The sequence below is a fragment of the Stegodyphus dumicola genome, chromosome 4 (assembly GCF_044657685.1).
Source record: "Stegodyphus dumicola isolate Sdum_Otavi_A_Nest chromosome 4, ASM4465768v1".
In the NCBI taxonomy this organism is placed as follows: Eukaryota; Metazoa; Arthropoda; class Arachnida; order Araneae; family Eresidae; genus Stegodyphus; species Stegodyphus dumicola.
Window position 1 is genome coordinate 213,156,709 of NC_140771.1, and position 245,628 is coordinate 213,402,336.

The 245,628-nt window shown below is 32.7% G+C and overlaps 1 protein-coding gene and 1 long non-coding RNA gene across 3 annotated transcripts; both read left to right on the plus strand.

The window, feature by feature from the left end:
* Positions 1–15,797: 15,797 nt before the first annotated feature.
* wdb (serine/threonine-protein phosphatase regulatory subunit widerborst) lies at positions 15,798–213,991 on the plus strand. Of its 2 annotated transcripts, none has more exons than XM_085815958.1 (12): positions 15,798–16,600; positions 151,323–151,519; positions 158,466–158,567; positions 158,845–158,937; positions 160,063–160,193; positions 172,044–172,103; positions 172,376–172,484; positions 188,319–188,372; positions 190,187–190,237; positions 194,028–194,147; positions 199,990–200,219; positions 211,304–213,991. In XM_085815958.1, the coding sequence occupies exons 1-12, from the start codon at positions 16,435–16,437 to the stop codon at positions 211,407–211,409; spliced, it is 1,419 nt and encodes a 472-aa protein (XP_085672084.1). In that variant the 5' UTR covers positions 15,798–16,434; the 3' UTR covers positions 211,410–213,991. The 2 variants fall into 2 exon arrangements, with proteins under 2 accessions (XP_085672084.1, XP_085672085.1); XM_085815959.1 differs by lacking the exon at positions 15,798–16,600 and adding an exon at positions 119,692–119,927.
* Positions 213,992–216,228: 2,237 nt separating this feature from the next.
* Positions 216,229–241,928, plus strand: LOC146997815 (uncharacterized). The gene is made up of 2 exons (XR_015040875.1): positions 216,229–226,720; positions 241,688–241,928. It is a non-coding gene; the product is annotated as an uncharacterized LOC146997815 (long non-coding RNA).
* The last annotated feature ends 3,700 nt before the right edge of the window (positions 241,929–245,628 follow it).

Below are 245,628 nucleotides of genomic sequence, written 5' to 3' on the forward strand. Positions count from 1 at the left end.
GTTTAATAAATACAGAAATAGGTAGGGTTTGAGGTAAAAAAACCTAAGCTCCATTTTATACTAAATTCTTTACTTGCCTTTCTTCTTCTTCTTCTTTTTTTTTTTTTTGTTATAAAGGGAAAATACGTACCAAAGTTACATAATTAGAAAATCGTCCCCTCCTAGAAGAACCGCCTTTCTGGTGAGGAACCACCTTTTTTGCTTTCGGATACAATCCTAATCCTAACTCTAATCCTGAAGTGTTTCTAACCCTCCATTCCTCGAAGCCATTCGTTTTTCCGCTCTAGGAAATAGGGGCATCTCCTAAGCTTCTCATTATTCCATGTTATTGCATACTGGTTAAATTGCGTTAGGTTAGATTATATGAATATGGCAAAGACAGGAGGGCTATCAGCTTAGAGGAGAGGTGCTTTCGTGGAGGAACTTCTGCAGAAATTGTTAGGCTTACTTCGAAGCCTTCACAGGTAAGGAAGATTCCAGCTCAACAGGATCACGTTTTGATTATCAAGGCTAAAGATACAAGTAGATCGCCAAACAGTATTAAGACGCAATTAGTTCAGAATATTAAACCGCAAAGGCTCGGAGTAAATATTTTACAAGTTCGTCCAACAAGAGCCAAAGAGTTACTTGTTCGTTGTAAAGGGGAAGAGCAATTGGTGACATTGAAAAAAGCCATTTTGGAAAACTCGGATTTGAAGGAACATTTGGACCTGAGAATTCCAAGACTACCAAGAGTGTCTTTCATAGTTTTTGGGGTTCCTCAGGATACTACTTCTGAGGAACTGCAAATTGCTTTTCAAGAACTCTTATCATCAGGTGAGAAGAATTTTGTTTTTCCAAGGGAACCCAGATCCAGAACAGACGGTACGTGCAACTGGCTTGTTGAGGTGTCTAGAGAACAGGCACAATTGTTGAAGGACCTGAAGAGAGTCTATATTGGTTTCGCATCGTGCTTCTTTCGAGAATTTCATAAAGTGACGCGTTGTTATCACTGTCAAGCCTTTGGTCATTTAAGTCTAATTTGCAAAAATCCACCGGCCTATGCAAAGTGCGGGAAGAGCCACCTTACTCAGGAGTGCTCCGAAAGCATTGCAAATTGCGTCAATTGTACTCACTCCAACGCCTCTGCAGGAACGAAGTACGAGACATCACATCAGGCTAGCTCATCACAATGTCCGCTATACAGGCAGGAGATTCTTCGCCTCAGCAACACTCAGAAGTGACAGGCTCAATGAACATACCTGTTACTCAGAGCATCTCGGGTCTGACTTGTGCACAAGTAAATTTACAGAGATCAAAGGCAGCTACTTTAAATTTTATTGATTTTATGATTAGAAATGAAATACAGCTCGCTCTCTTACAAGAACCTTATGTCAAAGATGGCAAGATCATTGGATTACCAAACTGTAGTAAGATATTCTTTTCTGGTTCTTTTAAAGCGTTGATAATATATAACGGCCCTCTAAATCCATTTTTTGTGGCGAGAACTTTAGATGCAGTGACAATTCGCTTGCAATTTATCAATAAAAGTATTAATATTACTAGCGTTTATTTTCCACCGACGGCCGATTTAGATAGCAATTTAACCGAACTTTGTTCACATATTATTCATAATGATCATTTGCTTATTGCGGGTGATTTTAATGCTACGAATCCCCTTTGGGGTGGAAATCAAGAAGATCATAGGGCTGCTAAAGTTCTTGATTTTATCCACGAAAACAGACTGTGTGTTCTTAATTCCTCCGATTCAGAGCCAACATTCTTAACTGTCAGAGCCAAGGGTTGGCCTGATATTACATTAGCTTCATCTCCTTTTGCAATTTCTATTACAAATTGGAGGGTGTTGACAGGTTTGTCTATTAGTGATCATCAAATTATTTTGTTGGAAATTGGAATCTCGGAAGACATAATTTTGAAACGTAGATTTAAATCTTCATATGGTGGACATGAAAAATTTATTGAGAAACTTCGTCCACGAATTTCTCAATTTATAAATTTATTTGAATCTAATACTTCTCGAGAGGATTTAGAAAATAACTACGACTTTTTTATTAGTTCATTGATGGATGCAGCAACAGCGTCCTATAAGTCGAAAAGAGTACGGATTAAAACCTCTACATCATGGTGGTCTGACTCGCTCACAATAAAAAGGAACAAAGTTCGTGCTTTAAGGAGACGTATGCAAAAAGAAAGGGATGACAATATAAGGCATTCACTTAAAATTTCTTATAAGAAGGAACTAGCAATTTTTAAAAGATTGATTATAAAGACAAAAAGTGAATCTTGGAAGGCATTTTGTGCTGCTATTGAAAATCCTTATGGCATCACTCAAAAGATTGCAGTGGACAGAGTATTTCGACCTCTTCAGTTGCCAGTAGAGGTAGCTCCGGACTGTACTTCTCTGGGAGAGAAATATAAAAAAATTTTAGATGAGTTATTTCCATTGGATTTGGAGATTGACGATATGGATTTACATAAAGTAATGCGAGAAAAATTTAAAAATCAAACTTGGAATTCTACTTTAAGTGACTCTGCCCTCCTGGAGCTTGAGGAGTTAGAAAATACAATTCGTTCTCTACCGTCTAAGAAGGCCCCCGGACCAGACGGTCTTGATAATATTATCATAAAGATACTTTTCAAAGAATTCCCCCAATTGTTGTTATCTTTATATCGAGCATGTTGGAAATTGGCTTTATTTCCACGGCAGATGAAAATTGCCGAAATAGTTTTATTTGGCAAAAAAGGTAAAGATCCTGCTATTTTGTCTTCTTATAGACCAGTGAGTCTTTTTTCTTCTTTAAATAAACTCTTTGAAAAATTAATATTGAACAGACTAAATTATTTTCTAACTGAAAATAAAGTGATCAGCGACTTTCAATTTGGATTTAAAAAGGGGGTTTCAACTGAAATGGCTGTTTTTAATCTGCTAAACACAGTAAAACGCAACAGGGATGGTAACAGGCACACGTTAATCATCTCCATTGATATACGTGGTGCATTTGACACGGTCTGGTGGCCTGACATAATTGATGCATTGGATAACGCAAACTGCCCTGCAGAAATTTTGAATTTAATTCGAAATTATTTGGAACAACGCAAAATTCAATTGACCCTGGATAATGAAATTTTAATAAAAGATTTGCAAAGAGGCTGTCCACAGGGTTCCTGTTTAGGACCAACCCTGTGGAACTTAGTCGCTAATACGGCTTTTGGTATTTTTGAAAATACTGAACAAGTAACTTTGCAAGCTTATGCCGATGATTTTCTGTTAATTATCTCAGGCGTAAAGGACATTGAAGTAAGAGCTCAACAAGCGATTAATAAGTTTGTAGAGTGGGCAGACATGCATAAATTAAGAATTTCCGAAGAAAAAACTACTATGTTGTTTATCGGTAGGAAAAGAAAAATGCGTCGAAATCCGTCTATAAAAATCCATGGAAGGCCAATAAAATGTGCAAACACCTTGAAATATTTAGGCTTTGTTATCAGCAATACGCTGTCTTGGTTTCCACATGTGAAACATCTTAAACAGAGATGTGCCGTTCTTACGAATGACATGACAAAGACTATGGTCTTTAATTGGGGTACTTCCCCAAAAATCTTGCGGCTGTGGTATAAAACAATCACTGAAAGAGTTCTTTTGTACGGAGTCTCCATTTGGGGTTTTGATATGAACAAAACTATGAGCGGCTTACTGAATTCAATACAGAGGCATCAGCTATTACTTATTTCCAAAGGTTATAGAACAACCTCGACAGCCTCACTGCAGATTTTGGCGGGTATACCTCCATTAGATCTGCAGGCTCAAAGAGACTCTTTCTTAGGACGGATCCTACGATTACGATTGGATGGGAATTTATGGAACCAACATCACCTAGTAAATGATTATGAACTACGGGTTCCATCTAATCTTGGCCATCCTGCCTCTTTAAAACTCAAATATGCAGTCAATTTATACTATACGGCTCCAGTAGCCAATGACATTGCTTTATTTACAGATGGTTCTAAAACTGAACGTGGAACAGGTTGTGCATTTTGTGTATTTAACAATACTCAAAAGGTATATACATGGACTCGAAGGCTTGATGACAGAAATACTGTTTTTCAGGCAGAACTTTTAGCGATAAACGCTGCTCTCACTTATGTTAAAAGAAATCTATCGGGCAAGACTAAGATCTTCAGTGATTCATTATCTAGTCTGCAGGCTATCTCAGACATTACGAATAGAAATCCGATTGTACAAGTTATTCAGGAGAAATTGATAAGATTTAATTCATCTGAAAGACCATTTCTTACCTGGGTGCCAGCTCATGTTGGCATACTGGGCAACGAAGAAGCAGATACTTTAGCTAAATGGGCTGCTAATGATATCAACGGAATTGAAAATCCAACGAAATTGCCTTTTTCACACTTGAAGAGCGAGACTTTAAATACACTGCTTGTGAAATGGCAGGAAAGATGGACTAATGACTCCATAGGAAGACGAGTCTTCTCTTTCTTTCCAAAAGTTTCACTCAGTCAAAGAAGCACATCGAAGTTTTATACTCAATTTTTCACTGGTCATGGACCTTTTAATACATATCTCTTTCGATTTGGACTACGTACGACTGAGCTTTGTTCTTGCGGGGAGTTGGGAGACCCTGAACACTTTATCTTTCACTGTCCATTTACTAAAAACCTTCACTTGAATAAACCTTTAGATAAACACAGGCCAAAATGTGCTGAATTGATATTAAAAAACTCTAGTGAGAGTAAGAAATTTAAGGAAATTATGCTTTTCTGTCAGGAATTGAATTTTTCTGTAAATAATTCTCTCAGATCATCTCTACTGGGAGTGAGTAATTGACTTTCAGCGACTGTTATATTTTTACTGTATAATGGTAATTGTTTAACTTTGTGTGTTTGATGCTTATTATTGTTCAGTTTTGTTGTTTCCACTACTTATGTTACTGATTTAAAATTAGAAATGGTTTTACGTAGAACAGACGTATCTGACATTGAATGCATCTATGCTCTTATAAATTGTAACGGTTACTTGTAGCCTATTACTTTCTTATATTGTACAAATAGTCGGTTTTATTTGTGATGCACATAGTATTTGTTGTATGGTACTGAAATCGTTCTTAATCATATATATATATATATATATCATGATTATTTTGTTCAGTTTTGTAATTGTTAATTAGATTTAACAGAAAATTTTTGTGACAATTTTATTATTTTGCATATTTTAATGCGTTCTTTTGTAATTGAATTGATTCACTTTGGTGAACTTGATAGGCATTAATTGTGCATTCTATTATAAAAATTTGCATTCATGATAGTTATTTTATATTATTCTTTACTTTAATCTTGAATGCATTTTGTATTTGATTTTGAAATTCTGTAAAATTTTATGTCGGCATTTTTCTAGTATTGCATTTGTCTTAGCGATGCCAGCAATCCTAATCTAGAATAATTATTTTGTATACCTTTTTGCACTTTTCTGAATTGAATAGTTGACCTGTTTTTGTGAATTTGATTGGTTTTACTTGAGTTCTCTATTGTAAAATGTGCATTTAAGGCAGTATTTTATAATAATTTTCTTTGACTTATTTTTGAATGAATGTGGTTTTTGGAATTCGAAATTTTTCATATCTTTATGTTGGCATTATTCTTGTACTGTATTTCTATCGCGTTGCCAGCAAACCTGATGTAGAGTTTTTATATTACTTGCAGTGGTTTTGTTTTTAAACCAAATTTATGTTTTGTATTGTAATAATATCTCAGGTTCAGTGTATTTTATGATAATATTGTTCAGTTATCAAAGTTATTGGTTCTTAATTCTGAATTCATATTAAAAAATTTTATTTGGCAGTTTATTATTGTCTTAGTTTATCTTTATGCATTTTTTTTCTAAATTGAATGGTTCTTCTTGAAATTGTGAATCTAATTGATATTAATTGTGTATAATACAGTGATGAATGTATTATATTTTGTTTGTACCATAGTTTTTATTTAAATTAGTTGGACTCAGTTTTGAAATTGTTTGAATGCTTATAGGTACTACTTGTAACATGCTTTCTTTAGGGTCTATTATGACTATGTTACTTATGTTCTTGTGTTCTTGAAGGCCTTGTATGCCACTGTAAACTTATTCTGCTTAGTCATAATAAATAGTTTCTGGAGGCAGGGGCTTTAATCTGTGTAAGGCAGACATCATGTCAGCTAGGTAATGGAGCCCCTGTTCTCTGGTTAACAGTATGTTTTGAGTAATTCCAAACAGATTAACTGCTTCCGGGCACGAAAAAGTATGCACACCGACAAGATACGAGGAGTGAGCCAAACATGGCACACATTCCTCCAGCTTATTCATTTCTATAATCCTAGCTTGTACTGTTTTAGAAATGCCATCCATATTAGACCCGTCGTCGTAAGACTGACACCGACATTGTCCAATATTTAAATCATCAAGTGTCAATTAAGACACTAATTTTCTACAATGCGTTCAAAAATATATTCTCCTATCTTTCCACCAACTTCTATGAAATCAATTAAATTTTTCTTTATCTCATATACATCACCACACGTTTTTACATATTGAATCACCTGGTTCATTTTTTTCTGTATGAGAACATATAGAGTGCAATCGAGCATTATTGTGTAGTATTTGCCTTCTTTAATAATACCTTTTAAAATGCTACTTCAGACTGTTTTGCCTTTAAGTTAATAACTTCATTTTGAATTATCTTTGATAAATATGATTCCTTTACCTATGTTTTGGTGCTTTGACTGGTACGTGATGAATTATGTTTGGCAAGCGGAGAGATTAAATTCAGAAAATTTCTTTCGCTAGGTCGAAGATAGTTTGTGAACAGGATACTTGGGATATCATCAGACGCAAGAAAAGAACGACAGTTTGTTGGAAGATACAGTACCGCATCCATGACTATACAGAATTTTTCTCCATTTTTCTTTCTCTGTGTGAATGAGTCGCTCAGTGTCGTGATCGATGCCTTGGCACGATTTCATTTGTTGCACTCGAATTTTCCCCTTAATGATGCACCTATGTGGATTCCAGACGCTTCCTGCTCAGATAATTTTCTTAAAACTTTTTTCCAATTAATGAATCCTGTAGTATGGTGTAGCGGCAGCACCATGTATCTTGCAGAGTGTACAAAAAATTGCATTCTTGTTTTTAGAATATATAAACCAAGATCTCCTAAGCTTTTCATTATTTAGTAATGTTCTGTATTACATGTCAAATGTCTGCCATCACGTTCAGTGGAACTGAGGTTTACATTTTCTGGACGTTTACTGGCTAATAATACTGATTGACTGCCTTCGATCGTTGGTGATGTTTTATTTTTTTCTATGACCAGCCAACTGCATGGGTCCAACAAATCAAAAGTTTTTAAGTTTCTCGTTTTTCTGCTGCCCGCTACCATCTAAATGAAGAGATCTTCATATCATGGTTTCATGTCCTCCAGCTATTTGTTTGATGTCGATGAAGAAGGTTGTTCTTTCAAATGCTGACTTGTAGATTGTTTGGGGACGATATAGTCAGTCATGTTTAGTTGTGCAAATTGAAAGAAATATTAATATCCTCTAGAATCTGAGCATAATCGGAATTGCGGCAGGGTTGACAGTTTACTTCTTCCTTAAAGTTGTTTTTTCATCTTAGCTGAAATTTGTTTTCTCTGTTTGGCCTTATCTTTGGCTCGTTTTCTAGATTCCGCTTTTCTCCCCCTCAGCGCTCAGATGGTTTCTTTTAATCTAAATGAAATTCACTATGAATTGCCTTAATAAGAATAACTAAGAATTGACGTAATTACACTGAACAGTCCTAAATAAATGGTCGCGTCTCGCTAAATATAGCGCGGGCTATTAAAAGCAAGCATTTTAAAAAATAAGAGTACAAAAGAGACCTGGAAACTAAAAAATAACCATAAAAAATAATTAATCTAGCTTGAGCCTATGTTGCCGACTGGCTGCAAAGAAATCTAAATGCCTTGCTTCATCTTGAAGACATAATGATGGTGTCTTGTATATACTCGACGAATATTAATTTGAATTATTTCATTTGTCCGGGATGGCCCAAGGTTAATTTTTTTGGATTAGATCTTAGAAAATAGTTACAATGCTTCTCCATTTTCCAGCAGACTTTGCTATGGAAACCAGGTGACTCATTCAACAAGCTATCGTCCTATTTCTCATTTGAATACACCCCGGTCAGACAGGAAACGATAGAGGGACTTCAGACGTTACTGATATGGTCAGTTTGATTCTATCAGTAACGCCTGGAGTCCCTTTATTTGAATCTTTCTGATCTTATACTTACAGTTGTAACTTTATTTTAACTCATGTTCCTTTAAAGAGGTTCTTTGTATTTAATTATAAATCTTCTTAAAAGAGGTTTTTAAACTTGGCCTTAAAACTTTTAACATTGTACTAAAATTAGAGAACTGGTTTAGCGAACAACATACCAAATACGATCCAGAGTTATATTTGAATTTGCCGCCCGGGGCAAGAACCCCGCTAGATCCAGAACTGCTGTCAACATTAAACAGCAGCCAAAGCCAGCAGTACAACTTTCTTTAACACAGACAGCTAAGCTACCAGTTTTCTTGTACAGAGAAGCTTGGAAATGTCTTCCAAATTTCTGTTTTTTATCTTTCCTGCTTACAACATAACTTGCTTAAAGAAGGGCAAGTTCTATCCTTTCTAATTATCTCTTTTTTTTTTTTTTTAATGAAAGGTCGTAGGCTAAACGAAGGCTTTTGAATTAGATCTTGTATCATTCCTTCCGTTAGATTTTCAGCCATTCTTGAAATGTTTTTAGACAACGGTAACTATTAGAACTTTGAAAATAACGTTTTATAGGATCTCAAATAAGCCCAGAAATGAAAACATTAACCAGACTAAATCAAATATTTATTGTACTATGATAATGAAATTTTATGCAAAAAAAATTTCGAGCGGCATAGCGAAACGCACTTAAGCGAAAGAAATGACGATCACTCTCTTTTGCGTAGTTGTTGAGCATACATGTAAGTCGAAACTGATGGCTTTTGATTGGTGAAGTATTTATTCTCTCTTTTCCCGCCATAAATTCTGAGGTTGAAGTGCACACGCGAAGCAGCACGTAATGAAATTTTCCGACTCTGATGCTGTCCAGTCGGCAGCATAGAACGCTTTCTTGAAAGAGGGTAAAGTCAAGAAAAACTTACCCACGTACTATTTGTCATTTGTTGAGTTATTTCATCACTGAAGCGGTGAATTTTGTTATTTCATCTTTAGTCCAAGCAATTATTCTATCACTACAAAACAGCGGAAAAGAAACCGAAACAAAAATCTTTTTTTTTTTTTTTTATTTAACATAACTACTAACCAGATAACTTCCTTGAATTATGTATTTTGCTTCAAATTTACACAAAAGACACATCCCATAATCTAACAGAATAATACAATTCATATGGAATTTCGAAAGAAGTAATAATTGAGCCTTAAATTAAATGTGTAATAGAATGCAAACCCCGCAACAAGCATACTGAAAAACAATTATAAATTGCTCTGAATTCAACGGTTGATGCAAAACTTAATCTGTATCCAGCCCGGTTTTGAATCCTTCGGTAGTTCAGGTAATTAAAACGCAACTTCGTCACAGGTGCAGAAAATTAAATTTTATCACACTTCAGAGGGAGACTGAGATACATTTGATAACATTTACAAGTTAACTAAAACATTATTATTTAGTTTAAATTTTTTTAAAATATTCCTCTTACAGCCTCTCAAAAAATAAATCACCAGAACAGAAACAACTCTCGCACTCTTGCGAAAACCCCTCAGGCGACGCAGCTGTCCCTTTTTTAAACAATTTCCACATACTCCCTACCTGTACTCCTGTTCAGGAATGCAGAATACTTGCACAGCACTATTAACATTAATTAACATAGCTTAATCCTAAATTGTAGAACATATGTAAAGGAATAACGTATAGCAATGTACATCAAAAAGACAAATAATGCACTATAATTAAATGAACAGTACATGCTAATCAATAATATAAACAATAATAAAAGCTCAAAATTGATATCAAACATACTAAATTAAATTTCAGATGTATATAAAAGTTGGACAGCTCTTCTGAATTGTCCTTTTGGTGTGCGAACTCTGCGCGCTCGTGTATGTCCATCTCGTCCCACAATTATTTCTTCAACTGCCTCCGTATGCCAGAGTAGCTTAGATTGCTTTGGTCCTCCTACTAAAAGAATGTCTCCCATCTTAAGGTTATTCTGAGTTGAAGGTTTAGCAAAGTTTGGAGAGTTTCTAAGCTGTAGCAAATACTGGTCTTTCTTTTGAACCGTGTTAGTCTTAATAGCTTATATTGGTAAAACTTTCGTCCAGTTAAGTTTCTTTGTCTGACACGTGTTGAAAATTTCTAAAATATGCTCAGGAAAGTTAATGGTCCTGGAAATAAAAACTGAGAAGGTGTGAGAGGGCGTGATTCACCCAGCTCATTGCTCTCGTAAGTTAAGGGTCTACTGTTTAGCACACACTCGAGTTCAGTTAATATTGTAGAGAGCTCTTCGAAAGTCAGTAATGCTCCAAACATTTTCTTTAAATGTTCTTTGAAGCTTGTTATCAAACGTTCCAAAAATCCTCCCCACCTTTGGGAACCAAAGGAGAGGAGGATTTTTGGAACGTTCAAGGATGAACTTCCATGTAATTTCTTCAGATATTAGGATTTCTAGTAGGATCTATACTGCTTCTGTTAAGTCCTTTAATTATTTCACATGTGCAATAGATATTCATAGCATTATCAGAATGAATCGCCTTGAAACTCCCTGTTCTCGCTATAAAACGTCGTAATGAAAAATTTAAATTTTTTGCTGACATATAAGAAATCACTTCAATATGTACAGCACGAGTATGTAATAAGTATATAATAGTAAATAAGGCTATATACACCTTTTTGTTGATTTCCGCTTTTTCTCTAATAATAATAGCTCCAGTTAAATCAATATCTACCACGGTGAAAGGATACTACACGATCTTTCTTAATAACTAGCCCATGAGCTGTTTGGCGGGCTTCAATGCAAACGTTTTCACACAAGTAAGGTACGAGCTGCCAAGCGTCTGCCTAGAAAATCCCATACATGCTCGATGGGATTGAGATCCGGAGATCATGCCGGCCAATCCATACACGTTCAATATCCTCACTCTCTAAGAGCTGTTCGGCAGCTACTGTGCGATGACATGGGCATTGTCGTCCATGAAAAGGAACTGCTGACCCATAGCGCCTCTAAAAAGACGCACATATGGAAGAAGAATCTCGTTACAATAACGGGTCCCGTTGACTGAACTTGCGTCGAAAATATGAAGGTCTGTACACGACTACCAAGCATGATGCCTCCCCAAACGAGAACACCGCCACATCCATACCTGTCCCTTTCAATGATGTTCGAGGGATGATTGCGGCTTCCCCGCTCTCTCCAGATGAGTATGCGATGAGAATCGCTACTCAGACTGAATCTGCTCTCATCTGTAAAGAGTACTCGTCCCTCTAAATAACTCTCTTTCTTTTCATTACACTAATGAATAATGCTATTTCAGTAAAAAACTTAAAAGCTTTTACTTCAATATCTTAGTGTTGTATTGAAACAGAAGAGAGTTTATTTGTTGATAAAGAAACAACAACCAAGCCCCTATTATTCACTAAATCCATAAGACTCTTTCAGGTTGAGTAACAGCGCAGGAGCTACTTGATGGCTTTGCAACTCAAGATGGTACAGAATCAATAAAGTGTTTTAAAATTTACACAAATAGTGCACGAGTTGTAACTGACACGGTGCACGAGTTGTAAGTATATAAGTGTCACATTTATAAGAAGTTAAACGCAAGGCAAAATTCATCAATTATAGTCTTCAGTAAGAGCCTCTTTTACCCAGAAAAATGCCCAAAATAATATTAAGACAGTGTCGTACATTACTAACCACTGTCTAACTACTAATAGACGTACTAGCCACTACCAGATAGTGGCGTAACTGGCGGGGGGGCAAGAGAGGATATTTGTTCTCGGGCGCAGCCTCCAATGGGCGACAAATTGTTGTTACGAAATTTTAAAGTTAAATGCTTTCCATTTTTAGCAAACAAGAGGGGGCCGCGAAAACTTCAGTCGTCCCCGAGCGCTGAAAAGCCTAGCTACGTCTCTGCTGTCAGAAGCTTGAAGACTGTACATTTCGTATAATCCAGATTATTCGTGGTTACTTCACATAAGATCCAGATTATTTGTGATATTACCTGAAATCGAAATGACTGGACATTTAAAATTTAATAAACCCGTCGAAAATGACCATATCCGTTTCATGACTAACAGCTTTGCCAATGGTGTGCAAATGTATGTGAAAGATATTTCACTGACAAGGAGGGGGAGGATACGCACAAGCAGAAAACTATTACGCAGAACTCAGACCCGTACCGTGGAATTCAGATTAATTGTTAGCTTCCACTAACAACTATACTGTCTAGACATGTAAAGAAATATACTGCACGAATATAAGTAATCTTTTCCAGTAAAAACGGAGTATCGGTCATGTAGTGTGTGGCATATGATGATTAATTTACGTAAATATATAACAGCATTAAATCTTATAAATCCGAATCGGGCCGCCCAGACGATATATTGGTTAGGGAAGCCTGACTGCGATACCTAAGGGCCCGGGTTCGAATCTCGGAGATGGCACGGATGCAAAATTGTCTGTCCGTTCATAGGATGTAAAGATGGCCGCTTATTAGGTGCCTTCAGAATAACATGGCCTTAATAGGCCAATGCCATTATAGGTAAGTGCCCACCATTGGGAAAAAAAAAAAAAAAACTCCGAATCGCATATGAATAGCACGGTCGCTTTAATATGCATTACCGACATGAACGATAGTCTTTCGACTAAATCATATAAAATTTTTTGATGATATGTGGAAATTCTATGTTTAGAGTTTGTGAATGAGTACGTGCAGCCGTTTGCGATTAAAAGTTTTGTTTTCCATGAATGAGACTGGAGTTATTGCCACAGCTTTTGAGTTGTATGTTTCAACAGTTCAGATAATCAGAAATTATAATTCGTGTTATTTTTGTTTCCTTGGATTATGCAAAATATTCCCGATAAATCTACTATAAAAAAGTAAATAGTAATTATAGTAAATGTTCTAGGCCACAGCGGGATACTAAATGACATTCTTGAAGTAGTAGAACCGCAAATTTGTGTTCCCTTAGTAGCTGTTTCTGCACACATGTTGTGGACCATAAAATAAACCACTACTACCACTTAATAGTTGACAGAAGTTATTAAAATGCTGAATCTCTTAGTTAGCCAGTTTGGTTTTTAACACAAGTACGATCGAGCTACCTTCTAAATGCTTCTCTTGGAAAAGATTCCTTGATGATTTTATTTCTTACCTACAGATGATTCTAAAATCAATAGGTCTTCCTTAGCTTCCTTTCAATATCCAGTCAGCTTGTGTATTTTTATGTATATGTTCATGAAATAAGATAACCAAGATTTTTCAAATACTTTAGCCACTAGAATCATTGTAGCCTTTTCTTTTCCTTAAGATATTCTTTATTAAACAGTTGCTCAAATTTAGGTAATTTCTTTTTCTATTTCTTGAGCCTCAAAGGTTCCTTATAAGAACAAGTATCTATCACTTCTATGAAACATCTTCGTGACAGATTCCCTAATCTTGTCTGTGACTCGTCCCCGAGCTCACTTTTTTGCGATGGAAATTAATCATATTAGGACTTCTAAATACCACTCTGTTATTTATATGTACATCTTTATTAACACCAAAACAAAGAAAAAAGTACTATTATACATTTTACATATACAGTGCACGCCAACGCATTTTTCTCAACTGTCCTCTCACACACGTCTCCAAGCCGATCATGCTCTCTGTGTCTTTCGTTTTGGACTGGTATTCCCAGTCCTAAGGCACTACCCCCGCCCCAAGTCTTTCCTCTGACACGAAGAAAAGCTTCCCGAAAGAGTTTTCCCTTAAAGAGAACTTTACATTGGCATATTCTTAATCCTGATCTGCCTTTTCTAGTTCCTTGAGACTACTCTTTGCACGTGCTATTACTGTGCTTAGATTTCGCAATCTTTATGTTCCTGAGACTTGGATATCTATTTTAAAGTATTTTAAAGTTCACTGAGGTTTAGTACGTGTGGTAATCCCCACCCGGGGATTATCTGAGGTAGCGGAAAAAGCAAGATATAGTTCTAGCTAATGCCGGCAAAGATAAAAGCATCATATTCTTAAGTGTTCTATGTTAAAAGGTTCTGTATTTTTACTAAATACTGGCCAAACGTCTTCCCGCTTAATTCAAAGCAAAGCAGGGGTAAAGGCTTTAAATCGTCAGAATATTATTTAAAAAAATCTGCAGTGTTACGAAGATTAATTTAGGAAATCAGTCAAATAAGTCCTTGTAATTCCAATTTTGAAATGGAAGTCTTTCTTCAGTGGAGTTAAAATCATTTGTTCAAAAATTCGTTTATCATTTTCATTTCGCAATCAAACGATTGATCTACAAGAAAACAGAATCAGCCTAAGGTACATAAAATAGAAGACAAGCAATTATTGATTGATTCACACCCAGCATGAGATTATAGTTCTCATAGAATTACAATATCCTCTTAGATTTCATGCTTGTAATATTTTCATGTCTTGTCTCGAAACTTGTAATTCCTCATGCCCTCGTCTCGCTTTACAATAATTTTCTACAATGGAAAGTAACTATCTGTTATTTCTTTCTCTCTAATATCAGATGTGTTGAATAAATATTGAAAATCATTTTGTAATTTATCTTCACGGATTCGCCTAAATTGTTCCAGTTGGGTAGTCAGCTTTTCAGTTTGTTATCAGATTTTGCAAAGTTCTCTCTTAGACAGCTTCTGATCAAATTTTTAAAAATTTAATACAATAGAATTCTGTTACCACACGTTTGAGTAAAATATGTGCCGCAGATTTTTGATGTCATGGGAATTTCTTTGCTATTTCTCAATCTAAAATTTATTTCAGCGTTTTTTGGGTTCATTTTTTTAATTTAGTGAACGATTTCAATCAAATTCTTCATATTATTTTTAAAATAGTACATGTACTTTCGAAATCATATACTTTTCTCTATCATATTCAAAATGAATCAGTTTTCCTGAAGCATGTTTACATTTTGAAACAATATTCCACTAACTACTGAAACGAAACTACGCTAAATTTAAGGTTTAAAAATAAATTAATAACTAACCTCCTTCGTTCTTACTTATACAAGATCGCTAAATGTTAGATATGAAAAGAAACGAAGCCCATTTCTTTCTTATTTATTTATTTATTTATTTATTTTTTTCCATGAACTCTTCTCTCATCGTAATCCTCCTATTAAAAAAACAAACTGTACAGGTGTTGCCAATTCAAACAGCTTATTTAATATTTACAATTGTAAGGAAAGGTGGCGCTGTAAAACAACTGCCATGTATTTTCTTTATATTATATTACAACTGAAAACGTATTATAGTGATGCATAGTTACTTGCTCTATTTGTTAACATCGAAAATTATAAAAATGCAGCTTGTTCTTGATATAAGTTAAAATTTATATTTTGCACTTCTGAATGCTTTCAAATTTCATATTTTACTCCTGCTTTCGAACTGTATCTTATACTTACGCTTAAATATCAATATTCCAATTTTATGATCATATTTCGATTTTGAATTATTTTCATCTGTCGTTGAGAGAAATTTTAATTGGACTGAATGGAAGTCATGTCAGCTCAGCTGGGATTGGTTCAAGCCCTAGCAATAGTGAGATGACGGTTTCTCGGTATGTGATGTGTGCCGATTATCGTCAGGGAATTTTAGTGAGATATTAAAATTTGAGTTATTATAAAAGTTAGCTTTCGCTGGTGTATATCTCGCATCAGATGTGTTTATGAGTGTTAAAGTAGTGTGCAAATTTATGTATATTATGGATACCGCTTGATGTCACTAAATTAGGCTTAACGTACGAATCAGATCCAATTAGATGTTATGAAAATATTGTCTGGGTTCAGTTGATTTTGTTCCCGTTTTCGATATTATCGACAGAGTTTTTCATTCGGTGATTTGTCAATGCGGAGATATTCGGATTTTTTTTAATCTTCTGATTCAGTTAGCGAACTAAATAGCTCCAAATTATAATCGATATCAGTGTCCAAAATGCTACAAAACTCTTTAATAATACCTTGTTTTTATATGTCTCAAGATAACAACACATTTGTTTGAAAATTGAATTAAATTATGTCTTCCACCGAGAAGTTAATTTTAATATTGTGATGTTTAGCGAACTATCGTTTCTTCTGTTACTTAAAATAAAATAAAACACGAACTTTTTTGTATATTCATTGGATTATTTACCTACGAATTAACCATGACTTCTGCCCATCCGGGAGCAAGTTTAACAGCTACTCCATTTGTGGATAAAATTGATCCTTTTAAAAAAGGATCTTTGAAGAGAAAACCAAAGAAATCTCAAGGATCTTCTAGGTATAGGTCTACGAATGATGTTGAACTTCAAGCTTTACCTCTGCTCAAGGGTGAGTGATTATTTCACTTTTTGCTCTATGATCCATCATACTATATTAGTCATTTATACTATTATTATTTAAAAGTTTTACGTATGACGTGTTATATCACGCTTTTAGCACGACTAAACCTTAGTGGAAATGTTTGTATTTGAAAAGTGAAGTTATTTTTTCAGAATTAAGTACTTTTTAAAAAAGTAACCTAAGCATTAAAGCGTTGGTTTGGAATTAAGAATATGGAAAGAAAATCTTAAAATTAAGAAATTTATTCTTGAATTTTAAATTATTCAAACTTTTTTTATAGAAAAATAATTTGAAGCAATGAAATTTATGAACTAGTTTGCTGACCTGTAATGTGAAAATCATTATTTTCAGCTAAATGATCTGTTTGATAGTGTATAAAATTTTGAATAATTTATAGGAAATGTTGAAATTAACTTTTTGGAAGTGAGGGGTCTGTTTATTTTACAACTTTGTCATTTTAAAAATGAAAAATAAATTTTCTGGAATTTAAAGAGTATTTTAAATAGGCTTCAGTTTGCCAATTTGTTTTACTGCTACTCTGAAAATTTTACAGTTATTGCATTTACTTATTTCTGTAAAAGATATGTAGAATGCCTTTTTCTTTAGACATAAATCTAAAGCTTCAAGTAGTTTATCAAAATATTTATTTTTAATTTATTACCATAATGTCAACTATTAAGTAATTTTGGATTATATGCGAGTGTGTATTTTTTAGTGAAAATCCATAGATAAGGGTATTGTTGATTAAAAATTTTCACCATTAAAAATGAATCGTACAATGAGTTAAGTGTCCTAGAATGAGTAAGTGTAGATGCTAAAAGTACTCCAGCTTTTTTTTTTGCATTGATTTATATTGAGCATCCTTTGTTATTGTGCTGAATGTAGAATTTAAAAAAATAATAATACTAAATTGGGAACAGTACTATCAGTATTATTTTAATAAGCTTTGGGATTAGATTGGGTTCCTAGGAAAGAAAATTTAAAATAATTTTTAATAGAAGTAAATTTAAAATCTCACAGCTCTTGTTCTAAGATGTTTAGATGGTGAATAAAATGAATTTATATTTATAGTTATGGCATATGGCCATGGAGGTATTTAAGCTTTGAATTTACAGAAGTGTAAATCTGTTGATCGATATTCAATTGGTGACAGAATATGATATCTAAAAAAAGTCATATTAATATATTTATTGATATTCTATTTATGTAATTAGTATGAACATGTACAGTTTATAACTGTGAGATCAAAAATTGGAATAAAGAAAAATTGGAATCAAAAGTTGTAATAGAACTAGGTAATCCTCATTCCCTGCAATCCTTTTTTTTTTTTTCCCAGGTGGTGTCTATTTTTATTTTTATGATACATTGGAGAGTTCGGTTCTTCATTACAGATCAATGTATACATTATGAATATTTCTACACAATATTTTAGCTAGTTGATAGGGTATCATCTGTCTCAGAAATCCCTGCCTGAAATTTAAATTTGTCTATGCAAAATGAGGCCCATCTTAACGTGCAGTTTATCTATAAAATTCAAATAAGTGTGTGAACGAACAAGGAGTTAAAGCTTTGCTGTGACAACTAATTTTATTTTATTTTCTGTCCATATGTAATATTGCTTTTGATCTATTTAATATTCAGAAGTTGGGAAAAAAATCAGAAAATTAATCCAGGATAGTGTTTATATTAAAAAAAGGATTTGATGAGTGTTTTCAAAGATACAGTATACAAACATTCCAAATCGTTTCAAATACGTAGTTTCATTGGTTGTGAAGGTTTTAATCTCAGTTTAAAGAATGTGCTTCATGTTTGTGTGTGATAAGCTACTTTTACTTACTCTCTTCATCATTAATGTTATGTTTGTCAAAATGAAATGAATAATGAAAAACTAAAATAATGCTATGGATTTTAAAATTTAGTGTTTCATGTGTAAAAAAAGGTTCTTATTAGTGCGACTAGAATTAAATTATTGAAACTGCTAATCATTATCATTGTTTTGAAATATTAAAACTTTGCACTCAAGAGATGACTCTCGCTCATTATGTTATTTGATGCAGCAACTTGAGAGGTGACTCTCGCTCACCACTTGCTTTGATGCGGAAACTGTATGTGCGGCAATAACTGTTTGCGTTTAGTTTCTTCGAAGCATGTCCTTATGCTCTTTCTGTATAATCTTATGAAGTATATATAAAGTGATACCCCTTTAAATGGAGATAAGATTTTCTTATCATACACAAAGTCTGTTCTTGGAGAAATGAACCCGGAAAAAGGCATCAAACAACATATTATTGTAATACTTCCCCCGACAAGCCGGACTTGCATCTTGCGAATTGTTACATGAAATATCATACACGGAAAAATTACAGAGAGTAATATTTAAGAAATCATGGGTTAGTCTTTGGATAATGGTAACTTAACGATTTTTGGCTAAAATTTGGCAACCAACCCTGCTACAGCAACCTTCTACTTTTTTTTTTGACGCCATTTTGTCTTCACGAAGTAAAGACAGGTTTCTTTTTTTTTTTATTTACTCAACATTTTTTCCAACAATCTGCTAGCCGAATTACGCTTATGCTAGAAATTTTATGGAGCAAAAGTGCTTAATCATGATGAATATTAACTGCAAAATTGGGAGAAAGTGCAGAATCGCAAACTCCTTGCCGTGTTTTTCAGAATGGCACATACACGGTAACCATGTACACGTCGACCTATTTTTGCTTAAAAAAACATCCCAGAATTGCACAAAAATGGCATTGCACACACTCTTCACTTTATCCATGTACACTGCTTTTTTCTCATAAATTAGAAAAATTTGCATGAAAATGCAGGAAAGTTTTGTGAATCTTAAAGTTGGTAAAAAGGACATATATGAAATTACCTGATCGCGAAAAAGTATATACCCTTTCCAAGGATGAACATTTGCACGTAAATAAAATATGCAAAAACTTTTCCCTCTAAATTATCTATTATAAACGTCACCTGCGAATTTATAACGCAAACATTAAAAATGGTTGCAAATACTTATTGTCAAATATTTAAATTATTTCCATGCACGTTTACTTCTACTGAACCGTATTCCAAAATGCTACAAACATATAATTCACAAAATAACTATCATTTAATTAAAATATAATTAAATTAAAAAACACTACTTAAAATATAAATAAACACATACATTAACCCCTTCACGCCAGGTAGCGCAAACGCACGCTTATCGTGGAGGCCGGCAGTGTCTTACGCGAGCGTCTGTCCAGGGCTGGGGGCTTTTTTGCTATTAAGCCTAAATCCATGAAATTTCCGATTTATTGTTTAATAATGCTCTATAGATTATTTAAACGGTTTATGCTTTATAGATATTTTTATATATACTTTAATTACTTATTTCTTGTTTAAATGCATATTTTACACATTTTATTTTCATTACTCACCATTTTATGACTTTTAACATTATACATCTGAAAACTAAATATATTACTTAAATTTCTTTTTTCGTATGAAAAATTTGAAAACAGGGATCTACACACAGTCTTACGTTACATTCCTTGCACTCATAATAACAACATTGATGATGAGGACATTAATTAATTAAGGATTAATGATGATGAGGACATTTCGGCCGAAATGTCCTCATCATCATTAGATTTGCCAGATTCTTTATGATCAGAATATATCATAGAACCACTATCACTACTATCAGAATCAATATCTGAAATATTTTGCATCATTTCTGCTATTTCATGCTCTGTTAAACATTTTCGACGCTTCGACATTGCAACGGTAAAAACAGAAAGAATTCACATCTAACGAGATCTAATTATTTTCTAAAAACTGAACTGCAAACTGAAATACCCAACGCTTTAGCGAAAATAAAACTTCTCTACTTACAATAAACAACTACCACATGCAAATTTAAAGAGACGTCATAAATCATGCCATTTGTGTGTGAAGGGGTTAAATTAATAAAAATTTACTTAAAATCTTAATTACTTTAAACTAATTCATTGCTAATAAAAATTTTCCAATAATAGCATATTAATTTATTTATTCCTTATATTTAGAACAATGCATAAAAATAATATCCTCAAATGATTAAAAATACTAACTTACCTAATCTTCTACAGAATCTTGAGTGCATGGCGGATCACAAAATGTCCATTTTCACCAGATTTCTTGCACCGCCATTCAAACTTATCTGTAATATCCTTCCTTTCACACAATCTTATTTCATTCCCACATGTTGGACATTCATACTTATCCGCAATTAATCCTACACTCATACACCATTCAAGCAATTATTTTGGATTATCAGGTAAACGCAATAAAAATTTCGAATTCACTTTAGAGAGTGCCATGGGATCCAAAAATTAAGCAACACTGTTTCACACAACACACAATGAAGCTAAATACAAAATGCTATAAAGTACTGCAGATATTTTTCCAAATTTCCCCCTTTTCCGATTAAAGAACTGTGATTCGTCCATAAATGTCACATGACATCTCTCATTTCTCTCACACAAAATAATGTGTAATTGGAACTGTGTACTTCTCACATTATTGCCAAAGTCCTAGGTAGTAACCTTTATCGCCTACCAAAATGTCGTCAAACTACCTGTTACCATATTCCAAAGATTAGCCAAATCATGTTTATAAAGGTGTAAAGATGTGCACTGCGCGAAAAACGCTCTGAATGCAAAGGGTTAAATATGTTATGTTGTTTTCTTATTTATATTGGATTAAATTTAGTGCTATTTTATGAAAAAAATTAAAATTTTATGGTGTAAAAAATTAAATTTTTTTATAATTATGTTTAATAAAATTAAGTAATGAATTTTAAAGATTTGTAAGTACAATAGAAGTCCAGAAATCCGCAACGCTTGGGACCAGAGGTTGTGCTGATTTTAAGATTTTGCAGATTTTAGGACAGAAAAGATAATATTCAGACTAAAAGTGCAAAATAAATAAGGCGTATTAAATACATTTAATTAAATTGTTATATACATTAATAGAATAATTAATTATATGCATTAAATTATTATTACATATATAAACTGATTATATTACATTGTTCATTTACATTAGGCTCCTCTATTTTTAAATCAGCATGAATCTGCTTCCCCTTTTCTCTTGAACAAACATCTGGCCCCTTGTTGCATGAACAAAGTTCATGTAAGGAGTAGTCCTGAAATAGGTACCCCATCACTTCACAGCTGCCGGAACCACTCGTACAAGACAGCATCGAGTTTTGCCGATTTCGTCTCGTGTAAAGATTTCCGGTGTTAGAATCACTGTTGCTGTAAAATTTCAACAACTATTCTTTATTGTTCCGTATATCATACACAGTCCGTTTGGCAATTCCATACGATTCTGCTATAAACCGAGCAGTAGCAATTCTTAATTTATCCTCAGATTGTCAGGGGAAAAAAAAAACTACATCACTAAACAATCTCATGAAATAACAAAGCTCAGAAAGTATAACAACACGAAGCTTGAACTTGAAAAAAGAGTTGAGTTAACCCTCAAAGCGGCAAGGCCATATATGTACGGCCTAGAATATTTTTTGTGATATCTGTAAGAACGTATATATACGTGCATATTAAAATATGTCAAAGAAATTAAGGCAATATATCAAAAGGAAAGAAATCCAGGTATGAAATAACAGGAGAGTTTTTACAGTAAAATCAAAAAAATAATTTGTTCTCATAGTAGTTTTGGGAAATTTGTGCTTTCTTAGCGAAAACCTTGGCCGCTCAGAGGGTTAATTGTCTGCATTTTTACTTCGATGAAGATTGGAGGGGAAAAAACTCTTATCATGATGTCAATAATTTGGTATTTCCGTTATGACTGATTATTATTCGGTAATTATGATGTCATTATCCAGTAAGCATTTTTTTCTTCGATATTTCGTACTCCATGCTGCGGTTTCCGAAAGCTATAAATTTAATGTTTATATTTTGAGAGGCAACGTGGATTTCAGGTCGGCGGATTTTCGGTATTTGACTGTATTTTATTTAGAAAAGGCTATTAAAATTATTGTAATTGATAATATTAAATTTTGGAATTATTATTTAAAAAACCTTTGACTTATTTTAAAATTGATCTAAATGCTTAAAAAAATGAATAAAATAATTTTGAAATATTAGTACAGAAAAATGGATATGAAATTGTATTTTGAGTATAATGTAGAAAATATTTAACTCACTGATAGTGAATATTTATTGTAATGAATATAGAAACATGAAAAATTTTAGAAATTGAATTGATATGAATAATGTTATTAAAAGTAAAATATATAAAAAAAAGTAGTTTTGGAATTACGATAAATAATCTTAAATTTATGGATAATTGTATGTTAAGTATAGAGTATGTTGAAGGAATACTGGTTCAGAAACGAGGGCTTTTTATTACCTCTGTGCAATTGTTCCTTTTACTGTCCTCACAAAATGTAATTTTGGAGGCTCCCATTTTATGATTTGAGCGTAATTTTTCTATGTATTGTTATTAGTACTTTGTTATTTTTATTCAAATATATTAGTACAGTTCACAAAGTCTAGTTATCTTATGCAAGGAATGGATGCCTTTGTAACGAACTGCCGAGCAACCTTTAACTGCTCATAAATAATAATACATCAGTTAGTTCAAGTGGGTATGCCCAATAGATGGAAATGTTTGGATTTGGAGAAAGCTTTCCAGTTTGTATAAAGTAAGAAAATTAGAAATTTGGTAACAGCAGTGAAACTATAATTTCAGCAGTATTACTACTATATTTATGATGTTAAAAAGTATTTTTTATATGTAAAAGTAAGTTTCATTAAGAAATTTTGAAATTTGTTGTGATTATTTAAAATAAGTGATGGCATTTAAAATTTTTATATTTGTGATATTGTGTGAAAAACTTTGGAAAGTTTTCACACAATATCAACAAATATTATATATGATGAACAAATATGATATATTATGTGTGCTCTAGAATAATAAAAAAAACTAGTAAAAATTTATTGTATGGTACCCTTTGGCAAATCTTTTCTCTTTTGACGCCAAAATCGGCGCCAGGAAAGTACTATTTCAAGATGGCTGCTACACAAAAAATAAGAAGTCAAAGAATTACACAAACTCGGTGTCCATGTACACATCGATGTATTTTCACTTAAAAAAAATCAGAGAATTACACAAACTCGGTGTCCATGTACACATCGATGTATTTTCACTTAAAAAAAATCAGAGAATTGCACAAACTAGGCATTGCCCATTGCTTTATTTTTGCCCATGTACACATCAATGTATTTTTACCTAAAAAAAAAAAAAAAAAAAAAAATCAGGAAGCTAAAACAAAGTTAAAACTGTCATGGTAACCAGTAGTTTTGCTAACATTATCAACATTTGGTTCCCAAAAAATCTCCTTCATGCGGCGTATGTCCAGATTTGGCTAACAACCAATAGCCCTTGTCAATTTTTTCAGAAAAAACCCAAGGGGTACAGTAGAATAAAGATTAGCCAAAAAATTTTTGGACTGAAAATTTAATAGGATTCTAAAATATTATCAAAGTTTATATTTTACAATTATTCAAATAATTATTTGGTCAAAATTTTATGATTTTCATTTTTCACCTCTAAAAAGGCTACTCGATTGCTAGTGCTTATTTGCTTTGAAAGGGGCTATGTAAGATAAAAAACATGCAAATCATAATTATAAATTGAATTTACAGTAGCCCCTTAATTCCTCATTTTAATTTGTGTACTTCCTTTCTCTATTCTGAAAATAATTATAATTTTTTTATGAGCAGCATCATCTTTAGAATAATCCATATTATATGGCTTTTACATAAAATGGTGGTGTGGTTAATTTGGACTTTAAACCAAAACTTTTTCTCTTAATAATATTCCATCTTGAAAAAAAACTATACATTGCACTTCTGCTTCTCTCGCCATTGGTGCTGTTGTCTTCCTGTCGCAACAGTATAAAAAGTGTGAATATTTCGAAGCACGCATGAGTCCCAAGTGAATTGTGGTGACAGTTGTCAGTTGAAATAAAAATGAATATTTAATTTGCTTTGGTTGCCTGCTGTTAATTATGGATCAATATCTCCGCTATCAATGTTTCTAAAACATGCATATAATGTGTTCGTTCATTTGTATAAAGTAGAAAATATATTTAATACATAAAAATGATGATTTTAGGTATTGTGTAACACAAAATGAAAATATGGGATTAAAAAATGCATTTTTCTAAAAATGTTGACTGGTTTAATTTATAGAAATAATTTTTTTACTTGGCAAAATGCAGTTTTATATCTGCATAAAATTTTCATGTAATCTTGTCTAATACATATTTTCCAGTTATTCTGCGTGCAAATTATTCATTTTCTCATTGTCATGCTTTAGGAAAAAGTATAAAATAAATTGGAATAAAATGAAGGGTTGCTAAAAGGGATAAAGGTGCTACTAATAGTTTAATTTGTATGTATTGTACTTTTGTGTACTTATAAGATTTCTCATATCACTAGAATTTAGACAGATTCTGAAAATAAATTTCTTAATTCTTCAGGGTTGGAAAGCTCTAGCAGTGAAACAGTAGCAATGTCATATTTTTGTGAAAACATTTCCTGAGTTTGGGGATTTGGGGGGAGGGAAATGGAAGGACAAAATCAAAGTTGTTGAATGTTATCAGATCGAGATATTTCTAGCTCAAGAAGCCGGCAAAAATATGATAAGACAGAAGCGAAAGTGAAACATCACACTGGACTTTACAGACAGGTTATTTGATTATTTGGGTAAATTGAGTTTGTAGCCTAACATCACCAAATTTTGAGATAAATATCAAGATGGCTTTTAAACTTCAAAGTAGGACAAATTCAAGAACTTTCTGCAAGAAAATTTGTAAGAAGTTTCTCAGAAGACATTTATGTAAGTTTTAAAGCTTTGCTTTAAGTAATATCTGTGTGTCATATATTTCAAATCCCTAAAGTTATATTTCAAATATTACATATTTCAAATCCCCTAAATATATTTTAAATCCCACATCCCTTTTATTTTATCATTCAACACTTTCAAGTACCTGCATGCATGAATAATGAAAAGTTCAGGATGTAAACTTAAAAACATTGCATTAAGATTTATTTTCTTTCAGTGTTCTTTGTGATATTTTTAATTTTACATCTGTGATGTATAAGATGAAATTGTATCGATAAATTTTATGAAATTATAATGGAATTAACATAAAAAATTTTCTCTTAGAAATGCATCCTTCTCAAAGCATGAAATTTTTGTTTGTGCTGTCATAAAATGTCATCAAACAAGTAGTGAGTCTAAATATTAACACACTCTTACTAAAAGGAATCTAATATTATCAGAATTATGCTGCACAATAAAATCTTAAATTATGAATAAACTGGTTCTCCAAAAAGCAAATCTTAGCAAAAAATAGCTTGGATGACAGATAGTGTCTTGAATTATGAATATTCAGGTTAGCAACATATGATTTTTAAAAGGTATTCTAAGTAAATTCTGATACAGAATTAACACTTATGATCTATCATAAACCTTATTTTAGTATTTTCTATTGTTTTAACTGTCATAAAATAATAATAATAAAAATAAAAACTGGTTACAGGGAACTCATAGAAACATGAATTCAGTCTGGAGAAAATTATAACCAGATTGTATTGCAGGCAGACATTTTGAGAACTTTGGAAGTTTTTGGTTATCTATGATATTCTGTGTCTAGATAAGACCATGTACTTGGAAGTTAACACTGCAGATATAAAAGACTTGCTAGACCATAAAAATGAGCTCAAACAAGAAAGAACTGAGATAGCTTCAGAAGTAGCAACAAAAGGTAACTGTGGAGAAAGTGTCTTCATAGGAAAAGGAGATGAACCCAATTGTTTGATCTGTGAAATTTCTGCAAAATAGGATAAAGATGCAAGGCATGGAATGATACCACTCCGATAAATTACAAGCTAGAGTACAAGCATTTTCATTAAAAATGGCACATTTCACTTTAGCAACATTTTAAAACCTAGCTTACCAAAAGTCACACAGGGGGAAATTATGAGTCAAAGGAGGCTTAAGCTGAGTCGAATAGCTCGAAGAATAAAAGAAGAGTCTTGATATTTTTATGATAGGAGACTTTCAACATAATAGTATCTCTTCCTCATTCCTTCTCACTTATTCTGTCTGCTATCTTTCATATAGGTATATTAAAATTAAATTTTTTTATGTTTTAGTCTGTTTATTACCTTTTTTGTAGTAATTTTTGTTGGTTTTGTTTTATGTACTTTTGTATGCGGTCGAGCGGTAAAGTCGCTGAATACTGGTAGTTTGGTCTGAGGTTCGAATCCCGCAAACAAGCTGGCTGAATGGGCATTTTCGTGGTTTTCCCCATATGTAACGTGTATATGAGCCAGTTTTCCTTAGAAAGTTCTCCACGAAGGCATCCCTCCCTTTAGGCAGATAGCCCTTGGTGCTTTGCCATAATCACACACACACACACACATGCACTTTTGTATAAAGTGTGATTTTAAAAGTTTAAATAAACCATTCTCTCTGGTCCAGAAATTATTATCTCCAGGACATTAATATGTTTGAAATAGTTATTAGTAAATAAACAAATTATTGTTACAGGTAGATAATATTGTTTGAAGTAAGTGGAATTTCTTATTGTAAAATTTCTGTTCTTTTAAATTCATCCTGTTTTAATAATTATTTACTCTTTTTAAATTCCGGTCTTTTGCATTTTGTTTTTCTGGCTAGATAATGCAGTATACTCTCTCTTCCTCTCTTTATTTTTTATTAAACTTTGTATGAAGCAAAGGCATTGTTATCATCTTCAAAAAATTTTAGGGGTCATATTTCAACAGAAATACAGACAAAAGTCGTTAATCCGGACTCGTATAACGGACGATATAAGCTAAAATTATCTCTTTCAGTTAATGTTGCAGATTGCGTTGTTCCTTAATCTTCGAATTGGATCCGGCTTATTATTTTTTTGCAGACTGTTAGAGCAATTTTATAAAAGTAAGCTTGAACTTTCGATTATGTCAAATAGAATTTTCGATGCTGGAGCTCCCAAAAGATCTACAAAGCGAAAGTATGTTTCGATGTCCTTAAAACAAAAAGTGGAATTGCTGCAAAAAATGAATAAAGGCATATCCTTTGTTTCTCTAACCATTCTGAAATCTGTTTATCAATTTCACGCTGCTCTGCGGCCGGGGGGGGGACGGCGCGGTGCACAATAAATTAGAAGTTGATCTGTCAGCACTATCCTTATCTTCAGGGCAGATGTTATTTTATTTGGCTTATAATTCCTTACTATATGTAGTATTTCATTTCGATGTACTTCATCTTTGATATGATTTAAATCAAATTCCTTGTCATTATAATTCGCTTCCGATAGTGAAGAAAGTGACACAGAGGTTATTGAAAACGAAAAAATTTCATTTGACAAATTAGTCGGTATTCTCGACACAGCAATTATTAGACTTGAACAGCGGAACTTTGTAACTGAAAAAGAAATTATGTCTGTGTATAGAATTAAAGAGAAAGTATTATCACATAAAACGAAGCAACTTAAACAACTTTCATTGAAAGAAATGTTTAATAAAGTAAACAAATAAATATTAAGCTTTTTTTTTTGTAAATTTTGATACACTTTAGATCATAATTGTTCTTTATTTCATAAATTACGGTTTCTTATTTTTAATATTATAATTTCTGCATGCCATCTTACCAGATTTAAACTGATGATCTATAATCCGGAAAAATCGATAATCCGGAATCGCCGAAATCCCGACGAGTCCGGATTAGCGACTTTTGACTGTATATGTATCTCATATAATTCAAAAATGACTGCTGTAACATCTAGCTGTGCATCTCTTTTTTTTTTAATTGCAATTAGTGCAATAAAAAAAGAGCAACTTTTATTGCAAATGTGTTCTGATGGGTTCAACTTTTTTTTTTGTGTCTGTGGTTTGCAAGAATTTTTAAGAATTACAATTAGTATTGTGACTTAAAGTGAGGAGCACTTCATGAAGTTTTCATTTTCAACAGCAGGAAATGAATTATTGGGTACTTTTATATTACCTCCTTCACATTATTTGATACTGTACACCAAGGATGTCAAACTCGCGGCCCACAAAAAATGTTTTTACGGCCCGGCCAATATATCGACAAATAATAATATATAATAATAAAATAACATATCGACGAAGGAAAAAAATGAAATGTTTACTGCTAAGTAATTAACGATAATTTATTCAGTGTTGTTAGATTACTCACAGCGAGCTGACACACACACTACTTAAATTACAAATGCGTGTGAGTAGCTTGCGTTCAGCTACCTTCGGCTTTTGGGGGACACATGCCCTCAGAACTTGTACACATCCCCCGATAGCCGAATGTGGCCGAACTCATGGTCTCAATTTTCCAATCATAGTTTTGTACGATATATATGTGCATGCATGTGCATGCACTTTGCTTTATTATTGATTATTACTTAATTCATATTGTTACGGATTTCATAGTTATTTATTTATTTAGTTTTTTTTTAATTTTGAATTGTAATTAGATTTGCTTCATGTTGCCTTAGCAACGCAGACGATTTTTGAAAAGACAGCTGCGTTGGAATGTTAAAAATAGAACAGCGTGTGCATTTAATACCTAATAAATAAATATCTCGTAATTGCTGTTGCCATCCACAAAAATCCAGATATTTATAGATGTTTTCAGTATATTCGAGAAATTAATTATAAAGCTTATAAAAGCCGAGAACAAACAACTCATCTCAGTAGTAGCTTTAGTTCTAGCGAACTGTTTGTTTACTTAATGCTGTGATTGATTTGTAGTGATTTCGCTGTGAGATAGAATTAGTTTCTCTGTTTTGAATTGATTTTTGCTAAATGTTTATTTTGCTAAACGTTATCATTATGAACATGTTTGACATAATTAAAGCATTCAAATGTCAACTAGTTCTTTGGGAAAAACAACTTAAAAATGAAGATTTGACGCACTTCCCGACGTGCAACATGAACAAATCAAATTTAGATGATACTTGTTTGTATCAAAAATACGCAGAAAAAATTGCAAATTTAACAACTGAATTTGAAACGAGGTTTAATGATTTTAATTCCCTCAAAGACAATTTTTTTTCGTTTTCTCGATTTTCTCAATAAGTATTGACTCAGTACCCAGCCATATGCAAATGGAGGTGATCGAGATTCAATGCAACTCAAATTTGAAAGCAAAATTCATTGAAGTGGGCGTGCCTGAATTTTACAAATATTTACCAGCCAGGTTTGAAAATACTCGAAAATTCGCATATGAAATTATTTCCATGTTTGGTAGCACTTATCGGTGCGAGCAGTTATTTTCAGTCATGAAAGGTAATAAGTCTCCTATTAGAAACCGTATTAATGATGCTCACCTTGGGTCAGCATTGAAAGTTATCACTGCAAACAAAATTTCTCCCGAAATAGGAAAGATAATAGCAGAGAAGAGATGTCAAGTATCAGGACGTAAACATTAAATTTTTCTTGTTCTTTTCTATATAAATATATATATGTTTATTATTGTATTATTCGAAATAAATCTACGTATCTATGAAAATTGATTTTTTTTTTTTTTTTTTTTTTTGCGGCCTGCCTAAAGTTAAACCTTGTTTGTTTGGCCCAAGTGTACTTATGAGTTTGACATCCCTGCTGTACACCATCACATTATGATTAAATCTAATTTTGTATACCATTACAAATTTTAGAAGGCGTAATTGATAAGGAAGTACCTGTTGTTATTATCTTTTAATGTCACATAACTTTTAATGAATAAACAGGAAGATGTTGAAGAACTTAAATTTTGATAAGAAATAAAAGAGAAACAAGAAATGTTCAATAGAGTAAAGAGTGTAAATCGTAGCTATTAGGATTTTATCTGACTGAGACATTCTTGATGTTACGTAGTGTGGAGAAAATGAAGATACAAGTAAACTAGTGAAGTAACTGCGAACTACGAACTTGAAAAGTCGAACTAAAATCTCCTCATCTTATAGCAGTCAAGCAGCTTTTGTCAAACACATGCAGGGGTGTGTGGCCGTCCAGCATAATACCTGCCCAAGCCATCAGACCTTCACCACCATAATGATCCTTTATCTGTAAAAAGTACTGTTCTCCACTGAAATTTGGCCCAAGGAACATCTTGTCTGCATCATGCTAAGCATGTGCTGAAGTGTTCTTGTGTGCTGCAGTTAGCGAAACACGAACAGCTGTCTTGGTATGGAGTCCTGTCTTATGAAGCCTTCCGGCAACTGTAGGCCATGAAACTTGGATTCCAGTGGCAGCGTACAGCTCGTGTGAGAGCTGTGAAGCAATCATATTTCGATGTGATGAAAGTGCCAATAACAATCGTCCTTTTTCATTGTGGATCTTGGTCGACCATGTCCTGGTCTTCTCAATATAGATCTAGTGTTCTGAAACTATTTCCAGGAGGCACTGAGTATTCTGTTGAGCTCTCTTGTCACCTGCAATTATGATTTTGCATGCTTCCACTCTGCTGACAATCATCGATTGCATTTCATCATTCATATGTTCATGGCTACTCACTTTACCTGATACTTTATTTACCGATTCTCATGAGAAACATGACAGATGTGATGCAGGAATACGAACACACAGATCAACGAAAAACCTTGTGCGCTTATATCCCTTCTACAGTCACAGCTCTGCAGATACGTAAGCACATATATGCTTATGCTTTCAACTCTGAACATTTGCATAATTCTTTGGTGGCATAATTAGTACCTTTGGCTCAATTCTTTTTATAAAAGTATCATAATTTGCAAATTATCTTAATTCTGCATACACATGTATGTATAGATATAGCATATGTATATCTGTATGTATTTATCTAACTATATATATATATATATATATAATAATAATAATCTTTCTCTCTCTCTCTCTCCATATATATATATATGGAGAGAGAGAGAGATAATTATCATTTATAAACTTATGGTCGTAATTAATATGTTGGTTTTTAAAAGACCGAAGTATATTTCTTCTATGTAGTTGCAGCTATTTTATATATTTTGTAAGTACCTGTGGTGAATGATGCATGTGGCTATCATTCAGTTACCTACTGTTCAAACCCTAACTGAATTGTTCTCCATGGCAGTCAGGTGTCAGAGGGAGTTGCATACATTTGCCCTAAACGTAAGAGGGGGAGGGAATATCAGACACTGTATGACCTTTGAAAAATAAATTAAAATTTTTTTAAGCAGGAATTTGTATTAAAAATATTAAAAAAAAACATTTCTGTTAAAATTCCATTAATGTGCCGTTTTTATTTATTTATTTTTTTATATGATACCTAAACTTACTGACGCATAAACTCAGTACATACTCAACCTCGAGTAAGGAGCTGGTAATTGTGGAAACATAAAATAAACTTGTTTAGCATTGTAAATCTTCAATTACTTAAATGCAAAACTATAAATATGAAAGTCGTAAATATTGTACGAAAAACTATAAAGAATTTACATTTTCATCTTGTCTATCGGATTAGAATTTATTCATTTGTTTCATATTTATTTAATACATACACTTTATTCACATATTAGACATTGATTCATTACATTACACACATTCAGAATTACTGATTAATAATTATCAATAATTATCCATATTTATTTATTATTAGTTCATTGTTACATTACTTTTTTTTTTTTTTTTGTAAAAGTCTGTTTTTTTTCTTCTTTACTCTGAAGATCAACTGTACTCATTTGAGCTGCAGTAAGTTGTGAGTGCATGCAGGTGGACCGCAATCGAAAAAGTTTGGAAAACATTGCATTCACCTTTTGGACTTTACTGTGAGTTACAATTAAAAAAATGATGGAAGAACCCTTCTTCTATATTTTAGACTTCTTTAAATCTTATCCATATTTTCCTTTTACTAGTTATTGCATGCAGAATGAAAATAAGAACACCTGGAACTAGCCAAAAGAATATTTCGTGATTACTCAAGGTACTGCTATTCATTGGTTGTGGAGTTTTAATCCATTTATGGCTTCAGAGATATTTGACATAAAATAAAGGTATTGTGAGTGTGCCATTTGCATTTAGAATAAGCAGAGAGTATTAGATAGGAGCATTGTTAAATTTTAGTACATTTTGACAGCAAAGTGAATAAAGAATAGCTCTTGTATATGTTGACGTAGGGTTAATTCTCTAGGTGACATGAGTGTAGATTTTATGTGTTCATTAAATCTGTCTTACTGTTTATTCATTGCTTTCCTTTTCATATAAAATATTTTGCTGTTTTATTTTTGTAATAATACCGCAATCCCACTTTTATATTGGGTATGAATTATTATGCTATTATAATGCGAAATATTATATGAAAACAATGCAATGTAAATGTTATGAAAATGTCATTTGTGAAGTAGTGGTGATAGGTTAATGTACCATGATTTGAACATCCCAGCTACATTATTTATCATTTTGCTGATATAACAGTTGGGACGTAATCATTTTGTAGGATGCTGAATCATTTGTTTTATGACTGGGTAATCTGAGGCTGTCATAAATAAATAGATGTTTATTTTCTTGTAGGGCTTCACACTTGTATGACTTTTTCGTGTATTACGCTAAAACTCTCCTGCAGTTTTTTTTTTTTTTTTTTTTTTAAATTTAAAAAAGAAAAGGAAACATCTGACAAGTTTATTAAATGTGAACATTGGAACATCAAGTTATAATCATTATCAGAGTAATTTTTAGTTATATTATGAAATATCAAGTATTCAGGTACAGCTCATTGCAGAACTAATTTTGGAATTTATCTCAAATTTGTTTATGCCGGAAGTATTGTCTGAAATGTATCGAGTCATATAATACAAAAAATTAAAACTGAAATTATAAAAAAAGTCTGTATTTATTTAGAAAAAAACAAAAGAAACATTATATCTAGACACAGGCCTCTTAAGTAATTGCACATTCTTCTCTTAGCTTTGTTTTCACCATTCAAAACATTTTTCTTCTTTCTTCAAGTTCTTTACTGGAATTGCAAATAATTTATCATCTGAATATCATGAACAGCTCGTAATTTTTCCTTTTCAGTGGTGATAGACCTTAAATCATCAGAGGGCCTATTTTTGGCTGAAGATTGGCTGAGCCATTTGACTGATAAAAAAAAAAAAAAAAAAAAAAACTCATAGGATATGTTGGTGGGTGGACCAGGTGTTAGGATGAAAGTTGCCCAGTGCTCCAACCACTTTTCTCATATTCCTTATCACACTTATCACAATTGGGACTTTTTTGGCCAGTCAAAAAGCATAGTTAAAATAACTTTAATTTTGCTGCTTTTCTATATCTTCTTATGAATGTGATGAATCAGAATTTTGGGATCATTGAACCTGTTTTCAGATTATAGCCATAAATGTGTATTCTAGTTATGACCCTTTTGAAGAAATCCTGCCTTATAAAGCACTCTGAAACAAGTATGCCAAGATGTGTCTTCTGTTATGGTAATAGAAACTATGGAATAAATTTTCCTGCAGCATGTTTCATGTTAAGATCTACCATGAAAATTTCTAACACTGGAATGTTGAAGCCTTATAGTTTTGGAATTGTCATTTGTCAGTTTTTGTTGATAGAAGCTTATACATATTCAACATTTTCCAAATATGGATAACTTTCAGTATTATCCTGGCAATCTTGGAATAATTTGTATCATATCTTTATTCATTCTGAACTTACTGCATTGTTTCCAAGAGCCTTTTGAATCATCTGAATAGTTTCTGCAGTTGAACATTTCACTTTTTACAAATTTAATGCAGATTTGCCACTATGCAATCCGTCATTGCAAATGCAATGATCACTCACTAGTGACTAGCTCTTGCTCCCAACTGGAGCAATCATTCATGCCCATTTGTGTGAGTCCTATTTCATATTTTCATTTGCACTGTTGCATGACAGTCCACTTCGCTGTCATTAGCTGCCAGGTTATGTTGTGGTTTTGCAATTTGTTCTTAATATATAAGGCATGTCCAAATGAAAGTGAGACTGTGATAAATTTTTGCAGTAGTTTATTAGTTTGAATACATGTACTATACTTGGAAATTGAAGAGTAGTGCATAGGTGATGATATAACTGCATAAATATACTGACCTTCTCGGTTTGACAAATGTACACGAGTACATAAGATAAACAGTCATGTAAGCAAAGTCATCCCATTCATTTTTGTGCAACAAATCATTAATTACCTATATATTATTCACTTTGACTGAAGCAAGTGTCTCATTGGTCCACAAGGTATAAATACTATCAGCTTCTTCACAAAGAAGTGTGTGTATCCTGGTTATTCCATGTCATTTGCATACATTCGTCTATGATTAAAATTACAGTGCCATTATAAAACTCTACTACATGACATACATGTAGTCCCATACACATTCTTTGTTTCAATGTAAATATCAGTTTCACTAACTCCTTCAACGGGAAAAATGCTGAGCTGGCTAAAGGAAATGAATCAAACTCTGTCATTTAGAGAAATCAATTCGGCTGAAGTTTATGAAGCAGGTGGGTCACCTGCTGTAAAAACTGCTCTGCTTTTATTCACATTTAAATGTGGCTTCAGTGTGTCAACCTAGAGTATTTTGTATCACTTTTAATTCCTAGAAGAAAAGGACCTACGTAAAATTTTGTTTGGTTGGAGGAAACCATATGTGAGAAAAGATACTGACTCCTTTGCTAAAGAGGCAGCTATTACACCCAGTTCAAATGTTAATAACATAAAAGGTAAAAATCGTATTTAAAAAAAAAGAAGCAAAGAAGCAGTCCAAAAATAAATCATATGTGGTAGAATGCATACAAGAAGGACAGAACAGGAATACATTTTTAGGACCCCAGAACTTCTCCATTGATTGCACAGTATAGTCCTGCACTAACTGTGCATCTCTAACCCAATTTTCATCTGAGGGTTCTCTCATCCCTTTTCTTCTACCACCAAACTACTTCACAGGACTTCCACCTAACTATTATTTTTTGTGGCTCTATGCCACATAAATACTATACACTTACAAACATCCTTGCCTTCTCTGGGATTTGAACTTAATCCCATTGGCAGGACAGCTAGCATTGCTAATAACTATACTGATCAGGATGACATCCCAAGGCAAGAGAACACGTTAATCAATTTGTATAATCAATGAGAAAAGATTTCTCGCTTATCCCAGTTTAAAATAATTTGCATAATAATAATATAATTAATGTACATAATAATAAATAATAATTTACATAATAATAAAATAATTTATATAATAATAAATAATTTACATTTGGATACAGCCTTTTCCTTACCTAGAGAAATATCTCTTCTTCAGACTATTGTATATTTTGCAAAAGTGGCTCACCAAAACACTAAATCTTCTCAAGTACATCAGCACAAGCACATCATAGTGTTAGACCAACCACAAACTAAAATTTAAAAGATATTTTATAAACACTCTAAAATTTAATCATAAAATCAACAATATTATAAAGTGCATTTCGGAACAAGGTCAAGATGTTTGTGTGTGGTAATTGTCATGAAAAAAGTATTTTTCTTAACACTTCAGCTAGGAGGGGTTTTCGCTGAGAAACTCCATATGTACCTGTAATTGCCATAAGAAAGAAATATTTTTTAGATTTTAATGCCAAAATTATCCTTTTACTTTGGGTTTATGCACTTTTAATGTATAGTTTTAATTCCATGATCATATTTCAAGATGCATCATTTATGTACTTATGAAGACGTTACAAAAAATATTCTAGTCCTTATGTGTATACACTCAGAGGATTATGTGCAAAATAATTCAAAATAATAACTGTATGAAAATATTTTAGAAAAATAGCCTAGAGCTCCTGTAGGATATGTTTCACTTGGAAATGAAAGTGGGTTATGCAGATCGGTAGAGCTTAGCAAAGTATTGTTGACTGTTCTATTAGTACCGTATAGCATTACACCAACTGAAAGAGTTTTTATCATAATGTAGAAGAATCCAACTAAGTTTATCCACAGACTCGCTGAATGCATTTTTTATGCAGAAAATAATTTATTCCCAACATTGTTTTTCACAGAATAAGTTTACCAGTGGATATTCGGCTGCAGTAGAATGTACAGCAGTGTTGACTTTTTAACTTATGTTGACTTTTGTCTTAATGTTTTAAATTTTAAAATCTTTTTTATTTAGTGTGCAAAATTTGAAGTAATCTACCTTTTATGTGGTATAAATTCCAGTTTGCGCTGTTGATTGCCTTTCTTTTAATCTGGTGAATGCGATCATAATTTATTTATGTGTTATAAAGCATAAACCTTCTGAATTATAGCCTTCTGAAAGGTTTTGTAAACAAATTTCATTAGTGTTAAAATGCTAATTAAGGAAAAGTATGGTAAATGTCGAATAGCCAGCTGAAGTCATTATGTATGGGTAGATGAGAGGAGAAATAGGTTTGCACATCTACAATATTAGGATTATGTGGAAAAGATATTATTTTCAAATTTATAATGGATTTCTTTCCTGGATGATATTTAGAGTTGACTCTCAATTTATGCTTGATCTGTAATGTATGCTGTGTAATTGATTCTTCACTATTGTATAGAATTGTATGTAAAAGAAAAATCATTCCTTATGTAATATCTTCCACATACTTGTATTAACTAAAAGTATAATTTTGTGAATTATATTTTAATTAATTGGTTATTTAGTTTTCACAGAGCATCTAGGGACAAAATTTCTTTTAGTACCAGGCCTGGTGGTAGGCATTTTGCCATCCAATAGAATCTCAATGGCTCTAGATTCTACCACCTGTTATTGCTTTCCTTAATTGTAAGTCAGTAGGGGCAAGCAATAAAGTCACTGAACTCTGGTAGTTTGACCCTTGTATCAAATTGTAGCTAATAAGTTGGCAGCATAGCTGGTTGGGAGCTAGTTTCCCTTAAAACATCCTCCACAAAGGCATCCCCTCCCATAGGCGGAAAACCTTTGAGTTGCTTTGCCTTAATCAATTAACCTGAACTTTAAATTGTAAAAATTTTGCTGCCTAGTGTTTCTCTAAATCCTAAAAGCTCTCCTCTTTCTAAATTCTGCCATTCACTGTGGCTGCACCAGGTTTGGCACAGACTTAGTTAGTACATAAACTGACATGAAACGTTCATGAGCATCCTATGGATATGCTTTTAGAAATAAATTCTTGTCTCTGTGTAGAATAATTAACTTTAATTTGTTCATTATGAACTATTTTTATTTTATGTTGCTAAAAATTCATTGTTCAGATAATTGAAGCTGTGAAAAAGAATTTTTATTCAACAATTAAAAACATAAGGGTTATTGGATGTAGATAATAAAAAAGACATGGATTTTTTTAAAAAATATCGCATTTAAGTGATAAAATTTCCAGCTGAATTTTATAATTAATGGGAAAGTTAATGTTTTATTTTACTGCTCAAGTATATGTATATTATCTTTAATAAGACTTACCACAGAAATTTTAAAAGTTAATTTAAAGCGTTATCAGATAGTGTTTGCTATGTAAGTGCTGTGGTTTCAGCAAATTTGGAATAAAAATAAATATTGTGAAATTCCTTCCCCCTCTCTTTTTTTAATTTCCAGAGTATTATTGGGAAAAGTATTTTATGTGTAAAATTAATCTGTGTTTGGAACCACATTTGCATAAAATTTGTTTAGATTGCAAACATCATGTCCACATTTTTCGTAATTTTTACGAAGATTGTTTAAGTTCTATGAAATTTTGCTTGAAATTCATTTATTAGAAATTTTGCATACTTTTGTAAAAGCGCCAAAAAGTCTGCCAAATTGGCGATTTCTCACCGAATATATGTTTAAAGTGCAACTCTTGGCTGACACCAAAGTTGCGATTTCAATTCGTCCTTTTTATTCAAAAACAAGCTTTTTGTGATATGATTTTTTTACTGTGCCTCTCTGACTTTAGCAACTTATCAGCATTTTAAAATCAATTTATCTGCAAAAAAATTTTATTCTGTAATTTTGCGAATACTTTTCTTTTACAAATGCAATAACATTATTACGGGATTAAAGTAAAAGTACTGTATTAAAATTCTTTTAGATAATAAGCATTTACATTTTCCCCTGGCATATTTAGAAATGTCTCTACCTTACGTTTTGTCAATTTTGGATACTTAGATTTTTTTGAAATTTAAACAGGACAGATGGTTTAAAGCCTAGTTTCTTAACAGTATTTTAACGAAAGCTAGAAGGCTATTTGTAATTATGTAAAGTTCATTTGACAAACTTAATAAGTTCCCCCCTCTCTCATGCAACTGTTTCAGAATTTTCAAATACACGTTAGTTTTCTTTGCAAAATTCACCTGACGTATTTGTTAGATTTTTGGCCAAAAATCTCAATTCTGACGAAGTCGGTAAGCATGCAAAAACTCTTTGCCATTTCAAAACATCTAAAGACAGAAAGAGTGCAGTATCATAATTTTTGTGAATAAAAAAACTGCGTCTTCCTCCGATCATACATATCTGAGCGCAAAACGATGAAGCTTAATTGCCTACATTTAATGTAATTATCCTACTCTGTCGTTGCCTGTCATTGTGATTCTAATTAGGACTGCTTCAAATTTTAGTGCTGTTTTTCATATGACACTTAATATAATTATCCTGTTGTGTTTAAGTAGTTTGTTTTCTCTGGCAGGTTTCATTTGTGATTCTTATGAAATGAATTTTTGAAATAGGAGGCATTCTTACATTTTAATCATTTTTATTGTAATAAATGTAACTAATTATTTACTTTAACAGTTTGGATGAATTGTACCTTTTATGGTAATCAGATTTCAGAATTTATGCTATTTACGACTAATCACAATCAAATCACAGAATGAGTTTTGTTTAAGGGTGACAAAAAGCAGTTTTTCTAAGATAACCTCTCTGATAAATAAATAAAAGGTTTATTCAGTATGATGATTATTTAAGAGCAGTTAAGTTTGCAGTTAGCAATCATTAGTGAGATATCCAGTTCTTATTTCCAATTTCTAATGTTTTTGTTTTTCCTCATTTCAGTCAGGTACAGTTTTGGATTAAATGAAATAGAAGTATATAAAAGCATGCAAATAAACAATAGGATAATTATAGAGGTATATAAAACAGTATCTGGGTAAGTTTTTTAAATGCTGGTATCAAAATATAAAATGCAAATAACGTTTGATACATGAATTCTTATTAGTAAGTATGCATAAAATATCTGAATTCATTATTACATCCTCCGTTATTTAAACGGCGCCAAAAGCCATCTTAATAATAGACTGCGGCAAGACTGCAATCCTTCTTGTGGTGGACAGACAGACTTATAAGGGAGCATTCACACGGTCGTCTAATCGTTATTATTGTCCGTTTTAAGTAGAAAAATTCATTATTTCTGTTCATGTTTGTAGAATAGGGTTTAAGCTACAGCCAGTCAAGAAAGGTAAATTTGCACATTATGAATTGTGCCGCTGACTGAACGAAATCGTTGACCGAATACCAGGTTGCTGTGATTGGTTGGTTCTTATGCCAGGTAAACATATGGTCTTCGTTCAGATGACGGTTTTGTCTTCATAAAGCTGTATGGTTTAAGGCATAAAAATAAATTCAGTTCACACCAATTTAACAGGGTTTAAGTCACAGCCAATCAGGGAAGGAAAATTCGCACATGCGTAAATTTGTTGCTGACTCAGCGAAACCGTTGACCCGCTTATTCACAAAGCCTACAGACCGTTTCTTCTGCTGTTTGCTCCGATTGGTTAAAAGAGGTAGGGTTATAGAATCTAGTGCTTGGCGACTTTTGGTTCATCGCCTATACAATTTGTATTTGAGCGTCGTGTACCAAAAAGTGAGCATAAACCACCGGAGAAACCGCAACGCAGTGGTAACGAGCGCGGGAATAATTCTCAGGCTTCTAGGTCGCCGGTTCTATCCGCGCTCGTAGCTTTTAAAAACTTTGCTCTATAAGGATTTATTTTTATTTTAACTTTATTGAATGACTTTGTCATTATTTGTCTTTTCGCCTTCGGGTACGATGTTAAAAATTAAACGCCTTTATTTTCTCTATTTTTGTTAATGTTAATTTTTCTTATTTTTATTTACTGGTTTGTACTCTTTGTAGTAGGTATCATTAAGCAAGATTACGAGATTACCAAGATCCCGAAAAGCGTTTCAATAGAAATAGCGCATAATGGAATAAAATATAATTTTAGTTATACTTACTCGTAAAAAGAATAGGTATCCGACTCCCTTAAATGTTTACTGAATGTTTTCATTTGATTATTTTTTTAATATTCCTTTATTTGTATAAATTAATGCGCTATGAAAATTTACACAATAGACTCTTCCTAAGTGAAATAACGAAAAAGTGCATATGCTGTCTCCATATAAACACCTTTTCTTGTAAAACAATTACGTGGTTTTAAAAGTTTAAATTCAAATACAAATAAACTATTAATAAGATCAGTAGGTTATTTAAGATATATTCCACACAATTCCTCTAAGCTTTCATTCATAAACTAAAAAAAATGTTGAATGAAATAAACGCTGTTTCCGTTCGTTTAGCGTTAATTACCACGCCTACAAGGCGATAACTCGCCATTCCAAATATGACCGCCAAGCAGATGTTTCCTCCAATGAGAGCAGCCCGTAGCGAAATTGTCTGTAGGCTTTGTGAATATGCCGTTGACCCATGTTTCCTTTGCTGTGGTTGGTGGGTCTTATACCAAATTGGTATAAACTTAAAAAGTAGAACTTCTAATAAAAATCGTTAAAGCAGTTTTTGTGACGTCGCAAGGTGTGATCGTTTAGCAACGAAGCTCTTATGATTTTAAAACCACCGTTTGAACGAAGCTTAAAAGTTCAACTACTAGAACATTTAGACCAAATCCTTCTGCCAATTTTCATGACGCAGCAGGGTGTAGTTTGCGAGCAGTGGAGTTCGGCTTATGCCACTTCTGCCTTGCAAAGCCCTCTTATGATCGATCCATATGGCCATGGCTAAGACTGCCGGCCAATTAACGACCATTTACGAAGAGCTCTGAATAGGGTTGCCCCCTATTCCGTAATCTGTTAACAAGGCTGTTGGCGCTATTTAAATAACGAATGCCCAAGAGTAACAAGGAAGTACCGATAAATATATGCCATTTTTGCGTGACATTTGCTCTTAAACAAGTGGAAGGGAAGTTCTTTGAGGTGTTTAATTGTTTTCAGTTCATGTTTTGATGTCCTGCCGAAATTGAAAGTACTGCCACTCAAGGAAAATATTTGTTGAAAGCCTCCTACCTAAGCAAAGTGAACTAAATGTACAGCTAATAATCAAGTCTGTTCTTTATTACATACATAAATGTAGTATTACATAAATGGCATTATTCTATGATGAAATAAATAGAATCAGTTTGCAAGCTCACTTTTAATCTTATGGTATATATGCATTTAAATTTTTTTAAAAATATTCTTTAGATTTTAATGTTTGAGAGTTAGAAATGTAATCAGTTTTCAGATTGCAGTTTTTTAATAGGTATTTAAAAAAAAGAACTGTGAAGGCATATTCTGGCATAGAGTTTTTAAATGTGTGCTGTATCATATCGCATGAGAGATTCATTTCTTATTTTGCTTATGTATATAAATTCAAATATCAAACTCAATATAGCAATATAAATAAATTAAAAAAACACAAAAATTTCAAAAACTAATGTATTAAATAACTGTAAAAATAAATATATATAAGAATTTTTCAAATTGCATTAATCTGTTAACTTTTTAATTCATAGATTTGCGTATAAAATCCGTTTAAATTTAGAGTCATTGAAAGTTTCAAATATTTTTGGAAATGATTTTCAAAATTTGAGAGTTTTGATGGTTTAATGTTTATGAATCAAAATAGCGCTTGTTTTTTTTATATGTGTGTTATTGAAACTGTTGAAGCTCTAATTTTTTACTTTTTTATGCGAAGTAAAGGAAATATTGTAGTCGCGAAAAATTTTGGGTATCACATTTCATAAAAATACTCATTTTTACCGTTCCGGAATTTGGACGATCTTTTTACTTGACTTCTATACGTAAGGACAAAGGAAGGGATTCTTGTTTCCAAAACGAATTTAAAATAGATTCAGAAGGGACCTTTTTTCATGATGTGTGTACGTGTATATATGTATGTTGCATGACTCAAAAACGATCAGCAGTGGAACGTTGAAATTTTGTATATGGCACTACTATAACACTTAGTTGCGCGTCTCTCTCTCTCTCTCTTTTTTTTTTTGGGGGGGGGGCTGCAATCGGCTGTACCAAGCACATGCACATAACTAACCCCTTACTCGGCTCGGTGAGCTATTTTGTATTCTTATTTGTTGTTAAATTGTGCATTTTTTTCCTTTAAAATTCATTGAATTATGTTGTTCTTTTAAGGTTTTTATGCTTTTAGTTAATCTGCATGCGATACTCGTAGAATTATCAACAGTTTCAGCTGAGCTAAACATGGCAGTTATTTTACATTTGAAAATCTTAACAGTGAAGTCAGCTGGCAATTGGTGCACCAACTTCAGTGGCTTTCCTAATGGGAACGAAAGTTAACTTTAAATTTTTGTGCATCCAAAATTTTGTCTTTAAGCCCGTTTGCCGAATTGCTTGTTTTTGTGTAGAAACTCTATTTTATTTGAAAAGAGAAAAAAACTTTATTTTAATTCAAAAAAGTGTTTTCAACTATTTTAACTGCATTGTGTTTTTTAGGTTTTACGGCATTTTCAAATTTTTAATGAAGATGTTTTGAGTTTTTATATATTTTTGCCTTGCCTCGGAGTGAGAACTGTATTGATTGAATGGAAAATATATCTCGAATGAAATTCGAGGAAATAAGTTTAAATGAAATGCAGGAAACAATGTGTGTAATTTAATAGATCGTACAAGGAAGTCGTATGGTGTCCACATCAGATTTCTTAATTTACAATTGCCTATAGTATTTTTGTGACAAACTACAACGTCTTTGCATCGGTATCGGTTTTGTGATATTAATCTACCGTCCCTTTGGCCGATTGCTGTATTCAGCGACGTTCTCTGTCCGAAGTATTTAAAGGTGCATGGAATTTATTACTGTCACATTTTAATTATCTTATACCCTGCCTTTCGTTCGCAGGCAAGTTAACGGAACTTATGTTAATGATTGCTTCCTGTCACAGTACCGGATCGTTCGTTCACAGTTCCTGCCTGCGTGTGGTGACGTGAGTCTGTCGTGTGATCAATCGTCAGTGGTTTTTTCGACCTTCATTTAGCTCAGATAAATGCGTGCGGTTTGACTTTCCCTTCCCTCTCTCATTAGTAAAAAATTTACCTGACTTTAATGCATTCTGAAAAATATAATCTACAAGGAGAATGGTTGATCGTCGTCCCTGTTTTTTTGGGGGAAAAGAACAGTCTTTTTTTTTAATTCTTTAATTTGTTCAGTTTCCCTTAGTTTGTGGTTACCTTTTGCATATACGAAGGCATTACAGGAGGGTTCACAAAATATATTAAAAATGGTTTATAAAAATTTTATCTGTAATATAATACAGTAAAGTTGGTAGTAAAATACTCACTGGAATGTGCATGATGAAATAGTGCTAGACGTGTTCTGTATATCTAACCTTTTTTCAGCATACGAATTCTTTGAATTGGGCACTCAGCTTTGTGGTAATTTCAATGACACACAACCCTTCTGCCCAGTACCGAAACATACCCGCAATTGTTTTGCATTTGCTGTGGCTTCCTTTAGTAGATTTTTTTCTTCTTTTTTTGTATCCCCCCAAAATTTGCTGGTATTAGCACAGGTAGAAGCGGACGGGACGCTTAAACACACAGCTGGTTGTATAGGTATAGTTCTGGCGCATGGACTGTACAATTCCAACCCAATTTTGAGTGAGAACATACCAAGGGCTCAATGCAACGATTTCTCACCCATCTTCCTCCACCACCAGCCTCTCGTGATGACTTTAGGTTCCCAGTGTATTTTACCGCACAGATACTACAAAACACTTACAAAACGTCGATGCCTTCTCCTACATTCGAACCCAGACTCATCGGTACGGCAGTCAGCATCATTAACCTCGATACCACTGGTATTAGTAGTCGTATGAGTCACCAAGATGCTTTGGGTATTGATGCGACATCACGTAAGTTAAGTGTGCTCTTGGAGAGTATCCAGAGCTCCCTATCATGTGCCATCGTTATTCAGAGTATTTCCAGGATGATGTGATAACACATTCATATCTAAAATGCTTTCAGGGTGCGAAGTTCTAACGTTATCAAAACATTTCGGATTTCCTCACATGAATTCTGAATCTTGTATAGCGGTTGAACGTAATCTCCACTTAGCTCCTGACATTGCGACTTCTGATTTTTATTCGTGAGAGATGGAAATATTAGATATTGCAGTACTAATATGAGGGCCCATTGGGAATTTCTATTTGAAAGCCTTGAAGTTGTTAGTAATTTGAAGATTTTTATAGGCGTAGAAGGTGGACATATTAAGTACCTTGATGCATATTGATGAACCCTGCATATTCCTCATCATTAAAAATTTTAGTATTTAACACTTGAATTGTCATCATGGGATATCATTATTTTCACTATGCGAATTTCGTTCCCGACAAAAAAATTATTGCCTCTTTACATGCGGAAAATGTTGGTTACAGGTCTCTTGTTCCGATCCAGTGAAACAAATGCTGAGTTATGTCTTAGAAAATTAAATGTTTTCTTTTTAAATTGGTGCAAAAGTCTGCGTGTTACATTAATTTATGGCATAATGATATAGAAAGTTTGTTGTGCCAAATGGCCTTGCTGTTTCGAACAGATTGTTTTACATGTATGGTTTTTATGGTACCGAATTTCCTGGAATTAATCCTTAAACCAATCGTAACTGTTCCAGTAAGCTAAATTGCAGCAGGGGCTGAAATCGGAATACTGGATTGAATTGTAATTTTTTTTTTTTTAAGTCGAACATTACTTATTTATTTATTTATTTTAAATACCTTCCAGGAAATATATTCAAGTATTTGTGGAATTCACATCTTTGGAAAACAGAGTATTGCCGCTTCATTTAGAAGGAACATTTGTTCTAAGCCTTGTTCACAGATGATCCATTTAAATAAACGTCCATTTACTGTATTGAGTAATTACGTTTTTAAATATATGCACAGATTGAAAAACGAAATGGGTGGGTCGACTTGGCTTTAATTTACGATGAAATAATAATATCGTTGCAGCTTCCCCTTTCTCCGTACCGGCCCACCAGCGGCCAAACGGTGAATTCGCTGAACATTAATAGTTCGATACGGGGTTCGGTCGTGGCTTTCCCCATGTGGAAAGTTTATACGAGCAAGTTTCCATAGAAAGTCCTTCACGAAGGCATTCCTCCTCTTAGGTAGGTAGCCTAGGTAGTTTGCCATAATCAATTAAACCAAACCAAACCCTTCTCCGAATGGCATTTGAACCTCATTTTAAATGCAAGACTTTGTCGTTAATCTTTAATTTGTGGAGAAATAATTTTTAAAGCAGCGTGCTTACGCTGAAGCTTAAAATTGATTTAATTGTTAAAACTGAAATCTGCATACCAGGCTACGATATCAGCTTCAATCCTATAATTTTCGTATTTTTGCAGTTTGAATAGTGAACTCCTCAGGGTGTTAGGCTGTGATCTGAAAGTTCCAAGTAGCATTTTTTTATTTATTTATTTTAAAATTTCTATTTTTTAGCTTAAAAAAATTACAATTGAAATTCTTGGACTGACTTGCAAAAGTAGTGCATTATGTTTCTGAAGATGAAACTGAAGGATCAGCTTGTAAAAGGGGTAACTATCCTCTTGTAATTAATTCTTTAAGATTCTGAGTGAGCATTTGTAGCTCATGTCAGAGTGCGAGTGGGAGTTTTTTCCAAGGTAAAGGAGGTGTCGTGACATGCGCAGGTTTCTCTCAGAAGCTTGCCCTTGTAACTTTGATATTTCGCTTACTTTGCATTTTAGCTACCCACCCGTACTTCCCTCTCGTGATGCGAATGATTGGGTTCACACGTTTTGGGTAAAAGAATGCTGTTGAAAAGTGATGGCTGTAAACATACAAAATGTAAAGTTTTGACTGAAACTTGGTTCGTTTTCTAAATTTAAATTGGTCAACTTTGCTCATTAGAGGACCAATTTAAGATATATGGTGCCATGAACCGTTATCTATGTTTTGTTGTTAAACCACTGTTTAGGAGTAACAATTAAGACTTAGGATATAACTCTCGAAATACGATTTTGCGTTGATTTGCTTTAAGTATTATAGATCTATGGCGCTCGGAGAGATTGTAAACGAGCTATTTTACTTTTTATTCGAATTTGTTGCGATTTGGCGAAACATAAGATATTTATCATGTGTAATCTGTCTGTTATTGATTAAAAACTAAGCAATAGATGCAGTTCTTAAGAATATTATTATTTTGTTTTTTGATCTGATTGGCTCGAATAAAAATGCATTTAATTCGCGATGTGTCTAATTAAAAATACTAAACATTTTTACAAAATTTCATTTTTACTTTTCAGTTTTGCAAAAGGTATATAACGTTCCCATGCTATTTTTGTTAATTTGTAGTCTTAGAAATAACAAAAATAAAAGCTTCGTACGAGGAAGGTCGATGCTGTCAAAAGAAAATACGTATCTAAAGATGGAAATAATGAAGCATAGTAAACTCCGAGTGTGACAAGACGCCAGTGTAAATGGAAAATCACGTAAAAAAACCAGATTTTAATGAACTGCCATTATCTGATTAATTCATTAAATAATACTATTTTAATGAACTAATCAGATTTTAATCCTTTGCATTTGTCATATCACCAAATACCTCCGGAGCAATTAAAAAAATAATTAGTTGTAAATTTTCCAATTGAGCGCCTAATCTGTGCGTCGTTGCTGTTATTTTGATAAGAGATGAAGGAAAGGAGCATTCTTTGCCTCAGGAGAGGGGGGGGGAATAAAAAAAACACTCAGTTTTTGTTTTTTTCAACGATATCCACCAGTCTCATTTTCGAATTCCATCGATATTTATACATTAATTGGTAAAGACCCAAATGTTTCGTAATATGACTCCCGGCAGTGTTTCTGAGTGTTATTTCGGTTCGATTAAAAACGCTTTGATATATTGGGAGGGGCTCAGGGAGAGTGGGGTAAGCTGCATATTCGGGAAGTGTGCCACATAAACATTTTAAATTCATTCAACCTACCTCCACCCCGGAATCGACCACTGTCATTGGTGTATAACACCTTACATTGGCCGACTGCCAAATATTTTCCCTGCAAAGCGTGGAGGACTTGGCAGAATCTTTGGATGGAATTCCTGACACACTCAAGAGGTAGACGAAGCAGTTTTGTACTATTTCCATTGGTATCGCGGAGTTGAGGAGGTGGTCGGAGAATCGTGTTTATGAAGGGCATCGTGCACGATTCACGGAGTTGTGAAAATGTTGAGGAGGCGAAAAACGTGCGAACACGCCCTTCCTGTTGATACTTTTATGTTTCTCTCGTCTCCCTACGGGTTTGTTTAGATGTTTAATATTCTTAGCAGATGTGTTGACAGTTGATTTTTATTCTCCTTGTATGGTGGGGTTGAGTTTCTTGGTATGCTAATATTTGTAGAAATTGATTAAACAGTTTTTGTGTCGTGAAATTTGCCTTTTTGTCATTTTCTGTGTATGCTGACCAAGCCTTCCTTTGAACTGCATTTTATGCCCAGCTGCGGTGAATTTTATGAAATTACATAAGTGCTTTCCTTTGCTGCATGTGATATTAATAAATGCTTACATTCTTCTTATTTGAAGTAAAATGAGAAAGCAATTTCTTAATTAATTGACCGATTTTTTTAATGTAGATTTTTAAGGAATTATAGGTTAAAATTTTATAGATTCACTTAAAAATAAACTGATGGGAACACCACAAGACTTCCTTTTACGGGCCATTAAATTATACACATTTTTTGCTGCACTTCATTTAAGCTTATTTCCTCGAATTATTCTCACCTGAATAATCGATCCGTCAAGGCAAATTGAAAATGACATCAAAAATTGCAAATTTTAAAATTAAATATAACAGTTTCTAGCTTACGGGAGTCAAACTTCTTATAATTTTATTTTTTCATAAAAAAACATTTTACTATCCATTTTGGAGAAGATTCCTTTATTCTGTGGGTACGGGCAGACGTCACGCAAAAAATCGTCGAAATACATTTGGGAACAGTCAAAATTAATTTTTCCGTTGAAATATGGTACCCGAAATATTTCGTGATTACGATACTTTCCTTCACTTCGTTTTAAAAACAGCTAGTTTGTTTAACTTTCCGCTATGAAATAACACGGTTAGAAGCGTACTGGGCGGGGGAGAATCCGCTATGGACGAACATTCTTTCGTTATTGAATGGCTGGGTTATATTAATTAGGCATATGGTTTTCGATGTATATATTTTACTGTGTCGCTCTCAGGTATTTGAAGGTACCCGAGACCGACATAATATCCGTTAAGATATTATGTATCTTCCGAATTCGCTTTTAAAGAACTATGTATGTATCAATGTTAGTTTCGTAATTATTCGTTTGTTTTTGCTTTTGAACACAGATAATAAGATTTAAGAACAGATAATAATAATTTGAACACAGGTAAGAAAATAAATAGATTTTACGTAACGAATATAAACGTTATAAATTCGTTTTTTAAGTCTTAGCGTTTTTTTTTTCATCGTAAGTGGTTTCTACTCTCCGGGCGTTCAATGGGCTGGTGGGGGGCGATATAAATTGAGGTATAAATTTAAATTATGATGAACGGTTGGCATATTATGTCGGAAATCGGTAATTTTGTAAAGTGATTTCGCTGACGGTGCAGCGCTTGATAAGAAATGATAGCAGGAGTCATAAATTGTGGTATTTTATTTTGCTTGTACTTCTTCATTTAGCGTACTGCTTTCACCGGCAGTCTTTTTCATGACCGAAATGGTTACTTTAGAGTGCGTTTCGGTTCTACATACACCCTCATATTAGTGGGATTTAACATAAAATAACACCGAGTGCCAAAAGAATCCTTACGCGGCCTTAATTTTCGTAGTCGTTGGTCGTAGACATATGTTTCTTGTTACAAATTGTTTTAAATGATTCACATGAGATATTCACATTTTGCATTTCAGGATTTAGCAAAATTAATTTTATAAAAATTAAGGAATGCAACTTTTTATACTTTCTTTCGTCCCTATATTTATGTGTGAGAAAATTGTATACTTATAAAAAATAAGAAACAAAAAGTGTGATTCCTATGCCACAAAAATTGACTAAGATATTTAATTTTAAATTTCGAGATCATATTCAGGGCCCATACATTTCGAAATTAGATAACTAGGCGAATTTTGGCCGTACCGAAGTCAAACTTCTTGTGTTTTAATTTTTTACAAAGAGTGTTTTACAATTTTGTAAACGTAATTTGAGGAACAGGGGAACGTATAAAACGTTTATTTTCGTAATTTACACAAAATTGATTTTACTAAATTCCAGAGCGGGAGTATTTACGGCATTTAAAACGTTTTTATATTTGTGTTACTTTTTTTTTTTTTTTTTTTTTTCTTTTCTGACACCAGTTGTTACGTTATTTTCTTCCTTCACGTTCGTAAGGATTTGGAGTGAATAACGACGACACTTGCATCGAAACACACTTTATTTAGTATTAATCAGGACAGCTCCAAAATCACTTTTACAGTCGTCGAACTGTTTAAAACACGCTGACACAATCGGCGACACAGCCTTCACACTATCAGGCTTTAACGGTCGAGACAGCTTCATTGTAAAGCACCAGAGCTCCCGACTCTGCTTGGTCGTTCTCGGAACTCCACGTACTCTCGAGAATCTCCACGCTACAATCGCGATGCACTTGACGACACACAGAGCACAGCTTCCGACTTTTCGGTTTAGTCGTTCCCGGAGCTCAACACACTCTCTCGACGATGCACTAACCGCGATACACTAAGAGACTCTTTCGATGCACTCGACGACCCACTCGGCATTCACTGCCCGGCTGTCAACTCGATCGACTCCGCACGGACTGACTAACTCTCTCGTACTCCTCGAGGCACACTCACTGACTTTCCTTTCCTTTTCCCACTATTGCCGTGTGTAGCTTGCTGATAGCAAGCTGTATACCGGCTGTCATGAATTAAAAAGTACATTGCAGGTATAGCAAATGCTTGAGTGTGTCCGGAGGACAGGATGCAAAATGAAAGAAGGTGTGACTACTTTGTCACGTGAGGCTATAGCGGTGTCTGGTAGGCTGGAGAGATGCTGGTCCGAGTTTCAGGTACAGTGTGCATTTTTACAAATATTCAGTGCATAAACTCATCAAAGTGCATTTTTCTCACAACTAGAAAGACTATATACAAAAGTAAAATTCCGCAGGGAGTCCAGCAGAAACAGTCAAAGATATCTCTTAGTAGAGGTCTTTCGATTGGCTGTTGAGACGTGTATGCGAAAATCATGAGAATTTGCTATTTACAAAATATTCAATTGCAGAGACATAAAAACATACTTTCCAGTAAACTAAAAGTTAAATTAAATAAAATAAAAGAAATTTGAAACCAATAGGAGCAGTGAGAGATCTACAGTAAGCAGTAGAAGACTTTAGTTCGTAGTCCCGTGGGAGGTCACCCTCCCGTGCCTTGACCCCGATAGTGGCTGCTTAACTTTAAGCATTTCAGTTTTCCAAGTAAACACAGGGTAAAAACTTAGGTTGGAAAGTTCTGATTTTCATTGAGGATAAATGCAGTAAATGGTCTAAGGTGCCTGTCTTCGTGCAATATTTCATATTCAAAGAGGTTAAATTGACGCATATGATTGCAGTCCTGGGCTTCTCTGAAGAAATTCCGATTTTGCTTTGCGATGAACTTATCTAAGGGGTCGATCTTGAGGTCATCTTGTAGACACTTATTTGTCACGAAATAATGAGCATTCGTAATAATCCTGAGATAGCGGTTCTGCACAACACATAATTTATTGAGGTCAGTTTTGGTCAGGGCGGCCCACGCTGGGGAGGGCTCACTGACTGCGGACCAGCAGGGTTTATATAGCTTTCGGCTTTTGTTCGAGAACATTTTGGGCTAAACCGGTAAGAATTCGTTCCAGAAGGTTCTCCATCCGTCCATGGCATATCGCCAAATTTGTCACCAAATGGGCGATTTCTCGCAAAACGTGGCAATCCTGCCTTTTTTGCCATTTTATGACAACCCTAAAACTGCTTTGCGGGGAAGCTATCTTACCGTGCCGATTGGGGAGGGCGCGGGACATATACCTGTTTACCTCTGTTAAACATCAGGCGTCCCCGTCCTCCGTCATCAGTCACCTATCTTACCGTGCCCGGAAATTTCTTAATGTTTGGAAGTATATGTCTACCACCAGCGGTTGCGAAAATAAAGGAGCTTTTGTGAATATATTGTGTATGTGTTGTAAAAATGATTTTTACATGAAGTGTGACAGAAGACAATGATACCTTGAAACCATTTTGAGCTTTGTCTAGTTACTCATTACCCACGGCTACAGACGATTTTGGTTTTCTTTGGAGATGGTAGCTTTAGAGAACGGGACTTATTGGCAACACTTATAACATATATTTTTGTCCTTTGAAACCTGATAGCATAATAACACAATATGTCATCACAGTATGTTAATATTTAAGCCCTAATAGCAGAGTATGTTCTCAGAAATCCGGTTTAGAGGAGGTGGCCATGAAAATTTCATTGCAGTTATGAGTTAGAAAAATGATGTATTTCTTCTTAAAAGGTATAACAATAACACAGCGTGCTCACAAGAATCTTTATGTAATTCCAATATGTAACTTAAATCTGTATTCACAAAATTAGTTATAGATTGATGGATAAGATGTTGTAAGCAGTACGGGTTCGCTTTACCTATAGCAAAATCTGAATGGGAACAGATGCGTGCAGTGGATAGATGTACGCTGTGGAATAGAAGATTTATATTTTTGGATACTTTTCTTCCTTTTATCGGTGGCGGGAAACGGCTTACTGTATAGTATAATTAGTATTACTTTACTTAATAAAAGGAAAAAAATTAGAATTACTGAACTCATGTACCTGTATTGGTGCAGCTCATAGATGAAACGATGCGGAAGGTGTTGCAGTTTTTGTTTATTTCGTTGTTTATTCAGACATTTTATTTTCATATTTTGTTATTAGTGTAAAGCGGATATTCGAAGTCTTATTTGAAAGATGAATAAATGGTAGTTAGATAACTTTCATAAACTTATCAATGGAAATGGAAAGCTATCTAGACTGTAATTTACATATTATTTTGTAAATTTGCTCGATTATTTTACCGTCATATTAATTACCTAAAAACGGCTTGTTTAGTTAATCTAATGATCGTCTGGCGTATCTTCTTTTGGATGGTAACTGTAAATTGAAGAGTACCTTCCTTAGCGAAGAATTTTCTAAAGCCTGATTTTTTTTTAAATTAAAAGTACATATTTCTTTAACAGGCAGTTTTAACTGAAACTCCTTGTTACTGATGACCTTTTGTTGTTGCGAGAAATATTACAAGTGAGCTGCTAATTACGCGATAAACGTAATATTTTGAGTAATCTCATGGCAAAGATTTAATGTTAGATCTCAATTTCCATAGTAACGACAATAGGGGAAGGGGGACGACAGAGTTAAGGATGCATCTAAAAGGAAACCTTTTGCTTAAGCCTTATCTAGATAGGTAGCTCGGCTATTACGGCTTCCTCTGAAGCGTTAGAAGGATAAAAACAAAAATCTGATAACGTAGCATGTAGATTTGTGCTTTCCTCTCCCCATCCTGAAATGTTAGGGGTAGGAAAAAGAATGAATAATTTACATATCGTTCCCCGAACAAGGACAAGTCGATGGAAAGATCATGTTTCATTCATTTACTTCGGACGAGCGTATTGTCTCATTTGGAACTGATGCGTAGTTGTTTATTCTTTAGTAAAAGTGAAATTTATTGAATTTATGTGTTTAACATTCTCTAGAATTCGTTCGCTTATGCCTACAGCTACTTAACCTCCGTGCTAATTTCAGCTTGCTCTTTTGCATTGGCATGCCGCACTGAGGCTATGCCATAAACGTTATCTTGCGTAGAAAATGTATTTGCAGAACTGTAATCACAGAACTCTGTTTGTTATTTGCTTTGAGCTTTGAAAGAAAATTAAAATTTTCTTCATTAGGAATCATATAACAGTTTTGTTACTTCCTCCATGCAGCACTTATTAAATGATCTGGAATCTTTTTAGCTGTACATGTGAATAGTCAAACGCATTTAAATAATTTGAGTGCAGGAACTGTACGCTTTGTGTAAGAACTAACCGCTCGCTCGATCAGCCGTCTAAAATAGTTATTATTGAAAACATATATGTAAAATAAAAAATATCTACCTTTCAAATAATAAATTAATAATAGCCCTCTAAATCCTCTTTTAAATTTCTTGTTCATTCTAAAAAATAAGCAAAGTAATGTAGTCTTCACTCCCTGTAATTCTGAAAAAAGAATGTAAAATAACTACTTTTCAAATAATAAATTAACAATCATTGACTCATCTTATAAATCCTCTCTTCATTCTAAAAAAATAGCAATGTAATATAATCTTTACTCTCTGTAATTCTGAAAAAAAGATACTTCATCTAATCTCTGTTGCGCAGTTATTTCTAGAATTCGATGAAATCTTAACCTAGCATCCGGATATTAATCTGTTATGTGATCCTGAATATAATCTGGTGTAAAAGGTATATATGTGCGCAATCTCTCCTTCTCTTTTATTTCGACTTTTCTTCCTGGTCGCTCTCGCTGCTTTCTTTACTTTGACTTGCTGTTAACTGCACACCATTATCTAAAATGTGATAGGCTGTATAAAATTTTGGCATACAGTATTGCGCACCTGATGACGTGGGATGAAGACTTATGTTTCGGTAGTTAGTTTGCTGTCCAGTAATAAAAATTATATTCAGTTCGGCCACATCTGTCTTCAAGTCATTCAAACTACGTAGCAAAACAACTGCCTACATGTGTTGCAGCTATCGCCCATAAATTCTTTAACGTTTTACAAAATATGAAATCGATAATAAAAGAAATTCCAAATTAGGGCTTCCAGTTGCCCATATTCGTTGGAGGATTACGTTATTCAAAATTTGATGGCTCTACGTACCGTTGTTTTATCACACTGCAAGAAAAATACATACATTTATGCAGATTCTACATTATTTAATAACACAGGGCGATAATATTTGGTGGCAACAATTTGAAAAGCGAAACGGTTATTTAAAGTTTTCAACGCAGAATGCCAAAACGAAATTAATAGCCCATCTGGGCTAACGCAGTTTGGTCTAAAAGAAAACAAAAAAATTACTTATTAAATTTTTTAAAAAAGTCTTTGCAAAATTGCAAATTAAATCTTTGCAAAATTGGCTCCGAAAGATTTTAAAATGTTTTAAGAGCTTTTGTAATAAAAATTTATGAGAAAAATCATTGAGATAAACATCGGACAGATTGCGTACTACTGATAGGCCGCGAAACATGGAACTGTGTAGAAGTTAAAATTGCTACATATAGCACCACCAATTTGAAAAACCGATGCGTGACAAATTTCATGTATATATTTATTTAAAGTAGAAATTTTATAAAATTAGCATAGTGAATGCTATATGTAATACGACTAATTATAATATGACCTTTATTTTCTAGGTTTTCGTTCTTCCTTTTCACTTCAGTTTAAAATTTGCGTGAAGAGGAATGTCTATGTAAACCGAGTGTTATGTAATGAGAAGTGACTGTATTATTATTTAGTTTTTGCTAATCGTTCATTAAACTGATCAATTCTTATAGTCCTGGATAAAAGGAGCAGATTACATAAAAGTTTTTAGATCTTCTCAGTGTATAATGTAACTAAGCTGGTTAGTTTGGGTACTTCAGCCTTAGTACTTGAGAGTTAGAAAGGTCTTTACAAAAATACTACTTTTGACAGATATCAAGACCGTTCCGTGTGTACTTTTGACAGATATCAAGACTATTCTCCGTGTAATAGATATCTCGAATATTCTGTGAAAATTTACCTTTATATTTATTATCTTTCTGATCTTATCTATATCCTTATTGTACTATATTTATATCCTTTTGGAATAAGCGACTGTTTTCAGCTTTAGTGATTTTATACATGCGCTTTTCTGAAGCATTTTCTGTGATAGGAATATTGATTTCAATAAATTTAATTAGTGAAATTATTTTGCTTCTTACCGGCAGCATCTGAATTTCTGAGACTGAGATATTGTGTTGTTCATCTAATTAGAAAAAAGAAGCTGCAAGTATGGAAATATCTACCATAAACTTAATATTTATTGAATTTTAGCGTACGTTCGTTACCTGAAGAACTGCGTGACGTAAAATATATATTAGACTTTTCTGTTAAGATCTATTCGTGCAGATCTTATAAAGGCATTCTTTTGTTCTACACCAGCGGTTGAACTGTATTTAAACAGTATGCCATGGAAATTTTGAGAATTTATATGAATTACGAACCAAAAACTGAAGGAGAGGTAAATAACAAAAATAAAGCTTAGAACCATTATGTGTTCCTCTTAAAAGGTGGACAGTAATGGAAACAGAAGAATTTCGTACGACTGCGGTGAAGAAGTTTCATAAACTGTTGTTGTTCATGTCTTTAGAAAAGGCTTGTCTGTCATATCATGGTTTTAAAAAGATTTATTGTTTAATCATTATTGTTTTCAATGAGTATTTTCAATTCTATTGATAATCAGATTTTAATGCAGTATCTCTTATCCTTTCGTATATTTACCGGTGGGGATAGCTAGAAGCAGGTTTATATTCAGAATGAGATTTATTTCATTGAAAAAAGCAAGGTAGAAGTAGAGAAGGACTGTCTTTCCCCACGTTTCTCTCTTTTTTTTCCTTATCCCCCCTTGAGAGGGCAATAAAATGTAAAAAGACATAATATTTTTAAAGATACTTGAAACAATAATTAGTGCAACAATATGAAAATATGAAATAAACAATAAAAATATGAAAATAAACCGTTTGAAGTCCACACTCAGCATTAAATTTGTAAGACAGTGACGGAAATTATAACTCAAGGTCTTTTCTGTTCTTTATTTGCAATATGTTAATTGTCAAAGTTTTGGTAGGGAATGTCGCTTGAGAAAATAATTAGAAAGGAAAATGTTTATTGCACCGTAACTACAACAATGAGAATCTCTTAGAAACGAGTCTTCCACGTCCGTGTGAAGATCATTAAGCACTGGTACTGGATTGCGATTAAACTGATTGGCTGCGTGGGATTTTTTGTTGTTTTTCCGTGTATAGTATGGATGCGAGTCTGTAAGCGATTATGATATAGGTTACCATCTGTTTAAAACATATTTTCTTATGATTTTACTACTGAGAGAAAAACATTTTTTGGAAGGGTGGGTTCCGTCCCCAAAAAGTTGCAGATTATACTTTTCTGCTAATCAGGGTGATAGTAATTAGCCTTTCAACATCATCATCGTTCCAGTAACCTACAGGCATATATTGTACAAGTGTTAATAGCCATACATTCTCCTGGTCCCGAAAGATAACTTATTGTCCGACTTTTGGATCACGCCCTTCTTTTGTTACAGAAAATCTCACATGACTTTCTGAGCAATTCTACCTTTCTACAAGTAGTATACATATTACTGTATTTATAACAATATACCTATTATTGTGCTTACTTGTAGGTCATAGAAATGGACAAATAATAAGTACTTAATAAGAGAAGTTGGTATGATATGCTTAATAAGTACATAACTGTATGGGACACAGCAGAATACAATAATGAGCATAATGTCGTACGGTCTCCGTTGTATAACGTAAATATTAACCTATATTTCTTAATAATTCTTCCACGAAGGCATTCCTTCTTTTAAGCTGTATGCTTTGCAGCTTAAAAGAAGGAATTTCTGCAGCTGTCCAGCTTCATGCAGCAGCGGCTTATATGAGGAATTAACGCCTTAATATGAGTCCTTCACAAAGGCAACCGCTTTAACCCCTTGACATAAAATGACGTCCGAGAGACGCCATTCATTTCATGTGCCATTGTAGACTCTGATGTCTTCGAGATGTCAAGAACTGTCTTCGGCCAACGCCGCGCAGTAGATTATTATTGTTATGTGGCAGTGTAAATTTGAAAATAAAATGCTCTGTTTCTAAACTTGCACATGAGCGTCCACAATTGAGCCAAATGAAATGGTATTCTTCGGACGCTTCGAGGCGTATTTTATTTGTATGTCAAAGGGTTAAGGTTGTAGAGACATTAGGTATTTTTTGGAAGCAGGTAAGATGAAAAATGAGCAATTGCTTTCTCCAGGAATCGAACCACGGACCTCTGGAATACCGGCCCAGCATGCAGAACCACTACACCACGAAGGCACGCCAAGAAGGTGGGAGAAATACCTTATAAAGTTACCCTTGAATGTTTTCCCTCAAGAAATAAACTTAAGCCTGTTTAAGAAAGCCTCAACGAAGTTATCCTTCCTTAGCCGAAAAGCTGTAATAAACTATGTATGTTACGTAACGAAGTCCAAAATACAGGCTGTGATTTCGTAACAATATATCTGCATCTGTGTAAAATATTGACTAAGGGATAATTTTCATCATCAGATATTTTCATTTACGCGTCTTTCTTTAAAAATTTCGGCTTCTGGCTTAAATCGAATGCTGATTTTTAATAGTGGGATTTAAATATTATTATATCCCCAAACTACGCTTTCTCGGCTTTATCTCTGAATCACCTTTCGTCCACTGCTCTCATGTTATCTCTTATTTTCCTTCCGTTTCTGTAAATGATAGTATTTTCTTAAACAGTTTTAAAGAGGTTCCCGTTCTTGCTTTTATAAATATATCCTCCAGGTGACGCATTTACTTCTTTGGCACTGATGCATCTCATAAAAACTGCAGTGCAGCAGATACAGCGTGTTTAGTTTTTATGTGATTTAGATAATGGAATATCTATGTGCATGATTTTCATGGCTTTTTACGATTCATAAGAGGAGACGGATCTTTCGCGTGGTAATAATAATTTTAGATCTTTCTTCCTTCTTCTCTTTTTTTTAGAATGATGTTTAGGTGATTTCTTCTCCACTCGCTTCTTTTCAAAATGAATTTGTTACGTCTTTTCATTCTTCTAATACGATATTAATGTTTTTGTTTTGAATATGATCTTTATTACAAAACTGCTTTGTACTTGCGTCCTTAAAAATTATGTTTTTACGTCTACAAGTATTTTTTGAAATGGTTAATTCAGCCATTTCAAGACTAATAATTATTAGAATTTTAATATGTGAACAACAACTCTTAGCATCCGAAAATTATTCATAACTCACTGATAGATTATGTTATTGAGCGGCCATTTGTTAGAAATTGCATTTGTGTGAGTAAATGACATCAGCGATGGGAACAACCTAACCTCGTCTGTATACTGACCTTGGGAAAGATGTTTTGATATAAAACTACTTGGCATCTTCGTATTAACTCCCGTATCCATAGAGAATAGTTTACGAAAACACGAAGAGACTGAATTGCATCTGCGGGTCGTTCATTATATGTCTGTGTGATTACAATGACTATGTTTCAAGATGACTATTTTATTTTAGTAAAAGCAGCTCGAGGAAATCGTATGTCTGTGCTCCTCCTAACAGCCGCTCTGTAGGACCAACCTGATTTACTTGACATTTATGTACTCCGAGTACATTTTTTGATCCGCGTCTTTATCTGTAATGATCTTTCGGCCGTGGCTGATATATATTGTTACCTTTCTTGTACGTGTTCGTAGATTTTGAGTGGTCAACGGCAACACTTGATGGAAAATGAAAACACAATTTAGTAAGTAGTATTTCTCAGGACAGCTGCAAAAACACTTTTACAGTCGTCGAATAACTGCGGCAAACACGCTGAAACAATCAGCAACACAGCTATCAAGCTACAACGGTGGAGGCAACTTCACAGCAAAGCACCAGAGTACAGCTCCCGACTCGGTTCAGTCGTTCTCGGAACTTTGCGTACTCTCGAGACTCCACGCTACAACTCGCGATGCACTCGGCGATACACTCGATAGACTCGACCATGCACTCGCTAGACTCGCGATACTATCGACGACCAACTCGACACTAGACTGCTGATCAGATCGCTAGACTAGATGCTGACTGACTGACTAGACTACTCTCATTGCTACTCAGCCTGCAGGCAGGCTTTATATAGCTTTTGTGCTGCCTTCGGGAACATTCTGGTCCAAACCGGTAAGAATTCGTTCTAGAAGGTTCTCCATCCGTCTATGGCATATCGCAAATTTTGTCGCCATATGGGCGATTTCTTGCCAGATATGGCAACCCCGCATTCCTTTGCCATTTTCTGGCAACCGTAGAACTGCTTTGCGGGGAAGCTATCTAACCGCGGCTGGACATTTCGTAACAATATCTATCTATCTATCTATATATATATATATACTGCTGTGTAATTGACGGGAAATTCTGGTTGTATTGGATGACCGGATGGATTCTAAAAAGAAGCATGACCAGTTTTATAGTTAAACATAATTTATTTCTGGATGACGGATTTCTTAGCACATTATCTTTTTAATTGTTAGAACATTAGGGATGCTAAATGCTCCCACACATTTAGATATCCAGTTACATCTTACAAAAGGAAGACTAGCTAGCAAAAGCTAAGCGACAATTTGCCAACAGGAAGGCGATGTTGCGAAAAGGGATGAGTAGTCAATTGCGGTACTGTTTAAGTTAGAGAGTCTTTGTTCTAATCTTGAGCAGCAATTGGGCCAAAGTTTGCAGCAATGCAGATACTGCAGGGAAATTGCAGATGCCTTGAGGGGTTGTACTCTAATTGAAAATTATTAATTTAAAAGTATGTATTGCATAGTGTAGTCAGCAGAGTATGTCATGTCAGTCAGCAGAGTATGTCATGTCATATCATCTGAGGTTATATACCTCAGATGATAATACCTGCTGACAGAGTCATGTCAGCAGGTATTATCATCTGAGGTATATAAATCAATATTAAGCTTTTGAAATAGTCTTCATTAGTTTTACAATAATATTGAATTTATTATACTAAATTATACACACTTTTTAATATATTTACCCAATCCAAATACCTGGCTCAACACGGCTGTATATTGAATGAAACAAAATTTGGCTTTAACGTTCTTTGATATAAAGTCTTCATAACTTCATCCTGTTGTTCGTGTAGTGATAGATCGTAATTTTCAATTAAAACAGTTGTGCAATATTTAAGAAACAATGGGAGAAAAACTGTCAAAAGCGATACTTCCAATTTTTTGTTTATCTTATCGAACGTTTTGTCATCATAAGATTTTGTGGGTTTAAGGCATAAAAATCGCAAAGTCTGCAGACCTGTTTAACAGGTTTTAAGTCAGCCAATCAAGGAAGGGAAATCTGCGCCTGCGTAAATGTGTAGCTGACTCAGCGAAACCGTCGACCGATGCCTACTTTACTGTGATTGGTCGGCTCTTATACCAAATGGCATAAAGTTTAAAAGTTAGAACATTTAAACAAAATGGCTCTTTAAACCAGTTTTTGTGATGTAACAAGGTCTAGTTGCCTAGCAACGAAGCTCAGCTTAGATCAGTTATGATTTTAAAACTACCATGTAAGCGAAGCTTTAAAGTATAGCACTAGTATATGTTGCAAATTTGAACTTCAGTTTTAGGTAAAGATGTTTATTAATTTATATTACAGCAATCAGGAAGAGCTTAGAGGCGAAAAATACTTGAAAATAAATTGAGCTGGAGTTGAACTCAAGATCTGAAGTACTCTGGATCGATATCCCTACCTTTGTGCCATAAATGTTTGCTGGAGTGTAAATTTTGTACAACAAATCATTTATCTTAAAACTCAAAGTTAAGGATTACATAATTAAAACCTTATATATCTTTTAATTGCCACTTAATTTTTGTTTTGGGTTATTATTGGAAAACGCTAATTCTAAAAGCTGTTTACTTTTAGAGAATAGCTCAGTTGTATCTGCCCTGGTTTTAAATTAAATGGGGGAAACCCGTTATCTTATTGCATGCGTTTTTAAAAAAAAATGTCTGAAGTAAATAATCTTATCACATTTAAATGTCATTCTTCGTTGTCGCAAGAGAGATATAAAAGTAAATGAGATAAGGAAATGCGCGAAAACAAATTAACTTGTCGTTTGAATAGCTGTGCCAGTTTTTAAATCTTGTGAAGCTGATTGACTTGTTTTTACTATATATCAACGTAATAAATGTCGACGTTTTTCTAGAAGCACATTGTTTGTTTTATAATTACGCAAGGCTGACTACCACCGTACATTTTACAGTGTGTTATGAAAAGGTGGCCACAAGCTTTCTTTTCTAAAAAAAAATATTCTAGACAAACTTTCTGAATTGCAGACCAGAAGCAGAGTTTCTTAAAATAAGGTAAAGAAGTTTGTATGAGCAATGCGATAGGTTTAGATGGATCTGTAAAAAATTAATTTTTTATGTGGTTTACCTAGACTAAAAATTCTCATACATAAAATAATCGTTATTTTTTTAGAGAACTTCACAAAGCGAATTTTGTATTACGAAATGCATTCCGGAGGCAATATACAAAACGCAGTATTTGCGTTAGTTTTGTTTATATATGTGAGCCATCTTAATTTTAAGGAAATTGTAATTGTTAAGTGAGATGTTATATACGAGGTATTTTGTGTTTTCTTATGTGGGGAGGATAGAAAATATCCGAGACGCAATTTTTTTTTTAGACTAAAACGATAAGCTTTCCGAAATATATGTGTATTTTGATTTACAGTGTGTAAGTCATTAATTGTATGTCGGAATTAAAAAAAAAAAAAAAAAGAATTCTTCGGTTACGGGACGAATAGAATCGCAAATTGATCCTCCCCCAAAAGTTATGGCTATTGAGGTAAAATAAACTTATTTCCGCGGATTTCATTCATTCCATTTAGTTCTCAGTTCGCGGCAAGGAAAAAATACATCAAAACTCAAAATATCTTCATTAAAAATTTCAAAATACAGCAAAGCATACAACACCAAATCCAGTTAAAAACAATTAAAAAAAATTTTACAGTTAAAATTAGAATTTGTACGCAAAAACAAGGAATGTTGGCCAGCGGGTAGGAAGACAGATTTTTCCGCGCACAAAACTGAACGTTTACTTTTGGTCCCTTCTGGCAAACTTACGGTGCAGAAACTGATTTAATTCACTATTGTACTAAAGTGTTTCAAATGTAAACAAATAGGGGCTTCTTTAGGCTTAGTAGCACTCAAACAACTTTTAAATTGTGAATAATTCTACAACTTATGCATAACTGGAAGAACAACACAATTCAATCATTTTTAAAGCAAATATATAATTTACGAACATATAAGAATAAAAAAAAAACTGAGCTCGGGAGCCGGGTAACAGAGTGGGATACATATATTTATATCTTTTTGGTGCAGCCGATTGCAACGGGAAAGGAAGGTGCACAACTACATGTTATAGCAGTCCTGTATACAAAATTTACGTACGCACGTGACGTAAAAAATCTCTTCTGAATCCATTTTGGAGGAAACCGTCCTGTATTCTGTCCGTAAGTAAAGAAATCTTTCAAATCGATTTCAGAGCGGTCAAAATGGATATTTTCGTTGAAATAATGATGCTTAAATTTTTTTTCGATTACAATACTTCCTTTAGTTTGTACAAAGAATTAAAAATTCCGCCTTCCAATATTTTGTTTGCATGCATACACGGAAAACCTAAAATTTGTTTTATTTTTAAGAATTACAGCTCAGAATCTCTCCACGTTGACAACGACTTTCTAGTATATCCAGGTTTCTAGAAAAATGAGTATGGCTTTGAACTGCTGTGATAGCATTCATCGACAAAGATTTTGTCAGCAAATAAGGAGGCACTTTTTTTTCCGGAAACTAGTTTCAGATATGCATATAGAATTTTGATATTACTCAACGATTCTGCAGGACTTGCTCGTTATTCTTCATGCTTGGCATAATAAGCTAAAGCGTCCTAAAAATATCTACTTATGTCAAAGTCGAAATCAAATGTGCAAATGCATAACGGTTTAAACCGAGAGAAATGTTTTTCTTCCTTTAGAAGAACTTAGGTTCAAATTATTAATCGGACCATCAGTTAATACCCGTTAATCTCTTTTGAATCCATTTTATAATTCGTTTTGGGAAAAACCGTCCTTCATTCTGTCCGTACGTACAGATGTCACGCAGAAACATCGTTCAAATGGATTGGAGAGCGGTCAAAATGGATGTTTTAGTTGCAATATGATACCCGAAATTTTTCGCGGTTACAGTACTTCCTTTATTTGGTGCAAGGAAGTAAAAAACCTTGAAGGCTGGGAAGTTGTCACGCAAAATTGCGTACTTTTTTAAACATTTTTTGAGTCTCAGTATTTTTTAAATTTTGTTTGCCCATTTATCATTTACTTACAATATTTAATTTTTTAATAAAACATCTGAAGGAGAAAAGAACTCGCAATTCCAATTTCTGTCAACTAGTTTTGTAAAAGCAGCAAAGAAACTTATCGAAAAAGTGAAAGTGCATAAGCTTGGACTTATTGGCGGAAGTGTGCAGAATAAGGAAATAGCAATTGGGAAAAACTCGAGTGCATTAAAATAAGCTACAATAATTTTACTGAACCTGATGAATTATCCATGTTATGAGAGTTACAGGTAAATTTCCTGAGTTTTGCAATAATAATTTATTTGTGTCTGGGATGAGATACATTCCTCGTCACATGTAACTGTTCGAACACGTTATTTTACCAATGATGCAAATCAATATCGAATTAGACATTAATTTATTTAGAATAAATGCGAACTAAGAATAATTGTCGTATTCAGCCGGTCTGCATTTCTTTTAAGATAGTTCAGCAGGCAATTTCATTGGTTATCCGTAGACGGATAAGTACAGCAATTTCAGTTTCTCTGCAGAATAGTTTCATTTTCACTGCTGTTCGGAATTTTCTGCAAAAGGTCAAAAGAGGATATCATCAAAGAACTCACGAATGAATTCCGCGCAGAAATGGAAACAATGTATTGCTTTACATCGATTGTCCTTTCTTAAGATTTTAAGAAACTGGAAATAGGTTTAGTAAAGAAATTGAGAAAATAATAATAATAAATTATAAATATCTTTAACAATGGCTGAGCCCAGTATTTATAAAAGTGTGTCTCGTCATTTGAATTATTATTAACATCCGCATTATATTACAAAAGTCATTTGAGCTCTCTGGCTAGAGTACTGTTTGAAATAAATGCAGAGAATGTATATAACACATTCCAGTTAATTTGGGACAGTTTAATATTTTTTGAATATATGTATTGAGAGGGTAAAAAGTAGTTTTGAAAATCTATTTAAAAATATTTTCATGGATTCACGAGCATAAATTAGAATATCTAGTGTCACTTTGGAGATCGTGATCCATTAATACACAATTGAAAAATAAATTTATTATAGCATGATTTATTTAAGAATTTTAGGACAGGCTGTATTATTCCCCGATCTTAGTAATTATTTTTATGTGAAGGCTAGCAAAAGTTGTTACTAAATTTCTAATAATGGGCTAATATATTGTTACTTGCGTACGTGTTCGTAATGGATTGAATATGCACAGAACCGATAGATAGATCGATAAAATTTATTTTCCCAAAAGAAACACTTTACAATTCTGGAACTTTCCTCGAAAATACTCGTACTGCTGTTCGCAGTATAATATAGCACACTCAGTAGTTACCACTTCAGTTTACTAAAAGCGTTAAACACATCGCAGTGCAAAGTGCATCCAAAGAGCGAAACTCCCATGGACATCTCTCAATACTCCGAAGTCAGTTCATAACTAAACATTTGAGAACTGTTGTTCTCTTCGGTCATAGTTTTGGCTGCGGCCCTCGGAAAATCTCTAGTACTTTACATTTCTTATAATTAAAATTTTACAACCGCTGTCTTAGAAGATACGCAAATAAGCGAGCAGTACGCATTAATAACGTGATTTTTATTTTTAAAGAAAACTGTTACCACTTTTGGGTGCTTAATGATGATTTTATGGTTTTATGATTTTCCTTATGATTGCAAATTTTTGAACCTCTGTCCGAAAGGTGTTTAATTAGGGACGCAATAGTCATTAACTGCATGGTTTGCATTTTTAGGCGTGCATTAATGGAAGTGTTTATTCTTTTTTGGGTGCTTAATGATTTTATGGTTTGATGATTTATATGATTACACTTATTCCAACTTTTGTCTTAGAAGTAGATAATCTAAAATAGGTGAAGAGTAGTCATTAAGTACGTAGTTTTAATTTTTTTTAAAAATTGTTGCTCTTTTTGGGTGCTCGATGATTTTATGGTTTGATGATTTTCAGTATGATTACAAATTTTCGAACCTCTGTCTGAGAAGGCACCTAAGCAGGGACACAACACCAGAAAAATTTGAAACATTGACAGCACGAAACCGATGGATATATTTCTTTGTTTAGCAAATGCAAGAATAATTTATGTATGAGTGAATACATATAGTAAATTTATTTAATAGACCTTAAAATCGTATGTACCTGTAGGAATCGCTCAGGTGAGGGCTTTTCGTTTATAAAATGGCTAAGCCGAGTTTCGTTGCTATGCAGCTAAACGTTGCTACGCCATAGAAACTGGTATAAGAATTTTGCCTAACCGTTTTCCCAACCTGGAATAAGAACCGACCAGTCCCAGCGAAGGAAACAAGAACTGACATTTGATTGAACGATTTCATTGAGTAAGCTGCACATTTATACATGCGCAAGTTTACCATCCCTGATTGGTTACGCCTTAAACCCTATTCTACAGGTTTGAACGCCTGAAACCTTTGACAATAATGATGACTAGACCATCGGGTGAATAAAGCTGTATAGTATACCAAAACAAAACAAACTTTCAATTTTCATGTTTGCATACTATTTGGAATGCAGCATTTGAATCAAACGATTATAGGAAAGGGAGGAATGTCTTCAGTTGCATGAATGAAAATGGGGAATGGGATACTGCTGACTTTATATCTAGATTAAATTGGTAGAGAACGATGACGCAGCTAATATGTGTCTGTGTTACTTCAGTAGCTACTAAGTTATTTGAATAAGATGCGAAATGTCTGTAAACATTATATTTACGGTACTTATGAAAAGGAAACTACTCTTGTCAGTTCTTTTTATCCGGTAATTGAATATCAGGAAAATTTTTGTTCTTAAAAATTCTTCTCCGAACTCTGCTGAGTACTGGTAAATGCGGGGCCATCACCAAATGAACTACCATATTATACTTAATGTTAAACGCTGGTTAGTTGCTGATATCACTGGAAATTTCGGAGGAAATTGGCTGTTAAGGGGCTGTTTACCTTCGAACACTTTTTAAAAATTTTGAGTTTGTACATTTAATTTTGGCTTTAAAATAGTAACTGATAAAAAAATGAAGAGGTTGAGTTATTTAATGAATATTAATTTTGTATTTTTGTAGTAAAGTAGGAAAACAAGACCCCCCAAAGCAATATTTACAATAAATTAGAAACATCGTAATAAAAAAATGTATGATATATTTTTACGTTTTGTAAAATGCAAACTCATCAGAATGATATTCTCCAGCGCATAGACTATTATTTTAAAGCTAGGAAGTTATTTAAAAATTTTATGAGACTATTATTTTAAAGCTAGGAAGTTATTTAAAAATTTTATGAGCTATAATGTGTTATATAACAAGGAAAATATTTTCTCATTAAAATTCATATTTAACACATAATAACTTTACAAAAAATACATTTATCAATCAGTAAATAGTCTGTCTGCTCCTTACAGGAAGTGTTCGAAATATGCGTATCGAATTTCATAAGATTGCAATCATAATTTTCAAAGATATTTTATTTCTTTTTAGCATTAAAACACGAAAAATGAAAAACGAGATAAACGCATTTAAAGAATTCAAACACTCCATTACTTGTTTTTAATTAGTTTGTAAACTTAAAATTCTTCTGGCTTAAAACGTGTGCCCTCTTTTTTTTTCGGAATTTACATTCTTTTGCTTTCTTGTAGCTTTTAATTCCCCCCCTTCTTTTTAAAGCCAATCGGAATGTCGGTTTTTTCTTTGTCGATACGGTTAACATCAAACTTTTCATACTCATTTGTAGTATAGTAACCAGTATCTATACCTAATTTTCTAAAGATTTTTAAGCAGCCTCTATAGCCATCATTGAATTGTATGACGACATCATATATTCCTAATTTCATAGTTTGTTAGGCAGACGAATACTTCTGGTATTCTTTGCTAAATGAGACAGGACTCTCGCTTGCATGTGTTTTGTTGCCAAAATAATAGTAGAAATAGAGAGTAAACATTACTTTATATGCATAAAAACATAAAAATGCTTTTTTCCATCTTTTAAAATACAATTAAATAAAATTTTAAGCACCAGAAATAAAAGTAAACAACTCTGACATACTCACTTCGGTTTTTTAAAATTTCTTCGTTTGGTGCACTTTCGGTATGCTTTTCGGAACAAGGTGTAAAAACAGATTATCAAAACTCGGAATGTAAAACAAAATTCAAACTTTTTTGGAAATGTGAGAACTATGACTTTCATTGAACGTAAGGAGGAAAAATTCTTTTTGAGCAAAATTTCGGTTTCTGACGTATACAGTAGATGGGCATGTCAAAAAGTTTCCCTCAAATGGTTTCGAAACTCGTAATTACGAGAACAAAGTAAACTTGAATATAGTTACAACTGTTTCTAAAATCTTCAGCATAAAAAGTTGAGTGTACTTTATTGAATTAAAATGTCGAATATCTGATAAAAAATATCGATAATAATCTTTAGACTGATTGTGTCTTCTGTTTCTGTATGCTGTTGTCATAACGCTTTGGCATGAGCGTAGCATGTGAGTATCTAATCCAGATACTGGAAACAATTATCTCGTGTTTTCATGATTAGAATCAGAAATATAAATTATTTATTTACTAGTTTTTGTAATCCGTCCAGGTACAGAACAGTAATTCATCCATGTTCCACTGGTTGATCTTCGAATGCTTCCTAGCTCCACCGGCACTCGTCCGATGCATTTATTCACATTTTCTTTAGAAATTAATTGATTTGCTTAAGTGTTTTTGTCAGAAATTGCTTTAATTTAATATTCTTGATCTATTTGTGAGACTGCGTTCGGTTTTGATTTTTGAAAGTCTTAGTTTTTATATCTTTGTATAGCTCTAGACGAGCGAAAAGTTGCAAGAATTGAAGTTGAAACTTCAAAATAAATCCATCCTGACAATCAGAATAGAGATGGAAGTATCCAGACTACCTTATGTACACATTATTTTAACGTGAAAAAAAGGATGTTTAAATCGTGTTTGGTGATGTTATTTGCTGGCTTACGGAAATAATTTGAAATCTCAGTGCCGTATAAATTAGTAAGCTGAGAACTGACGAGTCTACCGTACGTGGGAACCAACGTGATGCTACTTCTTTTCGCGTCTTTGTTTCGAATCGCTACATCTTTTATTTTTTATCTCTCGGTAGATCGTGGGGGCTGTATCCGCTGTGCATCAAGGTAGGGTGTTAGTTAAAAAAATATCTCAGGTAATTCAGTGAACCGAAACATCCAGGCTGAAGCAAAAGAAATGCACCAATGACTTCACTTGCCGACAGTAATCGTAGTATAGTTCAAATCTTTGTCTCCTCTGCTTTCTGCTTCACTAAAATCGAGTGCGAAAGCTTTCCAAATGAGAGTTAAATTTTTCGTCCGAATGAATTTCTGTTCAACATTCTTATCAGGTTTGCCGTTTTTCAGTTCAACTATTGCGTATGTAATACGAAATGCAGAAATCATGTTTGGACGTTATGTTTTCGATGTCTGGCAGTGTATAGCCCGAGGTTAGTTAGTAACTCTTTTTTTTTTTTTTTTTTTTTTTTTTTTTTTTTTTTTTTTTTTTTGAGGGGATCATGAAAAGCAGGTGAAATGTGTTAATTAAATTTTACTGATTGTTTATGGTGGATTCCATATCACTGTTAATATTTAATTGAAATTTGGCTTGAAAAGAATTTTTTTAGTGTAAAAATCATAACATTATCAAATGAATCAGAAAGCCGGGGAATTAAGATATCAGTTTCAGTAATATTTCTCTCAGGGAAATGGGATATTCCTCCATAATTTTTATACTTGAAATGTTTATAAATTTTTAACCCTCTTTTCCCTCAATTTGGATGTACTTGATTTCTGATGAATTAGAAGTTTCACTGAATTGCAGAAATTTCACCATTGTTTTATGTGGTGTTATCTATTTATTGGTAATACAAGCATGGGTATTTTACTCTGTCATGTAATACTTTTTAGCAATTTTTATGTACAAATATGTATTATTTGATCGTTAGCCCAAAAGGATGTATTAGTCTTGAAATGGGATTTTGCGTTGCTTTTCTATAAACGGCTTATCACTTTTCAAATTGTTGCCACCAAACATTATCGCCCTGTATTTATTTTTAAAGAAATTAAGTAATGAAGAATCTGCATATATGTATATATGTCCTTCGCGCTGTGTGTATATTTGTGGGGGAGGGATCAAATTTTGAAAAACGTAGTCCTCCACCCGAACATGTGCACTTTTAAGATCGAATTTCAAATTTGCTTTATTACTTATTTCGTATTTTGTAAAACTTCAGTGGAAAGCAGGTGTCTATGAAAGCAACGTGTTTGCCACAGCTTATTCGGACCCTTATTCGTCGAACCTGTACCTCTTCCCTAGATGTAAGCTTCTATGGTAATAGACGACCCCCCCCCCCCCAAATACGCATTTTAAAATTGCTTATTTTCCATGCGCCAACATGTTGCCGTTCAGTAAAGCCTAAGATACTTTAAAATTTAATCTGGAACTTTATTGAATAATCAATTAAGCGATTTAAAAAATAAACACAGTTCTTAAGAATATTTTTTGTACTTTTTAATGTGATTGATTTAAATAAACATGTATTAAAATCATGAGATATCTAATTAGAAATGTTCAATATTTTTAGGAAATTATCCTAGCTGGACTCATTAAAATCATTATGTAACTTTCCTTTTTTTTATCATAACTATTTTAAGCCAGATATTAAAGAAATATATAACGAATATAAAAATATGCAGGGCAACATCTAACATTCTATCGGGAGTTCTAAAGATACGCTATTTTAAAATATTTTGTTTATTTAATAACAAAGTCGAAAAGATCCCCCGGAGAAAAAAAAAGGGGGGAGAAAAAGCAGGGGTGAGTGCAGAATAGACTGGGTAGATCGTGCTCTGCGAGAGCGTAAAAACCTTAACAAACCCCTTTGAGCGACCTTTGATTTCAGATTCTGAAACATTTCAGATTCCTCCTTCCCCCCCCCCATTTTTTGTTTGAAAGAAATTCCTTGACCGAGTATAGAGTATTATATTTAAAATGCGTTAATTATTATTATTGTCTGCTGTGTATTGCTACATATACCTTGCATATAGAGTAGAGATATTAGTTTGACTCATAAGTATACGAATATTTTTACATTATATTTTAATAAATAAAATGGAAACTATGGATTAATTACATATTTTAGTATCGTGCTTAGGGATTTCAGTTTTTTTAAAGTTTCATTAAGTTTATCTGTTTTATTTTTTAGTAATTACTTAATTTATTTTTATTAATGAATTTATTTTAGTTTCTAAACACGCACTGGTTGCCAAGAATAATACTACGTGTTACTTTTAAAGCAGTGTTTGATCATTTGGCGAATTTTCAAAAATTACTTATTTTTTCGAGTATTTGATGTCTATTATCGTAAAATTTTAATACCTAAAAATAAATCTGTTTTAAAAGTTGGAATTTTCTCAGCTGCCTTATTGTGAGAAGTTTTGCTTCTTCCTTTTTCACGTGCCATTTTATGGAAAAGTTTCACATCATCTATGTATATTAGTGGGCAAAGAAACGTCTTTGTGATATTGCATGAAAACAGGAATATTTTAGCAGAATTTTCGTAAGTAAATCCTGTATGATGAACTCCAGTGTGAATCATCGATGTCGAAACTTCATCCGTAATGGTTTCACTCATTGCAGGACAATCAGCATATTTCTAGCGAAAGGCTTTTTATTAGTTCTTAATCAAATTACAGTTTTATTCATCGCTTGTGTTTTAAGCTGTTTTTTAAAGCTCTGGATAAGTGACATGACGAAATGTGGGAAGAAATTCAGTTTTTATAGATTAAGAATATCCCCCCTAATATTATGAAGAGAAATGCAGTTATCAATAGATCAAGGGCGTGTTTCTTTCCCACGATGTCATTTTCTAGAGAGAGGAGGATCCAAATTTTGTTCTCATTTGTGAATGTTAGCATGTTTTTTTTAGACTTATTTTAAATTTTGAATCTTTAATGCAGTGTGGTTTCTGAGATTTTCCTGTTACAGGAAGGGGAATACCAATAGTTTGAACTAATGATATTTACTTTTAAGAGTGAGTTTTTCAGCACTTCATATGTTATCTTTAAAGTCAAATAATCTGTCAGATAGCAGTATAAAAAACAGTTTTGCTTCGTCAGCTTTAGGTATATTATTTGGGTTAAATTCATCAAACGATTTATTTAATTTTGTCTAAACTACCTCAGCTTCTAGAGAAGTGCTTTTCATCACAGAGTTTTTTTTTTTTTAAGTGCCATTTAAAATTTTGTAGCAATCCATGAGATATTTTGAATTCTTTCTAAATATTGAGTTTTGAGCAGATGTGTGCGTTTTAAAGTAAATCCATGTACCAGGATATTTTTTGCGTGTACATCTAACCATTTCCCAGTCTTCCGTAAGGCATTCAGATTTTCTGTTTCCTTTATTAGTCGTTATACCTTTCTTTACTTCGCGACCAACCAGCGACCGAATGGTAAAATCTCTGAAAACTGGTAGTTCTGACCCGAGTTCGATCACGTGCGAACGGGCTGGGTGCATAAGCGTTTTCGTGGTGTAACGAGTTTACGAGCCAGTTTTCCCTTAAAAAAATCCTCCATTAAGGCATCCCTCCGTAATCAGATAGCTCTAATGTGCTTTGCTATAATCAACTAAAATCAAGCCTTTCTTTGCATTCACTATTACGTCACTGGTTTTTCATAATGGTAAATAAAGTAAATTTAAGTCTGTTGGTCATATTATAGTTATAGAAACAGTTTATATATCTGCAGATTTAAAAGCGTTTAATATTAATAGAAAAGCAAATCCCTTAACTGCTGATGCAAGACTTAACTACTAATTAATGAAAAAAAGTAAAGGTAAGTTTACTGCTCATCATCTTGGAAGTACCATTGAAAGCTTCACAAAATTTCATTAAAACAGTATAAAATGTCATTCTGATTCTTACTAAGTTTGCTTGAAATTTATGTTATGATACTGCAAATACAGTAAAATTCCTCTTCACCGGCACCCAGTTTACCGTCAGTATCAAAAGTATGGTACTTTTGAAAATCTAAATATAAATCCGAAATTTAGGACTATTATGTAAAAATATGTAATGGGTTGACAATATAAAGACTTAAACATGAGAAACATTTGTCTTTTGTTTCTGCCGCTTATATAAACAAGCTTTTTATCCAAAATACAAAAGACGAACAATGAATCCCCTTTTTATGCGTCAATGTGTGAACTTTGAAGATAGTGGCCATGACTTTCAGAAACAATTTATTTGCATTCAAAGATGCTACATTTACTGGATCTTGCCTGGAAAGAATGTAAAGAACATCACGTCACTGTTGGTGTAGATTGTGGTCTATACTATTCGTAGATTACGAGTCGAGTGACGAAGATTCTCTTGTTTTAAAACTGGCGCTCCGTCTTGGATTTAGATACTTGTTCGGAAAACATTAGCGTTAATGAAGAATAGACTTGGATAAAAGTAGAGAATTCTGTTTTCCTCACATTATCTCAAGATCACGACGAAAGGATCAGACATGTACTGGGAAGAAAAAAAAAAAAAAAAAAAAAAATCAGGAGGCGGAGTATGAAGATGACACGCAGAGCAAAATTGTTACACGAAAGGAAGCTGAAGAAGAATTGCATACTTTTCATAAAATTTCCCGCGAAATTTTTTTCTATGTTCGTACATGATGATATGAAGATGATATGATTTCTATGTTGGCACATGATGATATTCTGTACACAGCGATTTTCTAAAACTACATTGAGGATCTTGTAAACAGGTAAACATTCAAAATTATATGCCATCACACTAAGAATTATATATAATAATATGAAAGGTAATTTTAAAAAGTTATTTAATTCTTTTTTTTCTTCTGAAATATAAAAATCATTATATGTATTTTAATTTTAAATAATCTGTATGATTTTCGATGTTGTTTTTTAATAGTAGCCAGTAGATAAAAAATACGGAGGACTTCGCATACTGCGATTTCTACAGATTGCATCATAAGACATGAATAAGTTAGAAATATATATTCAATTATCCGGAATCGGCGACGTCTCGTTGCTGCAGGTTAATACGTTCTCTGCTGAGCGATATTTTCAAAAACGACTCCAACACGCCAACAAAGTTTAATTAATTAATTGTAAAATAAAAATGCAAAACATGTATTTATTTAAAAAGATACTGAATTTAGATAATTTTTAATTACTTTATTAATTACATGAGTTATATAGTAGTCGGTTTTTGCGATAAAATGTATTATGACAGCGCCAACTATGAGTATATTCGTAGTTGGTGGTTGCTTATAACAAAGATTGATTATTTTTACAACAATTATTATAACAGAGATTATTATAAATTGCTTCATTATTTTTACAGTTCCCATGTTATTTACTTAATAACTACTTATATTAATTATAATAAAACTCTTGAATTGCGTGAATTCCCCCCCCCCAATCCTCAAAGCCAGATACCTTCAAAGAACATGAAAATACTACGAGTTTGATTGTATGTGGCGTATGTAAAACAAAAACGTTCTACGAATTAATTCGTAGCTAGCCTTTAAACACAAACTTCGACCTACGAGATAATTCGTGGTTGGCAGCGAACTGTTTCTTGAAAAGGGATTCTGCTGTAGTCTCATTCAGTCTATATGGTGGCAACTGCATTGCCATTCACACAAGTGATAAAATCTTTCATTATTTATTGAAGCAATGTGTTTCGAGAAGATTACGGAATACAGTTAGGATTTTACTGATTTTTAGCTGTATACGTGGAGCTGGACGGACGGCGGAGTTTATCGCATCGTAAGTGGGGATAGCAGTGAAATGAAAACCATTAACGTTTTGGTAAGCAACGCGATATTTCGTGAAAACCTATTTGTAATTCGTTAATTGGAAAGGCCAGTCCACTATATTTAGTTTATGTGCTAAACTGGATTACAGGACTGGTAGAGATAAATACGTATTCTGTCAGCATTCTCTCTGAATCTATTGAGTGTGTTACGAAGTTAACAAATTCAAGAAACCAGAATGTAGTAGCACAATGCAAAAGCCACTCTTCAGAGGTATAATGTCTTTATACCTTGAGATGCCTTGTTATTTATGTCTATTAAAAAAAAAAGAGACAGAGAGCTCAAAATGTACTCTGTGGTTGATAAATGTTTCTTTTCTTTAACTAGAGTTCGCTACTGTGTTAATATACTGCAGTTCACGTTGGGTACAAATTGTTTCGCTCTTCACCATCTTATCTTACAATGACTGCTCCGAGAGAGCGGCTTTTGTTCTGCGTTTCCATATCTTATCTGGGATAAATCAAGCAAGCGACAGGAATTTAGACAATGCCTCTAGAACCAGAGTAGAGCGTATCCTTCAGGCTGTCTCGGGCGGAATCTATTCATGCGCCAGATTATTTTGAGTAAAAATTTCTAAAGTCGCCCCTTCCCCCTTTCTTTGCATTTAGTCCGAAGTGTGTATCAAATGTATATTCTGCAGATCTTGTATGAATGAGTGATCGAAATATAGCATTCATTTTAACGTTTATTATTCTCGTACTGTTTTTTTTTATCGTTTCGCTTTTCAGTATTTTAATTTTCCTAAATTTTTCGTGTTCGTTTTCCATATTTCCAACTGGTTTCTAAAACTAAAAACTAGTTTCACTTTAGAAATAGTGAACAGCTGTGAGGAAGCTTTTTTGGAGTGTTTATTGTTTATAGTTTGCGGAATTAGTGTTCCTGGCAAAATAGGCAGTATAACTTCTTATGAGAAATATTTGTTTTAAGCGTTGTGCGTCGGCGGTCCAGTGAAGTAATGTGCAGTCTTAATATTAAATCTTTCCTTATTAAACAAGTGTTTATGTGGCATTAAAGTAATGTCATAGTAAGTTTAGTTCCTACCATTTGACTTTGGCATTTTAAACAACCCACTTTAAAGATATTCAGTATCATTAATTTCTTGAAAGGGGTCTAATTCTTAAACTAATAGACTTATTGTAACTATTTAGCTTAAAATGCTTCAGGGGTTACATTGAAACTTACATACTGAGATCAGAGTATATTTTCTTTTTTTTTTATCGTATCATTTTTATATTTTGTAATAAATTTATTTTTAGAAACTTTTTGAAACTTGAGAGGTGTCAGACTGTAATCTGAAATTCTTCGATGGCAGTTATTATTATAAATACTCCCGTAGTTGGGATGACCGGCAGATCAACGGGAAAGATGCTAATCTCTTTTCCTTTTGTGTGACATTACAGTTGCATAAAATTCATCAAATTAGAACTGAACTGTTCTTTTTGAACTTTTATGCAAATTTCGTATATTAATCTTGAATGAATCGAGACTGAAAACCAGCTTTCATGTACAAATAGTTAACTGCTATTCCTTTTCCTGATATTAATGAATGTATTGTGCCTAGAAACTAGACTGAGTATAGAAAGCTTATTGTGTATTGTTATGTACATATTTGTTATCTGTTGTCATAAGTTCCGTCGCAACAGAGAATCAGTTCACATGTTTATGAAAGTCCCCGTAAATCAGTTAATCTTCCGGAATGTGTTTGCTGTGAAATGCGTCTAAGCAGACCATCATAACTTTTTACATTTGCGAATAATACGGATATAAATTCGGAGTTAGTCTGAAACACTGCTTAAATTCTGCAAACAATCTGCGCCACTTCCGTATTACAAGTGCAGTTGTGTAATATGTAGCAGAACTTGTTCTTATTTGCATGCGGTAACATTTGTTTACTGTGTCTGAGCTTGGATCGTGGTGCGCCGCCTCTGTAATGTTAATTGAAAAATCGAATTCTTGTACTTTTCTTTTTTAATCGATGCAGATATTATTACGATTTAAATTTGTGTAAGATAAAGTGTGATGTTAAGAAACTATTCAAAGCTGATTAGAATTTTTGTAGTAGATATAACCATTTAAGTATGCAGAAATAGGTAGTATGGAACTTGCAAGCTGATTAACACATTCAACGCCGTGTCACTCACATAATGGTTATTTGTAAGTTACTACAACGGTTCCAAATTAAATTTTAGGCTACATTTACCTTCATCTAAAGAAAAGACTATACAATCTGTGCAGTTTTCGATATGAGCAAAAATATTTAATACTAACACATCAGCTTAAAACTATATACAACTATTTTTGTCTAGTAATATAAACTTTGATATATATCTAAAACTGCAATCACTTATAGTGTTCTTGAGGATATTATAAATATAGTTACAGCATGTTTTGCCTCTACGGCAGTGGCGTAGCGAGCCTAACTGGCGCCCGGGGCAAAATACCTTTTTGGCACCCCCCCAAAAAAACTTGCAGTAATACATTGTGTAGAATATATTCGTAATAAGAAAATAATGCAAGTAATAATAAAATGCTAAATTTGCCATAAAATACTCTAAAATGCGTTAAGAATAGTCCCTACCTAACTACACTGGATTCGGAAATGTATCTGGGTCGGCGGAAAAATCAGACATTCGATGATCTAGAATTAGTTAAAAAGGTATTACTTATGTTACATATTTATATAACCGTTTTTAAAAAAGTACAGTTTTTAAACAATTAAAACAATATTAAATATATATTATATATAAGTAGATATATTTATGATATATTTAATAACAATATAGTATTATAATACATTAATATAATTAATTACTATGCATACATTTTTCTTGTCTTGGATGAAGCAAATTTATTAATTACCTCATCAAATTTGGTCATTTCAAATTTTTCTCTTTCCACATTTAAAAATGCTAGATCGCTTAAGGGATCTTGTCCTATCGTTCATTATACATATCTCAAAATTTATTTTAATTGCTGAACGAACATACATTAGCATTTGATAATGAAATAGTAAGGAATATTTAAAGTGTTACTCTTTGGTTTGGCAAAACATTTTCTCCATCGATCTGTAATGGAGTTTTAGGTTCAGTTTTTTTTCTACTGCGGAATAACATCTTGCAGACATTCACTGCTCAAAACAGTTAGGGGACATTGCGAGTTCGATATTAAATAACCATATAATCAACAACCTTTTTAACAAAAAGAAATAGAAGAGATTATAAAGGAAACTTATAACGTTTACAAAGTTGGGAATATGCAAATTTAGTCCCTGACGTCGGAAACTATGCGTTTTAGATAAGGAGTAAGGAGCGGCCTGTAGCATTCCTTTTTAATAGGAGACTAAAAGCAAGGAACATGCGTTTAATGCTTTGTAGCAGTGAATATACGATGTCTCAGTAAGGTGACTTAGTTGAATCGGTAGGCAGTGGTTTACAGGAGAGTTAAACGTAATCCATTGTAGCGGAAGCGTTAGGAGTTTCCGAAAATGTCGTTTCCAGACTATGGAATCAGTTTTTGGAAACTGAATATGTTGAGAGATATTCGGGGCAAGGTCGTGTTATCGTTTTAAAGTAAAAAACGGGTGTTATACGCATTTTGTAAAAAATATAAAGCGGTCAGAAAGAGCGTTTTGTATGCGGAGATATTTGGTTGATGTACTGCAAACATTTTATTACACATTTTATCAGAAAAATCAAGAAAATAAGTAATTAATTATATTACAATAATTATTAATTTTAAATATATTTTCCAGAAATCGATCGAAATAAAAACTGAAATTTTAAAATAATAAATAAAAACTGAAATTTCTGTCTTGTTTGGAGACCATTTGGCGCCCCTCTGCGAGCGGCGCCCGGGGCATCATACACCCCCTTGCCCCCCCTTCGCTACGCCACTGCTCTACGGCAAGGGCCACTAGTAAGGCCAAAAGTGGTGGCCATTTTATTGTGGAGGCACCTAATAGGCGGTCACCGTTGCCTCCTATGAATGGACGGATAGTTACAACCATGGTTTCTTCGGATGGTTAATATTTGCACGAACAAACTGAATGTTACAGTTGTTACTGAACAAACATTTGCATGAATAAACTGAATGTTATAATTACTTTTGTTATTAAGGACTTTTACATTAATGTAGCCGACCAGGAATGAGGATAGGCTGCTAGACCACTGTTATGTAATATGTTTTTAAAATATTAGAAATTTTCAAAATCTGGAATCAAAATCAAAAATATATCCGTACGTTTTCAGCTAGCTTTATAAAAATGATTAGCTTAAAATTGAGAAAGAAAAATTTAACATTCCACACACACGCTTACACATATGCACATATTAACTTATATATTCGAAATGTAATTAATGTTATTATACCTTTAAATGTAACGAAAGGCAGAAGGAGCTCTAAATGGTAGATATTCCTATCTGTTTTCAAAAATAAGTTTTTGCAGTTCGAGCGACATAATTATCTCTGGTAATAGTATGTTGACATTATTCGGGTCAAGTAAACTTGAGCTTTGTAGCTTTCAGATTAAAGCAATTATGATTGTTGATATAATTGTATTGACCTTTTCCTGTTGTATGGATTCCTTTTCAGGGCAAACGTCTGTAGATCATATCTGTTGTGCGACCTTATACTAAATAAGGTACTTTGATTATGAAAAGGAGACAGTGCAGTGTATTTATTCTGTGCTTCTAATTTAGTACTGAGCGATCGGAAAGCTATCATATTAAGAAAGTGTTTGGTTACTGTACATTACTAAAAATCGGAAGGCTATGGAAGCATTTAATTTTTAGGAACGAAAATGCTATTGTGCGTGTGTGTCTTTTGTTTTTCAAAGACTTTGAATACAATTGAATTTAAATTGCTTATGTATAATGATCTATTTTTTGTTTATGCTACTGCAGTTTTATAAGGTCTGATTTTAATTTTCTAACCAGTTATTTTCAGTTACTTTCCTACCAAGCCTCGTTTCTTTTTCCTCCCGGAATGTAAATTTCCAGCGCGCGCGATATTCAGTATAGGTAGAAAGAAGGCAATACGTAAAGTTTTTGGAGGCTGAAATCAGAGCGCGTTCTGCCTGCTTGAAAGCCACGTGACTAATTTTGATTTTCTCGATTAGAATTCTGTGGCTTTGACTTATTCTGCCAATTAGGTTTGTTTACGCCGACTTCGGTTAGAGCCAGTTCGCGCGCTAGTTATACTGTGTAGCCGTCAGGCTGTCATTAATTTTAGTTCATCCATTATCATTTAAGCCACAAGTTTTGGCTTAAAAGATGATGGATGATGATTTAAGCCACAAGTTATGGCTTCTGTAAGCACGAGTTGGTGCCGTCTGCTCAACTTAATTTGGATTAATAAAAGGGTCCTGTACACCCTTTCGTTTTCTCTCTGGTATTTCTAAGACACAGTAAAAAGTCACTAGCTGTCTTTTAGAGTTCTGGCCTAATTGTATGCTTCCTAAGAAGACCAGATCTTATAAATTTATTGTGACATTGCAGCCGGACGAATTTTGTATTATGTACCATATCTGCAAGAATTAGCAGGCTGTCGATTAGTTAGGACTTTCAAGGACTCTTTCTTTGGATGCGTGAAAATTATCCACTTTCTGGACAGCAGTGATGCATGTCTTGTACTACTATAGGACCTAAAGGCTTAGGAATGTGGATGAAAAAGCAGTATTCGAATATTTAAAAAACAATTATTTTAAAACTGAAACAAGTTTAACATTAGAGACACATTCGGAAAGCAGTTAAGGTCTATGATTTTTTTTAACTTGTCTGAATCGATTTTTTCTCACTTAATGGTCTTGTATGTATTATTTTTTGAAACAAAAATGTTGTTCTTCGCTTTTAAATTTCATATGAAAAATGGTAATTTTAGAAAGTAAGATCACATGTGATGTGCTGTTTGTAGTCTTACAGAATTCTGAAGAGAAACGTTAATTGTTTACTGTGGTTTGAAAAGTCTTGAAACTCTCAGCCATGTTTATAGGAATTCTGGCACACTTAGTCGCATATTCATATCGCTTTTCGTGCACTGTGCTTTGCACACAATACAGTCACGGCATATTACTCCCTTATCAACATTATGAATCTTACAAAATGTATATCTGCGGAGGGGGGATTTCATAATGACTTGTTATGTATGAATGAAACCCGTAGCATTTACACCATTCAATAAATCCAAAATGCGATACTTTACATATTCTCCTGTATCTTTACGGTGCCTTTAATTGATAATAAATGCCCACAGTGTTTTAAGCATTCTGTTTATTTGTTTAATCGGTTATAGCAAAGTATGCAATGGCTCTTTGCCGAAGGAGGGACCACCCCTCAAAATTGAGTATCACATTACGCAATGGAATAACCACTAATAATTATTACTGGCCTTATCTACTGAGCATGGTGAGCCCTAGATAACCTAGTAAGTAGGTATCCATTGCAGTAAATTTTAAACTGACACTCGGCTCATATGTGTCGCGTCAGAACATGAAAATTATTCTTTGTGTGCATTATTAGGTATGCACATATTTTGAACATTTGCGGTGCATGTCATGTTTTTAAGGGGAGGGGAAGGATGTTGTATATGAGAATAGTAAAACTAAAATTCATTTAACTGTGATGTATAATAAAACAAATCTTATATTTATTTTGAGGAGAAGGGTAAGATTGTTTCATAAATTGGAATTATTTTTTATTTCTTTACTGGCTAAAAATTTCATGTTTTGTAGAATCCAGCTAAAAAGTAGTTTCCACATTAGAAGTATTTCAGTCTGAAAATCCGGATTTTTAAACTGCCACAGTAATATTTAAAAAATGTGTATGAATTTTTTCTGGTTACAAAATCTCCCGTGTATGAAAAATTCAAAAAATGTGTATGAAATTTTTCTGGTCACAAAAACTTCTCTTCCCAAGAACTCTAAAATTGTGATAAAGAAAATACATACTTATAATTAGTAAAGTTTTAAAGATATGTACAAGAGTTTAATTTTAAAAGCTTTATTTCATTTGAAGTTGAAAAATCTCGTAAAAGTTTCAGTCCATTTTCTGTCGAGGTATCGATATATGCGACGGCTCAATGTGTATGACAATCTTTTCAGAAGATTCATGCGGTTTTTAGTTGATTTAATAATATAGTCTATATTAGGAAATCTTAAACGAATTCTCCTTTTGGAGAGGGGACTTTAGTAGTTTAAAAGGAGGGAGGATGCAGTCAGCTTTTTTTTTTTTTATTCATCTTTTAAGTGCTTAGTTTATGGATATAAAAAACTACTTTTATTCAAGTTTTGGTATTTATCAACATTTTCTGCTGTTTAATTTACAGAACACGTTGAAAAGTTATCTAAATCTAGATAAATATATCTATTTATATTTCGAGTTTTTGAAAGCAGGGGGGAATGATTTTCTAGCAGTTGTGAAAGGGGTGCTTGGAGCAAAAAAGACTGAGAACAGCTGATCTATGTAGTTCTTAGTTACAGTTAATAAGTGAATAAAATAAGTAAATGCATATATTTGCTTGTTTATATTTTTATCTGCATACATTTGGTGCACTTCCTTGAATTGTAAAATTAATATGAATTGTGTTAAGGCTCATGCTGCAATGAATTGCTCCATCTATCAAAATTGAAAACATTAAGTTGCTTAGTAAATTTATTAAAGGTCTCTAAAATATGCATTTCTCTTCTTTTGATGCTCTTGGCATGTTTTGAGGCTTTAACTAATCTATTGCTTTTATCAGACTTTCCTTCTAAATAAATCGTCTTGCTTACTGTAGTCCTTGAAATGCTTTTTTAATTGAGCTATATTGGATTTTTATTTTTAGAGCGTTTTTCCGCTTCATATCGCTGTGTGGTTAAAGAGGAAAATTTGTGGGTAAATTTGCAAACACACGTTTTAAATTTCTCCTTTAATGTTTCGCCCTCTTATTTCCGTTAAACGTGTGTAATTGTTATGAAGGCTTTTAATTTATGTTATATATTTATTTCCATATAACTGAAGTACACTGAGCTGCCTTTTTTTTTTAATAGCTAACTTAATCTTTGACAGCTTTACATGGTCGCCGTTAAGATGCTAGCAACTTTATGTAGAATTAGAGCACTTTGCAGAACAGTCCCTGTATTGTTGCGCAGGTTCAAGCATGTTCATGAATGGCTTTTAATTTTTTACTTAATGAATTAATCAAAAATATAAATTAAAACCTATTTAGGGAACTCTGTAACGCCTTAAACCATTTGTGGCGTTTGGCCGCCTAAGATTCATCTCTAAAAGTGCTGCATCTTTATACCCAGATGCTGTAGTTGAGGTTCTTCTCTTGATGTAAAATGTTTTTTCGTAAGGGTGCCAGAGGCTTTATCTTGCACACCTTTTTATGGCATCCATTTGAATCATAATTTGGCATCACAGTCAGTGGTAAGCACCCTCGTAGCAAAGAAATCGAAATTGCCGTAAAATTTCTACCCGGTATTTTGACTGCTTATCTCTAAAAACATGTTAGTTAGTAGTTTCAAATATTCCTGTTAAATTGGATTCTTTCTCTTCACACCCGCAGTACTAAGGAATAGTTTGTGTTCTTAGGAAAAGGAAGTGGCCATTTGCCAGAAAATGCAGTTGCCTCCTGCACGTTTTAATTTTATTCCAGCTTTGAAATTATCTTGATATCACGACTTCTGAGGATCAGAATTATGTATTTGCACTGAGCCATTAAATTTCCAACCTTTTATTACGTTTTGCACGTTTCCTATATATGACAGCTGGAATTATTTCCTATTTTTCTTCTTGCGCATATAGCATAGCGATTGTCTTTGATATCGGAAAAAGAAGGAAGTAATTTATGGGGCGATTTCTTACTTCACTGCGTGATTTGTTTGGTGTAGTTTTTTGAGAAGTCTGAAACTTGCCATTCTTTGAACTATGTGTTATGATACAACCGGCATTTCCTTTGTTCTGAAATGTACGAGTGTATGAGTGTTTTGGGTAGAGTTGTAAAGAATGTGTGCTAAATTAATTCCAGTATCTTTTAAGAGATTGTAAATTACATATTTCTAAATGTATGAAGATTCGAAAAGTGTGAAAGGTATAATTCTTGAAATGAAAACTTGTCGTATTTTTGTGACTTCAGTTTTCTGTTATGGAGTGCTTAATCAATCTTGTATATTGATATTGAGTTGATGTATTTAAAGATGTGAACAGTAAGTTTGGGGCATGCCATTGTTCTCCCAGAAACCTTCGGTGTAGAACGGTATTTGTTGGTATATTCGCACGCGATCCATGACACCCTGCTCCTGAAGTTTTGGTATTAATCACGTTTGCAACGTGTGTTATCCGAATATGAAAGCAGTGTTGCCAGTACCACAATAGCTGAGACTACAAGCATAGCACAAATTTACACTGTTTTTCTCTGATACACAAACCTAGGAATATGGGAACTTCCCAAACACCTTGAAGATACGTATACTGTGCTTCCTAAATCGTTCGAAGCATCTAGCTTTAGATCACCGTAACCGTAATGACGGTTTTCTGTTATAAGTCTTTATGTAAAAACTTAGCCTTCTCCTGAATAATCTGAAAACTCAACTGTATTCGCTTCTGCATTAGATCCTCGATCCAGTGGGACAACAGTTTCTTCATCTTTGAAATCGGGCACAGCCTTTCATATTGGTTATATTTGGGCAGTACAACCGTTACCGCATATTTCATGCTTCCATGCGAACTTTATCTTTCAGGTCTATTTATACCCCCCACTGCTGTAATTTCTTACATGTTTTTCATAGATATGAATTTTCAAGATTTCTTCGGTCGTTGTTGCAGCCCTTTGTTTTTAGATTTATTACCAACTCATTCGGTTTTGTGTTACGAATCAATTTTGAAGATAAATAAACAGCGAACTCTAACGATGAGGAATAAGTAACTAAATTTATAATGAAATTTGGCCTGCTCCATCGCGTGCGTTCGGGAGGAAAGTGGTAGCACGTTTGGCGAGCAATATGAAGAGCCAGTGTTGGAATCTCAGCGAGGTCAGTTTTCATGTTCCTTGCTCTGAAAAGAAGTCTCCCTGATTTAAAAGAATATGTAATTGTTTATTGTGGAAATAAACTACTGTGTGTGATAAAAGTATCTTGTTATGAAATGTGGGGAAAAAATATTTCAAATCAAGGTCTAGACTGTCGAGATAGTCTAAATTGTAAAAACTTATGACTGAGGAGATGTGAAAGAGGTTTTCAGTGAGAAACGCTCGTGGCGAAATTAAGCATACCCTTGCCACATTGCATTATCATTAAAGGAACTGAGCAGTGATATACATTATGACTGTGATGGTAAAAAGGAAGTACGGTTATCGATCCATTACGCATGTGCGTCTGTAGACACGGTTTTCAATGAATAAAAATTCTGAACCTATATTTTCCTCCAGCGTTTCTTTTTATAGTCATGTGTATTTTGAGTGATCACGAAATTGGGTTATAAGTATTAGGTAAGCGCTTGAAATAAAAGTAAAATTTTCGAAGAGTTACTGAACATATCTGATTGATTATATATATATTAAACTTTGAGGATATTTTTAATATTACTCGTAGATAGTATATGAGAAACTGCTAAAGATGTCTGGATACCCGGAAAATAAATATTTTAAGAGATTGTCAACATCTGTAAATTTGGTTTGAATGTCTTAATAATGTCTTATTATCGCTCTTTGTAATTACTAAATTTGAGCTAAGTGGTAAGCTGAATATGTAATAAAACTAAACGGGCAGAGTTGCTTAAAAACATGCTTGGAAATTTAATTCGAATTTTCGACGTTTTTGTCGCCGTCGTTAGAACGAATTCTCGAGAGTCTGCTCGTTGTTCAGTCTGTTGATGATCATAGAAATATTCGTAGTAACTAAGTATTAAACTAAGGTTACCAAAAAAAAAATTAGTAAATATTAACTGAAAAAACTTATTAGGTTTTTGAGTTTCTATTAGAAAAATCTATGAAATTTAGAAAGTAGGCATTTCCAATTATTACAGCTTCTAATACAACGCTTTTAAGAGTAAATTCTGTGTCTTTTTTCGTGATATCTTTATTTACGAAAAGGCAACGGACTTTTTTAGCGGCATTGTTGTTTCTGGCATTTAAAAAAAAATATGTGAAAGGAAATTTAAAGAATCAATTTTTTTTTAAGTCCACTTTACATTTAAAATTTTTGATTGTTGAGTGGTGCTGTAAATTTGTATAAAATTCATATTTTCTATAGGCAGACTTGCCCGAAAAGGTGTACTTTGTTAATTAATTTATGCTGTTACCTTTTAGTTTATAATATCATCAAACGAAATCAGCATTCATAAATTCCAAACTACCTGCCTATCGTATCATACTCCTCTTCCATCACCTCCTCTTAAAAGTGAAAAAAAGTATATTGTTCATTATTGAAGATTAAAATTGGAACTACAGTTTGTCACACACACACACACACACTATATATATGCACCCAGAAGGAAATGAACTACTATCACGAAACCTAACATGTATGTAGTGTGTGAGGAATAAAGAAATGATTACAAATTCAGAACAAAAGATGGCTTTATTAAGAAGTTATGGCATGAAAAAAGTTACAAATTACTAAGTAGTATAGCCACCTCTGGCAGCTATACAAGCCCAAACACGGCGTGGCATCGAATGAAGTAGGTCACCTATGACCCTCCCCCCGCGGAAGATCGTACCGTAATCTTTGCATCTGGGCTGTTAATTCACCAGTATTCCGGGACGGCTAAAAGCAACTTGCCTTCCAAGCATGTTCCAATTTGCTCTAGTAGCGAGAGGTCTGGCAGGCTACGGGAGTACGTCATATCCTTGAAGACATTGTTGGGAGAGTCGTGCAGTATGTGAACGAGCGTTGTCTTGCTGATAAATGGCATCAGGGTGATTTAATAGCATAGGCTGTACCACCACCTTTAAAATGTCCACGTAACTGCGAACCGTCATAGTGCCTTGAAGAACGACAATAGGTGATTTGTGTGTCCCAATGAATTGCTCTCCACACTGTCACACCTTGTGTAATCGCTGTATGCCGCTCGATAATAAATGCCGGATCGGGCCACTGGCCTGGCCGCCTTCATATGCGTGTATGTTGGTCATTAGCATTGAGACTTAATCGGGATTCATCGCTGAAGATCACACGCCTCCAGTGGTCACACTTCAGCTTGCCCGAGCTCGGCAAAAATCCAGTTGACACTGCCTATGATGTGGGGTAAGAGTCTTAATGGACGTTGGCAGCTTATGCTAGCGTCGGCCAGTCGTCTCCGCATGGTTTCCCTTGATACCAACGGTTGCCTGGAAGGTGGTAAATAGCGTTGAATCGATGCTAGGGGCGTTTTTGGTGCGGAAATGTGTTCCTCATCTGTGTTCCTTGAGCCCCCGCAACGGTAGACTATCCCATACGTGATCTAATGTCGCCAACACAGAGCAACTACCATATCACTGCGACCGAGGTGGCGGCCGATATGCCTGTTTCGACCATTCTAACCACCTTGGTTTCGACCAATCTGCTTCTCCGAAAGCCTACTGTACGCCCCTTCTCAAAGTCCGACAACTGTTCTTACTGCCGCCGGTTATGTCTCGGAGCATCTCTAGTCACAATACCGTTCATCCAACTCGACAGATTCGTTTGCACGAGCAATCATGCTGTTAAAAATCTCCCAGCTGCCCACTCATATGCGCATAGTGCGCTTACCTTTGTCTCATTGGCGTCGAAATTTAAATCTTTTACATATCTCAGACTACATTCCTGCCAAATTTCCTGATTGTGGATAGATATTTTCTGAGTGCATATATATATATATATATATATATATATATATATATATATATAATATTTGTGGCAGAATGTATTATTAAAATAACTATTTCTTTCGGATTGCGTAGGCCATTTAAGTTGCTGCTGTGTAATCTGGATCCTTAGACTTAATTTCGCAAGGTATTATTCGATTCAAGAGTTTAGTAGACTGCTCACTTTCAAACCGAAAACTCATGTTCTCGAAATCAACGCTGATGAAGGACTTCTGAAAGATTGTTTTATAGTCTTAAAGGGCGGCGAAATAATCATTTCTTAAGATCTGTTTCTTAAGACGATATATTATGGCGTTTAAACATTTGCCATTTCTAAATTTGATTATTAATTAAAAAAGTAGACTTCAGACATTTCCGCTTATTTATTAATGGAAATGTTTTAGTTCGTGTCTCTTTAGGCTGCTGTAAGTACTCATTCCTATCCAGAACGTAATTCTTCGGAGACTTTAAAATATTTCTCCTCAGCATCGATTGTTGCATGTTGCGTAGTTCCATTATGGAAGTATTATCCACAGATTCGAATTTAAACTAATATTTAATAACATTTGCCGTTAAATTCTTGCAGTTTGGATTACCACTTCATGTCATTCAGGTATGCAGTCCCTGTACTCTCATTTCAGCAGCATTTAATTTTGCGTGGACGTTGTATCAGCCATTTCATTTGCGTTTATATTCCAGAAGTTCATTTCTAGGATTAATGGTGTTTAAACTTACAAGCAAAACAATATTTTCTATCTTTGCACTACACTATAGTGATATTATCTTATCACATTTCGTGTCACATATTATATCTACACGCTTACATTTTTTTATTCATCTATCTGAAATATTTATAGAATTAGTAGCAGAAAAATCGAAATGGTGTAATAAGTAGCAAGTGTGCTGTTATAAGTAAATAACTTACCTACGTTAAGCCGTTTAGTTGTAAAATATCTACATGCTACAACAACTCTCTCAGCGTTACGGCCGGAAAATTCCGTATTGAAGACTGCCTTCTATATTCATTACAAATGAAAATTTTTGCTAGCTTTTAATGTAGCTGATTTCGGTTTGGATGTATATTGGAAGAAAAGGAATCAAGGTACAAAATGAGAGATTCATTTTTTAATTAAAATCATGAAAATATCACTTATTCATGACATTTTGAGGAACTTTGAAATTTCAGGGCTAAATTCGTAACGCTTGGAGAGAGTATCGAGAAGTACTTTGCATGTGGTTTTAAAACAAGGTCATTGTGAGTTGATGCTATGTCTGCCTAAAAGCATATTTCTGTACTGATTCATTTTTGGTTATGATTGCGTTTGCTTATGATATTTACTAAAAACTCGAACTGCAGTAGGTGTTTTGAAATGAAGCAACGATATTGTGTCCAGTTTTGAATTTTATGTAGAAGATCGTGAATGTAATGAATATACTGAAAGCCTTAGGAGCCATTGACATTCCTCAACATTTCAAGCAACTCCGAGCCAGCAACTTGTTCTTAAATTATGTTACTGTAGAAGATTATAGTAGATAGATTCCTGTATACAACACTAGTGGCCGAGTTGTTAATTGCCGAATGTTGGTAATTATCAATGTCTCAAGTTTACGGCTGTCTTCATGGTTGATTTTCTAGGTTTTTGGCATGCGTAACGCAAATAGAACCCAGTTTTTCTTAGGAATTCCTTCACGAAGGCTTGTATGCTTTGCCGTATTCAAATAATCTAACCTTTTTGTAGCTATTGAGAGAAGCTTTTCACCTAACATTATTGACCGGCGGTTAAAAAATTCTGACCTCAACACATCAAAAATCACCATCTCGAATTAGGAGATTATAAGAATTCTGTTGTCATTCCTTTCTTCGCATCGATAATTCGCAATTCCATACTTAGGGTCCCCCATTGCGGATATGAACTCCTGAGGGTTTATTACAGGATTCCTTGCCAATGTGCTTTAATTTACTTTGATCAAACTAAAAGGGCCTTAAAATTTCGAGCTAAGGAATATGAGGTATATGCTAGGAAAAAAGAAACACATAAATCCTCTGTTGCCCAACACTATTGCTCAGAAAATAACATTATCCGTTTTTCTACAGCCAAAATTATTTTTAAAAAAACTTCTGTTGGCGAATTAGATTTTCTAGATGTGTTTCACATTCAAAAAAATCTTTCAGTTGTAGTAAACGATCCCAGTTCCAATTCGCCTTTACTTTCAGCTCTTAAAAGGAAATTATTTTGTAGTCGTTTTCATTTTTCTTTAACAGAGGTCGCCAATAGCCTGACTTCCTTCCTCTTATTCTTGTCGCCTTATCTTATCATTGGCTTCTCTGTCATCATTTGCACATCTACAGCTGAGGAAGTAGGTTCTACATTTAAACCTTCGAAACTAGTCCTGCAAGTTTACGAACATTACGCTGATTCTTGTTGCTTTACCCTAACCTCCCTTGCACTGTAATTTATTCGAAGATCGAAATGTTCCTTACTACGTCAAGTTAGGAATAACTCAACCATCAGAAGGGATTAGTTGATTGATTGATTATGGCATGTATACGAGAGCTGTCTCTTCAAGGAATACTTTCTTTGAAGATATTACAGGTCAATTAGTTCATGTTGACGTTAGATATTTGGAAAACCCATGCAGCCAATCATTTCGACGGGAGACGAACCTGGGAGCGACTGGTTGTCAGAAGGAAGGTGAGGGATATCGATAGGCCTCTTTTGAGAGTAAGAACAATTATTTTTCTTTGCAGTCGACCATTTGCAGAAAATAACCTGATTACATAATGAGAATTGTCGGAAAAGTTGCTGTTAGCTCTGTTAATTGCTGAATTTGATAAATCCTAAAATACACTACTTGAACAGTACGGAAAATACAAAGTTCTTGCGAAAGGAAGAAAATAATTTTGCGGCTGATACTGCTGATAAATGGTATAGTATTACTGAAGATGGAAGATATAAGGTATTTATTCCCTCCTTTCGGCATTGGAATTCCACTTGTAATTCGAAGCACGCTCGACGCGTGTGCGTTAGGACCAGAATTCGAATCCCGGCTAAGGCATTGTGGATTTCTTCAGTTTTCTAGCGTCGAAAAATTCTAAAAGATTACAGTGGCTGCCGAAGTGAAAAGATGGTGGACGATAAGTCTTCATTGCTAGGATTTGGCGATTGGGTCCTCTCATCCCAGTCGCCCTTTAAGAGGGAGAGTATACTATAAGGTATTTTTCTTGGGAAGTCGGAGTTCGAATCCCAGCGAGGGCATTGTACATTTTCACACTTCAGCATCGGTATAACCTAATGATTGTACAAAGCTATTCAAACAGAAGTAAACTTCCTGGTATAAAACACCAGAATATCATAAAATTAAAAATTACCTGATGGGTACGATTCATAATTTTTTTCACGGACGATAGTGTTAATGAAGAAAGTCATAGGAAAAAATGACATATTGTTTGAAATTCTAATTGAAATCGTTTATCGCATTTTTTTTTTTTTTTTTTTTTTTTTTTTTTTAATGTGAGAAGGTGGTATTTAAAAAATGATTGGAATTGCTAAACAATCTTTGGAACTGGCTATAGTTTCATGATGCGATCACGTAACTCACTCTTAAAGAAATTTTAGGGCCGGTATATGTTATGAATTCTGAAATCTAAGTGAGGCATCCAGTAAATGAATTGGATTTTAACTGTACATTTTTAATTCCGAAGTTATGTGAGGATGAATGAACCTAAAAATTAATGGTACTTACTTGTGGGGGGGGGGTAGTATTTTTTTCATGTTAAACTACGCATTGGGTTTCTCCCTCCCCGATAATTGAAATCATTGAATTAATATTGAATGATAATTGTAATCGTTCTGTGGAATGAATCGATGATATGTAATGAATCGTAAATTTAGAGCATTTTGTAGGTTCAAATATAATCAGGGTAGAGTGAATTGTAAATTTTATTATTTAAGAAATAGGGTATAAGGTATTTCTCCCACCTTCTTGGCATGCCTTCGTAGTGTAGTGGTCAGCACGCTCGACGCGTATTCAAGAGGTCCGTGGTTCGAGTCCAGGCGAGGGCATTGCTCGTTTTTCATCTCTCATGCTTCGAAATAACCTAATGTCTCTACAAGGAAAGAAAAAAGTTAGCGTTGATTGGGGTAGCTGTGAGGGAAATATTACTACTTTTAAACCGAGAAATTTATTTCTTCTTTGTCAAAAAGAGTTACAGGGAGAAAATTTATACATTATGTTAAACTAGAATTATTTAATTAGAGTTTTGAAATTTTTGATGTACGAGAAGTTCGCTGATTGCTTAACTTCAATTAAGAGCGAGTTCATGCATCGCTTTATAGCTATCTGAAGATCAGCGGCAATTAAGTTTACTGTTGTTAAAAGCGTTCATCTCATTTGGTATATTCGAAAATTAAAAAAAAAAAAAAAAGCAGGAAATTACGAAGACCTTTCAAGAGCTCCGTAAACCGTGCATGTTTCATCAAAATTTTAATATTACGTTAAGAGTAGCTGTTTAAAAATGTTTCTGTATGTGAAAAAACAACCATAAATATGAGGACGGATCGATTTATGCGATCTGGGAAGGAGGAGAATCTGGATTCAATCGATATGGGTAAATGAAGATCTAGCGTGGGCGCTCTTGCTTTTATATGGGAAATGTGATCTTATATGGGAGTGTGTAGTAAAATAGTATTAAATAGGAAGCATAAAAATCGTGTTCTGTAATAAAGTTCAGACAAGCAAAGTTTCCACGGAAACTTGAATACCAGTTTTTATTTGAAGTGCGTAAAAAAGGTGCGTTTTGGTTATACTTATATAAAATTGGGATGGGTAAGCAGACAGCCTTAGCGTGCTTTATTTTTATTGGAAATTCATAATTCATTAAATCAGCTAATAAAAGAAAATAAAAAGAGTTCCGTTCCTATTACATCTAGGAATGAATGGAAGACTCAACTTTTCGGAAAAACATGCAAAAACAAAGCCCGTTCTTTTGCGTATCTTCGAGACACGATAATCTTCGATAAAGACACGTTTTCGATAGTAACTTTCTTTCTCCATTCCTATTACACCAAGTGAAAAAACAATACAACATACAAGCTTAATGCTAATCGTTAGTTCTTGTAAGTAGAATGTTGAAAGAAGTAAACAAAGCAACAGAGGGCTGAAACTTGAGCTTTCTGAATCAGTTCACTGGCGTACAAATACGGGTACCGTTTACCCAAACAATACAGATTATAGAATCGAGTTAAGGTCCAGAGTAACGTTGCTAAATTGTAGACTATATTTAGGGAATATGAGGAAAAAGATTGCAAAATGAACTAAAGATTGGTGAATACTGTTAATTGAAGCTTAGTGAAAAAAGATTTGCGCCTGTGGGGACTTGTTAAATATGCGTTCTGATAGCGTTGTAAATGCTGACATATTCTTGTTGTTGGTTGTAGCACATTGTTTTAAATTCTGTATTACAAGACTGAGGAAGATAATAATGTTAACCATCTAAATTACGTTTGTTTTCGGTTAATGTTCTTTAATGAAGAACATTTTTAAATATTGCATACACGAAGGTTTAATAATGTTCGTCTTTGTATGTAACACACCGAAAGTAGATTTTGACGATTTGAGATGAGATAAAATTCTGTCAGAAGTGTCATTTGCCATCTGATTTCAGAAGTGTTGAAATTTGCATTCTTTGTTGAGCATTAACTTACTTTACTATCATGATAGTACAATTAAAATTACATAAACCGCGCTGGTCTTAAAGTGTGAGAAATGCCCATTGAAAAATTTACCGGGGTTTGGGCTAGAAATTTTTACCTTATCTGCTGCATAATAATGTTCATCTGCGCAGTGACCAAGTTGCACCTTCGAGCGACAGAGCGATTAAAAGTAGAACCATAAAAACTTAGAGATGACTTAGTTTCTAGCCGACGTCTTCATTTTTAAGCCAGGTCAGTTCTATCTACGAGTAATATCTATCTCGTAATATTCAGGCGAATTGTGTGTGCCATAGACGCAGTCAGCTAATTAGGGTAAAAGGGATTCTCTCTCTCCTCCCCCTCTCTCCTCTCGTTACGTGAAAACATGGACAATTTTTCCCTATCTGCGGGAAAATTGTGAGCAAGACCTTGGGCGGCTTACCTCTGCGACTCAAATTTTCCGACATAACTGTTTTTAGTTTTTATTCTATATTTTTATGTTTTATTAACCTAGAATCTTTTCTCTCATTATTTAATCCAGAATTTTATTTCAGTTACTTATTATATTACTCATGAATGTATTTTAGTTTTGTTTGTATTATTACTGTACTTTATTTCAGTTTTTATCATGCTTATGTATGTTCTCAGCACCATACTTATCAGGACCTATTCTTCATGAATTTATCATTTCCCGCACTGTCTTGTCTCCCATGGTCTGATTGTCTGGTTATCCAAGCTAGTGACGCATGGTCACCTAGACTTCAGTTCCTCCTTTACTACCAATTCGCTACCTGCAACTGCCAGGTGCCATCATAGCAAACTATCAGGAGCCAGTAAAGTTACATTTACTCGTGACGTACCGGCAATATATGCATGGATTGGATTAGTTTGAGCGTTATTTAGCATTGATTGTATTGCAATTTATTATTACGTTTTAGTTAACAGCAAAGGCGAGTTTTCTGCTGCAAAGTTTGCATGTAATTAAGGTACTGTACGTATATATTATATGTACTACATTATTGTTAAAATTTTTTTTTACTCAAAACTTTGTGTGCAGTGAAGTTTTTGATGAATTTTATGAATTAATTTGTTTTGTTAACTTTACTGAGTCTCAAAACGTATATACAACTTTAAAGTTGGATTTATTCTTTTTTAATTCACTCATTCGCATTGCGTTCACTTATTCGACTCCTTAGAGAAACGGGAGGCTTAGTTAAGCCTTATTAGTAAGACTAGATCTGAAATCTACCTGAAAGTGTTCTTAGTAAGCCATCGATGAACATAGACGGCCTTAATGATCAACTCTTGGTTTCTATAAGTGCTCATGGTATTCATACCTAGAAACTTTCTCAGCAATCAAATCAGTTTGAAAGTCGTAGGGAAAACATATACAAATACGGGTACCGTTTTCCCAAACAATACAGATTATAGAATCGAGTTAAGGTCCAGAGTAACGTTGAAGTAAGTTGAAAGTCGTAGGGAAAAAAGTTAAATAATGAAACGTATTATCTTAAGTTAAAGGAGAAATAATATTTGGCTTGAGCTAATTTCTCATTTTTCCAATTTTTTTTAGCTGAACTCCTTTCCAATTTCTTTTTAACCCAGAAGGGCTATTAATTTCGTTTTGGCATTTTGCGTCGAAAGCTTTAAAAGTCTAAATCACTTTTCAAATTGTTATCACCAAATATTATCGCCCTGTATTATATTTAAAGAAATTAAATAGTGAAGAATCTGCATAAATGTATGTATGTGTTCTCGCACGGTGATAAAACAACGGTACCTAGAGCCATCAAATTTTGAATAACGTACTTCTCCACCCGAATGTGGAAGCTCGAATTTGGAATTTGCTTTATTATCTATCTCTTATTTTGTAAAGCATTCATGAGATTTCCATTAAGAAACTCAACGATTTCAGAGCGAGCAATGGCAACACTGTACGGGGGCGGATTATCTCCAGCGGGGGGGGGGCGAGACTGTGTATCTTAAATTCTAAAGATATGCTATTTTTAAATTATTTTTGGATATTGCTTTTGAATTGAATATTATGGTTGAAGAATTTTATAGAAGATCGTAAAATTTAATAAATTAAGGTAACACACAAAACGTTAAAAAAGCGCCCCTTTGTTTGTGATATAAAATCTGAAAGCCTTCACTTTTTTTTACTTATTTATTTAATTTTATTCTTAAAGTTTTTACTTTTTGGGGGGGGATTCTTCCTCCGCTCTCATAAAAGCGCTAAATTTACCATTAATGCGATAGTGAAGGTTATTTGATAATGTATAAGATCAGTCATCATTAAATATTGATTTGATGGTTTGATTAGAGAAAATTAAAATTTTTAATCACGCGTAAAATGCCATATATGTAGATAATTATTTGCGTAAGATGATACATGTACACTTTAATCTGAAAAGCTCTTGGTATTGCTTAATTAGCTACTAGATACCTTTATTCCTATCGAAGAACTCCCTTGATAGATTAAAATTTCCATTGAAACCCTACATGTCTTCATTTCCAGACAGTAAAAGTACATTAAATATACTTTAATTCTTAATTTTTTTTTAAAAAATGTACCCTATATATTTTTTTAATTTTCATTATCATTAAAAGCCTTTTATATCAAATATCATAGAGACAAGGAGGAGCATTAATTGATGTAGCTTCATTTTCCTACTCGAGAAAGTAGAGTCGAATTACTTGCCAAACGGCAGTGCATTTTTACTAGCTTCTTAGCTGCTGAAATGAAATTGATGGGGGCGAATGGTAAAGAAAAGACTAATGGATGTCTTCAGCTCCACCTTCTCATGCAGTCACTATAGCAACGCTTTGATGCGTCATCTGTGACGTCATCCTGAGAACTGTCTTTCCGTCGGTTCCGTTTGCCCCTCTTCCTTTTTTCTTCATTGTTTTACCATGTGGTGAAACAGCATAAGGAAACAAAGATCTTTTCCTTCGATTATCAACTCTTTATGTCTTAAAACAGGTATTAAAAAAGTACGAGTATGTTATCCTTGTAAATGGATTTCGGAAAGAAAGTAGTAAATAATTTTTAAGTGAAAGTTATTTTGTTATGAAACATCGTTAGTAATGAATGAGTTTTTAGGTGGGTGTAAGATTGATTTGCGAGTCGGTTGTAAGGTACAATATGGAAGTTTAGCTGTCAGTGTTTAAATAATAGCAAACACGTAAATTGTGCTGAAAAGCTCAATTTCAGGTGTTTTGAGTGTTTTAACTATGCTTTTCATCGTAAATTTTTCAACTATTTATGATTTTTAAATGTTCGGTATCCCAACTGCAGTTTAGATGAAATGTTACAAAAGGAATGGACGATACTGTCATAGAAATTTAATTGTAATTTTGGCTATGTATCAGATTCACAACCTATCAAAAATCTAGTTATAACATCACACATTGGGCAGAAACCTTAAAATCTTTTGGAAATGCTGCCTCCTGCTATTAAGCTGTAGAAGAGCGGTACGATTACCGCTTTTCTATAGCTTAATACGGTAGGCTTACCAGTTTTTGTAATCGTACTTGAGTTCTGCTTAGATAAGAAAAAAAAAAAAAAAAAAATGGTCTATGCATGTACTGTACGTTCCCCACTTTTAACTTCTATTTTGAAGTTCTTTTGCCATCGGAGATTTAATTTTGTTACTTAAGTGTGGAACATAAACAAAAAATGCACAATTTTTTCGTATCTATTAGTCTGAGTAGACCGAGCCCGAATAGACCTGATGGATTTTTGCAAACGTTACGGTAGCGTTGTATCTCAGTTTGAAACAAAACTTGATGGTGTTCAAAAATATTATTCATTTTCATGAAATTCGGGAAGGGGGGAGAGCTACTACCAACGAAAAAAGCAATAATGCAATTCATGTGAAAGTCTGTGAAGTTGGCCAATTCAAATAAAAGTGTATGAGAGGTCAATCTGTGAAGGACATCCATTCTCACCCACCGTGTAGATAGCTCCGTATAGAGTTGTTATTTCTTATAGATTTTTTCGGAAATCAATCCATTTACATCAGGTCACTCGCCAAAAACAAATTATTAAATTCAAAATCGCATCACCTAAATATAAAAAACACTTCAAAATAACAACACTGAAATTCAAGTCTTTACAATACCAAAAAATCTGATGTGTACACCACATGACTTCCTTGTACGGAATATTAAATTATACGCATTTTTTCTTGCATTTCATTTAAACTTATTGGATTGAATTAAATCTACTTCGTCGAAAGCGCATAAACCACAATAGAATAAATGCACTCTTTAAAATGCACTATATTTGTTTACCATACCGACATTCTGGCGCTAGGTTCACTTAACAGCGTTATATTTCGTTTATATTAGAACTCAGAATGCACAAAATTTATACCATTTGAAGAATTATCTAATCGTTGCCGCATGTTGTATTCAAATACTATAATAAATCTAAAACGATGTATAAAAGAAATTAAGCAAACAAAACAAAAAAGAAAGTTTTTTCCAGGCGATTTTCATTATTTCTCATTCAATTAATTCAGTTCTCACTTTCCGCCAAGGCCAAAATACATAAAAACTGAAATAAAAATTACGAAGTAAATCTTAAACACTTATTTTCTAGAATAAATTCCAGAATGGATTAAACATGATTTAATTCGCAATTGTAAAAGAAGGCCTTATCTTTGTTGTTGCGAAGCTTAGTCTCTCTAGATTGGCAACAAATCTACTATTCTGCTGTTTCAAATGTAAACAAATATGGCCGCCATGTTATTTAAAAATTAGGCTTAATTGCACATTGCTTGCAAATTTACTAAAGGCATAAAAACCTTAACCAGAAGCTAAGAACAACATAATTCAGTAATTTTTAGAGCAAAAAATACACAACTTACAAACATTTAAGAGTAAAGAAATTGAGATCGCCGAGCTAGTTAACAGAGTGGATGTATATGTACATATATATATATATATATACGTTTGGTGCCGCCGATTGCAACCAAAGTACGAGGTGCATATCTACATGTTATAGTAGTCCTATATACAAAATTTCAACGTTATGAAGCTACTCGTTTTTGAGTTATGCGAGATACGTACGTACGTACAGACGCCACGAAAAATTCTCTTTAGAATTCATTTAACGCCGTTTTATAATTTTTTTGGAGGAGAAGAGTCTTTTATTCTGTCCTTGCGTAAGATGTCATGCAAAATCATCGTTAAATTCTATTCGATAGCTGTCAAAATGGATATTTTCGTTGAAATATGCTGCCTGAAAATTTTCGCGATTACTTCCTTTTTACTTCGTACGAGGAAGTAAAAATGAAGACATAAAAATTTCTCAATTAAAATCTTAAAAATCCTCAGTTATTAGAGGGGAAGCAACCGTGTGCTCAGGACATAAGATCCCTGTCCATCCATTACAGCAGGAGAACATCACCACTATGTTTTAACTTAGGGTCAAATTCCTGACAGACGAGCAAGTGCTGCTTATTCATAATGTCTATTTTACAAATAGGGCATTAGTCAAATGCCTATTCTGCTGAGATGTTCGGCTAAGCAGTCGCGCCTTCTACTCAGTCTGAAATTCAGTTACAGCTTCTCTACGTGGTCTGCGACTGAACTCATTCCAGTCATTCCTGATATTTTCCCAGAGTTTATCCTTCGATTTAATTGATAGTTCTGTATTGTAAGCTGACATAAGATTCTCTCGAAGGGATTCTTTTAAGGGATCCAAAGGAATGGAAACTCTGTTCAGTAAATAACTCTTTGCCAAGAGATCTGCTTTTAAATTTCCTTTAGTATCTACGTGGGATGGTATCAGCTGAAATTCTATAGATTTACCGTTCCTATTTAGTTGCCTGTTATGTCATTTTATTTTTGAAATAAGAGGAGCTCTGTGTAGAGTTTCTTTATTTTATTTACAGACCTCGTATGTTTTGCATAGTTCCTAATTTTTGATACAAAGGCATTTGCTTGTGAATTTGAATCACAAAACTCTGATTATATATATATGTATTTTTTAAATCTATGAGGGGATTTACTGCAGTATATTATATTTTGGCTTTGTGATTATGACTGTTCCTTAATATCCGTGTAAATGAATTTATTTGGTTTATTTTTTTATGAGTGAAATAAGAATAGATTAAAAAGTAGAGCAATCATTTGACTCAGTGCTAAACGCTGAGTTCAGACAATACCCTCCCTCCAAAAAAAGGGACTGATTCCATGTGAGATCTTGAAAGTCTGATTATTAGTTTGTACGATAAATTTAAAAGATTTCGAGTGGATGCAATTTTACTGTTTTCGGCTCAACTGCAGAAATATTATTTCACTATTACTGCTGAATTATTATTGCACTAGACCTTGCTGATTAAGCATTTAGGTTCAAACTCTATAATTCGTAGTTGATGCTTTTTAATCCCTAAATATTAGACCTTGAGTCTAGATTCAGCTATCATTAATACCGTTGAGATTTGGATAACCTCTGAAATATCGTCAAATCTAAAACGCAGTATTTCCTATTGTAGTCTTATATTTCACCTTATATTTTTAATATCCTTATTTTCGTGATATTAGTGTTAGAGATTATTTTTCGCATCGAAAACCGACATTAGATGTAACAATCTAAGCAAATATATGGCTGCGATTCCTGGAAACTTAACTTCAGTCAGTATAACTACTTGACGTCTTAAACAATGAAAATTTCAAAGCTGGAATTCCAGGGTTTATGCAGTGTGAGTTTCTGAAGATAATCATTTCTCGAGTCCTAGATATAAAACGCAAAAGATACACACAAAAATTTTATACACGCTCATAAACATAAAGAGTTTTTAATAAAAAGAAGAGAGTTGGAGGAGTTTGAATAAGATGTGTAAATGTATCCTAGAAGTTAGGAAAATAATTTTAACCGGTAATAATTGAGAAGAGTTTAACTTTTTTGAGAAGAGTTTTTAAGAAAACTTGATTTTGCATGTTTGATTCTGAATACAATTTATCTGGCAGGTTCCTGGAAATGACGACGTATCTGTGTCCGTATTATCAGTAGGGACAGTCAGAAAAAATGAAACTATGAAAATGAGGAATGCTTTTATATGTTTTGACTTCCCCCCCCCCCCCCGCCTCGAACTACTGTATAGTAGTAGCTAGTTGTATTACTCACACTTGATGACTAGTGCAAGGGTTCTCAACCGGTGGTACGCAAGAGAAAAATAGGTGGTACCCAAAGAAGCAAGATATTTTTAATTATAAAATTCAAAAATTAAAACCCAAACATCCTGAACTGAGTTTTTTCTCTAACACTCGTAAATTTATGCGATCTGAGCTTCGTTCAAGCGTGGTGATGGTAGTAGTACTTTGTAGTGGTGGTACTAAAGGTTTTCAGTTTTTGTTTAGATAGTACGCGTTAGTCAAAAGGTTGAGAACCGCTGGACTAGTGGATTATGGCAAACCAGGCGAGGGCTATCTAAGGGAAGGGATGCCTTCGCTGAAAACTGTTACCACATGTGGCAAGCCTCTAGCCACATTACACATGCAACAAACCTCGAAAACGCTCCTGCAGCCAGCCTTTTCGCCAGGATTTGAACGGGTGGAACTACCAGTGTTCGTTGAAATTATTTCCCTACCGCTGGTGAGCCCAAATTCTTCCAAACGTGCATGTTAAATTTTTAAAATATTAAATCTATCTTGTTACTATGTAGAACTAAGTATAGATATAGTTACAAGTGGGATGGGAGGGAAAATTGCGCATTGATTTTTCGATTTGTAAAGAATAGGAAGGGGGGAGCAAAAAATACATCCAGAAATACGGTAGATTGTAACTTGTAATGTATTTGTAGCTTGTTAAATAAAAGTTTTTGTGGTATTTTGTAAATACATTTAACCCACACATATTTGAAGACTAAATGTTTCTGTCATTTTATGATAAAAGAGGTGCAGTCATTAAGGCTGTTTTATTTGATGATTGCTTCCTGTATCTCCTTCTTATCGAAGGCTATTAATGTATTAACGCTTAGATGGCAAAAAGAGAAGCATTGATTTATCCGTTTTCTGTGCCAAACGCTTCCGTAATTACTGAATTTTACGATTCTGCGCTTGTTAGCGGGTTTGAAATTCCCAGTCTTCAAGCATGCTTTATTTTCCTAGTGATCTTGCCTGTGCTAAATTTAGATTCGTTTATCCTCGTTTTCATTATCGAAACACTGCCTTTCTTACAATCAATAACCAGTATGGATTGTATGAAATTGCTTGCGTTTGCTTATTATCATACATTTGTGGTTTGGGCGTAACTGATTGGTAATAATTGCTAAAATTGGAAAAATGCATTTTTCCCATGCTTTATCATTTTAGTTGTTAGGACATATATTCTCTTTGCAGTGTGCTACATTTATATTCTCTTTGCAGTGTGCTACATTTTTTAGTATGGTTTGCCATTTTGTTTTTCATCGTGGGGTTTCAAAAAGAAAAAGGACACTGCTTTGTGCTTCTTTCAAAGAATCAGAGTGTTTTGTGTTGATTTCATTAAAACTATTTAAAAGTAAAATTTCATTTTAATTCTTTTAAATTATTGTTTGTCAATAAATTTTAAAAATAAAGAAAACATTGTTCTAAGTTAAATATATGGTATGTCATTTATGTTGAGTTCTTGTATTCTTAACTCAGTGTAGTATGTGTGCTTGCAGATATACATTGTTTGAAGCGAAATTCAATTTGTCATACATTGTATCTCTGGATTCTGGTCCTTCAGTTCATTTATTAGATTAGCTGAACCACTTACTTTTTATTTTGTAAATTTTCATCCAGAAAAATGCTTCGAATGTAAAACTGAGGTATTTTAGTACGTTTAAAATATTTTGTTAAAATCTTTGTTTTTATGTAATGAGAAACATCCTTGGCTGGATTTCAGAAAGCTGCATGCGATTCTGTATGTGGCTAAGACACAGTCGATCAGAAGTTTAGTTGAAGTTAGCTGCAACCATTAGCAAGCAGCAACATATTCATTGATTGGTCTTTCCTGTCGATACCTATACCAGACTAGAATTGTAGAATAGTTATTCAAGTATAACGAACTCTAAATAAAATGTAGTGTAGCGTAAGATGTTTTAACGCAAGGTTTGCAAGCACGTTATGTATACGAAATATAAATACGAGATAATTTTAAGGTAATATTTGTAGCATTTGTTATCTTAAGAGTTGGGAATTCCCCCCCCCCCTTCAAAAAAAGTAATAAGATTTTCGGATTTCGTTCAAGCGAAATTCGAATTCTATGTGTGTAAAACTAATTTTGTCTTTTCTGCCTTTTAAATCATGTTTTCTTTTGTGCTGAGTAAACAAAAAAGGAGAGTTCAAAGAGATAACCGTACATCAACAAACAATTGAAACAACCGCATCCATTGTTTAACCGAATTTGTGAGGAATAAAGTACTTTGGGAACTTTGTTTTGTTTAAAATTATTTTTTTCATCCCTTTTCTGCTATTTTATCTTAAAATATCCCATTGTTTCTTAGTATTTCATATACGTGATTTTTCAATCTCTATCCTCTTTATTTATGATTTAGGTGCTTTCTTCAACATTTCACATTCGTTTAGGAAACTTGACGCGTATTTCGTAATCTTCCTTTTTCTTTGGACTAACGTTTTCCTAATGTAGTGTATTCTGTGGTTTGTAAATGATGTAATGGATGGATGTATATTCTTTTTCAGTCATAGTGATTGCATGTCTTAAATTTTATACGTACAATACATGTTATGGAGTTAATATTGAATGAATGTATATTCTTATTTAGTCATAGCGATTCCAGTCTTAAATTTTATACATAGAGTACATGTTACGGAGTTAATGTTAAATGCGCTTTGAGTACTTTTGCAAATGGGAAAGAAAGATTGATGTTTTCCATTGTGTCTTAACTGCATCTTACTTAAGCGAAAGAAAAAGCAGTAATATTTTTGGAATAATCATAGATACACATAAATATGGGCATGTGCTTTAATGCTATTGAATGTAAAATTAACTTTCTTGAAATAATTGGGCTTTGGGAATTTGCAGTAATATATGACGGCAGTATTTTCTGAGTCATCATATTTAGCTTGCAATGAAATCGATGTTTGCATTCTTTTATGTCGTTACATACGCATATTAAACAACGATTGCACAAGTTGTCTTAACTTATCTAACAGAACCACAGCAGTCAAATGGGAAATATCCTCTTGGATGCTAAGTATGTAGTATCAGACAGTAGCTGGGAAAAAAAAAAAAAAAAACTTCATGGGGCCTGTATCAGAAAAAATACGAGGCTGCAGTTCAGATCTACGCAGCGACCTTTTCTCCTGAGCATCTGTCGAGGCTACAGAACATACCCTACCAGTGCGCTAAACGTCCCAGCTGGCATTCCCCTTTCTACATCACGTTGAACAACTTGAAAATACCATAGTCCGCACACTTAGACTGCGCACTAATATATCTCTGTTGGACAGATAATTCATCAGCACTGTCTATGTGCGTTACAGACCAACAGTGCCCTGCCACCCAGCAGAACTCGATTTTGATGTGAAAATACAGGCTCCATCAACTTTCGAGCCATGGTATGTATTGACGGATGAAAGGGGACCAAGGTACAGGCTGTGGCTTCTGTGTGAGACGAGGCACTAATAATATTTACGTGGGCAATGAAAAACTGAATTATGCCGAGCTGAGCTTGCAACACTTAGAGCAGCAGTTCACTTATAGCATTCTAGTTGGTCATGAACTAACCATATTTCTGACTTAGCTTTAAGTCTTAATCTGCCATTATTACTAGCGGTGTTTGCTTTTTCATGAACGAAAACTCAAACATTCTTCATCTGTAATATCACAATTATTTTTTAGAATTTAATTTAATGTTTTATTTATCTATTATTTATGTCAAACCGCGAATTCTAAGAATTTTGGTGTAGAGGCATTTTAGTCCATCTTTTGAGTACATTGTGTATAGCATGCCAAAATGAAAAACTATTTACATCTTACTTTAATAAACATTTACGTAGATGGACTAGTTAATAATAAGTTTTTTTAATACCATTCGTGACCATCTATGAGAAGAATTTTTTTTTAAATCTACTATTATTTTTGTTTTTGAACGGAGAAAAAGGCGTTTCCTTCTTTGCTAAAGGTAGAGTTGAAGAAAGTTATTTGGTTATCAGAATATCTCTGTTGTAAGGATTTAAAGTGACATTTAGAGTGAGAAAGTCTTATTCAACAGGTGATTTCTATTGTCTATTCTAATAAGCACACGTTTTGCTGATTCCATATGGTGCCTTGTTGGCATGATGGTAGAGGAGCCAGCTGCCGTCGCCATGAGCCCGGATTCGAACCTCGAAGGCACGGTCGTCTTTATCACATGAGGGCATCTAGCCGAAAGGTTTCTCCAGAATACACCTTGGACATGAATTCCATTTCATAATGTCTTCCTGTAAATGTCTTACCATAAACATCTAGACCAGAATTCCCAGCGGGATCGATATTGATCCTCTAGGAGTCGATGAAATTTTAAAGGGGTCAATCATGATTAAGTGGGCTACTGATAATCAAGATTTCATTGGTTGCAAAAAAATGTATTAAAGAAATTGGTAAGTAATTGTTCATTGACATGAATGTAATCTTATAACTTCAAGAGTCTTATTCAAAACACACAGGTTCGCTAAGTTTTGGAATTTAAATTTATTTGAGAGAAATATCCCAAAATGAAAGTTGTTACCGAACCAACATTTTTGACTTACCTAGTGGAAGCAGGCTTTAGCCAAGTCAGTAATTTACTACGGAAAGCAAGAAAACGGTTGAATATTTCGAACAATGGTATTTTAAGAATTAAGCTGAGCTGTTTTATGCCAATATTAAAAATTTGCATCAATGCATCAAGCGCAGGCATGACTTTTATTATAATCGAACTTTTGCGCAATTAGAAGCTGTGTTTAGGTTTCTGAAAACTTGTTTATATTTGTAAAATAAAAAAAAATAATGCAAAAATTAAGAAAACATAAATTTAATAAAGCAGTTTTGTTCGAAACTTTTGGTGACATTCTTATTTCAGTTCAGGGGTTCTCAACCAGGGGGAAGTAATTTCGTAGTTTCAAGGGGGATTGCGCTCTATTTAGCTGCTAAGTGTTTAGTTTTAGTTTATGATAATAAAAAAAAACTACTTTTATTCAAGCTTTGATATTTATCAATATTTTCTATACTTTTTTTGTTTAATTTATAAAATCACATTAAAAAGTAGTCTAAGTAAACGTGTATTGGTATTTTTCGAGTTTGGGAAAGGAGGAGGGGAATGATCTTCTAATGATGGTGAAAATTGTGCATGCGGGAAAATAGATTGAGAACCACTGGTTTATTGTTTGTATTTCATTAATTTCTGTGCAATTATTTGTATTGTGATTATATTTGAATATTATATAGAAAAATGTTAAGTAGTCGACGAGGGAAACCGTTCTTTTAAAAGGGTTAGATGCAAAGAAAAGTTTGGGAATCCCTAGTTTAAACAGTATTCCATATCAGTTCACTTGTAAATTTATAATTTAAACTGATTGTTTTGCACCACAGGTATTTGTAATGTTGCGTTTTTCTCTTTTGACACTAGTTGTTATGTTATTTTCTTCCTTCACGTTCGTACGGGGTTTGTGTGGATTTGGAGTGAATAACGACGACACTTGATGAAGTATCGAAACACACTTTATTTACCAATAGTAATCAGGACAGCTCCAAAACATTTTTACAGTCGTCGAAGATCTACTATACACTGGCTGGAACAATCACCGACACAGCCTTCTGGCTATCAGGCTATCACGGTGAAGACAGCTTCACTGAAAAGCACCAGAGTACAGCTCCCGACTCTGCTTGGTCGTTCTCGGAATTCCAAGTACTCTCGAGACTCTCCAGGCTACAACTCGTGATGCACTCGACGACACACGGAGTACAGCTCTCGACTCTTCGGTTCAGTCGTTTCCGGAGCTTAACACACTCTCTCAACAATGCACTAACCGCGATATACTAGGAGACTCTTCGATGCACTCGGCGACCAATTCGACGCTGGACTTTGAGACACTCGCTCAATGACTGTCTATCAGCTCGCAAGACGAGGCAAACATTGGCCGGTTGTCAACTGGATCAACTTCGCACGGACTGACTAACTCGAGACTAACTATCTCGCACTCTAGACGAGGCACTCTCTACTCGCCCTCTCGACAAGGCACATATACAAACTGTCTGCGGACCAGCAGGGTTTATATAGCTTTCGGCTTGTGTTCGAGAACATTCTGGGTTAAACCGGTAAGAATTCGTTCCATAAGGTTCTCCATCCGTCCATGGTATATTACCAATTTTGTCGCCAAATGGGCGATTTCTCGCCAAATGTGGCAACTCTGCCATTCCCTTGCCATTTTATGGTAACCCTAAAACTGCTTTGCGGGGAAGCCTCTTACCGCGCCTGTACATTTCGTAACAATATGTTTAAAGGAGAAACAATTTGCTTAGCTGCCAACAGTCCCGGTTTTTCGTTACGACACTCGGTTTTCCGATAGATCATGGAATTTTACAATTTTTTTTTAAACCTTTACTTAAAAAGTGTTTCTACAAGCAATGAAATTTATCGAAGAACTGAAACGTAAATTGTGCAGATTTCATTGCCTCAGCCCGTAGTTGCTTTCAGCATAATTTTTGTTATTTGTTTTGATCTGAAATTATCTTAATGTACTGTGGTACCAATGTTTAATCGGTTAGTATTTACATTGAATTTTGTTTTATATTAATGTATGGTATATTACTAAGTTCATCCGTACGTACATTAATTATTAATTTTATTTTCGTCACATTTAAAAGCATTTCATAATAAAATTTTTCCATTCCTACTCTGGATATTCCCAGTATAAACGTGTAAGGAAATTACAAAATGAAAGTAACTAAATAATATAAAATATGGAATATCTGGTTAAATAGTAATATATTTTATGTCAGAATCATTATAAATAATTCAGTAACATTCATTTTATAAAGCATGACTTAATTACATCAATATTAATAGTTAATTAATATAATGAATTAAGAGATATAAATGGTATATTATATATGAAATAAATAATGAATTGAAGTCATTTTATAAAATGAATTAAAGTTAGTTTGATGTACAGATTACCGCGCAGTGGGAGAGCCTCTTGGAAAGCCCTAGTTTTTCATATTTCTTAATTCGTAATTTTTGTTTGTAATGATGTTGAATTCTAATATGAAGTTTATTTTAAAATTTTTGAAAACATACAGTTTTGAGGAAATATGCATCACCGAATTTTTGGAAATCAGGCATATCTATCTTAGCCAGCCATTCGCATTTTTTAGAAACTTTAGTCACACCTGCTGCTTTTCTGAAGGAATTTTTAGCAATTACTTGCACCTACGACAAGGCTAGAAAGTTATTTGGACAAAAAATTGGTGCCAGAAGGGAAAAGAGGCCGGTGTTAATTCTTCTGACGCTGTATTAACGTATAAATAACTCTCCATTGATTTTGTGGTTGCGTAGGATTTATAATCGCCATTTTTAGGGATGGGATGAGGGCAGTAATAAAACGTTTGCCAGAAAAGAATTTCTTAGCTTTCAGTTTATGGTATTTTTGAAACAATCTTTTAATTATGAACAGCTGTTACAAATTTCCTGATGTATTTGTAATTCAAATATCTTTTAGCTTTTGGAGGTCAAAATTATCAAGCTTATGAAGTAACAAAATGTTGTAGCACTTCTGAACTGGAGAATACATTTTTGTCATTTCAGGATTATAAAAATTATGATCTAAAGCTAGGAATTATTCAGCATTTTTGGTAAAATTATGTATTTAGCATTTTTGGCTTTAAAAATTATATCGATTTTTAAACTCTCGCCATAGATTGTTGTAAATTATGCGAATATTTGGGCGTTTTGTACATTTTTAATTTGTTGTGTATTCCTTTCCAGAGTTTTTATTTGTTTATTTTGTACATATTGTAACATGATTTTTATGTGTGCTTAATTTTTGTTTTGTTTATATATTTTGAAGTTTATCAGGACAAATATATGTACATTAATTATTAATTTTATTTTCTTGATAAATAAAAGCTTTAATTGAATATTAAAATGTTTGACAAATGGATGGGACACTAGCAATTCACCGTTGGTAGTAGAGGTGTAGCCCCACTGCACTAACTGTTAAATTTTGCCCCCCCCCCCCCACTTTAAAGGAAAGCACCCCGGGGGTTGCTCCGAGGGTCTGCCACCCCTGTTCCCATACCATGGAGGTAGGAAGTAAGTCCTACCACCAAATCACATTAGACGTCCCATACCACCAAATCACATTAAACGGCTCTCGGCTCGTCGTGTATTTTGCGCGGAAGAAGGAATAAAAGAAGATGCGGTTGACGCCATGTAGGTAGGAAGTAAGATCTTTCTTATCTCCATGGTTGACGCAGTCAGAAGAGATCCCTATTTATCCCTGAGTCCTTTCGAACTTTTGATAGCCTAAGGTAACGTGGCGCTTTTGTTTACGTCCAGTGCAAGTTACTCTGGCTGCTACTTTGGAAATGAAAGAAGACATATGCGTGAAATAGATGAATAATTATTTTATGTTTGTTAACTTTTAACTGAAAATTTTAAGAGCAGAATGGAAGAATATTGAACAAAAAATAAATCCACAAGTGAAACGTAAGGGAAAGAAAATTATATTACTAATGCAAACTGACTTTTATTACAAGAATCGTTTACCAAATTTAAGTAGTTTTTTAAGATAATAAAGAAAAAAATGGAAGAACTGCATTTAGGTAATTGATGAACTTTTGTAATTGTTCTTGAAGCACACTAAATTAATGAAAATAGCTATTAACCTGCAACTTGTATTAGCAATAGAAGAAAGTTATAGTATTTATATTTTATACATTTAAGAACAATGTATTGAAATTTAAGAAGCAATATAGGATGTTGCAGATACTGCGTAATGTTTTTCGTTTAAATAACTACCAGTATTAAAGTGATATTTGAAGTCACGAAATTCATATATATTTTTTCGAAAAATTTTGAACATCTGAAATGTAATACGATGTTTCCAATGAAGAAAGATAAATAAACTTATTACATAAAATATCTCATTCTCAAACTTACAGAATGCTGTGCTCTTTTAGCAGGAAATTTATAGCGAAGGAAACATAACCCTTTATTTCAGGAATAAAGCGCGTCTTTTAAGTAGAAGTAAACTTAATGTAAAATTAATGGACTACACCAGAAAATAATAAAAGGCATTTGCTTCGTAAGTAAAGCATGCTATCTACAATAGCCTATGGAAAGAGCACTATATTCGCATTATTTATGAAAATTGCTTTAAATGATTAAATATTTAAAATTGACGAGAATTTTACTAATTTGAAATCAGAAACATTACAAATATCCATGCCTTTCCTTTTCGTGTGTGTGTGTATTTAATTATGGCAAAGCTCACTAGGGCTATCTGCCTAAGGGGGAGGGATGCCTTCGTGGAGGACTTTCTAAGGGAAACGGGCTCGTATACACGTTACACATGGGGAAAACCACGAAAACACCCATGCAGCCAGCCCGTTCGCGGGATTCGAACCTCGGACCGAACTACCAGTGTTCAGCGACGTTACCGCTCGGCCGCTGGTGGGCCCTTTTCTTTTCGAACCCGCAGATTTACATTATAAATAGTTCAATAAATAAACTGTGCATCATAAAATAAATTTTAAGTGAATTTGGCTTTGTTTTGAAATGGCGCAAAAACCTCTGAAAACCCCCGTTGTTGCACAAAAAGGTTTCGGTTTTTCACGTTTCAAGTTTGGCAGCTATAATGGGGATTTTTAATAGTTAAATTTAGTTTTAAAAATTTGCTGTATATAGATTAATAAATAATGAACCAAATGAATGATTTTTTTCTTAGCAAGCTTAAGCAAAATAGATGTTACTAGCCGATACTCCCAAGACACGATTTTTTGGCCCCCCCCTTTTATTTATTTATTTAATTTTATTTTTATTTATTTATTTATTTATTTATGTGTGTGTGTGTGTCTGTGTAACTGGATTGTTAAAAAACAATTAAATGAAACCTCGGGAAGGTGGGTATCCTTCTAGATTGTATCGTGTATTAGCCATCTAGTGTTTAATGCATTGGCATGTTAGAACAATTCCCATTCACGCCTTTCACATTTTACCGACCATTTCGTACGGATGATGTATTGTGCATGTCACTGCTGTGTTCAAATGAGGATGTGTTCATTAGCTTTCATATTGCTGAATAATTTATGCGCATCCTATGTAGCATTAGAATTCTACTTAAGATTTTTAATTTTTCATGGCAGATGCAAAATATCCACATCTTTGCTTTTTGTTCTTGCAATTCATATCTTGACATGTCACTACATACATGGTTATGAAATCAGCTTTTAGGAATTATGAAATAATTGGGTTTTAATTACTTTTCGTAGAACTTGCTTGATAAAATCTGAGAGGTAATATTATTATGCATGTATAAATGAATGACATTTGATGACGAACGGGTGACGTTCCAAGGAAATTAGACTATATTGGGAGTCGTATTTTAGAAATTTTCAATAATTTAAAAAATAGTGCCCAATGTTTTATTGTAATTTTCTCGAAACCTGATTTATTTAAATTTTTTGTAATTGTAATCCATTGCTGTATTTTAGTATAGAATATTTTAGTTCTCTTAAGTTTGGTTCTAAAACGCTTGAAAATTGTGTTTAAAAAAATTACTTCTTAATTTAAATAGAACTAGAAAAAGCAGCAGGCCTGAAAATTGACAAGGAATCGGTTGATGAATTAGTATTTTGCTCAAGTTATTGCATGCTTCTTCTCAACTTGCCATTTAGGCATGTTCTTAGAATTTTTTTTGTTCTTACAGTAAGTTCCGTCTAAAATTTCATTCTGGTGAACATTCTCCTTCATTAAATAACGAATTCATACGAGGCGATAACAATACCTAATGTAGCCGGACATGGGCATTTTTTTTTCTTCAGAAATGTGTTTTTTAGAATATGCCTATTGTATTTAAATTTACAGTCGAACTTTTTAAAATCGTCACTACACTTCTCGTATTAAGTTTTTCTAAATCTCTTAGAATCTCAACTTTTTCTCTGTTATTATTTTTGTATATAGAAGAAATATTGTTTCTGAAATGTATTATTATAACAGCTTTTAACAAAATAAAGAAACATTGCCAGGACCTGAATTCCCTTATTCTTGTCCCGATTTAGGTTCATCAGGGGCGACGGAACAAGATCGCTGAATGCAGGTTGTTCGGTTCAGGTTCAGATCCCGTTTAATAAGTTGGCTGCGTGAGATTTTCTCCTTTTTATAGTGTCCTTTTTTTCACCTCTGTTAACGAAATTACGAGGCAGTTTTCATTAGTGCCCTTCGGTTTGATTAATTAACCAACCTATCTCTTCCCAGTACTTTGGCTGCGGATTTGTATCTTAAAGGATTAAATCGCTTGTAGTTTTTCAGAATGTTGTCTCTTATTGGAAACTGTTAATGTTGCCTTTCAAACCTTTTCCCCTCCCTGTTTTAATTGAAATTTTATGAATTAGGCTAATATAGAAGTTGGCTTGGAGTTGTTAATGTTAAGGCTTTAGTGATTTCTTCATTCTCTTTACTTTGTTTACTAATTTTGTAAGGAAAAATTAATTTGCATAGGAAGTTTTAACGCCTTTTCTAATTTTTGAACAGATTTCTCCTCCTCAGTTGAAATAATAATAATAATAATAAAATAGTAGTATAGACGTTAACCTCCTCCCTTTAAGAAAAGAGATAATTAAGATTTATTTCGAAAGCAACGCGAAAATGTGCAGCACTGTAATTTTCGGAAATCTTTAAAATAATTCATACAGTTTCAAGTCGAGGTTTGACTGGATGATTTTAAAGAACGAAGCTGGTGCCTGAATCAAGAGTGACAGCAGTTTCGAATATGCAACAAGCATTTATGGTGTGTAAAAGTTACTGTCTTCTTGTAAATTAAGGGTACTTCGTGATTGCATATGTATTCCAGTCCCAAATGTGGGGAAACTTAATTGTGCTAGACCTTAAGGAATTGTTTATTGAATTTTTCCTGGGTTTCTTCAAGTGTCCACCTACTACCTGAGATCAAGTACTGATTTTTACTTTAATATGTTACGCAAATATTCAAGTTCGTTGTGTGTCATTAGGTATCCATGTAGGCTTTACGAGATATTGCGATAACATTTCTCAATCATCTACTTAGTTTTCTATTTTTTCTATTTTGTTTTTACTGTTGATTAGAATTTTTGCGTTTTCTTTGCTCCACAGCCTACAGATATTGTATTAGTTCGCTATGTGCATAGTAATGTGCAGCTTGTTATTTTCCTTACAGCTTCTCTGGAATCGTAATTTTCGCAGGACTTTGGGAGTGAATCCCACTTTCACTTTTAATCGCACTCGAAGATAGATCTGTCGAAATATCTGAAAGAAGTTTTGACAGTTCCTGGGATTAGTCTTTCTTTTTCTTTCTCCCCCCTTCTTTTTTGACGCAGTGTTTTGTTTTCATGCTATTGTGTGTAATTCACAGATTGATGATAGTGCAGCCCAGCTGGAAGCAATTTGCGTATTACAGTAGTGACAGCGGGACGTCAGTCATCTCCGATTATACGTAGTTTTCCTTTTCGACGCTTTGCATTTTCAGTGTTTTCTTCTGCGATTGCACTGCGTTGTCGGTGTAAAATGATTTTGTATATTATGCTTAAATCTTTTTCAAATTTTAGAAGTCCAGATCTCTGCCCCCGTCCAGCCTGCTATAGATAATATTGCGGATTTATTTTGGTTAGTGACTGTGTATAGAATAAATCTACCTCATTATCACGTGTGCCTCTTTATGTATTATATTCTGTGTATCCCGCTTTAATAATTTTTAATATGCAAATAGTTTTCATTATATACTTCTAAGAACTTGCGTGAATATATTTACAAAATATTTTAAATATTTAATTATACAGTAATGAAGTTGATTATAAATTATTTGAGGAATGATGTTAATTCGATTGTATATATATTCTTCATTAAATAGTGTTTCATTAAACTTCGTATAATCTTTACATTAAACCCTGTTTTCCCCTTTACGGCATGGTTATTCTTATTAAAACTGAATTAAAAATTTTGTTTGTAAGAATAACCTGTGACGTTTTTCGCCCTCCTTTTTTGTGGAAACGATTAGTGAGCAGAGAGCCTCTTTTTTTAGCATTCCTGATAATAAACCCTCTTATCACAACTGCGAAGCTAGGCATAGAATGGAAACCGTGTTCCAGTCTATGTAAACCCATCCGTCCCTTTAATTTAATTTAGGAGAAAAGTGTGCATTTGTCTTTTTTATACGATTTATTTAATCTAACACGTCTTAGACAGCACATTTTAAAATCCATAAATGAATTTAAATATTTCTATTCAAGAAAGTTTCTTAGAATTTACAATTGTAATATTGTCATTTATCTCCACATTTTTAAAATTTATTAGTTACGTATTTTGTGCATTCGTACCCGTAAATGAAAATCTACTGCAACGTATTATGTAGTTATTTAACAAGATTTCTGCTTTATTGTATAAAACCGACGAAATGTTTTTTGTTTATCGAAATATGCCATTAATATGCTAATTATTAAATCTAAGCATGTAATAAAAATATTAACCTGAATAAAAAATAAGTTAATGATCAAGAGAAAAGCAATAAAATTTATTTAAATACTTTAGAATATTTATAAAAATATTGTCCAAAATCTTTTCTGTTCGAAATAAATTTATAGCAGTGTTTAATAGGAAATACAATACCCTTCTCTTTTCTTATTTTCCATTTCTTCTCTCCTACCCCCTTTAAATCTTCAGAAGTTAGCTCTGCTCTGATCTGTTACTTGGCGTGTACCTGCTAAGAAATATTTAGGTATTTCAATTTTATAATTAAATGGTGAACTGAACAATACTAATACAAGCGAAGATGTTTTTACCTAATTAGTTTGGAACTAAAATTTGTTCTAACTTATTAATTTGATTAGGGTTTTAATATTTGAATCTAAAATCCTATTTTTGCCACTTTTCTTTGCTCTCTGTTCCCCCCTCATGTTTCCTCTGAGGGGAAGGAACGTGTAGTATCGTACGTCTACTGTCTAGTATCATATTTATTTCAAAAATAAACATTCTTTTCAAATAAAAGAATAAGCATATTATATTTACAAGTGGATAACGTAAGAATTTGATATTATGAATGAAATGCAAAGTAGTTAAAAATTAATCATCTTAACCTTTTGCAAACTATGTAATAACAAACCGAGACGATTACCTTCATTCTATTTACTTAGAAATATTATTTTGATTGCTTCAGTGGAAAGCCTGTTCTCATGAATTTATTAAGGTGGCTGAATTATGATCCTGTTAACTGAAGGAATTTTATTAAGCGATTTGCATTCTCTAGGCAATATAAATGCACTGCTTTGTTGCAACCGAGAGATTCGGTGCACATGTCAAAAAATAAATCGAGAAACAGCAAAGGATCTGAATTTTTAATGAAGCAGCACATAATTTTTGTATCTCTGGTCGACGTGATAAAAATGTAGCATTTAATAAATGATCTTATACGAAGAAGGAGGGATGAATTTCAGTGAGCAACAGAAATGCTATGCGCTGAAGCAGAAAATTATCTGCGGCATATTTTAGACCCATGCTGACCTGACGTTAATTGCGTTAAACAAAAAGCCAGTTTCCATGCATATTAACTGACATAAAATAAAATGTACTAAAATTTGTCATTTTCTGGAATTTTTCATATGATGACTGTGATGATTTAATTTTTTTTAAATTTATTTATTTCTTCAAAATTGGATTAGCAAATTATCATGTACTACTATGACTGGAATTGTACTCGTTCTTGATTAGGTATACCTTCCTTTATTGCGTTTTATAGATGTTGCTCTCTTCCCTTTCTTTCTTTCTTTTTGTTTGTTCTTTCTTTTTCTTGCCCTCCCTCCGAATTCGAACAATCTTTCATGTTTGTTTATTATTTCATTTATTTATTTATTTATTTATTATTTTGTCTGCGTCCTTCCTCTCTATATGAGGCATTCTGAAAATTCTTATTATGTTTCGAGCTGTTTATTAGGCCAAATAGTAATCATCGGAAAGTATCAATGGCTAATTTTGTGTTCATTATTCATAGTCTTAAAAAATGTTATTTAATTTTGTGTTTCTAAAATTATCCGTATTATAAGTTTTTTAACTTTTAATTTTTCAGGATATTTCCAAGCATTTAACCGCCCTTTTTAAAAATAATTCTGTAAATAACATATTTTTTATATATCTTGAAACCTTTACGAATTTTTCATAATCTTTATGGAAACTGCCCTTGTTTTATGACTTTAGCCCAAAATTAATTTTCTTACGCAACTTTGGAATTTTTGGTAAAGGCGTTAAATGCTGTGCCGGTTTGGCGATTTTTCGCCAAATTTGTATTTTAAGCACATAACATTTGGCATTCATCCAGGTTATCGTTTATTCGTCGTCTTTATCGAAACCGAGTTCTTTCCCATTGGGCACATGAATTCATTTGTTTGGTAACTTATCAATGATTTGGCGGTTTTAAGATTATTATATATGCAAAATTTTGATTATGTGCTTTGCATGTTTCAAGTTGTTTGTTTTTAACAAATTATTACAATACCATTGAAAATTCTCTCCTTTATTTTTTTAAATAGCATTGAAATGAAACATTATTTCTCTCTGTGATATAAAACTATTTTTTACCTTTTATTAATTAATTAGTTTATTTTTTGAATACCTTAATTTTGAAATTAAAACAATAAATATCATAAAGCACAGTTTCCAAATTATTTCTTAGGAAAAAATATGCTTCTGTAATTATGTTAAAAGTTAATTTCATTAATCTACTTTTCATTTTTAATAATTTCTTTAATAAAAAGGAAACTTAAAAAAAGTTGTAATTATCTGGGAATATTCAGATATATCAGCTGTCTCTGTTAAATTCACCTAACGCTTTTATTCGTAAATACCCCCCCCCCAAATAATAGTAATAATAAAAAAATTATATATATATATATATATAAACTTATTTTTTCCTTAAGTAGTTGGCAGATGTAATATATTAATTACTAGCTCTGACAGTGCATCAAAACCTTTTTACTAATTCAGTAATGAAATGTAATAATTCCTTTCAAATGATCTTGTGAAAAGAAAGAGCCGCATGTCTATCATTCAAAATCTGGTCCGAAACATTATCTTCAAGGAAAAGGCAAATGGAATGCTAATACTGGCCAAAAACTAGTCTTCATGTACTGAACATTTAATCCAAGTATGAGTGCGAAGCTCTTAAAAGGAAATCAGAAATATATGTAATATAAGAAAGGCATACTAACTAAACTTAATATGACCTGTGAGGTCAAGCATTTTGCGCAGTGAATTGCAAAATTTAAAATTAGAAAGTAACTTCTTCAAACTATAGCCCACGAGCTAAAGTGATACTTCGGTTCCTTTGCAAAAAAGTATAAACACAAAGTAAAGATCCAATTCTAATGTAAAAACATAATATGTATGAAATACTAATTAAGGAAAAATAGCAAAAGATGAAAGCTTAACTTGATCCAAATTTAAAAGTTAATATGTATGTAGAATAAAGTGTAAGCTATCTCAAAACATATTAGAAAAAAAACTACAAAAACATCATATTAAAAAACAATAAGTACTACAAGCAGTGGTAAATGGAATAATTAGCCTAATTCGAATATCATTATGGCCTTTTCAAGGAAAATTCATCGTGAAATTCGAACTCTGCTAAGTTCCAGAACGCGTTTCGTCAAACAGGACACTGAGACTGATAGCCAACAAATTTTTTATTAAAAAAGTCCAAATATTAATTGTATCCAGGTCTCAATTTCCTTGTTTCATTCCCCGACGCGTCAGCTGTTAACAAGTATAAGAGAAATACTTAATTTGTGCAGGAAAAAAGCCTGGGAAGGCAAATTTACAGCATTAAAATAAATAGCGAAATTGCTATATATATGTATATAGAAGGGACTTTATAATTAACTGCATATAACTTCAAATAGCTAATATATTTACGGTTCCTTTCCATTCATTTCTGCGGTTTTGCTAGCGTTTCAGATTTGATGTTTGTTAACTCAAGTGGCCTGTTGCAACATTGTTGTAAAATTCTTCACAAAATTATCCGTAAAAAATTTCTTTACAAAGTCATTCCTTGAAAGCTGCCAACTTTCGCGTTCTTTCCAGTAATATATTTTTAATTCTTAAAATTTCAAGAGAAATTTTCAAGGAAATAATCTCGTCATTCAAGTTTTGCGTAGTTTTGTAATTACACACCAGTCACGTGCATTAGATCTTGAATTTAACGCAAGTTCTTGGAGATTTAAGTCCATTTTAATGTGCCGTCATTTGTACGCCAAAGTCACATACATGCAAAACTGTTCTTTCCAGATAAACGTCGTTAAATAATTATTCGGATGCGTTTGATTTAGTGAAAAATTAAATTTTGACTTCGACATAGCAATTCTCATGTATTCATCATTCATAGAATAGTGATGACCAAATGGGGGCCCTCAGCTAGATAAACAAATTTATTATTATTATTTCCCAAATTGGTGAATATTTTCATTCATCTAATCATCTCAGTACTTTCGTACGTTGTGATTAATTTTGCATTAATCTTGAAATAACGGATGTTTATTACTCTTAAGTATATTCTAAGCATAACGTAGCGAGCTGCCTGCGTAATCAAAACATGGCGTAAATTTGCCTGCTTTTCTCATAAAATATGCATATCATTCTTGTAATGTGAAGCACTGGAAATAACTCCAAGAAGAAGAAGTATAATGCCGTGATTATGGCATGACACCGACAGTATTTAACATTTTATTGAAGTCACACTCATAGAACTATTCGATACATTCGGAAAAACTAGTCTTTCCCAGGCAGGCTTTGGATAATTTTGTTGCAGTTTAAGAATTTTATGCAGTCTAGATGAGGGAAATTTCATATGATCAGATTTGGATTTATAATGATTATTTTTATCACGTTAAAAGGCATTTCATTTAATTTTAGCCTTGTGTGTAGGAATTCCGCATTTTTTTATTCGAGTCGTTCATTAACCTCTGTGCACCGGTTTTCGCATCTATATTTATAGAAAGAAAAAGGCGTTTGCTGTCAGGCGTAATTTTTGTTAAGAAGGTTATGACCTTGAAACGCTGTGTTCTTTTTAACTGTTTGAGTTGAAAAGTTGGTCTTCAGAAAGTTTAGGTGCGTTTATTTGAAACCGTCAGGCTACCATTCAGCGATGCACCCAGGCTTTAATTAATCTTTTTTTTTTTTTTTTTAGTCCAAAGGGATTTGAATCCCGAAGGACTATTAGTTTCGTTTTGGCATTTTGCGTCGGACGGATAAATGTCGGTTCACTTTTCAAACTGTTGCCATAAAATGTTAGAGTCCTGCATTATATTTGAAGAAATTAAATAATGAAAATCTGCGTAAATGTATGTATATTTCTCACATTGTCATAAAATAACGGTACATAGAGTCATCGAATTTTGAATAACGTAATCCTCCAACGAATATGAGCATGCGGAAGACCAAATTTGAAATTTGTTTTATGATCGATTTCCTATTTTTTAAAACTTTGACGAATTTTTGATTAACAAAATCAAGGATTTCAAAGCGAGCAATGGCAACGTTGTGCAGAAAAAACATTTTTATCTCCAGCGCGTGAGTCTCTGTATCGGAAATTCTAAAGATATGCTCGTTTTAAAACTATTTTGCGATATTGCTGTTGCACTGGATCTTATGGTTTAAGTGCGAGGAACATGATATTTAATAAAGAAAGGTAACACACAAAATGTTAAAAAACGCCCCTTTGGACGTAATTTAAAATCTGAAACATTTCAGATTTTTTTTTTTTGAATATTTTATGCAACAGGAACTATTAGATTTTTTTTTTTTTTTTTTTTTTAAATCCACTGTGCCGGTGAGTAAGTGCCAGTGCTGAACTTCTTATCAGTAGTTGCTTGCATACAGACATCAGAAGCAAAAATAGAAATCGTGGAGCGACCAATTCATTCTCTGCGTTCCCTAAATAGCGAGTACTTTGGAGGTAGGAGCACAAAAGTCTCAGTTTTGGCTCCTGACCCACAACTCCATCGTTCCTGACCCCATTGTAAAAAGAATAGTGTAGTATCGTTGATCCCTTTAATTCTAATTTGTTTGTATGGGAAAGAGGTATAAGTGTATTTGAAAACGGTGTACTTTAATCTAACCCCGTGCTACATCTGTTTCACATTCGCCTTCTCAAGTTTTCCTCTCGCAGTCCTGCAGTAGATATTTGAACATCTTTCCTTTTGTTGCATGTTGGAGGGATTTCCTTATTCATTTAGGTATGCATTTGCGTTTATTATACATAGATTTGTGTGAAATTGATTGCTGAAAATTTATATATTGCATGCGATGTTTAATCCCTGGTGATAATTAATTATGTTGCAGCAGGTGTCTAGTACATGCGTGGAAGGTTGGTAAATCACGTTGTAAAGTATGAGAAACCGTAAATCACGTTATAAAGTTGGAGGAATATTAGTTTACGTTTTGTTTTCTGATTTGGAGGTATGAGCGTTTCCCCCCCGGCTATTATCTAATTATTTATGTTAAGAAAGAATAGAGCAAAAGTATAACCGTTATGAAAAAGTTGATGTTTATTCTTGGATAAATTTCTTTGGTTCATGGATACTTCTGTCGCGGCAGAATTTTGTCCATAACTACAAAGTTATACAAAGTTCTAAAACTACTATTATCACTGAAATGTTAGAAATTAAATGTTGTAATTTGAAACAGATTATTCTGTATAATACATTATCAAAATCTAGAAAGGTGGACAATTTTATTTATTAGTCCAAAGGGGCTTTGTCCCTGAGGGACTATTGTTTTCGTTTTGCGATTTTGTGTTGAATCACTCTATGTCCGTTTCATTTTTCAGAGTGTTTCCACTAAATATTGTCGCCTTGTATTATATTTGAAGAAATTAAGTAATGAAGAATCTGCATAAATGTATGTATGTTTCTCGCATTGTGATAAAACAACGGGTACATAGGACCATAAAATTTTGAATGACGTAATCCTTCTGGGAATATGGTCATCTGGAAGCCCAAATTTTAAATTTTTAATTTTTTTTATTATCGATTTCATATTTTGTAAACCTTTAACGAATTTTTTATTAACAAACTCAAGGATTTCAAAGCGAGCAATGGGAACGTTGTACAGAAAAAACATTTTTATTTCCAGCGCGTGAGACTGTGTATCGGAAATTCTAAAGGTATGCTCAATTTAAAATTATTTTGCGATATTGCTTTTGAACTGAATTTTATGGTGTAAGTGCGAAGGATATGATATTTAATAAATAAAGGTAACTCACGCAATGTTAAAAAAACGCCCCTTTGGACGTAATTTAAAATCTGAAACCTAGATTTTTTATTGTCTTGTTTTGCTTATTTATTCATCTTCCAGATCTAATAATCTTTTTCAAAATACTTTTCCAAAAGAACGCTTTAGTATATTGAGAGAAATATTAAACCAATGTTACATTTCTGCGACCAACTTTCTCCAGTACAGAAGTTGACAATGAGATCAAAAATCGATCAAGAATTTTATCAAAATCTTTTTTAAAAATTTATTTTACATTAGTGATCTAGTTTGTTTTAAATTAATATCGACGTTTATTTTCAAGTACTTGTAATAAAATTAATACCATAGCTGTAGCAACGGTAAATTCAGAGAGTTGTTTTGTTCCAGAATTATTACAAAACGTTTGCTAGAGCTCTACAGATTGTTAGTTTTATTGATTAGTTATCCACCTTCTCCCATTGGTAACTGATTAATAAATAACCAGCGTTTAACTCGAGCTCTGTGTGGACTGTTTACTAGCATCAAGCATGAAGTCTCTCTCCTCTGTGATTGCGTAGTTTTAGTATTGCTGGGTAAAAGTTGACGAATTTATCACTTGTGTTCAAATAGCAGTGAACGGTAGCAAGTTCAATCACATGTTAAGCTGTATTAAGAGTCTTTTGAGTATTAAAATAGCGAAATTCTTTTAAACGAGTATTTTCCCCAAATCTGATGCATTTTATTTTTGTTTAAAAAGGGAAAATGTTTAGCATATTTTGTCTTTAGATACAAGTATTTTGCATTTATCTTTATAAAATTTATATTTTATTTTCATTTTCCGCATTTGCAAGCTTTGAAGAGACTTAGTGTAAACAGGCGCATGTTTCTTCATCGATGAAATATTCAATAAATATGTGCATCAAAGATCATTTATGTAAATTTTATCATCGTATTAACAGCGCTGAAGAGTTTAAATCAAACGCAATATTTTTACGATAACTGTGCATTGTTTTAACAAGTATAAATTTTAAAAAAATTACACATTTTTGGCATGTTGAATTTATTGTAAAACTGAACATTTATAAGAGACCATTAGGTTGTTTGAAGCAATAAGCGGTAAAAATGCGCAATTCCCTGTCCAGGACTCGGAACTCCGGACCTTCCGATTGCTAGCCGGACGTGTTCTTCAATTACCTCACGAAAGTATGCGGTAAGTTGAGGGAGGAAAACTTACACATTGACAATGAATGGAATTCATTGTTGATATTCAGATTAAATGTTTTTAATTAAAATATTGCTCTTTATTAAACATTATTTAGGTATGAAGGCGCATTTTCTGGAACATAGGACCATTTCTTGGTATGCAGTTGTGTGTAATAAGCAGAAAATGAAAGTCCCCCCCTTCATCTACTCTTATGTATTGCTCTAAATATTGAATTATATTTATCCCAGAATTTCTTAAGAATTCCAGAAATATTAAGTTTGAAAAGAAGGTTAATAATTCTCTTGATCAAGACCTAGTTTTCGGACTTTTTCTGAAGCTTCTTTCCTTTTTGTTTAGTGAACATCAAGATCTTTGATGTACATTGACGTCCTCTGATGCAGTAAGAATTTATTGATTTAGAAAATGGATTATTTTGAGAGCAGTTATTTTTCGTCGCAAGTTGCTGTGAAATCTAGTCTGAGTTATGAGCTATTCTTCCTAGGTGATATAAACTTCTTTGACACATTTTTGAACTATGGCATAATGTATAAAAAGATTTGTAAATATGGCTAAACTTATAAAGTAACTAAATAATTTCCTGATGAAAATAAGATATTTCACTTTGATGGAATTTCCATTCTTTAAAACCGCTTGAATTTATTCTTCTGGAATATTTGTATTTGGGTTTGAAAGAAATTTTTGAATCAGTCTGAAACGTAGTTTTACGAAAGAAAAGTGTTTAAAGAACCATCTATCCTCCAAACTCAGTTGAATTCAAATAATAGTATTTTCCCCGTCAGTTACAGGTTAGTTAGACCAAAAATATTAACTATTACTTTAAAAAAAAAAAAAAAAAATAAGATTTGCTCTAATTCGGAAGATCATGTACAACTTCCAGTATTGAATTTATCTGTAATGGATTTTCATAATTTATACCCTACAGTTGCTGTAGTATCAAATTGTTATACTCTTTACTTTAAATTTATTTGGATTTTCTGCTAATTAAAAAATCAGGAAGAAAGAAACATTATGAAATTTAATAGAAACTGGAAGTATCCTCAGACAACTTTTTACAATAAATAATGAGTTGTGTTATTATTTTCTTATCAAATTATTTAAAAAATCTTTTCCGTGATAGGGATTGAAATAAGCGAATTATTATATCAAGTACCATTTTTTTATTAGCAGGTAAGCGGGTAGTCTGGGAGTCGAAAAATATCTCTGAAATATGCGTAGGAAACTTGATTTTCAGCTGTGCGGGTTGAAATTATTTAACTTTGTAGATAATTGGTAATTTTTGCATCATTTACTTATTTGTGAAATATTTTTGCGCGCATATTAGTGTCATAAATTACTACATGCACTAGTTCCTTAAAATCGGAAAACTCCAAAGTGGTTTTAAAATTCTCGTTCCTACCTTTTTAGGATTGCTCGTAGTGGAGTATTCTGATTTCATTGTTTTCGTGGTATAAATATCTATCTTGTTTCTGTTGTTCTTATTCGTTATGAAGAAAACTTCCAGCGAATGGGCGGGCTGAATTTTTTTCCCGCGATATTCCCCATGTGTATTGGGAATACGAATCAGTTTTTATTAGGGAGTCCTCCACGAAAACATCTCTTCCCTTAACCAAATGACCTTCTCATAATTAGCCATATTCGTTTAAAAGAATTTTGAAAGCTCAGAGACTTTGGAGGAAGGGACAGCCTTTCGATCAGTAAACAGATCAACAACTCTTGAACAGCACATCACGTGAAATGCTTCAAATGAGCAATCGGTAAAATGATTCAGGTTCTGTGAACCTCTTTCATTTTTCTATCCTGCTTGTTGAAGCAGCAACACGGGATTCGTCATAAAGAGAAGTATCGGATATCCCAAAACGAAAGTTGTTCTTCCTGTGATCAATGTATCGCGCATTATAGATTTCAAAATGCATTTTGAAACTAGTCGAGTTTTGATTTTCTCAAGATACAGCATTATTCCGGATTAGAAAATATTCTTTTATTCGATGATTTAGCGCGGACCTGTTTCATATACGGCGGTTTTTGTTCGCTAAACCAATTATTTCTAACTTTCATAGTCCGAGAAACTGCCAAAAAGATAAAACAAAGATTAAAACATTCTGAAATGAATTTTAAACACACTGTTCATTTTCATGAATGAAATTAGAATTATTGAAATATAATAAATGAAGTGTTTAAGCTGGTATTTAATTTATACTCTTGTTTGCTTTTAAAAAATATTCTCCTTTAATTGTATAAAAGGGGGGTGTGAGTAATGAAGAAATTTAAATATATATATATATATATGTAGACCGATTTAGAAATATAGAGGCATCTGATCTTCTGGAAGCAAAAGGCTCTTGGAAGAAAAGATTTGTGGCAGTTTCTCCTGAAATGTATGGAATTTTTTTATTAGACTAATGTCGATTTTTTCCCCCAAATTTTAAAATAAATTCTGCGGTAAAAGATACTATTAACTTGCCCGTTTTTTTACCGTTTTATTCACTATTTGTAGCGAGTAAAAGTTGCTGCTGTAAGCAGTTGGTCTTCAGAAAGTGATTGCTTCGTAGTGCTAAACACCCATGTCTTCGCTTTCGGTATCGAGCTGAAAGCCTGGAGCGTTACAGCTGTCTGTGAGTGGGAGGAAAAAAGACAAAAATCTTTTCTTTGCTTTTTTAGTCTTCCGCTTGAAGCTGATAGACAGAACCATTTTATTTGTGGAATATCTTATAGAGCTAATTTGATTCAACAAATGGAAATTTTATTCTGCCCAAAAGCAGTTTTGCTAATTTGATACATTTTATCGCCTCCTCGCTAAATAAGTCATGTGATTATTTGATATGCGCTAACAGTATCTGTTAGAAAAACCCTTTACTTTGTGCTTTCTAAGCTAACAGTGGCTCAAAGGGAAAATTCCTTTGAGTCAATTTGAAGATGCCCATGTTAAAGGATGTGTAATATGATTTCTTTCCATGTGAGATGACTTGTGATATGGAAATCTGGAGCTTGAGTATGGGACATCTGGAATAAATTATGTTGAAGGACTGCATGCATGCATATTCGTAATCCTTTAAATGTATTATTACGCATAGAATTTTCTCGTTCAGTTTCCAGAACAGCTAGGTGATGAGAACAATGAACGCAAATAATATTTATATTTTTTAGCGGTACATTTGGTACTTCTGAATATGTAAACCCAAAATTTTCTGACAAGCAAATACGAGTGCTGTAAATTCTTCTTCAGAACGCTGGATATCGAGGACAAACGTTATCATTTAGCAAAAGTTGTACTAAAATACCAAGCTGAAGTAATTTTTCAATCGTGGAACATAAATGTTAGCCCATTTCTCTTAAAGATTTCTTCATAAAGGTATTCCTTTCTTAAGTTAGTAGTACTCGTGTGCTTTACCATTAAGGCCAAAAAGCTGTGAGTAACTCCAGAGTCTTACACCAACTGTTGTTACCCGTGTGAAAGGGGCTGTTTATAACTTACTTGCGCAGATGGAAGAAATTCACATTGGAAAAAGGAACACGCCAAAGTGAAATTTAAAACTGGGCAAAATAATCATATCTCTTCTTCAGAAGCAGAGGCATTTTTTTGCTCTTGAAGAAGAGGAACCTGTATCTGATCGTACTCGAAAATCGATAGTTTTATTCAGAATCTACGCCACAAACTAAGGTTTCATTTTTGCCTAATTTTAAAGAAATTGCAAAATTTTCTCATAACCTCGCTTTTTTCGGATCCTGGGATGTCAAAATTGTTCTCCGGTTTTGACGCCATATTTGACATATTTTGAAATGCGATATCTTCACACGACTCGGTATTCACAACTTGTTGGTGCTTCATATAGTTAGTTCTCCAAACTGAATGTAGTAAAACGATTGACTGTAGATAAGCAAAATTGTACTTAAATTTACAAAATCGATATTAGTGCATGAAAACACAAAATGCCAAGTCAAGAGAAAAAAAGTTACTGTTTTACAGTAAATGTTTATTAACATAAGTTAAAATAATAACTACATTTATTATTTTAATTTAAATCATAACATTTGTGAGCTCTAATGAGTACCATGCTATTGAATAATATCGGGTAAGTTTAAAAAAAAAAAGGGAAAATTTTTTATTAAATATCAAAAGCGTTTAAGAAAATCTTAATTAAAAATTAATTTAAATGGAAAGTTTTTATTAATTTTTTAAAAATTCATTAATTTAAAAATAATACCTAATTAGTACAGTTTTAAATGAATAATCAGATTTTTCTAATGATTAAAACTGAAGATGGTTGGAAAATAAGCTGTGTGGGATGGGGATCAGCTGAAAAAATTCTTTATTCACAGCATTTTATTCTTGTTTTAATTCAGATGTTAGCGATCATTGAGCAGCTATGTTTAATAAACCGAGCCAACATGCGAACTTTAAAGTTCTAATTTCTCTCTCAGATTTCTGTGCATTAAATCAAATTTTGGAGGCATTCTTTCATTGCCAGCAGGTCTTGCATCATATCATTAGGCAGTTTCGGTTATTCTGTTCATTGCTAAATATTGTTCAATTTGAGTAACATTTTAATTTTTGTTCCTGTCCCAATCCTTTAATGCAGCTTTGGATTTCTACCACATCAGTGCAGTTACTTGTTAGCTTTTTCATCAAGTAATGGGCCGTTGTAGGATGATGGTGCATGTGTAAACATGAATAGCCTATTTAATTAATAAATCACTGTTTACTTTTCTCTTAAAAATTCGAAAACTTCTACTTTTTCACCAAAAAACTGCAATGTAAATTACAATAATTTGAACTTGCAAAATTTAGATTATAACCACGGATTTTTTAAAAAATCAATTTATTAAAGAGATGTTTTAATCAGAAATTTTAATATCGTCGAGCTCCTGTTATATACTAAAGACTAAATCAGACAGTTTTCCCCGTGTTGAAATTGCAAATTGAATTACATTGTTCCGATGCGGAAGAAATTGCATGAAATGTGTTACTGTATTTTGGAAACATTGTTTCGCTTTATCGCTTGAACTTTTAAGGTGGTTGTTCGGTAAAATTTCTTATCATTTCCATTTGGTTCGTTTTCTGACAATTTCGCAGAATATGGTTCTTGTCTTTCGTAATGTTCGCTCAGAGAATGGATGAAGTTTGCTATCTATTTCTACGCCACTGTATCATGGCGCATCTCATTTCTCTAAAATTGAGTTATATCCACTCGATTTCGGGATATCCCCATTTCGGAATCACTACAACTGTTGCAATCTTCTGTAAGCGTTCGCCCAATTGAGTTGCATTGAAATTGATTTTAGATTTGCTGCATTCTTTTGCGAGTGTCCTGTGAGCATCTGCGGGCTGTTTTCGACTGCATTTTTGATAATTTTGTGCTAGAGGTAGAAAAAGAATGCTGTTATGAACTGAAGCGTGAAATTTTTATTTTTAAGTTTCACATAAGCTTGAAAAAGATGTCTGATCTGTGGCAATCATTCTTAAGCTGTTGCTGTATGTTATAAAATAAATAAAGTATAAAAAATTATTTTTAATTTAGGCTTAACCGAAAGAATTTGCTCAGTGATAAATATATATAGCATTTTTCAGATAAAAAATATTTCGACTGCTATAAATTAAGACGAAAATTGCTCTGTAGTAAATAGCCTTAAATATTATTAAATATATATGGTATCATTTTAAATTTACTTAGTTCGAAGTCAAGTTATTCGAATACTTGCGCAATGGCTGCAAAGTAAGATAATAATAATTTATTTACTAAAACATTGATTATATTATCTCCTAATATTAATTTTAGTAGAAGTATCTAAAAAGAGTGAACCCATAGGTAGCAAGTTTAATTCCAAAAATTATTTTAAAGTAACTTGAATGTAAATTGTTAAAAATGTTTTACGGGGACTTGAATTAAATCATGAATAACAAAATTTCAATTGGAAAAAGAAATTAAATTAAAAGCTAGTAATCATTGCCATTGATCGGAAGTTAGTTGACTTTTCAAGGGGAACAAATCAACTCCCGTTCAATGAACAATAATAATTAAATAAATAAATACGAAGGTGTTTCGTCCTTTACTCAAGTAATAAGGTGATGCCAAACTGGCAAATTAAGTTAGGCCAAATATTTCCGTGAAGTGAAGGGATCCAGTACCGGTTACGTGGTCAGAGCGGACAGTGGCTACAGCGGACACGTGAGGGTAACTGGGTGGGTTAGAGCGGGCATTTTTGCACCTATTGTATTGTTTACCTAATTAGTCACATGTCACCTATTATGTACTTTCGAGCTTTGCACCTGCTGTAGAGATAAGCCGATATTTTAAGAGTAAAGATTTTTCAGTGGATGTTTTATCCTTATGAAATGTGTATGTCATTTTATAGCCTCGAAAAAGTCTGTGATGAAACCCATAGCCATTTCAACAAAATTACTCTCTACAAATAAAGGAAAAGGATATTTAGTTGTAGATGATTAGCCACGCCGTTTACACCGAAAATATAAATTAGGAATGAGCTGGGTATGTAAGACAGATCGTTGTAAAGCAGGGATGTCAAACTCATAGGTACACTTGGGCCAAACAAACAAGGTTTAACTTTAGGCGGGCCGGGGGGGGGAAATCAATATTCATAGAAACGTAGATTTATTTCGAATAATACAATAATAAACTTATATATATATTTATATAGAAAAGAACAAGAAAAATTTAATGTTTACGTCCTGATACTTGACATCTCTTCTCTGCTATTATCTTTCCTATTTCGGAAGAAATTTTGTTTGCAGTGATAACTTTCAATGCTGACCCAAGGTGAGCATCATTAATACGGTTTCTAATAGGAGACTTATTACCTTTCATGACCGAAAATAACTGCTCGCACCGATAAGTGCTACCAAACATGGAAATAATTTCATATGCGAATTTTCGAGTATTTTCAAACCCGGCTGGTAAATATTTGTAAATTTCAGGCACGCCCACTTCAATGAATTTTGCTTTCAAATTTGAGTTGCATTGAATCTCGATCACTTCCATTTGCATATGGTTGGGTACTGAATACTTATGGAGAAAATCGAAGAATTAATAGTATTATTAATAGTACATTAATAGTATTATTACATATCAAGCAGATTATTTTATCTTTTATTTCACAGCAAAAATATTCTAATTGCCATTTTACTTGGAATATTCTATGTTCGTCAGCGATTTTTAATCGTTTAATTTTAATTTAATTAATTTTACTACCACTTGGTTTTGATATAGACATACTGAATACAAAGTGCTGGAATAAACACGGTTAACGTTAAAAAGCTAACAAAAATTTATTCTTTCCACAAGAGATAAATCAAAATGCTGAAATATTTCTTCAAAAATATTCTTACAATATCACAAAATGTCAAACGTTTAACAAAAATCAATTCAAAACAGAGAAACTAATTCTATCTCACAGCGAAATCGCTACAAATCAATCACAGCATTAAGTAAACAAACAGTTCGCTAGAACTACAGCTACTACTGAGATGAGTTGTTTGTTCTCGGCTTTTATAAGCTTTATAATTAATTTCTCGAATATACTGGAAACATCTATAAATATCTGGATTTTAACTATGAAATCCGTAACAATATGAATTAAGTAATAATTAATAATAAAGCAAAGTGCATGCACATGCATGCACCAATATATCGTACAAAACTATGATTGGAAAACTGAGACTATGAGTTCGGCCACATTCGGCTATCGGGGGATGCGTACAAGTTCTGAGTGCACGTGTCCCCCAAAAGCCGAAAGTAGCTGAACGCAAGCTACTCACACGCATTTGTAATTTAAGTAGTGTGTGTGTCAGCTCGCTGTGAGTAATCTAACAACACTGAATAAATTATCGTTAATTGCTTAGCAGTAAACATTTCATTTTTTTCTTCGTCGATATGTTATTTTATTATTATATATTATTATTTGCCGATATATTGGCCGGGCCGCAAAAATATTTGTTGTGGGCCGCATGTTTGACATCCTTGTTGTAAAGGAAATGTAAAGACAAATTTTCAGAACGAAGTACTGAAGAAAACTGAACATTCCTGCGTGCCCAACGTTACTGAGATGGAAGTTAAAAGGAAGTTAGAGACTTTCAGAAAAAGAGTACGAGAAGAAACGTCAGTTCCCGTTCCCAAGATATTTCAAGAACTTTCAAAATTATATCAGAAAGGTTATGATTTCGTCACTAAAACACCGACATACTACAGTGCCAAGAGTAATTCCAGTGCCTTGTAATTCGATAATCGAATGCGAAAACAGAAAACTTCGGTAAAAAAAAAAAAAAGTTATCCCACTTGAAAGAGATTTGCAACTTAAATTACTGTTTAAATTATATTATGGATTTTTAAAAATATTTATTTACTTATTTATCTGCACCCTTTGTCTGTTCTTGGGGAAAAAATGTGTCCGCTCTAACCACGATGAGTTTCGTAGTGTCCGCTCTGACCACGAAATCGTTTGTGTCCGCTCTGACCACGTCCGCTGCAGCCACACCACCCCAGTACCAATGCAGAGCTCCAAAGAACTCTTTCTGATTAAGCATTTTCGCTAATACAATTTTGAGTGAAAATCAATTTATGCAGTAAAATTGATAAATTACTCGAGTAATTGTCCCCCGACACCCTCGTTTTTATGCATTTTAATTCAAATCTATTTGCAAAAAATTAAACATTGGAAATTGGAATTATGAAATATAACTCAAAGTAATTGAAATAAACATTAGAAAGTTAAGAGTTCGATCGCGCCTTTAACCGGGCCAGCCGCATAGTTGTTTTTTGTGGTTTTCTTCATGTGTAACGTGAATACGAGCCAATTACTTTAGTACATCCTCCCCGAAATCATCCCTTTCCTTAAGCAGATAGTCCTTATGTACTTTGCCATGTTCCAATAACCTAACTTGTGATGTTGTAGATCATTTTAAGCCTTCCGAAGTATGAGACGTCGAAGCTTATCCCTAAATATTTTAAGAATTTTTCACAGCTAACGACTTATTATTATAAGTTATTAGAGCTACATTTATGGAAATACTTTAAAAGTAACTTGGAAATTATATAGACTGATAGCATAAGGAAACAGGTAAGTCCAAGATACATAACTATCGACTGCGGCATAAAAATAATTTCAAAAAACATTTGCTCGAAAATTCTGCTTACAGAGTCGATGCAATAAAGAATAATGCAATCGAATGCATTTTTCTTACGTATACTTTAAATATGGGAAAGGAACAGATACTTATCTCAAAATTTAACATAGAATAGCACAGAAACACATTAATATGTCATAAACGGTTACTAATGCAAAAAAGGTATCAACTCAAGTATTCAGAACTCTTTGAGTTGTGTTCTGCATGCTAGAGAAGATTTTTTTTAAAAGTTAAATTTGGAAATCGATGATACTGAACATTAGTTGTTTCCTAATTTAAGAAAACTCTGTAACTTGCTTTAGTTATCATCTGCATAGCTTTTCATTTACAGCGCATGTTAGAATAATGAAATTGTATTTTAAAAAGTTAAATTTAATAAAGTATTTCTTCCTTCACAATTTGTTTCAGAATTAATATACGGTACCTGAATGCTGCAGATCTGGGACTGTCACTTTTCCTGATTAACGAACCGGAACACCTGTCTTTTGCTGTTCAACAAGTATATTAGTGAGGAAATAAAACATGCTTTATATTCCAAATTATCTTCAATAAAATATCAAAGAATATGATAATATTATGCATTATTACTATAGACATTCAAATGATTCGCATAATTTTTATTTTCTTGCCTCAATCAGCGCGAAGGGATATCCTAAGGATATGGGGAATAACTTACGATTTTGAGGACTATTCATGCAATATACCTACTTCTAATCTGCTGGAAGTAATATGCATGAAGAATTCTGTGGCTCGGAAAATCAGCACGTCTGGCAACCCAATGTAGATCCAGAGATTTTCCGAATTTTTTAGTCAGTGTTTTGTTTGATTATCTGTAAACTGTCAAAAGGGCGGATTAACCGGAGCTTGTCCAGAAAAAGTTAAGCATATTTATTTCGGAACCATGAGAAAATTACAATCACAAACATCAGAATGTACGGAAAGTTCAGGAGGAAAAAAAAATTGTGATATAAAAGCAGCGATAATAAATATGTTATAGTATTTGGGAGTTGGTTTTTTTCGCAACAGTGCGTAATTTAACTGTACGTAAATATGAATATATAAGCATTGTACGAAAAAAATTCTAACTGATGTTCTTTATGTAAGAGGCTGAAAAATGTCGCTGTTTGAACTCGGTGGTATTGTTCAGCTTCTGCAAATATTGTAATTTAATGCCATTAATAATTCAGTTCATTTTTATTTATGTTTATTGTTTCGGTATTCACAGGGGGTTATTTTGTATTGATTTAGTTCATATAACCAAATGAACATATTCTCCAAATTAAAAAAGTAAATTTTTACTACTATTTTTCTGTTAATGTGTTAGTTTTCTTTCCTATGCTTTTTAACTCCTTTCGGATCAATCATTATTTTGAGTCAAAAGTAAATGTTTCAGGCAGCACTCCCGAAAATTTAGAGTTTATTGTATCTAATGTTTAATTGGTGGTACGAATTCAATTTGGCTTCGCAGTTATTTTATTCTCAATTTCCTATCTTTTCACCCAGTTTATGATAACTTTTATCTCTAAATGTGAGCATATTTTTTTTTTTTTGTAACCCACTAGATCTTAATTAGAATAAAAACATGAATTTAGGTACCCATAATTTAGCGGTGTTTCCCTTCTAAAGTCATTTCAATTGCCCTTTTTTAATGATTTTGTTACAGTTTCAGAAATTAGAGTGATGTCAGAGTTTTTACTTCCGTGTTTAAAATGTGAAATTACTGGAAAGCATTATCTGAGTTAGTTTCTTTTCTTTTTCTCCAAAGGACTTTATTCCTGTATGAAAATCTATAGGAAGACTTTAGTAGGATGTGTATTTTGTTAGGATAATAATATGGATTCTCATCTCATAGAGCATGAGGAAGAGGAGCATGTCTCTCTTGTTTTTAAATTTTCTTTGGAAACTTTGAAAAAAATACGTTGCCATAGGAGAGTGTTATTAAAAAATAAGATATATTAAATTTGCGTAGAAGTGTTTCTTATACTCTGATCTATGAAATTTTTAATCGCCGCTCATACCTTGCAATTTCTACTAAATTTTTTCTGCCATGTCTTTTAATAGCATGATTCTGATACATATCCTTATGTAAATTTGTCACAAATTCATGATTTTTTTTAAAACGAATTTGGTCTTTTACATTATGGTACTTGATGCAACAGTCAACAAAGGAGTACAAATCTAGCATTATGAGACGAACTTAGAACTTCTTCATTATTACCTGCAGCATTCCTGAGAACGAGAAACTTCAGTTTGCTTGAACTATTACGGTAAGCACGGCAACCTGAAAGGTTTTATTCCGTATAGGACTAGTTATGCAGTTATTTGTGTGTTTTTAACTTTCACCTTAATTATTTAATTTACTATTCTTAAAATTAATGAACCTATTTTTCCATGCTTTAAATTAAGATGTTTTTTTATTTTATTTTATTTATTTTTTTACAACCTCTGATGTTCTTTACTTGCGTTCAAAGATTCAGCTTTTTAACGCCGTAATAAAGTCTGTAAATGCACATGTATCAGTTTTATAAAATTCTTCCATTTTGTATTCGATTCTAATGTCTTTTCTGGTACGCAATAAAAATTTCTTCCGCCAACTGTTGTCAGTTTAATCTCAGCTAGAAGAATATATATTCTTGCCAATTTGTTCATGTAAATATTCCATCTCACATGTCGCTTTTGTAAAAGGAAATTATTAATTATATTTTTAGTAACTCATTTCATCACCAGCAAACAAGAAAAGCTTTGTTTCTGTTGGATGTGATTGCGGATTGTTGGAAGTTCTGTCCCGCTTTTGTTTACTTAATATAAAGTGCTTTGGTTCCGTAAATGATACCGCATGCTCGCAATCCGAGGATCAATGAAGCGTTTGTTGGAAATTCATTATTCAAGCATTTGTTCTTTGAAAGTTTAAGAACAGCTTTCGCGTATGGGCAAATGCTCCTGTTTTCTTTTCATGCTAGTAGTCGTTTAATTTTCCCCTGAAGTCTTAAAACATCCTAAAAGGGGGATGACAGAATTTTTCATCATTTGTTTGTTTAAAATTAATAGTCCTAATACATATGGAAGTTACTTACGGATATTGTTTTTAAAAGAATTAACACGGTAACTGCTTTAGATTAATAAAACGATATTTCTGGTATTGAGTATTTAAACATCTGCTGTATCTTTTAAAAATAGATTCAGTTTTATTTTATGATGTTAAGGTTAAATTAGCTCATCATGCTGTAGTCGATTAGCTTGGACTTGCTAAGCTGTCTTGGAAGCTGTTAAAACTGCCTTTATATACAGCTAGTATTTTAAATTTTTGCTACACGTTGTGATTTTGTAAGAGAAATGTTAGTTAATCGAAGCCGATATTATCGAGCCATAAAAATAGCTATTATATTTTAGTAGGTAGATTGCTATATTCTAGATAGTAGATGGTCTTGCGAGGACGACGGAGCAACTTATGTCATCAAAAGAGTTTCCATCGTAATACACAGCATTTGACTAAACTACTGCATTGTAGAACTGGTGGGCTTAAGACGGTGGAAATTTGTACATCCTCCTACTGGAAGGACGTCCTCCTACAATTCTCTTTCAAAAGTAGAAATACATGTTCTGTATTTTGTGAATGTGAATACTTAAAGCAGAAGAAGTCTTTAGGAGAATCGGAGAAGGGAGCAAGGAAGGCTCCGAAACAGACTGCTTGTTCTTATGCTTATCTTTATAGGTGTATAACATTGTATATCGTTTGCAGTCAGAATGTTTAATGACTGTATTGATTTAGAACCCAGTGTGCCCAGTTTTTTTTTTTTTTTTTTTTTTTATTTTATTTTATTTTCCCCATGATATTGTGCAGCGACGATCACTAGATTATATTTTTATTCCTCCGCCAGCATATTAGAAATAAATTTATTCAATGTTTTTAACTGTATCTTGTTGTATGGAAATGATTACATATTGTTCCGTTTGTTTATTGAGATTTAAAGGACCATTTCCTGCATATCAAATGAAGTATGGTCTCTATTAGCCATATTAAAATTTCATTTTCGATGATAGTTGCTTGCCAAAAAAATTGATTGAACTTCGCATCTTATTCGCGTTAACTTTGCAAAACAAAGTATCACTTAGCTTGACAGTGTTTCGTTATACATACTTTGATTGGCTTTGGCTGCTTTCGTTAACTATCTTGCTTAAATTCAATAAGCTACTGTAAATATTTTTTTTTTCCAGTTTTTCATGCATATACACCTATACAAGGTGCGCTAGGTAAGCGAGTAATTTCAAAAGTTCAATAGCTCATTTTCTGTTTACGAGGGGCTATGGAGATTTTGGGTTATTGTTTGACATTAAATACTGTTGGGAAATTTGCATTGTCCCCTTGCGACTACGCAGGGCTGAAAATGTGTAAAGTTCAACGCTATATAATCCTGCGGTAAAAGCCAGTGCGAGAGGATTTTCTGTCCTTCCGAAGTCCTGTTATTGACGTGGCCAGTAGCCGTGATTCTCTTCAGCGTGGTGCGATGATCTAATGTATGGAATCATGCCATGGAAAGGAGCCGTGGAAGATTCTAATGGAAATAGGAGTTTAGCCGTATGTTCCAGACAACATTTATATGAAGTATCGTATGGAATTGTTGCTGCCAAGTACTTGCTGCCATACTAATCAAGTTAATCACCTGTTATCCAACTCCCATTTCCTCACATGTCATAGGTTGATATATCCTGTTCATCTGCTGTGTTAAACTCAAGGAAAGCACCCATTAAAAGTTTATGTTTAACTTACAACACATATACTCTTTTGGTAAGGAACCAAGTTTCACGGTATGCCAAAACTCTCAACGTCATCCCAAATTAAAATTCAACAAATGCTATTTGTTAAACATAAGTAGTGGTCCGCTGTACGCGTACTTTCTGCGTAAAATCATTTTATAAGATTGGTGACTATGCGACTTCAGTAAATATTGGAATGCTGAAAAGCCATTGCATAATCCGACGATGTGATATGCACTTTCGTGATCTGGCATTATCGGCCCATATTTTTTCCAAGACTATAGAAGAAATGTCACCACCGTTAATTCGAACCGCTACACATACAGGTGGCTTAAACATGTTTGATACAACAGCTCCCTAGGTTTCCGGAAATTATTTTTTTCCCAGCCAGACGTGGCCAGAAGTCATACTGCTCGTGTAATCTATCTATGCCTGCTTTACGAGAACGAATATTTAAATATGGCGACTCGTGTCCTGCAAGATCCGCAGAGTTGTCCGCACGCGACATCCTTCTTTGGGGATTTCTGAAGAGCAACGTGTACATTGATAAACTGTACCGGAATTAAAACGAATAGCAGACAAAAAATTGCACGAATTCAACCTGTCCTGCTTCGTCGAGTGATAAAAAATTTTGGTCAAGATTCGAAGAATGTTTGCCCAGTAATGGCTCTCATTTGAGCGGCGTATATGTAATTCTATTTCATAATTTTCCTCTTGGCTACAATTGGCTTCGAAAAGTTAAATTGTAACCCTGTAGGCAACAGGGGGAAGAAATTTTGATTCGCGCAGTTTGACTATAGCAGGGTCGGGGGGATTTTTATTCGCGCAGTTGGAGTACACCCTCAGTTTTCATTTCTCTACCTCATTTGAATTAGAGTAATTAATTATATATTTGTCGGAAGGTCTCTTATCTTTGCTTTTTGTATGATAACGTTTCAAATTTCGTAAATGCTGCTGGGACTTTTCTGTTATCTGCATTTCAGCTTCTCTCAATGCCATTGCGACACTGTGGTGCAATCCCTGCTGTTAATTTTAATATTGTTCAGTGTTTTCCAGTTAATAATATCCTGGAATCTAGCTAAGTGGAATAAGTAGCGATATTGAGGAAATTCAGTTAGAATTTTTTCCTTAACGTGTAAACAAAACTTGTATAAAGGAAAGAATTGTTTTAAAGAATTTTCAATCGAATATTTTTACATTCATAACGGCAATAGTCATAGTTTACCTTAATCAGAATTGGGTAAACTACATAGAAAGAAAATTATGGAGGCGTTTTCCAAGTTAAAGATTATTAGCATTTTACTCAACGATAAAAATTTCATTAATCTTTTTAAAGGATAACTATTACGAAATTTGACTTAATTTACGAAATTGGAATTCGCATCTGAGGGACCGTATTTTATCATTTTCTGTATTTAATTTTTGTTAAGATGTAATGCAATAAAAGTGACCTCGCCAAAAAAGTGTGCATAGGTAGAAAATAAAATTTGAAATACCTTTGTAGATGCATCAGGTATATTTTTTGTTGACGTCACTTCAAAATTCATTCTGAATCTCTTAGAAAAGTCCGCAGTGAAAGTGTCTCTATCCTGAGCAAAAAACTTTCTCAAGTTTTGCCATTTTCGACTAAGTAAGCAAATAAACAATTCAAAATTAATTAAAGTAGCTGACAAATCTTGTTGTAGAAAAAGATAAAAAGATCTTGTTAAAAGATACTACTTGAATTAGGTTTTCATGCTGTGGAATTTTGATATATATTTATATGTTAAATTGATTTGGGAGACAGTGCTGCCGTCATTTTTTGATAATAAATAAATAACTAAATAAGCCTTATTGCTTCTAGGTAATTCATATCATTTTAAATAATATTGTTTTTAGGAAACGTTTTATTTTAAAAATTGCTCCACAAGCATATAAGGTATTTCTCCCGCCTTCCCTGGCGTGCCATCGTGGTGTAGTGGTCTGCATGCTGGGTGCATATTCCAGAGGTCCGTGGTACGATTCCAGGCGAGGGCATTGCTCATTTTCTACTTCTCATGCTTCCAAAAAGTACCTAATGTCTTTACAGTGGCGCCCGAACTAAAAAAAATTGGTGGATGATGATTCTTCCCCCCCCCCCCAGGATTTGGTGATTGGGTCCTCTAAAAAAAGTTGCCCTTTAAAAGGGGGAGTATATAGGGTATTTCTTCCGCCTTCTTAGCATGCCATCGTGGTGTAGTAGTCTGCATTCCAGAGGTCCGTAGTTCGATTCCCCGGCGAGGGCATTGCTCATTTTTCACTTCTCCTCCTTCCAAAAAATACCTAATGTCTCTACAAGCAAATCAGACTAATTATTCAGAAACCTTTTGCTGTTTTACCTTGTGTTTTAAATGGAAATTTAAAAAATAAAGGAAAAAAAAAAAAAAAACAAGAACTTAATTGCGGATATCGCAGTTGGCTTATGTACGAAAGCATATGCCAAAGCTGTATCATACTCAGAAATGCTTTTAATTAATAGTGTTGGTTTTATATATTTTTGTTGAATGCGGTATTCATGTTTTCTCAGAATAAACATATTTTCTTTGTATCACCTCGAATAGGTGTTCTTATTTTCAGTTAGATTAAATGTTATACCGTGTAAATAAAGATGAATCATTTAACAAAATTTTATGTAGACTCCATTCCTTTTAACTTTGCCAGAAACAATAAAGTAGCTTATCTAGCTAAATAACTGCTATATGCTAATGAGGTTTATGTATATTTTTAAACCACTATTCATTTACGATTGTGTTAAAAGCAGCATTATGTAAGAACAACGTTTCTTTTTAAGTTGATGTCATTTCTCACATTATACATATACAGATTTTCTTCTTAATATATTGGGTCATATAAAAATTCTCCGCCGTTTTTTGGTACATTTTTTAACAAAAATTTTCTTTATTGAAAATCAGTTTTAATCAGGTACATATTTACCATTATTATCTATGACCTTTTGCTATTTTTCGGGTAGCTTCATAATTCCATCGGTGTAGAACTTCTGTAGTTTATCGTCGAAAAACTTGGCCAAGTCATTTTCATCGGCGCTTCGGTCGGCCAATTTTTTTTACCATGAAGAGTGTTTTTCAGAGACCGAAACAAATGGTAGTCAGACGGTGCACGATCCGGGCTATAAGCTGGATGCATAAAACTTGCCAACTAAGTTTCGTCAATTTGCTCCGAGTCATCAAAGATGTGTGTGTCCGCGCATTGTCATGATATAACTCAACTCCCATTCTGTTGGCCAATTCTAATCGCTCTTTCTGGATTGCTTCGTTCAAACGGTCGGGTCGTGCACAGTATAGTACCGAATTGATGGTTTTGCTAGGTCGCAGCAGCTCATGATGGACAATTCCGAATTCTTTGACATCGAAATTCCTGGATCGGAATCGAGCAAACCACTCCTGGGTCCTTCGTTCACTCACAGCATTCTCACCGTACACTTCACAAATTTTTCGGCATGTTTTTGCAGCGGTTTTACCTTTTTTTAAAGTAAAAAAGCATCACGTAGCGTATTCACAAACAGTGGAAGCTGAATATCACCATGTTCGTTTGAGACAATAGGGCGAGTGTTGCCGGATATATAGACATCAACACCATGTAGTGGCAAAAAACCGCACTTTTTATATGACCCAATATTAGTGTCTTGTAATATTTTCTTAAATTATAAAGTATTCTTCGGCAAGAACATCATTTGTATGTACTGGTATTAAAAAAGGGATATGTTACATTCCTCTGGAGTGGGAGGACTTTTTCTTTGTTATCCAGAAATATGCTTATGTTATTTTACATTTCAAAAAGAAATATGAAAACAAACACCTGAGCTTGCAAAATTGGAATCCTTTTTGAAAGAAGTTTTAAATCTGTTAATAGTAATTATTATTATTAATCGTTGGGAACTGTAGGTATTGCTTTTATTTAAGAAGAAAAGCAAAATATCTGTAGTTTTTATATATGTATAATTTTCCCCTTTTATTTTCAATAATAGAGTTTTCTTTGAGGTGACGACTATAATCTAAAAGTTTCATATATCTTTTTATCAAAATATTTCCTTTTCTGTGGGACAAAATGTTAAACGACATTTTTAGGGCATGAAAGTTTTTTTTTTTTTTTTTTCCCTTTTTAAACAAATATTCAAATCTGGATTTAGAACAGGACTTTATTCATTGTGTCAATGTAAGTACTTTGAATTGCCATGGTGGATTTGCACATAGTAAGCTTGTTACGTTATGGCTTGGAAAAAATGAGACCCATATTTATATTAAACTGCTTTAAAGTCGATTTTTAAGCGTTTTATATTGTTTAGAAAACCATAAAATACGAAAAAGAAGAGAGAGCCCGAACTGGCCAAATCATTTAGAAAGAAAACCAGTAACCTTTCCATTGTGATATGGCCTATTTATAATAAATCCTCGCGAAATGCGTATACGAATTGTCTTAATTATCTCCAATTAATTTGTCCTACGTGTGAATTTCAATTATACACGAAACTCTGCTGAGCGTCGGCCGCTTTGTGATAGTTTAATGACTGGTTTGAAAATTAATTCATTAAAGAGGTCAAACCTTGCTTAGAGCAGCAAAACCTGAGCTTTTAAAGTTCTCCTAATTCTCGATAATGCTCCAGGGCAGGCTGCTAAAGCCCTCGCAGCAGTGCATTAGTAGGTAGAGGTTTTATTCCTTTCACCGAATATCACTTTCTTAATCCAACCAATTGTTCAAGAAATCTGAAAAACATTCAAAGCCTATTATGTCAAGCAGAAATGACGTATTTCCAAATAAACCCTTTGACGGAAGGCAAGCACGACACACCTAGAAGCAATTCGGTATAAGACACTGCATAGCAATGATTAACATTGCATGGGAACAAGTGAATTCATCAACAATGAATGCTTGCTGGCTTGCTCGGTCTAAAAGTTGTCAACAATTTTAAAGGGTTTCTGTGTTTCCATCGACTGAAGAAGCCACGGAAATCGTACGGAATTGCAAAAGCAATAGGTGACGAAGGATTTACAGGTAATGGAAAAAGGAAACAACAAAGAATTAGTGAATTCGAGAATGGCTATTGAAGAATTAGATAATCTTTCAACCCTAGCAGACGGGGAAAGCAGCGATAGTGAAGAATAAAAAGCCTTTTATGTACAAGTATAACCAAAATTACCATAAACAAAAGACTCACTTGGTCTTTTTAAATATTTTTAATTAACAAAACACAATTAAGATAAAACATTACAGATATAAATATCTTCTTACGAAACCATGCAATGTCCAAAATAACTTTCGGGTGAAGATAAAACCGCTACTTTATGCAATTTCCGAAATAATCTTAGGGTGAGGACTTCGCTGGTGGGAGTAGTATCTAAAACCTGGAAAAGAATATGAGTCGATGTCCTGAAGTCGTAAATTAAACATGGTTTTTTCCTCAACTGGATAAATCATTCGAACCGCACGTTGGGTAGCCAACTATAACCAAAGCTACCATAAACAAAGACTCACTTAGTCTTTTTAAATAGTTTTATTTAACAAAACACAATTAAGATAAAACAGTACAATTAAGGGCGTTATAATTACACATTTAAGTTACAAAGTAAATGTCGGGGAAACAGCATGCTTAGTTTATGACTCCCGTCCATCGACTGAAGGGAAATCTTTTTTTTTGGCTGGTGTTTATTCCGGCGGCCGCTAGGTGGAGCCGTGGTTAAAGGAACACAAGGGGTTAAAGGAACTGTTAAAAAATGCCCAGGAACTGTCTGATTTTGTAATGGAGATTGACCCAGATGGCGAGAAAAGAGTATACTTTATGAGAGGTATTAAAAAACTTTGTACTCCGTGTCGCGAAACGTTATATGAGTTGCGTCATACATAGTGCCAAGCAAAAATCACTAGCTATTTATTAAAAAAAAATAATTGTATCACGTATCTACTTATTAAACAGTACTAGAAATCTTTATATCTTTATAATAGTAATATTAGTTCCATTTCCTCTTTTAAATTGCAATAATGTTTAAGTTTGTATAAAGTATGCATACTTTCTTAATTGAACCATACCTAACCCATTTTTTCCTTAGATAGTAACTTTGCCATACCCGCAATGTGTTGATGTTGTAACTTCCACGTTTATAGAGGGTTTGCTGTATTCTGCCTTTCAGCGTCATTTCCGGATATTATTAATTATGGGATTACCATTTTCGTATGTTTATTTATTTATTTATTTATTTCCGCCGTCAATCCATATTTTAAATAGACCAACTGTTTCAAACAGTTTTCTGTTTTAAATTTTTAAGGTCTTAACGGCTGGATTATTACACGTCCGTTTTATTTCAGACGAAAAACTGTTTCAGACGATTTTTCTGCCTGCTTTACCACTGAAAGAAAGACGCACGATATTTTCTTTTGATACGACCTCACCGTCACAAGTTCAAAAATTTTTGGAAAATCAACTCTTTAGAACAATTTTCTGCTTTGTCACACGTTTATCAAACGGCTAGTCACCGCGAAACGTTTTGCGGTAATCATGTAAAGAGGAAGGGGGATTCGATGTTGATAGCTGATTGGTTGTTAAAAACGAAACTGGAATTTTTTTGCAAAAGAAAGGAAAGTATTGTGCGTCTTTCTTTCAATGGTTTAAAAAAAAAAAAAAAAAAAGCAGGTAGAAAAATTGTTTGAAACAGTTGTTCGTCTGAAATAAATGGATGTGTGATACCATCGTTGCAGGAAAGACTTGCGATTTTTTCCTCCCTTTCTCGAAATGAGTTGTGTTATGAGTCATCGCCCGATCAACATCGAACTTTAAGGGTTTTTCTTTGTTGGTAGTCGCTATGTTTATAGCGGATATCCAATTTCTCCTTTACGTGGTAACTCCAAAGTGATCTGTGGTGGTTAGCAGTTGTGTATCATGTGACAAGCAAACATATCCTAAAGAAAACTGTATCAAGCTGAAATAGACTTTTATATACCAACCTCATGTCACCAAAGAAAAATAGCTAAAATATTTTTAACATTGTGACTATCATGTTTCTCGCGACTGATTAAAAAAAAAATTGCTTTTTATCGAATGAATTATTATAGGAGGGAGCTGATTTCAACACTTTCTTTCTGTTGTATCTTTGATAATACAAAAGGTTATCTTTGCTCCGTACGTGAATTTATCTTGTGAAGTTATCGTCTTAACATCCATGTTTCCATTTGATAAGGTATGTTTTGGATTTCAATTTTTTATACTAATTGATAGGTATTTATATCACACCTGGTATTTTCGCAATAAAGCTGAAACTGAAATATATTGAGTTTACTATGATTGAGTCACCATTGCTTCCACTCGGGATAAGCTACACTCCATTAGATATTAGGAATGCTTCATCCTCTACCCACATGGCTATGCTTAAGCGTGAATGGATGAGAGAATGCATATATGCGTAGTTACGTAATGATGACGTCATCGGAATCGATCGAATTTTCTTGCTTACCTTTCCTTCCTCCACCGTCGGTGTTGATCCGGCATTTTGGACCACCAGTCAAGTCGCGCTCCCTGTGATGTTCTTTACTGAAGGAAAATAATGCAAAATTATTAATTGTTATGTCAAAAAAGTAGTTATACTTCCAAGATATAGTAATAGTAGTAATAAAAGAAATGTTTTTTATTTTCAATTTTTTATTCATTCAACAATTAATAATTGCTTTATCTCTCTTCAGAAATAAGGAAACTGAAACGGAGGAAAATTCGTTTTATTTTGAAGCTTGTGACAATCTATAAATTTGTCTTTTTATTACGGATATTTTTTCCTTATTCGTATAAATTAGATATATCGTATGCAACTAAAATTAACAGGGATATTTTTCATGTACTGTGTTATGTATCATTCATTCTGTAATCTGTGGCCAACTGGAAGATCCAAAGGATTTGTCGTTTTAAAAATAAAGCTTTGAAGAGTCATATACTAATATAATTGATTTCATTAGTATTTGAAGTGTGTTTTTTTACCGATTATCAACTTTTCCGAGTATCTGCTGAAAAAGCCAGAGAATTCTATGCAATGTTGCTATCGCATAAAACAATATCACCCTTCCCCACACACACACATAGTTATGATATTCAGTATTTTGAAAATTTTTTCACGTGGGATGGCATTTTTACTTTAAAAGCAAACGACAAGTTAAAATTAATAACTGGTTAAGCTGTCAGAAATATGCTACATTCCCAACGGCTGTATATGGTTTTCAAAAGTTTTCTTTATAAGAATAGGAAAAATATACAAATTTTAAAATTCCAGTTATAGTATTAGATAACGCGCACAATATGAAAGTTAGCAACTCATGTAATATAGACAAAAACGTCAGTTGAAAAAAGAAAATTGCATGAGGAATGAAAGCATTCTTACCTTACGCGCTGTTTTCATTACAGTGGTAAACACATTCAGTTGTAGAGTCGTTAGATTTGTAGAAGCAGGATACGTGAAATATAAGCAATGCCCGCAAGATTCGACTCTGAACTTTCCGATTGCTAGCCGAACGTGTTCACGTAGGTACATATTAAGGAGGGAGAAATACTTTATGTTCTCCCCCATTTAAAGGGCGACTGGGCAGGAGAGGACTTAATCCCAGATACGGGTGTGACGGATTATCGTCCATCATCTTTTATTTCGTTGCCACTTATGAGTCATTTAGAATTCTTTGAAGAAAACCGAAAAAATCTGCAGTGCTTTCACGAGATTTGAACTCTGGACCTCCCGGTTGTTAGCTGAATATGGTTTAAGTTGTACCTCGAAGGCACTGGGTAAAGGAGAAGAAATACCTTACACAGCGTTTGGAAGATCCGTGGTTCGATTTCCGGAGAGGGCGCAGTTAATTTTTTACATTTGTCACTCGAAAAGTATAGTAGTCTGTTCAAGTAAGATACGCATTCTTAAATCAGTGATCTTTCAGAATATAGTTTTACCTAAAAATTTTATCATTTTAGAAATTCGAATAGTTTATATATGAAGGAGAGGCTTGATGTTTTCAGTTAAAATCTTTTGATCATTAAACGCATTTGTTATTCATCAGAAAAAGTCTTTCTACTGACAGTGGTGATCCCGGCGAACGAAAAATCAATTGGATTAGTTTTTTGAAGTTTTAACTTTCGCTCCCGATTTTAATCAGAAATTTAACACATGGACAGCGAATTTAAAATACATACTGATGGGTCTAAGTGGGACGTATGGTAACCAATGCTTACAACTTTCTGATTTTGGAGGTGTTCGAATATTTAATGAAAGATGAAGAGGAATCGAATTTGAATTATGAAATTAAATAATAGAGATATTAGAAAAAGATTATATAAAAAAGATATTCGATTTGGTATTTGACGAAATTCGACCTTACGTTGGCTTTAGTGAATTCTCTGCATTTGGAAATTGCACTGAATTTTCTGCATTGAAGGAGAACTGTCTGCATTTGGAAAAAAAATAACACATCCTGTTTCTTCACGGTGGAAAAATTTTTTCTTGTATTTGTTGGATGTAGTCAAAGTAGACTAAGCAAAATTGATGAATGATAAAAGGAATAATAATCTCGCTTTAATTAATCTAACGAAGCTTAAAATAGGAAGTGAAACATTTTTTGAAAAAGGGGAATGGAAATACAATCATTACATGCAATTAATAGGTTATAATGAGTATAGAAGGCATTAAGAAATCTCGTTCACGAACTGAAGAAATAGTTGATAATTTTAACAGAACTGAAATTAAAAGAGTGATTAAGAGGCCAGTACAGGTATTCATTTCTTAATTAAATTATAAAAAGCAATTCCTGATATGAATTCAGTGGTATATTAATTTGTTAACTGAAGAAACTTTTTTTCCTTTAAATTTCGCTAGAGAATACATAGTTCAGGCAACACCATATATGAAGAGGTTTCTTATATCTGAATGCAATTTTAATTTTTCCTAATGGGAAGTTTTGAAAACAGCGCCAATTTTAATGCCTGCTTTGCTGACTGAGCTGCATAATTGAATAAGCCAAAATTGATTAACAGCTAATTGCCCCCCCACACACACACACCTTTTACGAAATTCTGTGTTTTTTTATTGTTAATTCATCAAGAAATTAGTGCTGTTTTTCGTATTATTTAGTTGAAAAAAACATGTTAAGATTTCATTAGTGACATTTCCGTGTATTATTATGCTTTGTTCTGATTTTAGCGCAGTTCCTTTGTTGAAACCTTGCGAATTTGGCTTTAGTAGGAAGTTGTATTATGAGCCATGAAGGTTGAATCTATTACCTTCTTGATGAAACTTTATCATTAAATGTGCAAAGTAGATGCATATCATGGACGTCAGAGTGTGAAATATAATGTAAATGCACAATAAATTCGTGCTGTTAGATGGTAACTTAATTTGTGTGTCTTGTTATTTATGTTCAAATTGAATTTTGAGTAACACTTGAATTTTAATAACTTTTTACTATATTCGAATGATTGTTAATATTGAAATCAGCAGACAGATATTTCCTTAAAATTTGGTGATAAATAACGAATCAAGTTTTAGCTTTAAAAATTACTTACGGATTCTCAAATTTAAACCGACCGTAATTTTAGATAACTAGTAGTGTTAAGCGACTTCGACCTCTAGACCATTGGTTATGTCAATCGTAGTTTAAGAATCGATGCGTTAAAATGTCACTTTGTTTTTACATTTTATATTAATTTATAAGTTATTGATAATAATTTGATGACAGGTTTTCAGTTATTAACATTTCGGAGGGCTGTTATTTTTTCCAGTTTGCAATAAATTCCTACCCGTTGAAAAAAAAGACCAGAAGCATCTTGAGTTTCGATAATCGATTTTCATCCACTTTTGCAGTTTTCCCCTCCCTTATTATGTGTTCTTAAATGTGCAGAATTATGTACAATTACTTGTGTACTGCATACCTTTTGATCCAATTTATTATATTCCAGTTGATGGCAATAGGGGGACTGCCGTTTTATCAAAATCGCTTCCTGAATATTTCACCAAGTGTACAATATTTTGTAACAAAAGAAAATAATATGTACTGAACAACAGGCCTTCTATGCAAATGTAACTAATTTCCGCAGAAATGACGTTCAATTCCGTACGGCACGAACTAAGACGGATGTCGTCTTCGCTGTGTATAGTCTGCATTGTGGAATAAAGTCACCAGTGCTAATATGTTTGTGCTTTACTTAGGCTAATGATTATTTATCAGTTAACTTAATACAAGTGTACGTGAAAAGATACTTTTCCTGGTTTGATTTAGTGGCAGAACTGCACTTTTCTTACAGTTCTCAGTCTGATACTTTAATTCAGTTCAATATATATATACATATATATATATATATATACAATCATTGTAAGATATGTAATTGTGTTTATCATTTCATCTCAGTATCTTATCTGTACTTTGTAATTTAATCAATAATGGGCATATCGATTATCAAAACGTATACTGTTTATACATAATATGCAGTGTGTAGATGAATATATAGTATAAATAGGCTTACCATAATATTTTTTTGCTCAGACTAGGACAGTTTTGAGAAAATACGCCTATCAGAAATAAATTTCCTCGATAATCTGAATCTTTGAAAGCTGATGTTTACATTTTATTTCGAAGTTATCCGCAGTATCCAGTATGTATTTTTATTCTTTTGAAATTCTTTCAACCAGAAATCTTCACACTTGCTTGTGTTTGATAAATTTCCGTTGAAAATACTCATAAGAAATCGACGATGTTTGAATATTTTATAAAGGAAATTGGACGGCAAAACAATTTCAACTTGTATGCATATCGCCGGAGCTATTACACGAAAGCATAATTTTGCCGGCTGAATGATGTGTTACTTTTTTCTTTTCTGACACCAGTTGTTACGTTATTTTCTTCCTTGACGTTCGTACGGGGTTCGTATGGATTTGGAATGAACAACGACGACACTTGATGAAGTAACAAAACACACTTTATTTAGCCAATATTAATCAGGACAGCTCCAAAGTCACTTTTTACAGTCGTCGAAGATCTACTATAAACACGCTGGAAAAATCAGCGACACAGTCTTCACACTGTGAGGCAATAACTGTGAAGACAGCTTCACTGCAAAGTACCAGAGTACAGCTCCCAACTCTGCTCGGTCGTTCTCGGAACTCCACGTACTCTCGAGACTCTCCACGCTATAACTCGCGATGCACTCGACAACACACAGAGCACAGCTCCCGGCTCTTCCGTTCAGTCGTTCTCGGAACTCAACTCTTTCTCGACGATGCACTAACTGCGAAACACTAAGAGATTCTTCGATGCACTCGACGACCCACTGGGCACTCGCTGCCCGGCTGTTAACTCGATCGACTCCGCACGGACTGACTAACTCTCGTACTCCTCGAGGCACACTCACTGACTGCGGACCAGCAGGGTTTATATAGTTTTCGGCTTGTGTTCGAGAACATTCTGGGCTAAACCGGTAAGAATTCGTTCCAGAAGGTTCTCCAACCGTCCATGGTATATCGCCAATTTTGTCGCCGAATTGGTGATTTCTCACCAAATGTGGCAACCCTGCTTTCCCTTGCCATTTTATGGCAACCCTAAAACTGCTTTGTGGGGGAAGCTATCTCACCGCGCCTGTAGATTTCGTAACAGATGGAATGAGCCTTATGGAATTTCGGGCGTAATTATCTCGCTAAAGAGAAATCGGAGGCAGGGTTGAAGGGAAAGGACGATAAGGCCGAAGATCAGAGAAACAATCTGAGAGGTTTAAAAATCTAGAAATCTGTCTGGACTGCTTGGGTCGGAAAGCAGGCAATAAGTGTAATAATCATTATTTACGTGTGGTAATGTACAAGTGGCGACAATTCACAGTTATAGGAAGAGAAAGTGTATAATACTACACAGTGTAAACACAATAGTAGAAAAATAAAAATTACTTAAAAATCATGAAAATGCACGTATAATGCAGTGAACCTATTTACACTATGTACAACTCGTGTGAAAAAGTGATCAAGTAGCAGAGTTTTCGCTGTCAGTGATGCAGGCAGCCAGGGACTTGATGTATTTATCATCATGCAAAATTTTATATTTGAAGACCTTCGAATAATTTACGTAACCACAAGTAATAAATAGCTTTATGAAAGAAGCGTTCAGTTGTTTTTTGAAGAAAAGTTTTGATATCCTTGTGGAGAAAAGCATTTCAAACCAAGAAATGAGCGTCAGTAATAATTAATTCTAAGGAATTTATTTTGTACAATTTGTAATTGATAAATTTGGCGATCCTTGGCGCCGTGTTCCATGCTGGGGCTGCATAACAAAGAATAAGCCCAATACAGGCATTGTAAATGTGCCTACTTTGTTCTAAGACTCAGTTTTGAGTATTTGCCAATAACCGGTAGAAATATGTTGATAATACTGATAGCTTTACTCCGAACACGTTTTATGTGATCACTTCATGTAAGGTGGTGGTTAATAATAATTCTCAAATGTTTTGCTTTATCAACAATAGGTACAATCTCGTTAAATAAAATAAAATTTCGATAATCATTCTGCCTCTGTTTGGTGTTACGAAAGAATGAGTAATTGCAATTTGCTGGCGTTATTTTCACTCTCCAAGTTTTACACCATTGTCCTATGGAGATTGTATAACTTTGTAGGAACGCAAAACATTTCTTGTCATTTTGTTTTAAGCGCGGCAAAAGTCACGTGACACAACATTAAAAAAACGGATGCCCATTGCTCCGTTTTAGCAGCCCCTCCGTCGGTAGCAATACAATGTACTGTTACGAATGATACGCTGGGTGACATCAGAGCCGGCCAGTGAACGAAAATTTGCTCGTGGCGCCATGTCTTTGAAAATAACAACAGCCTTACGCAAACATCATTCCTTCATGAAATGAAGCCAGCAGACGAAAAGGTATTACGACGCGCCTTAAGCGAGCGACGTGCCCGTTTTCATCGGCTGAAATTCTAATCAACTAGTTTGGCGAGCTCCATGCAAAAACTGCAATAAAATTGAATATGGGCGTTAATATAGTTTTAAGCATCAGAAATTTAGTTTCTGAATACGGCAAACATCTTATTCTTTATTATAGTATTTTTTTAGTGAGAAATTAATCCAAACCAGAAAATTAAAAATTTAAAAAATACCTGCAAACTGTTGTGTTTCATCCCTTTTACTTAAGTCCTGTAATATTGATGTGAAAATATATATCTGCAGCATCATTTAAAAATTCAGTGTTTTCTTATTATAATCTTCATATTCTCTGTTTTTATTTTGTTAGCATTAAGCATTATTATCACATACATTTTAAATGGAATTAACAGTATCATTGTTATGTATTTTGCATCAGTGCTTCCAGTTTTAATTATATGAATTTATTTTATATTAAAATTATAATAAAATTAATTACTTTATTGAGATATTAGGAAATTTTTTATTTATTTCATTCTATCTGCTTACTATAATTTATGAAAATTTCTGCATTTAAGACAGTGAAAATGGATTTATTTGATTATTGCTGATAAGTAGTTAGATATTATTATTTGCAATTTCTTTATTACTTACTTTTTTGTTTTTTCAAATTTTATTTGGATCAATGATCTGGATATCATTGGCTTTCAAAATATGAACTATTCCATTATTACCTTATATTTTAATTGAAAAATTTGAGAGAAGATAAGGGGATTTAAGTGATATGAAGTGTAAATTGAAAGGAAAAGAGGGAACAAATATTTATTTAGCGGGGGGGGGGATGCATTACTTGCTTTCTTTTTCATTCAGGAAAGAGCCAATTTGTTAACAGATTCTTGACATGTCATTTAAAGTGTAGCCTGGGTATAATTTTCTGTAATTTAGAACTGAATCTTTATTTATGTATGTATGCATATATACTTGCTACTTGGTTTGATTTTCATATGTATTAATTTTTCAAATGGCACATCCATAGGTATTTTACTGTATTTTCTGCCTTTACTAGTTTCCAATGCTGAGTGTTTTACTGTGTTTTTTTCCTTTCTCATGTAGCATATTTCTCACCCTTCAATGTTTCTTAAAACGTGTTGAACTTTTTGGAGCCACAGCTCCTGGTAACTTTTAAGCGAACTTACAATTTCTAATTTACTTATTTTGCAGCATATTGCGCAAAATGTTATCTAGACCAAATTGGTCATACAGTATTGTACTAACTCCCTTGCTTGTTATATGTATATATATATATATATATATATATATATATTTCTTTTGTAATTGATTATCTTTTTTTTTTTTTTTTTTTTTTTTTTCTTTCTTTCTTTTAGATGTTCCCCCTTCAGAGCAAGAGGAATTGTTTATTCGAAAACTTTTGCAATGTGCTATGGTGTTTGATTTTATGGACCCAGTATCAGATTTAAAGGGTAAAGAAATTAAACGGGCGACATTAAATGAGTTGGTAGATTATATTACAGCTGGTAAAGGTGTATTAACAGAGCCTGCATATCCAGAAATAATTCGAATGGTAAGCATAGGTTTTTAAAATTATTTTTAGTAATATGAATTTTTTTCACTCTTAGTATCAGAGAATTTAGCAATATGAAAATTATTAAAACATTTGTGTTTAGTTTATGTAAACCCTGGCTGTTGTAAAAAATAGGACATTATATGTTCAGTTCCTACATAAGAAAAAAATTTCAAATTATAGAATTTTGATCAGCTCCAAACAGAAATCCCGTTAAAAAGGTACAAAGACTCATTTAGAATGAGGCAAGCACTGTGATTTCATAAGTTTTCATTTATGTAAACAACTACCATTGATGCATTTCATTTTGTACATTAATGGATCATGTTTTTAAATCACAGCTTTTGAATTGCATGATTTATAGCTTAATGATTTAAAATTAGGCAAAACAGTGACCTTATTTTGGCCAAATAAAGTTGCTGTTTTGCCAGATTTTTTTAGCTTTTACATAGGTGTGTTTCTGTTCCCATTTGAGCTGAATGATTGTTTCATGGTTTTATGTTTCTGCTCATATATATATATATATATATATATATATATATATTTAATATTCGATTTATAAGTCTGCAGCATATGTTATGAATTGCAGCCATTAAATTCTGTAAACACAATCACATCTGTATATCTGGGTTTTTAATGTGTCTGTTGAATTTTCTCCATCACAGAATACAAAATTAACTAAAAACTGCATAGGTAAGTAGTAATAAATTTATTCATAACTGCTACTTAAATTTTTCTGCTAATAATGGCAACTAAATTATTTATATAACTTGCATTAAGACAAGAATTATGTGATCATCGAATTTCAAAAGTAAACACCCCAGAATATTTATTTTCAGCAGAAAACTTCATCTAATACTTTTTATGTTGTCAGTCAACTACTAAATGATGTATCTCTACTGTACTGCATCATTCTTTAATCTGTTTCCTTTTGGATTGAGGAGAATAGAAAGGCTAGAATAATGAAATCTTAGTATTTAACTTAAAATGATTCTGCAGTAAACAACGTTCTATTTGTTTGTTGAATTTTTGAACTGCAATTTTTAAGCTTACGGCTCCCCCCCCCCCTTGATTATTTTACTCACAATACAATTGGCATCATTTTCCCATAAATTTGATAGTTTACCTTTTATTCATTTTATTAAGTTTTACATATTTTTACGAATAAATAACAACTTAATGTGTGTATCTTAAATATTGTAATTGCAGTAAATTGTGAATTTGAACAAGTTCACTTAATTTTCTGCAATAGTTGTTTGAGTATTTAAAATTTCTGCATTTACAATGTAAACTACATTCTCAGTTATATTTATTTATATATGTATTTATGTGAAAATACAGAACAAGGATTTTGCATGACAGATAACTTCAGTACTGTAGTTAAATGAATAGCAGGGAGTTTGACTCATTTTCATTCATAATGAATTTTGTAGTTAAATGTTTACTCTTTATTGTAGCAATGGAAGTCATATTTCAGTAAGCGCTAATGCTAACTACAGCAATACACTGAAATCAGTGCACCCACAATAGTTATCTTACAGGCTTGTGCATAGATTACTTGTTAAGGTGAGCATCCTTTTGATTCTTCATTTTTTCACTATTTGCTTGATGCCACAAAGAAAAAATTACAAACTGTAAGTTACAAATTGCTTTCTGGTTGTAGACACAGATCCCATAAATATATTTACACATTAAAAAAATATAAATATAAGAATATGTGACCTCAACTCATCATTCATTGAAATTCTAAACATAAAACAACATACTGACTTAAGTAGAGTGTTAGAAACTTTGCTTAGGCAGGGAAAAATCACAAAAAGCTTTGAAAATGGGTATAAAATTCAATTAATTTCAAAGACTGTGATGTGCCTTTATTTTCAATAAAATCAGATATCTTTACTTTAATGTTATTAAATGTAGTGCATATTAATTCTTAAGTTTCAGATTTCTAGCTGAACTAAATAAAGATGTTTTAAATCTATCACAGATTGTTCCATCAGATAAGGCTGTGACATATTAATTTCCAGGAATGAAGAGAGTAAAAATCGGGAAATACTAAAGTATGAAAGCAATAATTGGATCTCGTGTTAATCAGTAGGGAAACTGAAAGAAATCAAGATATATTTTTAAATTTGAATCACCACCATCAGACTATGCACAATAGATGATTCACACAACTTAGAATGTTACGTATGATATTTATGTATAAATAGTTGAAAAATAATATAATTTTTTTTTAATTTTGTTTTTGTAAATCTTTGCAGGCTGCATTTTAACTTAATTAATATAATGTATTTTAATGTGAAGGTGGGGAAGTTAATAAAATAACATTTGCAGAAGTGAAGTCTCTCTACAAAGCATGTAAGGAGTTTCAAAATTATATCCCATTTTAGAAACAAAGATTTGTTTCATTAATAATAATTTTGTTATCCAGAAATGTTTATTTATGTATATATGTATGTATGTATGTATAAGATAAAAATTATGCAAATCAACTTTATGATTTAATTCAAGAATAGCCTCTAAATTCATTGTAAATTTAATTTAAGAATAGTCACTTAATTCCTGATGTTTAATTTGGATATTTCCTCTTTATTCTTAAAAGAAAAATGAGGGGAGAACTTATGTAACATTTTTGGTCTGCATCATTTCCAGATCAATCTATCTTGCATAATGCTGATGATGTAGCTAATTGAAAACTTGAACTCAAAATTTTCCAAGCTAAAAACTTTCTAACCTAAACCAAAACCTTCCTGTTGGCGAGCTTTTCTGCTGGATAATTGCGCAGCTTCACTTCATCCTCTGGGCTACTTGGGTGCAATTTCGCTGTGCGCTCTTCCTATCACAATAAAATAAAAAATGTAAATGTTTTTAATAGGTGTGATCAGAGTGCCAAATAAATTGTGGCCACTAGCATCAGTTGGAATAAAAATGAATATTTAATATTGCTCTACTGCCAAGTTTTCAATTCATTATGGATTAGCATTCTATGCTGTCAAAATTATTCCTTTTTAATACGGATCTACAATCTAAGCTGTCAAGTATCTATGCCATTGTTGTTTTTGCATTTCTACATCTCTGTGTTCCTACATCAGTACTTCTAAAATGTATTTTTATTACATGCATATTTATGTATAGGTCTCATATAACACACACACATATATATATGACAAATGTGTCGAGTTCAACACATTTATTCCTGTATATTCTCGATACATATCTGTAGTCATACAGGACATGCATTCTTGATTTTTAATGTTATTAATTAAAATGAGAAATGCATCGTTGATGCATTGGGTTCAAGAAAAAGCAGATGTTCCTAAAAGTGTGTTTTCTATGAACTAATAGAGATTCCTCCACATCAGTTTCAAATACTTGCTGGTTAAGGATCACACTCTGGCCAAATGACTATACATTGATGTAGGTCAGGGTCACACTTTCAGTCCTTGAGTGGTTAGGGAGGATAGCATTTTTCTACCTAATCTCAACAATAAGTGATGTCCCAAGAGATACTTGTCAGTAGTGGAATGTTGTACATACTGGTTTTCTTTTGTTGCATAGCAGCAGGGAAATGAGAAAAAATTAAATTCCGAGGAACATAAGTGAATTAAGGTATCAAATTGTGCTTTTTCTCTGTAATTTGATCCAGCTTGCCCTCCCTTAAAACTAATATTCTTAACAACTAACTTATGAAAGTTTGAATTTTGGATTTAAAACCGGAAGTATCATTACCAGTAGTGAAAAATATGTTGTTGAGAATGAAAAGATTTTGAATCACAGTGTACTGAAAACTCTGGATTTGCAGTTACAGGATTTGAACAATAGAACTTTGTAACAAGAATTTATATCTGTATATAAAATAAAGGGAAAGTATTAGCACCAAAAATGTTTATGGCTTCCAGTTTGGATTGTTTGACGAGGAACCAGGATAAGGGGAAGTTTAGGGAGATATCCAGATTCTTTCGTCAGGAAGAATTACACCTACTAACAAGTAAGGGAGTGTATCCCTATGACTGCATGGATTTATGGGGGGAAATGCAAAAAGCCTCAGCTACCATGCAAAAAGGCCTTTTACTCCAAACTTGCTGAAGAAAATTATAAGCATGCACAGAAGGTCTGGGACCATTTTGGAATAAAGAACAAAGGCAAATACTTAAACCTTTACGTAAAGGAAGATGTGCTTCTATTAGCAGATGCCTCTGAAATAAAAAGGTAGAGAAGAAAGGGTGGAAAAAGAAACAGCTTAAGCAACTTACGTTGAAAAAAGTGTTTAATAAAACTATTTCGTATTGACAATTTTTATTTTTCAGTTTGCTAAATTTAAACTAATGATCTAGAATTCGGATTGGCAAAAGTTCCAATTAATTCATATTTCGCATTTTATACACTGTTTGTTACCGGTATAAAATATGGGCCAACCGTAAGTGTATATATTGCCAGTTTCTTTGCCACTTCATCTTGTTGCTTAGCAAAGGGTCAAAGCACAGCAAATACATTTAGAATGCAAGATTGAATGTTACTTATTAAAATTGCCGAAACAGTCAAAAGTCGTTAATTCGTAACACCCATAATCCGGACCTCAAAGCTACAAACTGTCTGTATATGCATCGCGTTGCAGAAATGCATATGCGCATAAGACCTTTACGGCTGCGCATATGTGTGTGCGCAAGCACATAGTACGTTTACGCATGCGCGTGTAATGTATAACGGATGGTATAAGCTAAAATTATCTAATTATCTATTTCAGTTAATGTTGCAGATTGCGTTGTTCCTTAATCTTCGAATTGGATCCGGCTTATTATTTTTTGCAGACTGTTAGAGCAATTTTATAAAAGTAAGCTTGAACTTCCGATTATGTCAAATAGAATTTTCGATGCTGGAGCTCCCAAAGGATCTACAAAGCAAAAGTATGTTTCGATGTCCATCAAACAAAAAGTGGAATTGCTGCAAAAAAAGGATAAAGGCATGAAGAAAGTGACAAAAAGGTTAGTGAAAACGAAAAAATTTCGATTGACAAGTTAGTAGGTATTCTCGACACAGCAATTACAGGACTTGAACAGTGGAACTTTGTAACTGAACAAGAAATTATGTCTGTATTTATAGAATTAAAGAGAAAGTATTAGCACATAAAACAAAGCAACTTAAACAATTTACATTGAAAGAAATGTTTAATAAAGTAAACAAATAAATATTAAGCTCTCTCTCTCTCTCTCTCTTTTTTTTTTTTTTTTTTTTTTTTTTTTTTTTTTGTAAATTTTGATACCCTTTAAATCATAATTGTTCTTTATTTCATAAATTACAGTTTTATATTTTTAATTTTATAATTTCTGCATGCTATCTTACCAGATTTAAACTGATGATCTATAATCCAGAAAAATCGATAATCCGGAATCGCCGAACTCCCAACGAGTCCGGATTAACGACATTTGACTGTTAATAATTAAACATTGAATTACTAGTTAAAATAATTATTTATAAATATTCTTATTCAGGGACATCATTGTCGACAAAGAAGCATATTTGTAGCCTATAAAATTTTAGAAAGACAAGTAGCTTTGTGTTATCAGAGGATTCTTATCTGTTACGATTGATGTTTTTAGTTCACAGTTAAAAATATTTTACATTTTTGATTGAGCATCCTTGTGAACATTTGCACAAGAAAAGTAATTATTTTTCTTCTGGAGGTTTATAAGTTTGGGTCCCTTCCCTGCAAATGATACAATTCTGTTGAGGCAATACTGTTAAATTTTGATTTTAGAGTTAAAACTTCCTGTTGTTCAGTAAGCACCATTTACAGCTTTCTAGAGGTTCATCTAAACTGATTTTTTTTCTTTCTTTTTTATTATTACTTAGTTGCAGTGCATTTATTATGAAAGCAAATGCAATTAATGTATTCTACCTCTGAGGAAATTATGAAACTCTCTCTAACCTTCTCTGTGGTAGGTTACTCCTGGAAGGTACTTTAAAATCAAAATTTTAACAACATCACTGCATCATATTTTTATCATTTGCATGGCAAAAATTACCTGTTTTATTCAAAATGATTTACAGTTTTACTGCTGGGAAAATATGTACTTTTATATTGTGGCATCTGAGAAAGCAGGTAATCCTTTTAACACCCATTCTAGATTTCTTTCTTGTTTTCTTGAAGTTTTTTCTTTCTTGAACATAAACATCTCTTTTGAAATTTTTCAAGCACATGTTCTAGAGTATGCAAGTGGGATTCTAAATTCCCTGGAATGAAATATAATAATAAAATATAATGTTGGATATTTTCCTCTATAAGATAATATATGGTAGACTGTACTGTTTGAGTTCTATATTTCTGGCTAGAATACACTTTTTAAATAAATTTATCCGAATTTTCAGTCTATTCCAGGTAAAAGGGCTTCATTCTATTCCGAGTTGATTTTTATTTCATTCTATTCCGAGTTGATTTTTATAATTTTCCACGTGTCTAATGTGAATAAGAGCCAATTCCTCCATGAAGTACCTCTCCTTTTTTTGTGTGTGTCTTTTTTTTTTACTAACATTTTTGTAAGTCGTTTAATACTTCACGTGGTGCACGAGGAAATATATTTTTTGTGCAATTAAAAAAAAACCCTCTCCTTAAACAAATAGCTCCCATGTGTTTTATGACAACCTAACTTATCTCTTATTACACCGTTCATGTTTTCAAAGAGAATATTGCCAATAACATGTTCTTGATTTATATCATTCTACATTAGTTCTTTGTTTATTGAAGTAACTGAAGAGACATTTCTTACATTCAAAAAATTTTACTGCCTTATTGTGCTATAAAAAAAATCTTTAAAAAAAATGTTTCAAAATTATGTAAAATTACTATTTAATTATAAAACATATTATTTTTCATTTCTCTTGTCTAAATATGTCATATTTATTTGTCTTTTAAAAATGCGTATTGAATTTGTTTTATATTCTGCAGATTGCTTGCAATTTATTTCGCACATTGCCACCTAGTGAAAATCCAGATTTTGATCCTGAAGAAGATGATCCTACTCTTGAAGCCTCATGGCCGCACTTGCAGGTAGCTGCTTTGTTTTATTTAAAATCTTCAGATTTTTTCCAATCTGATTTAAAAATTAATCAAATTTTTGTTTGTTTCTTGGAAGCATGTGAAATATTTTCTTAAAAATTTGTTTATTTTTTTGAGAAGAATTTCAGTTGAAATTTTTACTGTATTAAATTTTCATCTGAATTAATATTTTAGGAATTGAAAAGTTTTAATAAAGCTTTTTGTATTAACTTCTCAATTTATTTTATAATTTTTTGGTTAAACTGAAATCTGCGTGTTTGCACTTTAGCTGGTCTACGAGTTTTTCCTGAGGTTCTTGGAAAGTCCAGACTTCCAGCCAGTAATTGGTAAAAAAGTTATTGACCAGAAATTTGTTCTTCAAGTAAGATTTTTCTTTATCAAAGACCTCATTATCAAATTACAGTCCTGTTATCATGTACAAATTTACATTTTTGTAGTGACTTTATGTAGTATTCTCAAAGTTGTCATCATTTGTACTTTGGTTTTGATGTTATAAATGTTTAAATTATAAATAGTGTATGTAGTAATAACAATAAATTATAATTTGGGAAATAGCAATCATTTAATTTTTATTCATGTTTATTTTCATTAATTTCATTCTTATTGGTTAATAAAAATAAAATTTGCCTTCAAAATATTACATTATAAGTTTACTCATACTCAAAATAATGACAGTATTGCTAAATAAAGTTTTGTACTGTATATATATGGCAGATGTACAAAAATCAAAAGAAAATTATACAGACTAAAAATTTTAATTAAAAATAAATAATAATAATAAAAATTAGCGGTTTTTTCAAGATTAACTTCAATAACATAAAAATAAGTAGGAATTGTGGCATTCCAAACTAAAAATGAAGCTTGTTTCTGTTCATATTCTACAAAAATCAGTAACACTTATGACACAGGCTTGACTGTAAGTGATTTATGTTAAATTTTTTTATTTAAGTTGCATTTATTGTTACGAAAAAAAATTGTATTATATCCTAGAACAAATAGTTTTGCATTTGGAGGGATCTTATTTAAAACAACAGTAACAGCTATATATAAAATAGTAATTTTTTTGGTTATGCATTTTTGAAGATATGCAGAAGCTTACATCCTTAAAACAGCTTTTCCTCTCTTTATTAAAATTTTAAGAGGTGATAATATTGTAAGCTGTTTTGATAACTCTAATTAATTACCTGCTAAGCAATTATTGTCTTAAATCAACATTCCATGCAGAAACAATTGATAATTATCAGCTAGTATGTACTTTTATATTATGAAACAGAGAACAGATGAAACTTTTCATAATCTACCAAAAATAAGCTCATTTCCCTGGGGAACTGGTATTCAAACATTGGGAGCCATTTATCTACTTTGTGCAGCTATAGCTAAATAAATAAATAAAAAAAAAAACATTCATTTATGTGATAATATTTCATTTGCATCTAATTTTGTCAGTTTTATGGAGAAAACAATTTTATTCCCCCTTTCTTTCTAGCTTTTGGAATTATTTGACAGTGAAGATCCTAGGGAGAGAGAATTCTTGAAAACGGTATTACACAGGATATACGGGAAATTCTTGGGTTTGAGGGCTTTCATTAGAAAACAGATAAATAATATATTTCTTAGGTAATTTCTCTTTGTTTCTTTTTAATGTATTTTCAGTATGCATAATAATCATTTAAATAATGTTGAGTTATTGAAGATTGTTATATTTCATATTGTCTCTTCAATTATTTTTTGATGTATTTAATCAATTAAATTTTATCAAAACTTTTTTTATATAAAATTAAAGAAAACCATTATTGTTAACTTTTAATTGTGTTTCTATATATTATGTACATTTAATTGCTTATTACAATTCCTTGTGTAAGATTTTTTGCATAATGCTAAGAGTGATTAAAAAAGTTATACTTCCTTAGTGCATAATAATTAAGTTTTCTTAATGTATATTTATTGCCAATCAATTTTAAAATTTCTTAAATTTAATATGTATTTTAGAAAACAAATGCTTATTTAGTTTTTGAAGTTTTTGAATACTTATTTAGTATTTTAGAAAACAAATCATGTACGTAGAAACCATCAAGATTCTAAATCCAGTATTTAATGCTTAAAAATTGAATACAGTAGATTTCCTTTGGATTGGTCGTGTTTTAACTGGCTATATTTTTGTCAAGACTTTTTGTCATAAATTTCAGTAGCAGTTCTAGAAAAAACATACCATATGCTGCACTCATAGACATCACAGTACTGTGCGTAGAAAGAATTTAAACAACAGCAGTGCTTATGGTAATTTTGAAATATTTTATGTAGTTGTTGCAGCAAATGTACTGAACTTCTGATAAATTATATATTAAATAGTAAAGCAGTTTGCCTACCTTTGATTTTGATTTTACATTTATGGAAAACTTGTACAATTCTGCTTCAAAATAGGAATTAAAAAAATTAATAAATATTCTTATACAACATTAGAGATGCATTTTTCATTTGTAAGTTTTGCTGTTTCGATAATGGCCATTTAATTGGGAGTCTAATTTCCATACAATTTCATGTTTCTGTGTGTATATGTAAATAAAAATCATACATTTGTATGTAACATGTATTTACTTAATGCTCATGTAATGCAAATGTGATATTAATGGTGGTTCGTGGGGTATTTAAAAAATGGAGGTTCACAAAGCAGATTTTGAAAATAAAATATGCAGATACAACATGACTTACAAGTTGAAATACATTTGCATTTTTGCAAGTTAAAGGAAAATAATTCAACTAAAAGAAAACAAGTTCTCATAGGTAAAAAAAAAAAAAAAAAATTGATTGTAATGTTTTATCTCTTACGATGGAATGTAATAAGACCGTAATACTGCTCGCAATATATCTTTAATATTGATTACAAAATAGTGAAGTACAATTTTTGTAAATTAAATCAATTCGTTGTCATCATCATCATCATCAACTCTCTCTCTCTTTTTTTTTTAAAGACAAGTCAATAACATTTCCATTAAATTTAGATGATATTTTTAATCGTTCTTCCCCCCCCCCCCAATTGAGATCATGGCTAGAGAGCTTTGTTTGTCCTCGTTCATAGTTGTCTTAAAGATGTTTTAAGAAACTTTTTCTTGCAGTACTAGAATTTTGGAGTTTTGAAGAAAGAAATAGCAGAAAGGCAAGAAAGAAAACAAAATCTCTCTTTAACTTGCTTCTTGATAATATCACTTGTATATTTATCTATTACAGTTCTACTTTTTTTTACCATATTTTATGGACTATAAGATGCAACTTAATTTGTAAGGTTTTTTTTTTTTTTTTTTTTTTTTTTTTTTTTTTTTTTTTAAAGTAACATTTTAACCGTTTTTTATTATTCAATTGCAAAGGAAAAAAAAAAAAAATAGTTTATAAAACTAAACTGACCTTTAAAATCCTTGAAAATTGTCATCTGACCTTTCCTTCTTTCTTCTTCCTTGTTATGATCGTTGTCCTCTTCATAAATAAGATGGTCTTGACTGTCATCGGTAATCATAAGATGGTCTTGAGTGTAACCTAAGCCACACTTCTTGAAAGATTTAACAATAATATCTTCTCTGACTTTAGACCATAACTGTTTTATCCACTGACACACTTGTTTGATTGTAGGTTGTTTTAAAGTTTCCTTTGGCGTGAATTCATGTTGGTTTTCATCTATCATCCATTTGTTCCATTCCTCTCTCATATACACTTTAAATGGTTTATTTATCAAGACATCAAGAGGTTGCAATTGTGAAGTAAGTCCTCCCGGAATAACAGCAAGTTCTGTATTTCCCAGTCTCAATTTCTCTTTTACAGAATTTTTCAAATGATTACTAAACTGATCTAGCACAAAAAGAGAACTCTTCAGTAAGCAGATTTCCTTCTCTCCCTTACTCTGTTAATCCATAATTTCAAACCAGCCTCAGCCATCCAACCCTTGTCATGTACATGAACAATAACACTTGGCACTATTTCAGAAGGTTTCAGCATTGCTTTGCTCTTGAAAATGATCATTGGACTGTGTTTAGTATCGTCGGCACAGCATGAACGGACAACAGTGTGGTGCATTTTTTCATGGCCACTTGTTTTTATAGTTACAGTTTTAGTACCTTTCATGACAACAGTTCTGTTACTCGGCAGATCAAAGGTTAGATTAATTTGTCCATATTTGCTATTTGGCCTAGTTCCACACTGCCTTTCTTTCGATGTTGAACAATGAAGCAATGTAAAGATAATATTTTCTCTTCATACTCGAATTTCCTGAGGTGTTTTGGTTTTGGTTCACATGCTAAGTCCATGAACCTTCATAAACCTGTAACACCAACAAACTCCTCCCTTAAAATCTGTTAAGTTCCACTCTAGTGTTAGCTTACGAGTGCGTATTTGAATCAATTTTATATTAATTCCAATGCCATTAATGATGGTGTTCTTGAATCCATTTCAATACATCATCATCTAGTTTTGGCCATTTTGCATTCAGTCATCTATTTAGTCTTCCTAATTTTTTTTAAGTTCTTCTTTACTATCCCGCAAATCGCGACTAGTTTTTTTTCTGTTGGTGGAGGGCTGAAATGCCACTCAGCTGCTCTGTTTCCGCGGCTAGTTTTTTTCTGTTGGTGGAGGGCTGAAATGCCACTCAGCTGCTCTGTTTCCATGTTCTTCTGCATATGCTATTACTTTCAATTTATAACTCGCATCATATGAATACCTTTCATTTATTTTTTTTTTTTTATTTTTATTTTATTTTATTTATTTATTTATTTTTCATTACAAAACTAGCTACTAACAAAAAATATTGTACTGTTACTGATAACACAAATTACTTTCAGTTTAAGTTCATTGGCACACCACAGAGTGCAATCTTGCATCATAGGCTAGACAATGTTCTGGGTTTGTGATAGTGGGAGGGCAACAGTGTTGTGATTTGCTGTCAGTTGAATCCATTGTTGCCAAATACAGATGGGTTTCTCGTGGCATCTAATATATGGCCATTTTAAGACTGGCTAGAATTTTAAATCAAACATTGGACACTTTTATATTAATTTTGAGTGTAAGACACACCTGAATTTTGGAGGCAAGTTTTTGAAGAGAAAAGTGCACCTTATAGTCTATAAAATATGGCATACGAATATTTCCTCTCTTTATTTTTCCTTGAAGTATCGTAGGATTCTGGCATCTCCTTTGTCACTGGAAATTGTTAACTTGGTTTCTAACGGCTACTACATCAGTTAATATATTTTGAAGTTGGTTTTATAACACAGCATAATATTGTGAAACACTGGAAGCTAAAACACAAATTCTTAATTTTTTAACATAAGGCTAATTATGCTTAATTTATTGCCGTAGCTTGTGTAGATATTGACTCTATTTTTTCCATGCATTTAATCATCTGTTCTCTATATTCATATACTGTATCGATGGTTCAACTAGGAGTAAAATTCCATCTAGTAGCTGAACCATGAGGTATCCTTTTCCTAACAATTTCATCTAGAATAGTCATTCTCTGTGGAGAGTTTGTAGAGACATTAGGTATTTTTTGGAAGCAGGCAAGATGAAAAATGAGCAATTGCCTTTGCCAGGAATCAAACCACGGGCCTCTGGAATATCAGCCCAGCATGCAAAACCACTACACCACAAAGGCATGCTAGGAAGGCGGGAGAAATATCTTATATACTCCCCCTTTTAAAGGGCGACTGAGGTTTTTAGGGGACACAATTGCCAAGTGCTGGGTGTTGAGAATCATCGTTCACCATTCTTTTTTTTGTTCGGGCACCACTGTAGACACATTAGGTATTCTTTGGAAGCAGGCAAGATGAAAAATAAGCAATCGCTTTCGCCGGGAATCGAACCACGGACCTCTGGATTACCGGCCCAGCGTGCAGAGCCATTACACCACGAAGGCAAGCTAGGAAGGCGAGAGAAATACCTTATAAGTTATTGAAAAAGTCTGTAATGCCACTTAGGTTTAAAAAAATACTCAGAACTTGCTGATTCTGACTGATTGTTTGCTTAACAATCAAAACTGATGTCATAGTAGATGATCATAGTAATCAAACTGATGTGCCATAGTAGTGCAAAAATTGTGCTTTCTTCTTGGTACACTGAAAAGTTTGAACACCAGTGTGATGACTGCTCATCGTGCTTGCTCCATCATAGTTCTGTGATATTAATTTCTCTGGTTTGTGTACTACTTGATTGGCTACTTTAGATTTTGCATTTTGCCCGGGCATCGTTTTCATAAATTCCCAGAATCTCTCAACCAGTTATTTGTTACTTAAATCCTATCAAAAAAAGTACAACCAATTGTGAACTGAATAACACATCAGTAATTTCATCTGCTATTACTGAAAGAAAATTTGCTTTTGAGATCTTATTTTTTATGTGGTTCTGACAAATAGTGAGCATGCAGTCTAGTGAATTATTTTTAATTTCTTTTCATGTTCTTGTAAAAACATTGGCATTAGTGAGATGGTCTTTAAGAGATGAATCAAATTCTTCTGAGAAGTTAGTAAGATCTCTGGAAAACTCCTGGATTAAATGAACCCTTATGTTCATCTTGTCTTTGAAGTGCAAGCTCAAATGTTCTGCAAAACAGTGTGCAATCAACAATTTTTGTTTGAATATTAAGATTTTTGGCAACCTTATCATTATGTCTTTTAACATTTAAAGGAAATTGTTGGGTTGTTGGCAAGTATCCTCCTTTCCTAGCTAATTAAATTCTAAAATAGAGTTTAAATGTGATTTATGAGTATTCATTCTTTTTATTTTTGTCATTTAGATGTGATAAATCAGGAACAATGTAATCGTCATTCTGTTTTGTAAACAGCAGGGCATGGAAAGCAAAGTAGGCCATTAGTTGATTTGTATCCACACATCCATAAACATTTCTCATATAAATAGGATTTGAATTTCCCTTTAAATGCTGTAGTCTTACATTTCGTCACCTAGATAAGGTTTAACAGAGATATTGATCTGTGTAATTTCATTTCAGTTTTTCCTTCCAAAAACAATGTTGAAATATGTATTTACTTAATTCCAAAATACTGATTTTACTAAGTGCAATTCTGACTGTTTACACTAGTTCATAAGAAATATATATTGAAAAATAACAATGAAAAAATAAGAAAATGGAAAAACGATTTGACGAACCAAAGGAGAATTTAGATGAGATAGCTGCAACCAAAATACGCTCCTGAAGACTGAAGATGTACAAATTGAATGGTATCAGCAGTGCCTTCCCCTTCTGCGTCTGCATCGTTTCTTATAAACTGGTTTTCGAGAGCATTTCTTCAATTGAACGTGCGATTAAGGAATAACCAAGTGCTCTATGCAATAGGAACCTAGATACATATTAGTATATTTAAAAAGGCGAGAGGAGAGACTCATCCTAAAAACTGACAAAAATCTGGAAATGTATTTAATTTGTTAATAAATTTATTTATTTGGTATTTTGGGGGACAGTAGTTCACATGCTCATGTGCACAAATAGAGGAGCCACTGCTGTATGATGTTCTATAAAATCGTGTTTTAAAAAATGTTTTGAAATTTTTAGCTACCATTAAGCTTAATCAAAATCAATTTTGCAGAAAATTTGTAAAAATAAATTTTTTAAATTTAATTATCTATTATATTTTTAAAATTTTCGAGCATCAAGCCACCTTAGAAATACATCAATGTTTCCAACATGTGTTGTTTTAACGGTGCTTTTTTTGACATCTGCTATTTTTCCCCTTAGTTCTTAATTCAGGGTTGCCACGCTACCGGGAGAACCGGGAAAAGTCAGGGAATTCGAAAATTGACCAAAAAATTCAGGGAAAAGTCAGGGAATTTAAGTATTTTTGTCAAAATCTGGAAAAGTCAGGGAAGTTCATACAATGATCCCGCCAAAAAAAGCGATTTTTGCGCCGACGTCGGAAAAGATAACTTTTTTGACGAATTGCGTATCACGTGAGTGTCATTCGGGCAGCTGGCATAGAGCCAATTTTCGCAGCTCCAATTTGATTGTCTTTTAGAAAGGCAAAGCAAGTTTCCCGCAACTTTTGGTTTCCAGTATTCTCGAGAATAGCATGTGCAGTGCATGAACTAAAGAAAGTACCTGTTCTCGTATAAAACAAAATTATACGAGAACAAAATGGGTTTAATCTTAGTATACGGTACCATGGAGGTTAGAATCAAAGAATATGTATTGTAAAGAAGGAAAACCTCTCTGCAACAGACGTGGCTCCGTTCCATCATAGAGGGAAACAGCTGTGCATGCGTGATATATCTGCTGCCAAAGCTCGAAACCGGTGTCGAAGTTCGAAGGTCACGTTATCAAGAGTTCATTAAATGAATATCCTTTAAAATTTCTTTAACCACTTGCGCTAAAAAGACGTGCCACGCACGTCGAGATGTTTTTGCCTCAAACTGCGAGCGACGCGAACACCACGTCGATAAGCATTTATCGCAAAAATGAAAATAACATGGTGCACACGTCGCCTAACAACGAGATTGTTTATTTCTCGAGTTACAGCTCTGGATTGCACTCGCAGATGCGGAGCGGCGTAAATGAGACACTTTACCGCTTGCTATATTGTAGCGCACGGCACCGCAACCGTGAAGTTTAGTCTTAGCGCAAGTGGTTAAACTCTAAAGGAAAAGGAAATATTTTTTGGCGCAAGTAAATTAATTCATGGGTTAGGAATTTTCAGGGGGGGGGGGAAACTACCAACATCCATTTTTAAAATTATTGCGAAAAATGTAAGAAGAAACGTCCTTTGATAAAACCTTTCTTCTTGGATTTTTCGCAATAATTTAAAAACGGATTTTCGTAGCTTTCTTTTTGTCAAAGAACGTTTCTTCTTAACACGTTTCTCAATTTCCGGTACACATCGCGGAGAGGGAAATTCTGGCCGCCAGGTTCCGTCGCCACATCCCTTGGCATATTTTCCCTCCGCATTCTAGCGGCGTAATAGCATTTTACTTGTAACCTTTTCTTCTTTACATAGACCAAAGAATTAGAGATTCTTTGCATAGACGTTCTTTGGTTAGAATAATCTCCATGTATGGTACAATGGGATTTGGCGACATGATGATGCGCAGTAAACGGGTCATTTTGGTCTTGGCGACAATTTTCAAAATCGTAAAATAAAAAAATAGTAATCTGTCATCTAGGCTAACCATGTAATATAACTATATTCGCTAAAATATCGTTGATTATTCTAATTCAATTTTTAAGTAATTATCTTTATTTTTATGTTATTCGTATAATTTAATGATGCTTCTTCCCTCTAAATTTATTTATTATTAGTAAATAATATTTCCAAATTTCAGGAAATTTTCTCTGGCATAATCTTGAAATTAATTCTAGCAGTATGATGACATACCATCACGAAATTTAATGCACATATTTTTTCCTTATGTATGCTGCGAAATAAATATAAAATACCTCAGTTTATTAAAATAGATTTCTTTCTTTCGTTTAGCTGCAGAATGTCTGCAAAAAAACCTTATTTTATTCCAGATTGGGAAGATTCTAATCTCAAGCTTCAGTGGAGAAAACAACAACTATTATATTTGTGTTTTCAAGTGTTAAGGTGTCTTTTAAAAACATACCTCACACAAATTAAATTTACCTAAAATCTAACCTAACTATTTAGCATTGCATTGTGATTTATAAGGACCGGACTAACCTCATCTTGAACTGGTGATGATCATGAGTAATAATTAAATAAAACATACATTTGTTATCCAATTTATATATCTTAAATTTTATTAAGTTTCTTAAGTGGAAAAGTAAACAAAATTATCAAACAAAGTATACCAAGAATAATTAAGAATAAATGTCCTCTGGGATTTATTGAATAATTAAGTGAATTTGCTACACAATACAAGTAATACCATAATTAATTTACCTCTTAGCGTAGCCAAAGTACATTACGCGAATAGACTGGAATTTTCTTGAAACACACCTGGAAAAACCTGGAAAAGTCAGGGAATTTCATTCTCCTGTTTGAGTGGCAACCCTGTTAATTTTATTATATGAAAAAAATTACTTTGAAAAGGGGAGCAGGATTTGAAACACATATTTGAAGCACTGCATATTCAAGTTATATACAAGAGTACTACTATATGTAATGCGTATATGTAAAGTACATCTCAAAATGGTAACAGCCATTCTTGTAATCTTGAGACATACTTGACATCATAATGTCTCAATAATAAACTTGAATATGGTATTAAGTTGAGCATTCTACTGAAATAAGTATGAAATCAAGGTAAATTTTGGAAGTTTTTACAGTATCTCATAAAAATATTTTGATTAAATTTTGTGCAATTTAAACATTATATTTTTATTTATTTATTTACTAACCTTTCATTTATTATTATTTTATTTTATCTTTTATCTTATTTGAGATTTGCTTTTTATGTTGGTACAATTAAACTTTCTTATTTGTAAAACAGTTTATTGGGTGAAAACGCATATAAAGCATTTCTTAGTATTCAATATAAATGCTGCTAACATCTAAATCTTTGGAACTGAATTACTTCATTGTCAATTTTAGTAAAATGTTTTTCAGCATAATAAATATTGCCATTTATTAGTAGAGGGTTATTTATTATACTTTCTATATATATTCAACATTTTTAGCTTTAAACAATTCTGTTAACGAAACCTCTTGATAATTATTTTTAAGTCAGTGCCAGATAAATATAATCTTTTAAATGTGTAATTTGTATTGTTTTTTAAATGTGTTAAATTATTATAACAAACAGATAACTTAATTAGCTACAGAAACTAAGATAATAAATGAAAAATACAAACTTTCTGAAATATTCTGAGATGTCTAATTTAGAATTCGAAAAGGTATTAAAGTTAGTTTGCTCCTTTGCTCAGTTTCTCCATCATTAAATGAACATAACTGATATTTCATGACATAATGTTGTCCACTCTTAAAAATGTGACTTGTAGTTTTATTATAATAATGATTATTTTTTATGTATATAAATGTAGTCTCTGAGCATCAGTGTGAAATCTCTAAAACTTTATCACTTCTCGAGGGCTAGAAACCTGTATTATATTTGCCTTCCTAGTAATTGGATATAGCCACTAAGTTTTGAACATTGTATCTCGTGGCATGTTTACTTTTTGTACAAAATTTTACCTTCATTGAATTCTATTGTTTGACTTCTTTATGCCTCTTTATTTTTGTGGTATTCTTTTTCTGCTTTGTCAGCATCCTTTTGCATACCTTGTTTTAACTGATTCAATTTATTCCTTACATTTCCCCCATGTTGTGTTTTCCATCTTCATCATTTGTGTCTTTGTTATCAGTGTTCATACTTTCTTTTGCCTTTGTCATCATCATTTGTTATCTTTATTGGCACCATAAAAAGATTATTTTCATCTTTCTTTGTCATTTTTTGCTTAATGGCTCAGATTCGTATTCCCTGTCATTTCTTTAAATGCTTTTATAGAAGTATTATACCAGCAGAAAGCTTTTTAGCATCTGAATTTTTCATTAATGATAAATTAACCAGTCTTTAGATTTAATTTTTGTACACTGTCATCATGCTTATATCTCTCTTCTTCTTTCTTTATTTATTTTTTTAATATCTAGTTTGCTATCAACATTATATAAAATTCATTACCATTTATTGCTGTTAATTTTTTTCTCATGGTTTCTTTAAAAAAATTCAAGTTTCTCATTCTAGGAAAGTTGCTGAGTGCAACTATGATCATCTGTCAATTTAATGAAATGTCAAATGATGCCTATTGACTTGCGTATTAATTCAAGTTGATAATAAACCATTATATATATATTCAGTTGCCCTAATCCATTTATGTCTATTTTTTTGACAAATACAGGCACCACAAATTTGTTTATAACATTTTTGAACTGATATACCTTTGAGTATCAAATATAGCTTATAACTTTACAGTACCTTTTTTGCTGAAGCTCTTTTAAGTACTGAATCCTGTGTGTTGTGTAGCTAAATGCAATAGATTATAGTCTTTTAAATATGTGAATTTATTAGCCTTGGCCTGTAACAAGCTGTGGAGCTTATGAAGAAGAAGAAGAACTGAAAGTGAACAATAATGATCTTTAAGAATTCACCTATTTAATTCACCTATGCAATCTTGACAAATTTAGAGATGTTTAATTGTGTGAGTTGCCTCCTGTCATAGTAATGTGAATGAATTCCCTGGAAACAAAAAATTTAGGAATAGAATGTGATCAGTTTTTGGCTCATAGAAGCTGTCATCCGAACAGGATGGTTCATGGATTAATGTTTTATATATATATATATATAACAGGAAGATATAAATATGAGAACAGCCCATCATATGACTATAGCAATGAATGAAATTGTACTAAAACTGTACATTGGGAATAATTTCATATGATAAGTTTTAAAAAAGTGCTTACAGAGTAGGCACAATCTTGTTTACAAAGAAACTGCTGCCAATCTTTCTATGGCATATGATAGAATTTAGTACACATTGAAACACAAGATTTCATCAATAATGCTACTATACTTATTTCCAGAAAATAAATTGGAAACGTATGTTAGACTGATTTTCATCATAGTTTTTGTGTTTTTTTAAATTCCTTTAAACCTAATTGCCTATTAAGAAAATACATGGGAAGAAGGAAATGTATAACCATCTAAACAATGGCAAACGAAGGTACATAATGGTTTGTTGTTTCCAAATTTGAATGGTATTTGGCCAAAACTTTCAAGATACTGAGTTGAAAGGGACTACAAGTTACCATTGAAGGATAAAATATCAAATATTCTTATGTATTACCTTGTATTATTGTTGTTTACCTCTATATTTCATTCAGATCAGATCCACAAATGCATTTGTTCCTATTATAAGTATGCTAAATTAGCTGCTAAACAGTTTCTGTTCTTGTTTAAGAAAACCATAAAACTATTTGTGTTACCGCAGTTCAGCTTTTTGGGAAGGCTGTTCAAGGATAAAATAATAGTGCTTGCTTAATTCATAGAACAGGTTTATATACTTGAACTATCTGGGCTATAAATATTTTTCATGTGTATGGCAAAAATACAGATTTTGAATTATAAGATAGTGTAAATTACATAAGTAAATCTGATATGTAATTCTTGAATAGAATTAACTGTGTCTGAATCAAAGAATAAATCCATTTTATCTGAACTAATAATCTTCTGTTTCTTTGAAAGTAAGTATTTATTAAATTTATATTCTAACTGAAAAACGATCTGCTTCTTATTTAAAATATGCATGAGGATGTAAGTTATGGATATGCTATTTCGTTACCAAATTTTTCTGTTTTCTAAAATTTAAATTTAAAGCAGAAAATATTGCATTTTTTATGTAGCATGTACTTTAATGGTATGTATATTATAATTTTTTTTTCTTTCTGCACACACATGGAGTATATTGTTTTATTAGAAACTAAATTATATTTTGTCAAATATCTTATATATTTTTCTTTTCCAAAGGTTTATATATGAAACAGAGCATTTTAATGGCATTGGTGAGCTCCTAGAAATATTGGGCAGGTATATAAAAATTTCCAAATATATTATCATTAAATATTTTATTTTTAATGCAAGAGTCATTCTCAACTCCAGCAGATGATAAATTTATATTAATATACAACAGATATATTGTGTCTAAAAGTTGATGCATTTGACTTTTATAAAATTAATTCCTGTACGAAAAGGTAAAGAAATCAAATAAATGAATCAAACTGTTATTATTTATTTAAACTGTTATATTTTTATTACTTTATCAAACTGTTATATTTTTGAATCAAACTGTTATATTTCAGTATCATCAATGGTTTTGCATTGCCATTAAAAGCCGAACACAAACAGTTTCTGGTCAAAGTCCTCATTCCACTTCATACCCCAAAGTCTCTAGGGCTTTACCATGCACAGGTATAAATTATGTTTAATAAATAAATATTGTTAATAAATTTTTTAATTTGAGATTTTTATTTCAAAACAGATTTTGAAAGCCAGTGTTCTTTTTGACTTTGGGGACATATTACTTTGGTGTATATTTTAATTATGGCTGTTTAATATAAAACATGTAACTTTTATGAAAAGTTACATATATGAGTTAAGACATAAAAAAGTGAATGTTGTGGCTAATTTTAATTACAGTTATATGATGCTATCTTTTTCTCTAACCCATTACTTACTGGTGTAGAAATATTTGGAAAAAATACAGTGTAACTTATTATCATATATTTTTTTGCACCTTATTAAGGTTTTATAAAAATTTCATCCATTTAAAATCTTGATTGCTTCATTTGTGCAGTTTTAGAAAAAATCACTTAATAATTTATTTATTTATTTTTTAAAGCAAGTGCAAAGATTTATAAGAAAAAAAAAATGGTTGAAAACAAATTTGTTTGATTATCCCAAATTCTATAATGTAATATAACGTCTTATCGTCAGCATCAGAAAATATCAGATACACACATATGTAATGTCTAATGAACAGATATATAGATCCAGCATATATTTTCATATATAAATCTTTATATATGCAGAATTGGGCCATTACTGATGTAATTGATTGCTATAACCAGAGTTTTGTTTATCTATTAAATTTATTGTATTCTGAAAGTAAATAATGCATGAATTAGTATGGAACACTGATTCTAAAGAGTTACAATATTAAAATTAATTATATAATTCTCTCTTAATTCGTATTTATATAATATGTACACAATTCATGAACAACCTTAATAACTGTCACTAATCTCATTCCCAGTGATGGCGAACCTATGGCACGGGTGCCACAGTCGGTATGCAGAGCCTCATCAGCCGGCATGCAACTAAAATATCACTTCATTAATCAATAACTGCAATAAAATGATACTGTGTAATTTAAATTTATCACATAATGCCACTGGCATAGGGCCTAAGCCTAAATATAAGATTTTCATATATTGCCATAGAAATGATACACGTATTTATTGACCCAATTTCTGATGTTTCAATTGTTTGGGCCAATCATATTACTTGTTACATGGCAAAGAATATGCCAAAGTTGAAGCGGCTAATGTTTGCTAAACAAATTCCAATTTATTGCAAACCGCCGGTGAGTTTTAATACTTTCATTGTTAGATTCTAGTTTTCAGATCTAAGCATTTTGAGGTAATTTATGAATAATTCTAATTTAATATGCAGCCATTGGTCACATGGCCCCAAAAATGTTCGACACCAATGCCTTAGGCACTCTTGAGTTCTTTGCCATATTGAAATAAATTTAAAGAAAAACTTTTTGGACATTTATTCTCTTTAGTTTTCAGAATTGCCAGTGTCGAGATCAAAGTGAACAACTTTGTGGCCATCACCTTTCTATTCTCTGTCATAATAACAAACAAGTTTAAAATGTTAAAAAGAAAATGCTGAGCGAACAATACAAATCTAATATTATACCAATACAGCACAAAATTTGACAACAAATGTCTCTTTCGCCAGTCTGAGCGATAAATGATTTCTCTTTGGCATGTAAGTCTGTTTAGCAAGTGAATATGGTAACCTTGCTGCACAGATTTCCAAAATCTGTGCAGCAATGGAAATCTGAGAAATGTTTCGTTGGATTCACTGTCATGTTTAGATATAGCACCACAATATGAGGCTTGTTAGAGGATTTCTCTTGATGAAAAATTCTGTGATAACTAAAATAATTGCAAGATTTTTCTATTTCATGATTTAAATCCATGTATTCTGTGATAAAATCTTTAAATCTTTAATAATTTTGGTTTTCACATTTGAATCCCTTTCTGGACGATTATACATTTTTCTCAGAAAAGTCTTTTCTCCTAATTCTATGCTTTCTGTACAGGTAATTGTATTACATATCCCCCTCCATTTTTCTTAGCAATGAGTATACTTGAAATATTCTTCATGATACTTTTGTTTTTCATTTCAAACATGCATGGTCTTTTCAATGCATCTGTTTTGGCTAATTGTAGACTGTATTCACCAAGTTTGTGTACCATTTGGCCTAAAATTTTGTATTTCTTGAGAAAATCTTGATACAAGAACAATAATTTTGGTCCTTCAAATGCTCCATAACAAATTTGATCTCTTTGATGCGGTTTCTTTAGAATTTTCTAGAAGTAAATGTCCTTTATTCTTTATAGGCATCTGAACAGCATACCTTTCATTCTCATCTCTAGAATGTGTTCTTAAGAAATGATTCTCGCATATAATTCTTCCTGAACCATAACAGATTTAACATGTATCTTTTTAATTTCCCCAAAATTGCTTATGCTACGATTAAAATTTTCAGTTCTTGGATTAACCTACAATACACCAAGTCTTCTTATTTTGAACTGATATCAATTTTTCCACTGATAATATTAAAGCCTAATATTGAATTTTGAAGTATAAAAGGGGAGTGTTTTGGTGTAATTTTTTGCATTTTCATAAATCAAAAAAAGATTTCATTACCTGTTCACAGATCAGTCTTCCGTAGTATGTAAAATTGAGGATCAGCAGGTTGTGCAAAATTAAAATTTTCTTAGGTTCAAATATCCAATTTCTGGGTTGGTGTAATATTAGTTATTTTAGGCGCTATTAAAAATTCTAAGTTGTTTTTATAATATTCTTCGTATTACTTTAGGATAGTGGCATAAGTTTTTGCTTCATATGGAAAGCTGTATCATTCAAACAGAAAACTGAAATATTAAATTTCTCATGATTTAAACGAAGCTGGTTAAACATTCCACAGGTGATAAAGCTACACATTAAAGCAGTATGAGTGAGTGTTGTGCAAGGACAAAGTTTGCCATCTCTAGCCCTAATGTTAATTGCAGCTGCTACCAGTAGAAGGATTTTGAAATTCTTTCATGCATATGAGGCTGTTAGGGGAGGACATCTGAGAAGCTACTTCTGGTCAAGGGTGATCTGCGGCAGTGGGAATCCTTCTGAATTTCTTTATACGTTTTAATGACAGGTTTTTTTCTACTGAGGAAAGTGCAGTAAGCTGTGATGACATGAATTGCATAAACTGCGCAAATTATCTTATTTACGTTTTGTCACTTTATACGATGGATGGCTTAAGGGAATTAATATAAAGATCAAATTTTGGGGTCTCAAAATGCTTATTCACTGTTTAATTTTTAAATTCATCACACTTATAAATTTGTTGCATCGATTTACATAATTTACAGTTTCTTCACTGACATGCTTAGTCCGAAATTCATTTTGAATAATCTAGAAATCCCTTTGCTGTGATACTTGGAGTGAAAGGCTTGGAATTTGAATTGGTAATTTTATTTGTGTTTTCGAGCACCTGACATCTTTTCTCCGAAACAGCAATGAAATCTGTCCAGTTAGAAGACTGAGTAGTGTTTGAACTCATTTAAAATAATTTATGAGTTTCTTTATTTAATTTATTTAGAATAAATTTTATTAGTATTGAGATCCAAAAATGTGTGCCTTTCAGTCCTGCAATGCTTAAGAGCTCCAATATTTTAAGAAATATTATCCACTAACTTTCTGAGATTGACCACGGTATCAGCCGTTAATATGTCTGTCAACAGTTAATTGTTTAATTTCGAAGTGATTATCTGATGCTTTATATCAGCGTTTCCCAACCTTTTTTGGCCAAGGCACACTTGTCGCGGGGAAAAAAATCACGAGGCACACCACCATTAGAAAATGTTAAAAAATTAACTCTGTGCCTATATTGACTATAATAAAGTAATTCTCTTGAATAGGAATCAAATAAGCACAAAGAAAGTATTTTATAATTACTTTATTATGAAATGTTAAGTAAACAGAATAGTGAAAAATTATAAAATACTTTCAGTGCGAAACCTGGGCCTGTTTGGCTGAACACAAAGCTGATATTCTGGCTGGAATCGAAGAAAGACACACACGTAGCTCTTCGTCAACAGTTCTCAGTCTCTCTCTGTATTTGGTTTTCATAGCAATCATGCTTGAAAAGCTAATCTCACACAGATATGTAGTGGAAAAAGGGAGCAATGTCAAAATAGCTTTGTTTGCCAGAAGGGGGAACTCCTTGGCAGTATCCAACCAAAAACTGTCCAAAGGTAGATCAGCAAATCTTAGCTTGCAACCACGATTTTGTCTCAGTTCAATTAGTTCCTCCTGCTCCTGTAAAGTCATTTCCTTTCCAACAACTGATGCTGAGCTGTAAGGGTCCCTAACCCAGTCAAGGCATTCAGTGGAGACTGAAGAGAAATAAAATGACAACTTCTCCTCAAGAGTTTTTAAATGCTTAACTATTATCTCACACAGTGCAGCAGTGTAAACACCTTGCCATTGCATGGTGAGTGTGAACATTTCAAGATTGCCACTTTCCACGTGTTGATGCCAGAGTTGCACCTTTGAACGGAATCCATTTATTTTATCTGTACTTGTAAGCAGGTTTTCATTTCGGCCTTGCATTCGGGTGTTCAATTCATTCAGATGATGAAATATATCTGCCAGGTATGCCAGCCTTGCACACCACTCATCACTTGCAAGCTGCTTTGCGTAATCTGACCCCTCATTTGTCAGAAACACTTTAAGTTCCTCCCGCAGCTCATACACACGAACTAAGACCTTGCCACGCGACAACCACCGGACCTCCGTATGAAACAGCAAGGTTTTATGCTTTGCTCCCATCTCCTCACACAAAGCTGCAAATATGCGACTTTTCATGGGTCGTGACTTTACAATGTTTACCATGCACACAACATCATCCAACACATGAACTAAGGCTGATGGTAAAGTCTTGGCTACGAGGGCCTCGCGGTGTAAAAAACAATGCGTAATAATCACATCTGGATTTCTTTCCTTCACTCTGCTTACAAAGCCTTTGGTGCGCCCGACCATGGCTGCAGCTCCATCGGTGCAGACACTTGTGCAGTTTTCCCACTTAAGTCCTCTTTGTTCAAGGTATTCTGATGTGACCCAAAAAATGTCTTCTCCTGTTGTTTTTTCTGGCAATACCTTGCAAAAAAAGAAGTTTTCTCTAATTGCATCACCATCAACAAAATGCACATTAGCTAAGAGTTGAGCATGTCCACTGATATCAGTAGACTCGTCAAGTTGCAATGCAAATTTCTCACTGATACGGATCTTTTCCAAAACCACACTTTCGATGTCTGCAGACATGTCATTAATACGTCTGGAAATTGTGTTGTTTGAGAGAGGGACTTTGGCTATTTCCTTTGCTGCTTCAGGTCGAGCATCTCCTCTACAATAGCTTTGCAGGCAGGAAGTATTAATGTCTCTGCCACAGTGTGCGACTTTTTTGTCTTGGCTATAAGTTCAGCAACTTGATAGCTAGCTTTAAGAGCTATTTCATTTACCTTTGTTGTTTTTCTCATAAAAGTTGCCTGTTTCTCCATGTTGTCACGCAGGAGAACAAAATAGTCCACATTCTTGTTTTGAAGCAAAGGGTGTTTCGTTTGGAGATGGCGTTTAAGTTTGCTTGGGACCATAGCACTGTTAGCTAGCTTTTCACCGCACACCACGCACAGTGGAGTTGGTTTGTGTTCATCTCCAGTGAAAGTAAATCCAACTGAAATATAGCTTTCGCTATATTGCCTTGCGCCAGAGAATTTAACCATCTTTGCTTTCTTTTGACCCCCACTCATACTCGGGCTCTCATCTGGCTCCAGATTTTGTTCAGAGTCCAGTTCTTTCCTTTTCAAAAACTTGTCCATCACTGCAGTATCAGTGTCTCTCCTCACAGCAGCCGTTGTCTCTCTGACACTGTGTGAGGCATCTGCCTGCATCTCATGGGGGCGGGGACATGGCGGACACTTGTCAAGATTGGCAGGGGGAGGAGTTATAGCACTGCACAGCGCCGTGACCACCTATGACACTGGCGGGGGGAGTGACGGGAGGAGTTATAGCGGGCGAACAGCACCGTGACACCCAGACCCGGTGGCACACCACAATGCTTCAGACGGCACAATGGTGTGCCGCGGAACAGCGGTTGGGAACCGCTGCTTTATATAATGTGAAAGGGTCTGTTTTCTGTTTCAGTCTGTTTTGCTCCACCTCATTACAATGATTTCAAATAACCTCCAATAAGTGAGAATTGTTAGAAATTATGCTATTAAATTGAAAAAAAAATTAATTTAAAATTATTCCAAACTTTATATTGGCCGGATAATGTTGTCTAAGGTATATCCAGTAATTTAATTCTATTCCCAGTATCCTCAATAGTTGAATAATTCTGATTTTTGATTACCACTTGCTGTCTTACAGAAGTTCTTAAAAGTCTCTGCATTCATGCTTTCAAAAGAATTATTCTTTCTTTATACCAGTCTGTTCTATAAATTTCATCATCCAAATCATGAATTTGAATAATTTTTTCTATTTTGCTATCTACTATATATCCTGCTCTTTAACCCATAACTCAGCAAGTAGTTCTTCAATAATGTTGCTGCTTGGATTTGAATTTTCAATTTCTATGAGTTTATCTAATACCTTTGAAGTAATAGTTCTCAAAGATGCTCTTTTTTTCCTTAGCACTGGCTAGTCAAACTAAACAAATTTTCAGATGGTTTGAAATTTAATGTCATATAATACTGTCGTTCAAAGGCCCATATTTAGAGTACTGAAGCCATAAATTTAGGACAACGCACTTTATTTACACGAATAATGAATAAAAAGAGCACACAGCAAATCGTATTGACCATCACACAGCACCACAGCATATCACCATCTCCATACGCTCGAATGATGAATGTGTCGGGAGAAAACACAGTTGCGCCAGCATCATTAATATGCATGCTCATAAGAAAAAAGGTTTGCTCACCTCTACCCAACACCCCCCTGCGAGCAACATTTTTTCAATACAAAAATGAAATACAAACAATACATAACACATTACATTAAGAAATTAAGGAAATTATTTTCAATGTATACATTAATTTTTCTTCACTGACATGCTTAGTAAGAAAATCTGCAATCATATTATCAGTTTGTAAATATTCCAACTTTAATGACATTGTCCTTAATTAAGTCCTTCATAAAATGGAAACGTAAGCTCATGTGTCTGGATTTCGTCGAAGATCTGGCACAGTTGATTCACTGGATAGCTGCTTGACTGTCTGTATTCAAAGCCACTGCACCATTCAAAAATTGTTTGCATTTTAATTCTGATAATAAACTTATAATCCAAATAATGTCCTTACAAATTTCAGAAATAGAAAATAATTCTGCTTCACAAGTAGACAGACTAACACTTTGTGTACAACATTTCCAAGAAATCGATGAATCATAGTAAAATAGTACCATCAGAAACTGACTTACAATTTTCTGCATTTCCACAGCTAGCATTTAAAACTCCAAAATCATTGCTATAGAAAAGTTTTTTTTTTTTTTATTTTGTGTACCTTTTAAATACCTTAATACCCTTTTAGCCAAAAGATAATGCCTTTTTTCTGGTACATGATTAAATTGTGACAAATACGAGGGCTATCCAGAAAGTAGATTACGTTTTGGAATAAAAAAATAAACAAAGTATAGGAAACAAATTTTATTATATACAGATGAAAGCCACACTCAAATACTACTTTTCTACATAGTCACCATACAAATTAAGGCATTTATCGTAGCGATGTACGAGCTTGGAAATTCCTTTGTCGAAAAATTCGGCCGCCTGCGCCTTCAACCACTTCGTTACCTCTTCTTGCCTTCCATCTTGCACAAAACTTGTGGTAACCAAGCTTTTCGCTGATGATTTCGTGCAACAAACTTCGCGAAATTTGTGGAAAACTCAAAGAAAGTTCCGTTATTGTGAAATTTCGATTTTCACGGACTTTAGCATCGACTTTTTCGAGAAGTTCGGCGGTCACTATGCTGGGTCTCCCACTTCGATCTTCGTCGTGAACATTGGTTCGGCCATTTTGAAATCTTATGACCCACTGACGCACTCCACCTTCAGTGATAATGTTGTCCCCATACACTTCACGAAGCTGCCGATAGATTTCTATCGGTTTACAGTTTTTTGCAGTCAGAAACCTTATTACTGAGCGCACCTCACAGCTCGCGGGATTTTCAATTAACGCAGACATTTCAAACCGTCACAGTATCTGAACAGAGCACAGCACGAACCTCTCACTAGCACGGCTAGATGCAGACTGAGCTGCGCAACGCTCTGACCCCAAGATGGCCGCGCTAGCCCCGCCCCTAGCGGACACAGACGGAAACGTAATCTACTTCCTGGATGGCCCTCGTAAGTTGTTGCAAATGATATAGCAGAATGCATTCTGTTCACTAAATATAAAAGTTCTCTAATTAATTCCTGATACAAAGTTGTGTCAATCTTTTCATTCGTACACGAAAAACCTTTATCTGCCCCCTTAACGATTGTCATTTTTACTGCTTTACAATTTTCTAAATTGTGTTTAGTCAATAAGGATTCAAGAGATATTCTGTTTAAGACAAACATATACCATTTTCAAGTTTTTCTATTTGCATTCCTAAAAATTTTGAATTAGTATTTTCATGTAACTCAAATACATTTTTAATTTTAGAAATAGTATTTTCAAGCATTTCTTTATTATAACAGAATACAGCTAAATCATCAACATACAAACACAATATAAAAATGTTTTTGGTATCATTGTAAATGAATATACAATTATCAGATGCTAATTGCCCCAGTCCAAGTTTTTCTAATTCAGTTTTTATTTTCATGTACCAATTTCTACCTGATTGAGGCAACCCATAAATACTTTTCCTTCTCCAATTTTCATAACCAGGAGGAGGAGTCTTATATACATCCTTGTTCAAGTCACTGTACAAGTATTCTCTTTTTACATCATAAAATTAAACAGTCAAATTTAATTTAGCTGAAAGTGCAAGCAATAATTTAAAACATTCAATGTTTACTACTGTTGAATATGATTCGGTATAATCCTTATTTTTTATTTGATTAAACCCAGCTACTAATTGTGCTTTATATTTTACTTCCCCAGAGTATCCTTTCAAAGTATACACCTACTTACTTTTTATTAATTTTGTCTTTTCAGGCCTCTACTATTTCCCACACTTTGTGTTTATGTAATGAATCTAATTCATTTTCCATTGCTGATTTGCAGTCATTCCAATTAGCACTATTTTTTGCTTCTGAAAAATCATTGGAAAATTACTGATTATATTTGAGGATAGTTGTTTTAATTTGAGCCAATAGTTGTTTTGATTTGAGCCTCTTCGATGGATCCCTCTTAATGGTATTTTATTTCCATATTTATTACTTTTTTCATAGCTATCCAGATGTTTGGGGTGATTTTGAAATTTGATGAGTCGTCATATTCACTTGCTTGAGTATTTTCGGTAACAACCAATTCGAGATGTGGTTTTCAACTTTTGTTTTTTGATCTACTTCGTTTTCCTTCCATGAAATTCCTTTTAATTCTTCAATATCCCAAGTTTCTATGGTTTTCTTTTTCTCCATATAATTAGTATCTTTTAATGATTCGTTAAAATTAACTGATCGTTCTTCAATTATTTTATTATTTGCTATATCATAAATACGATATCCTTTTCTTTCTCTAGCATATCCTAACATTATCCCTCTTTTCCTGGTATATCAAATTTGTTTCGCGTTACTTTCGGAATGTGAAAGTATGCCGTACATCAAACGTTTTTAGATAGTTTACCAGTTTAAATTCTTACCAGTCCAAATTTCTAAAGGAATTTTTTCTTTTCCTTTCCAGGATGTTAAATTTGATACTTGAGTACTAAAATTAATTGCTTCTGCCCAGAATTTTACCACTCTCATGTAGTAATGTCCTAGCCCTTACCAAAAGAACTCTGTTTGCCCATTCAGCTTTCCCATTACTCTCACTGTTATATGGAATTTTTTGTTCATGAAAAATACGTGAATTAGCAAGATAATTATCTAATTGTTCATTTACAAATTCTAAACCATTGTCAGTTCTCAAACATTTAATTCTTTTACCAGTTAATTTTTCATACTTAGCTTTAAATTTAGAAAATGAATCAAGTACTTTGTTTCTGCTTTTAAGAAAATAAGTAAAATTCATTCCAGCAAAATCATCCACTAATATCATAAAATATTTAGACCCACCAATTCATTCAGTTTGAACAGGGCCACATAAATCCGAATGAATTAATTCTAAAATTTCTGAACTCTGATTAATGTCAATACTTGGATGACTTTTTCTAGTTATTTTACATATGTCACAAGTTTCACACTTAAAATCACTTACATCATTAATATCAATGTATTCTTTCATTTTAAGCATATATTTTGTATTTAAATGGCACAGTCTACTATGCGAATATTCATAGTTATTACCAGTACAATCATTAGCAATGCAACATTCAGAATTATAATATGATTCTAAGTTAACTTCAAGCCTACTGTTATTCTTATATGCTTTAAAAAGTAATTGATTTCACCTACTAAAAACTAATACAGAATTATTCCTTGATTCAATCTTACATCCTTTATCCATTATTGTAGTGAGTGACAATAAATTATTTCATAAATCAGGAATATAACTAACATTACTAATAGTTAAATTAACAGAACTAGAATTCTTTGTATTTATAGTTTTTGCTTTAACAGTAATAATACCCTCTGAAAATATTTTTGAATGTTTACCTGCCTGATAAATCTCCCTCACCTCTGATATAATATTCTCAAACCGAAAGAAGTCATTTGCCGTGTGTCCATTTGCACCACTATACTGCAACCAAATTTTGTAACATTCATCATTTTTTCCACACGTAAGTTGAAGAGTGAAGTCACTTTCTCTTTCATCAGAACGAGATGAAACGTTCACACTTGTAGGTTGCAATTTCTTTCTTTGTTACCTTTGGATAACTCACTTTTTGGATTCTTGTTTCTGTAGTAGCAATCTTTCGTGATGTGACCAGGCCGTTGGCAAATGTAACAAAGTCTTGGATTATAGTTTTTATTTCTCCTTGGTACGAATGCCTCAGCATTGGTTACATCAGGTCATTTCCCGTTCGTTAAATTATGTGTAGATTCTTCCTCACGGACTATTTCGAGTACTTCATCAATTGTTTTTTCACACTGAGTTTTTACAATTTCCCTAATTCGAGAGAATTTTCCATGAAGTCCACGGACTGTGTAAAACACCAATTCCCGAGGAGATACTTCTAGTCCTAGCGATTGGCACTTAGTTGCTATTCCTCTCGCTCTTGCAATATAATCATTAGCCGACTCATGCAACTTTATTTCTTAAGTTTTTTAACTCATTATCGGCATCCATTTTTCAATCTTCTGTTTGCCCCGTAAATGTTGATTTTATTTTCTCCCAAAGAATTTTTGCATTCTCTTCTGTGGAGAACTGAAGCGCCTGTTGATCCAATAGTGGAAGTTTTATATATGCTATGGCATCAGCGTTTTTCTCATTCCACAATCTTTCATCTTTCTCATCTAAGTTTTCTGGTTTTACAGTTGAAATTACTGAGTCAAGTCTTTACAATGAAGCAACTTTAATAAGGCAACTTTTATTTTTCAATGCCCAAATAAAATAGTTCTCCCCAGTTAATTCGGGAACGTTCCACTTCTCCATTTCTGGCTTTCACTAAAAAGTTTTTATTTCTACTTGGTATTACATCTAAATCTCCTTGATATAACCACGGACCTGCTACCATTTGTTCAGAGGCCTATATTTAGAGTAATGAAGCCATCGATTTACGACAACACACTTTATTTACATTAATTTTAATAATGAATAAAAAGAGCACACAGCAAATCATATTGACCCATCAGACAGCACATCACCATCTCTGTACACTCAAATGGCAGATGTGTCGGGAAAAACACAGCTGCGCCAGCATCATTAATATGCATGTGCATAAGAAAAAAAGTTCGCCCGCCTTTACCCAACAAATACAAAATAAATTCAATGACTAGGAACTCAATGCTTAAATTATACAGTTCCTAGTTGAGATGAAGGAATTGGAGTTCACCTACCCATTTTCCTCAGAGTAACGACAAGCTGATGACTATATAACCATATATAATGAGACAAAGAATTCACAACAAAATAAAAGTTCTAAATGAAATCTCCCTGAGTCCATTCCAAGCTGCGGCTCAACTTACCAAAACCTTTTTTGGCTGTTTGTGGACTGTATTATAGGATGAGGCAGTAATGTCTTTTCTTAATTTCATTTTTAAGTACAATACAATAATACATACAATAGATCAGTTGCAACCAAAGTTCTTGACAGTTGACACCAATACGACTTGGTGCCAACGATTAACAAAGTAACACTTTTTTCCCACTTAGTTGATGGCGTTTGAAGTGCAAGGTCTCAAGTATGGTGCAGTTGCAATTAAAGGTAGCAACACCATCAAACTTGCCCAAATCTCTGCACAATTTCATCAAGTCTGTCTTAAATTTTTACAACCAAGCCACTATTTATTTCTGGATTACTCTTGCATGAACCTGACAGTGTATCCAAATGTTTTGACAGTGTATATTTTGGGAATATTAATTATGATTTTCTAACTGTAATTTTCTTATTTTTAAAATCTCTTTGAGTGTTTGCCGTCTAGTAATTTGTCTGTTTTATTAGGAATCTTTAGTTGCGGTTAGGCTAATTGAATTTCAGTATTAATATTTAATGGATGTCTAACTTCTTGAAAGGGTAACATTGGTAATTTTAAAAATAACCAAGTAATTATTTGGTCTTACATATGTTAAATATTTATTTGAAATATGTATTTCTAATTAGTAATTAATATTTATAATCTTCTCATTTATTCCAATTACTGAGGCATAAATTATTTCTTTCTTCAGGTTTAACAAATTAATAGCGTTTTCAGTAATAAAACATGTCATGCTTCCATTTCCTTCAGAATTACAAGTATGTGCTATTGCAATGGCTAATAAAATATTTTTTATCTTTGTCAGAAAGCAACTTGATTGATTTTTAGTATCTTCTGCATTCATGTTTATAATTTCTTTACTGGATGTTCCATTTTTTTTCTGGGGGGGACAAGTCTTAATTATTGAGGATTTATGTCAGGAGGGATTAATGAATGATATTTTCCACACATTTCTCACATTTGGAATTATATTTTGTAATCAGATGTTTTTTACTGAGACAATTTAAATATAACTTATGTTGTTTAACTATTTCATATCTCTGATCAGGATTTAATTTCATGAAAGAATCGTATGTATGCAGTGAATGCTTAGTACTTTTACATAGAACATGGTTTCGAACACTGTCAGTTTAAACCATCAAAGATTTCAAATTAGAAAATTTTTTTAATGTATATTTCAACTTTATTTTAAATTACGTCCAAAGGGGCTTTTTTTTTATGTTTTGTGTGTTGCCTTCATTTATTAAATGTCATGTTCTTTGCACTTAAACCATAAAATTCAGTTCAACAGCAATTTTGCAAAGTAATTTTGAGCATATCTTTAGAATTTCTGATACACAGTTCCGCATGCTCGAGATAAAAAGGTCCTCCCCAAGAGTGTTGCCACTGCTCTCTTTTAAATCGTTGAGTTTGTTAACCAAAAATTCATTAAAGTTTTATGCAAAATATGAAATTAATAATAGAACAAATTCCAAATTTCAAATTTGGGCTTTCAGATGCTCATATTTGCAGTTGGATTACATCATTCAAAATTGGATGGCTCTAGGTACCATTGTTTTATCACAACATGAGAAACATGCATACCTTTATGCAGATTCTTCATTATTTAATTTCTTTAACCTGCAGGAAAGCACATGGGGTGTATGATACTCCACCCCTACATAAAAGTGGAATATTCCTAACTTATGAAACTGAAATTCTGTGCTGCATTCAGTAGCTCAGTTACTAGTTGTGGTTGACTTTCACCTTTGTGTTTCAGAAAAAGATTTATTGGTATTTTACTGGAACTGGGCTATGACACACAACATGTGCCTGTTGTGTGTTTTTCTGACTGAATATTTAGTTCAGAAATTTATTTCTAAAGTGTAACAGTAAATATTTCTACTCACTAGTGATTTGAAAAGTACTTGACATTAAATTCTTAAAATTTTCTAACCGCATTATGGTAAAAAGAATGACTCCCTATGAGTTAGAGATGCAACACCTGTGAGATTCATCAGAAATATTTGAAGGCCATGAAGATTGCATTTTGCAAACTGGAGATGAAACTAGGAATATTTTCTACACTGTTTTGGTTTCGAAAAAGATGAAACACTAATTCCTGATGTTCTTAAAAAAGGAAAAACTGTTCTTATGCTTTTAACATTATATAACGATCATACTATAGATGATACTATTGGAGAAAATAAAATGTCAGGAATTATATGTTTTTATAATATGACTAAAGGAGCAGTGGATATGGGGGATGAAATGTCAGCCAATTATTCAATTGCCAGAATAACAAAGAGCTGGCCAATGGTAATTTTCTTTTCTGCACTGAATGTTGCTGTAATAAATGCTTGAATTATATTACATTCAACTGCTAATCCACCAACCAGAAACAGAAGTCTGTTTTTGAAGGACTTAGTGTTACAATTAATGAAAAAAAGTATTGAACAAAGATCAGAGATTAATACTTTACCAAGAAATTGATGTACTGCATGCAAAATAAATGCAGAAGTTTCGACGAAGAATTAAAATGAATACATGAAATTCGAAACTAAGTATGAAAGATGTGATAAATGCCCTCGTGCCAAGGACAGAAGAACGTGAATGAATACAATGTTTAAAATGTGAGAACATTCTGTGCCAATAACACATGAATGTATTTTGTTTAAAGTGTAAAGAAATAAAATAAGCATTCTGTATTAGAGATGCAATGAAACTTAGAGGCATGATGTTTATTTTTTTTATTATTTTCATTTATCTTAATTTTAACTCTTAAGATTATTTTGGAAATTAATTTTTTGAAACCCAATTATTATTCATGTATTTATAATACACGAGAACAAGAAAAACAGCTTTAAAACTAAATAAAACTATTTTTATCATATTTTAAATATTGGGGTATGTGATACCCCACGCGACCACTCTAGTAACTTTTCTTGGTGCGACTTCCACCCGGTTAAATATGATACAGGGCTCTAATATTTGATGGCAACAATTTGAAAAGTGATACGTCGTTTATAGTGATTTGACCCAAAATGCCAAAACAAAAAGAATAGTCCTTCAGGGACAAATCCCCTTTGGACTAAAAACTGTTAAAGTTATTTGATAACTGACATCTTTTCTCCAAATATACAATTAATTCATTAACATTCTTAGTTCAGATTGTTTATACATTTCAGAATCTAACTTTTGAAGTAAAGGTCTTAAGTTTTTAATAATATTTATTACATTTTTATCTCCTTTGATGATTCAAAAGTTAAATTACTAAAATCAATTATTGAATTTGTATATGTCTCAATCAGGATTCTTTAATTTTCATATCTGTCTCAAAGAGCTTTAAACAGATAATTGAAAGTATCAGCCATAGTTTCAAGATTTAATGCCTAATGTCCCACACTTAAAATCTTCTTGGAGATCATTAGTTTGTATTAGTGCGAACAGGTAGCTCCTTCTAATGCTTTGAAATGGAATCTATTCCAGAATTATATTAGTAACATCAATGCTGATGATTAGGTTTTATTTATTTAAATCTATTATGTTTAAAACCTGATGCATTATATCTTATGATATGATAGTTTTTCAAGCATGTTTTGTTTAATTTCCGGAACTCTAATAACATATTATTCATTATAACATGAGCATGAGTCTTAACCTTTTTCTCATTCTAACTATAGCTGGCCTACTGCGTGGTCCAGTTCCTCGAAAAAGATGCCACATTAACTGAGCAGGTAATAATACTTTTTTCCCACGTAATTATCATGAATGTGTTATTCAGTACTGTAATGATTAGCATTCTCTTTTGATTAAAATTATGTACTAAAATTTAGTTCCATTAAATATACTATTCTAGCCTCAAAATAAATTACACTGTAGGTGAATAGTCATTTTCTGTGAACTAAACTGATGTTTTGGCATTTACACATTCATTTTTTTATAATTTCATGAGAATTAGTTTATAAAATGCTTGTGATTATAAGTTATTATGGTTCAGTAAAAGATAAAACTAGAGGTGACAAGAATCTTAAAATTTCTTGCATGAAAATCTTAGAAGATTTTCAGATCCCTCAGTTCCTTCATGTCAATGCTCCGCAACTAGTGTGCCGCGGCACACTGGTGTGCCATGAGTAGGATATAAGTGTGCCGCAATCAAATACATGTATTTGACATTTTGCAGTTTTTTATCATGCATTTAATACACAATGAAACTTTTTTTCCCTTAATAATGTATATTTTAAATGTTTTTATATATTTCACTGTTGTGTGGTTGTGTGTGTGATTGTAAGTGTGTCAGCATATGAATTTTTTCGGCATTTCCTTGATAACTCGGAACTCAAAAATATATAACTTTTTTTTAAGCTCAGGTATCACATTGATAATTATTGTGATTGCATATAAATAAATATGTTATGGTTTTATAATTGTATATTTTTCAAATTAAAAACAAAAATTTATTGTAAATTTTGTGTATAAATCAATACATTAGCTTTTGGTGTGCCACAAAATTCCAGAAAGATTTTTTGTGCGTCGCAGGTGAGAAAAGGTTGCGGAGCACTGCTTCATGTAAGAACAACGAAAGAAGAATAAAGAGAGAAAAAACTTAAATGTCTTTATTAAAGCAAAATTTGAAATATCTGTTTAGTTAAAAAGCAAATTTAAGAACTATTTTAAAAAATACAACTACATTTGTTAAGAAGATGCAAATGAAATTTAGGAACTGAAGTATGTAGTTAAAAATCTTTTATCTTAAGGATCATTTTCTCAATAAAAATTTAACAAAAGAGAAAAGAGTGATAGTTCAAAAAAAATTTTATCTCTCTTAATCAGAATAAAGGTAGAGAGGAAGCAGGATTATTTCAGAAATTAACACAAATAAGTGTTGTATATGAAATACTAAATTTTTTCAGAAAATTAGGAATGTTGCATTTAGGTCACTGCAAGATTATACTGGTAATCCAACTGCACTGAAATTGCAACAGTTAAATTTATCAATGAAACTAATCTTTCCAAAGTTTCAAGATAAAACATTATCAGTTTTTCAAGTTAAGATTTAAAATATTCGAATGCTGAAAAATTCTTAAAGATTCATGTTTTTGAATTTTGAATTTTTTCCAACACCTGTGGGATTTGAAGATTCAAATGTTTCATCCCTAGAAAAAACTTTAAAAAAGCCTGAAAGTAAAGAACGCCAAAGAACTTGTAGGTAAGCAGTCTGACAAAAGATGTATCTATCTATAGTCAGAGTCGTAGCTAGGGTTTTCAGCGCCCAGGGACAACTGAAGATTTCGCGCCCCCTACTGCTTGCCAAGGATGGAAAACATTTAACTCTACAATGTCGTAACATCAGTTTGGCGCCCCTTGGATTCTGCGATCGGGGACAGATGCCCCCCTCTAGCTACGCCCCTGTCTATAGTAACATAGTAGGTGTAGAAAAGGAAAAGCTCAGCTTTCCTTTTTACTTGTCATTTCTGTTTGTCTGAGTTTAATATTTTTGTGTGTGTTATGTGGGGTAAAAGTGCATTTTAAATATGTCCTTAAATTTCAGGTTATACGAGGTTTACTGAAGATTTGGCCCAAAACCTGTAGTCAGAAAGAAGTAAGGTTTTATTTTATAAAAGTTTAAAATGTTTCATTGTCTATTTAAAATACATGGTAACTATGTACATATGTATATTCAGTCTATAATTTAAAGATTTTGCCAGTGCATCTGTGTGCAACTCTAGTATTGAACTGGAAAATATGTAATAATTCTGTCTGTCATCTCTGGTAAAAAGTTTATTCAAAACTACATAGGAGGAAACATTTTTACTGTTAATTAAAGTTTTTGGGTATTTGAATTTTGAAGAACTCTGTTAGCATTTTATTACTGGTAGAGCTTAAATTGTGCCGGAGCCCAGCTCTGATTACTTCTCAGTTTCTTGGGTAAATTTTAATTCTGGTCAAAGAACACTGGAGTCCTAAATAAAGGGGCTCCAGCACTTCATTTATGCAAGTGAAATGCAGTTTAAGTGGACAAATTTTAACAAACATTTTGATGGAGTTTAAGACTTTTCAGGAAACAAAAGTCATCATTCACATGGTAAAGGCTTATTCTCCAGGTAGTGCAATGCATTTATGAGCATGGATAAAATGTATTGTTCTCCAAAGTAATAGAAGGGATTACCTGAATCGTGCGCATCCAGCACTAGTGCCCTTTCCCTTCAGAATTGAACTATGTAATGAAATACAGTCAAAAGTCGTTAATTCGGACACCCATAATTCAGAATGATCTATAATCCGGACCTCAAAACTAAAAACTTTCTGCGCATGCGCCGCGTTGACACATGCGCATAGGCGTTTACGCGTGCGCGTAAGACCTTTTACGACTGCGCATATGAGTGTGCGCAAGTGCAGAATACTCTTTTGCTTGCGCGTTTTATGTATAATGGACGTATAAGCTAAATAATTATCTATTTCAGTTAATGTTGATGATTGCGTTGTTCCTTAATTTTCGAATTGGATCCGGCTTATTATTTTTTGCAGACTGTAAGAGCAATTTTATAAAAGTAAGTTTAAACTTTCGATTATATCAAATAGAATTTCCGATATATATTTGTTAATATGTAAAGGATCTAAAGCGAAAGTATGTTTTGAAATTCGAAATCTGTTTATCAATTTCACGCTGCTCGGCGGGGGGGAAAGCCGCCGCGTGCGCGTAATGAATTGGAAGTTGATCTGTCAGCACAATCCTTATCTTCAGGGCAGATGTTTTTATTTTATTTGGCTTATAATTCCTTACCAAATTAGTATTTCATCTCGATGTGCTCCGTCTTTGATATAATTTAAAACAAGTTCCTCGTCATTTACGGTTTCATACTTTTAATTTTAGAATTTCTGCATGCCATCTTACGAGATTTAAACTGATGATCTATAATCCGGAAAAATCGATAATCCGGAATCGCCGAAGTCCCGACGAGTCCGGATTAACGACTTTTGACTGTACTGGGAACAAAAAGTGTCACTAGTGCAGACCTTACATTTGTTCTCATGTTGTTATTGGATCAGATTAAGGGGGATTTTTTACCCATTCACATTTTGCTTAACAGCTGGAATTGTGTCGACAGGGCATCGCAGTCGGAAAATGGTGGACTCATCTCTTTGTTTTTGGAGCTGTTCTTCTGCATTAAATTTCTTTCCATTATTCTCATATTGTTTCTAGCATTCTCTCTAATTTCATTAGTGATGCTTAACTCATTTTACTTTTTTCCCATTGGTATGCTGGAAAAAGAATGGTTTGTTTCATTCATCTCATGAAAAGTATGTTATACAGTATATTCAGGGCTTTAATTCAGCAGGAGACTGTCTGAGTTATTTTCTAGTGTTTGAATGAAATTGTAATTTCAGCTGGGGGCCCAAACAAGACGAGGTGCAATATTTTATTGCTTTTATTTTCCTTTGTATCATGATATTAATAATTTATTAAATTTTTATTTATATCTTTATACTTAATTGAATTTAATTTTATTCATTAGTTGTTTTATTATTTTATTTTTTTATTTTTTCCCTTCTCTTTGATGTCCTTCCATAGGGCTCCGGCACTTCCTATTTTAGAAATTAAACCCTGGTTGCTGGAAGTATCATTATTTCTATTTCATCTCAAAAGATAGTTAGTACTGTACAAATGTGACACAAAATGTCATTATGCACAGTAAGATCATAGGATGAATTGAGGCTAGTAATAATCAAATACAGTACAAAGTCTTTAATCCGAACGTCCATAATCCGGACCACAAAGCTACAAACATTCTGTGCGTGCATAGCTTTTACAAATGCGCGTAATACATTTATGCATGCACGTTTAATGTATAATGGACGGTATAAGCTAGGCTAAAATTATCAAACAAAAAGTGGAATTGCTGCAAAAAATGGATAAAGGCATGAAGAAAGTGACAGAGAGGTTAGTGAAAACGAAAAAATTTCGATTGAAAAGTTAGACGGTGTTCTCGGCACAGCAATTACAGGACTTGAACAGCGGAACTTTATAACTGAACAAGAAATTATGTCTGTTTATAGAATTAAAGAGAAAGTATTAGCACATAAAACGAAGCAACTTACATTGAAAGAAATGTTTAATAAAGTAAAATAAATATTAAGCTCTCTCTCTCTCTCTCTCTTTTTTTTTTTTTTTTTTTTTTTTTGTAAATTTTGATACCCTTTCGATCATAATTGCTCTTTATTTCAGAAATTACGGTTTCATATTTTTAATTTTAAAATTTCTGCATGCCGTTTTACCAGATTTTAATTGATGATCTATAATCCAGAAAAAACCCTAATCTGGAATCAACAAAGTCCCGACGAGTTTGGATTAAAGATTTTGTACTGTATAAGGATTCCAGGAATTCAGTGTATACTGATAAATATGATATGTAAATTTTGGTGGTAATTTTGGTAATTAAAGGCTTAAAACCAAATATTTCATTAATGAAATTTTTTAGAAGTTTATATTAGTTTTGCATAATGTTAAGAAGCAATTTCCTGTTTCCTTGTTAGTATTTTAACAACTTTCTCCATTATTTTTGTTATGCCAGAAATTGCTTGTACTTTTCAGTATTAAAAAGCGGAGAAGAATGAATTAGAATCAAGGCACTGAATTCAATTTATTGAAACAAACATATATATGATATCTTAAAATGAACTTGGTTAGTTTTGATTAAATTACTTCTATATGGTAGGAAAGATCCAGTAATCACCTTGTTGCTTGTAAATGTTTAACAAAATGAATGGGTTGAATTTTAATGGAATTCGTGTCCTTATTACTTGTCAAAGTCTAACTGTAACTATTATTGGTTTCAAATCAGAATTTATTTAGAAGTACTTATTTAACAACTTATATAAGTTAATAAATCAGGACTGTTCTTGTTAGAGAAAATCCTATAACAATTTATATGAATTTGTTTGGCAGTCTGGTATTAAAACTATTACTGCAGGCTGTTTTATCTGTGCATAATTAGAAACAGTCACCTAGTTTTGGTGTATAAGTTATGTTAACAATTATCTTTAGTTTGAAACAGATTTTAAATGGTGGTGTGACTGCCTTGGAGTCACACTTGTTGGAATAATCCAGCCTCTTTATGATGCATGAAGGCAGTGAAAAATATAAATTATCATTCAACACTTTTCCATAATGAAGACCTATGTAAATGTACTAAAAGACATATGTCAGTGAAAAGATAGAAAGTAAATTAATGCGATAATAATGCATCATGACCAAAGTTTCAAATTCCATTTTAAAAATAAGACATTTTAATTTATTTTGCATTACCAATTGTATGTAATAAATCTTGTTAATTGCCAGGTTGATGGTAGTGTTTTTAAGCTAGAAATTTAATTTTATGTGTTTCTTACAGGTAATGTTTTTGGGAGAAATTGAAGAAATATTAGATGTGATAGAACTTTCTCAGTTTGTAAAGATTCAAGAACCTTTATTTAAACAGATATCTCGTTGTGTTTCCAGTCCGCATTTTCAGGTAAAAGGTTCACTTCTTTGGATATTTCAACTTTTTATGTAATTTTTTAAGCATATTTTGTGGTCTTAAAATTAATCATAAAAAGTGCCATAAATTTTCAAACATGCATGTAGCTTCTGCATATTTAATTTAAAATAATTATTGAATTTTTTTTAATCCATAAATCCATGTCTGTTTAAGACTTTTTGTCTTTGCACTATCTTTTCATCCAAAACATTTAAAATATACTGCTGGGAGAAATGTAGCTAATGTCAATCAATAACTTTTAATTCAGAACTCTTAATAAAATGTTCTGTAGTCCTGATGTCACTCTTGCAAAGTGAAGGGTGGTGTGGTGTATTTAATTATGGCAAAGCACACTAGGGCTATCTGCCTAAGGGGAGGGATGCCTTTCGTGGAGGACTTTCTAAGGGAAACTGGCTCGTATACACGCAAAGTGAAGGCACCAAGTCATTTAGCAGAAGTTGACAATCGATCCTTATCCTAAATGTTACTAAAGATAATCATGGCTCGTCAGTAATTGAAAGCATTTTGCAACAACCCTTTCAAGCTAATCAAGAGGGATCCTCAGTCCTATGCTCTTCTAAGACATTCCACTTTTATTTCCTGGTAGTGATATTCTGATAATGGAGGTGCCGTAGTAATTTGAATTTATACAGAATGAGTGAAGTTGTTGGATTAGGCTTATGATTTAACACTTAAATATTTTTATGAAATAAATGCTGCAGAAAAATTAGAGAATGCCTAGTTTTTAAATCCAAGCTATTTCATTTCATTTTTTTTTAAATTGCAAACATTAAAATGCTGACAAACTTAGATAGATCTATTAAAGATAATTCACAGATATAATTTAGTTCACTTGTGTCTGACTATAGAAGCAGCATTAAAAATATTTTTAACACTGGTATCACTAAGGAAATTGCTATTGCTAAGGAAGTTGAGTTCCTATTGCTAAGGAAAGCTTTGATAACGATCTGATGGAATTTAAAGCTATGGGATGAAATAAACACATGTGTGTCTTTTTGTGTTTGTTAATTAAACGTAACAGTAGGAGGAGATATTACACATCTTGGGAAATAACAGTTTTTACAAATAGAAGTAATCTCTGCAGATATAGAACATGTGGATACTACCAAGTTTTAAATCATTCTTTGCTGCTCTTAAATCCATTCACTGGCAACTGTAAGAGTGCTATTTGGCAAACTAGGTTTACTTGCTAGTTACATGATTACAGATTATTGATTACCTTACCTAAATGACCAAGTAGAGTTATTGCCATAGTAAATGTATACATTGTTGTTTGGCGCACAGGAGGAGTCTAAATTATACACTTGGCATATTGAAATGGATTATTTATAACGTAGTTAGTTATAAGATCATGTATTTCTCTAAATTATAACTAAATGTTAAGAACACAAAATCTTTTGTTTCAGTCTATTCACTTAAGAAATGTTATAAACGAACTGTTTAAATTCTTGTTTGGTGTTTTGTGTAAGACTAATGGAAAATAATGTATCATACTTGAGGAGTTTTGCATGAATGCACAAAAAGGGCGAGTATGATTTATCAGGTTTCAAGTTATATTTTAGTTGCCACAAGGAGCAAAAATATTATTTCAAATGACAACTATGAATATAGTCATGTGAGTTTATTCCCTACTGAAAGTAATCTGGTATATCTGTATTTAAATGATGAAATAAAAATTAAAAGCATAAAAGTGCAGGTAGGATTTTGGCAGTGTGAGTGAATGCACTTACTGAGCTTTGGCAACAAATGTATTAACAAGAAAATGAACAACAGCAGCTAGGAGATGATATCTGAACTCCCTTTCAAAACATCCTTTTCCAGTCAGGAAGACCACACGTAAAATTTGACTGAACACCTTGGCTCTTTTTTGTGATAAAAGAAACTTATTCATTGTAAACACATACTGTAATGATAGAGTAATCGTAGAAAATAAACAAGTGTGTGCTGCGTTTATATACAGAGTGTACTTACATAAATTTTCGACTAAGTGATAATTGCTGCATCCATAGTATTGACTACATATTTTTTCATAAGAGGAAAGTAAATAAACACCCCTATGAACAAGTTCAATTTAATTATACTTGTAATTTATGAAAGGTAACTGTCTGAATCATAATACTGTAAATTTATGTATTTAGAAAATTGGCACATTTAATGATTTGTGGTTTTGAAATTAAAAACATTAAACATTTCCTTCTTGATAAATAACAAATTATATTGAAGCAGTATAAATAGTAATATAATTATTTTTTAAAAAGTTTATATTAATTTTCAAGCACTTATAATTTAATTTTCATTCTTTTCCTTTTCTTTCCTCTCCTTCTTTTATTTATTTATTTTTAATGAAACAAAGTCATCAATATTTTTTTCAAAATGGTACAATTTCACATAGGAAGAGGAGGACTTGTTTGGTGTAGTAATAATTCTGATTTAGCATGAGCTTTATTTTCAAAAATTCCTCAGTAGTTTGATATCCACTGGAGAATACCATTTTCAAAAAACTAACAGTTAACTTGATTCTTTTTTAAATAATTTTTATGATGTATGTGCATTTAGAAAGCTGGATATATCAGTTTTTTTAATTCACTTATGTAACCAGTCCTATAATATAAACTGTTGGACTAACTGTAGCAATGAGGGTGCTCTCTGGTGAGTAGCCAGAGAAATACTTCAGCGAAAGCCAAGCAATGAACCTTATAGGTTGTATCAGACTCTTGCTCTGTAATTTTTGTAAAGTTAAATGTAATGTCCATGTGTAACTTAAATCTGTTAATAAATTATTTTTACAGTATAAAGGACTCTTCTAGGACCCCATCCAGAACTTCAACTATATATAATGGCGTTGTTCTTACGGTCTAGGAACATTTTAAAGAAAAAAAATGTCCGGAAGTTACTGCTGGGTTTTTGGTCACCCTAGTTAAAATGTTCTTGGACAAATCCCGGGCAATTGCAGTATTGTTGAAATGTTTATTACCATATTAAGGAAGGGTATCTCATTGAGGCAATTTCTAGTCACATCAAGTCTATTTCTTAAATCTAAAATCATTTAAAAGAACTATACAGGTGTTGTGTTGCTCAAAATTTTAGTGATATGATGTTATCTGTTTCATAGGTTGTCCCTTTAATGATGTAATGCCCAGCAGAGCAACAATGTTTTGCTTATTAAGTATTCATTACAAAGGTTGTCTGAAAAATATGACTATGCTTTCTAATGTTAATTACAGATAAGCAAACAAATATTTTCACTTAATGTTTATATGTTCCATAAAGAAAATATAATTTTTTTCCAATGTTAATCAATTAGTCGCACCCTACACATCAAGTCTATATGAGATTTCTAACCAGGTTCTATGAAACATTGGAAGATCAACACTGCTGTAATTTGACTTTTCATTTCATCAGTGTCACGAATTGGAAATTAGTAACAGTGTTTGTAAACAGTGTTTTTCATGTATCCCCATAAGAAAAAGTCCAGAGGTGTTATGTCTGGAGATCTAGGTGGCCACAGTATTGAGCCTCTTCTTCCCATCCATTGCCCTTAGAACTTTTCATCTAAAACTTTTTGCACTTCCAAACTCCAGTGTGGTAGTGCCCCAACCTGCTAGAAAATGATATTGGCTTCCAAGTCCTTTTCTTGAGGAAATGCAAAAATTTCAGGTATATCAAGGTAATTGTCAAAGCACAGCTTTGCGGAAAAGAAAAAGGGTCATATAATTCGATCGTGCAGTAAACCACACCGCAAATTCACTTTAAGGCTGTCTGCTGCTTCCTCCATTACAACATGAGGATTTTCTAATCCTCATATTTGAGTATTTCGTCAGTTAACAATACTCGTTTCATGAAATATTGACTTATCTAAAAACATTACATGTTGTAAAGTTCCATCATCCTCCATTTTTTGTAACATTTCATCTTCAAATTCTTGATGTTGAGGCTCATCATCAGTCTTTAACTCATGCAAACAATTGAAAGTTCATACATTTATATGTTATAGCCTTATGCACTACATTGTATGCAGTTGATTTCGGTATTTGTAATTGCTGGCCAGTTTCACAAATCGATTTCCTAGGAGTACAACGAAAGCATTCTTTAATTTGTGTAACATCATCACAACTTCTGCTAGGGCAGCCAGATTTTGGTTTTGACAATACACTATCTGTTGTCAAAACTTTCATGCCACTTATAAGTTGTGGATCTTGAAGATTGAATTCGATTGTGTGAAGTACGGAATTTACGCTGTACCGTGTATCAGATTTAAATTCAATAAACCATGCTACAACATGTGATTGTTCTTGCGTTGAAGGCATTTTGAAATGAGAATGTTGCAAAATGGGGACGTAGTGCCATATAGTTTACATTTCATTAAAAAAAAATCTTTTATCTTTTCCTTAAAGAATATAAAAAAAAAAAATAAGTGAAAATATTTGTTTATTTTTAATTCATTTTTGAAAGTGCAGCCATACTTTTCGGATGTTCTTTAACCCGCGGGAAAACGCGTGGGGTGTATCATACCCCAACCCTACATAAAAGTGGAATATTCCTAACTTGTGAAACTGAAATTCTGTGCTGCTTTCAGTAGCTGAGTTTCTAATTGTGGTTAACTTTTAGACCTGCTTTTTCTTTGCCTGTGTGTTTCAGAAAAAGATTTATCAGTATTTTGTTGGAACTGGGGTATGACACTCCCACGTGCCTGTCCGCTTAAGTGTTTTTCTGACTGAATATTTAATTCAGAAATTTATTCCTAGAGTGTAGCAGTAAATATTTCTACTCGCAAGTGATTTTAAAGTACTTGACATTAAATTTAAAAAATTTCTAACTGCATTAAGGTAAAAAGAATGACTCCCTATGAATTGGAAATGCAACGCCTGTGAGATTTATTGGAAATATTTGAAAGCGATGAAGATTGCATTTCAGAAACTGAAGATGAAATTGGGAATTAATTCCTGTTGTTCCTAAAAAAGGAAAAACTGTTCTTATGCTTTTTACATTATATAACGATCATACTATAGATGATACTATTGGAGAAAATTAAACGTCAGGAATTGTATGTTTTTATAATATGACTAAAAGAGCAGTGGATATGGGGGATGAAATGTCTGCTTATTATTCAATTGCCAGAATAACAAGGAGGTGGCCAATGGTAATTTTCTTTCCTGCACTGAATTTTGCTGTAATAAATGCTTGAATTATATTGCATTCAACTGCTAATCCACCAACCAAAAACAGAAGTCTGTTTTTGAAGGACTTAACATTGCAATTAATTAAAAACGTATTGAACAAAGATCAGAGATTAATACTTTACCAAGAAACTGCCGTACTGCATGCAAAACAAAAGCAGAAGTTTCGATGAAGTATTAAAACCAATACATGAAATTCGAAACTAAGTATGAAAGATGTGATAAATGCCCTCGTGCCAAGGACAGAAGAACGTGAATGAATACAATGTTTATTCAAAATTCAGCCTTGGATTGGTATTGGTTTTGTAGACATTTCTGTAAAATCATTGCCAATCAAAGATTGAATATATCAAATTAACTTCTTTTTCACTGAGTTGAAGAATATCTAAAGATTAGCTTTAAATAGTTTAGTAATATAATATAATTGAAATAATATATGCAATGTGAATGCTGCAGGGAAGTTTTATCTGCCTTGAAGGGACCATTCTTTAATTGAAAATTAGTAACTTAAAGGTCTGTTGTCAGTTAGTTTTAATTTGTTAATACATTTTTCTTCATATTTTTATCTCTTACGTATGTATGTATTTGTTTAATAATTTTAATTGACTTTAACTAATTCACAAATTTTTAATATGTAGGTTGCTGAAAGAGCTCTATATTTTTGGAACAATGAATATATTCTGAGCCTGATAGAAGAAAATAATCAAGTCATTATGCCTATAATGTTCCCTGCCCTATATCGTATATCTAAAGAACACTGGAACCAAACTATAGTTGCTTTGGTTTATAATGTCCTTAAAACCTTTATGGAGATGAACTCCAAGTTATTTGACGAGCTCACAGCATCTTACAAATCAGAGAGGCAAAAGTAAGGATTTTATACAAAATATTTATTTTTTGCATTTAATTTTCATGATATATATGCTGCATATATTTCTGAACATAGAAGAATAAAATAATTTCCTTTTTTGTAACAGCATCTGAATTTAATAATTTATGAAATGGAAATTGATCTTAATGTTGAGATTGGGGGTGGCGGACCTGTAATTCTAATTTGAAGGATTTGGTATGTTCCAAAAGAATTATTTTCAAGTACCTCATAAATTATGAAGTTAAACTACCATCTTTAATCTGAAGAATGTGCATACTTTTAACCTGTTTTATGCTGATAGCCATAGTACCTTACCTTCTTTCAAAGAAACTGGCTACTCAAGGAGGCAAATGAAAATATATTCTGATTTTTCATGAAACATGAATTAATCTAAATTACTGACAAATGATAAGAAAATCAACTTACTTATCAAGAGTTTTTTTTTTTTTTTTTTTTTTTTTTTTTTTTTAAGGGGGGGGGCTTAAAAATTAGATTTCAAGAATCCAAAGTTAAGTCTGGTCAAAGCTAGATGTTTTTAGTTTTATCTTGGAATGAAAATGAATGATGAATAAAGATTAAGGAGATATTAAAATTAGCAGTAATAGTATTTTAACATCTATATTTAATGAAGAAATTTAGTTCTTTAACTGCTGAGCTACCAAAGATTACAAATCCATCATTTAAAACTGTCAATTGTCATTTAACTCTGCAGCTAAATTTCTTGAATGTATAACAATAAAAGTGGGTGTTACATCTATGTATTTTACATCTTAAATCACATTTAACATTGCATAGCACCATCTATACATAAAATTCTGTACTTAATACTTTACTGGCTAATGCTTGTGGTATATTATGTTGTAGTAATTCAAAAAACTTGGGAATTCATCATCATTTTGGCACAGAGTTATACATGCATTTATGTTGCTTATCATTGCTCCTGCTCTCTGTTGTTATTGACACTAATTTAAAAAGGGCTAGCTTCAAATTAGTAAAGACATTTTTAAAAGAATTAACTATGTCTACACATCTAGTTCTTTCTTTCAAAGATATACCTAAAACTTCTTCTTTAAATGAATAATCTTTAGAAACCAAATAAATAAAAATAAGGAATTTTTGCTGTGCCACATATAGCTATTGATTCATCAACTGAAGTCAAGAACAAACTCTACTCTCTCATTTTCTCAATTCACCACATAATAATATATCAAGACAATTGTAGATCTTTAATTTCAACAATAATTTGTCTTGTTCTTATAATCATTTAAAACTGAATCTGGCATTTGCAAGAAAGTTTCTTATATAAATTTCATGCCAGTAAGTAGTTTAGACTTTTAACTAACTCATGGGATTACTTTAAATGGTATAATAATCATTTCACATGGTTTTAACATCAGTTTTTTTTTTTAATTGTTCAGCTCTTAGTTAATCTTCAAGATCTCTAATTTTATTTTTTCTCATGCCATTTTTTTTGTAGATAATATGTTTGATATTTGTAAAGTTTAAAAATTACTCTCTATGTTACCCATTTTAGTAATGTTTATCAAGGTGTTGCTTATTAAGTAGCAATATTTAAAATTCATCATTGTAGACAAGTAATCTGGTTCTCATTCTTCATGAATATGATAAATTTTTTACTTTTTTGTTTTATTCCTCATTTAAATGGGTGCTAAAATGGAGAGGGAAAAATGCATTTTAATATAAAACACAGAAAAAAGGTACTTACATTTATGCATAACAGAAAATTTGGGTGCCCGCCAGTAGTTGTCGAGTGGTAAAATCGCTGAACACTGGTAGCTCAACCTGGATTTGATTCCAGGCAAACGAGCTAGCTGCATTTGTCTTCATGATTTTTCCCATGTATAATGTGGAAACAAACCAGTTTCCCTTAGAAAGACCTCCATGTAGGCATCCCTTCCCTTATACAGATAGCCCTAGTGTGCTGTATCTTAAATAAACCAAGCCTAAGAAAATTTGGGACTTTTCCTAGACATGCTAATATATTTTTACTGTTGTGATGAGTATGCTGTACAAATAATGCAGGAATACTGACTTATTTACTGTTACACCGGGGATTAAAAGAGTACACACTGAGGAACCTGCTAAATGGCATGCTCGCCAGCAAGTGTATGACAAGAGACATAAGCTACCATTCTGTTATCCTGTCAACAACATGTGTAAAAAGCCAATAGTCAGTCTTAAGAATGATAGTAAAGGACCACAGCTGTTTGTTTCTATGTCATGACTAATTTGATTTCTCTTATTAGCTGTGATTGACCAATAATTTTTTTTCTCTCTCATGTAAATCATGATCAACATGTTAGCCATTATTGGTCTAGAGAAGAGGCCATCAGATAGAACATTAAGTATTTATTTAAAATATTTAATACTGTTTATGTGGTTTTTATAATTCTATACTGTTTATATGGTTTTTATAATTCTATACCATTAAAATTTGAACGTCATTCTAGGCATTAGTAGATTTCACTGTAGCACCGCTTTGTCAAATACTACAGTACAAAGTCTGAAATCCAGATGTCCATTATCCAGAATGATCTAAAATCCGGACCTCAAAACCACCAGCAACGTTTTCCCGTAGGCTTTATGCATGCGCATTTGATTATCCCTTCCTTACATAATAAAACATCTGGAGAGTCTCGATTCTTAATTTCACTTCGACCCTACATAAAATACCTTGTTATTGAAGAAACAATTATTTTAGCATAAATTTGTACGATCAGTAATTTGACTCTGTTGCTGCGTATCTGCTTGGCATTCATCTCAAACCCAAACATTCCACATAGCTGCATCATTGATTTGACGCCAACCTGGCGAATCATTATTTATTATACTTTCCTTTCATCACAGCATGTTTATCAAAACATGACAACTTGAATGTAGCGATGCCCAAAAAAAACTTTTTTTTATGTTAGTAATTGAATAATAAAGGAGTATGGTAACCTTTTATGTTGACATTACGCTTGGCGATGATTACAGATTTAAGTTAAATGCACTAAAAAATGTTGACGAGGAAAAATTTACCAAACATTTCTTTCCATATGCTAAACATAGATTTTGTTGATGATACTCATAGACCCAAAGATTACATTTAGGGGTATTTGAGTTAAGAATAATTGATTTATTTATTCACATAAACCCAGAACTAGCTCCAGGGCTCGTATGGCCACACCGGCAAAGAATGGCACCAGGTCGTAACATTTAGGACCCGCAGAGACTGCATCTGGTGGTAAGATATCTAGCGCTGGCTCTCAATAAGGCTTAAGTATGTGGGAATTTATTTATTCAGAACTTTGATAAGCCAAGAATGTGCAAGAAATAGACATAAGTATAATAAATAATTAATACAATTCAGGCTTAATTGTCTCAGTGCTCGATAGAAGCGAGATAAAATTTAAATTTAATAGAACAACTTTTCATTAGTCGGCAAGCTCATGATGCATAGTCAAATATGTATAGTGAAGGATAGCTAAATTTGATAATGATAGCCACTAATTTTTTAAAGATTTTTGAATATCGCAAAACAAAAGTGAAATTTCTCAATTACTGGATTTTTTAAAGAAATGTGGAGAAGCGGTAATAAATAAAGATGATATAAAAGTTTTTCATTGTGATGGCAATGCTTATCAATCATCAATCAATTAATGAATGGCGAAATCTGTAGTATGGATATAGATCCAGAAAATACTGCTACCAATAGTGAAGAAATTGACAGAGAAGTTACTGAAAATGAGAAAATTTCGATTGAGTAGTTGGAATTCTCGAAACAGCAGTTACAGGACTTCAGCAGTGTTACTGAACAAGAGATTATATCTGTATACAGAATTAAAAAGAAAGTATTGGCACAAAAAACGAAGCAACTTTAACAGCTTACAGTGAAAGAAATGTTTAATTAGGTAAACAAATAAATATTAAGCATTTTTTTTTGGTAAATTTTGATACCCTTTAGATCATAAATACTTCATTATTTCATAAATCACGATGTTATATTTTTAATTTTATAATTTCTACCTGCCATTTTACCAGATTTAAACTGATGATCTGATATCTGGAAAAATCCCAAATCCGGAATCGCCGAAGTCCCGACGAGCCCGGATTTCAAACTTTGTGCTGTATATGTTTCTGTTCCAAAAAGTATTAATTTTTAATTATCTCCAGGTAACAGTCAGAGAACTTTTTTGGTTGATCATGCATAAATAATCGACATGCAAATAAGGAGTGAATTAAATTCCTAATTAGTGTTACAGTTTTACTGTAATACTTGTTGTCAAATAAAATTTGTTAATCAGTTTATCGTAATCTTTGAATTTGAAATTATGTTACGCAGGGGAGGGGACTAATACATCATATATGTGCTGTGCATTGCCAACACCTTCTTAAACAGAAGCCCAACTACAAGATCGCGACATCACAAACTGGCATCTGACAATCGCCATTGGTCACTTACTACTTACCTTTAAAATATATATGTTATTAAAGCTTTACTAACAAGATGGTGTTTTCTAGTGATGTAGATACATATTTTTTTTTCTTTTTTTTTTTACTTTATCTATATGTAAATATATATATATATATATAAGAGAGAGAGAGAGATGAAAATATGTATTTTCAATTCATTCGCGGATATAATATTTTCCTCTGCTGTGAATTTACCAAGTATTTTAATAACATTCTCAAAATATTCTTATTCTTATTACATTCAAATTGTAGATTTTTTCATACAAATTAACATTAAATAAAATTTTTTCAGTAAAATTTTGTGCTCTGACTGGCATCTGTGTCTATGCAATTAAACTTTTATGCCATGAACAAAAATGAAGTTTCTCAAAATAAAATTTAAAGTAATCTATGCAATTAAATTTTTATGCCATGAACAAAAATGAAATTTCTCAAAATAAAATTTAAAGTACTCTATGCAATTAAATTTTTATGCCATGAACAAAAATGAAGTTTCTCAAAATAAAATTTTAAGTAATCTTTTTTCATCATTAAAAGTTTGAATTTTTCTTTTCTTTCCACCTTGTTTGGACAATGAGTACAGTAATTCTTAAGGAAGATGTTTGTGGCTACATGCGCAAGAAGTTTAAGAAGTCTGTTGGACGAGTGTTCATTTTCACATGTCTCAAATCGCAAATACTTTTCATCGCTACATAATCTCTCTGTAGTAAGCTGGGTTGCTATAACCCTATGATTTCTACATTTAAAAAAAAAATAGATTCATTTTCAAAAGATATGAGCTTGGATATAATAATGTAGTTATAAATAATGATAGTGATAACTTCATCACGTGGATACTTCAACCCTCTACAGTCTAAATTTTTTATCAGCTCACATGCTCCTTTATAATGAAATTCATTTGATAATAATAAATGATCTTTACAATAAGCACAATTTAATTTTTTCATCACAAAATGCACACAATAACCAGCTATATATGTCAGTGGACTAAGACTATCTTTAATATTTATAATGTCTTGTTTGTTTACAACAAGTTTGAATCCAGTTATTTCTGTTTCCTCTACATCACCATCGATCTCTTGCTCACATTCAATCTTACTTATGGTAATTTCACCATGAATGGCAGACTTTAAAGTCAAAGGAAGAAGAGATCGAACCCATAATTTTTTCTCTGCTTCATATACTTGTGTAATAGATACATTATACTGAGAACCACATAACTGTCTGTATTAACCAAATCGATCTTCTAAACTATCTGTTTGCAATTTTCCTGTTAGAACATATTTTTGGTTTAGTTCTTCTATGCAGTATCTCGAAATTTCTATAATAGCATACATAGTGTGCTTTAATGCAAGATGAGTTTTTTTCGTATAACAACCGGTATCCGTTCCACTGATTTCCCATTTTTCTAACCAATCCAAGAAAATATTTAAAAATTTAATTCTTTGGTCATCTACCAAATGTGTAATCAGTTCCTGAAAAACATCAAGTTTATGTTCACCCTGATACATAGATTTTACATTAACTATCTGCCACCATGTGCTTATAATTCGAATGTATTCAGCAGTTTGTTTCCAGTCTTTAATGTCATATATAGGACCAGCAATACGAAAACCTTCAGCTACTTTTAAATTAAACAACTGAAGAGCTAGTTTAACATTTTGTCTTTCTAGATTGTTCAGATACAATGACTTAGTAGTCAGACTTGGAGCATATTTCACAATACTGCTGTATTCAATTTCATGAAGTTTCTTTAAGCACAATAAAGATGCTGGTTTTAAAATTTCTGTAGATTTCGTTCCTGGTGTTTCAGGAAAATCTGTGAAATACATGCATTGCCCTATATTCTTTTGATTCAGCCAGTTATTGCGAACATATTTAAGTACATGAACACTGTCAATTATATAAAACATTGGTCGAATAGGATCAATTGGATGTTGGTATACAATACTAATATTTGGAGGATTAGCAAAATATGAAAGAGCTCGTCTGTTTACAGCATTATTATCTGTAGCAACACATATTACACGAAAACCTAAATTTTCCAAACCTTTTATTATTTTCAAAATATATCCATGCAAAAATTGCACTGATAATGATTTTACTGGAACAATACTTATAACATCTTTATATGAAGATCTAATATTCTGCAGCATAAAAACACAAGCAGAATTAGCAGCTTTTTCACAATTATATGCCATTCCTATTATATTTCCACTTTTGAAATCTAAGAATGGCTTGATGTGAATTTCGTCAACCATTAAAGTGACATATTTATCGTTTTCATTTAAAAAGTGGATTTTTTCCTTAGCATAATTCAGGAAAATTTCAGGAATTTGCTCCACTTTAGGATCAACATTATATTCAGAATACAATCTTTTCAATGTAGAAGGATGTGGCAAAGTAACATATGCACTATTTCTTAAAAATTTATAGCAATGTGGAGAGATTGAAAACATCAAACTTGATAATATTAATAGATCAGAATTATACCTATTGTTATTTTTATGCAAAAGGAGTAATGGCAGCTGCTCAAATATAAACTGAGCTACTTTCTTTTTATGTTCAGGAGCATTTTTTTCTAATTCACGAAGAAGGCCTTGAGTTAATAATAAATTAATCATACGTGTTTTAATGGAACTTCCCTTTTCTTCCCCGTTTTTTATCGTAGTATTCAGAAACCCACTGAAAATCTTTCTCATGAAAATGTAATTCACAGACCTAAATCCATGCAAATGTAAACATAGGCCTAATTACTAATTTTAAAGTAATAAAAGTAGGATTTCTAGTAATGCAATTTATATTTTAACAAAACAGGCAAGCATATGTGTGTTTGTCTCCCACTCGGGAGGAAAGGGGGAGAAAAGAATTTCTAGTGACATAAGTTTTAATAATATTTGAATTTTCATGCATTAACAATTTAAATTATTTATTATTTTACGCGAAACTGTGCACTTTATATTACAGTTTAAAAAACCATAAGCATTTTATTGCCTTCACAGTTTCTTTAGAAAAATTTTTAATACCAAAATATATTAAATAGTAAGTTAAATAATTTCATTTTCTGCCATATACGTATGAAGTTGAAAGTTCCAAGTTATAAAATTTATCAAAAAGTAAAAAATTAGGGATTTTAAAAAGTAAGTGAATATTTAGCATACAATTCGATACATAATTATACTTATTGATACGTTATTACACAATATTATACATAATGTATACTATAGAAATGAAATTCCTTAATGTTAACGTATCGATTCTTTTAAATACAGAAGCAATTACCTTAATAAATTTAAATTTCAAGTTAGGCTTAACTTACCCGAGAATACTTCGAAATGGTAAAATTTTCTCGTGGTATCGATTTAAACCATCTATGTAATGCATCCTTGTTACTTAGGAAATCTATATACTGACACTTTAGGACCGTCAGTATAATTTCCTCGACATAACAGCACACAGCACTTTAAAGGCATAATGGAAATCGAAAAAAATATCAGTATTAAATTAAGAAGACTTGGTTAAGCCCTCTCATGACCAAGGACGAAATTACCCTAACTTGCTAAATGCCATCTAGATGGCCTTGGTTTAGGGGCGATCTTTCGCACCCGACTGAGAAGGCCAACAGTTTGTGACATCACTAAACTACGAGCCTTCAGTAGGGAGGCTTGTATTTAGGTGTTGGCATTGCACACAGTTCTTTGTTTAACCCTTTCTTTCAGAAGTATATGCCACATAATTTTTCCTCATTGATTTTTAAGAGGTAAATTTAGTAAATAAAGGACTGTATATATGGTATTTTAAAATCTGTTGTGAACAAATAGGAATTAAAAAATCCAAACCAGAGACTTGTTCGTAATGAGCTTGAAATAATTTTTAAAATTTTTGTTCATGTGATAGTGCTTAACCCCTTAACTGCCGCGGGTGTATATATACGCCTTGCTCAGCCGATACATTAACTGCCCCAGGAGTATATATAAGCCCTTCCAAACTACTATCATTTGCTTTGCGCTGCTACCTGTAAATTTATTTGCAAAGCTTTGGAATGCAATACCACAATGACCTTGACAAAGTATGCAAAGGAGGATACTATTTCAGAGAAGTATGGGGAGAAATTGGAGAGAGCGGTGCATCTAAAGCTGTGAAAGTAATGACTGCGTGGTATTGACTGGTGTTTGAGTTTTTTTTTAATTCTGTGTCCTCCGTTTTTGTTTACTTTTTGTAGTAGGTTCTAGGAATAAAGAAAGATATAATGGATGTTTCAAACCCATTTATCTTTTTTGATGAACTGCTCGTGCTTCATATTGTCACTGAAACTAACCGTTTTGTAGACAAGTATATGAACCAACACCTTGCAAACGAAAAATCAAGAACAAAATCAAGGCATTCAACCAGTTCAGAAGAAATATATGCTTTTTTAGGCATACTGATTTTACAAGGTAGAGCACTGAAACCTGATATTACACTTTACTGGTCTAAAAATGAATTGATCAAAACTCCGTTTTAGGGATCTTTTTTTATTATAAAAACATCATTTTTATTATACTTACCTCTTTTTATTATACTTTTACTTAAAACATAAAATTTTCTGCATTCATTTTTTTCTTTTGTGAAAGTAAAACTTGCGTTTATTTTCCCCCTAATACATCGCATAAGTACGCACGCCTGTGTGAAAAACCGCGCCACTGGGAAATGAATCTTGTACATTTTCTACCGCTGTTAAGGGATTAAAAGAAGATGACTTATTCAATAATTTTTACTAGGATTGGAACCTGTTATCCTTGAATTAAAGCCATACTAGTATTCTACATTATTAACCCTTTCGAGCCAACTATCATGCATACGTGTCATCAAGAAATGCGCTACTTCCTGGCATGCCAGAGCGTTCTTTTCTCGTTTACCTCCAGCCACCACACATTTGTGCCAGTTTCCTGAAACGTTTTAAAGACCACTAGATGGTGTCCTGTGTCCATTACTTTTAAACTGAATATAGAATTTTAAACTGAATTTGAAGGGTCTGCCTTTTTGGATCCTGACTTTCAATTTGACCTCATTCTGCATTACTTTAGTGTCAGCTGTTGTAGGGGAGGAAATGTAAACAAACAGAGCTTGTCTCTTTGACAGGACACCTGACTACGTGATATGAAAATTCGTGTTTCTGATATCCCTTCAAATCCTTTTTATTTTTTCATTTATTGATTTATTTATTATTATTTCTTTTGCTACAATGTAGGGTTTTTTAGTGTTACTTTTTGGAGTTTTGTTTTACTTTCCATTGATTTTATAAATGTTTCACATACTTCCCTCTTTAGAATAGAAGAGAAACACGCCAATGTGATAATCAAAATCACAATAACAACCTTATATTTAGCATAAGTATATTAAAACACTCAATCGATTTCGAGGGCAGCTAAAGGTGTCTCCTCATCAAGAGAATGAAATTCCTAGGAATAAAAAAAGAAGAAGAAAAATAAAGTATTGGCAAAGGAGTCTCAGAAACACGTGGTCTTTATCAGCACTGCATGTGGTCGTAACCAGATTTTGAATCAGAGTTACACTGGCCGTCTACTTTTACTGAGCCAGGCTATCTGATCAAACATATGATACTGCCCTTTTTATTTCAGAAAGCCTTGATTTCAGTTTATTATGGGGAGCGAGTGTTATTTATCAGACGAATGATATGCTCGCATTGTAAATGAGCCAATTAGTGACATGAATTAGAGTAACGATTCATTTTCTAAAGAGTTAGAGAATGATATTTGTAGTGGTTCTCATATGGACATTCTGTCAGAGACAGATCTCACTGAGTGTCTGCCTTCCATTTCACATGAAAGATTTTGGTATTTCTTCTTATAAACAGACTTTCTTGTATATTTTTATTAATTTAGAAGTTTATTAATGTACTATTTTATCAATTAAAATTTCAAAATAATTTCAATAGTCCTTGTAGAAATTAGTTTGTAAAGTAAGCACTTTTTTTTTAAATATATTTTCATGTAAAGAAAGAAAAAAGATTATTAAATGCTAATTTTAACATATATGATAGCTTAAGTAATAATCTAAAATAGCAAAAATTATGACATTAGAATGTAAATTTTTTTTTATTTTTTAAAATTTTTTATGTTAAGCTTAACGGGCGCAAAATCCCTGTTCTGTGAGACGATTTCTTTCAACTCCATTTGTTCTGAGGAAACGTCTTAAACAAAGCCCTCTGCTGTCTTGAAAGTGTTAAGTTGGCTGCTTGTAATACGCTTGTCTTTGATAGATTGTTTTTTGTGTGGGGGAGAGGGGTTATTTGAATTGAGTAAATTATTTCATGCACACATTAAATGAAGTGCTGGACAGAAAATAAATATGATTTATGTTTCATTTATTGTGAATTAAAAATTTTCTGGAAGACATTTTTATTTAAAATCGATGAAAAATTGTTAAGTAAACTGTATAATTAAATTATTTTATTTCTATAATCTTTTTATGAAAGACTGGAAAATGTTGTTATTTACATTGGTTTGGTTAATTGTATTTATATTATTAAAAAAAATCTTTTTTGAATAATCATTTTTGATATATGTTTTCTTTCTGTCTTTTCTTTTTCTGTTAAAAATTAGAGAGAAAAAGAAGGAGAAGGAACGTGATGAGTTATGGAAAAAACTGTCCCAGTTGGAGTTGAATCACAAGGCCAAGCTCAACTCAGCTACTCATCACTCCCCATAGTGGCTCCTCAGACACCTTTCTTTTTGTAGAGTCGGGCCCAACACCCGCACCATTAACTGACAGTTGTGTAAATGTGGTCATGTTGTGACCCAGGCAGAAAAAATATAAGTATAAAAAACATGGCCGAACTCGAGGAACAAATTCTCTTCCTTTGGTGTGGGAGACATTTCATTTCATAAAATACTCCCACATGTGAAGGCAGACAGAAAGATAACTTCCTATAAATGTTCAAGTTATAATTCTTCTTGCTGAATGCTTGAAGTTGCTTGGACCTGTATACCATGCTGTTGGAAATTTTTTTTTAATCTATATATACTGCTTGGAAGTGAATTTACTGTTATTAATTGACCAGTGGAAAGGAGGAAAAAAAAAATCTTTTGAAAAGACAAATTTTGTAAAATTTGAGGTGTTTAGGTCTAATAATGATTTTTTTTTTTTTTTTTTTTTTTTTTTTTAATTTTTAAAACAGTTAAGTGGTGCATGAAACAAAAAATGAGCAGCTATGTGATGGAAGAATGGTTGTTTGGTGAGCCTGTTTGGAACTGTATGACTATTCTGACTTTTAAGTTGGTAAATCTTGCAGCTAATTTATACATTGTATTAGAGTATTCTTAATTTAGGTTATCTGAGAATAACAAGAGCTAAAATATTTTATGGTCATCTATGAATTTTTTTTTTTTTTTTTTTTAGAAAATTTTGAAACTTACTGCATGAAAAGGGGTAGTGAACATCGGCAAGTCTTTATTCTTACAGAAGTATATAACGAGCAGCACTAATGGGTGCTTTTGTAGTTGTACTTCTAGTTGGCAAATCTTATATCCCCCACATCAAAACAAGTAACTGTGAGTTAAAAGTATCTTCTTTTTCATCCTGCTCATAAACTACCTCATTTTCAGCTAGTAAAGTTGTGCTTCTTTCACCAAATACTGTATATTAAATCAATGAGATGAAAATGCCTTAGAATACCTAATGAACTTATAAACTTATGTATGTAAGTTGCAGTTCTTTTCAAATTCCTTTATTTTAAAATGATATCTACTTAATTGTAGGTTTTATTAAAAATAATTTTTGATAAATTTAATATAAATAATAATTTGATAATTTATTAAATTTAATATGTGATTATTAATCATAAATTAGCTTTAACATCAGGCCAATCAGTGTATCTATAGTATAACTTCTAAGCAAATTTTGTTGATTTTTTTTTAAGAATCTATTCAGGTATTTGTAAACAGACCTAATACTTCATTTTTCTTGGAATACCATGAAGCTTTACACATCTTATCTTCAAAGCACTTGCATTGTAACATCGTAGCAAAATGTCATGTTTTGGTATGCAGCAAAGAGGCTGATAAAATATTATCAGAATACTGTATTGAACAACATTTTGTGGCAGCCAATAATGATGACAGCTAGGACAAAAATTTTAGTGTGATTTTTAAATGCTTCATGCATCAGATTTCCTTTTTTGAAATATTTTGACAAAGATAGATAGTGATATATTTAAATATAAGTTAAATATGCCAGAGAATCGGTGAAATTAGGGACATTAATTTTCTTGTGTTTTGATTTCATTTGTTAATTTTTTAAAGAGAAAGAGATAATAGTTTGTTGCTCTTTGAGGTAGTTTATCTTGGCAACAAGCACTTAGTCTTAGGTATTGACTTTCATGCCATGATCAATTTAAAGGTTGCTTTTGAAACTCATCTGAAGTTTTTTTTTTTTCCTTGTGTATAATTTTAAGAGCCAGGCTCGCTAATGTAAAGACGGTGTTTCGTCAAATTATGCTCCCTCCATTGCTAAGTCACATAGAGTTGTGTACTGCATGTTGTGGCCATGTCATGTAAATAAAGAATGGAAAACCAGTTTTTATTATTATTATTATTGATTGCATGGGTCTTTGTTTTCTCCATGTAGTGCTATTCAAGTGTTGTACAGATTTTACTTTTCTAGTACAACTTTCATCTTTACTTTAAGAAACTGAGCCACATGTTGTGCAGACAGAACAAGATAACATCCTTTTTGTTTGTTTTTCACCCTTTAGATTCATTGAGAAGGAAGGTATTAGTTATTAAAAGATAAAAGAAAATGATTAACAAAGCTGTAACCATAGATCTCAGAAGCATTTGATGTTTTGTTGTGTACTTTTTTTTTTTTTTTTTTTTTTTAATTTTGTAGTATTATTTTAATTGTTTTGTGCAATTTGATGTTAAATGACAATGTTTTCCTGATAGTAAATTATATGGAAATTTATTTATTTTTAGCACTCTTGTTATTCAGTAACTCCAGTTTTGTGGAGACTAAGAGAAAATTATTCATTAAACATATATAGTACATAATTGTGTTTATGCAAGCAATAATATTATTTAAATGAAAAGTTGTCTGTAGGAATTATTTTATTATTTCATATACCGGTGTAATATATGAACTCTTGAAAAAAAAAAAAGTATTAATACAAGCCGCTAAACTGCTAATTTTCCAGAACTCTTATACAGAAATTGATGTCACTATGATTTGTATGATATTGTGAAGAGGAATAAATTTACTCATAGTAAAAATAAAATATAAATTCCTTGAATAAATGATTTACTTGATATATCTAAGATATAAGAATTAAAATATTGATTATATAACACTGCTTAACTAAGTCATTTAATGATCATATATATGCAATTCATTAAAATGTTTTGTTTTTAATTAACTTCTGGGGTTTTATATATTATATTTTATCTGGAAATAATTCATGTGTTTGTTTTTAAGAAAATATAGTTTAAGGGACTAATTATGTACTACGTTACCAGTTTCTGAGAAACTTGCTTCTTGAAGTAGCCATTTCATCTTGTTTTACTTATTAGTATGTGTAACATAAATGCAACTTGATTTTCAACAGGAATAATCTCAATGAAAGCATCTCTACCTATCCAGGTCGCTTCAAAAAAACTTTGTTATTATAGATTGACTACCTATATTTGTAAGTATCTTACTTCATGACAAATTTTCAGATTTTTGAGTAAACTATTGCCAAAGAAGGTCTTGTAATTAGTAGTAAGTTCAGTTCTCTGTGATGCTGTTGTTATTTTGAACTCACCAAAATAAGTGTATGCAGTGCAAAGAAGTCCAAAATCCAGAATGATCTAAAAATCCAAACTTCCAGCAATTTTTGTGTGTGTGTGCGCGCTTAATATTTTTCACAATAAAACATGGAGTCCTAATTCTTAATTTCACTTTGCAATTGCACTAAATAAATTACCTCCATATTGAAGAAACAATTATTTATTAGCATAAATATGTATGAGCAATAATTGGGCTCCAAAGCCCTGTTTTTTCTTGGCATAAACCAAACATCAAAACATAAAATTCTACATCAAAATGTTGTTGGTTTTACGGGGTTCGTATGGTCCTTAAAAGTCCTTAAGTTTTTTGGAATCAATTTTTGGTCCTTAAAAGTTTTTAATTTCGGTCAAAATCGGCAGAAGGTCCTTAATTTTAATGATCTGAAATTTCTGTCTGTTTTTTCCATTGTCATTTTGAGTGTGAATTAGCATTTTGGAGGAATATTTTTCTCAATTAGCTGACAAATATTGTAATCTTTTGAATGGGTAAATGCGTTTATGGATTATAAATTGTTCCTATTTCTAATATAAATATTGGGATAGAGTTTCTGAGCAAGAAGTGCAACACAAGCATTTCGAAATGATTTCATTTTTTATAGTGAAGAGCTCTTAACTTTTCGCTTTTGGAGATATGAATTTTTTTGTTAAATTGCTCTAAATTTAGCAACATTTTTGCGATTTTAAGATAAGTTTCTATAGAAAATTTTTAATTCCAAGATCTGGAAATTTTTCGACGATTTTTTAGAACATTGATAAATTTCATTAAAATAATGGTAATATATTGTAATTACATTAAGAAATAACATTGGAATAAGGCATTTTTTTTATTTTTTGCTGTTGTATTATAAAGTTCCATTTTGGCCACTTATACAATATTTTAAATCTGAAAAATAAGCAAGGTCACTAGACACAAGCATAAAATATCAGAAATGCTTCTTATCTTATCATATGGACAGGCATTATAGAAAAGAATTGTTTATTAATAAAGAAATTGAAAACTGACAATTTAAACTATTCCTCTAATATGTCTTAATGCATCATAGGCACTAGGCATTTTCCCACCTGATACAATCTCTGTGGATTCTAAAATCTGCTGCCTGGTGCCTTTCTAAATTCTGCTTCCAATGCCTGTTCTAAATTCTAAAATTTTTACATTTCTCGATTTTTGTTGCTCGATGTGTTATTAAATTCTAAAAATTCTGTCACAATAGCTTTGTAAAAAAAAGACGCATAAATGTTTTGTTGAGTGTTGTTGCTACAAAACATAAATATTTTGTAGCTTTTAATGTATAATTATCCTAATATCGTTTAAGATTCAATGCCATAAATTACATGTATTTTAAACTGTGAAATTTTATTCGATTGTGATTTAATAACCTTACCGTATATATTTCATATTTCTTCTGAATAATCATATTACTAAAGAAATAAAATTAGCAGCTTTCTCTATACATTCTAAATGCATTTAGTGTTTTTAGAATAACAGAAATCTTTAATAAAATCCAAAAATTCTAAAATGGAAAGGAAATGTGGAAGAAAGAAACTGAATGCATTAAGAGAAAGGGAAATTATTCTTCAAAGATATGTACAGATATTATTATGTAGATTACCCAGTTGTTTACAATTTCAGCCTTTATTATAATTTTCCATTTCTATTTTCTCACCAGAATGCAAATCAGTTTTTAAACTGAGGTTTAAACTGTTGTTGCTACGAAACATAAATATTTTGTAGCTCTTAATGTATAATTATCCTAATATCGTTTAAGATTCAATGCCATAAATTACATGCATTTTAAACTGTGAAATTTTATTCGATTGTGATTTAATAGGGTCTTTTTTAACAAATATTGTTAAAAAATAAATAAAATTTAATAGTGCCCATGTAAATCCATAATGACTGAGGTTATCTAATACGTAATTTAATTACTTATAACCAGGGCTGTGGAGTCGGTAGAGAAAATGACCAACTCAGACTCCCGGAATTTTAACTCCGACTCCTTCATATATATGTGAACATATACACATGGGCACAGCTTATTTTTTTATTATAAAAGAAGTAATAGATGCTACAGAAAAAAAAAAATTGATGCTTAGCAAATTTTTTATATTAATTAGCATTTATTATGAAATGGAAAAACTGGCATTAGTAATTTCTAAGAATCAGTAAAACTTAAACTATATTATCTGAGTTACAACCCCTGGAACTCTACAAGAAACTATGACACTAACTGCGTCAGACAGAGCCCAGATAACTTTCTAAACTTGCAAACTGGGCTTACGTCAGGTCTTTTAGGTTTGTTCTGATCAGCAGATCTCTCTTTAGGCAAGCAGGAGCGGTGACAATAGCCAATCTTTTGTTTTGAATTATGCTGATTGTGATTTTACTTTATGCTGCTTGACATAAGATCTACTTACTAAACCCCTAAACTGAGCAAGTATGTGACAAAATAAGACATTAACAAAAATCAACGTAAAGCTAACTGTTAGAAAATCTAAATAAAATGTCACTTTTCTTCTTTCAAATATATCCAATTATTATGAGTGTAAAATATTTAATGCTACTTGATAAATTTTTATTAATAATTATGTTAATTATGTTTAATAATAATGCATCCGACTTATGAATCTGTTTTATTTTTAGAATGGTATTACAAAAGTGAAGTTCAGCATAGATAATATTTTTAATTGAATTTATTCAGTTCCCAATTGCTTATAGGTCCTTAATTTTTTCATTAATGGTCCTTAAAAGTACTTAATTTTCGTGTGCAGAAATGTGTACGAACCCTGTTTTATCTCCGTTGAGTAACTTATATCCCTGACACCAATCTGATGAATCATTAATTAATTATTTATTTATTTTATTTATTATTATTATTTTTTTCTTTCATCATCGCATGACTCGCAACACCTGGCAGCTTAAATGACTTGTGTAACTATATATATATATATATATACAGTACAAAGTCCGAAATACGGATTCGTTGGGACTTCAGCGATTCCGGATTTGGGATTTTTCCAGATATTAGATCATCAATTTAAATCTGGTAAGATGGCATGCAGAAATTATACAATTAAAAATATGAAATCGTAATTTATGAAATAAAGAACAGTTATGATCTAAAGGATATTACAAAAAAAGCTTAATATGTATTTGCTTACTTTCTTAAACATTTCCTTCAATGTAGGTTGTTTGTTTAAGTTGCTTCCACATAAAATTTTAAATGTTTCTTTTTCTTTTTTCTTATGTAATATAACAGTTGACCTTCCAATGCCATACCTCCTCGCATAATTTTGAGACGGATATGCCTTTATCCATTTTTTTGCAGAAATTTTACTTTTGTTTAATAGACATCGAAACATGGTTTCGCTTTGTAGATCCTTTGGCAGCTCCAAAATTGGAAACTCTTTTCAACTCGATCGAAAATTTAAGCTTAGCTTTTATTAAACTGCCGTAATAATAACAGTCTGCAAAAAATAATAAGCTGGATCAAATTAGAAGATTAGGGAGCAGCATTGTCTACTTCATTAACTGAAATGCCTTAGAATCAATAAAGATAATTTTAGCCTAGCTTAATAGCGTCCGTTATATGTTATTGGCTGTGTATCACAATATTGGCGAAAGCCATGTTGTTTTGCTAAATTTTTTCTTGCTCCTATTGCATACTGAATTAAGCCTGAATTGTATTAGTTTAGTTATTTACTATACTTACGTTTATTTCTTGCACATGTTTGAAACTAATATGAGTCCTGAATAAATAAACTGTCACATATACTTAAGGCTTTATCTCGGGTCGGCAGTAGATACCGCCTGGTGCAATCTGTATGGGTCATAATTTTTTTTTTAAGGTCTAATTTTCTCCGTGCCTAAACTTTGGATCCCAGTGCTTTCCCTAAACCATAAAAAACGTCTCATCCCGTAATTTTGCCACTCAGTGCTTACCCAAATTCCAAAAATTTTGTCTTCCCTAAATTCTGCCGTCCAGTGCCGATATATTCTGCCGCCGCTTCTGGGTTTATGGTGAATGACATATCAGTTATGGAACTACTCTGATATGCGCCCTCAAGTCACCGAATTTCTCGCCAAATATTTTTGGCGAGAAACTTTACGCTGCCATATTACTATCTAAATTTTTTGTCTACATTTTGAACTTTTAGCCTAAAATGTCTCCAAAAACGCGGTTTTCGCACATGCAAAAACTACGTTTTGAACACACAATTTAGCTAAAAATCCGAAACAAAAACAAAAAATTTAGATAACGAAAACGTAAAGTTTCTAACCAAAAATATTTGACAAAAATCCATGTACACAGCGACATGTTTTAACTTAAATCTACGAATTGCACAATGTAGGCAACGAACGAATCTACAAACTACGCACACCTCACTTTAATAAATTAACGTAACAACAATAAATTTCAAAGAATATCATGTACACAGCATCCTGTTTAAACTTAAAAAAAATTCTACGAATTGCACTATTTAGGCAAGGAAGGAATCTACGATCTACGTACTCCTCGCTTTAATAAAATAACATAACAACAACAAGTTTCAAATAATACCATGTACTGTTTTAACTTTAAAAAACATCTACGAATTGTACAGTCTAGACACTAAACAACAAAATAAACTAAAATAAATTTCAAACAATTTGAAAAAAACAACAATAACGAAGAACCAATGAACATAACATTCTACAAAATAAGAACAAGAATAAAATAAAATGCACTTACCATGAATTAATGCGTTTTCGAATAGCAGAAATATAAATTTCATACTGCCTTTAACATGCCGCCATGTAACCACTATCGTATTTACATAACAGCCAGACACACTATCCAGAAAATTTATACTATGGTTCACAAATAAATAAAATCACAAATCCCTACTTCTATCATGCACTGCCATTAAAAATAATCTCCCAGACCCTCTTTCCACACTTCCAAATACCCACTACCCCTCAACAGTATAGCCACAATCATATTTCCTTTCGCCGAACTTCAATTCAACAACTACCATTTTATCTTTCCCTCCGATCTTCTCCAACACAGAGGCGAACCAACGAGCTCCAGCGAAAGATTTTTCAACGTCAACAGGGTTGCCATAGAACACACAATCGCGCCAAAAACCAGCGCAGAACATATATCGCCACATTTGGTGAAATTAGGGCGTATATTAGAGTTGTACCTCAGTTATTCTTAATTAAAATAGCACTAAATGTAATCATTTGGCCTATGAGTTTCATTAAAAAATATCTGTTTTTAGCGTATGAAAAGAAATTTTTGTTGAATTTTTCCTTGTCAACATTTCTTAGAGCATTTAAAAATCTATAACCATCACTAAGCATAATGTTAGCATAAAAGGTTTCCATATTCTTGTTTTTCAATAACTAATATAAAAAAGTTTAGACATCACTGCATGAGTTATTACTGAAGCTGTCATGTATTGATAAATATGCAATGATGAAAGCAAAATATAATAAATAATGACTCGCCAGGTCGGCATCAGGAATATAAAATAGGTGAATGTTTTGGTTTGAGCTGTACGCCAAGCAGATACTCAGCTACAGAACCAAATTATTAATTCGCAAATTTATGCTTACATGATTGTTTTTTCGTAATGAGGTATTTTATTTAGAGCCTAAGTGAAATTAAGAATCGGAATTTTTAAGTGAAAGTCTCCACATGTTTAATTATAGAAGGAAAAATCAAATGCATGTGCAATGATGCATTTAAAAAAGAATTGTTTGTGGCTTTGAGGTCCAGATTTTAGATCATTCCGGATAATGTACGTCCAGATATCGGACTTTGTACTGTATATACAATTGGATTTCCAAAAACCATGGTAACCTTTTATGTTAACATTATGCTTACTGATGATTACAGAGTTCAGCTAACTGCGCATTGAAATGTTGAGTGTATTGATGACTAAAATTTAACAGTATATACTTCAGCTAACCTTTCAGCAAAATGTTATGTTGATGAGAAGAAATTTAACATAAATTTCTTTCCATGTGCCCCAAAAAAATTTGTAAATGACACTCATATGTCAAAAAGTTACACTTAATGCTATTTGAAGTGAAAATAGCTTACTTGTCATTCAGATAAACCCCGGACTGGTATGGCTATAGCGGGTGGCAGAATTTAAAAAACGTTTTTAAAACACATAGAAGAGCACCAAGCAACTTAGAATTTAAGGAAGGCACTGAGATATAACATTTTTTAATTTAGAAAAGCTATTGGCAACAGAATTTAAAACACGCAGTGACTGCACTGGGTGGCAGTAGTGCAGGGCCCTGGATTAGCATTAGGTATATGTGGGAATTTATTTATTAGGGTCTCAGGTAAGCCTTAAGCATGTGCCTTCCTTATAGACATAAGTATAATAAATAGCATAACTACGAGTATTTTAATTCAGGTTTAACTTTATCTGTGTGTGATAGAAGGTAGACAAAATTTAGCAGAATGATATGTTCTTAGTCACCTATCTCATGATGCATTTCCAATAGTGTATAATATATGGTAGTTAAGCTTTATGCTCATCACCTCAAGTTTGAAAGTTTCAGTGCAAGCAAAAAGTAAAATTTTCTAGTTAATGGAATTTTGTGATATATCACCAATAATGTATGGCGGATCGCCCCATATTTGAAAGTTTTCATATATCACAAACAAAAAGTGGAATTTTCCAGTTAATGGAGTTTGTGAAGAAATGAGGAAAAGGATAAATAAATGAAGATAGTATGACAGAAGATTTTCATTGTGATGGGAATGCCTTAATTGTCAATCATTTAACAGATGCCAAAATCTGTAATATGGTTCTAAATTCAGAAAGTGACAAAGAGGCTGTTGGAAGCGAGTAAATTTTGATTGACGGTTTAGTGGGAATTTTTGACATGGAAATTACAGGACATAAAGATTGAAACTTTATAATTGAACAAGAAATTATGTCTATCTATAGAATGAAAAAAAAAAAAAGTATTAGCACAAAAAAAGCAACTTAAACAACTTACAGGAAAAGACATGTTTAATAAAGTTTTTTTTTTTTTTTTTTGTGTGTGTGTGTGTGTGTAAATTTTGGTTTCCTTAAGGTAATGCTTCATTGTTTTGTAAACCACTATTCATATTTTTAATTTCATAATTTCTACATGTTATCTAACTATATTTAAATCGATGATCCATACTTGAGATTTTGCAGTATGAAAAAAAAAGTATTAGCACAAAAATAGCAACTTAAACAACTTACAGGAAAAGATACTGCAAAATCTCAAGTATGGAATCGTCAAAATCCTGATGAGTCTGGATCTTGGACTTTGTACTGTATCCTAGGTAATCATAAAATAATATCAGATGTTCAAAGCCATGTAGTAAGTAATGTATTGGATAAAATATAATGAAATTTTGTGGATTACACTGTGAAATATGTCGTTCCAGTTTCTTAGATATAAAAAGAAATTGCCTTCATGTAAAGTTTTGGCATTATGAAAGTGTAGTATGAGTGAATAATTGTGAAATGAGGTACCATGCACCAAATTTTAACAATACAAGGCAATATTTATTGTTCAGTACAAATAAAATTCAATGTGAACATCATTACAGTGTTCCATGAAATGAATGTGTTGGATGGTGTTTTCCGCAGTGGCTTTGATTTTTTTAACTCGTAATGTTATTCAGTTGATTTGTGATATTAAGAACAAAGCTTAAGCTACACTTTTAAGAATTCCTGCACAGCATTAAGTCATAAAGATTAAAGCTAAACAATCTTCATGGCCATGTCATGGGAAATGCATAGCTGATGATTCTGATAGCAAAGAAATGTTGATGCAAATTTATTATTTATTTTTCTACCTGAAACTGATGCAGGATGTTGCACCATCACTGATGAAGATTGAAGAATCAAGAATACTCTGATTGGTTGTAGTACTATAAATTTCTGGGGCATGTTGGCAAACCTTCTCTCATTGATAGAACAGGTCATCATGCACTTAGCAAATCTCTTCCTAAAAATGAGTACTGAGGGTGAAGAATGCCATAAGGATGTACTACACTGTGATTTATGGCAAGTGGGGAGAGTTCTGCAGACATATGTGAGGATTAGTTGCAGGCCAAATGTAGCAGATAGTATGCATTAATATTATCATTCAAATGCAAGTTTGCTTCATCATTGCATGTAATCTATCACGTAATAGATGCATGAAGTTGAAGATGTGTGACACAACTATAATACACACTAGCAATATCAAAGAAAACTTGATTTGGATGGTCACAGAATAGGTGCATTTTGTAAACAGGACATATTTTATAGGAGAAAAGTTTTAATAACTGACACAGAATTTGGATTAAGTGTGGAATATTTATATTTGAGATATTGTTTGTGCATTGCTGAAATCTTTGCATTCATTTCTTATGATGCAGAACAATAGTTTCAACTTCTTTAATTTGCTGCCGACTGATCACTTTGCATCACTGGCATGGTTAATTTATAGAATTCCAGTAGTTTCAACCTGTTAAATCAAAATTTCCCCAGTTGGCAAATTTTGGTACTATTTATTTGAGCAAATTTAAACTCCATTTTCCACCATTATACATTCACAAAATTTTGTTATGTTTCATCCAGGAAATTACTATCTCGGCTGTGAACAACACCTCATGTTATTTTGTTGTCACCTGGTGTATATACAATTCCGTAAAATGGCTATGAAAAAGTAGCATACTAACTTAGGAAAACTTTTTCGAAACATATAGAGATACAAAATGAAGTCAAATGAGAAGGCTTTATTCAATTAAACACAAAATTATATTTGTCCAAAGATGTACTTCCAGAAAAGGTACACAAGCATCATTACAAGCTAGTTTCTGGCTGCTAGCAATACAGCAGTATTATATTCATGGTAGAAAAATAAGTAACAAAGAAAAAACATGGAATAAAACAAAAACTGTTTAAGGGGTATGCATGGAATTAATCCAAGAGGTTGGTGGGGCATTACTAGACCACACAGAGAGTAATAAAACAGACATAAAAAAAAAAAAAAAAAAAAAAAAAAACATGTATTATGACCATCTCATCATGAAAGATCAAATGGTACGGAAGAATGTGCAATGGGAACATCACGCTAATAACAAATATGCTTTAGCTGAAATGCATGCTTCAACGACGAAGCAAGCTGGCAATAGTGTTGATCACTTGTTGTGGCAGTAGTGCCCATTCCTGCAGTGGCATATATTGGAGCTTGTGGTGGTGGTGGGTAAGTGCTAGTACACAGCGACCTGCTATCGACCGTTCAGACATGCTGTATGGAATTCAGGTTCAGTGATCTAGCAGGCCAAAGCAGATGTGGAATGAATTTCATTATCCAGATAACTGCGCACCACCCAAGCTGTATGCGGGTGGGCATTATCGCCCATAAATTTTGCATTGGTACCTATTGCAGCGATAAAAGGATGCACGAGAGGGTGTAAAATTTCATTGTGATATTCGATGGTTGTGACAGAACTACCAGGAATCGTGTAGAGGTTGTAGTGTCCATTTATTGCTGTCCCAACCAATAAAAGCAAGCCTCTTTTTCTGCAATGTCTTTTTTTTATGATGTTTGGCACCCAATAATGTGTCCCTTGCTCTCACCATATCATTGCACTTTGGGAATCATTCTAGATGTTAAACCGAGATTCATCTGTAAAGAGTACATGACCTCAATGCTCTGGTGTCCAAATGCGATGTTCACAGGCACATTTCAGCCATGCTTTGGCATACGATGGAGACAAAGGAATAGTATTTGTTGTTTATTTCTTCAGCCCAAGTATTATTTGACTATCTTCGACATTAGTGTAGAAAAGAAAATATGCCAGTTTAAAATAACATCATGTGTTACTGCATTTTTATTGAAATAAATATCATTTTCATCTAGTTTAACATCATTCTTACATTTTATAATTAGAACCTTTCAAAAGTAGGCGAAGTAGCATTATTAGTCTGGCCTAGATTTTCAGTAAAATTAATATTAATTTTAAGAATTATCCAGTATAGGTTTCTCTTCAAAAAAAAAAAAAAAAAAAAAAACTATTTCAGTGAATGGGAGGAATGCAAAGATTTTACATTGAATGCAGTAGGCGGAGCAAAATTTAAAACAAATGTAGCATGATATGTTGAGGACTGTAGTAATAAAGCGTTGCAAAATAAGATATTTGAGTTTTGAAAGCACAAGGAAAAACTAGATTAGAATTAATATCATTAAATAAAGGAGATAAAATTTTGTAAATATGAAAAGCTGCAAGGAGATCCAGTTCTTCAGCTCAAGAAACTTTATACATAATTTTTGTAGACCTGAATTCAGAATTGTGATTAAGTTTCCAACCATGATTAGCTGTTGAAGATTTGTTTATTTCAGCATTTCAGACAAGATTTATATTCCTTGATGCAAAATTTTAGTATTTTTTTAGTTTGACCAATGTATATCAAAACCACACCAATAAGATTTGCTATAAATTCCCCAAGAATTAAAGTCAGAGGTGGAATCTTTAAGAATGAAACAGGGAAGCTATAGATGATGTATAGACTTTCCTAAAAACGTTGTTTGAGAGGCACATATAGCACAAATAAGGATCCACTGTTATACATTAAGCTATCATTGACTCAGCCTAAGCTCCAGTGGATAGAATCTCACTTTTCTCTTTCAGTGCTATCAACCTCATAAGAATACTGGTGAAATGAATTGTCCCCATTCTACAAAGAATGAATATCCCAAGAATTCTAGTCATGAATATCCCAAGTTTTATCTGAAACCAAATTCAGCAAAATAAAACAAATTACAACACCAACAAGTCTTTATGGAGACTATCACTATTAATAGCACTGAACCTGAACAAGCTTTCAGCTCAATGAACAATATTTGTATAGCAACAAAATCTATTATTTGTACAATATTTCAGGTTTTATGACCAGTCTCTCACTGCATGAATTAGATTGGATTTTTCTTAAATAGTAAAATGTTCATAACTTTTTAGATTTTATATGAATCTAGATTTCAAGAATCTGAGCAAATTAAAAATTAATAGTATTTTTCCCTTTTTCGATTATTACAAAATGTGGGGCAGAAATATGATTTGGTTATTATTTTATTTGTTATATCATGGATATACTGAAATTCTAGGATTGTAATTAAGGGTTATTTATGAGAATAGCCAAAGCAACAAAATTACATATTAGAAAATATTAATTATATTTTGAAATTACACCATTATAGAACAAAGGTGTAAAAAAATTTTTTTTTCAGTGTAATTCTCTTGGCGAATTTCTTCATAGGATATCAGTACCCCAGCAATACATAGGTAGTAGATTACAATTTATACTGCTTAAAATGCTGATATTTGCAATATCTGTTATGCATGTAGTTTCATAGTGAATGAAGTGTTTTTAGAATACATTCAGCAATAAGTTTTAGGGGGCTGACATGAGCACTTTGCATGCCCTTTGTTCTTTTTGTTTGCTTATTTATTTATCCCAAGAAAAACACTTCTTGTCTTTCGTAATCATACTTTGATGTATGGTAGTCTTCCTTCCTGAGAACATCATCTGGTTTCCTTGACATTTGTTCAAATAAAAGTAGTGTTTTTTTTTTTTTTTTTTTTTTTTTTTTAAATAATGGAAAAAGCTGCAATGTTTTATAATAGCTGATGAATCAACAATATGATCAAAATTATTTTATTTGTTTAGCTACAGATTAAGCTTTTAGCACCATGGAAATTTTTAGGCATCTTTTGGAGCTAGAAAGAGCTATTACTAAATATATGGATATTTTTATAATTGATGCTTTAAATTCATATAGATTTTCTGAAAACTGTTTGAGTAATCATTTAATTGTAACTAATTCAATATGAGAAAGAATTTTTGAAGCTGCAGTCAAACTTCTACAAATATTTCCTAACATTCTACTTTGACTTTTCATAGCTATTCATTTATAATTAGCATTAGACAGTTTGATGAAAGACATTAATGAAATTAGTAATTCTGAAATATTAACTTGTTATTATATGCTGTTTTTTTTTCCTAATCCCCCCAAAATCAATGAGAATGAGTGAAGATCTAGGTGTCAAAATATTAAAAATCATCTGTGGATTTGGAACACAACAGGCAGCATGTAGCTTGCAAATAGCTCTTTTTTGATGTGAAGATACTACCAAGATTTATGGCAGTGTTTTGCATCGAACAGTAAGTTTTTTTTTTTTTTTTTTTTTTAACTAACTTTAAATTTGGAATTTTTAAAAAGACCTGCCTTGATTGATACTACGGGAATTATAATATCTATTGCAAGTTTTACAAATTCGTGATATAAGCATTATAAAAGCTAATTTCTTAACCATAAGAAAAATAATATTAGTAATTTAAAAAATATTATGAATAAAAATTAGTTGTATATTAAACCCAATGGAATTTGAAGGATTAACAATTGAAATCAAGAATTAAATTCTACATCCCCCCCCCAAAAAAAATAGTAAACTCTCTGGCAGTGTTTTTGAAATTATAAAAATTAAAAGTAATTATAAAAAGGAAAATGTTGGAAGAATTAACGGTGGTTTTGAATGTATTAACTGAGGCAGCTTTAACTGGAAATCTACATAAAAAATTAATAGTGTTGAAATAACTACTTCTTAAGTTTCTGGTATGACAGCTGATGTATGTGCAGGAATGAGACAGGAGAAGGGTTAAAAAAACCTTTTATTAAAACTGTTTAAAATTCACAATGTGTCGACTTGACACTAACAAGCTATGCTTCACTCGGGTGGTAACTCAACTAACAAGAACTAAACTAAAAATTCAAAGATATCAACAAGCAGTAGAGTTTTTCTACAAGGCTCGGATAATCCTGTTACCTAAAACCATGTCGACATACTGTTACGGCACTTTAGCCAGCAGTATTTAAATCTTTTTTCATCAAGGTAGAGTATTTGCATTCCTTCATGCATGCTACCAAATTGAAATATTCTGGCATTGACAATTAGGGGAATGAAGGCTTATAGGAAAGTGTAAACTTAACTGGTTAGCCAAAATAAATATAAATCCCTACAGTGTAAAGAAAGCAGAGTCTTTAAGGAGTCTATCACTATTTAAGCACTGAAGCAACAATGAACAATATTTCTACAGCAGTGAGAGCTCTGGTTGTGCAACGTATTGCAGATTTGGTGACAATATCTTTAAAAGGAAAATATTTAACAGAATTTTGAAGGCCTAGACTTTTAAAAATGTTTCTGGAAAATCATTGCTTAGCTAACTAACCTTTTTGAAGATCATTGATGTGAAAGAAGAGGAAAAGAGTGTGTCGTAACTTCTGACGGAAAGTGTGTTGCAAAATTAAATTTGCTCATTATATTATGATTTTTTTTCTGGTGGGGGGAATAGATGGGTTTATGTACAGCTTTTGTATTTTTTGTTTTTGTAAAAAGTAAAGCATTTCATTATAATTTAATGTTTTGTATTTATAAAGTGTAAGCCTTTTGTAAAAATTTTCATAACTCACTACTGTGTGCAGCTAACAAAAAACACCCAGTGATAGTAAGTTGACTACTGGAACTGTTCTTCAGACTGTTTGTATAGCATATGTCTGAGAGTCTTCTATATGTAATCTGAAAAACAGTTGCTTTTCTATGCAGATTTTTTTTATTATCTATTCTGTAATCTATCAGAAGTAATAACTCTTCAGAGTTTGGTGCAGTATGCATAGTGTTTGCTTTTGTTACATCAGTATAAATATTAAAAGACTTTTACAACAAAGTCAGGTCAGTGGTTATCTTAGGCGGCGCTCAGTATAATTATTAAGCTGATCTACAAACACTAGCTTACTTATAAACGGGGGTACTTATTTATTTCAAATGGCGCACACATGTTGTTGATTCATGAAAGAGAAATATGTGGGAGGGGTAGATTCTATCTGTAAAAGCACACCTGAAAATTATATTTAATAAATTTTTTAAACTAGAATTTTATTGTAGTGAATCATTCTATATGCATTCTAATTTAAACTTTTTTTATAACTAGTGCTATATATATCAGCAAATCTTCAGTTTCTCTCCTTTTAAAGAAGTCATGCCTCTGTGTAGAGAATCATCTTAATTTTTCACTTTTTTTTAAAATTAATTTAAATGTCACTGTTTTAGAATCTATAATTTTGCTGATTAAAAAAGAGATAAGCTAGATTTGAAAGTTTTGTGATGCCTGAGGTTTTCCTCTAGAATCAGTGCCTGGGTAAATTTGAAATTTTAATTTTGTAATCAATGCCCTATCATATCAGTTTGAAGGTTCTAATTTTATTCTAGTATTAGTTCTTTTTTATTAAAAATGTTTTTACATTCAGAGTAGGTGTACGTTGGTTTTCAATACAGTTAATCTTGAAAGTTTTGATGAACTGAGAATGTTAACTTAGAAGCAGGGTCCAGAGAATTTTAGAAAAAAATATGTGTATTTATGTTAGAACAAAAGTAATAATATACATTTAAATGATGCAGTTTTAAAAAGAATAATCTTCCTGAAATAAGATGATAGAACATTTCTTAAAACATGCTGACATATACCTTAATGTGCATAAAGAATTTGTCATTTTAATAAGGATATACATACAGTGCAACTTCAGTATCCATTCTACATTCTTGGACATGTACCAAACAAACTTTTCCAATAACAAATAAAGGGAAAATAATTAATCCATTCTTATACAAAAATCCTGTTTGATACTGTATTTAAATGAAGAATTGGATATAATACTTTACATATAGTGGCTCGAAGTTGTTTTCGGACACTTGTGCTTCCCAGCTTTTTCATATTTTTTTAAAAACCTGCTTGGTTTCAAAAAAGTTATTCAAAACATTTTTGGTTAAAAAAAATAACTGTAATGTCCTGAACTTCTAAATGTCCTGAAAATGAATTCACCTGAGTATTCGGACACTTTGAACAAGAAGTTTATATTTAATAAAAAAATGAAAATAATGGGACATTTAATATTTTGTTGGATATTCTTGAGCTCAAATTACACTTTTGATGTATTTGGCATGGATTCAAGTAATGTTTTACATGTAAGAATGTTCTATTTTGTACTATTCTTCTGTTAGAATTGCATAACTCATTCCATATGTGTTCAATAAGATTTAAGACTGGACACAATGGTGGAACTTTGGCAATTTCGAGATTGCTGTATAATAACCTCAAGGAAGCATTTAATGTTATATGTTTAGGATCGTTATGCTGATAGAACCTGAATGTTCTTCCCCATGCTTTCAGTTTTTCATTAAGAACCTTTATATATTTATACTCATCAATATAATTTTCTATAAAATGTAAAATTGTTTTAATATGATAAATCCTTACTTACCATGGATATTTTTTTAACACTAGGCGTATTTTTCTTGTTGACGAAGAATTTTCTTCTTGATGATAATCCTCTGTATCCACATGCTTCAGTAATTCTTCTAACAGTTTATAGGTTAGCTTTAAGTGTAAATTATTCTTCTAAGTTGATTGTAAATATCTGGTCTTGGTTTGATCATTCATAGAATAAATCTTCGATTCCTTCATATAAGCTTGAAATGTGATCCAGACTCCATTGCAATTTCAACAGTTCCACACAGTTTCCATCGTTTCATAACACATGAAAATAGTTGAATGCTTTACAGCTAGCATTATTTTATATTTCAAATACTTTTTACAATCTTTAAAATGATGAATAGTTAAATTTCTAACAGAAATTATACTTCATTTGTAGCTTCCTAGCATGTTCATTTAGGTGTAGAATTGCTAAATAATTTCCAAATGCAGACAGTAATAATTCTTTTGATGTATTTTTATTTAAAAAAAAAATTATAAAAAGAAATTTCATCCATCAAAACATCTCAATAAATGTTTCACATGTCTGAATTGATTCACGTGAGTTGCCTACTAATGTGTTTTGAATAAATTATTTTTAATTTTAACGTAAAGAAGAAAAAAAAATGCATTAGGAAAAAAAATTAGAATCTATGTTTCAATAGTTATAACAAGATCTAAGCAAAAAAATATAAAAAAACTACAAGTGTTCGAAAACAAATGTGAGCAACTGTAAATGCTTTTCTGTTATCCAGATCAAAAATAAGTTTTCCACATGCTCTAACATCTCGAATCTTTAATTGGTAGTTAATTTCATCCCCTTCACAACACTAGTTGATTTAATAGTGTCTTTGTTTTCCACAATTGTATACATCATTGTCCTTGCCGTGCAGTGTGTAATAGCCCAAGTCCCAGATATGCATGTCATCTACATACTTTTCAACAGTCTTTCTCTCTTTTTTTTTTTTTTTTTTTTTTTTTATGATTTTAATAATTTTTTTTTCATTGCTTGATTACTTTCATTAACTTTCCTAAAACTCATTGTTAATGAATTTACAAAAAAATTACATGAAAAACACAAAATCACTTGAAAATTCAGAGTAATAGGGTTGGTTCTTTATTGAATATTAGCAATAGGTGTACTGATGCTCATGGGCAGTTGTAGCATTGTCTTGAAAGAAGCAAAATGTAATGTGTGCACTTGTGACTCGACAAACTTGAGTCATATTCCAAACAAAAATTTTTGCATCCAAACAGAAGACACACAAAATTAGATGTATATCAAGGTACCTCTATATTTCATAACTAGTTATTATGATAGTGTGAAATATGCATCTGTTTTTTGCTTCATTAAAAAGTTGTCAGAGTAAAGGAAAAGATTTTCCTATATAAGTGATCGATTTCACCTGAAGTTATTAAATGTTTTCAATGTGAATAATTCTCTTTTAGCTTATGCATAATTAAGAAATTATTGTGTATGGTTACAATGGTAGAAGATGTTAATGAAATGGAGGAAGTAATGTGGATGTTGTTCAGATGGGGGGGGGACATTCTCTGTGTATCTTAGACACATGTGAAATTTGTAACTTTTTTCTGTTTAGTTTAAAGCAATTAACACAAAAAATTGGTGACTCACCATTTCAAAATCTGAAATGAAAGTCCCCCTCCCAATTAGTCTTCCTATCAAGTTCCAAAAATCTTTTTCCATTTTGTATTGAATTTGTAAGAATTGTAGCCTTATTTTGAAAGGAAAGGAATATTAATTTTTTATGTCTCTTTTAATTTAGTTTTATTTTAAAAAGTTGTGCCTCATTAATAGAAAATTGGTTCCAGATTTTGAATAGATTTGTAATTTAAAATTAAGCTATCTTAATAATTGGAAATTAAAATATACTGTATGTCTTGAGATATTTTGGGGAAGAGATGTGTAATTTAACTTTGCTTTTATTCATAGTGGAATTATTTAGTTTTATAAATCTATTTTATACCCTTAATAACATAATCATGCTTACATATGCTCTCTGATCTAATTTTCTATAATTTCTAATTTTTGTAGCTTCTCCTTTTGTATTAAAAAAAAAAACTAATTTTGGAAATATGCTATTAATAATTAATACATTCCTTTTAATTTATATTTTATAACACAAAGTAAGTATATTGTCTTTTATAGTCATAAACCATATTCTGAAAATACTGTGTCATACAATTAAATTATTTAAAAAAATACGAGTTAATGTACTGGAAATCTGTTAATTTCAAAAGTGAAAAATTTTGTGAATATTTTTAAAAATCTATATAGTATTTTCTGTCATATGTAATATATGATAAATTTCTAAAAGAACCATCTAGCTGTTTTATTTTTGTAAAAATTAACACTTTAATATATTGTAAAACTATTCACACAGCTGGAGTTTTTCATTATGAAATTCTTTAACCTTGCAAGCATATAAACCGTAATTTTAGCATTTTTGAAACATAGTAGCTAAAATCACATAGTTATATATTAAAGTTTTAGTAATTTTTAAATATTTTTTTAATTCAGGTTATCTAAATTAAAAGCTGGTGATCGCGGGATGAGGTCTTAGAACCTTAGAGTTTTCAGAGTTGCATATGGATCTGACATTTTGTTTATGGTCAATAATGCTTGTCCACATTGAAGTAACCTCGTATTGACAAATTATTTAAAAGTAAAGACATTGAGCAAATACCATGGCCAGCAATATTTTCTGATTTTAATATTATAAGGAATGAAACTGGCATGGGAAAGCTGAGCTGCATGGAAACATTCTCCTGGTAGAGATGTAAATGCCCTGAAGACTGCGTAGCTGGAGTTGTGAAACTAAGTTTGTCAATTTGTGGTTAACAGTGTTATTGACAGCATAAAAACATGTGATACATGCGTACAAGTCGAGGGAAATCACATTTCATATAACATTCAGAAGCTGCCATCAGAATGTTTTCTGAATTATTCTCCCCCTCCACTCCCCATGATTTCTCCTTGTTATTACCATTTTTATTATTTCATGCTACAGTTCTGTATGTGTTATCCCCCCCAAATTCTCCTTGTAATATATCATTTTTATTGCTTCATGCTACAGTTTTATCTCGTATGCAGGGAGCTCTTGAATTTTTTCCCTTTTGTATTTATGCTATGTATATGACGTTATGTGTCATTCCACACAAATTTATAAAATTATAATTCTCAGTTTCTAAGAAATCCATGATTCATGCATGTAAAGATCATTTTGGACATTAGTACATTACATTTTCTTCAAAAAATAGTGTGCTTTCTATATATTTCCATGTAAAAAATCATATCCGTTAAAAAAAAAAAAAAAAAAAAAGTTATTGATTCTTCAAAAAATTTAATACAAATTAAAGAACTCTTTGGTTCTTTCTTAGCATAAATTAGCAGCTGAATTGTCAAACATGGATGCTTATATTGAGAGACATCAAGAAAAGTATATAGCTAATGCCAAATAAGCCACATTGTGATTTTTTTTTTTTTTTTTCCAATGGAATTACTTCATCCAACGTGGATAAAAAAATCCACTATTAGAAAGATTCAGAGAATTTAATTTAAGGATGTCCATATAAGGTAGTAACAGTTTTAAGTAGTTTCCATAGTTATTTTTTTTAAATATTAATAGAAATTTAAGAAATATCTTTACTGTATATGTAATTGGAGTTTTTTGTGTGTTAAGAAATTATAATTTATGGTTATAAAAGATCCTTAACTCAATTGTCTAAATAGCAGTTAAAGATTTATATTGCTTGAAAAGTAATAGAGCATTATTTGATCAGAACAAAATATTTAAAGTAAATTAAAAAGTGTTGTTTTATTGTTAATAACTGTGTTGTCATATTATATTTATTCTTGCGATATTGCGGGCAGGTAAAAGAAAAGTACCGAAAATACATCGCTTATTCTATTCAACAGTTCGGTTAAAATGATCGAGCTTATAGAATATTTTTTTAACTAATGTAAAGCAATCAAATAAGGTCAAAATGGATTATAAAAATTACCAAGTGGAGTTAAGTCACCAAATAGATTAGTTTTGATTTCAGTCGACCATTTAAAAATTTGGTTTACGTAAAATTTGAACAACTTTATCGATTGTGAGCAATCAGACATAAGTTTTTCTTTTTCTTGAGAAAAAAAAATAAAACCACAGATTTTTTTCCTTTACTGTTGGGAAATCCCCCTGAAGTCCCACTACAGCTTTTTTTTTTTTTTTTCCTTAATTTAAAATTTTGTTATGTTCTCTTCCAGTTAGGAATGCTTTCCGACTGTTAAGATTAAGGGCGCAGCAAATGTCAAATAATTTCCAAAAACGTTGTGCACAATTTATAAATGAAAAGTTTATTACAAACTTTTGCAATTTCCAAATTATTAATTTCAAAATATCTATTTATTTGTTTTTTGATATTTTCATATTAAATTAGGTAAATCGTATTGTTTTGAAAGAAATTTTGTCTCGTTTAATGTTATCAGTATAGCCGAGGACAAGTGTGATCATATTGAGCGGTACCAGCTACAGTAGTTTAGAACTGCTGATGTAGCGTCATAATTTGTGAACACTTTTGGCTCAATAGATGGCGCAACAGCTGATGCTTCTCTCTTGAAGTTGGAAACGTTCTTACATAGATGGTTTGCTAACAATTTTGAGTTCACAGTAGTTTATATTGCTCATCTTGGACTTTATAGTCATGAGAAAAGAGCTGCTAAAGTCTGCAAATAAATATATTTGGATTGTAATGAATTTTTACAAAGCATTTAGCATTTTGGGATTTTCCAGAATTTCAAAATGGTACTTTCCAAGCCCGGAATTGCACAATAATAAAAGAATAAATGCATGTGAATTTTAATTTGCATGCCTTTCTCGGTTTATGAATGTTTTCCGTTTATACACTCTTTTGCAAAAAAATCGAAGCTCCAAGAAGGACTTTTGCGATCGTGACGAAATTTGGTATGCAAAAACATCTTGATCAAACATTAAAATGATCAAAGTTTCAAGGCAAATGAACAGAAATTGCGATCATAGCACGCATTTCTAGTGCGCAATTCGCAAAGTATAAAACCAGTAACAGAGGAGAAAAATTTATCTTTTTTTGTTGCTGCCATTGTAATTCCATAAAGATGCCATTACGACGATATCGAAGACCTTACAGACAACTAAACAACTTCGAACGTGGTCGCATTGTAGGGTTGCGTGGTCACAGGACTAGCTCATAGAGCGTTTCCCCCTGAAACATGCAGTGAGGAGTGATGACGTAGCAATGATGCCACCGAGCGCGGAGATGCAATTGACAACATAGAAATTAGCGTTTTAAATTTGAAGAACCAGCGTTTAAAATGAGCTGTGTGTGAAAGATAGCTATAATTTGGAAGAGACAATGTTACTGCAGTATGCATTTTACACTGAACATTACAAAATTTAATAGTACTTACTCAATTTTAAAATAATAGATAAAGTGCGCTACTCTTAGCATAAAGTTCCTGTTTTTATTTGCAGGGATTTTTTTTTTTTTCTTTAAATGCCTGTTTGTTTCTAATCATTTCTTTATCTGCATGTTAACTAAGAGAACTGTACTACTGCTTCTAAGATAACTATAATAACAGCTATTTAAAATTAATCAAAAAACAACCTTAAATTGGCATAGTTTTAAACATGTATGGTTATATATGGCAAAATTTCTGCTAATCTAAGTTTGAGTTTCAGCCTAATTGTAAATTTTACATTGGCATATTTTTATCCCGATTCAATATAATAACATATATTTTTTTTAATAATTTTGTAACTTAGGCTTACATCAATATTTCATTTAAATAAATACATGTAAGATTCTTATCTTAATTTAGACAAAACAACTTTACTCACAGTACCTAAAATAATTATTTAATTTTTCAAAAGTGGGGGTTAGGGGGCAGGTCTTCTTATGCCAATTACTTTAATATCATACTTTATATATATTTTATCTAGAATGCTAAGCTAACACAAAATCGAATCAATAATAACAGAGGATATAATAAAAATAACTGTAACAATAACTTAACAGAATTAGTTCTCATTTGAAATATGCTTTACGCTATTAACTTCTAAAATGCCATCTAGAAATATTTCAAATCAAAACATAGTATTATATATGCTTACTTGTACAGTCGCAATGCAACTACAAGTTGTTGAAACATTATTTATAGGCTGCCACATTCGAAGCAATCCATATTTTTGCCTTTTGGGTTGCTTTTCTTTGGGAAAAAACATATGCATTTCTATTTAAGAAACGTATTCTAATAAAAGTTCTCACTCTGCAAAATAAACGAATTGCTTCTGTGTTAACTTCAGGATAATATTTCTCCAGTTTATTAATTAAAGAGCCAATTACATGCTTTCCTTTATAGTAAGTTGTACCATGAACTGCACAGAATATGTTTTCGAACTCATAAACTGTATTCATCCGTGAATGAGAAGGTGTAGTCAAACCTCCTAAGGACAATAATTTAATCCATTCTGAATTAAATATTGGTTCATCAGCATTATTTTTAGATATTGTTCCCAATGATGGGTCTTTGTCTCGCACACGATAGGCAATATAACCTGCAACATATGTTAATGCTTCTTTTTCGGCTGTCGAAAATTGTCTGTCGGAATTCAATTCTAATTCCCATGCCATAGGAGAAGGTTCCTCTATGAAATCCAAATCCAAATCATGAATAGTATTTAATGGAAAAGCATCTTCCTCCTCAGTTTTCAAAGCCTTTTCAATTATTATGTATGTTAAATATGAATCAATATTTCTGCTTTCTTTTAGTCATGCATACTTTTGAAGATAAATTTGGCAGCTTATTAGCGAGTATTAATTGCTTTAAGCGGCGTATAACTTCACTAGGTGATGGATGGTCATTAAACCTACCAAGCCCTCGAATCTGACTAAAGAGACTTTCAAGTGCATCCTGAGTTAATCTAGAGGTTAAAATATATTTAGCATCATACGATGATTTCAAATCCTGGTGTAGGCCAAAAAGAGAATTTATTGAAATTATTATTCCTTTTTGGAAAGGCAGTAAGTTGGCTTTTCCCTGAACTCTTAATCCACCAATGACTTTCTTCATTAATTCCAAAACTTGAATTTGTTTTTCATGATGTTCATTTAATCCAAATGCTGCTTTAAGTATTTTATCTGAAGGAGGGTATGTTTTTTCGTACTATTCATAATATCGAAAAAATTATCGATTAACTCAAAGAAGTCTGATGCTTTTTTATCTCCTGTGAGGTGGAGTATACCTTTTGCTGTAGTTCTTGAAAATAATGTTTTCGCTGGAGTGACTTTTTGTCTCTCGTTTCCCTTGACCATTAAATAATTTGGTTTTAGTTTGTGACACAATTTAATTTCTCCTGAATCTTTATTTAAAACCTCTTTAATAATATCAACATTTAAAACAGCTCCATCTTCTAAAACAAATCCTTTATCTAAAAAGTGGTTTCTCAGTAATTTGAGGCAGTGCGCTAAATCTGCAAAAACCCATATTTTTTTCGTTTGGAATACTGGATTTGGAAACTGAGAACTATTAATTGAAATCTGTAACTCTTTCCACAAAGTAGTAGATCCTCCTAAATCAGACACTATTGCTTTCACTTCTACTCCAGATGATTGAATATGTCTTATGAGTGAAAAAAGAAGTTCTTTCTTCATTGGAGTGTTAAAATCAAAAAATATTGGTTGTTTCCACTGCGAAATGAGACCTCTGATTAAAACAAACTGCACTTTTTGAAAAGGACCGAGAATTTGGTCCAGTTTAGAGTCATAGCAGAGTTTAGAATCTATGTGCATTTCGTCGAAACTGAGAACGCATATTTTTTCTACCGAATTCAAATATTGGCATCTTTCCTTCATTACAGCAAGAACATCACTCTGAATTCCTGGACTACATGAAAATTTAGCGCACCATCTCTTTAATGTGCTAGTGCTAGGTAAAGGAATTCCCATTTTTTCTTTCCAAAAATCGTAGCTTTTAGATGACAGAGCTCTTATGACAATGCAACGTGAAATATCTTCACTAGTCCATCTGATTTTTTCCTTCTTTTCTAGCAATGCATTAATCTGCGTCTTTGTAAAAATATGCTTTAGACGTTTTTCCAAATTCTCCGATCTGTTCTGTTTTTTCCTAAATTTCGCTGTTTGGTATTTTAATTTCTGAATTTCCGTTACAAATTTCTTTCTAGATGTCGTCCACCTTCTTTGTCGCTGAGCAAACATTCTAAAATTTTTTTTTTCTCTATTTTCCAATATTTTATTACAATTTTCTAAGGATATTATTTTGTTCTTCAAATTATCAATACATTCTTGTTTATCTTTACACTTAGGGCACTCAGGGATATTGTCACATAGGGCATTGTCACTTGTGAGTTTTATTTCAAAATCATTCACATTTGATTTGTTATTGTCAGCTTCAATTTCGTTCTCGGCCTCAAAATAAATTTTCTTTGGGCTTAATTCGTGTAGTCTTTCAAAAGCACTCTGCATTAGTTTTCTTTTCAAATGTCTCCGATTTCTTGGTGTTATTTCGTTTACTGCACACGATAAATTTACTTTCGGCACAGCATTACATTTCAACAGTTTCTTTTGCGGCAATCCAAGCAAGCGATTTCTCATGTCATCTTCATAATCACTGCACAGAAAATGTTCGCTGCAAATTCTTGCGTTTTTCACATTAATAGAATCTTGTCTTCGACATTTATGTATCCATTCCTTCGTCAAAAGCAAATTATCCTTTGGGAAAGAATGAAATACAATATCTCTTTCTTTCGTATTTCTATAAGTGTTACGGCACGTTGCTACAGCACAAGAAGCCATATTACATAAAGGATACTTTAAATATAGAATTTTAAAGGAAAACTGACTAAAACTATATATATATATATATACACACACAAATTATTTTAAATATTTGCATTATTAGAAAACAAATATGTATGATTAACGTTAATTTGGGATATGCGATCTCCAGAAAATCGTCTCGCAAATGAATGAAACTACAGTTTTAAAGGCGCGAAATCAGAGCAGGTGCAACAGAGACACGTCAGATTACTTCTGGTTCCCCCCCCCTCCATGAGGCTCGCGTCGGCGAGGAGTCGAACAAAGGAATGACCTAGCCCTTCTATTTATCCCTGGCGTGGTCATACCGAGGCCGCCACCTGCAACGTATAGACACTGCTGTGCAAAGATGTTGGCAGTTGCCGACAAAAAAGGCCAAGGAGCACAAATGCGAGGCAAGATAGGATGATTGTTCGCCAGGCCCGAACCGCCCCAACGGTATCATTGTCGACTATTCAACGCACTACAGACACGTCTATACCTCCCTTGGTACCGTCCACCACCTCACAACATTTGTCTGAATTGGGGTTACGTCCACGGATGCCTTTAAGACGTTTGCCTTTGATCCCACAACATCGGCGGAGTCGTCCGGAGTGGTGTCACAGCCGATCATCATGGCTGCCATCAGACTGGCATCGTACAGTGTTCAGCGATGAATCCCGCTTCACTTTTGAAGCAGATGACCACCGTGTTCGTGTCTGGAGAGGACGGGGCCAGCGGTCCCAATCAGCCTTTGTTTTACAAATGTTATCAGTATTTTACTTTGCATACGACCATAACCCCTGGTGTGATGGTGTGGGGTGCTAAGCATGACAGCAGGTCATCTTTAGTCATGCTCTGTACATCTTTAACAGCTCAACGATATTTTGATACCATCCTGCGGCCGGTTGCATTACCTTTCAGAGCACATCATCCTGGGGCCATCTTCGAACAAGATAATGCCAAGCCACATAGCTCTCGCATATCTCTGAACTGTCTCCGTGCGTTTGATACTGTTCCTTGGCCAGCAAGGTCACCAGAGCTTTCTCCAATCGAGCATGTCTGGTACATGGTAGGCCGCCAGATTTGGGCACCACAAAATATTGCAGATCTGGAGCAACAACTGATGAATGCCTGGCGGGAATGTTTCGCAGGATGACATTCGGAACCTTTACCACTCCTTGCCTCGACGAATTCAAGCATGCATTGCCGCTAGGGGCGGTTCGACCAACTACTAATTTGAACACTCAGTGAGTGATTGTGAGCCGTAAACAGGTACTAGGATTTTTAAATCATTTTATTATCTGTGTATGAGCTATACACGTATTAAGTTTCATCTAAATGAACCACTTCCTTCATGGTGCTTCGATTTTTTGCAAAAGACTGTATTTCATTTGTTAGGTCTTGTTAGGAACGTGCCGGAGTCCTATGGAAAACATTTAGGAAAGAGGAACAAGAGTAAACAAATAGACTATTAAAATTATTAATAATTAAAAAATTAAATAGGTAATTATTACCAAATTAATTTTTAAAAATTTAATTAATATCTTAATTATTATTTAATATCAACTATTATTAATTATTGATCAATTATTGTTTAATTAATAGTTATTTAAATTATTAAAATTAACTAAAATGTAAAGAGATAAATTTAAGTTAAATAAGAGATTTTTAGTAGAATTTTATGGCTAAAAGTAAAATTTCTTCTGAAATTGTTCAGTTACATAAAATAAGCGCCGGAGCTATTTCATTTAGGGCTTCGGTGCGCTTCGGCTAGAATTATGATTTATCCCCAAAACTAAAAAGTACCGGAACTGAGCTCCGGCGCAATTTAAGCTGTGGTATTTATTCACACTTTTACAATTCATGAATTTGATCGTATTGGCAGAAAGAAATATGTGCTTTTCGTTAATACGAACTAGCTTAATGAGACTAAAATTAGCAAGGAAGAAATTTATGGTTTGAAACATGCTGGTCAAAATTCAGCAAAGGTCTGAATATCATCTTTTTGTAGTAAGATTGCTCCATACTGCAGGCTCGCATTGTTAGTTTCACATAATAATCAGTACAGTAGTTGTACATTAAATCCAGAGTACAGATAAGGTACAGTGAAAAGCATGATCATAACCCTAATATTGTATTTTACAATAATTACTTGTAATGAATTGAATAAAATTTATCAGATTGAGAATTGTAAAGATCTGCAGTTTGCGTACCCAGCGCAAATTAATGCAGTAATATATTTTAATAGATACAAGTAACTAATAAGCAGTTACTGTCTCTAAGTAGAATGTGAATAATATAGTCACTAGATTTAGCGCAACATTGAGAAAGTTATGTTTATAAAATAGTGAAATGTTCATCATTTAGAATATTAATTATAATATAAACTGAATCAATGCACATAGAATTACAAACCACTCAGCTCATTCAAAAAGACAACGTTAATTAAGATAACTGCAAAATCCACTTAAATTGAAAGTATATGTCTAAACAATTTACCGTTGCAGAGCTGTTTGGGCGAATTTATGAAGTTTTTGATTGTCAGAAGCAAACTTGCTGACAAATTTTGGCTTCATTCTGAAATTTAGAAGTTTGTAATTTTTTCTGTATTACCTGTAAATATTAGCAACTAATATTAATTAGTCCAAAATGTTACATATGCGTGCGTGTGTGTGGAGGGGGGTGATTACGATAAGTGAATGTGGTAGAAAAGGCACCATTACTTTTCAGTCATGGCCAGATGGGGGAAGATGTAGCTCATTCATCTTCCCCCATCTGGACAGCAACAGCTTGAAGCTGTTGCGTCGATGATTGAAAGTTAGCGAAGGCATAACTAGCTTGACGATTGAACACATTTTATTTCTGAATATAAACAACTATTTAGAAGCATATTTTGTAGAAATCATTCAACACTATGAGTGCAGTCTGCACCACATAATTATATTTAAAACGCAATTACATTTTTAGAACAACAGATGAAAACTGAAGAGCAGCGAACAGATGCTAGCTAGGCAAAGAGTCATGCGTAGGAGGTATTGTTACTAAGCGCTATGAGCCTGTAAGCTCGGAATGCTTTACTTGAATCCTGAACACCGATTGGAGAAGACTTTACAGCAATGCGGATCACTGCAGGAAAACAACGACGTCGATGGTGTCTCTGTACTTAAATTAAAATTAGGCATTAAAAGGACTATTTTCAATTTAGTAACTTTGTTAATAATTTTCCTTCATATTTTTAAATCTTACGTATATAAATAGGTATACTGATTATCAAAATTAAAGGATAATAAGACAAATAAAGCAAACTGTTACTTAATGAAAAGTTATTAATAGAAATTTGCACAAAAGCATTAGATAACATAAATTACAATGTTTGGCAGTGGATTATTCGCAAAATATCGAAATTAAAACCAAATTTGTGGAAACTGGAAAATAATGGAAAAATAAGTCACATCTTGTGGCAAAATGTTTTCTTTAATATGGTATATGGTCACCTCGGATAGATAGTATGCGTACCTCATACCTTGATTTCACAAACTTTACCAAAGTGTTGATGAGGTCGTGCGGAACTGCATGCCACTCTTCTAAAAGTGCACGTGAGTTCGTGAGCACGTGCTGGAGAGTTCGGGGAGAAATTCGGTGCCGAAAGGCATGCCAGACATGCTGAATAGGGTGGCCAATCCATTCAAGTGATTTCTTCTGTTTGCAAGTATCCTGACACCGGATATGCTCGATGAGGCCGAGCATTGTCGTCCATTAGAAAAAATCTCTGGACCAACAGCACCCCTAAACAGTCTAATTTGGGATTTCAGTACCTCGTCCCCATATCTTCGAGCGGTTACAGAACCTCCTTGAAAGGCATGAGGTTCGGTGCAGCCATTTGTCATGATTCCTTCCCAAATCATTAAACCGCGGTTGCGGAAACGGGATATTTCACGGACAAAGGAAGGCAAGTTTCGTGTACGCGAGAGAACGTTGTACGATCCGTCACAGCCATGCGGATGAGGTGTATGTCATCATGTGCCATTGAGCTATTCCGCGCCCCACTGCCAGGATTTCTCCTATTTGGTTCTCTGTCTATTTCTTTCAAACACGTATCACTGGTATGGCATTACGTTGCGTGCGGACTGCGATAAATCCACCTTCTCACATACCGACGATACGGTCTCGTTCGAACTCCGCTAGTTGTTGGTAGGCACCCTCCGCTGTTGACAAGGCATATTGGCCAGTAATCCGTCACCGCAAACAGAGGACGATAAACAGGTTTCATGATACTTTGATGCTGTTGTTATTATTCATGCATGCAGCGGGGAATTGCTTCCTATCCCTGCTCCTTCCAGATTTCTGAGTGAATTCCGAATAGGGCCTGACATCTGAGAAAGTCCGTAAATAGTATTCTCGATATGAGATATGGGCTGATGTCAAAACTCGTGATGAAATTCCTTAAGAAAAAGTCATGAAAGTGTGTATTATTTATCTTAAATTTCGAGAGTTAATTTTAAAACGCATATTTTCCGTAAAGTACGATTTAGTACATTGTAGTTCTCAGCCTCGTCGCAGTTTATTGCATTAACACGTTTCTAAGAATGGATGTTATTTATCCTCCGGGGAAATATCTTCAGGGCAATCTTCCTTCTTGAGGGAAGTGATATTCGTCATTGCCAGTTAGTTATGCTGCATAAACGTAAGAAACGTACAAAAAAAAAACAAAAAAAAAAATTTTTTTTGCTGAGGGGCATACATTACGAGAAAAGTTTATGGCATATCTAGGGAGAATTGAAAGTGATAGCTCTGCTTCTTAGACTATAATTTATATACGCAGAATATTGTTGCTTGTGTCTGAGTGAGAAGGCAGAGATGAAACGAACCATCATATTACAAAACTCTGGCCTAAGCGTAAGACATTAACTCCAATGATTAACTATGTAATTTCTGAATCTTTAGCTATATCTTCAAAAAGTGTACTTACTATTCCTTTTTATCAAACGAAATATAATCTAATACTTTACAATAAAAAAAACTATCCCAATTTTTAAACTGAAAATTAAAGAAATTTTTTGTTGTTTTTCAAGTGAGTGAGCAATTCTAAGCTTGGCGATGCATTGAATAAGACAGAAGTTATGAAGGGGCATGAAAGTGATTTAAATGTGTGGTATGAGCAATGAAAAGGCAAAAAAATTTAAAATTAACGTTCTGTAATATTTTAAAATATTGGTCATGTAACTTACGATTAATTTTATTTCCTTCAAACATAATTTTCATTTAAAAAAGTTTAGAATCATGAAGATTTCCCATCTGGATATACCTTCTCCGTACATTTTCTCCTCTTGATGCACCTTTGTTTTTGTGAGGTATTTTGGGGACAGAGAATGATTTTCGAGTGCTTTCGTACGGAAAGTATAGGAGTAAATACATTAGATTGGTGTCAACTATATGGAGAAGTGTAGAAGATTGTCTAAAGAAGAGGAGCAGTTGTGTAGTAATGTTTCTTGAGGATTTGACTTCAGTCCTATACAACGACTTGACGTTTCAGTTAATGAATCTGAAGGGTGACGTGAGAGATTATTTTATTTTATACTTAATTATTTTTTAGAGGAAACCTAAACTTGATATCTAGAAGAAAATTCCGAAAGTCATGTTTTCATTTATTTACTAAGACACGTGTGAATAGATCATGGAAAATAATTTCACCCCAAAATGTGACAGATTTTAATAAAAGCGGTTTCGGTTTTTCCAGTGTCGTCACTGGCTCTGAATGTGATTTATGCTAGAAATAACGACCTATATGAATCTGCGACCTAACTGAAGTCATCAGTTAGGGGCAGTAAACCATCAAACTATAAAAATTAAGAAATCAATCATGTTTTGTTTCAGTATAAGGACTTTTCTTCTATTCTTGTAGGTACCAACAATAGGCCATTAACTCGGTTTTGTTATTTTTATTTATAGTATACTCAAAAATGGATTACTTGAAATTTTAAGATTGCTATCAACACGAGTTTTAAATTTTAAATATATATATATATATATATATATATTTTTCTTTTCAAACCAGATTTAACTCCATTGATCAAGGTACACTGAAGTGACAAAAGTCATGGGATAGCAACATGCAAATATACAGATGGCAGTAGTATCGTGTAGAAAATGTATAAATGCGAAGTGCTTTGGCAGGGCTTTCATTTGTGTTCAAGTTATTCATGTGAAGAGGCTTTGACGTGATTATGGCCGCACGACGAGAATTAACAGACTTTGAACGCGGAATGGTAGTTGGAGCTAGACGCATGGGTCAATTCATTTCGGATATCGTTAGGGAATTCAACATTCCGAGATCCACAGTGTCAAGAGTGTGCCGAGAGTATCTAATTTCAGGCATAACATCCCACCATGGACAGCGCAGTGGCCGACCACCTGAACTTAACGACCGAGACCAGCGACGTCTGCGTACAGTTGTCAATGTTCACAGACAAGCAACACTGCGTCAAATAACCGCAGAAATCAATGTGGGACGTACGACGGACTTGTCCGATAGGACAATGCGGCGAAATTTGTCTTCCTTGGGCTGTGCCAACAGAAGACCGACTCGAGTGCCTTTACTGACAGCACGACATCGCCTGCAGCGACTTTCGTGGGCTCGTGAGCATATCGGTTGGTCCCTAAACGAATGGAAAACCTTGGCTTGGTCAGATGAGTCACGATTTCAGTTGGTAAGAGCTGATGGTAGGATTCGAGTGTGGCGCAGACCCCATGAAGCCATGGACCCAAGTTGTCAACAAGGCACTGTTCAAGCTGGTGGTGGTTCCATAATGGTCTAGGCTTAGGCTGTTTTTACATGGCATGGACTCGGTCCTCTGGTGCAACGGAACCGATCATTGACTGGAAATGGATACCTTCAGCTACTTGGAGAT

Coding starts and splice junctions, on each gene's coding strand:
- wdb (XM_085815958.1), top strand. CDS start 16,435: ATGACTTCTGCCCATCCGGGAGCAAGTTTAACAGCTACTCCATTTGTG. Junction 158,938..160,062: donor ACCAGAAATTTGTTCTTCAA/GTAAGATTTTTC, acceptor CTTTCTTTCTAG/CTTTTGGAATTATTTGACAG. Junction 190,238..194,027: donor AAACCTGTAGTCAGAAAGAA/GTAAGGTTTTAT, acceptor TGTTTCTTACAG/GTAATGTTTTTGGGAGAAAT.